General features: G+C 44.3%; 3 protein-coding genes across 5 annotated transcripts; 1 reads left to right on the top strand and 2 right to left on the bottom strand.

The window, feature by feature from the left end:
• Positions 1-53,970: 53,970 nt before the first annotated feature.
• On the bottom strand, positions 53,971-111,975 carry SETD3 (SET domain containing 3, actin N3(tau)-histidine methyltransferase). The gene is made up of 14 exons (XM_082760456.1): positions 111,883-111,975; positions 111,319-111,399; positions 93,503-93,612; positions 91,807-91,899; positions 88,194-88,342; positions 87,123-87,195; positions 86,344-86,600; positions 69,537-69,595; positions 67,628-67,742; positions 63,081-63,155; positions 59,627-59,793; positions 58,923-59,008; positions 57,097-57,257; positions 53,971-56,480 (listed from the first exon to the last, which is right to left on the bottom strand). Exons 3-14 carry the CDS (start codon positions 93,603-93,605, stop codon positions 56,037-56,039), a joined length of 1,782 nt encoding a protein of 593 aa, XP_082616582.1. The 5' UTR covers positions 93,606-93,612; positions 111,319-111,399; positions 111,883-111,975; the 3' UTR covers positions 53,971-56,036.
• Positions 111,976-112,371: 396 nt separating this feature from the next.
• Positions 112,372-128,009, top strand: CCNK (cyclin K). The gene is made up of 12 exons (XM_082761786.1): positions 112,372-112,592; positions 112,722-112,744; positions 114,117-114,383; positions 115,404-115,485; positions 116,081-116,212; positions 117,044-117,149; positions 117,288-117,345; positions 118,381-118,550; positions 119,330-119,616; positions 123,499-123,532; positions 124,623-124,697; positions 126,674-128,009. Exons 3-12 carry the CDS (start codon positions 114,187-114,189, stop codon positions 127,294-127,296), a joined length of 1,764 nt encoding a protein of 587 aa, XP_082617912.1. The 5' UTR covers positions 112,372-112,592; positions 112,722-112,744; positions 114,117-114,186; the 3' UTR covers positions 127,297-128,009.
• Positions 128,010-128,124: 115 nt separating this feature from the next.
• Positions 128,125-233,713, bottom strand: CCDC85C (coiled-coil domain containing 85C). Of its 3 annotated transcripts, XM_082761787.1 has the most exons (7): positions 232,355-233,713; positions 171,047-171,123; positions 161,413-161,451; positions 154,530-154,634; positions 140,802-140,897; positions 133,608-133,706; positions 128,125-131,827 (listed from the first exon to the last, which is right to left on the bottom strand). In XM_082761787.1, the coding sequence occupies exons 1-7, from the start codon at positions 233,064-233,066 to the stop codon at positions 131,738-131,740; spliced, it is 1,218 nt and encodes a 405-aa protein (XP_082617913.1). In that variant the 5' UTR covers positions 233,067-233,713; the 3' UTR covers positions 128,125-131,737. The 3 variants fall into 3 exon arrangements, with proteins under 3 accessions (XP_082617913.1, XP_082617915.1, XP_082617914.1); XM_082761789.1 differs by lacking the exon at positions 133,608-133,706; XM_082761788.1 differs by lacking the exon at positions 161,413-161,451.
• Between the last annotated feature and the right edge of the window lie 22,762 nt (positions 233,714-256,475).

Genomic DNA, 256,475 nt, shown 5'->3' with positions numbered 1-256,475 from the left:
GGTACAAACAGAACTAGACAGCATTTCAGTCAGCAAGGCAGATGAGTATGAGTTTAAAGCTCTAAGGAGACTTGGGTTCAAGCCGCAGCAATGACTTTCTGTTTGACCACATGCCAATTAATTACTCAGATAATCTTTGCAACGTGATGTGAGAACTTTTATTAAGAGACAGTATAAGAGCAAGGTGATACAAACTTTTGGTGCTCCATGGTCCCTGCAAACACAGTACTGAAAGAAAAAGCTGCATGCAACACTTTGATTTCATTTCACAGGGATTCATTTCAGTATGGTCTGCAAAGAAATTACACATCCATATGTCATTTTTACTTTTGGCATTCAAAATATCCAGCTTTGTCCCTAACATTATAATAAGCATTGGCATTACTGAGACACTTTCAAGGAAGATGCTCAAAACATTGATGAACTGAGTCTGTGGTTCATAAATGTGCAGGAACTGAGAGAATGTTAGTTGTGTGGCTTTTTTGTTTGTTTGTTTTGTTTTGTTTTGTTTTTCTGGAATTGAATCACCTACTTTCACCTGGTTTTGAATTGACACCATGAGAGAGTTCTTTTGGCAGGTTTTTTAATCCATACCTGTGAGTCCTCCTATCTCCTAAATACTGTGGAAATGGCTTTAGAAATTCAGGCAGATTAGAGAGAGAAAGAGAGAAAAGGAGAGCACAAGGGAAAGAAAGAGAGAAATTTCTCAAAGGGCTAGCAAATCTCAGTAACCTTTTGACAAACGTGGTCTGAGTTCCAAGTTTGTGATGAAACCTGAAGCCAGGCAAGTTTCTTGTGATTTGGGGCTCTGCTATGAACATTTTGCACAGCTCCAGCTAAAAGGATCTGTCCTGCTGTGCTGCACTCTGTGCCCTGTGTGCAGTGCATTTGTCACTGTGCAGAACAGAGGAGGGGAGTACAGATCAAAGGCAGCAGAGAAAGATGGGCTCAGCAGCATCCGAGGATCAAGGTGCCCCTTAAAGTTTTTGTGTTTTCTGTTTGTTGTTAAATATTTTTATTTGTGGGCAGATGGGGGAAAGATGTGGAGAAGAATCTGCAGCCCTCTAGTTCAATGTTTTACTAGTCTTTTCTGTCCTTTGCATGCCGTGAATCAGTTAATGCCCTAATGGCAGTAGAGAAGCATGTCTGTGATCTTCACATACAGAAAATCAATCTGATTCCTTTCTGGATAAACACTTTTCTTCCAGAGCAGCCCAGCTCTAGAAGCCAATTTCCAAAAGAGTGTTTGTGGAGCTGGGAAGGAAGGGTTTGGATTAATTTCCATTGCCCTGCTTATGTACAGAGTTCTTCAGACAATCAGAAGCATCACCTGCAAATCTTCCTGACAGTACAATTTTGCCTGTAGCTATAGGGTTCAGTCATACACAACACATCTTCCTTCTAGTCTCTTTGCTCTTAGAACAGTGCTGGGCACATTTTCTGTTTGCATTATGCTTAATTCATAGACTCAGCATTTGGCATTGTTTGTAAGTCTATCATTATCTTTGTTCGTATTGACATCAAAAGCTTCCCTTCGTGTGTGTGTGTCTATGAGCTCAGTGGAGCCTCTCTATCAATCAAGCAAGCAAGCAGGCAATCAATCAACATACAAGTATCTGAAGCTGCTAAATACAACAAGCGAGCATGTCAGGCAGATACCTGGGTTCTAATTAGTACTAGGTATTATTCTAATTTCTCTGACTTGTTCTGTACTTCGTAGGACCTGGGGAAGTACTTTGTCATTAACATGTCAATAAAGCAATACAAATGAGGCTGGAGGGAGATATCAGATCCCAGCACCACAATGTCAGCCCCAGTCTCTGATGCATTCTTATGCTGGGGGGCAGGAGGGGGAAACGTACTTTCAGACGTAGTTGATCAAAGAAATATCATATACAATAGATTTTCTTTTCTTCACTCTAGTGGCTGGGTGGCCCATTGCGATTGATTGAATTTTATGAATTAAGTGAATAAGTGAACACACAATGACAAGGAGGTTGTATTACAAAAGCTAGGATGCCAGATTCTGCATCCCTTAAGCTGGTGTCAGTTGGGAATAATTCCTCTGGCAGGAATGGAGTTACCCTAGATTTCTTCTGAGGCAGCTTGGCTCTGGCCTGCTTTGTTTTTTGATGGCTGTAATTTTGTTTAATTATTTATGCTAAGACTTCATGTCATACTTTAAATGTACTGTGATATATTTTCTCAAGGTAGAGAAAATTTAGTAATATAGGTCATTACTGCAACATTAACGCTATTGAATCTTTGGAGAGACAAGAGCCCACTGCTGATAGTGTGAAAATGATGAGGTATGTAGATTAACATCAAGCAGGAGAAAAACATTCTACTGTAAAAGAGGGAAAAAAATATTCCTTTTAACATCTACTGATATTTGCAGATATCAAAATCACATTTTTGTGGAATTTGTATAAAGTAGAAGTAAAAACAAGGGAAATTTTTAAAGATCCTGAAAATATATGTTTGGAATTAAATGAAATCATCTAAAAACTCTTTCCATTACAATATTCTTTCCCCTGTTCCCTGAAAATTTCTCCACTGCTTTGATGACAAGGAAAAAAAAATAGTACCAGAAATAAGAGCTTTGATGACTCTAGAATCTAGGTAAGCAAAATGATTTTGCTTGGTAGATTATAAATCTATATTCTTAGATGGTTGCATAACATGAGCAACTTTAAGGAAGAGCTGCTGTGTTCATGAGATTTAGGGATCGTTTAAAGCATGAATGAACTGCTGCCATCTTCTGACTTTTCTGAGTTCTGCAAATCGAAAAGACAATTCTACTGTAATCAAGTGCCCTGGGGAAAATACTTGTAGTGTTAGAACTTGGAGGTACGAAGGGCTTTTAAAATCATTTTTAAAGATGATGGTGTCTTCTGCAAGTATTAATATATACATATGTATGTTTAATTGGGGTAGGCTTACTTTGGTAGTTTACCATGAAGACAAGCTGATGAAAGTTTCCAACATTGCCTGAAAAAATGTTTCCTAACAAAAAATTAGAGCTTAATTTGTTCCTCTACTGCCATATGGTAAATTATACTAAATCACTGGGCAATGCCTATGTGTAAATGTGGTGAAAACATGACTTAAGGAACTGGAGATAGTACAGAAATTAGGATGCCATTTGATAGTGCAAGCCTTAAGAGAAGGTTCATACCTTACCCTTTCAGAAAAAAATAAAATAAAATAAAAAATAAAATAAAATAAAATAAAAAAAAAGAGAGAGAGAGAGAAAGAGAGAAGAGAGGAGATAAATTAAACTTCTGGCTCATAAAATCTCAATTTAAGCAATTTACTTTCAAAATTTTCACATGGCTCCTTGGCTTACGAGAAGCCAAAGCTGAAAAAGATTTCAGCCAAAGCTGAAATCCTACTTCTGAGCATCCTCAGCCTTGGGGGCAGTTGAAAGGCAGAGCCAAAATCTTCAGCGTGAGCCCTTTTGAGTGTCACTGTGCATTTATTTATTTGTATGTTTGTTTGATTGATTATTTATTTATTTCAGATGCACTGTTTTTGCACATAGAGGCTGGATTTCTATTCATTCGTTTATCAGTTTTTCATCCACCATCAAAGGAATGCAGGGCTCTGCTAAAACTGATAGTTATTGCCTAGAAAGAAAAACATCATGGGTTGCTTTCAGTGAAATATGGTTATTGCCTGGCATATTAGCTGCTGTTGGATTTGCTTTTCCTTCCATGCGGACCCTGCTCAGGTAGGATTGCCTGAAGAAAGACTCCAGGCTGAAGACTGGCTATTCACATGATCAGGGGGATGTGTAAGAATATTCTCCTGGGAGAAATATGATGTTGAGAAAGAAACTTTAGGTCAGGTAGGACATTTGGTAAGACACTTTTGGCTGCCACTTCTCAGCTGTACTCAGGTACCAGCCATTCACAATGTTTATGGCTGATTTTGGAAAGGTCTATGTACTCGGCTCATAGGTCTGGGTATCTGGACACTGATTTTGGTACCAAAAGGGGGTAAGCCTGGTCACAACTACAGGCAGCTCCTTCCTCTGGTGAGGTGAAAAAGTCCCCAGGCCTCCTGAGGTGCACCTCCTCTCCCAGCAGCATCTGCCCCTCTCAGGTCAGCCCTGCCTCTAAGTCTCAGTCACCCACCCTCCCCTTTGCCCTTTCCCTGGGTTAAAAATGAGCAAAGAGCTGTTCATCCTGCCTTTGTGCGGGTGGCTAGGGGCCCCTCGAGGCATGATGACCTGCTCTCACCCTGGCAGCCTGCACCATCATGCCTACACAGTATTTACAGCTCTCCGGTGCCAGCCCCACTGCCAGCTGTGAGAGTGCCAACATACTTCCTCTCTATTGCCTGTGGAGAGCCACGAGACAAGAAGGCTTCTGCCTGTGTGCTGAACCGGTGTTGGCTTATGAAGCATATTTAACATCCAAAGGCCAGCTGTGCTTCGTTCCATCCATGAAATCTCAAGCCGGTGAATAAAATGAATGAAATGTAAGTACTGCTTTATTAGCTTCTTTTATGTAGTCACCTCAGGCTGCACAGGTGTGCTAGGAGCTGTTGGGATGTTAGATGTATGTGCTCAGTACGTGGTTAAACACGGCGGAGGCATTTCATCTCGGAAGCACCCGGTGAAGAAGAGAAGAGCTCCCCAGTGGCCAGGCTGGAAGTCCATTCGCCTGCTCAGAGACTGCTGACCTGGGGCTTTCTGCGAAATATTGACCACATATGGTTGTCAAAAGTACTATCTCCTTAGCCCTGGCTAAATACCAGTGTGGGTAAATATATTTTACAAACTCGTGTTCTTCCGATATGTTCCAAAAAAACATATAGTATTTTCTTCTTCCTGTTTTGAACTACTGGCAGAGCTGCCTGAAACACCTGTACTCTCCCATCCCAGGGATGCCTGCAGCTTTTTTGTTCAGCTTCTCTGTTTGGAATGACCTCCCAAATACCTTAGCAGGTTTCCACATTACCTTTGGTTAGGAAAGGCATTTCTGCCATGTTATAAATCCTAACCCCAAGAGTCCTGGGGAGAATTTCATGTTATTAGATGATACCGCTAAGGGATGAGAGTGACAGTTTTCCCATATGTTCTGTTGTTCCCCCACCCCCCATCTTGTGCCATTAAACTGGAGATCCAACTTTTTGTCATTCTCCCCAGGAACATGCACAGCTGCAATCATCTCCACAGCTTCAGAAAGTGCCCAGTACTTGCTTGATGAGGGAAGCTCAGATTCCCTAGGACCCCCTTGAAAATTTGTCTCCACCTGCCCAAGAAATTTAGCTTTCATGATACATCCTGCCACTACTGACTAAGAAACAAAAGAAACTGAGATTTTAGACCATTATTTTCCCCCCAGCCTGACAAGTGTTTACTGCAAAATTTTTTTAACAATGCTCATTTCATTAATAAATTGAGCCTTCCTCAAGAAATCTGGCAAGATCTTGTGGTGATTTACAGCCCTCATTTGTAGCCATGCAGACTCCAGTCTGTACAACTAAGGACTAGCTGTACAACCTTGCATGTTAGAGCTTCTGCACTTACAGTCTGCACCAGTGACTGAGCTTGGCACAACATCTGATGAACTTAGTCATACCAAGCCTGGATGAGGCAGAGACCCAAGACCCCAAGGTGACCACAGGTCTCAGCTGGGCCAATTCAGAAGCAGATGCTGCCTCTAAGAGTACAGCAACACTTCTAATGATTACAAGTCACAGCTTTGCTTTCCTTGTTCTCATCTCCAAGAGTAATTCCAATCCCAGGATGAATTTGTCAAAGAATTTGTCAAAAAATAATTTATTTCCCCCCTGTGAAGGCAACTATATTTAGATAGCTCTCAGCTTCACCTGTTATGCTTTCCTAACAAACTCCTGTTCCTGTTCAACTGGGGGAAAAAAAAGATCTACTTCCTCTTCTACAAATTAAAAATGGTTGGTCTTTAATCAAGACCAAGTTTGATTCAAGCTTGGGTCACTTTGGGTGCTTGGGGTCCTGCTTTGGGGGAGCAGGGGTGAAAAACTTTAGGAGTGACAAGTTGCATGAACTCTCTGTCCCAGCTCCAGACCAGCAGAAATTTCAACAGGAGGAAGACTTCTGCTTCAGTGCAGTTTGCAAATAAGGGTGGGAGGCATAATGGACATCTTCAATTGCATAGAACTTCGGTGCAAAAATGCAGTTGGTGACAATTTAGGAATTGCTATGAATAAATACTGATTCAGAATTGTCAAAGTAGTAAAACTGGAATTTCATTTGCGTATTCTGGAGGCTCAATTGCTTATTCTATTCCTTGAGAAAGTCTTTTACTGAACGGGAGGTTAACTTACATGTGATTGAATAACCCCTTGCTGATATATATATCTCTGTGTGTATACTATAAATAAGCACCTCGAAGATTAATGTGTTTCTTTTTCCAGAAGATATTCCACAGTTGATGTCTTTTTTCACAAATCCCACCTACACCATAGTGTCACTCACTTATTTACCTCCATTTGGAATAAATGTATACTTGGAATATCTTAAAACATAGCTTATACACAAAGTCGTCCTGCAGAGACAGACTGAAATTTAATTGCAAGAATTTGAGTTCCTTCACTGCAACTCAGCTCATACGTTAAATGCAGGTGGAAAGGAAATGCACACTGCTAAGCACAAAGTGCTCCACTAGGACTGGATTGAACCTACATGGTGCAGTGTCAGTGTTAGAAGTGTGATGAGTTACATTTATTCCTATATTTGAAATACAGAAAAATTTAGGCTTTGACCATTTCTACTTTCCATGGATGTAAATAGAAGTGTATTAAAGTTGTGACTAACATCTCCCAGGGTCAAATTGTTCCAGAATTAAATGGGTTTGTTCTATTGTTTTTTAATTCCTCGATCTTTTCCTTCTTATGCCGGTAAGAGGACAGCAAAGAGTCGTATGGTGCCCTGGCAGCAGAGGACCCTCTAGCTTATGATGGTGGCTCTATCTTCCATGGTCTTGCTCAGCCCAGTTTCAGTCTTACAACAGCATAAACCAGGGATCCCAGGGCTCAGTTGTTGGCCAGTATAAAAGCTGGCTAGGAGGTTGAAATAATAGTCTGGATTTGGGGAGGAGAAATAATTTGGGAAAATATCTAAGACTTGACTGTTGCCTTGATGTTTAGCCAGTAGAAAACCAAAGATCATGGAGGACGTCATGTATTTTTGATAATCAGTGCGCTGCTGTAGAGTTTTATACCAACTGCATTGTCTTCACTGGGCTTTTAACTAGACTCAGACTGCATATTATAAATTGATTACTCAAAGGACATGGGGGAGACTGTAAACATCATGAGTGGTAACCTTGGGCCAGCAAACATACATGCAGCTCTCTAGCTTTCCCTGGAGTTTCACAGTCTTCTGGGTGGGCAAAGTGATCTGCTTACCAATGACCCCAAACAGATTGTGAAAAGAAACAATAGGACTGAAAAGCTTTGTGCACATGGGAAATAATTAAGACATTAAAAAATTGTTCTCTACGTGTTATGTGAGAATGATTCCTCCCCCTCACTTTCCAGTGCACTGGGGAGATAGTAGTTGTAAGAGAAAGCCAATGGGTTTCTGGTTTGTGTGCTTGCTTTCAAATTGCAGTCTGAAATGTTTCTTTAATTAAATCCAAAGGAAAGAAGTTGCATTATTGATTTCCCCATAGATGTTTCTGGTTGATACGAAGGCAGTACAAGCCTCTTGACCTCTTCAGAGGCTAACTTCAGGCACCTTCCCTGCGGCTTCTTCTTATATTGCTGGAGACAGATGCAAGCTATGAAGTAGATATCAAAAAGTTGCAGAGCTCTAAGTGTTCTTCTCTGTCCTAGTACATGGGCAAATAGCAGCATGAACTGTTGGCTCTAACAAACCCTAAATCCAAGCAAATGTATGAGTGCAACACAGGAACTTTTATCACTTTCCTGTCTGCCCCCTGTTCTGCCACCTGCTTTGTCTGTCCCTGAGGGCATCACCACCCCGTGCCTGGTGTTTGGGTCTTGTCTGGTAATTGTCTTTTAATTATTTTTTCTGAATCTCTCTCCTGAACCTGACCCACGCTGCAGGGGCAAAGCTGTAAACTGAGTGAGTCTCAGTGCTGCAAAATCATCTGAGAAACAACTGTTCTTACAGCACTTCTGACAGGATAAAAAGCAGAAAAGCAATAGATATTTTCAGATTAATTTTGCAGTTCCTGTTGTTGCAGGCCAAAGTTACTTGGACAGCCCACAGAGCCATCTGTACCTCGGAGTGCTTACCTGAACTGAACTGTCACTTTTTTTTTAATTTTATTTCAGGCTCGTGATTAACTTTGAACAGAGCTTTGTCATGTTTAGGCAGGGTAGGCAAGGACATAGCTGTTGGCCAAGTCTGTCTCCACCACCTTCGACAGGCAGGGGATGAACCTTTCATGGTCTGGTTTCCCTCAATGTATCCTGTGGCAGTTATTTGTTAGTCCTGTTATTTTTGACCCTCTGACAGCAACTCCTGCTTCTGGTTATTGCCAAACAGGAATTATAAATTAGTCATTAGAAACCCAGAGACAATGATTAGTTTGTAAAGAATCAGCACCATGAGCACACATTTGCATACACACTTGTGATTTTGCAGTGAAAGCTTTTTCAGTCCATTATTCCTCCAGACTGTGAACCTCAATTGTTGAAGAATCTCTTAAAGATCTGAAACTAATCTTCCAGAGACCTTCTCTGGAGCCTGCTGCATTAGAAGTGAATTTACAGAGGAATACATTAGAAGATCTTACAACCAGCATTGACTTGCAAGGAATCAGGCTTTAAAAGCAAAACTATTGTTCAATGCTGCCAAAATTCATTCATTCTTGCAAAGCCTCAGATATTCTTGCTGCAGCACATTCATTCTTAAATGTCAGACTCCATGCACACAGCCCAATTTGGTATTTATATGATGAACACAGCAAACCAATGCTCCTTAATATAGTTGCAGCCTTGTGATGGGATTATTTCCCTTGTGAAAAAGCAGGATATTAAGTCCATTAAAAGATACATGAAGTATGGCAGGTGCACAGCAATTTTGCAAGACTGAGGGAAAAATGATACCTTGATATGCTGAGTTGAGGCCTTTTCTAATTTTTGACAGTTTACATTTCTAAGGTATTTGGTAAAAAGCATCTTTGGTTAGCACCACTGGAGCCAATTCAGCTCTCAGCAATGTGGGTGTAGATCTGGAGTATTTCCATTCTGAACAACAGAGCTCCTGCAGATGCACTCTAGGCCTGCTGTCACGCAGGTGACAACATGGAACAAGGCTGAGAGGAATCCAGCTCACGAAACAGTGATTGCCAATGGCTGGGGCACTGATAAGCTTATCCTCAAGGCAATCACAACTGCTGAGGCAAGGGACCCACTCTCTGGGAGGGAAGGACCTTATTTCAGACTCACCTTGTAAGAAACAATCTGAAACAGGGAACTTGTGCAGAGCCATACCTTGAGCCTAAAGGGGGGTTGTGACTCTGGTCCCTCTGCCTGGTGGTGAAGTGAGGCACACAGACAGAAGTTGCTCCAGGACAATGGAAAGCCACAAGCAGAGGGAGGACCAGAATCTGATTTGGAGAATGAGGCCAGTGCATTAGCTGTATTGGAAGAAAATGTTGAGATAGATGTGTACAAAACAATTGGCTGGGATTTTGAGTATGGTTGGGCAAACTCTTAGCAGGACAGGAAGAGTGTATGTGTGTGGGTATCGAGAAATGATTGTTTTATGTGTTTCCCAGCCTCAATATTCATGCCAAGTTTCAGGCTGCCATTCAGCCAAGTTTCCATTCTTCCACCACCCCCTTCCCAAAACAAAGTCAGGTTAGCATAAGGTGATGCAGCTTCCCACTTGCCAGGGCCTGATTCTGCAAGTCCATCCATACAGACAGCCACTGTCTTCTGTGGGGGGCACAGAAGCAAAATGAGTGTTATGGGGAGGGAAAGAAGGAAGGAAAGTCAGTGAGTGCTCTGGGGAGGAGGGGTCCTCAGCTTGAAGGTGCAGCCCTACACATGGTAAGAGGTAGCAGCGCTTTCTAGCATCATACTCTCCACCCCACTACCCCTTAACTTTCTGTGGATCAGCACATCATCCAAGCCATGATTTTCCCTTCACAGACAGGGTTGGAGTGGTGTATCGCTCTATGCCTTCTTTGGCTCGTGGTAGCTGCCTCTCACCACTACCATCTTGCTACAGCATTCACGACTGTAGTCCAAGCCTAGCAGCTGGATTTTGGCAGCCTTCCAGGCACTTCCACTAATGCAACACAAAGTTAGCGCAGGTTTTCTCATGAGGTTTGGTATGCTGCTGGACTCAGGGATGCTTGCTTTTCCTGGCTGCCCTTGTCCAATGCTTCAGCTTTAATTCTGGGTCATTCACATCTCTGGAGTGGTTAAAACTGGGACCTGTGTGCTTCTCCCTTATTATGTATCACGCCAACACTTCATCAGAGCAAGGCACAGCTCTGGTGATGTATGACACTAGCGCATCATCAGTCAGCCATCGCAATAATGATGCATTAGTGTAATATGCCTTCAGGATGGAGTTGTACTGATGATGTATTTTCACAAAGATGGAGTCCCAGAGAAAAGAAACAGTCTGGAGCTAATTCAGTATGAACATGGCCACTGAGAGCATGCAGTGTACAGCTGATTGGGATAAGAAGGATGACTTTACATTACCCACTCTGACCCTGATTCTTTCTTTTTCCATTTTAATCTTTTCTCCGTCTTTCCCCCCTCCTGTCTTCATTTTTCCTCCACTTGCACTTTTCCTCTCTTTGTTACTCATTCTATTCTTTCTCTCTTTTCTTTCTCTTTCTTTCTTTCTTTTCTCTATTTTCTTTCTCCTTCTTTCTTTCTTTTCTCTCTTTCTTTTCTCTCTTACTCTCTCCTTTCTTTCTTTCTTTCTTTCTTTCTTTCTTTCTTTCTTTCTTTCTTTCTTTCTTTCTTTCTTTCTTTCTTTCTTTCTTTCTTTCTTTCTTTCTTTCTTTCTTTCTTTCTTTCTTTCTTTCTCTTTTTTTTTTTTTCTTCACACTGGTGACTCTCATGGCCACTGGCTTTATTCATATATTCTTGTCTCTCACAGTCTGACCTTGTGTCATGCTGTATAACTTAATATTATCCCACTAGAAACTTTTTCCCCCCTCTGAGTGAGATAATATTAAGGTGACCTGTAAGTGCAATAGATAAAAATCTCCAGGCCATCTAGGCAGTGACATTAAAAATCATCACAACCCTTAAGTGATGGAGGGGGGAAATCTTATGGGATCTTTTCTTGGCAAAGGCAGCAAATGTGGGCTGAGGAGTGGCTACCCCTGGGATTTCTCATAGCCTTCAGCTTCTGGAAGATGAGAAGTGTGTTAACCCATTCACACAGCTAACAATATTAAAACAACAAACAGTGCTCAATCAAACCCAGCTTGTCATCTTTCATTGGATAAAAAGTAACCTTTCTAATAAGCATTTCAACTAATAAAGACTACAAAAGTAATTATGCTATTAGCTTGCTAGCCCCTGACACACAGACATTCATTTCAAAGTAACTTTCCTGCAGTGTTTATACCTAGACAATTGAATGACGGAAAGATATTATACCAAGACCAAACATAAATAAAATTGGCTTCAGTCTCGTCTGGAATTCAGGCTATACATGGAACTCAGATAATGCCCTCAGTCTAGTACTAACATGTTGTTAGCATCCAGCTCAAGATTAGATGAATTCTAGGAATCTGATCTTTCAACACTTTCAAATGTATATTCTGTGAAATAAAGCACTTTGCAATACCTTTGATACCAAAGTGTTTTGGAATAAATATTCACCACAGAAAATGCAAAAGACCTTTTGTGACATTTAGAATTATTTTCAATTTTTGTTATTGCTTTACAACTTTATTTATTAGTAGTTAGTTATTCAAATTACACTAATAGGCAGAGATTCCAATCAGGACATGGCAACCCACTGTGAAAGGACCAGGGCACACACACTTAACAAAAAGACAATTCTTGCTAGGACTCCTAATCACAGCACAGGGCAGGATTTTTCTTTATGTCTAGAGTGAGTTAAAATCATCTGAAAAATGCAGGGGCTTGTAACCCTGTTGGCTGAAGTCATCTGTTTATTCATGTATAACTCAGGCACATCAGTGTGCCTCAGCACTGAGCTGAACTGACACAACAAGTGTTGATTTTCCATGTCTGGCTGGTGGCCTCTCTGCTAGAAAAGCCACTAAGCAGGTCAACTGTAGAGACATGCAGAAAATGGACAGCAGCTTCCCCTGCTCATTACATAGCCTACCATGCTCACTGCAGATAGCGCCAGGAAGCAGTGACCTGCAAGCTCGATGTAGTTCTGCTCTTGTTGCTCCAAATTCATTTCCAGATAATTTGTTGGGGTGGGAAACCGTAATATCATTGGTATTGATGTCTTGTTTTGATTTAATTCCAACATGAGCTTGCTCATTTTCTGCTCACCCAGTTAGAAAGCCAGGTATTTTTATTCCCATTTCACAGGTAGGGAAATTGAAGCAAATTTAATTGACATACTCCAAGTCATAAATGGAAAGAGGAGCATGGAGTGGCTTAGAAGTAGGAGTCTGCTAACCTTAAGCACCAATTCTGTTTCAGCACTGGAAAGCCAATTCTGCATTTAGCTCTTACCCTTCTGAAACACAGCTTCTGTATATCTATTCATTAAGTATCAGCATGAATAATCTTGCATTTCTTTGATGTTCTTTTCCCATAAACTGTCATGAGTTCCTCTACCAGTATTAGGTCATAAAGGTTTGGCTTGCACAATAAATGCTGCCATATATAGCTAAGAGATGATCTTTGTTGCTCTCTAGCACCAAAGCCCTAATTGGCTGGTGAGATTGATTAACATGTGAAGCAAAGCTAAGGTCTTTAATCAATCTGAGAAGTCATTTATTGAGAGTATATGACAAAGCCATAAAGGTTATTGCAAATGACATATTTTAATATTAAAACCAGAACCTTCTCCCTTTGTGGAGGTTTGAATATGCTTTTTCCCCCTGTTTATAATAAATTAAGATTAAAATTAAATAGATACAAAATAAAAGGATGAGTTCAGGAATGTGTGCCTCTTTATCATTACTCAGTAATCTCCAGAGCACTGAAATTCCTTGCTCAGAATGCCTCAGAGCCCAGCCTAAGGTTCATTCACCCCAACTAACACCTACTATCACTCCAAAGTGGTTACTTATCATCATGTCTAATCTTGATGAGAAATTGGAAAGCACTATGCACACTATTCTCGTTTCTCTCTTTGTAGCAGTAAGGCTGAATAAAGTATAGGTGGTTACATGAAATGTCGGTCTCAGTGTATAAAGCAGTCATATGCTGAGGGCTGATCCCCTGCTCTGGCAGGCAGCAGGGAACATTTATCCTGCATAGATATCAGATTCAGAATGGATCCTCAGGGAAGGTTGGGGGTTGTAAAGATAAACCTGTTCCTAAATCTGAAAGCTCAGCCTGAGACTACAGTTCTATGTAAGGAAGGGCTATGCCAAGAGATTGCATAAGCATCTGACAGCTTGCTAGCTGGATGAAACAGAGAAAGACACCTCTTGGGTGATCTAACATATAGATAGTTATAATTATGTTTTTCTATTTCTATCCACCTGTCTTGAAATTGAGTAACTATGCTGTTAAATTTGGATTGCATTAAAAGCAGCCTTCTTTGCATTTACCTTAACATTTGCCTTATGTTAAGAATGATTTTAGAGGAACTGGAAGTCATCCCTTTGAAAGGACTTGGCAGTCCCCAAAATTAGAGTCCTGGACCAATACCTAGGATTATCTCATAGGCTGAGGTGCACAGGACTGCTTAGCAAGTTGTAGCTCATGTCCTCAGGGACACCCAGACATTGCTTCTCTTGGCTCAGGAGCTTTTCCAAAGGACCGGTGCAGAAAACAACAGCCAGCATAAGAATCTGCTGGTATTTATTGTAATTCCAAATTTGGCATTTTCACTTTTGCTCTGACTACAGATTTCTTACCTTGTAGTTTTTTTGTTTGTTGAGCTGCTCTTCAGCTTCTTTTCAGTCACCTCAGGTGGAATGAAAGGCCAGTCACATTCAAGATCAAGCAAAACTGTCATAACGAGGATTTCCAGGATGGTTCAGAACAAGCCCAAGCTCACCCCCAAGTGCAGATAATATGAAACAGGAAGCAGCCAAGTGAGGTTTTCACATATCTTGCAAAGAAGAAGAAATTTAATTCTGCAAAATTTGCAACCTTGATAGTCAGATGAGGAAACTGAGGCACAGAAAAATCTACTTTTTTTTTTCTTTCTTCCTGTGACAAGGAAAAAAAAAGAAAACAAAAAAAAAAAAAAAAAAAAAGCACAGGAAATCCAACTGTCTGAAATGCTGCTCTGAAACTTTGGCCATGAGACTGACCTCCTTTTTATTTTTTGACTAATGCCAGACATTGACATGTAGAAGAAGCAACTTTAAATTCATGTCCACAGCACTGAAGCAATGTGCATAAGAAGTGAGGATTTCCACTGGCAATTGAGTGATCTGGCACAGAAAGACTTAAGTGAAAGACCTGCTATTTATTGCCAGAAAGCCAGTGCTTGACCTAAGAAGGCTAAAACCCATATCTTTGGTTTCTCCGGCCAATGTAAAAGTCTCCTAGAAAAAAAAAAAAAAGGCCAGCATCAGATAAGAAAGGAGATGTGTGACTTTGTTTCTAATGATGGAGTCTGTACGACCCTTAATGACCTTCTCCCATCTTTGGGCTCTCCCTGTCCTGAGGAGCAACAGATGCATAGCTAGGCAGGCTAAATCAGGGCCAACAGCACAGCAAGATGGATAGGGAAAGGACATTTTTTTCAGATGCTAAACCTGATCATCTGTCTTTTATTGTGCAGGAGTGTCATAATGAGGGAAGTGTGCATACAGAAATTAGAGATGGGAAAGGCTATCAGGTCATCGTGTCCATCCTCCTTACAATGAGAGAGGCTCTGAAAGAAATACAGTATTAATGCAGGGCCAAAGAACAGAAGAAAAGGCAGGAATTATGTGAAATAAGTTCCAAAAGCATTAGTGGCCGTTATAGGAAATACAAGTTAATAAGTAACATTAAGGCAGATGTGGCCATTAATTGACCATTTAGATTTGTGTGTATGTGTGAAGTTATTAATGACAGACAAGTTCTAATACATCCTGGCCATGTCCACAGTAAAAGTCAGAAAGAGTCTTCATTCAATAGGATAATGAGGCAGTTAATGGATGATCTGGGTATTTGATCTGTATTTTTAGTGCTTTTAAATAGAATAACTATAAAATGGTAAATATAGCTGATATCCAGCAAGTGAAGAGGGAGAGAGAGAAAGATGACATTTCTTTGCAGGGAAAAGGGCTAAAGGCATTACTTCAAAGTTCACGCTGTGCTCGAGTGGCAGGAGACATGGAGGGGAGGATGTATCACAAGTACTGCACTCTGGGAGCCTTTATTGCAGTGCAGAGCCTGGCTCCAGACATCACCAAGGAAGAATTGCACCCTGATCTAGTTCATCGTACCAGGATTTGCTGCAAAGCTCCAGTATCTGCCTAAGAGCAGGGGGCTGCTGTCTGCTGTAGCTTGGGTGACCATGCCCAAAACACCTCAAAACAGCTAAGGAGCATTCCACAAGGTCTGTCCAGCTGTTACCAGCTCCCAAAAACATCTTCAACAGAAAGAACAAACCAAACCCCCAAAACTTTTTCATGGCTCTGGCTGCACCCAGTCTGTGACTGCAGGTGACACAGCCCATACCCCATTCATGAACAGAAGGCTTGTGCTGCTTGGTGGTCCTAGAAGTCTGCAGAGGTGCTGCTGTCACCAACATAGCACCACCACCACAGTCCCAACGTGCTCTGTCCCAACGTGCAGCTATCCCCAACTATGTTCTCCAGGCGGATGTCCTGACCTCCTTGGCATGCACCAAGATAGCCCGAGCTCAGCAGCACAGAGTCAGCTCCACAGGCACATGCAAGACTGTGAGACAGGAAAGCAAATCTTCCAGTGTGCAAACTGGAAGATTATTATATGTTCATTGGAAGCAAATAGCATGAAGCCAATGGGTATAAAATGTGTCCAGACTTCAGGTGTGATTGGAGGCAGAAAAAATGCATGCACACAAGAAAGGTGGAGATTGTCAGCTACCGGGGAATATACAAAATAGTTCTGTAATGATAAGAAAAAATGGTCCTACAGTTTAGTAGGTTGTTCGGCCCCTTTTTGGATTCAGCTTGCTGGATGACCACAGCCACAGTGTTTCTTGTACTATAGTTTTGAACGGGTGTGATGGAGAGGAGGTGATTTATTCTCACGACCGTTACAAAGTATTTGCATACATGAATATCTAAAACGTGCACAGCACCTCTCTCTTCTCTTTGCCAACTTTTCTGGCTAGGTGACTTCCTCCCACAGAGCCCTCTGTGCCTGAGGCAGCCCTGACCCCATGCCATCCCTGTTGGCCTGCACATGGGTACCAGCAGGATGCTGGCTCACCAAGACCCCTTTGCTGCATCACCACATGGGGTGATGCCATTACCAGGGTGTGTACGCAGCCCGAGCACCTGGTCAGTATTCTGAGGAACCCATCGCAGCTTCTGAAGAAGGAGATAGGAATCTCTCCAAAGGAAGAATTCGGTAAGGTGAATCTCAGGTAAATCCAAAGATGCCCATATCTATGCATCTGGAGAGAAGGCCCTCAGTGCAGATATTAAAAATGTGGTTTTTCAGAAGGCAATTAGTGTCACTTGGCTTCCTGGTGGGGTGTTTTGCTCTCACAGAGAGGAAGAACCAAAAAACAGTATTCCCAACCCTTTTTTTTTCCCAGAGAGCCTGGCTATCATATTTCCCACCCTCCCGAAAGGGTTAAGGAGAAACCTTTTCCATGCCCCTGACTTTGTCTTCCCCCCTCTCTGTATTCCTGCTTCCCTTGCTGAATCCATTTGCAAATGATATCACTTGTCTGCATATTGTCACTTGCCGCCTGCCCACCCATTTATCAAGTGTCTGCAGCTCGGAGCAGGCTTGCCCTGTCCTCCCTGCTCCATTGTTCCCCCTGACCCAGGGGAAGGTGTGCGAGCGCGGCGGGGAGGGAAGATGGGGCTCTCCCACAGCACCCGGAGCAGGGGCCCGGGGAAGGCAGGCGGTGCAGCTGGGAAGGCACAATTACACGGGGAGAGTGACAGCTCCCCCTCCCCGTCTGGCAGTGACGGATGACCTTGCAGGGACAGCAGCCCTGGGCCTCCCTCCCCACAGACGGGAGCTGATATAATGGGCTAGACTGGACACGCCGCGCCGAGAACGTAGGAGGTAGGTAAATCATCCCGGCTGCTCGGCGAAAATAGGCTCCGCCATTTAGTTTCACAATAGGTTTCCCCTCAAACTCATAAACTTGTTTCTCGGTCACCCTAAAGCAAAATGATCGTGGAATTTGAACACAACATTTACCAAGTCCTAATGAATAACATAATTATCACTTTATGCAAATCGAGGCTCATTTGCATCTGTGAATATTTAACTATTAAAAACAACGCTTTGATCTCGAACAAAAATATGTATATCACATAATCATAGCCTTATGGAACATGAAAACTATATTTTTATTTCTTTTTTTTTTAAACTGTACAGTTTTGCTGCACTCGGTTTGCTGTTTGAACCTCCTCGGTGGGGACTCCGTTTGTGGAGCTTCTTCCCCCAGGACATCCACTGGGGTCTCTCAGTGGCTGCCACCCCAGATGGGCACATCAGGCCTTTCTCTTCAGGTCACTTTATCTTGGAGCACGGCATCTTTCCATTTTTTTTTTTTCCATTACTGTCCACTTTGGTGGCTCTGGTGCCCAGGTGGACTGAGACCCAGTGTGCCACACACCACCCCGGAGATACTGCCAAGAGGTGGGTACTTTGTGCATTAATTACAAAATGATGGAAGAAGCCGAGCTCCACTTGCATATTTAAATCAAGCCACAGTGATGCAGATTTTTCTTTTAGGGACTACCAGAGACCACAGAGGAAGCATGAGTCTTGCACATGACATTTTCCTGCTGAAAGATCTGAACCTTGTTCATGAGACAGTCCAGTCACTTTGGGCTAAAGACCTGGGTGTATTTAGATGGCCAAAGCTCACTAGTATGACCTTAATATCATTAAGAAACAACTTCTTGAGCTAGTCTGGAGATTTGAGCCCCACGCTGTCAGAATTTAAGTGATAAATCTTCTGTTTTCATATATTGGCACTGTTATCCCTAGTTATGCTGGGCTGTGCTTCATTCACAGTAAAATTTGGATTGAAAGAAACCTTCCACTTCACCAAATAGATTCTTGTCTGCAAAGATCTTCACAGATAATTAAACCAAATCAATTACACCCACATATCTGGCAACCCCAAATTCCCCCAAAGGTTGTCACTGATTATGGCCCCTGATCAATGGGGTTATGCAGTAAGTGACCTTAGACGTGCCTCCAAGACTGAGTGGGTGGAGAATATCAGGGCATGAATTCCTCCCCCTCTTCTGTCTGGTGGCCTAAGGTGCCTCACACAGCATTTGAAAGAGCAGCCCTCCTGTGCTGATTGAGATGTCCCTTCTCTGCTCCATCTCCCCACCAGCCTTCCCCATCACCTCGTCCCCACTCCAGGCTCTCAGTAGCTGTCCTGCCCTGCCTGCATTAATCCTTTGTGCTGACAGAGCCACACAGGGACACAGCACATGGGCCTGGCTCTTAGCAAGGGTATAGGTGTTTCTCTGAGACAAGAAACGTGAGTCCCAGCTCTTCACTCCAACCCCTGCATTAGTATTTTGCACCGAGGAAGCTTTTCCTAGAGGAAGGCTTGGAAACCAACTCTTTTTCCAGTTCCTCTTTTATTTATTTATTTATTTGCTTTACATCTAGCATCTGGTGGTTTTTCACCTTTCACAGGACTGACTGAAGGAGTCCCTCCCGAGGATACCCTGGGGATCTGGGGGTACAAATGCTTTTCCATCTCTCAGGAAGCTGAACTTGGGTCATCCCCATCCTGGCGGAGTGCACTAACCGCTGAGCTGTTGCAAAAACTGGGAGTGAGGCAGAAGGAAACAGGTGGTAGCACTTGCACCTCTTCTGATATTTTGTAAGCAAAGGCTGGTGTAGAAATTTAACTCCAGGACTGCTTGTAGTGCCGTAATTCCCAGTTGGACTTCAGTGACTTTAAAGTCTGCGCTGTTTAGAATTTGAGTGTTGGTTTGAACTTTGCAGTTTGGGCTTCAGTCTAGCAAGTGCATATTTTAAACAAAGAAAACATTTGGCAAATAGTTGATTCCGCATGCAGGCAATGTCCCTCTGCTCCACACGATTTATTTTCACAAGGGTCTGAGGGAGACACATTTCTCTAAAAATAAAAGGCATCCACATGAGGCTGAATTATTCCTTTCCAAACACAAACTGATCTTTTGCTTGTTTCCAAGCGCTCTATCAAATTATTACAACAAAGCGGCACTGCACTCCTTAAGTTAATGAGTCTATGACTGCACCTTTCAATCTCACCCTTCCCAGCCCCAAGACACACACATAGCTCCGCTAATGCTTTTGTCCATTCAAATTGATATTATGACCCCTGACCTTTCAAGCTTTACAAGTTATTTATGGCATTTCCTACACACTGTGTAGCATGGTAAAGTCAGTAGCTGATACAAAAACAAATGTTTGGGAAAGAGTAACATGTTATGGATCTTGTTTTATTTATTTATTTTTTCAGCTGTGGAACTTCTTGTAACAAGCACAGGAAGATGATTTTCTTCAAATTACCCAGTGCCTGTTAATGTGTTTAACTTACAGGTCAGTGATATACAAGAGAGAAACTCTTGCAGATCTCTGAAGGGAAGTAGTGAAAGCACAGCGCAGACACCAGTGATAATTTGATATTTTTAATAGACTGCCAAAAATTATTCAGCATATTTTGAACGAATAGCTCTTCTGTATGGCTGCCTAACACAAAAGAGCACCCCAGTGCAGTAAGCACAAAATCACCATGCCGGGTTATCTCCATCTCGTGCTTCGAGGGCTGCCCAACAGGAGGGAAGCCAGAAATGGCAAGCAGAAATTTGTGCTTCAGCATTTTGATTCAAAACATGTAGAAAACCAGGTGAAAGAGTATGTGAATACAAAGTGTGTTTGTCATGGCCTGCTTCTCCCCCCTCCCCTCCTTTTTTTTTTTTTTTTTTTCCAAGGTATAGAACAATGAGGCCCAGATGTTACAATTGTAGGAATGCTAAAAATTTCAGAAGTTATTCTGCAGGCAAGAAAAGTCACAGAAGGTCAGGCCGAGCAGGCTTAGGGTTTGTGCAGGGCAGGAGCTGTTCAGACTGGGTCTTTTTAGTGTGCAGTATCCATTACCAATTGATGTCAGAGACCCTCTTATATATGGATCATCTAATGGTTTTCCTTAGACGGCAGAAAAATATCCATGGCAAAGTTTCAACACATGTACTCGAAGGGAAAGTTGGAGTTATGCAGACAGAACTTCTGTTTTGACCAGCTAAGAATGGCAAGCTCAAGTTTTATCCTGCTGTCTTTCGTTCCCATGGCAGGATGATTACCATTAAAAAAAAAAAAAAAAAAAAAAAAAGTTGGAAACTTCTATGCTGTGTAAGAAAAATTTCTGTAGCTCTCTATTTCTGGATGATAAGTGAACCAACCCTGCTTTCATCTAGCAGCCTGCTGTCAGGTAAGCGGGTTTGAACAGGCTTGGCTTTATTAGTACATAAAGTGCAGCGTGTGTCGGGCTGTGTTTCCAGGACAGAACCCCAGTTTAAGTAAAGTTCAAGGTTACACCCAAGGCAGAACCATGTGGATAGTTTGCAAAGATCCACTAGCCTTCAGCAGCTCCCAAAAACTGCTGGGTTTGCTCAAAATGATAGCCAAGCTCCGGGCGTACTGCTGGCTCCTGGCTCAAGCAGATACCTTGGCACCTTTGCCAGGACATTTCCCCTATCGCAGGGGTTTCCCACATTAACATGCCTACATGCCAGCAGCTGCAGCAGTGGCTGCAGGAGCTCCTGCCGCCCCAGGCCACATTTGCATCTTGCAGTTATCCACTCCAGGATGAAAACCCCACCTCCGCTTTAACCCCTCGCTGCCTCCCGTCTTGCATCTCTCACAGAAAGGTTTCCTTCTCCTTATCCCTGACATCCAGAAGCAGCTTTAGGAAAATACCAGGCAGGCTCAGTATACCAAAATAAAAATGCGATGTCAGCACCACCCTGGCCCCAACCTGAGGCATGGTGTGGGAGCAGGCTCATTTGTCACCAGTTCCTTTTTTCCACCACCCAGAGGGTAGCAGCCGAGCAGCCTTCCCCACTGCCTTCCCCAGTGCCTCCTAGCCTCTCCTGGAGGCTCAGTGCCAGCCTTCCTCCCCATAGCACACACTGCCTCCGCATGCTATCCTCTGGTCCCAAAGGTGAAGGGACAGGAGGGCCAAAATCAAGCTTCATTTACTCACACCACCTATGATCTATATCTATCTTGCCCATGATTTCATGTAGGAATTGAGTTTTGTTGTCGTTGTTTGCTAAATATATCTTAAGCAGAAATCCGTTCAGCCAGAATCCCCTTAATAAAGGTTACAAGATTTGCAGTGAAGAAATGTCAAAATACACTTGCTTATAATTACACTCAAATATTCAGTTTTATATATTTACTTCATGGAGAGGAGCCTTGGCATATATTTAATTAAAGAAATGGAGCCTGCAGGAGGTCTTGGAATGGAGCTCATTGTATTTTGGTTTGGGGTGAATTTCACAATCTACTCTATAGCTTTATTAATCTTCCTAAGCATGAACAAACTCAGGCTATTTCTGTAGAAAATGGGAAGGAAATAAAACTTAGAAGTCTTTGGAAGTGGTTTTAAACATAGCAGGAGGAATTACAGTATTTAATGTCAGAATTGAGACAATTATTACTGAATAAATGGCTGCATGCAAGAGAAATAAACTTTGAACCAAGACTGCTAATTGATACTTCAACAAAGGAGACATTTTTATGAAATAGAAATTCTGAAACAGACTTTTAGCACTTTTGTCAATTAACCAACAATAAAGGTTACAATTGGCACCAGGAAAGCCTACAATATGATTCCTGTTGACATCATCTTTTTTGATTAAAGCTAGAAAGGTTAACCTGAAGACCTGCAGAATGGGAGCCCACAAAATGAAGCTGTGCTGGGCTTCCTAATACAAGCTATGGGATCCAAGAAAGAGTTCAGAAACATGTCATTTAAAGGGGTAGTTGGTGTATGATATCCAGCTGCAGCTGGGCACTGTGAAAAATGGTACCACACAAATGGGAAAGTGAAAAAAACTTGTGGACTGCCTTTGGCAAGAAGCAGAATCCTGAACTTTTGACACAAGTAAAAATGGGAAGTACACACATGAGATTCTCTGAGTGCCAGGACCTGGGACATCAGGGACTGCCACTGCTAAACGTGAATCTGAAGGTTTGTCACATCATCAGTGAAAATGCCTCCTGGAGGGAGAGAGTTTTAAGACTCAGTGTGACTAGTGAGGGATGGGCCTGTGTTTTTTGGGGGGAGTCTGTGACTGGAGGGTGTTGCTTTAACTCTTGATTTAGCTAAGAGAGAAGGTGGTCTCTGTCCTGAAGCAGAGAGAAACACTTACCTCCTCCTCTGTTTTCTGACTGAAATGCCCAGGGTAGAGAAAGAGTGGCCAGAATCATGAAAACCGTGAAATAAAGTCTTACAGAATGTGGAAAATTCTATTTGTCAAGTACAAACAGGTGTTAGAGAGTTGTAGGTCTAAAAAAAAAAGCACAACCTTGTCATTTTTCAATGCTTTACAGCTGACCACTTCTACTTCCTCTCACAGGAATGAAAGTGGAGGTTAAAATATGTGGGAACTGGGGTACTTTCTGCTGAAGTAGATGTAATTTAACTGTAAGAGAGAAAAGTAAAAATTTCTATGATGAAGCAAGAGATTTTAGAAACCTCCCATACAAAACCAACTTGTTCATTAAGAAGAATAAACTTCAATAAATATATTTATCCCTGACCAGTTATAACTACTGGTAATTGAAAACTTTTTTTGATTTGTAAAGCCAGAGTTGTGTACCAATAGGAGCACTGGCATTCTACCTCAACAGCTCCCTTCATGTCCCATACATGGTGGAACAGTTAAAATAGGCTCAGTATAACAGCACAAAGACCTTAAACTTACAGGTTTAGCCAGAGGGAACTGCTCACAGAGAATTTGAGACAAAGACCTCTGTGTCTAGATCACAAGTCCTGATTGATTGTGTGCATGCTTAGGCCAGAAGTACTGATTTCCTCTGTATGCAACACATTCATAGTTGAGGTAAGAGGAGATCTCACACCAAAAGAGGAAAAAAACATTTCCACTTCTTCAATACCTAACTTCCACAAACCCCAGTGCGTAGCGGAATCCTCAGCCCCGGGTTATAGACAGAGATATCCCATGGCGGGAGGTTAGGGGCAGGGAATATTTCCTGAGGATGGGATTAAAGAAGCTGGAGTGGAGAATAAGCAGATGCTCAGGATGAATGGTAAAAAATACCTACAAGAGGCCTGTGGTGTGAAGTATTTATCAGTGAGGCAACTAAGCAGAGGCAGTTAAATAGCTACTACTATAAGAGAAGGTGGGACCTGTGTCTTTGGGATTCCTGGCTGTAAATCCTTTCCTGAAGATAAGAAAAATCTTAAAAAACAACTAATAGTCATCGCCCTCATATGTTTCCCTTAGCCACATGAGAGGCAAGAAGTCTGCTTTCAAGTCTTCCCCTGTCTCCTCACCCACACACCTGATTAGACAACAGAGATTTGAACTTTGGTCTCCCACTGAGAAGAGTGGCCTCACCACCACCTTGTCAAGTATTTGGGAGCAGGATGTTCTTAATAACCTCCGATGAATCTGATCTACTTTGGCATAGCTAATTAAAAACCTGCATTCAATTATAAACCAAACCTGACTCTCCCACCTTTCTCTCTGTAAGGCCAAAGGACAGGATATTTCCCCAGGATGCGAGACACCCAAGTTTAAATCGCTGCTGCCTTGGAGATGGACTGAGAAGGCTGTGCATTTTCAAAGGACTGGTTCCCAGAAGATCTTAAGGCATTGCCCACCCTGCTAAGCATGCTCAGAGCCTGCCAGCAGGTGATCACCATACAGCCAGCTGTACCCAGAACATCCCTTGCAGGTGCTCGTGTCACTAGCTCTAAAAATCTCAGTGCTCCCTGTGGGGCAATTTGAGCAAGGCAACCTCAGTGACACCTGAATATTGGGCATAAATATGCTACCCTTGGATCAAACCATGTTTTGGTGTGTGAAAACCTCTGTTTTCACAGATGATTGTTACTTATTGATGCTTTCAGCAAATGTCTGCCCAGGAATTCTAGCTGGAGCACTGCTCCTTCTCCTGGGACACTGCAACTGTAAGGGCGGCTGTGCTCGCTGCTCCACAATAAGTAACGGCACCAGAGAAATGTTTTGCCAAGGATAGGAAAGACTGGCTGTTCTTCCACCTACTTTCAGTAGCAAGGGGAAGTATTAGAGTCCTCTTAAAGAGGAGAAAATGCATGGACATGAAAATAGGGTGGGAGGATGAAACCTGTCTGCATCAGGCATCCTCCTCCCTCCGGTACTACAGATGCCCTATCAAGAGGAAAAGGTTACGTAATGAACGAAGTCTGCCTACAAAGCCTGCTGCTACAAGACTTTGCCAAGAAAAGACTCTCCAGAGAGTGCCTTACAACAGCCTTAAAGTGAGACATTGCAAACTAGAACCCCAAAGCAGGGTCTCTGACTAATATCCTAGAAGGGATTAAAAGGATAGAAAGACCACTGAACCAACTAAGAGAGCACACAATGGGGCATCTCTGGAGATTTTCATTCATTAATGTTAATGTTATTGCAAATAAAAATACTGTTTATTTTCAGTTACTGTAGAGTGTAGGGACCCTAGTGACTGGGGCTGGCTGTATTTGGAATTCAATAAGCAAGAGGAAAATTCAGACCTAACAGGACAATGTGAAATTATCACAACAAACTTCTCTAGTGTTCAGTACCTTAGGCCCATCTAGCAAGGAATATTATGTGACTCATATGACTGATAAGACCATGATTCATGTAATAAATATGATTAATATGACCAGTGAAAAAAAGTAGAAATAAGGTTTCTGCCCACTACCTCCGTTTTGTCCAGGGAGTTTTGTCTCCCTCTCTTTTTATTTCAATTCTGTTATTTAGAATTCACAGCAAGGAGGACCTGGAAATGTATTGGCACAAAAGAAGGAAAATTGAGGTGGTTAAATACTTGGCTGTCCAGTGAACCATGAAATAAAATACTCAGCTCTGGTTTGCTTCAAATTTCAGTTAACAGTTTGAGATTGCCAGAGACAGATGCCAATAAGACTATTGTTGTTCCCAGAGTGGTCAACTTCTGATACTTTGCTGATATTTCTGGAACCGTTAATCATTGTACATATGTGTATTAAGTATACATCATTCTCTTCCCTTGAGCGCTGTGATTCACATGCTGATGGTATCAAGAGATCCCGAGCAAGATGAGGGCCCACATGGGGTATGGGAATATAGTCTGTCTAAAAGGCAGAGAAAAGCCAGCAGCTAGAAGGGCTTGTGCCCCCTTTTTACACGTGGAGAACTGAGGTACAGGGAAGCAAAAAGACCTCTTCAAGATGCCACAGGCAATCTATGGTGGGGCTGGGAACTGAATCCAGATTTCCTGAATCCTATCCAGGGCCTTAACCTCAAAAGCGTCCTTTCTCACTAATCAAGTATATCAGACGAGTCATCAGACACCTATATGTATATCTGCTTACCCTCAGATTTGTATACCTCTGTGGTCCTGAAAACTAGTTTGTTCTCTCCTGCCTCACCCACAGAGGTTTGATAAGGTGGTAAAACCAGCTTAAAGGCTTCCTTTGTTCTGGTGGCAGGCACTGCAAATACCAGCTCTGCCCAAGGCTCTGACCTTGGTCCCGAGGTCCTGAGATATGAAACAGCTGACGGATGGGCTAAATGTCTGTGGAAACTTCCACCTGATTTGTGCCTCCATAGCTACATGTATCGGATAATTGGTGGCTGGACATGTCATCCTAATGACAAACTAATGGAAGGGGCTCCTGAGCAGTTCCACAGAAACACATTACCTGTAGACAGAAGGTAGGACATGGTCCACTGGACAGAAAGTGCACAGGTCACAAAATAAACTGGTCTGGAAGCCACCAGAAATCACTGCTGACTTCTACAGCTGAGGATCCAAATGTCTTATCTTCAGAAATCCTACCGAGTTAGGGAAGCATAGGCTCAAAATCTGCATGAAAACTCTAGGTGGATTAGTTAGCCATGGCTCCATTACTTAGTCTATCTATATGAACAGAAGATCTGTCTTTCCCTTTCTTTTAAGAGCAGGTGCTGCAGACCTTGTCTCTAGGCGTGATCGAAGTCTGCTGTGTTGAACATAAAGTTGACAGAGGTAGCAATAGGCATGACAGGAGCATATGAGACTCCTTAAGCTAATCATTAAAGCCCAAGATCAAGAAAGCAAGTGATTACATGTGCCTCTGACAGTCTTGTCATGCCACGAGAAAAAGAGGAGACGGGGGATGAACTGCTGAAAAAGTAACAGCTGAAAAGTAAGGCTGGTGTGATAAGATGGCAATTCCCAAAAAAGGTGATTCAGGCAGTAATATATGCTGGTATTAGCTAAAAAACATGAAAAGCGCATAAGGAAAATGTTGTGAAACTGGCAAACCTTATGGAATGTAAGAAGAAATCAACAGTTTTGAGAGACTAGCCTATTATCACTAGAAAAACACATTCACTCTGACTGGAAAATAAACAGGAGATCAAGTTTTAGACCTGCTGTAGTTGGTGGCAAAACTTCTACTGATTTCACTGGTGCCAAGATTTCATCCTAGGAGCTTCATTTCAGTGGAAAACAACAACAGCAACAACAAAAAGCCCACTATTTTGATTAACTCAAAGTCTTGAGGGGGAAAAAGCCTGAGATTTCAACTTCTCCGCTGTTCCCACTGCACCTGGATTTTCTGAGCTCCCCATGATACCAATGTCTTTTCCAAAGACCAGGGTAGCACATGGGTACATCTGCACTGCACATTACAGCGTTAAGTGAGTTAGCTCTAAAAGAACTAGCTTGAGGACGAGAAGCAATCCAGACTTATTAGCATGGTGCTCTACCCATGCTAATTTATTGTGCTAATGCAGCTATACCACTTCTAGGTATCCCTGAACAACACTGTGTTGTGAGATCCGGATCTGCCAAGAACACAGATGTACCAGTAGGTTGAATGAGGAAGGTCTGAGTCTAACAGGTTGGTTGGTAATGTGAGGTACACCGAAGGAGGCTATTACTTTGTGCTGCTTTAATGCCTTCTAATTTTTTTAATTAAAGCTCGGTTACAATATCCCGTAGGGAAAAATCCCGTACTGGCAAAAAGAGTAGGCCAAAAAAACTCACAAGCTCTCTTCTGGCATTAATGCCTATTACTCTAAGTAGCAGTCCAGCCCAAACTTGCAGGAGAATAAAGCTACCACACTCCTACCACAAAGACTGTTGCTCTTTGCCAGTAATTGCTGTTTTTCCATATACAAGGACCAGATCATCTACTTTCATTCAAAATGACTTCTTTTAGATTAAGGGAAAACATCAGCAAGAAAGGAGAGAGGAAGAAAGAAAGGAAAAAAAAAAAAAAAAAAAAGTGTGAGGTGTCCAAGAGAGACATCAGTGCGTGTTTGCTTCCGCAACAGGCTGGAGCAGGCAAGAGGAAAATGGCTGCTGCCTCTGCACACAACCCAGATTTCTTTGAAATCCTAAGTGTTGCTGCCAGGCTTAAATCTTTCGTTTATTACACCGGCCTTTCAGGGCTTCCAGTCACTTGGACGTGCCGATCTCAAGCCCCACAAGTGGCTGAGGTCTGGTAAGGCAGTGTCTTTGTGCTGGCAGTGCAGCTATATAAAAGCTCAGCTCAGAAGACCACCGGTGCTGATGGTGCTGGGGCTCAATGAACACCTGGTGGTGGTTCTGGGCTTCCTCACCTCGCCATGCCCAAGCCTTGTCTCGTGCTGTACACTGAGGAAATGAGTGTCTTGTTTGTAGCGTCACAGTGCTGGTCTACAACTGGACCTTGTCAGCACTACCATAACACAATGCTAGTAGAGAGAAAGCAGAGAAATTAGGAAATCATGGTCAAACTTCTGCTGGAGTTCCTCCGGCAGCTGCTGGCTTGCCCTGCCAGAGGGGGACGGCAGTGCTGCAAGGAAGCTATTGATCTGCAGGGCTCGGCACGAGCACAACACCCTGATTTATGGTTATGTAGCCGCTGGGGTAGAGGAGCTGCGGCCTTTCCCTTTCAGCATAGGTGTGGCCATCACTTAATTACCCCGGAGAAGGTGGAAAGCATTAAAACCTCAGGAAACTCGTGTGTGTGTGTGTGTGTGTGTGTGTGTGTGTGTGTGTGTGTGTGAGAGAGAGAGAGAGAGAGAGAGAGAGAAAGAGCCTCAGTGCTAGGCAGATAAAATTACATGTTAAGAATTAATTTGACTTTCTCTGAGGCTTTGCTGCTGTTTCCACCCCACACGCACGTACGATCCTGCACGCACAAACACACGCACACAAATGCTAAACAAATACATTCACCTTGAGAGTATTATTGACTATTCGATATGGTCGGATTGCTTAAGTTAAAAACTCTCCAAAGAAAAGAGTTTGCAGATTTCTGTCAGCCAGAGATCTATTACTCATGCTCAACCATCTGGTATTTAATGAGAATATGACAAGCTGATTGTTATTTTTTTTTTCACATGGCAAATTGAAAAATGCGACTTTTTGATCTGTATTTTAATTACACCCCCTCTGATCTCTCTCCCTTGCACTTTCTTAGTAATATGAATTTAGAGAGTAAACACACTCTGACTTTCCCTACTGGCCCTGACTCTCTAATGGCTAAAAAAATTCAATTTCTTTTCAGTTCTGTAATGCACCTGTGATCAATGGCGGTGCAAAATGAGCTCCTTTTCTCTTGGTGAAGAGTTGAGGAAGGACTTGTGGTGAAAGAAGAGCCTGCCTGGCACTGTAGGCAGCCTGTGTCCCCGCACAACTGATGGCAGCAGTGCCATGGCACCCTGCCTTGCCCATGGGATTGCAGTTCCCATGCAAGGGGAATTATTTGACGTTCCAGGCATTGCTGTCACTGGATAGGCTGTTACTGGGCTTTGCTTGAATGCTGGAAATGTAATTAAAAACAAAAACAAAACTTCACTTTTGCCACAAAAAGAGGGGAAGACGCGACAAGACATAGAAATGAAGATTTCTATCGGGCTGACCCCACTCAGTTCATGGCAGGTTACTGCCTGCTTGGTCGGGCCCCCTGCCTATAGCTGCAGCACAACCAGCCTGTGTATGAAAGCCTGACTTTAAAGGGACTGGACCCAATCACGTGACAGGTTTTTGTCCAAGTTCCACTATCATGTGACAATCTACAGTAGATTTATGAAATTAAGCACAGATGGCTACTTTGTTTTTGTTCTTTGAACTGACAGCTGCTGGTGTAAAAATAAATTAAATTAAATTTCATATAAGTCAGACTTTGAGATTTTTTTTTCAGTTAAATAATCTTTAAGGTCCCCCCCTCCCTGCGCACACATACATTTTAATGTTTCGGTGGTTCTCGCCTCTCGCCCCATGCTCCTGGTACACCCCCGGGAGCCTCCCCCAGCCAGCCTGGGCACGACATCCCTCTTCACCTGGGCACAAACCTGCCAGGGACACTGGACACCCAGCTCCTGTGCCCATGCAGGCACCAAATTATAACAGGGACAACCTGTGCCAAGCCTGGCCAGTGGGAAAACTGCAGCAGGGCCTTCTTAAGCCACTTTTCATCAGAAAACTCTGCTAAAAGAAGGGAAAACCCCACCGAGTTCTCCACCCTGCAAGCCTGCAGGAGAGTATTCCCGAGCCCTTAGGAGCCATCAGCTCTGAGAGGCTTCATCTGCCTGCAAAAGTGGGAGGATTGTTAGTAAGGGAGCTGCTAATAATCCAATATGTAGGAAAAAAATGAAGGAAGTCACTTTGAGGTAAGGAAAGTAATGGCAGGTGCATGAAAGAGGATGAGCTGACTTTTTAAGAAAACAATGTTTCAGGATTAGCCAAAGGGTTCTCCTGTATTCACAAATCTCCATGGAGCACTTTAAAGTCTTCTGTGTTTGTATCACTTAAAGTGCTGCTATTTTGGGTCAGTGTAAATAAGTCATGTGTGCCGTCAGCCTTGTACAAGTGCTTTCTGCTGCTTAATAATACATGTCCTTGTCCATTATAGGGGCTACATGGGTACGTGTTGGGATCTGGAGGCAGTCATGCAAAGATCCTGTCTTTGGCATGGCTGTTTAATGCTTTGAGTGAGGGCATGGGGTGTATACTTGGGATGACCTGGAGCAGGGCAGAGGCTAAACCCAGCTCTGATCACAGAACCCAATCAATAATTCAGAAGAAACTATACTATGGTACGTCTGCTTTCATCCCCAGCTATGCAAACAATTCAGCACTATAACCTTTTATTTTATTGATACACAGATATTAGGGTTTGAGGAAAGAGGGCATCAATTGACCACATCAGAATTCTGTTATTTCAACTGTATTCCAGCAGTTTGCTGGGTTTTGGTGGGTGCTTGGAACAAAACTGAGGAGCTACAATGTCTCAGGTTCCTTCATGGAGTCGCTTGGCAGAAATGATGCTGATCAGCTGCAGCATCCTGCAGGGCAGAGCAAGCAGAGCCCCCTGGACCTGGTGCTCCCTATGAGCACACGCAGGTGCTGAGCTCCACCTCATGGTGGTCGTGGTGGTTTGAGCATCTGACAGACTTCCACCTTGTGACAACTATTCAGGTGATTGGCTTCAAGTGGGAGCAGGACGCTCGGACGCTGACGTCCACACTGACCTGATACCGACGGCTCCTTTGTTGTTCACTCCCCTTTTTGTCCCAGCTCTCTCTGGGTCTCTTTTATTTATAGCATGGATTCATCATTACCAGGACTCTCGTTATGTGCTTGCACAGAAATTAGCACAACGGGGTCCTGTTCTCAGTGGCCATCTAGACAGGACAGTGGCAAGAACAAGAAGTTTTACTAAGGCTCTAAATCAGACAATAGCATCATGCAATAGTCTGAACAAAAGAGGGGAGCTTGAATTTTCTAGATCTCAATCATTTAATCATTTTGAAAAGTTACAGTGAAATGCAGAAGTGATGGGGGAAAAGTAGGCCTGTCCATGATGCATAATTACTGAGTTAGCACTGAAAGAGCACTGCAGTGTTGGGAGCAGTGCAGCCCTGTTAGCAAGCTGCTGTGCCACATTTGCTTCAGTCTATCTGCATGTAGCTGTGTCCAACCAGGTAGCCATAGGGTTCTCCTATTCAGAGATGTATTAGAGTGCCCAGTTTTCCTGATGGGCATCTGCTAGAGCTAATCAGATGATATTTGTAAAGTATTTTGCCTTGTGCATCTGTGGTTTTGTTCCCAGAGAAGTCAAATTCCTCCAACGGGAGGAAAATTCAGCCGATAAAAGAGCAAACTGTCGCACTGGAAAAGCCGAATCTCTGAGTCTGACTTGCTGGGAGGGAGATGCCAAAATACCTTTACAAATCTGTGCCTCAGTACCAGTGTCAGGTTTGCAAGGTACAAATGCTGAAATGCTGTGCTTCTGAGAAAAAAAGAATAAAAATAAAAAAATAAAAAAATAGCTTTTTGCTAGCAAAAGGCTTGCCCAATCACACCGTACTCCTGCATTTCAGCAGACCTCCTCAGGCTATTGAAACTGAGCACAATGTCTGTGAAATTAAGAGCTAAAGAGCAATTTGGTAAAAGAAAATGGTGAAAAGAAAAAATAAATAAATAAATTTATCTTAAAATGGTACTTTTCTTTCCCCTTCAAATGTTACAGATCTGATGTCTTTGACAGAAAAATAAGTATGTGTGTGTGTCTATATGGTGAGTTTTAAGGAAAGGTTTAGAAACAAGATTTTTAATAGAAAACAAAGGCACTTCAGTTAATAAGCATGCATTAATGTTGAAAAAGCCCCATACTAGTGTTTCTTGTGCATATGTGGGAGTGAGGGATTGTAAGAACAAGTGGTGGCTGGTTGCCTAGGTTTATCAAAGCCCAGTAGGGCAGGATCACCTCTTTGTCTTTGCTCTGCTCAGAGTCATCAATCCCTCCTGTTCCTTCCAGAGCTGTGAAAATGTCAAGGGAGAAACTCCTCCTCCTGTAACAAACCCTCAGTGCTACAAAAGCCCCAGCTCTGGGTGAACACCCACCCTGGGTCCCGGGGGGCTCTGCAGGGCAGTGGGATGGGGAGAGCCGCGGTGCCCCTGGCTGGTGGGATCCCATAGCACCACCACCCCTCTGCAGTGGGGCTCCCCGCAGGGCACGCAGCCCTGTGCAAAGCAAGCAGGGGCAGGGTGCCATGGGAAGCTGAGGGACTTTTGGGGCTCCTTAGCCCTGGGCAGGGGCTGACTGCATTTCCATACACCAGCAGGGCAGTGCTGGGGGCGATTTGCTTTGGTTGGCTGAACTCGCACCTGAAATCTCAGCTCCGAAACCACATGGTTTAAAATGCCTCTAGCTCACCCTGCACCTCAGGGCTTCTGCCTCTCACTCGCCTTCCCACTGCCTCATCCACTCAGCTGCAGACCCAAGGCCTCCCCTTTTTTAACAAGGCATCCCCCAATTTGCCTACCCATCCTCTCCATCCCCAAGCCCCAAACAAAATTCTGTGGGGCACATGCTGCTGGAATCCAGCATGGCCTCCTGAGGGTTACGAGCCACCTCGAGTGCAGTGGGAGGGAAATGGGCCCTCCTGCCCGACAGGGACCAGCACAGAGAGCTGTGGGCGATGGCCCCGGTCTATCCTCACAGCGTCAGGGTCTGTTAGATGTTGTGGTTTGAGGCAAAGAGGGCAGACAGGGAGGAATGCAGACAGGGAGCAAGGATGGCTGGAGGGGCGGCGAGGCAGCGGGAGGGTGGCCGAGGGCGGGAGGAGAGAGGGAAGGCTGGAGGACTGGGAGGAGGGTGGAGAGGGCGAGGAGGTGCGGGGTGACATGGGAGAGGTAATCCAAGGCAGGGCCGTCCTCAGGGGCCTCCAGCTGGGAACCAGGTGACTGACATGATCTGGGGGAAGCAGATGCCTTTCGCAGCACCTGTGGCACAGCCCCCACCCAGAGGTAACTGAGCTAATTAGCTTGCTGCAAAGACGCTCTGCATCAGTGCAACCCACATGCAAAAGGTTCAACTCCAAAGGAAGAAGTCTGCACAAATGTAGCTCCAAGCAGTAGTGTTGGCAAGCTGGAATTGGACATTTCCTCTGCTTCTTTACCTGGTGCAAGGATGGAGCTGAGTGGTGATTTACGGTGCTGGTTCCACCAGCAGGACCGGGGGGATCCCAGGGCCTGGGCTAGTGGCTGGAGAGATGCTGGACCCTTGCTATGGTGTGAACCAGTGATGGGGGCAAAGGCACCTGTGCAGCTCTGTGGCCTCCCTCCTGCACTCAGGCAGGGGCTGTGGAAAGAACAGTGGCTTCCAGAGCCTGCTCAGCCTGGGAGTCAGATATTTCTCTGGCCTTGATTGTGGTTTTTGTTTGTTTTTGCTTTTGCTTTTCCTTGCAAAATGATTCTAACAAAAACATTCAGCCCAGGAAGTCAGGAAGTGATTTCTTGAGGAAATAGCCAGGCTACAGCTCATGTTTCTCTTCACTACTGCTGAAAATCGCAGCAGACACTGGAAGTGACCTTTTCAGAGTGGTGTTAGCTTTGCCAGATCTCAAAGATTTTGGATCATATGAGATCATACGTGAAGGACAGTGAGAAAAGGAGCTTCTTTCTCTTCTGTAAATTCTATCTCTTGAAATTTTAAAATCAGACATTACCTCCTAGATCACTTACATTGCCTAGAACTCCTCCTCCCTGTCCAAAGCGACAAGTAGTACACAGCACCTCTCTCTTTATCAATTCAAGCATTGACAATATGGCTTAGAATGAAACAGAGTATTTACAAACCTTTATATATAATTATTTATTTATTTATTTATTTACAATGGCAAGTGCAGAACAAAGTGGGTTGAATGAATCTCTTCAGATTCATGATGCACCAGGTATGTCCCATAAAGGATAAGGGTGTCCCACCAAGGGACACCATTAGACACTGCACCTGCTATACTCAAGATCTCCCATCAGTCCTAAGGATCAACTTGTTGGGATAAAGAGCCACATCACCAAGTTGTTTTCAGCATTTCCAGGGAGAGCAAAAAGGGAGCCACTCTGAGGAGTGAGTTGATAACCACCCCACTGCACAGCCAGAGATAGGGGCGATAACCTTGATGGGAGATTTAAGAGCAATCAGGTCTGGCCTGCAGCCCTTCTTCCTGATCCTGTGCACGCTCCTGGCTGCCTTTGTCAGCCCCTGTTTCCTCCTGCGGGCCGGCTGCAGGCAGAGGAATAGGTCAACCCAGTTTCCTAGGATAGAGACATCTACTTGTACCATTTTCCTTTTGCACCATGACTAGCTGCTGCCACCTCTAGGAGTTGTTACCCTCCCTGCACAGGAAAAGCATGGTGGAGGGAGGAAGCTCATCTGCCACACAGGTTTAGGAAAGAGCTATCTTCTAGTCCAGCGGAGAAAATGTGAGCCCCACTGTCGCCAGTGGCCAACTCAGCTCAAGAAATCAAAACCTGACACACTGCCACAGAATTCACTGCCTTCAGCAGCTACTGATAAGCCACTAAAAGCTACTTCAAATAAATCAAACTAAAAAAGTAGCCCAAGATTGGCTCACAGCTTCTATACACATTAAGAATTTATGCCTGCCAGCCCAAAGTTGGTAGTAAGAGATGTTCCTTAGTGACCTGGGAGTAGGTATGTAAATAGTGAATTAGCAAAATGTCCGGATGACACAGAATTTTTTAGGTTACTCAAGACTATAGGGAGCTACAACGTGTTCCAGAAAGACTTGACCAGACAGCATGATGGAAGTTGAAATTCCGCATAGACGTGTGCAAGCTAATGCACACTGCAGGAAATAATTTAAGCTTTCGTACACACCAAGGGACTGTGAATTAGTGATGAGAGGCATTATGGTGGACACACAATGCCTTCAGTGAAGCTGGCTGCTCAAAGTATAGTCCAGGTCAGAAAAAGAACAAGGGAAAATTCAGATAGCTAAAGGTGAGAGGGGTGGTACTTATGCTGGAGAAACCTTCTGGGTCAGACTGGAACATAATTTAAAGCTACCTGGGAATGAGGCAGCTCTGGAATCAATTCTCTCTCTTTGCCTCAGCCAGGTCTTCCAGGGCTCACATTTTACACATCCAGAAGGTCAGAATTAGTTGGCAAGCCTTTTAAAGGATCTGGACCTTACTGAATTCTTTATCCATCCATGAAGTCCTTGAAAAGTGATATATATCCTGACAAAGACTCAAACTTGGCAATTAAATTCCTATAAGCTGGAATCAGAAAAGGTGTCCCACTTATATGAATAGGTTGCATAAATAGTAATTGGAGATAGTTTCAACAAGGCAGGTTCCCTGGGTTTTGCTGTGAATGAGCTAAATGCTCCTGCAGCACAAGACTCTATTGCAGTGTCACCTAAAACAATGAATCCCCCTTATTGTATGGAGTGGGAAATAGACTTTTTTTTTTCCTTCAACAGAAGGTGCATAAGACAATGGCTGGGAATGAAAGCCCTGTAAATTAATTTGTATTATAATTTCTGTAACGCCTGTGTATATAAATGGAAGTTATGTGCATAATTTATGGAGGATAGTATATGTGAATTGGAGTCTCAAGCCCCTCAAACATACTCGCTCAAGCATGATGTGTAGAACACTAACGCTCTCAGACAGTTTGCAGATTGCAATAGTGAAAAAAAAATCACTCTAATACTGTGCATTACAATAATAAATGCAGGAATTAGAGGTTTTTACCTCTCTGTAAATAAATTATGCATATGTAGTTTTAAATTAACCAAATTAAATGATTAAAGACACTCCATTCCTTCATAAACTTGTCTCGGGAGTGAGGAATGCCGCACACAAGCAGAGGTCTCCTGTTCCTCTGAGCCTTGCTGTTTCATTTGCAACAATCTTAGATGCACTTCCCTTTCCTCCCAGCTTTGCAAGGATAGAAGGCGTTTATTTTCCCTTCAGCTAATTCTTTTCAGATAAATGCAAGTGCCAAGATTAGAAACACCACTTTTGTTACTGTCCCCACAGTGGGGTGTTACTGGTGTTGGAGGAACACTGCATGGCTCCTCAGAAGTAGTCCTGACCATGGTCACACTTTCCAACATTTCTACCTCTGGATTTAACCATGGGACTCAGATAGGTACAGCTCTTCAGGACTGGATTGGAAATGTAGGTGGATGGCATTCTTGAAAGGCAGGAGTAGTGCCTTCTCTGCGCAAAGTGCCCCTGTGGTGTTTTGTCAGCAGTGACATGATTTGTCGTGGTACATTGCACCATGATTCACACTTGGCTACAAACATTGCTGCCCATTTTAATGTGGGAGGGAGTTTAGGGCACAGCTCAACAGAGTAATTTCTTACTCATTTCATGAAATGTCACCGTAGCCTTAAGCCTAAACTCACCAGTCACAAGAAGAAGACACTGCAGAGGTCTAGAGTGTTTCTTTCCTGATGTGATCAGCATATTACTAAACAGGGCTTGCCTCTGCCACATCCCAGATATCAAATTAGCACAGTTCTTATAGGAAACCTGTGGACAGTGTCTATTAATCTCAAAGCACAGAAGCTTAAAATGCTGTCCTTTATAAAAACAAAGACAGAGAGCACCTTCCTCAAGGTCACAGAACAGGGCAGCAAAATTGCTCGGCCACCTGCCTGTCAGGTCTGCATCCTGCTCCTGGGCAGCACCACCTCCATGCATGGCAGTCACCTCTTCACTGGAGCTGCTGCACCATGTCCTTTAAATTTTACTCAAAGACCCAGAGCAACTTGTTTCCTAGACTCTATTCAAGCATTTACAGATGTTTAAACTCCCCAAGACTGTATTACCAGAAGAGTCTACTGAAACCTGCACATTTAGAAAATCAGGAATGTCCATGCTGAATAGCTTCCAAAAGGATTTTACAAGTCTCTGCTAGGGAATAATATACAAACTTGTCACTCTGTGTAAAAATGTGTATTTTAGTGCAACCTTCTCCACACAAATCAGCTCAAATGCTGACACTCAAAGCTGTGTGATAGCAGAAAGAGTAGTGGTTTAATTGAAGGCAGTGCAGGAACGTCACAGTTCACAGAGCTTGTTAGTATTTCTTCTTTCATTGCATCTGTAACTACAGTGTGCTGGTGCAATGCTTTCATTCACTGCCTTTTGACCATATTTTCCCCTTATTGCTATAAAGACAGCCTCCTCCATAATGAGTTGCATGCATACAGCAATATCTCTTGAAGCATTCTTAGCGTTTTGGAGAGGAACCCCATTTTCAGCAGCAGAAGAAACTGACTCATCATATCCACATAAACAGGGCTTCGGGAAGCGACTTCTAAGCACAGGCAGTGGGATCAAGAAACATAACTGGTTTTAAACTGTAACTTTATGAGTTTATGAATGGGATTATAGATAAATATGAAAACCAATAGCTTCAGGGAACCAGACTTACCAGCACAGAGGTTTCTGCCCATCCTCAGTACAGTAAGCATTCCACCCATCCTGGGAATTAGAGTAGCTTTTCCAAGGTAATTAAATGCTAAGACTTTTATGACTCAGACACAAGGTAGTTACAATGGACTCAAGTCAAAATAAAAAAGAGTTATTTTAAACTTGGAGAAAAAAATAAAAAGGACTGGATTCATTTGGTTTAAGCTTTGGAGGAAAGTAGGGAGCAATTTTCATCTCAGAGTGCTAGTAGTGATTTTGCTTGATCCTAAACAAATGAGGTTCAATCTTCCTCCAAGATATTTTTTTAACACCATATAAAACTGTCATTGAGATTTTTACTGCAAGTTTCTGAGTACAAATAGATCCTCGTGGTAAACAGAAGACTATTAACTCATTTTGTTCATGCATGGTTTGGGATATTAATGGGGTATATTCACCAGAAAGAGTTGTGATCTTTTATTTCGAAATCTCTTCCAGACTTCTACACTTCTCAATAGCTAACATGGCATTAGAATTTGAAAGAGAGGAAAGTAATGTTCAGACAAAATAAAGACAGGCTATTAGGCTATGGGCTCCTTGGAATTTGTTTCTAGTGTGATGGGGCACCAATCTGCCCGTGGCCTCCAGCATCATTAGATCACAAATAATTAGCATTATATTTTCTATTTCTTGGCCGTTTGAAAAATATATATTCAGTGGCTCAAGAAGCTGTTACAAGTTCACATCCATTTGTGCACACCAAAATATGGATTACATGGCTGTAAAAACAGGAAATACTTCGCATTTTGAAATATGTGTGGGATGTGTGATGGACACAGACTACAGCATCTGTGACAGCAGGTACAAAATTTGTGGCTGGAAGAAAATGCTGAAGGAATTGAAAGAAAATTTGCCTGAACAATAGGATGGAGAAGAGTGGCAGGACTCCACCTCCACTTCATACTGCCATGGTTTGACAGCAACACACTGAGAAGAAATCCCACTCTTGCTTGCTTGACTTTAGGTCTGTCATGGCCATGGATTTCTCTGCAGGTGAGCTCAAATACAGTAAATCAGGCAGTTACAGAGGGGTCATCCACTGGAGTTAATGAGAAACTAAATGTGGAGGTGCTGAGCTTGACACAGCTTCCATGGTGGTGGACAGGGCCTAATCCCACTTTTTGTGATACTTGACAATCCATTAGAAAGTGTTGGAAATGGATAGTCATGGTGGATAATAATCTACGCCAAGCTATTTTCAGTAAACACATACAATGAATCATTTGTTTAAAATTCATCTAAATGTTCTGTAACATTGACAGAAAACAGAATTTCAAGATTTTCCTCATTCAGCAGAGATTTCCTATTCTCCTTTGCCCGTTTCCCACTCCTCCAGGGACTGCTTATGCAGTGCAATTTCAGTCCTTCCCTCCAGACACTGTTTTGGATGAGCAGCTCCTGCCACCCTTTCACAGGTTCCCAGTGGATGCAATGACTTCTAACCCAGCCATCCTCTGTCTCCAAAGACCTGCCACCCATCAGTCCTTCATCTGAGCAACCTGCACACATGTTGACTTTTGCAGGTCAGTTTGGAGGTGTAATTGGTCTTTGGGAGTCTGACTGTTCAGCTCCATTGCGAGGGCTCACACAGCTGCTGGTAAGGATGCACATAGCTCTGATATAGCTCGGTAACTTCTCTGCCCTGAGACAGCTTGACCGAGCAAAGAGGCTCATTTTCAGACCACTTCCAAGAGATACCTCCATCAGGAGCCACCTAGAAGAGACAGTCCATGTTCTCCCTTAGTGACTAACTGTACAAACTAAATGCTGAGTATGAACACACTTAAGAAGAGCCATTAACCCCCACGCTGCAAAGCCTGTGAAAAAGTGAAAGGTCCTCTGTGAAAAGTGAAGGTACCTAGAGAGACAAGTTTTGATTCAAGCTGCTATCAAGAAAACTGAATTTGGAGCTGAACTTCGCAAACTTCTCAACTGGTTCTGTACTGTTGTTTTTCTAAAATTATGACTAAATGTGAAAAGTGTGGAGTTTAGCAATCTCCGTTCCAAAAAAATGTACTGGAGAACATATCCCTATTTTTATCTACGTAAGTAAAAATACTCCACAAGACATTAAACTTGACTATAGAGCTTCTTGTCAGAACATGGCATGCAACACACAGACTTGGAAAGATTCATAATAATAATAATCATCATCATTAGCATCACCATCATTAAAAAAAAAAAAAAAAAAAAAAAAAGCTAACACTGGACTTATAGAAATAAGAAAATCCATCTGAAAAAAGAATTAAAGAAGATATAACAATACAGGAATGATAAATGAAGATAATCAAGGAGCTCTCAATCACTTACCAAACCGTTTGCTAAAATGAGATCATGAAAACTCAGAACTTTTTAATTTAACTGAATCCAAAGCCAGATGTCTAGAAATCAGAATGCAGGCTCCACCTGTGGACAGGGGAAGCTGTATTGATGGTAATGATTCAAATGGTGAGCAAGGAGCTCAGTGGGAGAGAAGAACTCTCTCTCTAAGAGACATAAGACAGAGACATAAGACATAATACGACTATTGAAAAACTTTTGAGGAATCAGGCAAAATGATAATTAAGAACATTAGTGAGGCTATAAACAGCCTTGGTGTTACAATCACCAGTACATATTCCAATGGAGAAATCTTTGAAGAGTGCTGAAATATTAGAGGAACACCCCAAAATGACTCTCAAGCTGGAGGAAACAGCTTACAATAGGAGGCATTCTCTGCCTGATCAAAAGAAGAAGCCTGGGAGCTAAACTTGATTATTTCATAGAAGTATACTCACAGAGGCAAATTTCCAGGTACTGTAGGGAGCTTTTGCATCCAGCAAAACAAAGCACTGCAAAATTAACCATTAGGACTTACATTAATAGGCAAATAATTTTTTATGAATGTGAGAGTGATCAAAAGTTGAGAAAAGTTGCCAAGAATAGCACTGGAATCACCATCTCTTCGTGTCTTTGTATCAACACTGGCTGCCTTTGTGTTAGCCACATGCACCAGGTAACCCGATGCAATTTAGTGGACTGTAATAAAAAGGAGGTAAGAGCCAGTGATCTAATTATCCCTTCCAGCCTAAGGATATAAATCCAGAGTTGGAGTGTTTTTTCCTTGTGCATTCTAGAAAGGATAAAAAAGCCTTGTGCTTCAGGGCTTTCATCAATCTCTTTAAAGGATCAAGAAAAGGATCTTCATGATGGCTGGTTTCCCAAATCTGCAGGTTCCTGAGCTACTTGTCCTATATTTCCATTAGGCATCAGTAGTGCAGATACCAACTCCCTGTGCTTCGTCTCTCTTTTTTTTTTTATGGTCTTTTTGGCTCTCTGGACTACGGTGTGGAGCCAAAATGGCCTTCCCAAGCATGTTTCTAGCTGATGGCAACTCACTGAGCTGTGTCTGAAAGACTTCTAATTCCTACAAAATTATCCAGGATCCACAGAGCTCAGCTTATTTCTATAGGTGTTCCTCTGCAATCCAGGGTTAGATAATGAACAGCTCGATTACAGCACTTGTGAGAGATGATTTACAATTTTTCATTAAAAATGTCACTGGAAGTCCAGTCTTCCCATGCTACACTATTTGAAGCCACTGCCAACAGCATACACGACTGATATTAATTAAAGTAGAAGATGACAGCACTTGGAAAATGAACACTTTTCTCTGCTCAGATAAATGACCTTTAACGAGTGCTTGTTCTTCAGTTGGACTAGGTCATTACTATAGATTACTGAGCATTTTCAATAAAACTGGAATCTCTGACTCATCTTCAGCTTTAAATTTGAGCACTGAAAAGTGATGGAGACTCTCCTCTGAGTGGTACACGGTGTTGTCTAACACTGTCACTGGCCTACCCCACCTCAACAGACAGCTAATAACACCTGAGTATCATTTTGCTCTGAGCAGCAGGAGAAAAGAGGTAGTGAGCTTCATTTTCTCTCTCCATTTGCTGTGCAGAATCAGACTTGGGAAGAGCGACAACCATCCCTGACACAGTCCCTTTTGTCATCAACACACCGTTTATGGGAAAAGGAAAATTACAGGTAATACAGACAGAATTAACTTTAAATAGTGGCCCTGCTGCACCTAATCCCTGGGTCGTACCTTTTCTTCACCATGGCTTTACTCCTGCACTGAAACTGCAGTTGCTTGGGATCTGAGCAACAACTCCTAGAGCCTTAATGTCATTGCTCATATTAGTTTCTTCTAGGGTACCCAACTCCTTACAACCCTGGAGTTTCAGAGTGCTCTGCTGGAACAAATCCATTCAGAGGCTCTCGTGTGTCAGTCGCATACTCGACCTCATGGAACTGGGAACAAAGCTGCAGCCACAGCACACGCCATGCAGAAGAAAGGGCAATCACCATTCCAGTACTTCTGGACAAGATGGGGTGAGGGAAACAAAACTCTCCCACGTAATGTCTTTATTTAGAGAGGAGGGTTTCCCACCACACTCCTCAGCTAGGGGGCTCAGACAATCCTGCAATGTGCTCCTTTCTGTGCAAGACATTAAGTGGAGGTTCTGGGCATACAGCATGCTGAGAAATTATGCCACAGTTTAAGACAGTCAGAATACAGGGCCTGCTTAGGAAGCAATTTGAAATTATTGAGAGCAGCACTTCACATTTCCACAGCAGAAGCCTTTATAGGCTGGAAGTCTCAAACCTTGATCACTTCCAATTGAGCCACTTATAAAAAATGTGCACTGCTGGAATATTTTAAATGACTGTGTGCAATGTGTACTGACTGAACATTAGGGGCTTCAATTAAATAACAGTTCAGAACATAATGAACTGAAAAATTTCACACTCTCTAAAGTGAGATAAGCATGAAGTGAAGGAGAGAGAATTAAGAAATAGTGCACTGAACGTGGCACCAGCCACCGGCTTATGAGATGCAGCCAGAAACTCAACAGAGCTGCTTGTGAACTAGGGTTCTTTTTTTTTTTTTTTTTCTTTTTTCCCAGTACATCAAAGGGCACAGGAAATGGTCAGGTCCTTTATTTAGAAAAAAGGGTGATGCTACTTGTGTTGAAATCAGGGATGCACCGACCCTGTGAGCTTGGCTTGGTCATGCCTGAAGTTAGGCTCTTCAGAAGAAGAGGCAGCTGTTCTCTGCTGTGGGCTGAACTGATCATCTGGAGCTTGAGTCTAAGACTCTGACCTGAGATTCAGTTCTTAGATTTACTAATAATCTTCTCTTATGACCCATCTGAACCAGACAGAAATGGTACAATGCCTAAAACTCCACTTAGGGGTCTGGAGAATGGTGCAGCAAAGACTGCTCATTCTGCAGCTGGTAGCAGCAAGAATTTAGCTGAGCTTCATGGTCTATGCAGTGCCACTCATTTGCTATTAGCAATGTTCATAGCAGAGCAGATGCTTTCTGGAGTTTTAAAAAGACAGACCTTGCCCAGAGGAACTCACCTGTCTTCTTTCCTTTAAATGTATGCCTAAACTGGGCTTCAAACAGGAGTTTCATCCAAACTCCTAAAGGCATCTGACCTTACTTCTCAGGTGCCTTCCATTTCTGATTGGCCTCAAACACCACATGCTCCTCTCTCTCCATTTGTTTATCTTTGCTGCCTATTCTGGATATTCTCTCTGTGCATCCATGAAAGTAGAAAGAGGGACAGCAAAGGTAGAGATATTGCACTATAACATGGGATGCCTGCTCCAGAATATTCCATCATGCTTTGTAAAGGAAAAAACTGGCACTCAGAGTGCCCACATATTGAACTCCCGTAACCACTGACTTCAAACAATAGCTGTTCTCTCCCAGTCCCATGGCTGGTTTGTTAGCCTGGGAAGTAAATCCATTTACAGACTTCCCATGATCTCTAAAGCATACGTATTTGGTTTGAAATGGAACAAAATGAGATCTCATTCCCATAAGTACCGTATTTATCCCTTTACCAGAAAGGGCATGGATGTCTTTAGAGATCTTGAAAATGCAAAAGATGTTACACAAACCAAACCAACCAAACAAACAACAACAACAACAACAAAACACAACACAACAAAACTACACAACAAGCCTAAACAAACAGTAAAATTGACACACTTCAGATTCTTAGACTTATTAGGCTGAACATTTCTGTATTTGAAGTTAGGTTTTCCACTGACTCATTACTATTCAACCAACCCTCGTGTCACTTGCTCTATGTACTCATTCTCCTTATTAGTAACTGGCAAGGTCCTATAGCCAAATGTCAACTGACCAAAACAGTCGGACTTTCTAGGAGTCTGTGAAGGCTGAAGGTGATGGACAGCTGTAATAAACTCTTCTGGGGCTGGTATAACATTGAAGTGCTCTGTTTTGATTTGTAACTAGACCAAAAAGTTCAGAAAGGTGAAATGTGTGTGGACCTTACTTCATGGTTATTTCAAGCGGAGGATGATTACTCAGTTTGCCAGAAAGTGTTCGTGGGTATATGAAAAATCAGATGGGAGTCATGAGCCTGCTTTTATTGCAGTTTACCTGATATAAACTCAACATATGAAAAAAATGAAGCAGACTACAAAAGTCATTTGTAAGTATATGCAGTAAGTTTAATGATTTAGGAGTTCTATAAAAATTGTAAGTGTGCTCTGATCTTCAAAAAAAAAGGTTGTCAAATAAAATAAAATAGGAGGGAAACTTATGCACACTTCCTCAAGCTCCATATTGCCAAACTGATGAGTCTGTTATCAAAGACTCAGTCTGACTGGTCTCATGAGGAATGTAGGAAATCCAGCTCAGACCACTGAACTTCCATTCTGTCATGCATAGAAAAAGTATCAAAAGCAATGCAAAAACCTACATGTATCTCCTTAGACAACTGTGTAATTACCTGCCCATGGGATAAGTTTGTGCCTTCCCCCCTCAATTTGAATCTGCTTATAGTCTTTGGGATGAAGGCTAATTACCTTCTTAATTTTGTTTATTTATTTCCTTTAGCAGAAATCTGAAGCACTAAGATAAATATTTTTCAGTGTTTCGATTTTGCAGATTCTTTCTGAGTGGGTTTCTTGTTTCGTTTGCTATAGCATACAGTGTCAGGGATCAGCTATGTCAGTTCAAGGTTTTCTTCCTTTCAGGTTAAATCAGACAGCCCCTTCCTTGTCCTTCCGTTTAGAGAAAAGCAAGTGGGACTGGAGCTGGATCAAAAACTTTTCCATCCAGATTCAAATTTGTTCTTCAAATTGCAACAAAAGTATTTCTTGACCATTTGAATCAAAGAGAAAAAAATAATAAAAATTAAGATCAGAGAATCATAGAATGGCTTAAGTTGGAAGGGTCCTTAAAGGTCACCCAGTTCCAACCCCCTGCCATTGGCAGGGACACCTCTCACCAGACCAGGTTGCTCAAAGCCCCATCAAGCCTGGCCTTGAACATTTCCAGGAATGGGGCACCCACAGCTTCTCTGGGCAACCTCACCAGAATCACAGAATCACAGAATTTTCTAGGTTGGAAGAGACCTCAAGATCATCGAGTCCAACCTCTGACCTAACGCTAACAGCCCCCACTAAACCATTTCCCTAAGCTCTACATCTAAACGTCTTTTGAAGACTTCCAGGGATGGTGACTCCACCACTTCCCTGGGCAGCCTGTTCCAGTGCCTCACAACCCTTTCAGTGAAGAAGTTCTTCCTTACATCAACCTAAAACTCCCCTGGCTCAACTTAAGCCCATTCCCCCTCGTCCTGTCACCAGGCACGTGGGAGAACAGGCCAACCCCCACCTCGCTACAGCCTCCCTCGAGGTACCCATAGAGAGCGATAAGGTCGCCCCTGAGCCTCCCCTTCTCCAGGCTGAACAAGCCCAGCTCCCTCAGCCGCTCCTTGTAGGACTTGTTCTCCAGGCCCCTCACCAGCTTCGTTGCCCTTCTCTGTACCCGCTCAAGCACCTCCATGTCCTTCTTGTAGCGAGGGGCCCAAAACTGAACACAGTACTCGAGGTGCGGCCTCACCAGAGCTGAGTACAGGGGGACGATCACCTCCCTAGCCCTGCTGGTCACACTGTTCCTGATACAAGCCAGGATGCCGTTGGCCTTCTTGGCCACCTGAGCACTCTGCTGGCTCATATTCAGCTGACTATCCACCATCACTCCCAGGTCCTTCTCTGCCTGGCAGCTCTCCAACCATTTCTCTCCCAGCCTGTAGCTCTGCTTGGGGTTATTGCGCCCCAGGTGCAGGACCCGGCACTTGGCCTTGTTGAACTTCATGCAGTTGACCTCAGCCCATCGGTGCAGCCTATCCAGATCCTCCTGCAGAGCCTTCCTACCCTCAAGCAGATCGACACACGCACCTAACTTGGTGTCATCTGCGAACTTACTGAGGGTGCACTCGATGCCCTCATCCAGATCATCGATGAAGATATTAAAGAGGACCGGCCCCAGCACCGAGCCCTGGGGGACGCCACTAGTGACTGGCCTCCAACTGGACTTGGCTCCATTCACCACGACTCTTTGGGCCCGACTATCCAGCCAGTTTCTAACCACCTTCTGAGTAAACAATTTCTTTCTAATATCTAATCTAAATCTACCCTCTTTTAGTTTAAAGCCATAATTCCTTGTCCTGTCAGTGCACTCCCTGACCCAGTCCCTCCCCAGCTTTCCTGTAGCCCCCTTTCAGTACTGGCAGGCCACTGTAAGGTCTTCCCAGAGCTTTCTCTTCTCCAGGATGAACAACCCCAACTCTCTCAGCCTGTCTTCGTAGAAGAGGTGCTCCAGCCCCTTGATCATCTTCATGGTCTTCCTCTGGAACCATTCTAATATGCCCATGAAAGATATGGATCACAGGGAATTTGGTTCAACATTTCACAAAAATGAGTTGAAATTTGTTAAGATCTTGTTAACTCTTAATGGGTTTGAAACCCAAATCAGAGGGGCTTTTTTGCATGTTTGTTTTATTTACTTATTTTTTTTAATTTAAGTGAATAGCTTTTTCAAAGAATGAGGCTTGGTTTTCTTGTGGTCTCTTTGTTGGCAATGAACTGAAAGAGGGGCTGTCTCCACATGGGTTTTCTATGGGCTAGTCACACGTGAGCTTTTAAGGCAGGTCTGTTACTAAAGCAGGGCTCAACTTGGCTGGTGATTTTCATGAAGTTCCATCATAAAATGCAATGAAATTTTATTTCATTGCCCAAATTTTATTCACTGCCCAAATTTTATTTCATTAACAAGTCAGCCTTGAAACACCACAATAGTGGTGCTATGGCAGATACAATGTTTTTAGAAGTTTTCTACGTGAGAAAGACGTGCTAAAACTCACTCTTTCCCACAGATAAGTGCAGTTTAGACCAATACCTTCCCAAGAGAACATTTTTGTGAATAAATCAACCAGCTGTGCCTTCCCCTGCAGCACCTTCCATTACTCCATAGGTAAGTATCACACCAAAATAGTGTTCAGGGGCTCACTCGCACAGAAACTCCATCTTGACTTTGTTGGCTATATTTGACTCTCTGTATCTGCTTGGAAACAGGATGACCAGACTGAATCCGTGTGTTTTCTTCAGTGTTTCACATGCTAATGCTTTATTTGTATTTGTTGTCACTGACCCCAGAGAAGTCTTGATCAGAACAGTTAAATTACACCAACGAATGCCAGCCTGCCTTTAGGGGAGGTTAAGCACTGCTGTTACAGCCTTACTTTCTCCCCCTGATCCATGACAAAGGAGAAAATCAATACTTAATGATCTCCTATTCCTAAAGATGTATGGCTTATTGTAGCAAACATTTGTTGTAAACAAGTAGCAGGCTTTTTTTTTTCCTTTTTTCTAGAAACACTCTTGTAGTTTGTTCACAAAACTATTTCACGTGATCCTGAAAACCTTTAACAAAGGCATCTCTCGTGACCAGAACCACAGATTCAGGCTCTGGCACCCTATTGTAGCCCCTTATTCATGTCAGAAAACATAATAACGCTCCTTCATCTCAGAAAAGTACTGCAAAAATTCAGCTTTGCAAGAGCTGCAAGGCATTTGGAAACCATTGGGAGAAAACGTGCCATGAAAGTGAATGTCTTCACTGCGTGATGCAAATATATGTTAAGCAATAAAACTCTGGTTCCTAAATAGGCTTGTCTTCTTTTGATATTCAAGGAAATGAAAAAAGACATACATACTTCTCATTTAATCCTGCCAAGATACAAAACCAAACTATTTTTATATAGTCGCCCAATATGGACAATGAAAATAGCTGTCTTAATAAAGAGAAAGAAGACGAAAACACTAGCAAATTTCTTGTGATGCAAAATGATGAAGCCCTCCTCAGGACTGCACATCATTTTGGGGCTGAAGTTCTACCTGTTGGATCTCATTTCTTTGAGGAAAAGCGCTGCTGTTTCTTGAAACTCAGCTTAAGATGACTGAAATGTTCTGTCAGAGAATATTACTACTCCCAAAAGTAAAATCTGAAGAAAAGATTAATATACTTTGCTGAGAGTAAGCTTGATAACTATCACTGTGCCGTGTATTTGCTTCTTGTGGAAGATGATATTTGATCATTTGAAATGATTACTTAGCTTTAGCTGAAAATCCTTTGAATCAAGTGGCTATAAATCACCTGTCCCACAAGTATTGCTACTAACCAGTGAGCATTTAGACAGCATTAGCACAGGCTAATAACTCCTCTCAATGGGAGACGGGCACTGAGTACCTCAAACGCATGCACATGTGCACACGCGTGTGGCCAGACCTCTGGGGACAAAGTAAGAGATTTTAAAGCAACAGCTAGACCTCTCACATGAAAAACAAGGCATGTTAGTGTCAAACTGTGTTACAGAATTTTAAGCTCAAACGCCAAACTATTTTTTTTCCTTGGGGAGGGGGGGAAGAGATTTCTTTCAATCTGAAGTGATGATATTCAAGTGATGATATTAGAAAAGGAATGTTGTGTAATTACATTGGTACACATGTTAATAGTGCCAGCTACTTCATCCCTCTGCACTTTGTTTTGTACAAAACAAGACTGAGAATTTATGACAACGATATCTCCATTCCTATGGTTTGGGTAACAATACGTGTACTACTTCATGAAAATATTATGCAGTAAACATTATTTTCAATACACAGATTCTTGTTCTTTGAAAGATTTGCAGATCACACCTGTGTTAAAATGTTTAACATCAACTTACAAAACCTCTGTGGTAGTACTTCAGAAGCATTAGTTGATACCTAAAAACAGGTGAAAATGTGCATGAAAAATAGATTTTCAAAAATCACTCATGACTGACATAATACTGAAGGTGCACTGATTTTATTAACATAGAAAATGACTACCTTGATTTTTCTATGGATGATGCAATTTAAAATTAATATGCTTTTTGATGGGTACTTTCCAGTGGTTTCAGAAATTATAAAATATGTCAGTACTAATTTTTAAGTGATAGCTTGCTTAAAAGTGCCCTTTAAGAAATGATGCCACCACACAGAAGCAAGGGTTTATATTTATCTAATCTTGTGGCTCACTGAAATCCAGGTATTAATAAAATGCAGTATAACTACGCTTTGGTCATTGGAAACCACCACCGCTTTTCTCTTTTCACCTCGCTGGTTTATGCCTTTCAGATGTGGCTAGATGCTGCTTTAAAGCTGTAGGAAACATCTTATGTATACATGAAAAAAATTACAGGGACAAATTATGGATTTGCATAATTGGAAGCTAAAGCAGAGTAAGTTAACAGGGATGTCAGTGGAAATCATTTTAAACAACTTGCTGTGATCTATACTTTCCTATTTCATTTTCCTGTAGCCTGTTTTATGCTATTCCTTCTACTTCAAATACAAAGCAGCTTGGGCCCTTTTGTTACTAACCGCTCGATACTATCTTGACAGCAGAACTACATCTTCGTTCTCATTTAATAACTATTTATCATTCTGTATCTGCCCATTTTCAAGAAGAAATAAAGTTAAGTGTTCCAGAAATTGGAAAAAATTGAAACTTGACCTTTATTAAGTGGGTTAATTGTCACAATCTCAGCATGTATGAAATTAATGACCAAAAAGTGGAACTTCAGAGTTTCAAAAGACTAGGTTAATGTCCAAAAAAGTCTAAACTCTGACCTTCTTGACATATGCCAAAAGAAACAGCCACCCTAATAAATTACTACCTGTGTGCAATTATAATAAACCATTCCTAGCATCCAATCACTTGAATTAATTGCTGCAAGGCAGTGGGGCTCTCTCACAGATATTCAAGTTAATCTAAAAATTCCTTCGCAGTTCACATGAGGCTGTTTGTGCATGCTTGCTTCAGCATGGAAAGTCAGTTTTAAAGCACATTATTCATACCTTTGGACCACAAATCTGTATATAACACCACTTATTAGTGCTAAAATTAGGCCTTGGCTGCTAACAGCACTGAATGTGGTGAACCAACGAGGAATAAAGCAAAGGGAATAAATATGCCTCATGCAGGACACCTACATAGTTCCCAAATTTGTCTTACATAGGAGAAACACAGTCACTTTTTGTCAATATGACAATAAACTGCAGAATGTTTAAGTCAAATAGCACTCACAAAGGGAAAAAAATATATATATAAAACATTTTATTAAAAATTACTCTGTTTGCTTGGAGCCAAGTAAAACAACAGCACAACACAAAACCCGCTGACTTGTACATGGGTGGATGGGTGAGGGGGGACAGAATTATTTCTCCTATGAAGTCCAAATGCACCTACAGAATGGATAGGTGGTCTCAGCCCAGCCCCAAGTGGCAAAAAAAGCACAGAGGGTATGTGGACAGTAACATCCACAAGTGCAACAAGGTACTGTACTCCTCTCAGTCGTGGCAGAGGAGCAGCAGATGGATGGGGCAGGGAACCTTGCCCTGCTTGCTCTGTTTGGAGGACAAACAAATTTGAAGGACAAAAATGTTTGACTCATGGTCAGGGCTGTCAACCTGGCCCATTTTTCAAGAACAATATATGCTTAATACTAAATATGCATTTAAGTTCAGTTATCCAGTTCTGCCAGTGTCCCACTCTGTGCATAAGTAATGGCGATTCAGTTGGGAAATCAACATTACTCACTCTTGCAAGTTTTTATTCCCTATCCTCATGCAGATTTTAAACACCTTTCTGAAGAAGGAAAGCAAAGTCTCAAAGGGCTACAGAGCCGTTCCACTCATTCAAACTGCTCAAAGGCACAAGTTGGGGTGGTCAGCATTACTTATTTTAATCTGAACTGGATTCAGCTGCAAAATAATTGTGTTTGGCAAAAAGTGGGAAGTTAACGTATCTTGTGTGGGACAAACGCAAAAATCTTTAAATATTAGAAATTTTAAAAAAAAAGACATGGGGAGATCTCATAGCACAAGGAATACAAGGTTCACGTGGAACAGTGAGGACTGAAGTTCAAAAGCCTCTTCTGTACTTGATCATCTTTGTATAATAAAGCAGCACTATATGTAGAAATATTACCTGGACAAAGGTTTCCAGGTCCAGACACGTTAATATTTTGGGTGAGCATCTCAAATACACTGTGATCTATTGCAATATCGCTGTCTGTGGCTTCGCCCCATGCCTCCACGCCTTTGCTCTCCCCCGGGTGCTGAGCAGCTCTGGTGGAGCACGTTGTGCAGTGACCGCAGCCCTGCAGCAGGGCAGGCAGGCACTTGCAGCTGTTCTTTACTGCCAGCTTGAATTACAACAGTTGAATTCATATGTTTTCACCTGTTCCCAGGGAAAGGGAAATCTTTGTCAAATTGTGAAACGGAGGGCTTGCCTAAAAACCCACAGTATTTGTAGGATTAATAGGAGATGCTGTCTTCTTGAACATTTACCAAAATAATTCCAAAACTTATCATTCTTCCAGACAGCAACCACCGCTTCTGCTACAAACTAGCTAGCATTGGGTTGTCCAGCCTTTGTTTTCCTAATTAAGAAAGGACAACTCCTCATTCTCCTCCCTTATCTAGCTTAACTTGATAATGAGAAATAGCCCTGGCTGCAGCTGGGAAGGCTTTCTGGCACAAGAGATGAGGGCAGAAGTCAAACCCCCTCTGGTTTCCATCTGTTCTGGTGCTGAGTGCGTGGTACTCTCCGGACAGTGCAGACACCAACTGCCAACCTGATTGTTTCATAAGCTGTCAGGTCCAGTTCATGCTGCTACCTAATGCATCTAAAAACTAAATTAATCTGTAAGTGAAGCTTGATTTCTATGTACAGTGAAATTGAAGATCACTGATAATGACCAAAACCAGTGTAAAAGGGCAAAAATGGTTAGAAGTACATGAGTACCATACGCAACCCAATGTACGCCACTACACAAAACAGCTTATTGGAGCATATTTCAAAGCCTGTTACAGATAATCCAAAAGTGTGGATAGTAGAGTGCATCATGTTCAGCAAAAGGCTATGGAGTAAAAAGGAAAACAGGTGTTTTTGTTTCTGCTTGTTATCATAGGAGAGACAATATGGCATTTGGCAAAATACCAGTTTTGTGTTTTTCACTAAATGAATCATCATAAATAGATCTTACTTTTGTTACTAAAGCTCCAGTTTATGTCATTTACACTACCTTTATAGCAGCCATTCATTCAGATTTGAGATACCTTGAATTCTTCAGTGAATCAAAGCAGAGTCAAAACCCAAAAGAATCCAGGACCATTTATGTGTTGTTTTTTTTTCCCTCTTCCTCTCTTTCATAAGTACAATTGAGATTTTTATTTTATTTGAAATGAAGAAACCTCCACATGATTTCCAAGCTCGCTGCATGTGTTAGTAAGTAGACATAGACACCAGAGAAATGCTAAGGAAGCTTTTATGTGAGTCACCAACTTACGTGCTGTATTTGGTGCAGCAAGCAAGATGCTTGGGGAAGAATGTTAGAAACTATTAAGACAGACGGTGACTACGCGAGAGTCATGTGACCATATCTGACTTCAACATGGACTACAAGTCTTCTAGAAAAAAGGATCAGATGTTGCTGCATCAGATGTGTTTGGTAGAGCAATGTTTTGCCTAAACACTCCTGTTTGGCACAGAGTACGAGGAACAGCAAAGACTCACTTTCAGTCCACAAAGCAGAAAAGAGCAGTGGATTTGGGGAGCATCCTTGGCATGTCAGACAAACACTTTAAATTACAATGTCTCAATCTCTTCACATCTTTCTATGACAAAAGGGTGACAGTGCTGGCAGCAGCAGATACTAGTTTCTAAATACGCAAACTAGAGAAAAAGTGTGTGTAACCTAAACCTTCCGTCATACCTTTGAAATACACAGGTGTCATGATTTTGATTGCCATTCCTCTCTAAAAGAGAATCAGCTTCAAGTATGTAGTTGAGCTGCACAGATCTGCTATGCATACATCATTTTAACACTGTCCAAAGGAAGGAACGCTTCTTTTAGCCCAGGTACTTAAACAAAACTAATTTTAACCAAGATCCTAAATCAACCTACCTCCACAGCCAAGAGGCTTTCAGCTCGTGTACTCATGACAGCACTTGGTCTGTGGTTACATTTATATACTTCACAAGCAGTTACTCAGTGGAGGCTGTTGCTCTATTTCATGCATTTTGTGACTTCAGCAGCAGGGCTCTAAGGATACAGTCCTACAGGGTACAGCCTGAGAAGCTGTAGGTTGTTAGGGAAACAGTTCATCAGTAGGTAGGCTCATGTAAAATTCAAAAGGCTTTTTTTTTTCCTGTTTTGTTTTTGGAGAACAGTCCGAGAAATCCAAGTGATGTGATGTCTTTCTTGCATGAGCACTTCATATAGATAGCTAAACAGAAGCAAGATTTGGCATTTAGCCTGGGATTAGTGTGAACAGCCTCTTAACCAAACATTATGAAGAAAGTTAACTTTAAAATGCTTTGAAAGGTCTGTTTTCATGACAGATGGTAATAAGGGCTCATCAGTGCCAATTTTTTTCATTTCCACCTCAGTTTTCAAAAAGCTTAAGTTTTAGGTTAGTGCTTCTGAGAAATCATTACATGCATAGAGGAAAAATGCAAATTACAAAATTAGATTACTCACTATTTTTATTGTGTGCAACATTTTGCTAAATAACACTAACATACGAAGAGTAAGAATTCGGCTCTGTGCTTAATAGACCAGTTTCTCTCTTTCTGCTTAGTAGAATCTTTTTTTTTTTTTTGGTCAGATATTTCTCCTTTAACCTTCATCTGTGCACCTGCACAGATATTTCTCTCCCCACACCCAGAAACATACAGCAGTCAGCAGCAGGTAGAGATTGTTTGTATAATACACTCACTAGGGAAGACATCGTAGAACTATATTTTATTCAAGAAAACCCACACATTCTGTCCTGTGGTGACCACAGGCTTTGCTAAGCCATAGATATCAGCAAATAAAGGAACAAAATACAGTGTATCAGATTCAATCAAAGCATGTAAATTCTGGATTACAGTTATTTTCAGGGAAGGCTAAATTCAGGATTTCATCATAGTATCTACTACAATGTTGTGCAATGTAGCTGGCAGAAATAGAATATTGGTCCTAATAAAAACTGAAAAGTAACGACTTCTGTATGACATTTAAACTGTCAAGACAACAATTCATAACATTCTACCAAAGGCAGCATATAGTTACAAAAATACTGGTCCAGCATCTTGTTAGTGGTGAAGCAATATCCAAGGTGCAATGGCAACATGCCATTCTGTGAAATATTTTTTAAAAAACTATTTTTTCTATTTTCCCCAGACTGATCCTAGCTGAACACCAAAACTGCTATGACAACCTGAAAGTCACTACTTATGTGCATTGCACCAAAAACATATGCAAAAACACATATTCCAAGTTGCAGTATAAAAGAAGCAAAATCTAATAAAATTATGAATATGCCAGAAGACGTTCTACTGCAACTGATCTTGGATGAACAGGTTGCAACATTTGCTGAACTTTCAACAGTTGTCCAAGCTTGTCCGTTCTTTCCATTATCTTGAGTTTAAGGACACAAAAGGTAAAAGACCATGTCCTTAATATTGAGAAAGAAATAAATCACTTTATATACCTCTCCATTCACTCACAAAATAAAAATACTCCACCCTCCACTCCTCCCAGTACCCAGGTAATTTCGAAGTCAAGCCTTGGAATTATCCTGGTTCTGATATTGCACTGTGGTAGGATTGTACTGTTTTCGTCTAGAAGTTAAAACATAGTATGAGGGTGACCAAAATTGCTGGAGACAGTAGACCTGATTAACTTGTGGAGGTATCGAGTAATGTGCATCAGAGACACAATCTAAATGGCAAAGCACACTGCAGACTTGGCTTTGGTTTGGACTTGGGCCAAAAATACATTAGCCTACCTGCCATTTCCTTCAAGAAAACAGTGTCAATTAGTATCTTAAGCAAAAGATTGAGTAAGATTGGGTAACCACGTCACATTCAATGTTATGTCCAACACAGAAATGAAGGAATAGCAGACAGGAATATTAATCATATTTTCCTTTTAATAATGGTTTAGTCAAAAGTGGAGCTTTGAAAATCCCTAGCTAACTGTGAAAACCTGAAGAAGCTGGGAAGCAACCTCACTTTGAACAGTACAGTTTAAAGCTGTGGCTTGGCCTATCTGCTTTCAAACTCTCCAGTAGCACTTGCCAACCTTGTAAATAAAAGGTACCGCCTGGAAATAAAAAAAGTCAGCCTTTAAAAGTTGGTGAATGTTGTATTGAAGCAGCCTAGCTCTGACTGAAGAAGAAAGATGAGATATTCTTATACAGTAAACAAAAGAGACAAAGAAAACTGAAATCTTCAGAGATCACAAAGCGTATACAATTTGGATTCTTGTCAACATTTATAACTACCAATCATAAGGTTGCCACCTTACCTTTTTCTGGACTGGCATACCTGATTTTAAACAGGCTTTCCTCCAGTCTCCCAAGTTTCTGATCCTCTTATCCAGTTTTCTGCTGTACTGCTCTCCCACCTTCATGCTCAATACCGAGTCAGTCCTGCCTTCTGCTTTTCTTGGCAGGAGGCAGAGCAAGCTTTTAATTTCGGTAGTCAGAGTGACAGAACAACAAAAGCACAGCAGATAGAAGAGCTTAATTCTTCCCCAGGAAGAAAATACATTTGGTTCAATAAAGGGCTGCAAAATCTTCCAAAGGCACCTCTTTCCCCAGTTTTTGCCTGAAAGCAAGATGGCAATCTTAATTGAAAAGGGATGCTAAATCTTTTAAATAACTTAAAAATTCATTTTTATATAAAGCAGCAAAAACATTTTTCTCTGCAGAAAGAGAAATGTTAACAAAGAAACACACCAACATAAATGCACTGTTCATAAACTTCAGCTAATTTAATTTCACAAGAAAGTCATATTTTAGGACTATTCTTTAACCTCATCAGTACTTTCTGAAGAAGATTCTTTGGCATCTTCAGTCTCTCTGTGGCTTTCCTCTTTATTTAGATTTTCACTTTCTGATTTGGTCCCATTAAATAGAGAGTTTTCACCATTTACAAACCCATTCTCTGTGACTTCCGCATCCATAGCTTCATCAATCTTTAAGTCCCCTTGATCTTCCACATCATCTAGGTTTCTCAAGACAATGGGGAGTCTAGAGTCTGCCACAGTGTTCTCCAACAAGGCAATGTTGCTCTCTTCATATTTAGGAAGCGGAGCTCCATCTGCCATTTGTTTGGTATAGTACTCTCGGCTAGCAGCTGCACTCTTTACTGCTTTCTCCAAGATCTCTTTTTCACCTAAGCGCAGTTTGATAGCCATTATCGCATGTGAAGTAAGGTCATGGGTCTCCAAGAAGGACTTATCATCCTGGTAGAAAAGAAAAGGCAAGTTTTTATTACTAACAACCAACAAAACAACAAATCCCTTAGTTTTCCTCTCTATGCTTTAACAGTAAGTGACAGTAGCTTCTTCAAGCTGATCCAAACAGACATACACAAATGAGGGGGCCTGCATGGAGTCCCAGTGAACTTTATCACAAATCCATACAGAAGCCAAACGTTTCTCCACATAGGTCAGCCTGCATAACAAGTCAGGAGACTTCACAAACATACAAAACATAGGTTCACTTAAAATATGCTTATAGTAGTAGCATGCTTCTTTGCAGTTTGGAGAATACTACTAACAGACAAGTTGAAACTGATTCCACATTTTACTTGCAGAGAAAAAGCAAGTAGCCTTTATTTGGAGAATCAAAGAAAAATTACATTAACAAAATTACATTAACAAAATTTTCTTTTTTGCAATCTTATTTGATTTTCCTTAGATAATGCAAATATGTTTCTACACTTTAAAAAGTGCAAAATGAATTATGTACTACTGTTCAGATGAAAGTTTGTAAAGAGGAGATGGGGACAAAGTATCTTTTCTTACAATCATAATAAAACATTTCAGACATTTAAATTATATATAATAATAATTTTACCTCCACAGTTGTTTTATAGGTTTTCAAAAGAAGGGATGCTCTGGCTTCTAGGAATGTCCAAAGTTTAACTTCATTGTCCCAGCTAATGGGAAACTCAGAGTTTCCCAGAGTGAAGATTTTATCAATGGCATGCTCACCTATCAAATGTTCCTTCAGCTCTTCTGCAATAAGCATAAAACCAATCTGTTAAAAACAATCTTATCATTCACTTTGACGGTTGACAAATTGCAGAAAGATTTATTTTCAATAGTATAGCTTTGAGCAGCTAAGGAAAACAAATTTCCTCAAACAAGAACTATCAAATATGCTGATTAATTCTAGGACTCTCCTCACACAGGCAATTAGAAGTCTTGAGGTAAGCAGAAAAAGGACCCTCTCCTCCACTCTGAAATAAGATCTGTGTTTTAGCTTCTTATACAGAATGTCACTCTGTGACACTGAGATGGGATGTTTTGTATAATAACCAATAAATAAAACAAACAGGAGTAACAAATAAGAGTTCAGTGAACATTTTGTTAATAAAAGTAACAGTGCAGAGAAAGTACACAAACAGTAATGAAGTTATTTTTTCCTAACATTTTGGTAATCTGTTTCAGTAGCAGAAGCTACCTATAGCTGGTCAAAAGGCATCCATCAAAAAACGTCATATGGAGTAGAAAATGCTTAATCAGCTCCGTGAATTACACAAATTTTATTAATTTTTTTAATTATCCAATTTCACTCCTGCAAAACAGCTATCGCAAACCTCAAGTAAAATGCATCACAAACAGCAGAATTTTGAATGAAGCCTGCCGTATAGATTGCTATGTATTTAAATTTCCACTTGCTTACAGGAGGACTAACAAGTCAGTAAATTTCTGCTAACGGTATAACTGCACGGAGTTTCCCAATAATCTTATTACTTTTATTATACAGCATTTAAAACATATGAATAAGCACAATCATATCTGAGAAATGCAGTTAAGATGTCCACCAGCTATATTTTCTCCTCCATGAGGAAATTCACCTTCATCACCACCTTAACCCTTTCATCAAGATCTTAAAGTTTCTTTACTTGAATTTCTTAGTATGATCTAAAAGATGGACACCAGGATGCAGTGAAATCACGACACTCAAGAAGGTAAGTCTGTTTGTCTTTTAAATAAAAGATAGTGAAGAGACCACACACAGAAAACTTAACTCCTTCAATATTCCTGCTGGTGTTAAAATCCATATCATCTGCACAGCATCCCTACCTGCAAGAGAATTCCCTCACTGCCATGAAATTATTCCCATAAATGTCACTAATGTAAGAAAAACATTATAAAGACTACTTGTAAATACATAAATTGAATTCAGATTATAAATTTCCAAAATATTTTAAATACTCAGCTTTGAAATCTCTTCTGTATTTCTCGTACAATACAGAATATTCCAATTCCATACCTGAATTATCCTGGTAGTAAAGGCTAATCTGCTATGATCTTAAGTGTGTAATAACACCCTAGATCTCATATGACCTTCTTTCATGAATCATTTCTAAAACAAAAGTCACTCGTTCACAACAGCCTAGGAGATTAAATAAGAATTGGATCACCTGTTCAGGAGTTCTAAAAAGGACTATGTTACTAAAATACTCCTTTATATCACATGGCCAAAGATTGGGTTTCTCACTAGCTTATAGACCTGTTTGCAATCTAAATTCCAACATATTTCTCATCTGAATTTCTAGCTTAATGTTTTATATTAATGTTTACTACTTTCCTGCATAATAATAAAAAAAAAAAAAAACAAAAAAAAACAAAGCCACGAAACATGAATTGGATTATCTTTATCAAATATCTTACCTTCACTCATACAAAACACCCTAAGGAAAGCCAGAAGCTGGGCAGAGATTGGAGGCTCAGTGGAGTGCAAGGCAAAAACACTAGAACTAACAGAAGAAACAAGCAAACAAGAAGAGTAAATGCAAGTTCTATTGTCATACCTTTGAACTTATTTCAAAAGACCTTAAAGAATACAACAAATGAAGTGTTACAAAAGCAACTAGTTTAAACTGAATAAACGTTTTTCTAACCTGTATCTGGAAAGAACAATTATCTCTACAATTTTACACTTACAATGATTTTTATACGGCTTTCATAATAAATTCATGAAAATGCAATGTTTCACGTCTGCTGCTCCTAACAGTACCCTCTGGACTGAAAAGACTAAAGGAAAATGCTGTGGTTCACATACTGAGCATCGTAGTATGTCTGCAAGGGATAGGAAAGAAAGAAAAACCACAGATTGCTTCAAATTAATCCTTGCTCTGTTTTTGTTCAAATAGTTATTAAAGCAAAGACTTTTTCCCCTTATATATGGTCCAAATTTGATGATAATATAGCTCAGAACTTCTGTAAATATTATTACAATAACTTTAATTCATTATACAAACAGGATAAATATTAGACCTAAGAAAACTAACACAGAACAGCTTTATATATGCTCTACTGGACACTATATACATTATAAATATTTTTTAAAAAACATTGCATTGTGTTTTACTTACGTTGGGATACCAGCACGAGCTAAGACCTCTGCCTTCATAGCATACAGCCTGTCACTTTTACTCACGCCAAGCTTTATTTTCACTCTGTCATGTGAATTATTATCAAAGAAAAAACCACTGTGGATCACAAATTCAGCGTTTGACCGAGTGCCATAAAAAATGTAAATCTAGAAGGATGAAAAGAGAAGTGAAGGAACAGGAAAAAAAAAGCTTAAGATCAGCTCACAAATCTGACATAATTTGAAAGTTATTTCCTGAAAGAGTTACTTTTCAGAGTACAAGGTATACTTGATTATATAAAGAAATGTGCTTTGTTTTCTGTTATTGGTTCAAATGCTGTACAGAGTGGCAATAAACTTTAGAGGCAGATGCAAACATAGCCATGTAACAGAGAGAAAGGAGAGAAAAGATTCTCATGCCATACATAAAACAGAAATGCTTTTTTTTTTTCTCCATCACAGTCTCATAAAATACCTGTATTTGGAAGTAAGCTTTCAATGATGTTACACCTCTAAAGGCCAAAAGCATTTTGAGACAAGGAAGACCCATTAAAAGAACTGGTGTTTCTGGGGACATTTTTTCCTCCCCATATGCTCACACAACAGAGTAATGAATGGAACAACTTTGATTTGGTTTTAATGTTATCAATAGATATGGATATTTCAAACTATACCATACAGAGACCTGATCTGTGTTCAGCCAATATTTATTTTTTTGCTTTAATTCATATACAAAGATAAGTTTCCAAATGTAACCTATAAAAAGTGTTTAACCAAAAGCGAATAAAAAGCAGGTAGCTCTGAATAGCAGAAGCAGAATCTCATTTCTTACAGGTGCTTTTGTATCTGATTAACTTTGGTGCTTAAAAAGGGCAAAATTCAATTAAGTTTTCCTTTTGTTACCTGTGGTGAAGATATCCCCAACTGGGATACATTTCCTACGCCTAGTAACCAGTTTTCTTGAAACACCTATAGATAGTTAATAATCTTTGATTGCAACCACAATGATAATTTTTTTTAAATAAATTCTACAGCTATTGGTGTAGACAAAGTGCACATCCACAGCCTTACAGGCTCACATAGTTTTTCACTCAGAGCTAGGCTGTTCCATTATGCACATGGAACAAGTGGTCTGAGTAGTAAGTTTTCTTCTGCATCGAGGGGATGTTTTTGCCCATGGTTTGATAACGGAAATGTCAAACAGAAAGGAAAGTTCAACATTTAAAGAACTCCCTACTTAACACTTTAGGATTCAGCAATTGGATACCTGAAATTGGATACCTGAAAAGTTTCCACTCCTGGCTAGCTGACAGAGGAAAAGGATGATGTTCTCTTCAGGGTTCAACAACACTAGTGATGCCATTTGCTTTCTTAGTTTTCAATTTTAGATTAGAAGTCTTTGCCCTAAGCACTAAATGCTTAAACGTTGTATTTAATTATAGTAAACATTATACAGTAACGCTCAGATAATGAATGAGTGACCTGCCTACGTATGTTAAGGTAGGGGCTAAGTCAGGTTAGCAAGGCCCTTCCACAAAATGCATAGGAAAACCAGGGGAGATGAAATGCCAGTGCAAATCTCCATTAGATTACAGGAAATGTTGCATGATCAGAAGAAACACTAGCTCAATTAGTTCAGGAGTCCAGTTTAAAACTACTGTGTTCTATCTCACATTAAACTGTCGTATGTATATCAGGCAGTATTCTCTTACAAAGGAAAGCAAATTAGGCCATATGAGAATGAATTAGGCTCATTAGGCTGAATTCAAGGCCAGCATTTGATAGATTCTGTGGACTTCTGTCTTCTTTTTAGCAGTAAAAGCAGAGATAGTTCACTTTTCCTACTGAAATTGTAAGTAATATCTTCATAGTATATTAAAAGACTAAACCATTATATAATTAGCACACTTTAACAATGTTAATAACAGTTAAAGTTGGCACAGAATTTTAAAAAAAAAAAGATAAATAGCAAAGTAAAATCACTAAACCAAAAATGAAAATAGAGGAAGCCTCTATAATTGAAATGAAGAGTGCAGCCAGAACAGCTATACAACACATCTATTGCCAGCTGTGGAAAATTATAAATTGGATCACTACTAAAAAAAACGTGGACCCCTTTTAACTCAACATACTGGTATCGGAAAAAAAAAAAAAAAACAGAAAATATTTGACTACCATAACAAATTCTAAGAGCCACACAAAAAATAGACAATCACTGTGAACCACAGCATAGCAATGAGGATAAATATACCTCTGGAAAGCAATACTTAAAAAAAAAAAATTCAGATAGATCTTTCTTCAAAAAGATGGTAGCAATACATAAGAAAAATGAAAACCAGAAGATTATGAAGCATAAGACTGGCAAAATAATACATTAAAGGTAGTACCTCAGAGACTCCACAGGAAAACATTTTAGGATGTTTCAGAGAAAAAGAGTCTTTTTTTCGACCATGTTGACTGCCATTGCAGAAGCAGTAGGAAAAACAGAGTGCAGCAACACTGACAGTTTATGCTGGCTGCTGACACAGCACAGAAAAACTATCAGAGATTTCCTACAGTCCTGGAAGCACTACCTTCAGCACATCTCATGACAGATTTAGCTTTAACATTCAGTACTTGTTTCTTAGCAGTTCTAAACAGAATACTGGAATCCGGATTGTTCCAAGTATCTTGTGAGACCCTCTCTTGGTCCTTTTTCTTTCTTTTTTTTTTTTTTTTTTTTTTTTTTTTTAAAGGATAAAAGTGTGTGTTCATGCATAGATGCAAGGGAGGGGCTATATTTTTTTTTTCCCTTTCTCATTTTCACTAAGCATGGTAATGGCAACATAAGTAAAATGACTGACAAGTATACTGCATCTAACCTCTTCTTAAATAAAGGCTAACAAGAAATGTAAAACAACTAAATTTTCAGACAGACTCTACAATCTGTTAATGCAGAGAAAGTGATGTCTAAAAGTATATTTATCTTTGGTCCTTTGGATATGAGCCTTTTATTAATCTTAGCTAGAACACCAAACTCAATGTCTGTGTATATGCATTTAGCAGTGAATAAATATTTCAAGTAGTTCTCTAAAATATAAGGATTCAATAACCTCTTAAAATCAGAGTCTGCTCGGTGACAGAAAATATTTTATTTTGAAAACCATGCACTTATTTAGTTTGGCAGTATTTTCACATGGAATTAGCCAATCATAATAAGATTCAAATGTAGCAGGACTTAATCCACACCAGTCTTCTATTACAGTTTTGCAGGAAGTTACTAAGTGTCCTTTTTTGTGCAATTCCTAGTAGCAGATTAGCAAAACTGTTACAGCGAATCAAAGTTTTTTGAGATTAGCTATCTACCATGTAAGTATTGGTACACGCTACCTTTATCAAAGTATCCCTCACTTTCCAACACATTTCAGCACAGAACTTCATTAAGGAACTATTATGCAGATAACTGTTCACACTACCTGTTCTCCAGCCTTGAAATCTTGAAGCGCGACACATTCACATCGGTCATCTTCTAAATTGTAGCCTGTAGTGATCTATCCAAGCAAAGAGCAACAAAAGCACCTTTAGCATTTTTAAAACATCTCCCCTGGCACTGATAAAACATTGTCCTATTGGAAATATATATTGACAATAGCAAATGCATACATTTCTTTCTCTACCCAATATAATACAGCTGGTAATAAATGCTTTATGATTCCTGAGCAAACCCTTTTTTAAATTCTCTGCATTAAAGACGTTTAAGGGAAGAAATAACTTACCCAAAGCAAATGGAAGGCTCTGATGAAAGTACCTTCCATAGACAGTCCCATGTTGAAACCAGAAGCTTGTTATAAAGTTCTTGAGCTTTCAGGCACTCCCGTAAGGGCCCACAGGAGCAAGGTACTGACAGTTATATATTCTGTGTTTTATCCTACAACTACCAGCACATTTTTGATCCCTCAATGAAAATGGATTAGATAACTGTGGATCTTTAGGGGGTACAATTTTCAGAGAATTATAGTTTATTTGCAAATGACCCCTTTATCTGAAGGGGATACTGTTAAGATGCTAAAAGGACTTCTTTTTAGATGGTAGTAGGCAGTGGAAGAGGACAAATTTTCTTAAACCTGTACTTCTCCAAAACCTGAGTGTTTACACCAAAGTAAGCCTATCCTAAAAACGTAATACTTTTTAATTTTACTTTTTACTGATTATTATTATCGAAGATGTAGACACAGATGCAACCACAGGATGGAATGTCAGCTGCTGCACAATCAGAAAACAACTTTTATGGTAGGTATTCTGGATTTAGCCTTTACAGAGCTAGCTTACTGAAAAATATGCTGTGTCTGGGGAAAACCTAGAAGAAGCCAAAGATTCTCCCTCAGCCTTTCTAAATGAAAACATACTTGTTCGTAAGCTGACTTACATTTGATTTTAGCTATAATTCCCATTCTTGGATGTAGTTTACCCAAAGATAGAACTCGGTGGGTTATTTTGAGAGCCCAGCTGATGGTTTACATATTAATAGTTTTACGCTGCTTGCATAATCAAAGATGCATTCATAAGCCAAAACAATGCTTTCAAAGTGACCACAGGGAACTCATCTCAGATGCAGCAAATCCAAAATGGCAGCCGCAAGCTAGGGCGGCCTGGCCCTGCGGGACACTTGCACAACTGCACTACACGCAGATGCCACCACTTAAGACCTATTAAAAGGATTTGTGGTATGTTGAGATCAGAAGAGAACATTAGAGTCGTGCAATACGGTCTACTGCAAAAGACAGACTGTAACATTTCAACACAAATTCCTGCACATTCGTTATGCTGGACTGAACAATTCCTAATTAAGACCCATCGTTCAGGAGGTTATCCAACTTTGACCTGCAGGTTGCAACTGCTAGAGGATTTGCCCTCAAAACGTACCTTCCAAGTTCAAAAGCAGTCACCTTCTCAAAGACTGCAACTTACATTCAAAGAAAAGGAAACTTGACAGCACTTGACCTGTCCTGAATTTTTCTTAGTGTAAAGTCAATGAAATACTTTTGAACATAAGAACTTCCTTCCAGTCTCTTGAAATAACTGTGTAGAAGGAGAATTTCAAGGGTTGGAAGAATTACAGTATGTTAAAAGAAGAATTTGGTCAGTTTAAGCATGCTTCACTAGACTACCACTAGTTTTGGGGGGACTTATTTAACTTTTGTATCTTTTGGATGTGTTTTTTGTTTTAAAAACCACTTCTAAAAGGCTTTTCTATAAAGCTTAATGTCATGCCAGACTTATATTTCTTTCTTTTAATAGCAGTCATGTAAGAGAATTAACAGGGTGTTTACGTCTCTTCCCACATGATAGCTGACAAATTACATCCCTTCAGTTTTATTTCTGAGGCAGACCAATACATGAATTGCAAGTTGTGTATAAAGCATGCAGTACTCCTCTTGGTCAGTGATTACGGATGGACCCAGCCCAATAGGCAGAGTGCAGCTTATTTAAAGCTCTGGCAGAACTGGTAATCAACCTCTGACTGTCAAAATACAATCCCACTGAAGAATAACAATGAGAAATGCATGAAGACAACCATTTTGATATAGTTCTTAGAGGTAGGTTGATCTAATTAATACTGTCAGAAGGAAGAAAAAGCTGGATGGACCTGGCTCCAGTTAAAACCCAAAGAGCATTTTATTATCTAGCTTGGGCAAAGGGGCCCTGTGGAATACAGCAAGAAGAGGAATATGTAGTAGCTGATTGACTCAGGAAACATTTCTGTATATTTGGAAACGACTAGACAGTGGCACATCAACACCATCTCACATTTCTTACTTTTATATAATGGAAAACTGTTTACTTCATGTATTTTGAAGGGATGTGCTGCGATTAGCGCAGAACCCACCTTCATCCCACTGTGTAACAATGCTACTTAATAATATAAACTACGATACAGACAGTTACCTTAGCAGATTTTTCCCCAAATTTCTCATAATACAATGAAATTAACACACAACAAAAAGGCTTGATAACGGACTGAGAAAAGCTGCTAATGTTGCAGTTGTCTATCCTTCCTAAGCCTACAGACATTTCAAAGTAGCTTGAGTAGAAATATGAAACAAATGAGTAAAGTTTGTATATACATACAAATCATTTAAGCTTCCTTCCTCTCCCCACCTCCCCTCCTTTAGGATACACTTAAGCATAAAAAATTGCTTAGAGCCCTGATATACTACTGCACTAGCAGGTTTGGCTCCAGAGGCTGGCTCCATATCAAACCCATTGTTAAAGAGCATAATAAAAATAAAAATTACTTTATCAATTTAAATAGAAGTTTGAATGATTAAAACAACTTAACTAGCTGCTCTTTTAATATGGGCTACTTAATTTTTTCCCCCTCACAGAACCTTAATTCTCTTCCTCTTTCCCTTTAATCCCAACTTTGAAGGCATTCATTAAGAGTTGTCTAATAAATACAGGCAAGTCTCTGCAAAAGCATCAGAAAGAGAAGCCCAGCAGGAAAAGGGTACAGGAAGTACTGATGCTTGCAGCTAAGACATACTAGAGATACATATATTTCTGAATTATAAGCAATTTTCTTTGTATCAGAGACTCTTGTACAAGTTTTGTTAAGAAATCAAAGCTGAGATTGCAAAATAAATAGTAAAAGGCAAGAATCAGCATTAAAGAACAACATACAAAGGGAAAAAATAAACCAAACATGCGACTTTGTAACCTAGCTACTGCTATTGGTACAGTCATGGTAACAATAAATTAGCTAAGTGTAAAGAGAAAAACAACTTGTTTTATGTTTTGTTCATTTAAAGTAAGTTTTCCTATACTAACAATACTAACATGTGCTGTTGTCACAGAATGGATTGGGTTGGAAGGAACGTTTAAAGGCCATTCAGTTCCAACCCCCTGCCATGGGCAGGGACACCTCCCACTAGACCTGGCTGCCCAAAGCCCTGTCCATCCAGCCTGGCCTTAAAAACTTCCAGGGATGGGGCATTCACAGCTTCTCTGGGCAACCTATGCCAGTGCCTCACCACCTTATGAGTAAAGAATTTCTTCTGAATATCTAATCTAAATCTACCCTTTTCAGTTGGGCTAACACTCAGGTCAACTGTCCCACAAAAGGAGCAGATTACTTGAAATAGTATAGCCACATTCTCTGTTTACAGTAAGCAATATTATCTACTGGAAATATAATTTGAGGCTATAAATTTTGAAGCAGACGTGACACTGCCTAAATAACACTGAAAAACCATTCTCTTGCAGGTTTTTATTTCCTCACTTCAACGTTAACTAGCCTGTTAATGAAATCAAGACCTCATCCTCTGAACTAGCTCACTTAAGACAAAACGTCAGCAGGTCTGACTTTCTATATACATATGTCACCTTTTAAATGTTTAATATGCCCTAAAGTAGTATTTTTGCATTTTGTTTCTTTGATGTAGTAACAGATGTACTGTTTTTGTTGAACTAGGCTTTGTTCTTGTCATTGCTGTCTCCATAACAAGGCTCTTTGGGCATGCTTAGAAGAGCAGGCAGTATTTCTTAGTTGCAAATTTCTAACCACTTTCCCTAGTGGTAGCTACAAGAGGAAACCTCCATCATTGTCTGCTTTCATATTCTCAGTACAGATCTACCTTGTATTGTGAATCTTTGTCAGACCCGTCAGAAACAAAACTTCAAGTCAGAAAAATGGAAATATTCAAGCTTGTCTGGAAAAAAAGTATCATGTAGCTGAAAACTTTTAAAGGTCCATTATATGCACACAACACACAACTGTATGCAAGTATGCAATCACTTTTAAAGTTTTGTTTAGATGAAGAAGATTCTCACTGAAAAGCTACCATAAGACATTTAAGAAACTGACAAAGCTTTCTTTCAGCTATTAGTCTTCTAGGGCCATTCAGGAAGATGAAATAACTGTATTAAGAAGTGCAATGAAAAGTGTTATTAAACTGTTTGCTGCTGGTTGAACGGCTTAATACTTAAGCCATAAGCCTTTCAGCAACACTGAAGAAAACCTTACCAGTCCATTAGTATGATTACACATGTCCCATAGAGGTATTAGTGCCAATGTAACTCTGGAACCATCTTCTGTTGGAATCTGGTTCTGCCGTGTCATAACAGAAGAAACTGCCCATCTAGAAAAATTAAAAACAATAAAAACATTAGGTGGTCGATGCTGAAACATCAATATATGATTGCCTGCAAACCAGTCTGAAGCAGTCATTTACACCAGGAGTTTCCAAACTTAGTTTTCTTACACAACACAACGACTTATAACAGCAAGAGGTAACATGGGATAAATCAGCAGCTCCAGGGATTCCAAGACATGAACACAGACCCTGAATTTCCAAATCAGGATTGTGATCCCACGCCTCTTCTGCACTTTTTGCAACAGAATCGTATCTTCACACCTCCCAGACCTCAACCAGGACCCCCTCCCATGTCACCTTGCACTTCCTCAACCTTTTTCTGCACACATACCTCTCACCACATATCCCAGACCTGGGGTCAGCTATTTCTGCAGGCTTCAGAGTTCACAGCTACTGCGCAGCAGCAGTAGTTCTTATCTATGTGCAGGCTCTTGCAAGAGCCAGGTGGCATTTTCCTTCTGGCTCTCTAAAGAGCTCACACACTACCTGAACTGCAAGGCACTGTCATCTAGTGATGCAGGCATATTTTGGTAAGTGCTTCTCTTCAGTGCAGGAGCTTAGCTCAGTATCCGTAAATTTTCTACTCATCAGAATAAAGAAATGGAAAAAAAAAACATTCAGATACCCAGGTTAAAATAATAATTAAAAAGAGATAATTTAGTACTGACATAATTCAAAACCTTTCTAAGGCAGGTTAAGAAAATGAAATGCCAGGTACTTATTCAACTACAGGAATCCTCAGAAAAGCTTAATATTTCAATACTTTCTATACATTCCCAAATTTCCAATTTTATTTCGCTTCAGACAAAAATATTAAATGCGAGAAAGAAGAAATCTTAAAATTATTTTTTTCTTCTGGTGCTGTTCCTTTTTTCAAAAAGCACAATAAATATATGTAGTACGGCCAGAACGTAGTGAAATTTTTAACTCCCCAGACTCCACTGCTAGCAAGTATTTAGTATATAGAATTAGACTTTCAGAAAGATTTTTCCAGAAGGACTCCAGATTGCTTAGAAAGATACTGTCAACTTGAAGTTTACTTATCTTTTTTTTTTAAAATCATGTTAAAATTGTGGATAGTTCTGATATACAAACACCACTTGAAACATAACAGCAGCATAGTTCAGTATCTGGAAAATTTCAGTCAATTTCACATGCAAGTTGGCATGTTCCTCTGTGACCCTGGTAAGTGAAGTAGGCATGCTCTGGAAAACTCAGTTTCTTAGATTTACCCAGAAGCCTCTAATACGTCATGAACGCTTTTTATTTGTGCTATTTTAAACATTTAACAGAATTAAAGCTCTTACTATCTTAATTATTCTTATTTTTATCTTAATTATGTCACCCCCACAGCATCTCCAAGTGACACTCATGCTTCACATGCACAGCTTAAGCTCTCCAGTTCAACAGACACCGTAAATATTAGTTTCCACTACATGTTGGTAAAGCTTCTTAAAAAATAAAGTTATAAAAAAATCCCCAACCCCAAAAAACAAACCTCCTGCAACATGGACTGATTTTCTTAAAAAACAACAAATTACCGTACTAATCTCAGACTGTGTGTGCCAGTTGGCTAAATTAGCTGCTCATAATGACTATTCCTTTGTAACTATTAAAATCTGCATATTTATTTCACTTTCTTCTTCATTAAATATATTAGTATCAAATCCTACATTTAACATTTCAATAACAATAGGGTTTTCCCACCAATGAAGCATTTCGAAGGCCCCACAATCCACTAAAAAAAAAAATAAAAAAAAAATTAAGAGACAGACCAACCTGTAGTCATCGTAAGTGAAAGAATCCTTTAAGGGCAGTTTGCTGGCATTGGGATGGGTCTGGGAAATGCAAGTTTCCGAAAAGGTGAAAAGAGGAAGAAAACAGAAATCAGAAATCAGTCAGCAGAATTTCATTATTTAGCTGCCTAACAGATCCTAACAAGAGCCAAATGAAGCAGGAGGCGTCCAGCCGCGCTACAGAGGGATCATCATGCTATTATGCTCTCATACATCACTGTCAACTTAATTTGTTGTGCCCAGCAGCCGCCATAAATCTGTTTCTTCATATTTCAAGACTGGAACCCACAGACATCGTACAAAAATAAAAAATTTAAGGTGGACTGAGCATGCAAAGGTAAACCAAAACACAGCTCTTGGTGAAAGGGCAAGAGAAAGAAATCAGACAGAAAACACACATTTAGGTTTCACCAACTCTAACAATGTCCCCTGTGTTAGGATCTTGGGAAGGTGTTTCACAAATGCAATAAGAAAATGACAAAATTTGCATTTCTTCCCCTATGCCTTTAAACGCTTTATGCAGTACAAGTTGCGCTACACCTCAGAAATCAAACATTAAAAAATTTGAATAGCTTTAGTGAGAAACAGATGAGATCAGATTAGAACAGATTACCTGCATCAACCCATCTACACGCACTCCGCTCTAAAAGTGGAGCAATTGCACTTGAGAAAGCATACTGTAGTTGCCATTAACATGCAAAATACTTAGATTTGAAGAAGGCTTTAAGAAGCTGTAATGCCTGTTACTTTTCTGACAAATTAACTTATCTAAAGTTTCACAGATACAGGTAGCTTTCAGCCCACGCACACACGCTTTAGAATTTTGTCCCAGGTCACAAAATGGCAAACCCTAATCGCATAAATTTTAATCTCCAGGTCCAATTAGGTCTCCCAGACAAATTGAAGTAAATGATCAAACGGCTACTCCAAAAGATACAAATGACTTTTTGCATAGCCCTGTCTCTGACACCCCTAACCAGAAGCTCTGTGTAGCACGGTTTGCTCCTCGCGAGGCATTAGCATCACAAGTGCGCGGTAATTTATCATCTCTCGCTGTAATGTACTTGCTGGCACCGTGCGCAGGACAGTAGGGGATGAGGTAAAAGTGGCTCAAAACCGTAAATCAATTAGGAAACAAAAGCTCGCGCCCAGCGCGCAATTTTAGGCAAATTATATATCACAAAAGGCTGCCAGCGGGGCGGCAGGTCCCAGGTGCCCGCTCTCCCTCCAGCCCCCCGGTTAACCCTGCGGATGAGACCAGCCGCTCGCTCGTTTATTACTATTATTTTTAAAGCCCTCGCGTTTGCCCGAGCCCCGGAGGCGGCGGCAGAAAGCCCCCGGGCTCGGGGCCTGCCCGGGAAGGTGCCGCGGCCCCGCGGCCGGCCACAAGCGGCGGCCCCGTCGGGCTCGGGCCGGCAGCGCGGGCTGCCCCTGCCCCCTGCCGGCCGAATGGCGGAACGGCGCCCGGCCGCGGCCCGCTGAGGGGCGGCAGGCCGCGGCGACGCAGCAGGCTCTCGGGGGTCGTCGCCGCACTCTGATACTCTTAGCATAACGTATGTGCTGCCATATGCCGAATTTTGGAGGTCTTGGCGTAAAGTTTAAGTTTAAAATGAGGGTTTTAAGGAGGTCCCAGGCACGCAAAGGGACCCTCCTCTCTGCCCGCTCCCGCTCTCCTCCCTCTCCCTGAACTTTCAAAGAACTAAATTCTTTCACAAGCAGCGAAAGTACAAAGGCACTAACTACAGACTGACCACAAAGGGCTCAACAGTGCAAAAGTGATTTCTACTTCAAAGCAACCAAACACAAGGCACACGCAGCTCCTGGTCACGCTGCACAGGGTGTACCGGCCAACACGCTCAGCCCTGACTCGGAGCAAATACCGATAGTCATCTCCAAGGCAAAATCGGTATTAGATCTAATTGAATGATTTTTCTGTTCAAGACATCTCACGACTGCATATTGTGCCGAGGTTAATCGCTCACTTGACATAAATAGTCCTTCTGGAATGACCTGACTTGAACACGCAGCCCATGGGCACCCGTTCTGGGTGCCACCAAATGCTCTGCATCCCTCCCCTTTTTTAAGTCCATGAAACTCAGGGACTGCCCATATATTGGGACAGTCCAGACATAATTCATAAAAAAAACACTAGTAAATTATGATCAGGGATAAAATCAATGGTCTTATAATAAAAAACACAAGCCATAATAAAATCCTGGCATACATAATTACCATATTTATAGCATGCTGTGGTACAATATACTAGCAGCTATTTAAAAGTTAAGATGCTCTAAGATCAGCAGATTTGATCACGTTAGATTTCTGACTTGGACTATGTTAGTACATAACTTAAAAACCCTATAGATTACAAGAATCTGAAGACACACAAAAAAGAACAATATTCTGATTAAAAAATTGATTTAGTATGCAGCTTCTCTTTATAGTCCCTTGGTAAAAATGAAATCTCCCTAACAAACACTTAATAAAACCTGTCAATATATCTAGAAAGAAAAATGACACAAATGCATTAAGTATTAAATACCCTTGAAAAAAGTCACATATTCCATGAATTTTTGATGTACTATCTTGACATTAATGTAAAACCTTGATATTTATAATTGACAGATATTTAATAAAGTATAGAAGATGTCTGCTGCATAGCATGCAAATTGCTCAGGCTGATCAAAAAAGATATAGATGTATTTAAACTAAACAAACACTTAATACATAAAAAATATTAGATCTAGCTTTTAGAGGTTTACATGGCTGGATCTCTACATATTATCTATGAAACGTGACATTATCCACTACATGAACCCTAATTTTAACTTACTACAGCTGTATGAAGTAGTTCAGAAAGTTGGGAGGGGAAAAGCTTTAAATAAAAAATGGGAACATGAAAATGTGAATATATTCATTTAGATGCAGGTCCTGACATTCTACTGAAAGAGTTATTATAAAGAACAAATACCATCTATTTAGTTACCCTTTCTGTGAAAATATTGTCAGAGCTGGCAATCAGGGTGATGACCACTGCAAAAACAAATAGTAGCATGCTGAATTTCATTTTCCTCCTGATGCTGCTATTCCTAAAAAAAATAAAAAAATAAAAAAAATTGCTTCTTCCCTTTCAGCATTCCAAGCTTTCTTTGAGACATTTGGAGGATATCTCAAAATAACCAGAAATATTAAAAAGTAACAGTGATTGCTGCCAGATTGTCTGCAGCCACTGTGGAAAGAGACAGACTGTTATTCTAGTCACCTAAAACACTATCAGACTAGAAGCCAGTTACGCAGTATGGCAACCGGATAAAGGGAGGAAAAAAAATCCCCAACAACAAGAAAAAAGACTTTTAAATATTTTCCTTTCTGGGAAGCAGTGATATCCAAGGGCCCACATCTCATGTTCAGTGTCATGAAAGAAACTGCAACTCCTGATGCCCTCAGAGACGCCTTCACGCTAATTATTTCTTCACCATGTTTTTGGATAAACTTTACAAGATTAATGATTCTCAAATCTCAACCTAGGTGCTAGGTCACTCCTCCACTTTTGAGAAGACTTATTTTTATTTGGACAGGATGAAGGATTCGATGTGGAAAGGGTGGGTGCCTTTCAAGCTGAGAAGCTATCACTTCTGCTATGCAGCTTACGAGGGCATTAGCCTCCCGTACAAGAATGAGCAGACCATTAGAGGCTACTACTCCTTACTCCATTCAGTCATGAAATGCCAGAGCTCATTTATCAGAGCTCCTACCCTCAACAAAGGCACTTCCATTAAAACAAGCTTAATATCTGCTTGTTTACTGAGTGATGCAAAGTACAAGTCCTATTACTGTAACATGCAATAAAATTTCTGGGTAAAAGTTAGAGTTTACGTAGTGTTAAATTTGTGTTCATACGTACAATACTAGATGTGCTGGGAAGAACGTATTTTGGTGTAACGTCATGTTGGACAGCATACTTCTTTGTACTATTATTACCATTGTATCCCCCAAGTAAGAAAAAAATGAATTGCTGGATGTGATCAAAGGTAGTGTTTTGGTTTTTTGTTTGTTTGTTTTTGAAAAGACATCTCTAAATTGAGGTAAGCTGGCTATCTGAGTCACCTGCTACTCCACTGTAATATGTAACTAAAAAAAGTCCTTGCTTAAACCACTTTGCGTCCCATTTTTCTGCTTTCTAACTCAACGCTATACACATGCCTCAGGTTGTGGCAGACCCATTTGTTGGTTTAGCGTGTTTGTAGACGCAGAGATGGCTGGATTTCTGTGAAGAATATTTCAAGTACTCACAAGTCCAAGGAAAAGTAGTGGGCAATCTCCACATCAATATTACTAAATCAGATTTCAATATTCTCAAAAACCTCTTGTGTACCGCTGAAGTAGAGAGAGCTCCATTTCTATCTTGGGAAAGCATCATACCAAGTGCTGGGATTATATTGAGGCCATCACTCCCCACCTCTGCAACCCCAACCCCCAAAACACTAAGGGTACTTGAAACAAATTTAAAGCCAAAACCAGCTTAAGCTTCCACCTTGTTAACTTCCACTCCTTTGAACATGAAGCCCAAGGGTTTGTTCCTTTTGACCAAACAATTTTTTTCCTCCCCCTCTTTGCAGCTTCCCCCCTCTTTCCAATGTACTCATTAACATGTGGAGATTTCGTTATGAGTCTTGTTGGATGCTACTTGATGGTTTCAGGCCAATGTGTAGGTGTATGAAAACACAAACACACCGCACACACACTTTCAAGGCCAGAAGCAGGAAGATCTGTCAGCGTTTGCTGGTAACTGTCCCTTTCCTAGCTCTTGAAATCCTTTGAAGCAGCAGCCTTGAAGAGAAACTCCTCTCTGTGGAGCCGCTGAGGCTTTAACTGCCCTAAAGCGAAGTAAAATAAAGAATTCAGAATGGAGGATCCTAGTGATCTACAGGGACACAAGAATTCTCTTTTTCCATTGGACATATGCTGCCTAACCTAACGAGGGAAAGCCAGTTCACCATACAGGACAGGAGAAATAAAACAAAGATTTTACTTTGTAATAACATCTTATAACTACAGAGGTATGCTTTGGATTTTTCAAACAGCGTGATTCATTAGGCACAAGGAATTACATCCACAAACGTATGTTGCTACATGGGTTTGCTAATGGAAGGCAGATCATCCTGCTTCGCAAAACCTAATCTTAAAATTAAAGATGTGCTACAGAATTGAAACTTATTAAATCTAAATAACATTCTTGCTTATTCTTTATGTCAGCAATTTTTATTTACTTTCTGCCAATATACACAAGAAAGCACTGTTCCACACTATTATGGGATTCGTGTAGCGGAAGCAGACTGGAATGACTCCTCCTGGTGCAATGGAATTTAACTGCACAATCCATTTTTTTTTTGTACCTTCTACCTGCAAAAATTGTATTTAGTCAATGAGACCTCAGTGGCATTAACAGATAGCTTACATCACAGCAAAAGCTACTACCACTAGGGGCTGAAGGACTGACAGCCCACCGCATATGCGAAGTGGACATTACCTTTTGGCTGATGGAACATGCAGTAAGCATCTTCAACCAACTGCAAACCAGTATCCTGCCCGCAAACCTGTCACCTCCTTTATTAAATGGAGGAGGGAAAGTGACTCACTTTAAAGTGCACTTCTTGATCACTCTGTTTACAGGATATTTCTTTATCCAGAATTTTACTTTCCCCCAGAAAAGAAGCCACTCAGATACAACACAATTGAGTGACCAAGTTTTCTGTACCTTTTCCTGTCCTCACAAAATCATTTAGAGCTGAATGCAGCCCCACTAGCGGCTGAAGGAATGAAGGAGGAAAGGATGAGTGCTGAGACTGGATATGTTTTGCAATGAGGCAGCCCCCTAGCTGCTGCCCTGTCCCAGTTCACATTACAGAAGGATGCACCAGGTCCGATCTCCTTTGGTTCCATCCACTCATGAAATACTAATTCAGTGTTGATGTTGAGCCTCAGATTGAGGGATTTTGTCAGTAGTTCTTCATGCAACTACAGTAAGACAACTACAGACCTTTGTGAGGAAACCCTTTACTCTGCCTGCGTACTGGGATATATCATATACTCTTTAGGTTCCTCCTGAGTTCCAAGGTTTACTTTACTCCTTCTCTTTAGTGCAACATGATGCTTCATGCACAAATTCATCACAAAACCCCGCTATTAATTCAGGGAATCAAAAACCACAAATAAAGTGCTGTATGGAAAGCCTAAAATGAAGTGCTTTAAGAAGACATGGACACTGCTTCCTGTTCACAACCGCTCCCCTTCTAAAGAGTTTCCTAACAAGCGTTGATATTACACAATACGGCCAACGCTCTGCTCCCTGTGAATCAACTCAAGTTTACAGACAAATCCTACTGGGTGCCACTTGGTGGAAGCTTGGATCATGATGATCTTGTAACTGAGGTACTGCACCGCAGGAGTGACACTTCATATGGGGCAGGATGAGTCCTGCAGCCAGATGTACAGGGACTGCGGTGCACACACGCAAAGCTAAAAACTTATCACTTCCTCTTCAACTCACATTCAAGTGATCGTACAAGAAAATAAACTTTGGCTTACTTAGCAACATATCAATCTCCTACTGTGTGGAGTATTAGCACTGAGTCTGACTGAAGAGGATAATCCACTTTGTAATTTAGTTAAATTACTAATTTTAACAAAGATAAGTCCCCCGTATAATTTTGCAGTGCTTAAAGAATACATCCTTTGAGTATTCCATTCTAAGAAACATCAGCTTGTTATCATATTTTAAATTTATGGAACATTTGTAACTGCTGTTATATCAGGAAAAATATTAAATCTGCACAATAAGTAGAAACTTTATATGAAAAAGTATACTTCTAAGTGCGTGATGATCTCTTGGTGTCTACTGAGGCACTCACATTCACAAAAGACACAGACAACATCTCTGGGGATAAACTCAACTGCCCCAGAAAGTGCAACTCAGTTAAAAAATAAAAATAAAAGCAAATAATAGAAAAGCAAACAGACAAACCAAAAAAGCTCTCCATGCTATAGGCTGTAAAAACAGATGCTTATCTGCATTCTCAACCACGAGGGTGGTTGAGAACCCTATCTTAAAAAAAAAAAAGAAAAAAGAATAAAGCCTTTAAAGACCGTAAGACTAACAAGAGAATGTATTATTCCTCCCAAATGTGGTTTAAACTGTGCAGAAACAAATTTTGCTTAGTGCTGGCATACAGACTTTGAAGTACATCTCTCTTTCTCTAGAGGAAAGAGGGCATTTAGGCTAGTGTAAATGAATGCAAACCATACAGAATATAAACTAAGATCTAATCAGGAGGTTTTAATTTAACAATGAACGTCCAAAGAAAGATGATATCCACCTCCAAATGAAAGACAGTTTTATCTTGTCTGTCCTTGTCCAAAATTTAAAACATTCCAACTGTCAGAAATAACAGACACCAAGTAGGATGTGCCTGAATTTCGATCTAGGCCAGCATGGTCCAACTGGCACCCATGGGCTGAATCTGGACCACAGGATGCCTCCATATGGCCTGCCACCTTTTCCTTGGAGGAAATAGGGAACAGCTGTTTGAGGAGCAAACGCTGCCCCAACAGCCAAACACCTCCTCCTGTGTCCGGCTGGCTCAAAGCCCAGAGCTGTCGCCGTGTTCCAGTGGGAGGCAAGGAAGGAATGGGGGAAGGAGGAAGGAGACCTCCTACTCATACAAGGTCTTGAGCTCTTCATTTGTCTGACAGAGACACACACGAGCCAGCAAAGCATGTAGCTGCTTCTCTGATGGCGAGGAGAGGCCACAGGAATGGCTCAACAAAGCCGTAGGAACTGCTGTCATTGCCATCATAGCCAGGGGTGAGATACACCAGAAATAATAAGAAAACAGAAAATTGGCCCATGTTTGCAAAGCCAAAACCACCTTACAGTAGATACGCTAAGTGGTACAGTACAAGCATAGTCAATCTTCAGTTTGCTGCCAGCAAAACAGATTAATACAATATTTTGGCCCTTACGGAGAGGAAAAACACAGAAAGGCATAAATATATTCCATCATTAACTGTCTATTGATTTATTATTGATCAAGCAGAACAACTCAGCTGCTGAAATTTGGACAAAGCAAATATAAATAGCAGTGCTATCTTACCTCTGTAACTGCCCACACAATGAAATTTTAAATCTCTCCTAAAGCTGACATTTATAGCAGACAGGTAAACAAAAGGGAAAGATATAGAATTCACAAGTGCCTTTTTTTTTTTTTTTTTTTTCTCCATTGACACTGAGACTACTTCTGAAAAAAGCTATTTGATTGGTATGGCAATGAGTACAAATTAAGTGAGGGGAAAACCAGAGTTCTGAAGACCTACCTGGTCCACGATCAAAATTGTACTCTGCTTCCAAATACATTTACTTCTGACTGCACGTTAGTTTAACTCTTTAGAAGTATTCAAATATTCTGTATCTATTATATCAATTTATAGCTAAAAAACAACTTCCAAACATTTCAATAGAGAGTTCTAAAAGGCAATACACTTGCCTGCATTTAACTCAAACATTACTTAGCACAGGAAAGTTAAATGGTGGTATCTTGCTGGAATATCATACCCTTGTTGGAATAGTATAGATTTGAAAGAATAGAGAGAAATAACGCAAGACTGGCATAAGTCATATTGAAAGTATCACAACTTTAGAAAATGGTGTCACAAATAAGCTAGAGATGTGATATCTCGCCTAATATACCCGATATTGAAGAGCCAAATGTGACACCAGATTTAAAGACGCTAAAATATTATTTTGAGATCTAGAACTTACTACTTTAAAGCCTCCTTACTAAAATAAATATTCCAGTGCCCAACAACTACTAACTACGTTTTGGAGTTCAGTCACGCTAAATCAATTAGCCAAATTTTATATGAATAAGAAATCAAATTTAGTATCTGAGCAAATGGGATTGCAGTCTCATGGAGATTAAGTTCTGTCCAACAGTGCAAACAAACAGATCAAAATACCTCTGGACAGATTACTGCAAGGGGTTGCATTCACAGTGGACCTACAGTGTAACACTTTCACAAGCACTATCCAGATGTCAATACATACAATACATGTGGGGGTTGGCCTGTTCTCCCACGTGCCTGGTGACAGGACGAGGGGGAATGGGCTTAAGTTGAGCCAGGGGAGTTTTAGGTTAGATGTTAGGAAGAACTTCTTCACTGAAAGGGTTGTGAGGCATTGGAACAGGCTGCCCAGGGAAGTGGTGGAGTCACCATCCCTGGAAGTCCTCAAAAGACGCTTAGATGTAGAGCTTAGGGATATGGTTTAGTGGAGGGCTGTTAGCGTTAGGTTGGAGGTTGGACTCGATGACCTTGAGGTCTCTTCCAACCTAGAAAATTCTGTGATTCTGTGATACATACTGCTCAGAAAACTGTTCCCAGTCAGCAAGTGTTCCTGTGAAATGCTTGGTATAATACAAGCTACAGATACTACCCAGCTGTATCACAAAAAGAGATTCTATTAAAAGGAAAAAAAAAAAAAAAAAGGTGTGACTCATGGGGCACATCCAGCTTCTTGAAGAACAGTAGCTTGACTGAGGCAAAGGAAGCATTAACTCATTTGCTCATTAACATTGTGAAGAAACTTAGAACTGAGTGAAAAAGAACTAAATTAGTTAAAATATTACTTAAGTGCTTCCTTTCTCCAATCAGTTTTATTCTGATTTTTATTAATTGACAATTCTTCTTTATTCACTGATTTTTATGCTACTTCTGTGCAAAGTTAAGTTGTGGAAAGAAGATCCTGTCTCTGGCATTTCTCATAACATTAACTTCAACTGCTAGGATGCACAGTATGCATGAAACACATCTCAGTTTACAGGTTAGTAGGAAAACATGCTTCCTGGCTACATTATCATTTCTTTTTAATCAAAACAGTTTAACAAGTTAAGAAGGCACACAAAATTGAAACATGACTGAATTTATTCCATCTATAAGATAGAATCCTACATCTCTTACCTCTGTCATGTTTTAAGACAGTTATTTGCAAGCACCTGGACTTCGCCATTGCTTCTCACTTTATATACAGCTATTAAAAGACAGAGTTTTACAAGTTCTTTACAAACAAATGTAAAGTTTATATATTATATATTTGATATAAAGAGGTTTTGTTACAAACTAAAGTGTTCTGTTATGGCTTATGAGCTGTGGGTTTGAGCAATAGGGATTTCCAGCATTCTTCCACTCACCCGAACTCTACCAATTAGCTAAATGAGCTGTGGCCTTCAACTTGCCCAAGCTGAGCTTCAGAGTCTCAGGATGGTGGAATTTGGAAGGTACCTCTGGAGGTCACCTGGTCCTACCCCCCTGCTCAGGCAGAGCCACCTGGAGCAGGCTGCCCGGGATAATGTCCAGGCAAGGAGGGAGATCCCACAATCTCTCTGGGCAGCCTGTGCTGATGGTCTGTCATCCTCACAGTAAAAAAAATATTTCCTGATGTTCATAGGTATGTGATGTCCACATGCCCATTGCCTCTTGTCCTTCCCCTGGACACCACTGAAAAGAGCCTGTCTCCTTCTTCTGTGCACCCTCCCTTCAAGTATTTATACACGTTGAGGTGGAAACACTCCTTGTAGGGCAGCCCAGGATACCATTAGCCCTCTGTGGCAGAGAAATTGCTGGCTCATGTTGAACTTAGCCCTTGGCACGTTCATGTATTGCTCATGAAGTTCCTGTCAGCCCATTCCTCCAGCCTGTTCAAGTCCCTCAGAATGGCAACACAACCCCCTGGCGTTCCAAAACCCCTCCCAGCTGTGGATGATCAGAAAACCTGCTGAGGATGTGCTGTGCCCATCTGGCTGGCAGCCACTCACTGGCAGGCTTCCCCAGGGCTCAGGTCGAGGGCTGGCTCTGTTCAGCGTTTTTATCAGTGATCTGGATGCAGGAGTTGAACGTATCCTTATCAAGACTGCTGATGAAACTAAACTGGGAGGTGCTGCTGACTCCCTGGAGGGATGAGAGGCCTTGCGGAGGGAAGATAGATGGGAGCACTGCCGATTAACAACAGCATGAAGTTAATTCACCAGAGGAAAATACCGGGTGCTGCAGCTGGACGGAGCAGTGCCGGACCCAGACACAGGCTGGGGGGCAGCTCAGCAGAAAGGGACCTGTGGACGCTCGTGGCCAGCAGGATCAGCACAAGCCAGCAGCGTGCCCTGGCAGCTGAGGGGACAACCTGCATTTTGCATTAAACCCAGCATAGCCAGCCACTCCAAGCAAGTGATTCTCCTGCTATATTCAGATATCACGGTGGTTGAAGGCCCCCATGAGGGCCAGGCCCTGCAAACATAAGACTACTTCTGTAGAGGGTCTCATCTGTAGGTCTCATCCCTTTCCTTCTCCTGATCAGACAGTCTGTAGCAGACACCCGCTACAATTTCACCCATACCAGTTTGAAACAAACAGCTAGCTTGTTAGTGCCCTTCAGAAAAACCTGCAGACCCCGATGGTCCAGAGACCACAGCCTAAAAATACTGTCCAAATTACTGTCTGAACTGCCATCCTTAACAGTCCTGCAAAACTGATCCTCTAGCCCAGGGCATGAGAAGCAGCTACACAAATACTACCTAACTACATACAGCTGGCTACCACAGCAAAAGTCATGCCAGTTAAAGGGCTCTGCCAATTTCAGACTTACCATATTAACTCTTAAGGCATGTTAAAAGTTCACTGAAATCCTCATAAAGTTATCTTTTAGTAAGGCAGCTAATAACAGCCTCTACTACACCCTTAGTGTCCCAAACAATTAAATAGTATTCTGGCAGTTCACCTGCTCTAAGAACACTCCCCATCTTGATGTCTTGTTTTGATTTACAAAATTTTCTCTTTGGTAGACTACAAACAGGCACCCAAGTGCAGCTGCAAGAAAATCACACAGGAAAACCACCACATATTCTTTTTAAAAAGGTTCAAACTTCGTTTATTTTCTTTAGGAATATAAGCTCACTGTGAATGTCTGTAAACTATATGGCTCCCTCTTGTGCTTATTATACCACACTTCAGTGTACAAAAATTTTTTAGCATTAAGCCACAAACATTTGAGCTCTGTTCACCTTTCAGTATGCATGCGATGCCCATAAATGCTGATGGAAGTCACATACATACCTTGCAAGGGAAAAGAAAGCCTTGCAGGTTACAGAACTTTTCTTTGGAACAAACTACAAAAACAGTTTAAAACTACGGGTCTTCTATGATGAAAGTACTCTTTTGACCACTCGCTGTATTTTGATAGCAATGCAGAGGCCAAACACACCTTTAAAGTACATCTGCAAGAACTTTTAAATGTTTTTTAGTTATCAAATTACATACATTAAGAAAAGTGTCAGTGTGGTTTATACATCCTGGCTAGCATGCTCAAGGGTTTATTTTTGTCTACTCAACATCACACCTGTTTCTGCTTATCAAACCAGACTACAGTTTAGCTTGCAACAGCTGTGAAATGCATAAATCTGCCTGTTCTTCACGTGTATCTGGATTACTCACTCTGAGAAAGAGAACTACAGTGTTTTGAGAAAGCCACCATTACAAAGAAACTAGAGAAATAAAACAGACCAACGCTTGTCAAACAGTGTTTAAATCTGCATGTGTATCAGAGGCAAAATTATTTTAATAATAGTCTAGAGATCCTACATGGAAAGAAAATGAAGCATTTGAATAAGTGATTTTTAACCCCTTTATTACCCCAGTCATTAGAAACAATTTGCAGAATAAAAACGCTGCAAAGTATTTAAAATATTTTAACTTCACAAAGTAATCCCCTTTCCAGTGTCCCCACATATTAGAAAAGCACCTTTCATTTTAAGGCTCTAATTGTTTTACTTCCTGCAGTAGAAGAGCTATCAAGAAAGCAAACGTAAGACTTCTGTAATGTAAAAAAAGGTTATCTGTAAACGTTAAAAATATTAGCCTGCGTACCTGAAACAGAATCAAAATCCTGATCACGAGTCAGCTTTCATTAAAATACTTATTCTAATGTAGTAGTAGTAGTGAATGAAATGTCACACAAAAATCTAACATTCACTTTCATACAGCTTGCAGAGTACTCTGCCTTTCACAAGAAAACGGTTTTGCTTTGCCTTTTCATTTATATGATTTTTTTCCCCACCTCTTTTTGCATTTCCATATGCTCATGAATTTCCTAAAAACACTACCCTTAGTGTTAATATTTTGTAGGTCAAGTTTATTTATAAAATAATGAGTGCATGCAAGATGATACCAAAATTCATTCATTTTTTTTCCTGAATAATGAGAAACGATGCTTTTTTCTCCTAAAACAAAGAGGCATTTTTTCATGTGCTCTTTTTCTTCAGTGTTTCAAAACTTACAAGCTTTTATTTTTGAGAGCAGAAACAAAGATCGAGAAGTCTTAAAACTTCCATAGGTTTCATCAAAAGCATTGTTAGCAAGTACCTAGTCCGTTCACTTGACACCCCTGGAGTCAGCTGAAGTTTGTATCTTCCTAATGTGACATTTACTGAATAGCAGTAAAGAAACTTTCAGCTGAAACTAGTTACCTAGCTAGCAGTGCTGAAGCACGGCACTAAACCAGAACGCACCTAAAATTTACCTAGACCTTATTACCACTCAGTTTATACAAATTATATCAGTATGATCTCTGTTCATACGGACATTCAGTGTGAAACGATAACGACATTATACAAGGAATAAAAGTATTTGTCAAGAGACAAAAATATCTGGTCTAGATTTTTGGAGCACAAGCAAATGTTTCACATTTCACACTGTATGTTCCACAATTCATATGAAAGACAACAATACAGGACTAAGCACTTCCTTGGATGTACTAATATAAAGCTCAAAGAGAAGAGAAACCACTCCCACCAAGGTTTGCCATTGCTGCAGATCAAACTGAACTAAATCACCCTAAGCAACAGCAGAATACAATAGCTTCAGTTGGAAGGGACCTAAAAAGATTTCATCCAACTGTCAAACTACTTTGGGGCTGACCCAAAGCTTAAATATAACATGAAAACCATTATCCAAATGCCTTAAACGCAGTCAGGCACAAGGCATCCACCACCTCTCCAGGAAGCCAGTTTTAGTGCCCAACTAGCCACTTGGCAAAGAAGCTTTACCTAATGTCTAGCCTGAACCTTCCCAGCATAGCTTTGAGCTACTCCCTTGTGTCCTGGCTCTAGATATCAGGGAGAAATGATGAGCAGCTCCCTCTCAGTTTCCCCACCTCAGGAAGTTGTAGAGAGCAACAAGGTCAATCCTCAGCCTCCCTTTCTCCAAGTTTAACTAATTCAGTGTCCTCAGTCACTCTTCATAGGATGTAACCAGCTCTTTAACCAGCTCTGCTGCCCTCCTCTGGACACATTCAAGTATCTTAAAATCCTTCTGTAGTTGTGGAGCCCAGAACTGATTGCAATATTCCAAGTGAGGCTGAACCAACACTAAATACAGTGGGAGAATCACCTCTTCTGACCAGCTGGTTATGCTGTTCAATGCACCCCAAAATAGATTTTGCCTTCTTGGCTGCCGAGGCACACAGCTGACAATTTGTCTTCCAGGAGGCACACCATACTAGTTTCCATGCAGTTGCTAATATAAAACAAAACAAGCTTTTAATACTCCACACTCATTATCATGTTCAACAAATCGCCATCATCAGAGCTCTAAAGATGGTCTACTCCAAAGTCATCTCATGTACATTATTTTCTTTGCTCAAATCTTTTTTCTAATTACTTTTCTTTTCTTACTCAAACATTCTACAGCATGGCTTTTGATGCTGAATATGAATTATTTAGTGAGACATTACTTTGATGACATTAGCTTATGTTTTATACAAATTATTTTTGATTAGCTTTAAGACACAATAAGAGAAATAGCATGTATTTGCTGTCCTTAAACAGATTTTCTGTGACAAAGCTTTCATGGACACAAAATGTTTTGTCAAACATTTAAGCTGCTTTTCACTTAATAGACATCACATGCTTCAACTGATGTTACACTACTGCATTCTGTAAACATTCTTCTGTTCTGCTTGCACCACCTCAGTATCAGTTTAAATGTATTCATCGATCATTGGGAAGAGGTTCTGAAATACTGGACAGTCAAAATCCAGCGTACCATTCCAGATCTCATTTCTCTGCAAAACTGTATTTCAGCTTTTCTTAATTAACGTTGTAGCTGCACAACCTCTCACACTGACTAATCCTGCTACTAGTGTCATGAAATTGATGGAACTAGTCATAGTAATAGTGTACTTATCTGAATAAGTTTTACTAGGGCATGAATAGCAGTTAGAAGAGTTAGATAATGTTACACAATATTATGTTAACAATGCTTTAAAAACAGTACAGCTATTCAGGGGTAAAGAAATATAAAAAGATACAAGAAAGTTTAGTAGTTCTCTTTTCTCAGACAATATAATTTGAGAAAAAAGTGAAGAACTGGAAGATCAAGTGTGGCACACAGCAAAAGAGGAGAGTTGTCTAAGTTACCCTTTCCTGTGAAACTTGGAAGAACTATTTTTCCTTCCTGGTATAAAGCCACTGTTCCTACCATACTCCTTGCCTCGAAGCAAAGAATCTTACTTGGTGTTTACCCACTATATCAATGACTTTAGGTTGTGAAAGGTGTTCCTCCATTCCTCATGCCCTCACAATACTTGGTAACTAGAGACTGTGTTTGAAACATTAAGTTGGAATAATATAACTTTTGTTGACTTTAAGAAGTTAACAATAATATTATCATAGCTCCAAAACTTTAAGGGAGAAAATAATTGCTCTATGCCTTCTGACCTCTCCTATGACCAAAATAGTTGTATCTAGACCACCTGCTTGTGGAGGTTCAGCACAGTTACATATTTTTCACATAAATTGTGCCACAAAAAGCTTTGGAGGGTTGGGCATTGAGCACAGCCTTGACAACAACACATCACCATTTACATAACCTACATCAATTATGTCTATATGTAAGTCAGAGTAACAGTTCTCTCTTAGAAACTCGATTTAAATAATTACTTCAGAGAATGATGAGACGTTCGCCTGTCTCAAGACTCCCCACACTCAAATTGTAATCACACGAGTTTATGTATTTAAAAGCAATCAAAATCATTGTATTAAATAGAAGAGAAAGCAACAGTTAAGCCACAGTCATTGAAAACACAACATATGCAGTGTTCTTTTCTACATCAATTAACAATTATAATTTTGCTTTGTTTACTGAAAACTATTTTTTCCCCCAAGAAATCAAAGAAACATAAGTTGTACAAGATCTCTGGAGGTCATCTATCCCAATTTCCCCACAGGCAAACTTCTGGAGTCTGGCTACCAGTAGGAAAAACTGAAAACAATAATTGAACCACCCTTTTTCACCCTTTCCCCAGCACCCTCACTGTCTTCCTTAACAGATAAAGGGCTTAAGTAAGTGACATCTTAGTAGCCCTCCTCTGCACTTGCTCCACTTTGTCACCATCTCTTGTACTAGTTGGCCCAAAAATATACAGTATTCCAGGTAAAGCCTCACCAATGCCAAACAAAGGACAGTAATCACTTCTCTCAACCAGCTAAGTACTTTCTTATATATTCATAAGCTTACTGAACTGTGAAATTTTAACAGCAGTTCAAAAAAGCAGCAGGAAATTGCTTTAATGATTCAAACCTTTAAAGAGCAATACAGTTTCTCTATTATTTAGCATCACTGTTTTCATACCCTCCTCAATAATCATCACGAGAACAACATAAACCATACGCTACATTTAAGATCCTTACCTGAATAACTTTGTAGAAATAGGCATACTGTCGAGCTGTATTTTTATATTGACTAAAAACATCATGTATGGCCTGAGTTGACTGAAGATACTGTACTTCATCTTCTTCAAAATAGAGTGGAGTATCATATTCATTGGGGAGAGTCTGGATGTAGGGCAGCCAGAAAGAGTTGGGGTTGGCTCGCTCACAAAGTAAGTGGAATGCCAATGTTATATTGCCCATAGCTTGAAGAATTCGATCTTGAGAATACAGGGAACCTGAATTAACCCAGAAAGGTGAGGTGCTAAATTAACAGCCCGTGGAAAGTATCACCCTAGATTCAGTTTAGATGAACATTGTGACATGTAACATGTAAGAATTTTCAAATAAGAAAAAAAGGTTTTCAGGTTTCTAAAATATTTGGCCACCCACATTGTATTATGCTGCATGTTATTTGATAGAGTAAATGCCTCATAAATTATACGATGGAAGACATGAAGAAACTAGAGCAATACTCTGTGTCTCAGAACATCTCACCTCCCAGTATTATAAACAGCATAGTACATTATACGAGCTATGTGTTCAAAATAACACATGTATCTGGAAGATATCTAGTGTGCTCAGCCAGGAAAAGAGGAAAATTAAATTATTTCCACTGATGCTTTAAGCTTCTAGGTATTCCAAACCTGATGGTGAGGATGATAAGCAAGTACTGTGGTACAGCTGATCAAATAAAGAGACAACTAGCACTGAATGATCCCATACATAGCTTCTTGTTAAGGACTTCCTTAAGCTCTTACCTAATACTGAATTTTTAGCTGACTCGACTGTCATCAAGAGTCTTCTAGGAACCCACAGAAACAACTCTTCAGCCTACAGAAAGAAAAAAAAAGTATAGAGGGTCAGTTAGCATGTATCTGATGTGCCAACCATCTTAAGCATACATTAACATTAAATTCCAGGGTTTTTCCTTTTTAAATCAAAAATTATTTTGAATCAAAATTCTTCCTTCTCTTTCACTGCAAGTTAAATATATTGTGGTAACCAAAGTGTCTAGATCTGCATTATAAAAAGCTTAAAACAAAGATATTTGTATTACAAAACAGTGTTTCACTTTGGGATTGCCAACATGTAGATGGCCCACACAACCTCAGATCTACAACATCTATTATACTGCTATTAATTATTGATCAAATATTTTCTCCCAGTACAACTATTTTCATATTGCCCCTTATGATTTTAGAAGAACTGTTCAGGATTTTGATTCTCATTAACTGGCACTGCTAGCGCTATTAACTACATGCTACTAAAGCCCTAGAACGAATACAACATGCTCAATTTTTAACATTTTTCTACAGTAGCTAATTGCCTCTTTCCATCTCCTTTTTACAGATAAGAAACAGCTGCAAAGAACAGCTTTACATGCTTACCTGTTGGCAAACTGTGTACATCTATATTCTTCACCTAAAGAATGTAAGATACTCAGTACCAAGGCTTTATTTTGTTTTTCTTTTCCTCCAAATTCACTAGAAAATAAGTACCACAATACCTCTAGGAAGCAAAAAGACCAGTGCTTTAGAAGGCACTGGGACGTGGAAGAGGACAGCTATAAAAATCAATGTGAGAGGGCTACATCAGCAGGGTAAGAGTACTCTGGTGATTAGGTAAACATTATGGGAAAACAAGGAGAGAAAAAGATCAATAAATTCATAGTATTATTTGGTGAGAATAATACTCAATTTTATTTCTCAAGTACAGACATTGGAGTGGTTTAGTTTCATCAACAAAGGGGGAAGGGAAGAAGAACATTTCATAGCTCTGCAACTACATTCCAAGCATTTTCTAATCTAGTCAAATGTTCACATGCTTACCTTTATCTCTCTTGTTGCTTTCAAACCAAACCCCTCCTCCTCAAAGTTAGCTATTTCAAAACCCTCCGTGGATGCTCCATTTTCAGTTGCCCATTTTATCAATTCAGGGAAATAGTCATCTCTTTTTCCATCAAAGACAATAGACAAACCTGTATACAGAATGTATTAAAGACACAGGAATAAGAGAAGAAAGATTAAAAAAAATATATAAGCACATGTAAACAGGTATGTGTTATCCTATAACAGTTATCCTTTGAAGAAGCTGAGTGAGAACTGGTCTTTGTTAAGTATTACTTGATAGTAGACAAGTGTTATACCCAGTCTTCATCAAATTAGATACTCTGCAAAATTGGCTTACCTTAAAAACACAACCATCTAAATAGAACTATGATGAAATATGAAACACCCCTCCTCTTTCTCTTTTAAATAAGAAAATAATGAAAATATTTCTCAGCTAAATATTAATAATAAATGCAATCACCACAACGTGCTAATACAGATACAAGAACCCATTTAGGAGCATGTTGAAATTTCATTAACTAAGCCCTGAAAATGATAAGCAGATATCAAGCTCCTCTCACGCACAAGGCACTTAGCTTTTTCACATAGCATATGGATATGCTAAAATAACTAAGAACTGATCATCCTCCTGATATCACAGAGCTCTTCCAAATTCTTGACACTGATTCTCCAACAGGCACGCGGTCCTACAGTGAAATCACAAGTCTTACTCACTTCCTCAGCTTTCTCTTTAACCTTCATCGGATTTGAACTTATGCATTATGGTTCCCAGCTATACTCAGTCATCCTTCTATACCTCTTTGCCTCTAAGTTCTCTTCAATCCAAACTCCAGCGTCAGATCACATTAAAAGTGTCCAAACACCCCTGGTGTTCAGGCCATTTTATGAGTGACAATATGCAATCAGGAAATGGCTTACATGTGAAGTATATATTATGAAGTAAATATTATCTTTTGGTTAGGCATGGCAGAAGCGAGAAGCATGACAGCAGCCCTGTCAAGAGAGACTTGGGGGTTCTGGTGGACAAAAGGCTCAACATGAGGAAGAGAAGGCTCTGGGAGAACTTACAGCAGCCTTTCAATACTTAAAGAGGTCCTACAGAAACAATAAAGAACTCTTTGCTGGGGTAGATAATGGTAGGACAAGGGGGAATGGTCATAAACTAAAAGAAGATAGATTTAGATTAGACATCAGGAATAAATTCTTTACTGTGGAAGGTGGTGAGGTGCTGGAACAGGTTGCCCTGAGAAGCTGTGGATGCCCCATCATTGGAGACGTTCAAGGCCAACACAATCTAATGGGTGGCATCCCTGCCTACAACAGTGGGGTTGGGTGATCTGTAAGGTTCCTTCCAACACAAGCCATTCTGTGATTTTATGGTCTTGAGGAGAGTTTTAGGCAAAGTAGCAGTAGTGTATCTGAGACTATTTTCCTCAAAATCATGCATTTCAAAACCCCAAACCAATCAAATTTGCAGTTAACATGACATCACAACTATCATATAAGCTATATTTTTTTTTTTTGATAATGCAGTATAAAAGGTATATATTGATGAAGTCTTTTCAATGCAATGAGAATGTGTTGTGCCGTAATTTGTTTTTGTTTCCATTTAAACAAAGCTGCCATTTCTCCTTTATTTCATATTCATTTCATGGAATTATTTTCTGTAAAATATATCTAGACCTAAAGCTAGTAAGGCATATCCAGTAAGATTAGTTGCATAAGTTAGTCACTGTTGTGGAACAATTTATTTCCATACCAAACAAAATATAGCTGTACTAATGAAAATTACTGAATAGTCAGCTTTATTGAAAATTTTGGTAATGAATCAAACAAGCAAAAGAATTTAGAAAGCATAAATACTCCATTTTCAAGTTCAGTTTTCTATAATCAAGATCATTTTAGTCCACTCTGCAACCCAGTGTCCTATTTGAGGAAATCATAAAGTATGATACTTTAGGCAATACATTCATTTGTACATCTTAAAGGTCCCAACCACAGTTTACATCTCTTTTCCTAAGTGTTTAAAGCTGATATTAATCAAGAAAACCATGTAGTTTTAATTATGTTCCACTCAAAAATAGTTTTGAAAGACACCATGCTATTCGTACTCACTGTGTATGCAAAAATGCACATTAAAAGGCATTTGTGTGTCATACGGTGTTGTGGTTGGTAGGTTTTGCATCTTTCAAGACAAAAGTGTCCTATTAGCATAATACTGTTCTACAAATTCTACTTCTGCCAGCAGGTATTTCTCCATAGATGGTTCTATCTTTCTGGTGCTGGAGATACGGTGAAGAGCCCAGCCTCAATGATAACTCTCTTCTTGTTAAGTTGGGATATCCTTTACTGTAACACTTGTATTACATCATAGAAACCAGGACACATACCAAAAGTTTATGGAAGTTGTGGGACAGCAAAATAATAAACCAAGTTCACCTCTACACAGCTACAGGATGCAGTCACTCAAACAGTACCATTTATTTTTCGATGCCTTCTGGTAGTAACTAACATCCAGAGATTTAAAGTTTTTATGAAGTGAGATTTTTATGCATTCATCAATAGATATTAAAAACAGGTGTCAAAAGGACATTTCAGGCTTCTAAGTAAAGTCTTCTTCAAGCAAGAATACAAAACACAAGCTCCATTTTAAATACAGGCTGGCTCTTTTTGCCTTCACTGTATAAATATTAGAGTAGAAAGAACTGTTTTAAGATCTTTTCAAGTATTTCCAGTTCGTGTCTATTCATTCCCAGATTAAAAAGTTGTTTTATTGGCAGAAAAATAACTTTCAAGAGGTTGGTTTTACTAAATGTTACATGGAAAATATTTTTAGAACATACCTCCAAATAAAAACAAAACTAATATGAAAACAGTACCAACAACTGATCAGTGAGTTGTTGCAAAACATAGTGAAAGAAAATTGATCTCATCTGAAAAATAAGCACATATTAAACTTACGAAAATCAACAATAAACTCCATATAAACTATGATACCAGAAGCATTTATTTAGTTTATTTATGTGCTTGATATACAGCAGGTAGACGTTAATTGATGAATTTACTTTGTACATTTTATTTTGTCATAATTTAATGTCACTATTTTGAATGCAAAAACTGTTTCCATGTACAGTAGTTGTTCAGACTAAAATACTTACTAAATTCAGTTTGAAATGTTCAGATTTATAGGAACAGAAAAGCAGAATATGGAATCAGAAATCGAAAAGGCCTATTATTCTCAAAGGATTTTATTTCCAGACCTTCAGATTGTCATCTCACCACAATCTCAAACTGTCTTTTCTAAATACAGGACAAAATTATCACAGAATCATTTATCTGTCATATTCTCTCATAAATGAAAACACTAAAATTGTTAATGCCATTGGTTATGTTCACAAGAACTTTTAAGAAAGTTTAATGTGTAAAAAGTAACTGCATGTCAGGAGAACTAGTGTTTTTTATCCTAATATAACAGGATTGCATAATATTCATACAGTAACAAAGTATCTCCTTTAGCTGTCAACAGAAGCAAGACTTTGTCAAATTAAGAGTAGTTCAGGTGGGCTATTATCTTACAGTCTTTCACATTTACCTTTCTGCTTTTTGCGAATTTTCTCAACAAGGGAACGAATCTGCACATATTCTTCCCATTCTTTACCAGGACCAGGGGTAGGACTGCTGCATTCTGGGGAAAAAAAGCCAAATGTAAATATTCTCTTTAATAATATATGTATATACATATTTTTTAACATCAGAGAAAAGGTCATGGTTGCACAGTAACTTTAAGTGAACCTTAGTACTAGTCCTTTGAACATGTTTACATAGTAAACACTATCACGTCCACTGTTATAAGCATCCTGTTTTTTGGCAAGTAATTACTAGAGACTTTTGAAGTTTTCACAGTATAACGTTCCTGAAGTTATTTTACTTTCATCTATTCTTCTATTCTTTCAGATAAGAAATATCAAATGTTTAAAAAGCTAGGAAGAAAAAAATACAAAGAACCAAAGCTTTCAGTACTCACAGATAAAGCAAACAGACAAAATATTCTGTTTCCAATAACCCCCACAAAACACCATTTACATTGGCCTGCTTGCTGTTATTTTTACTGTAAAGAAATCAAGTAACAGCACTGTGCTTACCTTCAGTAAATGAGAAATTTTCTAGTATGTACATTTGACCTACCTAATTAATACAGCGTTCAAACACGCATGCGTACAGGAAGGACAAGCAAAGGGGCACTTAGCCAAGATTTAGCTTTAGATTAAATCCACAGTCTCTCCCTGACAATGTTCTAAATGCCAGCATGTGGATCTGAGCTGCATAAATCCAAGTGGGCAGCTGAAGATTACCTTGTTCAACTGATTTGAAAATCTTTCCACTGAACGAAACATGGAAGCTTGACAAAAAGAACAGCTGATACTTGTCTTTGCTTAGAAAATTAGATCTATATTTTATTTTTGGTAGCAAAGCACAGGCCAACTGTAGCACAAGCACAAAATTGCTCTGCCAACTCCTTGTCTCCTCTTTTGTGAGCAATGCTGAACAAAAATCCTGAATTTTTCTAAGGCAACATTTGAATGTGTCCAAAAATTTGGTCCTGTGTTTCAACCACAGTGTAGCTCAGGACAGTTACCAGTGACAGTAGCAAGTGTGAACAGTCGTTTAACATAATCATATGAATTTATGCTCTGCTTTTTATGCTTAGTAGAAATAAGACAAATTCCAAGAACCTCAACAAGTGAAACAACCTTTGGACTACACACTAGAACGGAGCACTACAGAAAGCTTCCAAAGAATAAAAATAAACATTTTTAGTTAAGACAAAAATAACAGTGCAGTTGAATTGAGTAGCACTGCTGCTTTCCACAATTAATTTCTCTACTCTGATATTGGTTCAAAGTGCTGTTCAAATGTTCAACAGAAATGGTGTAATTCTTGAGGTTTACAAGAAAAACACTTTTGACAAAGCTGCAATGTCAAGTAATCTACACTAGCTTTTTTTAAAATCAAATCTCACCCAGTATTTATGCTTGAGTTGTGCCATAAAGCCAGAAGCTATCAAAATACACTGTGGCCAACACGTACAGATAATAGACTTGTAACTGTATCTACTAAGAGATACATGCTACGAGATACAAAATATGCTATCTTAAGCAGGCTGAAATAGCCAGCTTGGCCACTTACAGGAAGTGAATTGAATTCACTGGTTTCACTAAAAAGAGAAAACATTTTTGAGTGCTCAGCACATGATCCCTTCTCCCAAAGAGGCATAAAATGAAACTTACTTTGCAATAGCTCACTAATTAGATTCAACATTTCCTTTGGAGAGACTGTCGCTGTGGCTCCTGTACCTGACTTCTGAGTTTTTACTCTGCTCTTCTTCCCCATCTTCCAACTAAAACAGATTAACAAGCAGACTTGTTACCAATTACAGCAATGACAAATTGACAAGACGACAAACAAACCAAATTATTTCCTCTTGACACAAAACAAGAGTGAGACAGACTGTCCCTTAGGACATGGAGACTGAGTCATGAGGCACAAAAAGGCTTTTTAGCTCTCTAGTAGGTATCAGAGGCTCAAACCCACACGTGCTGTTTCATTTTATCAGTTCCACTTGAGTTGCATAATATACTTTTCTAGCGCAGCTTCTATCATGAGAAGACCTCATGTGCAGACTGGCCAGGAAAGATCTCAGATCCTCTGCAATCACTTCCTGACCAGTCACATCCCTCAGCGTTTTTTTTTATACGAACATTGTCCTCTAGAAAGGCACTGCTCTGCCACAAGCCGTTTATCTGATACAAGATTTGATTAATTTTCATCTCATAAGAATGCAGGAGGTGACACTCATTAGGATATCCACATGAACATATTGTGTAACAGTGTATTCCATGTTACAAGTTATAAATTATGACACAGTTTATACCAGTGAAGATCTCATAAATGCTAAGATAAATAAGTTGATCAACTAAAGTGATTTTGAAGCATTCTGGTTTCTCAACTATAAGAAGAAATTGTTTATTGGCCAATAATTTGATGGAAAGCAGCCTAAGAAAATGCCCTGTGTATACAACTACCAGAATACTGCAAACATTCTCAGAAGTTCTATTTAGGGAAAGATCTACTTGGTATACAAATGCTTATCAGTAGATGTCATCAGAATAAAAACATAAAACAAGTTTTATACATGAAAACATGAGAAATGCCACCATGGAATTAGAACAATGATACACCAATATATGAAGCTGTACGTATACAGTACACGGTCAGCACTATATTTTGAAGATTTCCAGCATGAAATTAGAACCTATTTTTGCAGTGAAAGCATTGCCAGGAATCTAAAGATAAAGCTGACTTTAGAGAATGTGAACTTTGGCTTCCAAAATACAATGAACAGATAAATTTGAACAACGGTAAGTATCTGCATTACTATCACAGGTGAATTGTCTCAGAGACCAAAAAGCAACCTCTAGCTGAAATACACTCTTGTATATTACAAACTAAGAAACTCGAGGCTAATGCAAGATCTGTCTCAGTTTCTACAGCTCAGATAGCACACAGTGAATATACCATAGGAAATAAGGTCAGCAAACACTACTTACTAGGTTGATGGCACTGTAAGCAGAAAAGCATTGTCACTAGTACATCAAAAACACTGCAAGCATCTCCATAGATGCATTTCGTGTCAGCTACTGCTTCTTAGTCATCAGAATTTCTAGAGACAACAAATTCTGTATCCTGCATGCATGATTAAATCAGCAGATTTATCTCACACACACAAAAAAAAGCAAAAACAGCAGACTGACATCTTCAGATATCTTGTTTTGAAACTATTTCCTTTAAAGTAATTATCTACCTTGATTAAGACTGAGCTTTTTATCCAATTCCCCGATCAGAAAATAGAACTCCACTTCCTAAATAACTTATCTCCGTTCCTCACTCAGCTACATGAGACAAATACAACCACTTACAATCCAATGCATCTGACAAATGTGGTGTTTGCTAAAGGCCATCATCTGAAAGGAATTCCTGGTATGTGTGTATTTGTCCAGAAAATATATTCCAAATACCAACCTAGGGGAGCTGCTTAGCACAAGTCACATAACATAGTAATTTTAATGTAATATATATAAACATATGAAAATTAACAAATATTCTTAAAATCTAGAACATAATCCAATTTTATGTGTCAAAAAAAGTTTAGTTAAGCAATATTCCCTGCCATTTTCTAACCAACAAATTATGAGTTATCCTGATAACATATGGTGCAATATGGAGAAAATAGTGTAATTTCTTTGTGAAATTACCTTTTGTATTTAAAATTATATTTGTATCACACAGTTCATGAAACAGATTTTCAATTGCAATTCCATAAAAATCCCTGGATTTCTAAAAAAAATTGTAACTTAAGAAAAGTGTATTTTTCAATTTGAAATAAAGTTTCAAAAATGAAGTACCTTTTTGCTAATGATTAAAGCCATGTTTCAGAAAAATGAAATATAAGCCTGTTTCTCAACACAGCAATGAAAAGCCAGGCTGTTTGCCAGTATGTGCATGACAACAGAAGCAGCTATCTAAAATATAGCTGCATAACAGGCAGAGAAAAACAAAAACCTTCAGGACCGAGAGGAGCTGAAACTTCATAAATATCTGAAGCAGCAGTGATATTACATTTCAGTGAGGCATGTTTTTTGTTTTGCTTTTGTTTCTTTTTTTCAAGTTTGCTTTTCTGGTTGTCTTCTGGTTAACATTTTTAAGTGCTATGCCATGTTTCCTTTCAAATGAACACTGCTTAAAATTCCTGAAAGCATTCTGCAAAGGGAGAGTAAGCTGACAGCAATGATGAATAAGCTTGGTAATACACAGCACAGCCACATTTCCAAATATAGTGCATCAGCTGGCTTGGCAAGAAGGATCATGCCAAAACACTGGCAGTGAAGGGTGTAAATGATCTTTCTACCCCTTTTAATACTGCTGTCAAAAATGATCCATCTCCCCCTTCAAATACTGCTGTCAAAGAGCAGTTGTGTTGTGTCAGAGTCTGAACTTTTGTTTCCGCATATCACACAAATAATATTTTAATGAGCTGTAAAATATTCTCCCCTTGACTTACAGCTTTAGAGTGAGAATGTGCACCTAACAGCTTTAGAAGGTAACCACGAGAGGTCTGTATGAAAATACCAAAAGTTTGCTTGCTTTTTAAATTAAAAGATAAAAAAAATAATTTAAGAAGTACTGCTTAACGTTCTCATTAAGAAAGCCAATACTTCTGATATTTGAGAATTTGACCTGATCACAGGATCACATTTCCATATGGAAACAATGCCAAGCATGGATGATAAAAATATGTATCTTCCCAGACAGTAAAAAAAATAAGAAATTTTCCCAGAAAAAAATAATAATACTCAAAGTATTCTATGCTAACCATTGACAAATTCCCAACTTTTCACATTCATATGACCAAGCTGTTCATTGCAACACCTATGTAAATAAAGCCACAGTTAATACTGATACACTAAAAGGCCATCATAATGAGCTATACAAATACTCCCCTTTCAATCACCAGGTAAAAACACAATCTTGCAACCCATATAACAACAGTGAGCACCATCAGTGTGCTAGGCAAACACTATTAGTTTTTAGTATGTACCTGTGTCAGTTTTCAAGAACTGTGGAATTCTTCCTGCTTTCAGATACCGCCTTTCCCAGCCCCCCCGCGATGCTTTCAGTTACCTCCCCCGCCTCTTCATGGACACTCTGCTTTCAGTCTCCTCCTTTTCTAGCAAGGCAACATCACCTTTTCCAGGTCAGGATATACCTAAACATGCTAGGCAAATACATCAGCATGTATGTTGACTGCCTAGTAAACAGGCCAAGCAGACAACCTGTTCTCAACACAGCCTTTCCTTTAGCAAGCTGACCAGCTCATGGCTGAGTTCTCCCACTCCAAAACTTGACTGAAGATGCCCAACAAGCTGATGGGTTCCCAAGAGGAAAGAGCTGACCAGCAGACAGAACTGATGTAATCCCGTAAGCCTTGTTTGCTTCAGCTATCACTTTTCAGTTTACAAGATAGCAAACCAGTTATTCAAAATAAATAAATAAATAAAAAATCACTGAGCTTTTACAAATAACCACCAGGTCTGGGAGTCCCACAGCAAGAGGTGCCCATTCAAGTTTAACTTTGCTTCCAGGACCCAGTATATTTCTAAGGCAGTACCATAACATTGTATCTGCTTTGATTCAGACTCTCCTCCAGGCTAATTACATGATGTCCTCATTATATAACAGTTCCCACCCCACGCATCTTTGTGGCATACACCAGCACAGAAGGTGAGGGGGGCAAATCCGGAATCGATATTAGAAGGACAGACACGGGGCGACAAGGGCAGACAAGGAGAAGACGAAGGAATTCTCAAGCTATGCAAAGAGCACCGAGAGGTGAGGATGGTAGGTGGCTGTGGGATATGTTCCTTGGCTGCACTGAGCGGGAGGACAGATGAGTAGGATGTACACAAGCCAGGCTTGCAGGGTTTGTTTTTCTCCTAATTTGATTGCCTAGACTAAGTCATATTCCCCTCTACTTCAGTTAAGGAAGCGTATCATCATCTTGTATCAACATATGCTGAGCAGCCAGGGGCTTAAGGGACAAGCTTATAGGCAATTGGTATGAGGTCTCCAACGTGTATGGAGGAGAACACAATTTTACATTTAATTTGACCAGATTTAATGGCAATTTGGTCTTTTGCTTCCACTGCTGAAGTTCTTTTCTGAACGTGAATCTCTGACTGCTGGTAAAGAGATAAACACATTTCAGAGCGAATAGAAAGCACAAAATCAAGAAGTGTAAGAACAGTGTGGGTGGAGGAAGATATGTCTGTGATCTTTAAGAAAAATTCAGTTTATACACTTACAATGAACACTACGTTTGCTTGTGAAAACCACCTACATCATGTCACTTGGAAACCACATTAACACTCTCATCGCTCCCAAGGTATTAATCTAGATGTTGTTCCCACTAAATAAATGACTGTTACAGTTTCAGTCCCTTTTCCCCCAGCTCTCAATCTCTCATCTTTGCTGTACTCCATCACTTCTCTTCTTGCTATTACTTCCCTCCCACCACTGCCCTTTCTTTTTTCTTCCATTTCCTCTATAAAGCTGCCTCGAAAGCTCTGTGAAATACAGTACCATTCACTCTGTATACACTTCCTCCAACATGCTTCTGTCCTCTCATTTAAGTTGTAAGCTCTTCAGGAAGCAAGACCTCCTGTGATTAGAAAGTGCTAATAGCAAGGCAGCCTTATCCCCTCCCATTTTTAAAAGGGAATCTCAAATATTACCATAGTGCTGATGACAACACTAACAAAAATAGCTTACAAAAAAACACTAAAAAGATTGATGGTAGAAATGCCACTTAAGATTGCATTCCGCTTAGAATACAGTATAAATTTATGCTTCCCAAGAATTCCCTTGGCCATGGCCTGCAATATTTCATTACAAGAGCTTTGATGCACTCATGGCTAGATACTGTACTCTGAGTCAATCCAAGGCACAGCCCAAATACAGAGTGCCCTGGGGTTCTTCTCCTGTCCCAGAAGGACTCAGTGTGGACTGTGTTGCTTCTAATCAGTCCTAATAAATCTTTATGCTGTATTGTCACATAGCCTCAAATGTGATTCCTTCCTGCAGGTAAAGACACTGTAAGCTCTCCCTATATAAAATAGGGGGGGATTGCCATGCTTAGATTTTTCATCTGATCACATCAAGCATGCTGTCTCCAGCAGCAGAGCACAGCTCTAAACATGTATGTTCTGCAGTAAGAGGCAGACCCTGGCACACACACGTAGTGGTTACACCACAGAGCAGTTTTCTTCCAGTTCCACGAGATTCTGCTCGTCATTCCTCCCTCCTCTTCTAGTGCCTGGTCCCCAGATTCCCAGATTCAACACTCCATAAAATCAGAGGGCTTCTTCCTCAGTCTTCTCTTCTAGCAAGCTATCTACCAGATAGAGGCAACGGCTTGATGAAACACCAGTTGCCACATCTACCACCTTCCTGCCTCTATCAAGAACAGTGTTGAACAGCATCCACCATCCCCTGGGGGAACAGTAAAAACAGAAGTTGCTCTGCCTCTTTTTTACACTCTTATTTTCATCCTTATCTTTGTCATTTTTACTTTTTCTGCCAGGCCAGAGTGACACTGTCTTTTACCCCGGTAAGAACAACCACAACAGCCACCAAGAGCATGTACTTATGGAGCTCCAAGGAAAGCACAACAAAGAGGGATTTTTCTCCAGTGCGTTCACCCAGCTTCTTGTGGTCTAAGCTGCAATTTAGCAAGCTTCCCTTCTCCGTGAGGTTGTGAAATTACCCAAGCCAGCTTCTCCTATTTCATACAGAATTTCAGTTTTATCTTCCTTTGAAGACCTGATTTAGCCATGACCCATTTGTATTGGGACCGAATGTAACCAAATAAAAATAAAATAGGAAAACGAGTAAAAACACTTAACAAGCAAAACCAAAACAGAAAAGAAGAAATATCAGACCAACACTGAAAATTTATCTCAAGTTTCCACTAATGAAAAGAACTTAGTGGCAAACAAATCATTTGAAAGATATGCCTCTATCCTTAATGCTTTCAAATTAAGGTGTTATTTCTCTTCCTAGAGGATGAGTTTAAGTACAGTTACAGCAAATGAATTTGTCACTATTTTAAGAACAGTTAACATCAACTGAGTACATAAAAAAAAAAATAATGTGAGAGAACACTGTTGCTTTTGTACTTATTCAGAAAAAAATCCAGTTCATGCAGAGCATCTGTTTTTCATGCAAGATACTGTTTGATACTGGTTTTACTTCATTTTACAGCTGGGCTGTTTTCTAAGGCATAAGACAGTCACATGGCTGACTTATATTTCAAAAACCCTGATGTACAATACTTCTTGATCATTTATGAAAACCCTCTCACATGCTCTGTGCTCGAGGATCTTTTTACTATCGCTATGCAATCCCAAAAGCAACCCCTTATAAACTTTATAAAGGATTGATCCACAAAGAGAATGAGATTAGGAGGGTACCTCTTGACAACAGCTAATGTTCACAGAAGAAAATTCTCCAAAACGTACAGCAAAACCAAAACCAAGAATGTTACTATTGCCCCAAATCTCTATTGTCATAGATATGCCAGAGTCATTAAGGTACACTGATTTTATTAGGTAAAGGTACTAGCCTGTACATGTTTATCAGGAAATAACACACTACCCTGTTTAATTTAAAATGGAGGTATGCTAAGACATGTGCTACTTTTGACTGTGTTTAAACAGATTTTTCTAAAGTCCCATAAATCCAGAAATTCCATAAATTGCCAACACAGCTCCTGTGATGGTTTAACAACCTGTTCTACTTCCCATTGCAGCACAACAATGCTCAAGAAGTCACTGTAGTGTGTGTCATATCAGACAGCTCAACCAGTAAGTGCACTTACTCCACTGGGTAAATACAGGATAGTCACTAAAACTACTTTCTGTAAACCTTAATATCACTGATGGCTTGGTCAAACAACCTTGGTCTTTTATCACTTTTTTTTTGTATTTTACTCACCATTGGATTAAGTGACAGTAGCAAAAAAAAAAAAAAAAAAAAAAGCAGTTGTTGCTGATTACCATGAAGGCATGAAGTTAAAAACACCATGGCAATAGAGGTGCAATCAAACAATCTGTATCAGCCTGTATCGCTCGTTTCCTTGCCACAAAGCAAACAATTAAAACCAGTTCTGCCCCTGGTTGAGACAGCTGATAAGCTTTGAAATTTTGACAGAGCTTTGGATGCAACTGAAGAGTATACAACAATGGTATCTAAACATACATTTTAATAGCAATTGCTTTTGGAGCCCAAATTTATATTTCACATGGGTCATGTCTCAATGCAACTGCTTTTTGGTCACTCAGAATGATCCTAATGACCAAGAGACAACACCTCTTTGAAATAACAGAATTTCACCTAACAAGAACTTAACCCATTCCTCCACATGTTACTTCCTTTATAGAAATTGTGCATGGAAAACAAACATTTTTGATATTATCCACAAATTTTTTAGGATACACAGGGAAGACTGGATGTTTACTGGATATATGTCACTATACATTACTGTCTGTTTCACATAGGAGCTATAGAAGAAGAAACTGAGTCTGGCTGAACAGTAAAAAAAGTTCTTGGGTATGACTGTATAGATTTTTTTATTTTTATTTTTTTTTTTTTAAGTCCTTTAATTGCTTTATAGTTAATGACATATGAATAATAGAAAACTAAGCAACAACATATATTCCAATTAACTGGACTGTCTCCAAGGAAGAGATTTAAAGCTGAAGATGCTTAATGCCAAGGACTGCCATTTAATTGCAACAATAATTCCTCCTAAGTGGAATGCCCTCAAGCAACTTAGCAGCAATAGGGCCCTTGATTATTTCTATGCAGCATAGAAATATCAGTTTATTTTTTGTTTTAACACCTTTGTCTACCCTCTGCTTTCTACACACAGTGCAACTCCAGTACAACTTACTATTGCATGCTAGGCTGCTCCTTTCAGACATTTAGGTTGGACCATCAGAGACGACCACATCCCCAGTGGGAGCAGAGGCAGCAGATGCTCTGAAGCACTCGCCACAGCTCTGGGCCCTTCTAATGGAACTAATCCAGGCACTGAAGTTTCTCACCCAAGCAGGAAGGCGATACAGATGTAACAGTACAAAGATACCATCTCCCTTTCATTCACAAAGGATGCGTGCTTCCTACTCACACGTGTTCCTTAAAATCTTACACTGTGATAAAAGAGCTTGCAAATCTCTCTAACGGAAAGTAGGAAGGAAAGGTGATAACCACAGCGTAAAACAAGTTAGTACAAGCTTTCAGACCTGTCTTACATTACACTGCAGCACATGCAATTCCTGTCTTCAGAATGAGTTTCATTATACATACATCCACGTCCTGTAACATCTTCAATTGGCTGAATGTTTCAGCATCACTGCAAGAATGACAGTGTTTAAGGACCTCTATTTGGACACTGAGTTGACACTCCCCTGTGTGCATGAAGTTATTAGCATCTGAATTCGGATTGTTTTATGCTGTTTCCTGGAATACCCTTTCCTTAAAGAACACAATCTAGGCAGTTTCAAAATAACTGCTGTATTTTCCTCTAGGTAACAGTGAGGCACACCTGTCTCATCAAGCTTCTCTCCAAAGCAGATTAACTCATGAAAGGTGTGCTCAAAGACAGAACTGCTGGCAGTGCTTAGGATTGCTATCAGACCATAAAAAACCCAAAACACATCCAAATGGACAGGGAAGTGTATATTCAATGCATACCCAATGCACAGGACTTCCAGGCTTCAGCCAGGAGCTACAGCGCAAGCTTGAGTGAACAAGTTCATGGTATGGAAAATCCAGCAGGTATTTTCGTGCCATTTCTTACCCTCTCTAGGACATGGGAGAATATCAATGCCAGGCACAGTGCTTGCTGTTAGGTGATCTCACACACCTTGTATGATTCTGAAAAACACCAGAGGCCATTTTGGAAGAGGATGGAGTTATAGTAGAGGAAAAGCATTTGGAACAGTGCTCCACCTCCACAAAGGCCTGCTGCACTTCTTCACACCCAGAGTACATCTGGCTGCTCTCCTGCTGCTGGCAGGAAATGGCATCAGCCAGTCACAAAAAATCAACGTTTTTTTATTGCAATGCAGGTGACAAACACAGCACTTCCAGAGCACTGAATAGCCCAAAGGAAACACTTCCCCCCTGAAATAATTACAGGCTTGCCTGGTAGCACAGGCTAATGATTTTTTTTTACTTCAACTGGAAAACCTTCACTGAAGATTTGGCAACCCTCAAGCCAAGTTGCAACTACACTTGAAGATACGATAATTTGTGTCCTTGGGAACACCCATGGCAGACCAAGCATTTAGCATTCTAATTCCCTAAGGAACGCTGTTGTGAGAGTTAAGAAAGGAACTTCCACAGCACTTCAGTGCCATGCACTTTACAAATATGTACATATGGACTTCAAAGAGAAGCTTTTGCTACAAATGCCTGGTAAGTGATGCAGTTTATGGTTTAATAGCAGTTGGAAAGCCTTCCAAACCCACTTGCCTTAAGTCTACTACCCATTTAGTGTGGAAAATCATGACTAATCTAAAAGACAAGACTAGAAATTTCAGCTGAAATACTGGAAGTTATCCTAGACCTTAAAAGTGAAGGAGCAGGTTCATCTAAGCCTCTTTTTATCTTCTGGCATTCATAGTTGGCAACTTGAACCCTTAAAGTCTCCAAGTCAATTCAACCTAGCAACACCACAGTGGTTTGAAATAAAGCTTTCAACACAGGCATTTACTGGGCTATCAGGCATAAGAAAGATGCACCAGCATTAAGTGTACTTGGCCTCACTCCTGAGTTTTCAGATGTGGTCACTGTACGTTATTACTTTATCAAACAAGGTGCTGTAAACAGCTGCCAGCTGCTCAGAAATGTTAATCCTCCCAATTCAAAACAAGGATAGTTGTAGTACCAATTGCTTGATAGCATGGCTTTTGTTGTCGTTGTTTGGGTTTTTGTAAAGACACACAAAAATATAAGTGACAACACAGACCAATGCAAAAATAGTTTAAACATTTATTTTGGCAGACAGAGTAAACACATTGCTCCCTTGAAGGCCACACATCACTTTCTGAAGAAAGCTCTCTTCTCTGTATTAAAGGAGAAAGCTTGAGCACCACCTCTCCACAGGAGAACTGTATCAGTACAGCATACTAATGTAACCTGCCTGCTAGAAATCTGTTCCCCTACCTTGTCTTACATTCACACAAACTATCAGCCATGTCACTGACCCTCCCCTCCCTCTCAGGGCATCCATACAAAAAACCCAGAACAGGGCTGATTAGACCCTAAAAAAACCCAGAACAGGGCTGATTAGACCCTACATGCAACATCCCAAAGTGTTCAGATAAGGAACTGCAACCAACTGTAGTCCCCCTGCAAATCTCTAGGGAGCCTGGGCATCTCTTACTGTCAACCCCTGCAAATTGACTCTTCAGTGTTACTTCCCACTAGCCACGTTCCTGTTTTCCTGGGAGTTTCTCATTCCTGCACAGAGCATATAGGTATCCTACCTACAGATGCCTGTGTTCTGGACCTACAACCACTGCAGGCCTCTGGAGCTTCAGCACCTTTTAATCTCATCTCAGACCTGCATGGGTCACAGCAAGGAGCCACAGCTCAGGAACGAGCTTCCAGTCCTGCTGCCATAGCTAGAGCCTGATCTCACATACCAGGAACATTTCTGTGCATCCAGGAAAGGACCTGGAACTGGAATTGCATTACCCAGCAAGCCACATCTGAAACACTTGCAAGATGAAGTTTAGCTCCGTCAACCTAGAATGAAAATGTATTCCTTCTCTAGTGTAAGATGAAGAACAAGAGGAAAAAAAGCAGCAGCATGACTCCTGATGAGAGGGGCGCTAGTGCTAATGTTCAGCTTCCCAGTTCTTGTACCAGAGGGTTCGCTGCTTCCACCAGCAGCACTTACCTACTAGTCTGGCAAGACACTAGACAGAAATGACATCCACTCTGGAAGTGACCAAGGAATTCTTCCTCTAACAGCACAAAGGGCAGAACTGGTGCCAACACTATGTTCATACAGGAGCCACTCCCGACAGCTTGCTCTAGGAAATACTGTTTTCTCTATCCACCGGAGAAAAATGCATTCTGAGAGCAGCAGTACTTTCCAAAGCTAGACTGCTCGTGCCCTGTGCTCTCGGATAAGGTGTCACACATTGTCAGAGCAGAAGTGTGCAAAAGTGTTCAAGTCATGTTTGTGTTATTTATCTGATCTGACATTTCCGAACTTTCTGGAAGAGAAAGTTCCAGTGGAACAAACTGAAGTTGCACCACTACAGTAACCTCCCACCCTCAAGTAGGCATACACTCACTGTCTTTTAGACTATGACAGCAGTTTAGTTACTAGAGTTTGCAGAGTAAGTCTTTGGCTACTTATATCATTATAAAAAACCTCACATTCCTGCCTCCAACCTACTTCCAGAGACCAATTATAAAAACACTGCAAAATAAAGCAAGCAATTATCACATTAGGCTATTGTTTCAGTTCAGCCTTCCAAATGCCCACACTCAAAGTAGAGTTGGGCAATTTCTTCTATTGAGACACTGAATCAAAGATCTAATAAGCCAGAGAAACAGGTTGTACAAGCCAGGAATCCTACAATGACAAAAGAGAATTGCAACATTATCCATCATTGTCTTGAAAGCAGGACTGATTTTTTTACTTTTCAATAGAGCAGTTAGATACAGAAAGCTTGCAATTTTACAAACCTCACTGTTATTCCCAAGCATCATCTGGGCACAAAGTGAGAAGTTACTGTTTGAACACTGACTTTTAGAAAGAGGAGCAGAGAGCAGATACCAATCTGGATCTGACTACCACATGACAACCCAACGGTCATTTTCTGCAGCTAAACCTTACAGGGATTGTATCAGCTTCTTCACTGAGTCAGCATACAAAACCTCTCCAATCAGTCTGGCAATACCAGTTCCATTTGCTCCTGACTGACAGAATCAGGTGCAGCAAGCTCCAGAGGGAATGGATCCTTCTCTATTTCAAGGAGAGTTAATATATTAATATGCTGTCGATGCAACTGTGCATAGCAAAGTGGAAGATTAAATGTTTCTGCTGGTCATCCAAAGCAGACAGCCATTCTCCATTCTTCACCAGCCAACCCAAGCTACTTTCCGCAAGTCTAAAAATAATACTCCAGCAAGCATAGGTCCTTGAAGAATGGAATTCATCCATACATAGCTGAGCTTCCTTCTGAGACGCACTATTTGGAGAAGGCAGCTTCCACAGAAAGATTATCCAGCTGCAAGATCATAAATACATGTATGACAGCCTCCAAACATTAATACCACAAATATCAAAACCCAGACAGTATTATCCTTCATGGTGAGCAGCAGGAGTTATAAAAATGCTGCTGGTTTAGAGATGGCAGTGATGGAATATCACAAGGACAGTTGAAATGTATCACTCTCATCAAGTTCCTGATCCTAGTAGCTCTAGCCATGCCACCTGGAAGCTCACAGCCCAGCCCAATGACACAGCTTGTGCAAGGCTATGGAGTACTGACCCAGACAGGCTGAGAGCTAATTTTGAAAATTCAGTGTCATATATGAGAACTAAAAACTGAACAGGACAAATAGGCCACAGACTTTTAAATACACAACAACAGCTATTTCCTAATATGTTCAACAAGAAAATCTATGCAGATGTATTAAAGAATTACTTTTATATCAAGGGTTGAATGGCAGAACTGAGTAAGTTAACCTGTAAATAGGTGGTGCAGGGCACTAGCAAAGATTAGAAGATGTGAGCATTTTATCACCGGTTTTAAAGAATTAAGAAGCCCAGATTTGTAAACATTGATAACAATCTCTATTTCATTCTGTCAATAGTCAATAGAAGAATATATTGGTGACAATTCATTTTATCCCAGATAGAAAAGCAATTTTAAAAACAGAATAAGGTGTGGTGACTATCAATGCAGTAAACCAGAACCATTTTGATGTGAGCACTGAAATGCTGTCTGTACAGATTTAAAAAGTATCAGAGCCACCCATATGCCTAAACAGAACTCTTACTTCGCAACAATAGTTTCCAAAATGGTAAGTTACAGTCTGTTGCACTTCAGAAACATGTAGCATCAAATTCTCCAACAAACCTTTCTTAGCTTCCTGGAGTCAGAGATTTGATGCAAAGAGGTAACTGTTTGCTAACTCAGGCACCTGTTCTTGGTTTCATGAAATAGGCTCTATCAGCTTACTACTTGCACCTCTTCCAAGAGAAATAGCTCGAGAACAGAAGGATACAAAGCTATACTGTTACTGCTCTATTTTTAATAACAGTAAACAGGTAAGACTTTGTAGGATCACTTCCTCTGTGCCCAGGAGTGGTCCATCTCTACAGGCAGGACGCGCAAATGCAGCAAGGGTGGCAGGAGACCTGCATAAACAAACCAGGTGCTCCTGACAAGATAGAAACAGCAGGAAGCAAAATGCTGTTCGAGTATGCAGGGACAAGGTTAGGGAAGCCAAAGCCCACCTGGAGTCAAATCTGGTGAGGAACATGTAGTACAAGAAGGGCTTCTGCAGGTGCAGCAGCAGCAAAAGGAAGAGAAGACTAGGCAAGGTGTAAGCCTGCTGCTGAGCGGGGCTGGGGATGTGGTGATGAAGGACGGAAGGGCTTAGGTATTCCATGCAGCACAAAGTCCAGCAGAAGGCCCGTCACTAGTGCTGTACCCCTGGCGTCAGTACGGGGACAAATACTGTTTACCATCCTCCCTGCTGACCTGGGCAACGGGGCAGAGTTCACATGCACATACACAGAATAACTGCAGGCACTAAAACACCAAATTTGAATCACCTTACAGGCAGGTCCCAAAACTAGGTCTTTCAGAAGCCCTCTTTAGGAATACTTTTAGAATATTTTTAAATCTGGAAGCTCCTTCTCTCAGTACTTGAAGTTACGTAGCTACATCTAAGCTTTATCTTTATTTAAAGATAAGCAAATATCTTTAAGAGTGGTCCCAAAGAGAATTAATCCACTCCCCAAGAAAGCCTGGCAGGGGCAGGAAACAGCCTGCACCTCACTCTTGGTTGCCACTGCCTCCCCCTGAGGTAACTCATATCCCCTTAATTTATCATTGTACAGTCAGCTGGAGTAAAAGCCGGCACACAGGAGACACTGGGCAGTTAATACAGGTTCAAATGAAACAAAGCCACATATTACATATCCTTTTCCCACTCCATTAAAATAATAGCGCACGAAAACTTTGGTCAGTAGTACTGTAAAACATTAAAGACAGAAGATTCCCTATTTTAGAGATATAGGCAGCATTTGGAAGTGACTCAGTTTTATTAAGTTACATAACTCCATCATTGTCTATGAGATCCAAACAGATATAAAAATACACAAGAAAAAAAAATCTAAAAATCAATCAACACAAAAGACTAGAAGCCACCTGCTGGCACAGGAGACCCAGAGAAACACTCCCCCGTTTGGTGCAGGTAGCTGACACTCTTAGCAGAAATGACCACAAAGCAGCTTATCAGAGCCAATACAATTCACAGTCCATGCTCAGCTACAAAGACAATTTTGGCCTACGTTAACACACTGCCTGAGAAGTCTGGTGGCTCAAGCACTGCCGTTCAATTACTTCCATGACAGCTGAGCCACCTCCTTCAGAGAAATCGGTAGCATGCAGAATAAAATAAGACAGCAAGTAGATACTCATCTGTCATCCCCTAACATTTAACAGCCTTTAACATCAAGCTCAAGAATCTTTCTGAAAAATAAAAAAGATCTAAGTTACATTACATATTGATTCTTAACGGGACATCAGCAGTTGCAGTCTCAGAAATATTCCTTTTGCTTATGTTGTACTACCTGGATGCAGCCTGCTTCAGAGCTCGCAAGCACCTGTTTGCTTATACTCACTGGAGATAAAGCTGACCTGAAGCCAAGTCACTCACATCTCAGCATGCTTCAGCCCAGGGCTGCAAAGGCAGGTGGAATTCTCCCTGCAGCTCACAGGCCTGCTGCTCTGGCCTGGTAGCAGATCTCAGAATTAAATGGAAGCCCTCAGTGCTAATTCTCCTCTACTTCAAAAAGTATAGAACGGAAGAGAGATTAGAAGATTTGCTGAACAGTAAGGGGTAAAGGACAGGGAGAGATGGAACAACTGGAATAGTCATTTGGTGGAAGAGATGCAGGCATGAGCCAATGTAGGGCAGAGCAGCTAAAAACAGAAAAAGGGAGCAGAGAAGGTTATGGCAGACGAAGGGCAAGTACAAGAATGTAAAGCAATGTTAAAACACTCTTGGGCACTGAACTTGTCTTTTAATTACTAAAACACAAACATCTTCAAAGTAGGGCTCCAAATACATCAGACTAAAACCATACAACACTAGTGGGGCACCTTGAAGGTAACATCAACAACTGGTATACTTTGTTTAGATTTGAGGTCCTTTCTCCCATTTTACACCTGGTATTCTTGGTTAAATTATTATTATTAAATATCTGAAACCAGGCCTAGGAAGCTGAAGTGTTTCTAATAAGTCAGCTGGCAAAGGATGGCTAAAATTGAAGTCATAATCCCTTGTTTGTTATGAAAAACTGCACAATCACAGATTTGCCAACGTTAGCACAAGTCTACGGTATCTAGAGAAGGGGGAAGGTTGAACCACTGTTGTATACACTGCATGCATCTACTCTGCAGAGAACAGACTTCATTAATCTCTTCTTGGTTTCAGGTTGAGAAAAGAATGATGGTATGCAAATACTACTGTGATACAGGGAAGCAGCCACTCTGCAGAGTAATAGCAAAAGAAGTTACTAGAATTAGCTAAATCTTTATTTGATCCGCTTACAAAGAACACTGACTCCAACAAATCCATCTAATTATTGGGAAACAAATTCCTAACGCATCTAGTCGTGTAATTGGAATCAAAGATAACACCGCTGTGACAATACTCTGACCTGGGAAACTAAAGATACTCCTAGATCTACGAACAACACAGTACTGTCAGATTGAGTTTTGTTTCACTTCAGTTGCTAGTCAGACATTAAATTCAAGGCTGCCTCAAATTAATAATTTGTTACCAGAAGTTTATATTTAATTCAAAAGTAACACAAAATGCTAAAGGACAAAAGAGTGGCTAAATCCAAGGCAAGATCCCAAATCTAAGCATGTATTTCATAACTACTATCGCTTATTAACTTGCTAATTCCAAACTATTATACTAATAACCACAGTACTGCACAGTCACATCTTCACACTCTCCTCCCTCCCCCCCCCAACAAGCTTTCTTATGCAGAAGGAATGCTTCTTACTATAAACACCTCCCCAATCTTCAAGGCAAGATAACTTACTAGCTGCCACAGGAAACAATTCAGGCTCTTTCTTAATGATTAATAGTCCTATTGCCTCCCCTTTGAACCAGCTCCTCAGACAACTATTTGACCAGAAAAGTAAAAATATTTACTCTTCGCAGAAAAGAGGCAAGTAAATAGACTGTTAAACCCTACTGCTTTGCCAATAGGCTTTTGTCATTTCATTGCTTTGCTTGAGTTTAGCTCTTCCCAAAGACTACCACAGATTTTTTTCTTCCCCAAATTCATTTTGAGCAAGTTCATGAAGAAATTGGGTACTGTTTTTGCTTGTTTATTAAGCTAATTTCATCAAAATATAGCTTCTAATTGAGAATGAAGCAAGTCACCCTGGTTGACTGCAGCCATCAGCACACAGACAGGCCAAACAGCACAGGCCTCTGAAGAGGCTTGGTGCTTAAGCCACAGACATTGTGCCACGTCCTTTAATGAGTGCCAAAGGCCATGACACTCTGATAGTAAAGACACAGAGCCCCCAGGATTTCAGAAATTTTCAGAAGTTCTCAAATTGCCTCTTTCTTTCAAAGAGCAACCACTAAACCCACTCATTTGCTGAAGACAACCCAGCATGTCAGTTTAACTATACAACGAGCACCGTTATGGTAAAGCCTGAAATCTGAGATGCAGTAGACAGATCTATGACAGTAAAAATGTCATTCATCTATACATTTCCTGTGGAACAAGATGTTTTATTTCTAAATTATATGTCATACTGAAGCTAGAGGTGTATTCAGCAACTGAGAGCTGAGCTCAGTGTACAGACCAGGCCGCCTCAAACTGGAAGCAGTACCAGACAAACTACACAAGGCTCCAGGCTCCTTCCTGGATTCCTTCCCCCAGGGCCCTAAATGCAGCCCTAGCCACCCCATACCAAGGAGGTATTTTCAACGGCATGCCAGCCCAGCCAGCTAAACATACCCAAAGCCCTGTTGAAGCACAAGCTGACACACTTGAGCCCCGACCATATTAAGTTACCCAAGTGAGCACAGCTCGGGGCACACCCTGCCCCTGCGCCCACCACACAGCTCACACTCCTGCTCGGTATTTTACACCAGGTACCGGCCCCACAGGATGCTCCAGCTGTTTACTCACCTACATCAGCTTCAAAACACTACGCAGGATTTTGTTCTTTTTTTGTTTGTTTGTTTTTTTTAAAGAAAAAAGAGCTTGCAACTGAAAGCAGAAAACACAAGAGGTTAGGTTAACGCGGGCAGTAAAAAGCCGCGGGGTGAAGCCGCCGCCTGAGGAGACAGGTGCTTGTGGGGGGGCTAAAGGGGCGAAAAGCGGCTTCGTTTTAACTTTATTTCAGAGAAACTTTGTGCCCAGGAGCAAGCCCAGCGGAGGGAGCAGACACGGAGCCCGAGCACCCCCCCGGGCCGGCAGGGGGCTGCGAGGGCCGGCTCGTTGGGGAAGGCTGCAGCCAGCCCTGACAGCCGCGGGGCCCGGCAGCCGTTAGCAGCCGTTAGCAGCCGTTGGGGCGCGAGGCGAGGCCGGCAGCAGCGCGGCCCGGGGCAGGCGGGCGCCATTTGCTGGGCCCGGGGCCCTGAGGGGAGCGGGGGGGGGGGCTCCGGCACCACAGGGCCGGGAAGGAGGAGCGGGGGGGAGGCCAGGGAGGGAGGGGAGGAGGTGAGGGCAGCGCCGCGGCCCCCGCCTTACCTGCCGAGCCCGAGCGGAGCCGAGCACGGCCGAAGGGAGCCGAGCGCCGCGCCCCGGACGCCGCTGCCCACGGGTGGGGAGGCGGCGGCCCAGCTCCCCCCCCCCCTCCCCGCCTCACAGCCCCGCACTCCCAGCGCGCGGCGCGGCCCCGCCCCTCCGGCCCCGGCCCGCGCTCGCCATTGGTCCAGCCGAAACCACGCCCCCCGCCGCAGCCAACCCGCGCCTCAAGCCGCCCCACCCGCCGCTGCCGGCCCTAAAAAAGGGCACGGCGGCGCCCCCGCACGCCCCTCCCATTGGCTGGGGCTTAAGCCCACGCCTCCTCTTTCCTATTGGCTCACGCGGCTCGCAATCTTCCCCCTCCTCCTCTCCGATTGGTCCGCAGCGCGCCTGCTCCTGGCGCTCCGCAGCAGCTGGGCGACACGCGATTGGCCGCGGCGGGGAGTCCCTCCTCCTCCCATTGGCCAGCGGGCCGCGGCCGCCCCGCCCCGCCACCGCCGCGCTGCCGCCCGGGCGGCCAGGCCGTGCTCCCCAAGATGGCGGCGCGCAGGGCGCCGAGGCCGCGCCGCCCGTAGGGGCTCCAGGGGCCGGCTCTGGGCGGCCGCTTCCCGCGGCGGGGGAGGGGGCTCCGGGCACCCCCGGGCGGCCTGAGGGGAACCGCGGGGCGGAGCTGGGCGGCGGCTTCCTGCCGGGCGGGGCGCCGGGACAAGGCGGTGAGGGGCCGTGAGGGGCCGTGAGGGGCTCGCGCTGGGTGCGGGGCGGTTTGGGGGGCTCGGGGGGCGGTTGAAGCCGTTTGGTGCGTTACAAACGACAGTAACCGCTGCCCATCTCCTTCCTCGCAGGTTGCAGAGCTCGCGGCCGATCGGTGAGTGAGGGGGGGTCCGGGGGGGCTGTGAGGGGCTGCTCGCGTACTGGGAGGTGACAGAGCTCATCCTGAGCGCTTGGGTATTTATAGGTAACGAGTTGTATCGATCATTCGTTTATCTGTAAATAATAGAAGTTGCACTGGTTATTCGCTTATTTATAAATAACCGAAGTTGTATCGATCGTTTATTTATAAATAGCAGAAATTGTATTGATTATTCACTTACTTGTAACTAGCGCTATTTGCATTGATCGATCACTGATACCACAAGACATGAAGATCCTTCACGAACCGACCTGGCACCAAGGTGGTTTCCTCTCTTCTGAAAAAGAAACTTCCTGAAGTTAAGGGAGAGAGATGTATTACACCAGCACTTTTTTTTATTTTTTTACTTTTTTTTTTGGCTGTTTGTATGATCTTTCATCTGTTTTCAGAAGGAAGACTTCTGGAAAATTAAACAGCTTAATTTTAATGAGCTTGCGCTCGGGTCTTCCGCTGACTGTTTTGCTTAGAGCAAGTCTGTTGCATCATATTTTAATCTGCATTTCTTACTGGAAGCCTTGCCAGTGACTACATGCACAGTAATTTGTGCATGGTGTCTGCACAGTTTATTGAGTTAAGATAAAAAGAGACTTGTGCCTGAAAGAAATAAAAGTGCCAAGGCAGTGCTCATTCTCTCCTTAAATTGTGTCGTGGCCGGACATCACTCGTAGCTCAAATACCAGGAAGCTGTTTGCAGAGCACCATGGTGTCACTGTAGATACGTGAAATGCTGATCAACGTAGGGAAATGCCACACGCTGCCTGTAATCAGCCGCCTTGTTTTAGTGGGGATTTTTGGTGGTGCCTTAACATTCAGGCTCACAACAGTTGTGTTAATCTCTGTATGTGACAGAACAGTAATTTGGTACCGTTTTTTCTTCAAGTAACTCAAGTACAGATCACTTCAAAAAGTTTTTTGGAGGTGGTTGTTGCCATCTTACCATTCGGTTACATTCAGGAACCCAGCTGGATGTTTAAATTGCCGTTCAGACAGACCTAATGTGTGCATGTCACACATTATGAACAGCGATCTGATTTTGTGCCCCCACCCCAACTTTTAAAATCTTCCTGCTACCATCCTTGGATTGTTTTTCCTTATCTTGTGGACAAAGTAAGGGAAAGCTGTTCTGTTGACAACTAGCAGATATTTTTGTAAGGTATTCTCAAAGTTTCTTTATTAAACAAGTGATAGCAAAAATAACATATTTTTACTTTTTTGAACTGTGGTTGCGCTATATGGGGAAGATAAGATGAGGTTAAATGTGACTTATCTTTAAGTGGAAAAAACATCCCCTCCATTTTTAAAGAAATTCTTTTTGCTTTTCTTAAAGGATCTGAAGCTACTCACCGGAGACTTCTTTTCTGAAAATTTATCGAGCAAGAACAATTCTATTTTAATAAATGAAGGAGAACAAAGAAAACTCCAGCCCTTCTGTAAACTTGGCAAACCTGGACCATACAAAGCCATGTTGGTACTGGGATAAGAAGGACTTGGCACATACACCTTCACAGCTAGAGGGGCTTGATCCAGCTACTGAAGCACGGTACCGCAGGGAGGGGGCCAGATTCATATTCGATGTCGGAACACGTTTAGGGCTGTATCCTTTAAACTCATGGTGGCATGAAATGTATTGATGAATGGGGGTTTTAAGAATAAAAGAGAAATAGCATTATACATGTAGTTGGTTGTTCAAATGTTTCTGTATCATGATGAAAAATGTTTTTGAGCTTAAACGCCTTTTGATGTAATGTGTTTCTACGTAGTTTTTAGCCATTTGTTGGAATAGTGAAGGTTTCGTCTCAAGCCCTTGGGCAACAGAGAAGTCAGAGGATACAGTCTTGCTAATTATGGATATTCTGGCTGTAACCAGATGTGGTCCCTTATCACATGGATCTACATAATTTCTCACGTCTTGAATTTTCCATTCATTCTTCTACATGTTTTGCCTCTGGAGCTTCTGGTATATTCCCACCTTTCCCCTCCTTGTCTCTTTTTTTGGTTGTTGTTGTTTAGGTTCAGATTTACAGATCTGTATATATTTAAGTAATTTCTCCCTGCTGTCTCACTTTCTCACAGACTGCCACTTAAACTTTTTACTTCCTGCATTTTTGGTACTTCTTATAATCTCTTGAGTTTATGAGAATTTCTTTGTTTAACCTGGTGAAGATGAAACTGTACATTTCTCCTTAAAGAGAAGAGCACGTTCCTATTTTTGTTGCATTTGTAGTTGTGAATAATTAGTAACCGTTTTCCACAGTAACATTTTTCAGGCAAAGTGATTGTTCTTCTGCTCCTTTATGTACTTATCACCATTTTGGACCTTTTTTGAAGCAGGTGTGGTTTATCATGTGGATGACCACTCATGGAGGTGATCAGGGCTTTGCATGCTTCCAATAAATGCTTTAGGTATCAGCTGTATCAGGGTTGAATCACAGTATTTACACAGTCTTAGGGGGGGTTGTAGCTTTTTTTCCTGTCTTACTTGCGGTGTTTTTTATCAGGTCACTGAATGGATAATTACCTGAGGAACTTGATATAGCAGGGTGCATCTTTTCCATTGTATATGCTTGGGTTTAAATTTTATGGCTTGTTTGAAATTCCTTATTCTGCACCACAGACACTATGATACTCTAGCAACCGGCATAATTTATTTCCATCGGTTTTATATGTTCCATTCCTTCAAACAATTCCCGAGATACGTAAGTATTTGCAATATTGATTGCTTAATACTGTGATTACATGAACCATGGGCTGTTTGAATTAACAAGTCGATTGGGTACTACTGCTCGCTGCAACTCTGGATGATGAAAAACAAACATTTTATCTTTTAATCAACACAGCTTTAAATATGCTGCACCTGCCTGCTTACTTATACATTTTATTTGTGGTTGGAAATGTATTTATATTGACAGTGTGGTTATGTCTTGCTGATATTGTTCTTTAGAAGTACGAGGTAAGAGTTTTGGCACAGTTGTATGGCTAAAAGAAAAAAAAAATGGAATTACCATCCTAAAACTGCTTAAAAGACAGTGCTGAAACAAGACAAATTCTGCTTTGGGTGTCTAACCATGAAATAAAGTTCTGTAAAATGGACAGTCCTCAAAATTCTGTATTTTGCTTTGAGAAAGAAAAGATTAAATTAACACTGTAATAATATTAAAAATTAATATGCTTATTAAGTCTTTTCTGGGAAACTTCTATGGATCTGTTAATAGAAACTTCCAGTGCTTTAACAGTGCTACACTGTATTGCATGTCTAGATGCCGATAACTTTGAAAGCACTTTCTTTTTTAGGTGACAGGAGCCTGCTGTCTCTTTCTGGCAGGAAAAGTTGAAGAAACACCTAAGAAATGTAAAGATATAATTAAAACAGCCCGTAGCTTGCTAAATGATGTGCAGTTTGGACAGTTTGGAGATGATCCAAAGGTAAAAAAATAAAAAAATAAAAAAAAATCACGTTGAAATAGATTTTATCCTATTATACTCCAGCAAAGTGACATTCCTTAGAACAGTGACTGATTTTCAGTCGTTCCAAATTGCACATTCAACATGCATTTATGGCTCTTTTGGGTGACATGGGTAACTATGAAAATAATTGTTGCTAACACAAGTAGTTTGGGGAGCTTACTGCAGTAAATGTTGGTAGAAAAAGTTTGTTTGATTTCATGTGAATTCTGTTGTTACTTTGCAAATGAAATTAAACTTGAGTCATTGTGGACGGAACTAGAAATGCTATCAAGATTTAAATCATAGTTGGCAGTTTTAATGTGGTTTTAAGAACAGCAAATCCTAAGTCAAATAAGAGAGTATCATCTTTAAAGTATTAAGAAGTTTCGTGTTTAGAGCTTCTGGCTTAGTAAAACTAAACTTCTTTTGCAGTTGTTACAAATGGCTCGTATAAGTGCAGGAAAGATATAAAACTCCATGAAGAAATGTGGTGGGAGTATTTTTTTGTTGTAGTTCTGTGTATTTGACACTTTTATGCTGTATCTCTTTCGGTTCTTTGTTCCATGTAGGAAAAGGAATTCTAAACATCACTTCCACCCTTCTGCCCAAAATAAATACGGAGAATATTTGGGTTTAAAATAGCCTTTAAGTTGGAGAGGTTTCTGTTCTCCTTGGAGATAAACCCTAATCAAGCAAAAGCAGACAAACATGTTTGCCTGGAGATGTTCTGTAATCATACTTTATACCAGCGTAAAATATTTGTGAGTGAAAAAAGGAATAATATTGTGGTTACCTTGTTTTGTGCTCTAGGAAGAAGTGATGGTCCTTGAAAGAATCTTACTACAAACAATAAAGTTTGATTTGCAAGTGGAACATCCATACCAATTTCTTCTCAAGTATGCCAAACAACTCAAAGGTAAAATATTACAGGGTGCAATGCCAGTTCTTAACTTTTGGCACTTAATTTACATTAACAGAACAAGAGTGTTCTTTTCCAAACCATTTGTCCTTTCTAATAACTTTATTTTTTACAACTTTCCTTACTGTTTTTCAGGAGACAAAAATAAAATTCAAAAACTGGTTCAAATGGCATGGACATTTGTCAATGACAGGTAAGGTACTGCTAGGAAACCTTTTAAAAGTTAAATAGTTACTGTTGCTTACTTTATTCTTGGTTTAGATATTTCTGACATTCCTTTGCGTTTATATGTTTTCAGCTCATAATGAGGATAGATGAGGTATTTCTTGATCTATGTATTCTTTACATTTTTCTTTCTGTCTTTCCCATGGTAATTCTATTGAGCGTGGAATCTAGGATGACTGCAGAAGTAGGCCAGGAATCTATGGAGGGAAAAGGAAGAAGAGAAAAACAAATTTTGTAATACAGGGAAGCAGTAGCTTTTACTATGACATGAACTTACTCAGTAGATGTCAATAATACTAATAATATCAGTTATTTTAGCACCAGTTCTATTAAAGGCTATTTGGTGAATAACCTTTTGCAGTTTTTAAAGCTAGATTTAAAACTTGCATCCAGATTGCTTGACAAGTTGCTTTACAATTTTGTGTTAGCGTTTTTTCTTTTTATTAAAATTATTATTTATTTATTTATATTTATGTCTCTACATTTTATTGAAAAACATTTGGAAACTCTAAAATCCAAATTTGGGCATCATTCTCTACCCAGCTGAAATGCAGTGACAGCACGCTTCAGTAGCAACGAACACGAGTGCTGTATTTAGTTAACAGTAGAGATGAGGCTACAGTGGAATGCAGCTGCCCACACTGGAATATAATGCTGGCTCTTCCCCCTCAGCAACCTCTCTACTCCCATGTAGTGTTAGGTTTTCTATTTTTGAACTCAAAACTGTGTTCATATATGAAGCAAGCACATGCCCTTTGTATTATGTGTATCTAAAATTGCCTTGTTTAATGACAGCAGTAGTGCAGAAACGGCTTAGTTTTGTAAACTTTTTGTTTGATTTGGCTGTTTTTAAGTTTCTCCATTAAGTTTGTCTGAGAAGTTGAAGTGTGGGAGTTGATACCTCGGTAATTCTAACTGTTGTATATTAAAGTTCTGTACTTCAACAATCACAATTATCTCCAGGCTTGTGAATTTATTTATTTATTTATTTTTAATATTCCAGCCTCTGCACTACCCTGTCACTGCAGTGGGAACCGGAGATCATAGCTGTTGCAGTTATGTACTTAGCAGGCCGATTGTGTAAGTTTGAAATACAGGAGTGGACATCGAAACCAATGTACAGACGATGGTGGGAGCAGTTTGTCCAAGATGTTCCTGTGGATGTTCTGGAAGGTATGAGAAACACTTGCCACTAAAAGAGGAATATTTAACTGTTTGATCTAGGGCCACAGGTAAATGAAGATTGCTTTCTTTCTGGGTCTTAGTCAAAATAAGCATGTAGAGTGTGCAGCCTAGGGCATATGTGCTATGCCCTAACCAGGCTTTTAATTGAACTTACTATAAAGAACTCATTTAGCTCTTCTGTAAAGGTTTTTTCCTCCTTTGGTTCAGCTGTTGGAAGAAGAATTTCAGTCATTTACTTAGTTTCCTGAAACTCTTGTGGTTGGCCTATAGAATCTTTGAATATCCCGGCGGGTAACCATGTTGTAAAAGGAAGTTAAGTTGGTTAAACAGGACTTGCCCCTTGTGAACCCCTGTTGGTTATGACCAGTGACTGTGTATTTCAATGTGTCTGTCTTAACATACAGTCTTCTTTCACTCACTTTCTTGCTATGCTATTGTCCTGTTGCTATGCTGTTAACTGGCTTTCTAGGCACATGGTCACGACATGCAGTGTACTAGTACCAAGACACTTAGTTGTTCTTCTCAAGAATATGCATATACAACTGTACATTGTTCAGCACAGGCAGAAGAAAATCAGAAATGCAAGTATAAATTGAAAAATAGTCCATTTTTAAAAAATGCAATCCGTAGTCATAAGAACAAATAATTGCAATGAATTTTTCTGAAGTTTATATCCAGCAAAAAGCTGAGTTGATTATTGTGTATTAAATATTCGCTTGTACATTATGGGTGTGTAATCATTGGATTTTATTTATTTATCTTTAAAGACATCTGTCACCAGATCCTGGACCTGTACTCCCAGGGAAAACAGCAAATGCCTCATCATACTCCTCACCAGCTGCAGCAGCCACCGTCTCTTCAGTCCACTCCCCAGGCACCTACAGTACAGCAATCACAGCAAGCACAGGGTTCAGAGCAATCACAGACTCAGCAGCAAAAAGAGTCACAACAGTCATCACAGCAACAGCAGCAGCAGCAGCAGCAAACACAAGCACAACAATCTAAAAAGCCCTCTCCCCAGTCAAGCCCTCCTAGAAATATTAAAAGACCAGCAGTAAGTTTAACTTTGAACTTTAACTTGCATTTTGTTTTCAATCTGACCTGATGTCCCTTTTATTTTAAGGCCGTGGTGCAGCAGACTTGTTTGCTTTAAGAATGAGCCTGGTAGTTAATTTTTTATGGTGGACTTCAGTTGGTTGTATGGCAAGTACATTAGTATAGAACACCGTTGACAGTTCTGGCATAGTATATTCTTATTTCACTTGGGTCAAAACCAACTGAGCAGACTTTCTAGTCAGCCTGAACTACTAAGGTTCATGGTTCTGTGCCATCAAAATCTGTTGGTTTTGCTATTGAGCAGGCTTAATTAAAGAAAGGTCTCTTCGAGTAGCAATATGCACAATGAAGACGTTAATTGGATTTCTTGGTCTTTAATAAGTCTTTAATAATGTGGGAAAAAAATTCTAAAAGTATGAAAAAATTCTTAGAAAAAGTCCTTCAAAATAATTGAATAGAAGCCTTTAAATACTTCATGCATTGAAGTGTCACTTTTTATTATCACCTCACCACTAAAATTAAGAAACTTCATGAGCAATTGGATAATATCAGAAGTTGCCCATGTGCTTTTCTATAGTCATCAAGGCCAAGCAAAGCTTTTAAACCTTTATCTACAGTTTTTGTGTTTAACTTCTAAGTTATCCAAAAAAGTGGTAAAGTGTTACTCAAATCTTGATGTACCTAGTATTTTCAGAAGCAAACTGATTGGAAGAAGTCCATTGAGGAAATACACTGTTGTCCGGCTTTTACAGCTTTTGCTCCTACTTATTTTAACTACTGCATGCCCAAAGTAGAGACCAGATATAAAGAGGAAAAAAAAGGAAGTAAGAAATGATGTAATGAACTGGGATTGGAAGAATGAAGCATATTCATAATGGCAGCCTCCTAAAAAAGAGAAAAGTGACTTCCTAAAACTGTGGTCTTCACAAGATACAGCCTGCTGCTGGAAGAAAAAACGTTCACTGAAATATAGTTAGTGAACTGAATACTTGCTTTAGAGTTACTCAGGATAAAAAGCTTGAAAACTGGGAGAGCTTTTCTCTACAGTATATATTGATTTGCATGCTTTTTCTACCATCATCACAAGCTCTGCTTGGGTTGTCAGATCTGTAGGGCAGGGAACTCTTTTCCTCCTTTTATTCAACAAAATCATCTAGGACAGTTTGGCATGTTAGAAACCATAAACAGCAGTTAGGATTTTTCTGTGTGTTTCCATCTGATTGAACGTTGTTAGGAAAGCCTGTTCTAAAGCTCTACGATTGCAGCACTAGTGATTATACCTCATCCCATGTGTTAATGAATTATCTCTCAGAAAAAAAGCAATGCATTTTGCACAAACAGTATCTGTTGATCTTTAGCAATGCTCCCTCGTCGAGCCGTCAGAGCCTCTTAGCTTTTCTTAGAATTTTAGTTGCACCATCTAATAGTTAAGGAAGCAAATAATACAAATAAAAAGGTAAGTCTGATGCAGTGTAGACATACAGAACAAATACAAAATAAAGGGTGACTCAGAGGAGTTTGTGCTGTTCCCCTGCAAAACAACAAAATTTGAGAAAAGCAGATACGATGATCTGAACTAATTCTTTCTCCAGAAAACAATGTGGGAGAACAATATGTGTAGTGTTTGAAAGATTTACTTGGTGCTACAAAGATATTCTTCGGTTAGATGAGCCATAAACCTTTTAAAAAATGTTTGCCTTCTTCTATAAATAGCGCTTTGTAGGACTTCTCCAGTTTGTATAGAATATAAATATACTTTGTTCCTGGAGGCCAGATTTTCCATTTATATGAACTCCTATAACTCCATTATCTTTTGTGGAGCCAAGATACTTTAAAGCAGCTGAGGCATTGGCCCATGACTTACAAGCCCTTACCAGATGTCTAAAGCATCTGCACATCCTCTGCATCTCTGGTGGTGAAGAGCACTTGAATTTTCAGTTGACTTCACTAAAAATATACTCATGAATCATGAGATGGTATATTTGGTTTGATTAAACTAAGAATTATTAGTGGTAACAATTTAATGCATGTAAAAACAGCATTAAAAGAACAGTTCTGTTATTATGTGGATTAAGCTTGTTTACAAAATATTAAATAATAATTAGCATGCTAATAAATCATTAATTTTGACTCAGGGTTGTCCTGGCTGGAGCAATAGAAACTACAATATGATACAAAGACAAAAAAAAAAAAGCTCATTTCTATTTTAGTAACTGCCATTATTAGAGAAGTAATAGGCTTTGGTTTTGTTGTCTGACTTTTTTTATGCATAAGGTAAAAACTCATTTTTGTTTTTATGTCCCATGAGCTATTTTGTGTTTGGCTGCAGTTGCTTGTTCCATATTACTGGCAATGCACCTCAGTGACGTTTTCTGAACACCGTTTTGTGTTCACAAATGCAAAATAACTAAATTGCTTCCACTTGAATTAATCAACTGACTTCACAAATTGATGTATTGGAAATTCTGCCAGTAAGTAATGAGGACTTGCAGTTGTTTGAAAGAGCAAGGATATTTGATATTTTCACACGGTTTTGCAAACAAGGAATTTAGTGCTAGAAAATGGGGAAAAGGCTGGCTGAGTAAAATGAAAGCAGCAAATGAGTCTGTGAGAGTCACCAAGAAAGCGGTGTGTGTTTGGAATGGAAAGATGAAGATTATCCTTAAAAACTTGGAAAACAACCAGAAGGTGACTGGAGATGAATGGTCTTAAGATGATGAGTGGAGATGAATGATGCTTAAGACCACAAGGTGATCCTAAGCAGGCCTCAGGTACCTTTGTACTGGACAGCAGAAGTCCTGAGAACACCCAGCACAGTTAAGGGGAATTTATTGTTCAAATTCAAGTGAAATGTCAGCCCCTTCTTCCTGCAGAATCTGAAGTGATGGGAACTGAGCAACAGTTGGGGAAGATAAAACCACTAGACCTAAATAGTCCCTGTAATAAAAGACCCTTTCATTTAAAAGGCACACACTTCCATTCAGTAGAAGCGTACCCTTCTTATTTTTATCCCAATTTTAAATACATTTGTACATACTTTGACATACTTTGATCAGGTTTTCAGCTTTTTTTTTTTTTTTTTTTTTTTTTTTTTTTTAACTATTCATCTCAGTTGGACTAAGGAAGCTGGAAAGATTTCTCATATTCCCTTGTCTGTGAAGTTAAAAAAGAAACCAGCCAACAACTTGTGATCAGAAGGATGATGTGGGGTTTTGTGGGTTTTACTCAATGTGCATTTCTTTGTTCCTGGCATAATATTTGGCTTTTATACAGAGCTTCCCATCTAAGGGCTTCTGAAGTGTATTACACAGAGCACTATTTTCACTGTCCTATCCTGGTAAATAAAGCGTGAAGGCCTGCAGGGGTTTTGACAAAGGTCAAATGACAGGTCAAAGCAGAATCGGGAACAGAGGCCAAGTCTCTTGTTCTCAGCTCAGCAAGTAATACACTGGACCATAATGTACGTGCAGCAGATGCTAAATAAATTAAATGAGATGTAATACTCAACCATGAGAACAACAGGAAATCCTCAATCTAAAATAGCTTCAATTTTTTTTCAGTCTTCATTCTTCTAGATAAGTTGGGCTTTCCCAATGTGGTTTGACTTTGTTCAGTGTTTGCACTACATCTTGCTAAAGAGGTTGTGCATTAATAACCTTCTAATAAAAATAGGAGAATAAATAATGGGTTTCCATGACTCCTTTTAGGAGAGGGACAAAGATACTGCTGCTGAGTTGGAAATTGGTTCTGATTTAGTCAGATTTGTACAAAAGCTCTTCAACAAGCTATCAGTTGTTTCCTGTTTGGCTTGCTTTTTCAAATTTTAAAATGCTTTGTATTGCAATAGTTGACTTGTTTCCATCTTTTTTTTTTTAAACAGACTGTGTCTCCAAAAGAAGAAACAAAGACAACAGGTAAATGTTAACAATTTCTTTTTTCATTTTATGCAAGCAAAATTACTGTCTTCGGGAGAATAAGTTACTCACTGACATGTGCTTAGTTTGTTTGCTTATGGGCCTGGCAGTTCTAAGCTATTTTGATACTAATGCTGCATCTTTAATTGCCGACTGTAAGATTTATAAAATGTTCCTAGCTTAAAAACTTGTAAAAATGGAGTATAACTGTGCCCCGAGAATCCCTTAATACAGTTTACAGTCAGTAAACATCTTGCTAAACTACGCAGCTCTCAGTATACAACTCCATGCATTAATTGGGCTCAGTTTAGCAAGCTGTGGGACAAGGAAACGATGGAAGGTACCGTGCCACTGAATGCCTGCACTAATAAGTCTGTTGGTAATCAGTGACATTTTAACTGGCTGTTGTAAAAGGCATCTTACTGCAATACGCAGTCTAACTTAAGAGATGTTTCACTGCAGGGTCACATCTTTTGGTATGGACGTGCTTTTATTTTTCCTTCTCTTCTGCTGTTTTGGAGCAATTTATTTCAGGACAGCTAGGATTAATTCTGTAACCTTTCCTAAGTAGTTTTGGCACTTCTCCCTTTCAGGCTCTGCAGACAGATTCCAGAGAACTCTCTCTTCTCCCTACTCTCTCCTGTGTAACTGCCTTTTTTCTTTTGTTTCTATTTATTTTCTTTTGAGTTTTGGATACATGTTCCCTGATGTTAGCAGAACGTAACAGTTCAGCCTCCCATGAGATTTATTTAACTCTTTTAAAGTTCATTTTTTTTTCTAGAAAAAGTACGTGTGCATCTGTGCAGTCATACTGTTACTGGGTCACTTTGTCTCCAGTTATAAAATACGGAGCTTGAATTTGTATGCCTATGTTCTTTTGCAAGACTGGTGTGTGATGCCTGGTGCCACTTAATTTATACAAGGGTCTTGATTTTAGTTCTCTTTATTAAACATGCCTAATGTATAATGTTTCCACTGCACTTTGCATAGAGTAATATGACGGATGGTGAGTGTTAGAATGGGACTATATATGGGCTCTGGAAAATACCGCAGAGCAATAGCTAATTAGGAACTTCCAAATGTTTTTCAGAACCACCACCACCATCTAAAATTCCTAAAATTGAAACTTCACATCCACCAATACCTCCTGCACACCCACCTCCAGGTAAGCTTTTATCTTCTAAAACAAATTTACCGTTGCAGTTAATCTTTCATTCATACAGTTGTAGTGACCTTGGGGGAGGGGTTGTTGCCTTGATTAATCAGCTTGGCAAGTAAAAGCATTAGGTAGATAAGCTCTAGAGGGAATTTCATTGTAGTAGCACAAGCTTTTCCAGACAGAAGCAAAAACGATATGATGGAAATAAGACTATACTACGTGGATGAGGGCAAAACAAAGCTCTGATTTTCAGAGGCCAGGAAGAATAAAGGTAAATGTTGCTAGCAGGCAAAGAGTGACTGACTAGCAGGCAAAAGTCCTTTAAATGGATGGCAGATGCCATACTACTGCCCATGTAGCTTCCAACTGTCCTATAAAAGTCCTTCACGTTATATCTGTGATACAGAAATTCTGCAGATGTGTAACTTGTAAATAGTAAGGGGGACTACTGTAAGTAAAGTAAGGACACTTTGCTGTGTCCAGAAATGGATTTTGTCTGTCAGGGAAGTTGAACACTGCACACATGCCTTGCCTTTGCAAAATGAACTCTACTGTTGTAAAAATGTGCTTCCAGCGTGTTGATGCATTAGTTATCTTTCCACTGACCCTTAAATATGACATAAATATTTTACAGAGCATGGTCCATAATGTAACTGTAGGATGGCAGCTTCTAACGTGGAATTGCAAGAGAAAAAGTGCTCTGAAATATAGTAGGACCATTTTTTCCTCATTTGTTAAAAACTAATTAAGAGTGAGGGAGTTCTTCTGAAGACCATATTCATCATTTCATCAGTTGTTAAATATTGAACGTACATCTTAAATCCAGAGTGATACTGGCAATGAGCAAATGGAGAAATTACTGCCTGCTATAGTTTAGGAACTACAAGTTCTGGAATTTGTAGGTACCACAGCCAGCATACCCACTTTGCATCATCTAATTATGGAGGTGTCCTAGCAGGCAATTTTGCTGTTAAAATTATGAGTGCTCAGATGAGGTAAATCCTACTTAAGCAGGTAACTAACTTGTTTCCCTTGTTATTTTAAGAGGGAAATTTTAGATTTGTTTATACAAGCACATTACTGTATAAACACACATTTGAAGAATAGCCTTTAGAGGCCATCTCTTGGCTTTTCAGGCTTTGAGGAAATAGCAGTTGAAAACTAAGAACGTCTATTGACCAAATGGGAGAAAAAAAAAAAAAAAAGTACTAGAAGGCTTAATGATCTCCAATTCTGTTTAGCTTTGCCAGTTTGGTTGTTACATGTCACTGGGAATGACCGCTCTGTATATATCTGCTTCTAAACGACTTTTCTTAACTGGACAATGTTTTAGATGGTTATTTATTACAAGTTGGATGTCAGGTGCCCAGAATGTTTTTGTTTGGACTTTTTAATACTGACCATATGGTGATACAGAGGTGTTGCCATTAGGTCAGTCTTCTTCCTGTAGAATTCCTTACTTCACAAAGTTGGTATTAAGAGGGGAAAATATTCTGTTAAAGACTCAAGACTTTGGCCTGTGTTCTCAAATGTTTCACAACATGGGAGGCAAGTGAAATGCAGAGAATCATCCCAGGCCACTGCCTGGAGTATAAAAGGGGTAGAAGGGAGACATAGAATAAAGAAGATTGAAACTCTGATCAAAAGATTTTTTGGTGTCTTGGGTCCCCTGATATTTTAAAATCTGCTAGCAGTGATTCTGTCCATCCAGCCTGCCAGTTTCTGCTGATTGTAGAACAACATTTAAATGTTAAGAAAATAGTAGTAAGGGAAATGTATGTAACTTTTAGGATGGGAAAAACGGAATTTTGTTCTGCAGCTTGGTTCTTTTCTAGTGATGTAACAAGGCCTGTTTGGGTACCACGTAGCATTCAGAGACAGAAAATTGTTATCTTTTGATGCGTTAACTGGAGGAGAATACAGAAGTATTCAGAAGTAATTGCTGCTGTCCTTCAGACAAATAATGAAATTTTCTCTTCCAGAGCGCAAGCCGCCTTTGACAACTGCAGTTTCGATGGGAGAAGCAGAGCCATCTACTACCGTGGACTCAGTAGACATGCCAAAGGTCCAGATTCCTCCCCCTGCTCATCCTGCCCCGGTGCACCAACCTCCACCTCTGCCTCACCGCCCCCCGCCCCCGCCCCCCACCAGTTACATTACAGGGATGTCTACCACCAATTCGTACATGTCAGGGGAGGGCTATCAGAGCCTGCAGTCGATGATGAAAACAGAAGGACCAACTTACGGAGCTTTGCCTCCGGCCTACGGACCACCGGCTCACCTACCCTACCATCCCCACGTCTATCCTCCCAACCCGCCCCCGCCAGTCCCCCCGCCGCCCCCCACCTCATTCCCTCCCCCCAATATCCCCCCTCCTACCCCCGGGTACCCGCCGCCCCCTACATACAACCCCAATTTCCCACCTCCCAGGCTGCCTCCGACTCACGCAGTACCCCCTCACCCACCTCCGGGGCTGGGCATGCCACCAGCGAGTTACCCCCCGCCCACCGTCCCCCCGGGCGGGCAGCCCCCCGTGCCACCTCCGATCCCCCCGCCTGGCATGCCCCCTGTAGCGGGACTTGGTCGTGCTACCTGGATGAGATAGCAGGAGGTAATTTGCACGATGCCCCCGTACGCTGCCCGGGCAGGAGTAGCTAGCCAAAAGCGGCATTGTAAAGATGAGGAGGGTGATTTGTATAATTTAGATGAAGAAATGAGGCCGTGAAATGAGAATTTAGATTATCTGTTTGCAGTATTGTTTATGGTGAGTTACATAGGCTTCTAGGTTTTAATCAGCTTTGCAGTATCTATTCTAACTTTATACATTTGACTTAAGTTTAAATTGTCTGAGTTATTCCAGCACTGGATTACTTTGTACTAGCAAAATTGTTAACCAGCCATATTGGCTCAACTATATCAGTAAGAAGTAAATTTCCTTCTAGAAATCGGTGCCTATTTTTGAGTATCAAAATAGCCAGATACCATGAAATTTCATCTATAATAAGGAACTTCATTTTTCAGTAATAATTAAAAACAACACAATCTCGAGCATAAAAGCTACTTTATTTAAGAGAGATTCTGAATGCTAGCTGACTGGAATCATTTTGAGGTGTTTGCCTTGCTGATATTTTTGTTTTGGAATGTACTGGTATCTTAAAAGTATTGTATGTTTACACCTATTTGCAAATTCCTGTACATAATATATATATTTTCTAAGTGTGAAAGTCTGAATGTAACAACCTACTGTGATGTAAATCCTGGTTATAAATGGGACTAACTTCATTCACATCTACCCAAATAAAATTGGTTCTGAATTTAGAGGGCTCTCGGGTTTTTCATTTCAGTTCAGAATCCGTAACTACGGTACTTACTGCAAGATACTTCAGCAGTTGTCTCCCAAGCCTTATTCATCAGTTTATTTAAAAAGAAGGTATTTTATTTTATTCAACTAGAAGTATACACTATCACAATCAATCTCTTACTTCATTTTTACTAAAATATTTCAAATGAATGTTTTACACACATTATCAAAAAAATTTGTACTAATACTTTCGCTCCCCAAAAAAGCCAGAGTGGTTCAATAATAGGTAAAAACGCGTGCTAAGGTCTAAAGAATTTTGCTATGTACACAACAGCAGGTGCTAACTTTTCCAGTTCTTTGTAAATCATATACAGAAAATATAGCAGGGCTGTAAGATCACAGGTTTAACAGAAATCAAACTTTAAACTGATTTCTAAAGCAGCACAAATAGACTTTCCCCACATTATGAAAAATATACAATTTATCACTTTACAGTCATGCACTTCGTTTGAAAAAGATCAGTAGTACTCTTCCCCCCCAGTTTCTAAAAAGATAAAAGGTCACTTTAACACTGGTTTATTTTAATACCTAATATTTGGATAAAAATGTGCCATTCTCAAACAAGGTTGTGCTCAGCAGTCTCACCGAGGTGCGAGGAGCCAGCTGCAGCTGGTTCCACCACAGCATTTCAGAAACTCTCACGGAAATGCCGTTCACATCTGTCCCTCCAACAAAAGCCAAGCGTGTGATTTTACTTCCCTTAAGCGAGCAAAGTCCGTTTGTGATCAGTGGATGCTTTCTCTGACAGAGGATCGCAGAACCCAGGGCTGCACTCCTGAGGAAATTCCCTTGGACTTGCCCCAAACAGATCAATTCAATGGCTGCTATTGCAAGGGATGCTCCCCACCAACTTAACGTACACAGCTCCTCAGGTAGTTTTCACTGAAGACTCAGCACGTGGGTAAGTGAATGTAAATATGCACATAAAACATCTTTTTAGCCAACTGAAAGCTTAGCACCCAAGTCATCCTGTAAAGTCATTGAGCGTCGTTTTAATCTGGGAAGACACTTCAGAGCTCAAAGGGAGCTAAGTATGAAGAGTAGCAAGCCAAAAAAGACCCCAAACCATAACACCCCAACACACAGCACCGTCATGTTCTTCTGCAAGATCAACAACGCACATCTTGCACTGAAGATCTATGCTGCCAAGCAGAATCATCAAAAAGCCAATCTTCACTCTAAGGCTGTTCAACTGAACTGCTGGCTACCCCGTGAACCGGCTCTTTAGGCTCTGCAGCACTAATGGACCTCAATTACAGTGCTGTCCTTTGTGCATGTGCTCTGCAGGTGGAATAAAAGCTTTGCTTAAAGTCATTGAATAGATTTTGCGAGAAATTTGATACAGGGAATATTGGAACGAGAATTACATAGCTGGCAAGGCTCGTAATCTGATTAGCACAGCTCTTGTCTCGCTGAGAGGACTTGCTAGTCTAATATACTCCTAAAATAGCAAGCACGTCATCATCACAATTAACTCCCTGAAAGTGCTGGCATGTTTGTGTTGCTTTAGTTAAAATTCACTGACGTAAATTAACCCTGTTCCCAATATGATTGAATTCTCTGCTTAATCCAGAGATTAGATACCAAGAAAATTAAAATGGGTTTTCAAGCAAATACAGACAAAAGTAACCCCGTGTTACACACTACGTGTTAAGGAAGAGTGGTGCCTCCTGTTTGTATCACCTCTCCTGGCAGGAAAATCCTAAGGTATAAGTTGTGCAGGAGGACAAAACAATGAATGGTGACTAGAAACTGGAGGTCAAAACAAAAACAAAAAGGAGGAAATTGGGATGCCTCTGAAGATACTGTACGTTAAAGGAGAGTCATTGTCCAGAATGGATTTTTCCAGACTACACTGGATATAAATAGAATACTAGAGCTAGAATTAGCTAGCTCAGTATTTGCTGACTGAACAACAGTGAGAAATGACCTGCTGGGTGAGTGTGTCTGTGTTTTGGGGGAGGTTCTTGGTTTTTTATGTTTTTATTTTAATATCTGCACTGAATAATGAAATAATTCTTACTGCCTGGTATGTATTTTGGTTGAATTCTGGCTCTATTTTTTTATTACAGATTTTGGTTACAGATTAAAGGCTCTGACACTGCAAAATCTTTACCCACACAGCTACGTACACTACATGCCATGGGAACAATTCTCTATTTCATTCATATCTTGCAGCACAGGCCTCTTGGTATCGTATCAGTGCTCCGTATTAATATGATAAGACACGTCAAGAGCTCAGCTGGTAAAACAAATTAAGAAGAACTTATCCAGCTAATTCAGCTGTGGCCGTGACTGAGTCTTACAAAGAACAAAAACAAAATGATGGTGTTTGAGGTCACAAAATCTTCCAGCTAATCACTAAAATTGATGCAACATTTGAAGAGGAGGCTTTGATCTTTACACATATCTGTCTTTAACATTATTTTACACCAATGAATTTAATAACCAAGTTCAGCTTCCTTGGACTAATGGGAAAGATGGGAAAGAACATTGAATGGAACACAGGGACAGCTGCTGTGACAACTTGGAAAAAAAGGGGGGAGGTCAAATTCTTACAACTATACAAGCAGCTACTCCACAATAGCAAAGTATGTCCCATTGTTTTATATACAGCCGTTTGAAGAAGGAAAAACCCACTTGTTTTGGTTCATTAACAAAAATAAAGCTTGAATGGCAGGAAGTAGTCTCAACTGACAGCCTGTGTTTATTGAGTTTTATTCAGCTCTGCAAGGTTGTTGTTTGGTTACCTTAGCCAGTAACCAATGTAAGTGAGGGATCCAGCACAAACATTAAAAAATACCCAAATCTTCCGTGTGTGAAAGACGAGCTGCTCTCGAAGATACTGTGAAAGTCATAAGCACTGTGAGGACGGCAGTTACTGCTGAATTATTTAGTAGTAAAAGCTTTACAGGAAAAGTGTTGTCATTTTTGTTGGGAATACTGGTGTGTGGCTAAGTGACTTCAGTTCATTCACATTATAACCGCAGAAATCTTGTGTCATTTGTTCATGAAAAAAATAGTTCATTAACAGCTCACACAGTGTCTCAAGATTTTCTGTACACTTGTGATGAGTACCACTGCACAAGGTACCGAGCGGTGCCGGTGTTTTAGCTCACCACTCGGTATATTACACAGCGCCTGGTGAAAACAGTTCTATTTCGTTCTTCGCAATAAGGACCTCAAAAAAAAAAAATGTTAGCAGTTCAGGAGCCTGGCAGCCTGTAAGGTGGGAAATTCAAATAGCTTTCTCCTTGGAAGGTTCCAGAACAGTGCTGCCTGGAGCCACTAACCTAGCTATGAATCACTGAAAAGTAGGTGGACAGGAGTGATAAAAACTGTGACTTTTCCACGGGTTAAGGGTTCTTCTTGTTCCTCTCAGAAATGCTTTCAGGTTAGTTAACTCTACAAACAGACCATACAACAAAGCGGGTTTGAACTACGATACAAATGATGCAAGTCTGGCATTACTGGGTGCTTACCCCTTGAACATTAGTTCAGAGCACCACAGCCTGGACATCAGGCTGTTAGCTGCCGTATTTACACTATTGACAGTTACAAAAAAAGCCAAAAAAAAGGAAACCCTGAAGAAACTCAACCCCAACTCCCAAAGAACAGGCAGGCAGAAACCGTGAGCTCTGCCTCTTTTAGTCTTCACAGCATCACAGCCGACGGGGCAGCATTCCTACAATGGCCCCTTGAACTGGTTTCCCGAAAGGTGTTGCCTGATGGAGGGTTTGGAGCTCGCAGCATCACCCAGCTTTCGCCAGACAACCTGTAAGAAAAAACACAAGGGCGGGGTCAGAAAGGCAAGAATTAAAAACCAGATAAGGTGCAGAATTTGGCTCCAAGTCAGCATCAGGGATTTCCCGGAGCCGGGCTGTAATTCTCGGCAGGGCCACAGGATGGCACCTACGCACCAATGTCAATGGGAAAGTCATTGATGCATTTTTCTAATTAGCCTCTCTTGAAATTAGAACCATTTCTGCCTGGGGTAATAGTATAAAACAAATACACTAGGTTCAGAAGTTAAGTTCAATGTTAGGTCAACCCTGTCATGCTTCCAGAAATGATGTTACCGTAAGCAGAAAAGATAATAAAAGAGATAATAGTTAAAATTACACATGTTAGATTTTTTAAAAACATACATTTTATCACTCTAGGGCCACTGGGGTAAGTGAGGCTATTTCTTAAAAATAAGAAACTTCAAAGCCCTTTATAGCTGCCTTGAGTCTACACAAAAATAATATTTAAAGAAAAAAACAGCTGATGACAGGCAAACATAAATTTGCTGGAGCATCTGGGAGCATGAAGTTAGAGTGTGTTACCTTTCCCCCTGCACGGCTACAAGGAGATGCGGTGGTAAGGAGACAAAACATCCCCCAAAGCAGACCCCATTTACTCCATGCTTGGCTGTGCTTACAGGAATCCCACAACCCAAGTGACGTGCCTCAGCCCTTGCCAAGGATTCTTGCAGAGATTTAGCTCTGTAAGACGCACTTGTGTTCTTTGCACCCCCTTTGTAGGGTTGAGGACTTTTTTTTTCTTTTCCCTTTAAGATTTTTCCTGCTGTTTGCATGCAGGAAAGTGCTGTCTTTGTTCTTTCTGCTTCCCATTGTGTCCATAAAGATGCAGTCACCAACCCACAGCAGCAGAACCTTCCATACTGAATGCTGTAGCACTTACCATATAAAACAGTAGTTTGATAAGACCCCACTGCAAGCAGTTTCAGAATTTAAAAGGAAGATTAGGCTCCTCTCTGCTGCTGTGAGGCACCAAACGGTGCCACTTGGGCTGACCTCCAGTGCGGACTTCTAAAAGAGAATGCTCCGTGAGCATCCTCCTCCCTGCTGTGAGAACTGCTGTTACTGTCAAACAGCAAATCCCCGTCTGCACGCAAGCCCTGTTCTCGCAGAAATCCCAAACTCTTTGTTCAAAGCCAAAACACAGCCAGGGTGGTTTGAAGGAGGTAGTGGCACAGCAGCAAACGCTGCGAAGCTGCCTTTTGGTATGAACGCTCACTGTACAGCATGTGGTGAGCTCAGTTTGCAGTGCGGCTGCCAAACCTGCTAGGGGTGCTAAATGAACCCCGCACATCCTAATGCTGCTCAGTGGCTTCAAACAAGACGACTCCCCCTCTGATGTCATACCTCATGGTTTAGGCTCAAACCCATTCAAGCTGCATGGCTGTAAACACAGCAACCGATTGCTGCTCCGTCCAAACTGAGCCCCTGTGGGCACAGTTGGAGTCAGCTGCAAGCAGGACTCGCCTAGGCAGGGAGAGCCCTTTGTGGGGCTCGTGGTTAGCTGGAAAGCCACCCTGCACCCTTTAAGGCAGCAGAGAGGGAAGCATCTGCTGAACAAAGGCTGCTTGGTGCCATGAATGAGGCGTTCGGGTTACTGACACTGAAAGCAGCAGTCAGCAGAGCCTCGACCCTTCCCTTGTGCCTGCAGATCTCGTATCAAACAGGGCTTGTATGCAGACCAGTGCTCCCCTCCACTTACAACAAAAGAACACAAAAGACAGAGCTAGAATTACTGAGAGGCATTATTACATTGCACATTTCACGGACAATCGCCTTCTCCTTTTCACTCAGGTCCTCTTCGTAGTTGTCCTGCATTTGCCTGTCCAAATTTTCGTGGACCTCAAGGACCTATAAAAAAGCAATATTACAAAAGCATTATGCTTCTCTAATAACTAACAGTGTGCTCAGCAACTTCACAGCGTCACAGAATGGTGACTCTGGAGGTCACCTGGTCCAACGCCCTTGCTCATGCAGGCTTCTCCACTCCCTTCCATTAATTCCAGTCATGGGGCAACTGCGGGCAGCTCACGGGTTTTAGGTCTAACAGGGTTAGCCATCTGGGGAAGAGGAAAATGGAAATCTGTACCACTGGAAAACAGAGGATTGCCCACCGAGCAGCTAACGTGTGTGGTCTTCAATCAGCCATCAACTTTCAGATCTTAAACAAGCACAGCCCTTTCCACTCACCTTTGGCTGAAAACTGTGTTTAACCCATTTAATTTCTCAGTTCCTCAGAGACCCTGCTGACCGTGAGCAGGAACTGGGCTGTTATCACAGAGACCTGGTACCCAGAGATCCTGATCCCATGCCCAGCTCCCACCCAGTGCCTCTTAGAGCTGGATCCAGCCAGCATGCAAAGGGGATGGAAGTGGGGGAAACCAGCATCCCAGGCCCCTGCGTGCTGACTGCCGTCCTCTGTAGGCACCTTGCCCAACATGAGGCTGGATGCAAGCACATCCCCTACACATGTCCCCACTCCCAGGATTGTAACCACAGCCTTAGGATAAAACCTGCCTGCTGGTAAACACTTCAGGCAGCACAAAAGCTGAGGAGCACAGGATCTGCCCACAGGGGAGCCTGGGGCACGTAGGTGCCTGCAGCACCCTGCCCCAGGGAGCCTCTGGAGGAGTGAGGCGCCGGCTTCCCTTTCTATCCTGCTTGTGACTGGGGGGTTCTTCCCACAATAGTAACAGGAGGAAAGCACTGCAAAAACAGGAAACGTGGCCGCTAAAGCACAGCAGCAGCCTGGAAGAGTGGGTGGGGGAGGCTCGGAGATCCTCCAACGCGTTTCTGAAAGGCAACCACCAGAGCTCACTACCTCAGCAGCGCCGCAGGGAACCCTCAAAGGCGCTCAGCTGGCTTTGTGGGGCACCCCAGGTTGATCCACACAGCCCAAGGCACAGGATGCTTGCAAGGAGCTTGAGGCCACAACATTTAAAAGCCAACACAGATCACAGCAGCCATAGTGCATGAGGAGACTCCGTGGCTTGCAAGGCCATGCCAGGCCCCCCAGGAGAGCGTTCCTGGACCTGGGAAGAAGCAGGTTTCCTTGTTATGGCTCCAGCAAGGACACCCCAGACCTGACAAGCCCAGTGCTGATGTCTGTGGGCCCTGTGGACTCCACCTGGCCTGCTGGCTGGGGCCACACTTCCCTCAGGAAGACATGTAAATCCACTGGGAAAGAAGCCCAGGACACTGAATAAAAAGGCAGTGGAAACATCCCACTTGTGACTTATTTTCTTAAACTAGCTTTTGAGTTGACAATGTTTGGAAATGGTGCTGCTTCTTTTCAGGAAAACTGACTGATATTTAACCTCTGTGGTTTATATAATGCTTGGAGGAGCATTCTCCAGGCCAGGCACAACCGGTCAGACACAGGAGGCGGTGGAGGAAGGCCTTGCGCGCACCCTCCAGGCCGTGAGGTGGTTATTTAGAGAGACTGGGATGAAAGGCAGCCTCAGCTTCCAGCTGGACTCGCACTGATCCACAGGAACACCCCTCGTGCAGCCCAGAGCCTCTGCCTGCATTCAGGAGGCCTCACAGCACGAGGCGCTGCATCAGGCCTGTCAGGGAGCAGGAGCGCGCCCGACCTGCATAGCTCCCCCAGGGCTCTGCTGCTGCGGGGGAACACAGCCATCCCCGTGTGCAGGGATGAAGATCCCCAAATCACCCTGTGCCACCACCAAATAGCTCATGGTCCCTTCTCACGGTGATACAGCCCCACACGAAGCTCTGCAGCAGGTTTGTTTGTGCCCGTGAGCCTCCCCGGGACCTACAGAGTGAGGACGGGCTTCGCCCTGTGCTGAGGTACACGGCACTGGCTGCTCCATGAAACGGGATCCAAGAGCAGATTATCTCCTGGTCTGGCTTGGCACAGCAATCCTGCTGCACTCCAACTGCGTTATGTACAAAAATAGGTCATTCTCCTCAGGCCCTTAACCTACTTCCAAAATGCACCAGCTCCTTTTACCAACAGATCTGGGAGCGATCCTCTCACAAACACCAAATAGCCTCGTCCCTTTTAAGGGGAGAGGAAGGGCGAGAGAGATGCAAAAAGCGTGTATGTGCTGACAGAGACAACAGCTATTTTTTTTTGCTGAAGAGGAGGGAATTAATTATTGATCCAGCTGGACTGGCACTTCGAACTTGCTCGTCTGGAGCCGGCGTGCCTCTGACGCCGGGCTGCAGGAGAAGCCGCCTGCAGCAGCAGCTCGCGGCGCAGCACACAGCCGGTGGCTGTCTCGCAGCTGAGAGCTGCCCGTGTCTGCAGGGCAAGTGTCAAGGGCAGCCGTGGCTCACCTCACTTAAAGATCACATCAGCTCCAGCGCCTGCTTCCACCAGCCATCCATCTCGCAGGCGCAGGACTCTCAGAGGATAAGAAACTGGTTTTCTATGACTTCCACTTAAAATAAAACTGCATTCCCTTGCCCGTGAGGTGTGAAGGGGTGGTGCGGCTCATTTCTTCCAGTGGAAATGTCTTGTTTAACCTTGAAACCATCCCTCACAACAGGCACGGGCCCACTTCTGTGTCAGCATCTTGGGTATGGGAAACAGGGATCCAGGGTAAAAACCCAGAAGCCCACCCCAGGAAGGCCTGCTGGAGAGCAGTGTGCTCCCAGCACGATCCCCTGTGGAAGAAGGAGCGGAGCTGTGAGTGCTGACCCAGCCCGATCTGTTTTCAGGTCCTGCCAGGTGTCTCCTCAGCTAATTAGAAAGGGCCAGGTCAATGTTCCTCAGGTTACACAGCCAGGCTGTGAAATCATCTGCGGCTCAGCTAAAGGCACCAGCCACAATTCAAAGACCGAGGATTCAATTTGCATCTAAGAAATTGGGTTATATCCTCCTCTGATTCTGCCATCTCTCCAGAAGCATACAGAAAAACAGAGCAGTGTAGCCAGGCTCAGGCCATCCCCTCCGTTTTGCTCTTCACTAAGCTTCAGTGACAGCTCTTGGCCCTCTGCAGACACCCCAGCACTACGTTGTCTCTCCCTGGGTGCCTTCCAGATCAGGGGGCTGCGGAAGGGACAGGCAATGCTCCCTGGCTCCTCACGCTGCTTTCCTGCCTGAGGACTCCACCTCCTGAAGTCCACGCTCACCACCTCCTGAAGACAACCTCCCTGTCACCAAGGTGCTGCTGCAGACGAGCCGTGCCGTGCTACAGATGGGCACGCTGACTCGTCTCGCTTCTTCCACGCTGCTATGCAAGCTGCGAGGGACACCTCGGGTATATTTAGCTCTCCTTCCTGACTGCGCTGACATCTGCGACCAAGACAGTGTCACCTCCAAGTCACCCAGCCCATCACATCCACCGCCCCTCCACCTTACCCTTCTGCCCCCACGCGATGCAGCTTTAAAACACAAACAAACAAACAGCACCAGGCTGGGTGACGGCAATAAGGCTTTGAAAGGGGCTTTGGAAGTTGAGGTAAGCACTTCTGTGAGAGGAAGCGCTCTGATTAAGGAACGTTTGCCTAAGGGTACAAGCCTCCCTGACTGTATTGATTTATAAGTCAAATGGACAGGGCCCCGGGGAACGTGGCACAGTACACAGTCGTGCTTTGGCAAGGGAACAGCCTGTATGTCCCACTAGGACTCTCCCCAAGTTTTGTCAGGGCCAAATCTTGCCTTACTCAGCATCAGTGGGAGCAACTGACTGTCTGCCTGATGGCTCTGTGCCCATCAGAGAGATGCTGCTGCTGGAGGAGTTGGATTATAGGCTAAATGTTGTTTTCTCATATTTGTCTCCTCCTCATCTCCCCACGTCTTTAGCAGGTTTGCTCAATTCCTAAGAAAAGTGCTTTGATGTTCAGTGAGATACTGAGATGTAGCATATGTACCTTTTATTCTTGTTAGCAAAAACAGCTGTTAGGAGTGCCAACCTGTCATTTTGCTCCTTATTTAGTAGGTGCAAATAAGCAAAAACTATTTCAGAAGCACAAATAAAGAAAACCCCTAAACGTGCTCAGGGAAAAACTTATTTCACGCTAAACCAAGGGCAAAGCTTCATCCACATAGCGTTCAGCTGCAGGAAAAAGCCACACAAGAAGCCTAGGGGTCATTACACGACTGAGCAGAGCTTTTTCTAATATTCAATGTCAGACAGGCTAAGTGCAAAGTCTCCTTTGTAGGCTACTCTCTTCTCCTCCTCAAGGGAAGGTCAGGAGCTGTACCATGGTGAGGGGCTAGGCCGGTAGCTGCATCCCCTTTTCCACATGCAGGGGCTGGCACTGAAAAAGCTGCCCGGTTCTGCAGGGTGCAGATAAGACCTACTCCATCTGCTGCAGCATGCAGTGGCCAAAACACGTTATCTTCCACCCAGTTTAAGATCTGTGGCTGGAGACCAAGAGCCACAGTTTTATTGTGTCACACGAAGCGGGGGGAGGAGAGGTTGAGACCAGAACCAGTTTCCTTCGTCCTTTCCATTTCCACCTGATTCTTGGAAATGGGCCACAGGATGGAAAATTAAAATCTCCTCGACCCTTGCTGCCACGCCGACTTACAGGAAGATTTCCTCCTCACTTCAAATCTGAGAATGTCTTTAACCCTAAGCCCGTGAGCGGGACACATCGCATGAGGTCAGTTGTGCCCTGTGAGATGTGGCTGCTGTGCCACCTGCTTCCTGTCCCCAGCTGAGGCGGTTTCCAGCGTTTTGAAGAAAGACAAACATGCCCCACCAGCCAAATTGCAAAATCTCAGAGGAGAGCTTCTTGCAGCCCTTCCTGGTGATCAACAAAGCTCTGAAGAAGAGAATTAGCACTAATAATATGGGCAAACAACCAAGCATCCAACTTCCTTCCAACCCTTTTGTATGCATCCTCGTGCCAGACATCCCAAATGCAATTTCCAGTTTCCGAGAATCTTCCTTGTTAACTTTACAATCATTTCCACAAGCTTATCAAACCACTGCTTTAAACCATTTACGTTTCTTGCCCTTACTTGGAAATTCAGTCCCATAACCCCTTAAGCAGACAGAAACTTAATTTCCCCCCAGAATGTGTTCATAACCAATTTATAACTATTTGATCTTTCGACTTAAAAAAATTATCATCTCTGCTTAATATTTTCCCTCTCCAAATACAACGAAAAGCAGGAGCAGAAAGGTAGGAACCCCAGTCGGGGAAGCCACATTCGTTTAAAAACAACAGCAGTAGCCTGGAGTGCATCGGTGGCTTGGATGATTAGAGGAAATGCAAGAGAAACTGGATTAGTGACGAGCAAGAAGGAAAGGCAGCACAAAGTGTAGGAGAAATGAAGGTGTCACGTGCGTTCGCAATGTTCTGCAAGGTGTCAGCCTAGCAGATACTTATGCATATTCATACAGGAGTAATTTCACCCCAAAGTGACATACAGCATAGCCCAGGATGGAGCACAGCTTTCTGACAGCACCGAACCATTCACAACAAGCAAAGAAGAAACTTACTGGGAAAACACAGGAAAAATATATGTAGGAAACTGAGCTACCACTCATATATCCAGGGCTCCTCTGGGAAGCACTAAAAAGTGTACCAAGGGTATTGTTTTAATCCTTGATGATGCTGGACACCCTTCTCTGAGGATCCAAGAAGTTATATGATTGGGATTTACAAAACCTTACGTAAGCTGAATAAATCAAGATTTTCAGCTTGAAGGATCTTTCATAATTTAAATTAAAATTTGATCCAAATCAAACCAAACTTAACTTCCCTTTCATAACTCCTCACACAATGTAAGTGCACAGAAGATGAACTGCTTGAGGAACAGTCATCCAGTGTTTCTGAAACTTAACACGCTCAGGGGATCTTGCAGCTGCCCAGTGGAACCGACCTCCTGCCAGCTGCACCACTGCTTCTCCTAACACTTGGCTTTACCACTGCCACCTGACACATCTGTCCTGGAGCCAACAGACAGGTGCAAAAACGTAAGCTGAAAAAAAATTAAAACTAGAAAAATCATGGAACCTGCAGATCTCTGCTAAGAGCAACATCTGTGGCATTTATTTTGCTATTGGGTGCAAAGAGAAGTGCTTTGTTAGCACCAGGCTCTGGGTCTAGGCCAACCTAAGCTAGTGCTGGTGAAGCAGTGACACTGCTGGACCTTTTTTCTGGCTATGGCCACGGGGCTCTGAGCTCCAGACCAGCCATCTGGGAATCTGGAGGGTTTCCTGTGAATCCTGCTTTGATTTGGCAAAATCTTTGTAAGCTTATACATTTATTTTCAGCTTTAACAAATCCATGTACACATACACATCAGTATAGTCCAGCTTAAGCCTAACTTACTTAAAGATTTCCCAGCCATCTCCATGGCACCTTTCAAAGGATTTGTGTTCCCATGTCTCTTAGATAACTTAGACTTGCTTAACTAGTCAACCATAGAACAGCAAGCTATTACATTATTTTTTTCCTGCTCATGGATGCTCACTAGGACTTGAGAAAATATTTCACTGCTATGAAATAACAATGTGAGTTTTCTCCTTTACCCCAGCTAGTAGGGTCCTGTGTTTTTTGTTGGTGAAGGTCATGACTTTAATACAGATTGATGATGCAGATATCTACATGGGTATGATGCCATGGTTTGCTGTGTGTTTATTTAAATAAAGTCTTTCTCCTCTGAAGACTGCTGCAAGCTTTTCAATAACAAAAAATATGTAGGAATTGAGTTTTTGTGTCTATTTTAAAAGCAGCACTTCTGTTGTCACTGTCACCCCTGAGACACAGTGCACACAAGAATGATGAACAGGAAGGGTAACCAACACCTTCAGCTTCTGTTGGAGGTCTCCCACCCAAAAAGTCATGTGTGATCCTGCTTAACTCTATTTGAAGCAATGATTGTTCATCATGATACAGGTGCTGATTACTGATAATGTGCCTCAGCGCTGACTTTCTATTTCTAATCATCATATTTCCATGAGAACAGCAAACATCCAGTTCTGCAAGTTAGTTGCACTGCGCTGCAGGCAGCCTTACCTTCATAGCATGCACAACAGCCTCTGGTTTCTGACCCACGGGGACATATCCTGCTGCAGGAGAAGATGCAAGATCAGATGTCATGCGAGCTGGACCCTGTTTAAATAAGAAGAGAAGACATGCTTTAATTATGTTTGGGTTATTTAGCAGGAAGGAAGAAAATACCCGCTAGCTTCTCTCAGATTCCGTCCCCTTCAGCCACCTGCAAAGACAAAAAACACCACTACCCCTCCTTCAAAAGTAATTTGATTTAATGCCATTTAAGCTCAGACTAGATGCATTCAGGCAGGAGATCACCCTGGTTTAAAGCTAAATTAGTTCAGGAAACATTTTTTCTCATTTAGGATAACTCTGTGCAAGGACAAGATCAAAGGGTGTTCATCCTTGTAGCCAAGGCAGCAATGCAAACAAGATGATTTTCCAGCATAGAGCGGTCATTTCTAAGAAGTTGCGTACATGAAAGAAACAGTTGGCGTAACATCATTGCGTTTTTGGCAATGCTTTCACATGACATCAAGTACCAATCTTCGGCTACAGAGAAAATTGTGAAGGCAACCTTAAAACAAGCAGATGTCCAAGCCTAATGTTGGCTGGGTTTCCTTCCAAAATGCTGGCCAGTTCCCCTGCATGAAGGATCCCGTTGGGAAAGATACCAAAGTTAGGTTTTACAAAAGATTTCTAAACCCCAAACAGCCCTGTAAGCACGTTTGATAGGGCTTTCCTTTTTAAGGCACCCCTCTTGGATTATGTGAGACACAATGGGAAGCACCCTGCCTGTCCCCAGAGTTTTGTATTTGCTTTGTAGCGCAGGGAGAAATCCACAATGAAACCATTGACCAAACCCGCATTTAGTCTTCGCGTCCCTTAGGAAATACAAAGCATGATTATGCTGGGGCCTGTGAAAGCAAATTAGGATGGCAGAGCGGTCTGTAGCACCATGGCAGGAATGCTTTCGCATGTGACATGAGGCTTTCCATTACCATCTTTTCCAGGTTTGAACACAGCGTGTTTTGTGCCTCATCTCACCACCTCGCCACAGCAGCCACACCGGGATGGCAGACCAACACAGGGCCATCTCGTCACATCTCACACCTCCAAACCTTCCACTTTTGCTACTGAAAGCGTTCATGCTCCTACTATAAAGCAAAGGACGGGCCGATCCATTAGGCCACAGACAAGGGCAGCATGAAGGGCACAGAGCCTTACGAGCCTGCGCCAGCAGTCTGTGCTTAGCCCACGTAAACCAACAGCCATTTACCAGCAAGTGACCTTCCTGAACCGAGCTGCTGGTGACACAACACTTCCCTTCCGACAGGCAGGCATCCCAGAGAAGGGAACATGAGACTCCGTACCTCCACAATAACTCTCCAAGCAGATTTAAGGGGCTGATGGAGCACGGAGACCAAGCGACACTCACAGGCCTGGCACCTGCTGGCAGAGGGTCACGGCTCGCTGGAGATGTATGGCCACACGGGGACAAGGCCTCAGCCACCCCATCCAGCCCCAAAATGCTACACAGGAAAGGCTGGGGAGGGAGGGAGTGCCAGGGACTGAGCCCAGCCAGTCTACGGCTGTGCCTTAGGACTGCCAAAGGGGTTACGAATTTCTCTCAGGGCGGCTAAATGCAGAGTCAGCCTCCCACAGAGGTCACAGGCATCGATACATGCAGCAGTGCCCTGATGTGAGCATGAAAGCTGCCTTCCTTCCCGTAAATGACCAAGATCATGACAACTGGAAGCAGAATATTTGGGAGTTTGTGGCCATGAACCATGCTTGGCAAAGATCTTCCTCCACAGCCCCCGTTAGAAGTAACACAGGAAATACCAAGCAGAGGTCTAACATCCAATATCTCTTCTGAGCTGAGAGCAATCAGAAAGGAAAAGGAATTCTGCTGGATCCTGCAGCTGACAGCATTTTAAATACATCTTTCTGACAAAACTAGAGCAGAACACAAGGTCCCCTGTATGACAGGCGGCAGCAGCTTCTCCTCGCAGAAGCGAGGTAACTAATAAGCTACAAAGCACTCCCGTGTTCGTAATCGCTCTCGAAATTATTACAGAATACAAATGAAACCGGGATGATTAGAGAGAAATGCTTTCTAAAGAGTTTGATCATACTGCACTGATTACCACGCCGACATGAGGAAAGCAATCCCACAAGCACAGCAATGCCCTGGATGTGTGTGATCACGGGGAAATGCCCAAAGGGCCGGGGCCCTGCGGGTACAAGTGGCTGAGATCTGGCAAGGGCAATCAGCTGAGCTCCACCTGAACATGGGCAGAGGATTTGACTCAGGATGAGAAAAGTGATGTTAAAGAATGGGGGCTGCAACGAAGGAGGTAGACCCAAACCTTGCTATCAGTGTCTCAGTACCAGCTGACTTCATTTCTAAAGCAGGTGTGATCCTTCCTCTTTAGGGTGGAAGCCAAAAATCCGCCAGCAAACTGAAATGGACGTGAATGTGGCTGCGTGCAATGGTCACCAGTGACAGATAACCATGTAAGAGACTTGCATGAGAGGGCACAGAAAAACACATGGCAGATCTGCTGTGCTGCAAGCCACGGAGACCTTCCCACTGCTGAAATGGGAGACTGCGACCACAAAAGGCCGAAGAGGCACAAGAAGAAAGCAAGGGAGCAAGGAAGGATCTCACCAGTATCCCTGCTCTCTGCAGCTGTGGGCATCAAGTAAAAATACCCACATGTGGCCAGGAAATAGTCTACACCATCTAGGGTAGCTTAATACGTATTCATCATTACACTGAGATTGGGCAAGTGCACCCCTCAAGAATGCTCTTTGCAGACATAACTTTCTACAGGTGTTCAGGGGCTTTGTTCCCACCGATTTCAGTGTGGTTCGCAAACAAGCTTTAGCCAAACTCCTATCAGCTTCCTGCACTGAGGCAAACGTGAAGGAGGCCAGAAAAGAGGGGAGCTGGAGTGAGCAAGGCAAGGAATGACAGCATACCCAGCAGGATGCACGGCCGGCCTTTGGAGGATGGGGGAGAGGAAAAGGGGCAGAGTTCACCCATAGTGTTAGCTGAAGGGGAGGAAATGGAAGGAATTGGAGATAAGGTCAAGGTTGCTGAACTGGAAAACTGCCAGCAGTGGGAGAGAAGGGAGGCAGCGGGAAGAGAAAGGATGTGAAGTTTATCCAGCAGGAAAACAGCTGAGATGAAATTCAGGGGAGGGGGAATCAGAGATAGGAGACTGCAAGAAGGGCAGGACGGAGAGGGAGAGATCTCAGGAAGTCAGCATTAAGGCACTAGCTGAAATCACACAGATGGAAGAGATTTCTCGTGCCTAAAGCAGACACATTTGGAAAACTGGGTAAGAAGTACCACGGCTGCACCCCAGCACTCCCCCTTGGCTCCTGAGGCCCTCCTGCACTCAGCACCCCGTGCCCTTCCTGCTCCTCAGAGCTGACGCTCCCACAGCCGCGGGAACACGCCTGACTCAGCACCCTGACAGACAGTAATAGCAAGGTTAACCTGCTCACATCCTACAGAGCAGGAATTGTCCATACAGGCAAAAAGTGATATTTGGGGGCATGCATCGCTCTCAATTTCTTCTCCCTGCTCGGTTTTGTCAGACGTGCACTCTCTATGCTAGATGTCGGGGGCTTTTCCACTCGCTAGGCTTTCAGGGAGTTCAGTAGCTCAGAGACAGTTCGCTCCTCATCCCCCAGCACGTGGCTGAGATGTCACATAATTGTTTAAATGAACGGCACTAAAAGACAGCTCAGAACTCATGGAAAAGGACGCCACAGATTTATAACAAAGCTGTTGAGAAATACCATCTTGGCTGTTTTTCTCGTTTACTTCTGCCGAAGCTGAGCCACCTAATGAGAGGCTGAGTCATTTCAAAAGGCAAAGTTTCTTATTCTCTGTGGCCTCAAGCAGCTTTGGAGTTGCTCCAGGTTTAAAGCAGCAGAGATGAAACTGGAAGTTAGCTCATTTAACTCACCAGCCATACGAGGAATTTGTTATTTAAAAAGAAGACTTTGGTGCATCTCCATTGTGGCTTCAGGTGCTCACCTCAGTAGAATTACAGGGCACACCTCTTGCTGCTTCAGCCACAGAGACACTGCCAAAAGAAAGGTTTGCCCAGTGGGGAGAGCACCAGCCTACGAGTGGCTGTCTCTAAGAGCTCAGGTCTGGTAAAGAAGCACACTTCTGTGTGAGCCCCCCTCAGAGCCCTCCCAACAAACCCAATGTCTGTGAGGAGATGCACAGTCCAGCTGTATCATTAACAGGCTAAGAAAAGAGAGGAGGATCCCTGCAGTCTCCCACGTCAGAGGATCCTTCCAGCAACATGCTGTGCACGGGAGGTAAATCTTCCAGTTCTCTGCCTGCTAGGAATTACGCACGACCTGGTGGCAGCCTCCAGCCCAAAGCAGAAAACAAAACGGATAAAAGCAGCCCCAACGTGCTACCCCTGCCCAGGACCCAAAGAGGATCACCGAAGCAACAGCTCTGGTGTCAGAAGGAAACTCCAAAGGCTACAAATACGGCCAAAGATCCTTTTTAATCTGACACCAAAAAAATGAGGAGCAGAGGCCTGAAGTGCCGCTGCTGGAGAACATCTGCGGCTGCCGCGCATCGAGCACGATGGCACTGCCATCAGGCCACGCTGCCTAATGAGGCCGAGCTGGCTCCGTCTAGCTGCGTGGGATGCGGTCCAGCACAGATGCTGAAAAGCCCCGCGGTCGATGCTCCATTCTTCCTACATATCTGGAGGAACAAAATTAATAAGAGCGTAACTGCGCACACTGGGAACTCCCGATAATGGCACACCTCCACAGAGGCAAAATAAGGCTTAAAATATGAACGCTTCTTAATAATAATGGGAATACTCCGGGATCCAAGAAGAAAAGAGTCTAACTGGGGATGACAGGTGCCTGTTCTTTTATAGGTTTTGGTTTGGAAATCTCAAAGAGGAACAATGAAATTGCAATAAACAATTTCTCCCTGATTACTCCAGGGATCTGAAAAGACACAAGACCTTGGTCCTGACATCAGTTTTCAATCTCCTTCTCCTCAATTATATTCTGTGCTTTAATGACATCCTCTCCTATCTCAGCTCCAGGAGAGTTATTCCTGCTCTTCAGAAAGGCTGCAAAAAGAGAACTAAGTTTCAAAACCCAGAGGAAAGTGGCATGCTGACTGTGCTTCACCAGCAGCCACAGCCCAGGCACTGAGACCCAAAGTGGGGCATGTGAGCAAACATCAGTGCTTCTGAACCTCATATCTTCTTGTCTCCTTTTAATTTTTGTCCATGATTTCCAAAAAACAGGCAGACGTTTAAGGTTCAAATGCGATTAAACACACCGCAATGTTCTAATGGCGTACCTCAGACAGTGTTACAGCTAAATGGAATCATATTAGAAGTTTTTATTGCCGAGGCAGAACAAGGAAAATTACATTATAGGCAGGCCCTGCCAGACAACTCTGGCAATAAAATTCCCAGGCATGAAGATTTATCTCACGGTGGCTTTGTGTGCAGCCTACTTACCCAGGTTGGAATTAAGGTTGGGCCCTTCTCTAGCTCTCATCACCATCCAGGTGCTGTACATCAATCAAGGTGCCCACGCTGCTCTGTAAATTGGGAACCGCTGAGGGACGGGTAAGCAGTGAGGCAGTGGCAACACGCCCACAGCCACGTGGGACGCAGGTGGCAGAGGCAGGCAGAACACGGGAAGTCTCCTCTGCCAGCCCCAGCCCTGGGCGTGTGATGCTCCGGGGGTTTGCATCCCTTCCTCCACTGCCGTGCAGAGGGGTTAACAGCTCAAACAAAGTGAGTGTGCCATGTGGCTATGAACCAGGCTGATTTCACTCTCCCTTCCTCCAAAGCCCCTTCCCTCCTTCCAGCATCTTCCCGTGCCCCTGGTGCTGTGCCTTGCTCTCGGAGGGGTCCATACCGATGGCACCCTGGCTCCTGGCTGGCTGCAAGGGGGACATTTCCCTCTTGAAATGACCAGCACCAGTTCCTCTGCAAACCACGCTGCCAAGTGCTGTATGCCCGAGCACGGGACACCCTTGCCACAGCCAGGGAGCGCCCAGCTCTGCTGCGTGCCCAGGCTGCCTGGCAGACGACCCGAAGGCACGGCGACACTTGGTTATTTCCATCATTAGGTGCCAGCTGTGTGGAAAGCCTGCTGGCATCCAGTCCTAACCAAGCGGTCCCTCCTTGTGCATGTAAACAGCAGCACAGTCCCGCGTTCCCAAATCCCCAGCAGGCTGTGTTGTACTGTGACTGCTGGGACACCCTGCCACCACAGACATGAGCAGAGACAAGTGGGATGCAATGCAGACAGACACCGGCTCCCTAGCACAGCGCCGTCCTGCTGGTCCTGGCCACCAGCAGGACTGAGTGCAGGAGTCACCAGTGCTTCCCATTAGCATCTCCCCTGTCAAATGGAGGGATTTTATTGCAGATGCTAATCTCCTTCAGCATGACTTAATTTGCTCCCTTTAATCATGGAAAGCAGCTGGTCACGGAGATGTACAAATCCATGAATTAACCACTGGATAACCAGCGTGGGAGCCGGGCTGTGCCTGCACTGCGCAGCCATCCCGCCAGACAGCGTGCATCTTCGGGGCCTCCATCAAGCTCACAGAAATTGCTTCAGCAACCCAAAGTGCTTACACGGCCCTTTTGATTAACAGAGAAACCATTTAACTGCTTCGTTGCTTTCTGAGCACAAACATTGAGGACAAAAGAAGAGCCGTCCTCCCCGCAGGCAGGGCACCCCGCTCGCTGCAGGGGCTGTGCAGGGGCACCGAGGGGAAGGGAGGCTTTCAGGGCCTGCTGAGACCGAATAAACAAAGCCAGGGCGTTGTTTGCCGCTGGGTCAGCATCTACAAACAGGAAGGGCGTCTGTTATCAGCCCCACACCAACAGTGCAGCTCCAGCCCTAGGAAACTCCTCGGTGCCTGCGAGCTGCTGAGACAGCTTCCTCCGGCTGCGGGTACGAAGGGAGAGCAGTTGTCCTTTGGTGTACGCCGTCAAAAAGCACCACTGCCAGCTTCAGCTGCCCCCCAGGCTACAAAATTATTACTGACGTGACAGATTGGGAGCACTTTCAGCCCGTAACCACCTGACAGAAACAAAGAGAAGTGCTCTGGACAGAACAAGCCCACGCTGCGCCCACGGACGGAGTGCACTAACTGCAGCTGACTCACAGGGGCACTGTCAGCACAACTATTTGGAGAGGTGCTGGCTCTCTCACCAGAGGAACATCAAGCACACTGGATTTCACAAGGAAGCAGTGGGTATTTTTAAGACTTCCCTGCCTTTGAAGCACATCCCCTGGTTTGGGGATGGCCCGGCTGGGAACGGCCAGGTGGGCAGAGGATGGCGTCCAGGTGCCACTTGTCCCCATGGCCACAAACCCCCTCCAAGGTCTCCACCTCAGCTTGGCTGCTCCATTGCTGGTGAAGCAGCCTGCTCCGAGGTCTTTGGGCATGAGGGTCTGCAGAGCCCCCGCATTTAGCCCAGACCCACTGATGGCCCCTGTCGTGGTTTAACCCGGCTGGCAGCTAAACACCACGCAGCCGTTCGCTCACCCTCCCCCCTCCCTCTCTGGGACGGGGGAGAGAAATGGAAAGTGAAGCCCGTGAGTTGAGATAAAGACAGTTTAATAAGACAGGAAAATAATAATAATAATAATAATAATGATGATACAATGGTGATAATACGAAAGTAATAATAGTATGTACAAACAAGTGATGCACAATGCAATTGCTCACCACCCGCTGACCGATGCCCAGCCTAACCCCGAGCAGTCCGGCCCCCTCCCCCCGGCTAGCCACCCCTATATATTGTTTAGCATGACGTCAGATGGTATGGAATACCCCTTTGGCTAGTTTGGGTCACCTGTCCTGGGTCTGTCCCCTCCCAGCTCTTACTGCACCCCCCAGCCTGCCCGTTGGCAGGACAGAGCAAAGGCTGAGATGTCCTTGGCTTAGTATAAGCACTGCTCTGCAACAATTAAAGCATCGGGGTGTTATCAGCACTCTTCTCATTCTAAGCCAAAACACAGCATTCCACCAGCTACTAGGAAGAAAATTAATTCTGTGCTAACTGAAACCAGGACAGCCCCATAGTTAACACACGTGGCAGTGAAGGTGAGAATGCAGAGCAGAGCATCAGGACACCAATTGTTCCCACCTCCCGCAGTTACCTGTACTGGTGGATGACGGATAAGGACTGTCAGCGTCAATTTTGCTCATCAAATCCCCAAACTTTGTCACTGCCCAACTTTGTGCTGGTTGGCTGCTGGGGGCAAAAAAGCCACCCACTGCTCAGAGACCCCACAACAGCGGCTGATGAAGGGCGGCCGCCTTTCAAAACGCATTGGCTTGTTCTCAGCCACTCGCAGTACGCTCTGAAGTTTCACAATGGCCCTCCCCGGGCTGCGAATTCTGCCTCTCCCCCCACAGACCTTTCATTTTTATTTTCCCTCCCGCAGCCTATTGCCGCAGCGGCAGAAGGGCCGCCGTGAATCTCTGCCTTTGTCTGCTCGGCGGCAGCAGCGCGGCGGTGCCAGCGGGAAGGAGCTGCCTCCTGCCATTGTTCCCCCGTGCCCACAGAGGCAGCCTGGCCTGGGGAGGGCGATCGGTGGCCCCTGCAGGGTGTCCTCCTCCGGCACACCCAGCGGGAGCAGTGAAACCCACAGGGCTCCTCCGGGTGCTGCCGCTGGCCACCAGCCCCGGCACAATGGGAGCTGTCATCTCCGGCTGTTTCAAACCTGGTTTTAAAAGCCAGGCTGGCTCTAAGAAGCCAGTCCAGCTCTCCTCCCGGAGGGGAATGGATTTACTCCCACGCGAGCCATGGGAGGGATGAGCAAACAGCAAACCTGCCCCGGGTGCCCCCCGCCAGGACCGGGCTTGGGCTACAGCCACGCTTCCCCCTGCTCTCTGCTAGTGCCAGGCTGGTGCAGGATAAATTTGGCAATGCCCCTGCAGGGAGCTGAGGGAGAGAGACTGAGTCATTTTCTTGCTGTTCCTCTGCCCTAACCCTCGTATCAGAGAGGACCGAGACCACCGTAGCTCCAGCTGGAAGAAGACAGGACTGGCAGTGGGTCGGGTTCAGGCGCCGTGTGCCCTCGCACCACCTCCCCTCGCCGCCCCTGCCGCCGGCTCGGCAGACAGCCGGCACGTCAGCCGGGGAGCCTCCCGGCATCCATTTCCCCCCATCTCACGGCTTCTCTTTACACCTACACACCACAAACATTTGGGTTTGTTTTTATCAGAACGTACGTGCCATATGGTAAACGGAATACGCTCTCCACACGCATCTTTGCAAAGCAGAGCTACAAAACGTGGCCGGTGGCGACGGGAAAGAAAGGGCAGGAGCCAGGCACACCAGAAGGAGCAGGGGCAAGTTTATGTGAGGTGCTGCAGCCGGGCAGCCTGAGCTCAGTCCCATCCCTGGGCTTTGCTTTTTGGAGGAAACAGTCGCTGGAGAAAAATGCCATGGGAGGCAGTGGCACGGAGATAAACCTCTGCTGAGTGCCTCCACCTCTCTGCTACTGCACCACTCCTGTCCTGCTCACCTGTGCTTTCCTCCCAGGTTTTGCTATGGGCTGGATCTAGGAAGGATAAAGGTGCTGTCTCTTCCCAGCCTGGCCTCTAGTCTTAAGCAGACTCCTGAGAGATACAGGGTTGGATACCTGGAGGGAGCAAATCTCACTTTTCTTCAGGAGGTACTTAAAGCAGGGGCTGCTAGGATAGGAAATGGCACCATCATCTACCTCTGTCTTCCTAAAAGAGAGAGCTTTGCTCAGCCCTCACAACAAAGCACACCCGTAGGCACTGATCCCTGGGGACTCGGGGCTCAGGACCTGGGATGACCCCAGGTGCCTTCCTCCAGCTCCATCCTCCCGCACTGGCAGGGAGGGATCCCCTCAGCAAGGGATCACGCCCAAAGCTGGTGCAGTGCAACTCCACACAAAACCTTACGGAAGGGGAAGGCAAGACTTATCTGAACCTAAAGTGACACCACTGACACCCCCACACCCACAAACACACTCCCCCAAAGGTGCGTGTCCCCGTGGTGTGGTCATGTCGCTGGGTCTGACACTGGGGACAGGGCCACCAGCCAGCGAGTCCCAGTGACAGCTCTGGCATTCCTCTTACTGATGGCATTTTTGGGACAGATTTTTTACAGCCTTCACGAGTCAGTGGTTATTATGGGCTGATCCTTATCTCAGAGCCCTGCTTACTCACCCCCTATAAACCCCAGGAAGCTGCTGCCTGTTGTCTCCCTCCTTTCAGGTACCTTCTCTCAGCCTTCCCCCAGAACAGGCAGATGTTCAGACACGATGGCACATCCCCTGCAACCCCGCCGCCATTCCCCCCTTATCAGGGATCGGGTCTTCCAGCGATGAGCCAGCTGTGCCATGCCCTTATCAAAGCACGGAGCTCCTGGTCCTGATGCAAACCACACACCCCCCGGTGTTTACCCAGTTGTTTGCTGTCAGCTGTGTCTCCGGTTATCAGCACGGGCCATTCCTGCATCCCTGGCTCCAGCATTCCTCCTGGTGCTTCATGTGGCCATTTCCATCCCCTAACATTTATTTCCATTGCAGACCTCTGCAGTTACTTCCACCAGCGGCAGGGTTCCTATTACAAATCACACCTACACTGCTAGTAGGTTTTAAGCCTAAGCCAGCCAGGCTAGCTCCAGTTGTTAGTAAAAGGCTGGATCACTTTTAACAGTGTTTTGTGCCAACGTGGATAAACAGCTCCTCCAGGCAGCTTAGGAGCTTGCACAGGCTGCCACAGCACCCAACAGGAGGCAGACACCAAAAGGACCGGAGAAACAACAGGGACACAAGCTGCGGGCCATGCCCCAGCCCCAGCATTCATCCTCAGCTTTGCTTAGAGATCTCCAACACTCCAGAAACCAGCAATGGAGATTCTACCTCTTAGCAAATGAGTTGCTGAAATGTGGCTATTGGTAACAACATCGCAGCCTTGCTGCTGTGGGTGCGGAATTTCCTTGTCCCCCGTGCCTTCTCCTCATGTCAGGATCATACCCGGCAATTATTAGATGTTAAGCAGTGAGTAAGGTAACTTTACAGAGAGAGATCCCACCTCCCAGTCTTCATTCATCACTAGATAAATGATGGAGAAAGCCTGGGAGAGAAACAGCTCCACAGCAATGCTGTAGTGTTCCAAAAATTAAATACTGCCTCTCAGTATGCATCCCTGGGGGATCCTGGAGCACTTAGCGCCATTTAACTTAGTGATAAAGAAATGCCTGAAATCCGTGCTACGGGGTGGGTGACCCAATTCCTTTAGGGCAAAAATGGAGGTGCAGAGAGGTAAAAAAGCAAGGCACGTTCACGGGAGGAGAGTCCCTCCACGACGGCAGACAGAGATTCCAGTCCTGATCCACAGAACCGTGCTGACAGGGCTCTTCTTCCCCTGCAACTGCCAATTACCTGAAACTGACATTTTTCTTCTAAAACTCCGTGTTACCTTAATATAATTTCCATCTCACTAACCAGAGGTGAGACCATATCAATGGGCAATCCAGGCTCCTCAGGCAATGCCAACAAACAACAATGCAGGTCGGTAACTCCCCCCTGGTATTGTTAAAATCTCCAGACAAGCCGTGAGCTGGATTAGTTTCGAGGACAGGCTGAGCATCACCTTCTCTGCGCTCTCCAGACTCAGGTCTGAGACTCCCTGGTAGCCAACAGCTCCCCAAGGTAAATCAGAGGGCTGCTAACCGGAGGGCAGTACCTCACCCCAAGCGCTGTCCCATCCACATGACAGAGCCACGAAGGAAACACATACATGGGTGAAAAAATCTGTTTCAGGTACCACAGAGAACCAAAGTACAAAGACAAAGCAACAGCCCAGGTGAACAAATGAAAGCCCAAGTTCTCCAAGGATGTGGTGGGGTCATTTCCATCAGTGACACCCCAACACCGAGCTGGCTGGTGGATCCTCAGCAGTACAACACTTACAGGTAGCCCAAAGTCAGCTCCTGTGCCTGGGATGTCACTGGACTCGAGGATGAGCTGGGCTGGAGGCTGCTGGTGATGGGAAGGATCGAGCCAGCCCAACCTGCTTGCCTTGGAGCCTGTCCCTTCCCTTGCAATGGCCTGGGAACTAAGGCCTGGGGCTTCTACTGGATATTGGTGACTGCTGCACACCACAGAGCAAATCTGTAATTGTCTGCCTGCATGAACAGCCAGAGTGTCTGCACAGACTGCAACTGTGAGTGTCGTCTGATTCTGTGTCCTGAGCACACCCTGCTGTCCATGATTCGGGGTTCATTAGAGAAAACAAATGGTTTCATTAACTGAGGTACGTCAGGGCTGGGGAGAAATTGAGTGATGCCTGAGTGCAAACGCAGTGACAGTGAGGGATGTACCGAGTAACTTCCCAAATACTTGCACAGACAGAGACAATGATGAAACCCTGCACAGATGTGACAGGCGTGGAGCCGACACCAATCGTCCACCATCGCTCACCTGAATGAAGCCTGTACACACACAGAGGAACGATTTCACACAAACTCACGCCTGCTGTCAAAAAAGGCTGCAGAAAAAGGCAGGTATATCTACATGCCAACTTTCTGGGAGGTGCCTAAGAAATTCAGAGAAATCTGCAGGGATTTGCGATTGTTCTCTTTCATCACAAAAACAATGTATCTTATCAAGCCCCAAAACAAAGGGATTTTGGTAGGAATAGAACAGAGCAGGCAGAGCAGGCTCCCCCCAGGCTCCTCATACAAGGGAAGCGAAGCAAAATGCCCCAGAGCAGCTCTACAGGGAAGGCATTTCCCAGGCCAAACCCCCTGTGCCCTCCTTGTAAAGTCTCCTGGCTGCTACATGGGGAACCAGGAAGAGGATATTCAGCCTTCCATTTCATGTACGTGGTTTTGCCCTGATGTTGGTTTTTGGTTTTGGCTGGAGGTTCTCCATTCATTCCGGGCTCTCCTTTCACACTGCGTGGAGTTTTATCTATGTAATCTTTCTTAAACTATTCCTCTCCCCGCCTCATTTACAACTCTAAAAGGAATGCTAAACACGGAGAAGAAAAGCAGGCAGCCAATGTACAATTGTCACCAGCACAGGTGGTGTCCCAGGCACTTGGGTAAACATCTGGAGGACAGTCAGCGTGCGCTGCGGGGCCGCAGGGAGGAGCCCCGGCAGCAGCACGCATTTGTCTTTTGCAAGAGCCTTCTCTGCCTCTAACCACGATTATCCTGTCATGTGAGAAGAAGCAACACAGGCAGATCTCAGGAAACATAAACCTCATTTGTGCTACAGGAGAACCTGAAATGAAAGTCCTAAGAACTTAATCACTGCAGCAATCCTGACTGCACGTTGTCAGACTCTTGGCACAGCATTTCTTGCGTCACCCAAGAGTGGCTTCTTGACAGCAGGCATAAAGAGCATTTATGAAGAAGGAGCGGCAGGTGTAACAAGACTCACCCTTGCTTTAAAATATGTGCAACAGTGACTGTCAGTTAGCCAAAAACCTGCACAGGGAAGTTAACGATACAAAATGTTCGGAGGTAAAGCACAATGCTTCCAGGGGCTCCCCTTCCTTCAAACAGCTGCAACTTTCAGCTGGGTTTATTTAGTACACCACTGGTTTCGGGATGAGCTGCCCCCTTAATCTCTGTGTGCAGCCCCCTGGTCTTCGCCCACTTCCCAGGAAAGCTACAGCTCTTGTCTTATAGGCAAGGAAAGGGTTCTTACGTTTTGCAGGGCATCTTGATACTGCGGCAGGGAGGACAGCTGTGACTCGGAGTGGTACGGAGATAACCCTTTCCTCAGAGTCCTCAGATCCCCAGTGCTGGACTGCTGCAATGACAAAGACAGAAAACAGGACAGTCTGTATTAGCAAGGAGAAGGGAAGTTGTGCCCCTTCTGCTGGATTAGCTTTTCCCACAACCACTTCTTCACAGTGAGCGTTCCCGTAACTTCTCCCTGCACCAGCAGTTAAAGCAACCATTAGTAGTAAAATGCTTTTCCCATGCCCACACCTGGAGAAAGCATTTGCAAGCAGCTGGAAGTTAAATTCTCAAGGTCTATTCCATTAAATGATACAGCAAGAAGGCATTTTTAATTTACCTGAGCTCATACATGTCAATTAAAAACATTTATTAAGATGCAAATGAAAACAGTTTTCAGACTCCAGATTAAGATCAAATCAGTAAAATGAGGACACCAGGAGACATTTTCTAGATCTTTTTCAAACAATGTTGGCTATTGCAATCACCTGCAGGTGGGCAGCAATGAGTCTGTAAACAGTGCTGGTGTAATTCACTCCAGCTTGCAATAGGTGTGTGGCATTAACAGTTTCCTATTTGGCTATCAATTAGTGTGCACCCACAAGCCCTACAGAGCGGCGTGTAAATAGAGGTAATCTATAAGACTCGACAAACCACGGAGATAAATGTAATCAATCCTCAGCACTCAAAGGAAGCAGAAGCACTGGGTGTAAGGAGAGCCTTAATCTCCTCAGGACAAAGTTTCTGCCTCGTGTTACTTGTTCTCTCACTCTGTCATTCCAGAACAGGACAGTCTTAGAAAGAGAAGAGTTCCTCCTTTATGAAAGTACACCCATAAAAAGCCAATATACAAGTAGCCAGAATCAAGGGCCTGGGAGAAGATCATATCTTTTTATTAGCAATAAATATCCTCATTAACTTTACATATTTTTAAGAGTATAAAGCAATGCACTGTCCTTCATTTTAAAGCTATAAAATCATGATCTTTTAGATTTTTATGTTCCATTAAGGCTTCTGACTTGCATCTGCCGCAGAAATGATGTTTTCCACTTCAAAAGAACCAAAGAAAAACCACTGGTGCAATAAAATTTAACAGGAAGTCTCATAAATCAGCTCAACTGTATATAAAAAAACCCTCAGTGACCCCAAAGGCCTGACCATAACCAAGACTTCAGGGAGTGTGGCTGCGCACAGATCTTGGAAATACGGAGAGTTCATTTCTGTTCCTTGCTCCCGCTTTACAGAGAAGAATGAGTGCCTTCAGACTGGATACATCATTTTCCATCAGTGTCAGAAACATTTTCTTGTCGCCACGTGTTCAGCCTTTGTTTTAGTTCAAAATGCTGTGTTCTGGAGGAAAAAGCATCCCGTGTGACCCGTGTGTTCACAACCATTCCGGCCTACTCGGCCTATCGACTTTCATTTTACAAGCTGTGAAGGGAGGGACGGTTTTCAAGAAAGTCATCACGAGAAATGGATGCTAGTCCTGCACCACCCATCCGCTGGGAACTGTTGTATCTCAGAGTTGAGCGAGGTGGAATGGCTTCAGCATAGCAGATTGCTGGGATTCCCTTGGATTTACAAGGCGGCATCGGAGAGGATCACGGCCTACATTTCGTTTGCATTCCACGACAGTTGAAACAGAAGGATTTGAAGAAGGAGATATCTTCTTCTGTAGCTAAAAAGTGACAAAACTGAGCTCCTGCCTCCTTCATAAATCCTTTTGGAGGATGGTTGGAAGGTCAGAATGGAAGGTGATGACAAGGTCTTTGTTCTTCTGGCCTTGTCCCAGACCTGTGACGTGCAGGGGTCTGTTGGTGGTTACACTGAAAGGATTTTAACCTGGCTGGTTCTGCTCCCACTGCCCTGCTGTGTGCAACCGCTGCTTCCCTGCTGTACGTGTACCGGGAGCAGACCTCCCGGAGAGGTCCCGACCCTCTGCTACCCACTCCTTCAGCGTCAGTCTGGGAGCTGATGGACCCCTCCCTGCCACCTGTGACGAATGGGCCCTTGCACAGGCAAGGGAAAAGCAGAAGAAAAGAGCATGGCCAAAATGTGAGGCTGGAGGTGTTTGCCAGAGCCCCCCGAAGTCAGAGACCTCCTCAAAGGCTGTGGTCCGTAAGGACAAGCACTTCATCCGTGTTCAGAGCCCCGCATTCATCCACATCGCTTCAGACTTCTGCAATCAGCCCTGGGACAGGCAGTGCGGGGAACTGGGCGTGCAGAAATGGGCATGAGAAAGAGATGAGGTGGACAGATGTTTCTGTTCTCCAGAAACTTGTTCTCTTAAGCCCCAAAATCTTCGTGGGTTGACCTCTGTTGGACATGGCATGTGCTTCATGGCACTACAAGTTGTCCTTGCAGAAGTCGAAACACCTTGCCCATCAGAGGAAGTAAGGACACCAGAGCTACGTCTGGTCAACGCACAACACCACAGCGGCTATAAATACGCTGGTTTAAACTGATTTAATTTAACTGACCTATGCTCCAGCCTGGAGCAAGAGTCTGCATTAATTTCAATTTGGCTTAAATTGGTTCAAATTGTGTTGGTAAATACACAGACACAGTCAAACCCCCGCTCTAACAAGTGTTTATAATGGATTAGTTCAATCGCTTTTTTTAAACAAATCCCATTTAAGACAGTGCACTTGTGTGTGACATAACTATTGTTAGGCTGTTTCAGTGACTGCTGCTGACGAATCTGACCTAATGCATTTAATTTGATGGAAAGATTCCCACTGAGTTCAACAAACATCAAAACAAGCCCTTAATTAAAGAAAAGAAAGGGGGAGGGGGGGAGGGGAGAACAACCCAAAACAAAGGAAATAAAAGAAATCTAAGAAACAAAAATGTGGGACAGAGATACACCCAGAAGAGGAATTAGATGTTCTGGACATGGGGTGGGCTTGATAGAATCAAGAATCATCATAATCTGCCATTACTTATAAGGTATCTGCTGTCGGTAGGAAAAGCCAGTCCCTCTCCACTCACTGCTGTGTTACTTTTACACTTTCTAGAATTTGTTGAGAATCACATCTTACTCTAAGTAGTTTTTACAACAGCCCAACAATCACAGTTCTGCACTATTTATTTTTCTTGCACTAAAACCAAAAGTGCATTTTTTTGCCGTAGAAGGAAAATTGCTTTTCCTTCCTTTTTTAAATTAAAATGGTGTAGTGGTGCATATTCATCAGACCTCCCTAAACATTTACACATTTGCTGGGCTTGGCTATCAGCGTTGGAGCTAACCAGAAAAGGAAAGTGAATCCCTCATTAAAAAGCAATATGACTAATGATGCATCAGAATGAGTAGCCATTACTCCACTTAAATCTAAATTAAAAATCCTGGTATTTGCATTGTCAATTCACTCACAAAATGAAATTTCTTATTACCTTGCCCAATTTTCATTACTGAGATGTAAGTGGATCCCAAATTGCTTTTCTAGTCAGAATGGCATTTTAAAAGTACAATCGCTGATCATCTCTGTTCATCATCATTGTTGGAGATCATCTCAATTAATGTGCAACATGTCTATAATAAATTACCCTTCAGGTAAAATCACTTCACATTTCTGGAGTTCCAAGGAATTTATCAGCAAAATAATTTCCATCTGAACTAAAACTTGCCATGGGAGAGTGCTTAAAGAGATTGAACTTGGGGGGAATGTCTTCTAGGCTGAGGTGCAGAGAAATCAGGGACATTGAAAGAAAGAGAAACAGAAAGATCTGAGACATATTCATTCTTAACCTGTTCAGATTTACAGCTTGCACAACCTGAAATACCCTTGTCCCCAGCAAAAGCCAACAACTAGGCACTGCCTACTCTGGAGTAGCTCTTGCTCTTTTACTGTGAATTTTCTTCAAATACTCGTTTCATCCAGATGTTAAAAAATAAATAAAATAAATAAATGAAATGGAAAGGAAACAGAGAAACATCTGCCTTTCGCAGCAGTGCAGCAATGTGAAATCTCCCTCAGGTCTACCCCAGTGCTGCTCTATGTTGTTGCCTCCCTTCACCGGCTGATGAAACGCCTTCGCCTTCAGCACAAACCTGTGCTGCATGCTGCCACGCTGACAGCCCCACAGTGGTCCTCCAGACACAATAACTCTTTATTATCTGCAAGTAATGACGTGACATTTATCACTGCATTTTTCAGCTAGGCAGAACTTGAGCTGACCCCGGGATATACTGCTGTTGGACCAAAGCCTGAGATCTTTGTCAGCCCTGTTATGAAAGAAATGGACCTAAACGTGCTCCTCCTGGCAGGGAAGGGAGTTTTACCGACTTGTATCAGTGAGAAAAGAATGGGACCAACAAACCGTTTTTTGTAAAAATGGACTGCAAACCCAACTTTCTGTCACTGGACAAAATGGAAGCAATTTGATGATTACCATGGGTAGAAAGCAGTAAGCATTTTCCATATAAAACAATTTATCGTTTAAATATTTTAGTTAGAAACTAAGGGCTCGGTGCTTAACAAGTCCTACAATTGCATTTAAAAAAAAATCAGCAAACACTTGTGCCTATCAAAGCTTTCCATTCTTCCAGCAGGGAGAAGAAATGGTGGCCTCTGACTTTTTGACCTGATGTGCTGAGTGATTCAATTTGAAAATAACACAAATAACACAAGAAGATGGATGGTGTCTGTGGTATTTTAAGGTCAAGGTACTATGAAGAAACATTTATTTTCCTTTCTGTTTCTGTCCAGTAAAGTCAGATCAGTGCTATGTCCATGTTGAACCAACTGTGAAGATAAAGCGTTGAAAACTTACGGACAAGTCAGACAAATTATCTTTTCTGTTACACTTTGGTGCTACTTCTGCTGGAAGGGAGAAAAAAGAAGGCAAGCATTTAATTCTGAAGCACTTTGATCTAACAAAATGGACCGTTCACAACAGAAGTTAAATTCAGTAAGGGGCAGAAATTTACTTGACAGATATTTTCAGTATTTATGAAAGAGATTAGAAAAAAAAAAGGAACGATTTCAATTACAATTATGTGCTGAAGTGACTGAGGAAAATTAAAAAGCGACACTGTCAGCTTCCAGTAATTCATGAATTAGCATTCAAAACAGGGTCGTTACATAAGTAGCCTTTAATTGAAAACACTATTTTCTCCTTTCACATAAACTGTAACAGCTGAAGGCTGAACAGAGGTTAAAAAAAAAGGGGGGGAATCATAAGCGATCGGTTTGACTCTGTGCCCTACAGAAATATTAAAGCCTTTACTTCACAGCTTCCCTTCTCTCTCCGGACTGCAGGGTCACCTTGCAGCAGCTCAGGTGTCTGCCCACGAGCATCCCGTGCCTGCACGCATCCCAGGCACCTGTGGAGGCTGGAGAGATGTGATGATGAGCTGCTGGAGACCCACATCCTGATGGTGTGCAGTGGGAGCCTGAGGGACAGCCCTGCCAGCACCCAAGGATGACGTCTGAGCTCCTGAGGTGCTGCTCATGCCTCTTCTTAACTCATTTGTAACCTCCAGCCCTGCAAAAGCTTCCTCTCATCGTCCCCATGCCATGCAGGAGAAAACCAAGCACCAAGCCAAAGGCCAGGACTCCTACAAAGCCTCTTCCAGCAGTAAGCACTTCTGTGTTTACCCCTGAGGAGCCCCTCAAGGAAGGCATGGACAGACATACAGAATTAAGGGCAGGATCAACCACCCGTGAGTCACCAACAGCAGCTTCCCCAGGGGGAAGTCAGCTTGGAGGCTTTACAATCATCAGCTTTGTTTTCCTACAACATAGACCCACCGGCACTACGTTCAAGAGATCACACACCTTAAAGTTATTAACATTTTATCTCCTAATAAACATAACTTTAGAAGAAATGATGTATCTTAACATGAAGCACAACCAAATGTAAAGCAATATCGTGATGAACTCAGTATTTGCAATAGAAGATATCTTTTTTGACACCAGTGCAGAAGATTTTCTTTGGGCAAATGAATAAGCCACGCTGACACCCAGCCCTTAGAGAGACAAGCAATTTCCATTTTTTAGCGGTTACTTCAATCTTTTACAGGATTTCCTTCACCTGTAATTTTATCATCACAATGAAACTGGTCCCTAACAATAGGGCAAAGGCATCCCATACTGACCATGTAGGCCCAGAAGGATTTGGGCTTACAGTTTGGGGAATTCTCTTTATGAAAAAATGTCTATATGGGAAAAAAAAAAAAAAGTCATTCTTATTTCATATTCTAGTTTTACCCCATAAATCTTGGATGGATAAAAAACTCTGCTGAGGCCTTTTTGATTGAGGTTTTTGATTAAATATACTTGGGATGAGAAAAAGGAGGAAGGTTTTGTTTCAGTTCACCAGGTTAGGCTGCCTTCGTCTTTACGGACTGCTGTACTGCCCATTACCTGAATTACTTGCCTGTCGCTGCAGTATAAATTCTTAAACCTACCGGCAACAATTTTCTACACCATAATTGTTCCTGTAATTGAAACTGCCTCAATTTTGATGCTCAACAACCCATTGTTTTCAACCGGGTAATTAAATGGAAGGTTTAGCTTGAAATCTTTTCCTCTTATTCCAAACACACGCTGGTCCCGCAGCGATTTAGCTGGAAGTACCAACTTCTCCTCGTGTAGGTAAATGGCTTTGATTTGAAGTTGGTCAAAACTCCAGATTTTACTAACAAATGTCTTTTGCACAAGTACAGGATTCAAATCAAAAATAATTAGAGGCATATTTAATACATTCAGACGATTAAAAAATGGAAATCGCTAACATTAGCATGTGAAAGAACAAGCAATCAGAGCCCCGAACAACCAGCACCAGTATTGAAAGGCAGCCCCCAGATCCAAAAAGCTGTTTGCGGATGCATTGGCTTTCTCTACCTTACTGAAATTTCGTGGCAAGCTGTTGCAGTCAGCCAACTGGAAGGGAACAGAAGAACATTATACAGTTAGAAACCTAAGCCAAAATAAAGGTATTTTATCATCCCAGATAAATTCTATCTTTACCACAGATGACCAAAGTAAACTGTTTTTATGCAACATTTGACAGGATAATGCTACTATTTGAATTTCAACCCCCTTTTCCCACATTAACGAATGAAGTCTTGTAGAACCCATTATTATCTGCACAACCATTAACATCTTATTGTCCCACTTCTGAGCACGCTGACCCCACACAGAGCTGACTAAGTTTAATCACCTTACGCTCGCTCACAGCTGCAGATATTTTACCATAGCACAGAGCTGAAGAGTACTATCAGAACAAACCAGTCTGTAGGAAAAACCTGGCCCAAGACCTCTCAAGTCCAGCAGAGCAATAATTTACATTGCAGAGGTAAAGCAAAGCAGAAACACAACTCCAGTAATGTGAATGAGATGCTGCAATAAGTCAGCAAAAAAAAACTGGGCACACTATTGCTGATCCTCATGCAGGATGCATGAATAGAAACCAGGGTATGAAACCCTGCACATCCTTGCTGTCCATGGGACTCAGCACGGCACACACAGCCCTGCAGGACTGCTTCTTTTTGTGCCCTCACACGTGGGCAAGGCATCAGGACAGTGGCCCAGGTCTCTCATGGCCTCACCACTGTATGTTAGTGACCTTTTCAGGCAGACCTGTGCCCTGGTGACCATCCCCTACCGCATGACCTTGCACAAAGATTTCCTCCTTATCTCATTAACAAGTGTTTTAGGGTCTCGTGCACCAGGAAGACGAGGGATATGCAATTTCACTGTGTGAAGCTGGCTAATAATTGAATTAAGGTTCAGTAATTGCAGTTATCACTATAAGACATTCAAGCAAAAATAAGCTCAGCAAAGCACACATCTGACTTTAAGTGCACGTGAAGAGTCCCATTAGCTTCAACAGCGTTTATCAGGCTACTTGGAAATTACACACATGAGAGTGCAGTAAAAAAATCAACGTATTTGATTTCTTAAGAACGCTGCAAATAAGAAAAAAAAATAAGGGATGAGATTAAAACTATTTAACATCTTCCCCGTCATGCAATAATATGAGGTTTCTGTAACAGGAGAGATTAAATTCCTTTACACTGGTTCATATCCCACTTGTACACACAGAGCATCCAGGGATCGTTCCTCCGTCTGGTGGCAAAGGCTTTAGTGGTCTTCCGATGCCCCAACCTCCCAATTCCCTCTCTGGTGCCCAGCCAGCAGGTCACAAGTGCAGCCTCAGCCAGTTTCATCAGTAAAGCCATTTCCAATTGTTCTTGTGGAAGTTGACACAGTGCAGCCCAGGAATTAAGGTGCAGAGCCCTCGTGAGCAGCAGCACAGATCCATGAGGATGCACTCACGTCATGCCATGGCTGGATCCTGGCCATTCCCAAAAAAAGTGCCAGAATAAGCATCCCACTCCGAGCTATGCTCTGAATTTCCCCTCATACCATGAGCTGCATGCATGCAAGTTGAAGGGGCAAAGCAGCAGATTTCATCTGCTTCCAACAGTGAAAACTGGAATTCTCTAATACTGGGGGAGACAGCATTTTGGGAAGGGCTTAATAAATACCAGGAGACAGTCAGGAAGAGACTTCACAGATTTTGCCATGTAAAACCACTACTGGGAAAAAAATACTTTTTATTTCTGTCTCAGTGGGCTACAGGCAATAAAAGCAGAGCAAGTTTCAAACCTCTCCATTCTCTGTAGCAGCTGAGGTAGGGAGCTGTAGTGTGCTGTTAATATTCAACAATGTCCCTATCTTTTTCCTCTTGTTTTAGACCAGCAAAGAAATATCAACCCCGTAACTCATGGGAGGCTCAGATAATCAGCTCAGACTAAATTGCAGTGCATAATTGTAATCACACAACTGGCAGGCTTTGCTCAAATGAGAGCATGGGCTGGCACGGCTGAGATTCAACTATTGCAGCCTCGAACCCAAACAGAAACACAGCTCAACAGTTAACAAGCCAAATGGAGCTATAACCATTGACATCCAGTGTAGCCCGCATCTGGTCTGCGGCTTGTAAGCAGTAAGTTCAGGAGTCCCCAACTAATGGAGCCCATCCATGGCTCATCAGCAGCAAAATCAGTCTCTTCGTTAGCAAAATCAACGGAGAAGCTACAGAATGCTGCCCCGGTTCCACCAGGCGAGTAGATGTAGATGTGGATGTAGTATTACACACGTGAATGAACTTACTGGAGCATGCCCTGGAGTCACCTTTCATTTTCCTCTCTGTACTACAGGCAAGGAGGCCAAAGGGAACCACCGCACCTCCTCGCAGAAGCTTGGCCTAAGCAGTGCAGATGGGGTTCCCTTCAAGTCACTCCCCACATCCCATAAAATGAGGGGGCTGGGAAGGCAAAGACCTGAATCCCCTTCTCATAAATTACAAAAGGTCCCCGCAGGGTTAGGTCCTAGCTAACACTGGGACCAAGCTGGCTGAGGACTTTGCTGCCTTTTCTCTCTTCCTTTAAGCAGTGCTCAAGGCAGGAACCTCAAGGCCCTCTCGAGGGAGAATCACCTCCCTCGCCCTGCAGGCCACGCTGCTTTTGATGCAGCCCAGGATACGGTTGGCTTGCTGGGCATTCAATCTGGCATTGAACTTCTTGCAGAAGTCTGTTTTTAAGCCTCTGCAGCTATTGCTTTGTTTGTCTTTGAAACCACTTTTCAGTGTCTATCAGATTGACTGATGGCTGAGAAGCTGTGTACTTTGAACCTCTCTACACGTTGTAAAGACACAAAATAATGCTACTTCATAGCCTGATCTAACTGTAATTAACAGCTTCTTTCCTGACCCTGTCCTCATAAACACAAAAAAGTGGAATCTGGAGAAATTATTACAAAGCTGGTTAAGCACAGGATATGACTAATCCTGCATTTCACAGCTGGAGGTTGAACTGAGCCTCATTAAACCCAATGTTCTTGCTCGCCCACAACAGAAACAAATGGGGCATGGAAGATCTTTGTGTGTGTGCACGGCTCGCTCATACTCGTACTCTTCTACTGAAAGCCGGCTCCAGTCCTTTGAAATTTTTGAGTTAAGTTGCAAGAAATGATATGATAATCTTACCTTCAGAAGATTCAATAAGCACTGTGTGTTTCTGTCTATCTGGTATTTGCCTTCTGTATTCAGGACTTCTTGAATTATATTTCGAAGGTTTGGGGAAACTCTATTTCTATGTGCCAGGAAGGTTCTCATAAAATCACTTGTTTCCACAGTTTACAGTCCCCAGAACACACAGAGCATCATCCTGCCTTCATTACAAGTTTAAAAAGTCCCTTTCTGTCATTGACTCTGCTTTTCAGAAGTGCTCCTACCCATGAATGGGAGGCAAACACCAGGAGAATATTTATTTTCATAGGTAGCAGCCCAAGACCCCGATGTCCAAAGTCAACAGAATGAATTGCACTGTACCAAAAGACTTGAAAGTATTTTGGATGCAAGTCTGAGGCGTCTTTAAACTGCTTTTATAAAAATGTACACCTTGAATTTGGGGGAAAACCATTGTATTCAAGAAATAGATATTATTCACTTAAATCTCAAGTCCACTTATTTAACAGAACATCAGTTGTGTCAGTCAATCCAATCTTTTTAATTCATAAAAGAGGGAGGTGAAATGAAACACACTCACAGGCTGTTTTTTTATGCCACGTTTTCTTGAAGCATCTGCTGCCACAGCTAAGGAAGCTATACTGGGGAGGGGGTCTGTTAAAATTTCTTGCATTTATGCATGCAAGTGACGCAATGCAATTAGAGGCTTAAATCAAATTCTGGAGAGCACAGCAAAGAAGGTCTCAAAAAAACACAGTTCTGTGTGAGCTGTACCTTGAAATGCGTGGAATTCTGTAGAAAGCACCGTTATTGACTTGAAATGAGTATTTGGATGCAGACCCAAGTATGTATGTTCTTTTTGATTAATTAAAATTAGTATGCAGCTAAACATTTACACAGTGTATAAAAACAGTAAAACAGTAACCTGGGTCTTCAGTATCCTGAATTTAAATAGAGACTAAATGCATTGGAAAGCTTTCATGTCTGACTCACTGTCTGTTACAAAAAAAAAAAATCCTATTTCCCTTGTGATTCCTTAAATTAAAGCAATTACACTTATCCTCCTCACACACAAACAGCAGGCAGGCTGTGGGGAAATGAGACAGGTTTGCGATCTCGTTCCACTTGTGGCGAGCACGTGCAGCACGGCCGGCACGAGTAACGGCCCCGCCACAAACCTGCTGACCTGCAGCAAAGTGAGAGGCCCCGGCGTCCGCACCTGATCCCAGCCCTGAGAGCTAAGAGAGAAGTGCACAAGCAGGGGCTGGTAATGGCAGGCTCGGCACCCACGAGGGTGATAACAGCACAACAGGGGAGCTGGGTGCCTTTCCTTCCTCTCCTCCAGCCTCCCTTCCTCAGGAGGAGACCCAACTCCGCTAACTGCACTTTGTGCTGTGTGCTGCTAATGGCTCCCCAGCTCTCTTAAATCCTGGGCTCCATTTTTGCCTCCTCGTTTCCAGAACAATATGCCAGAATTTGCTTGCTGGGTGCATGTTTGTGCCAAGTGCACGTTTGCTTAAGAAGACTTTGGGCAGTCTGTGGACTCCTTCACCCACAGCTCCTTGTTCAAAAACCACAGCCCGATCTTAACAGCAGCGTTTTCAGGTGTTATTTACTATCATTTTACTATAGGTACAGCTGCGGTCTTCTTGTAACTCAGTCTAAGCCCACAATTTCTTAAAATAAGTCTAAGCACCATTTTCAAGATGTTGTGGTGTTTCCCAGTGCTCCTCTCAATCCCCATCAGCAGGCAGGCAGGCGCTGAAGCGCTGGTCATACTGGTCTATGCGGCGACTTAATTAACTACTCAGATGTTCCTGATAACTCCCAGGGGTTGTCCCCTCCCTAGAGAAGAATTTCTCCTATTCCTGCTCAGCACAAGGGCTCCCGGAGTTTTTCCTGGAAGGTGCTTCGGGACCTCATTGTTCAACGTCCGGTTGCTCGGAGTCTCGCTGCCTGCCCGATACGCCTGCTCCCCCCAAAGCTTTTGCAGAATAAGGTGTGCAACACGCCTCGGGAACCTCTGAGGAGGAAAATGCACACCTGCCCTAAAGGGAAAAGCCAGCCTAGGCTCAGCAGAGGCAAAAGAAGTTCTGACAGCACACAATACACAGGGTGCACTTCGTTATGAGGAGAGATGAGCACATGAAGCCTATACATTTCGGGTTTAGTTAAAAGTGCACGATCCTTGCTTGCCCCTGTACAGAATGATCTGAAAATGTAAAACAAGGTGGGCTATGGCCAAAAGCTTATCACTGTTATTATCTCTAAAACGCATGCATTAGTTACAAAACTAAACAGAACTGACCTTTGGAGCTCCCAAAGCTGTTAAACACAGGTTTCTCTGATTTTGAGGGAAAAGGGTGTAATTACAAATTCATTTTTAGTTTCAGGGGCAGTGTGAGTTGGCTTAAAGGGTTTATGTTCTACTTGGGCACTTTCAGCTCAGAGGAACAGAAAGCAAGTCCGGTCCCTCATCACAAGGGTTATATCTTAATAACATGGACGGCACCCTCACCTGCTGAACCACAGACTGCAAAGGAGAGGTTAACACCAGCTCTGTGGTGCACTCCCCACAATAACGCAGAGAAGAAACAGGACTTCTCCCACACGATGTGCTGCAGATTAAATCCATGCACACAGCAGAAGGTAGTGCACTTCTTCCCTGGAGAATTTCAGGCAATAAAAGGGATGCCTGTGAAGCTCTCCAAAGCCAACACCCAACGTTCCTGAGAGCTGACGTCTGTGTTCTTTACACCTCAGCTAAAACTTCGGAAAATAAAGTTGTCAATTAAGCCGACACACCAGAAACATACCTGGATTGCACCTCTCCTATAAAAGGAAGCTGGAAAGGAGCCAGGGATTTCCACCACACCTTGCCATGTAACAATGCCAGCCACGGTGAGGCTGCAAGCAGTCCCTGACACTCCTCAGGAACCCAGTGTGAGCCTCTCCCCTTGCTCCTGTGCTTGTGGAGGACAGAAACCAGTTGCACTCGTGAGACAAGTTGACACTGTCAGCCCCAGGACGCTGAGGAACCACACGAAATGTGGGGTCCTTGCCACTGTGGTTACAGCACAGGTGGCTACCAGCACGGATGGGCCTTTTGGTTAGCGGTGTTTGCTACAGCATCTCTCCAACCGGCACAAAGTAGGGCAACAAAAGCCGTGCGTCGGCAGAACTGCTGCCAGGGGTTTTGTCAGCACAGCGATGTCAACCGAGAGCGTCACTTTCTAGATAACACAGCCGTGACAGCAAAACTATGTGCTGTAAGCCTGAGTCAAAGACGGGCAGAAAACCGGAGTCGTATCTCCTCAGATAAAGGAGAAGAGGAAGAGCTGCGGTTGCTGACGGGTTAGCAGTTTCAGAAGCAGCTCATTTCCCCACTGGAAATACACATCTCCTTCCCTAAAAAGCAAAGGAAGTCAAAACCAAAGAACCCCATACGCGGCTATCAGAAATAACATCCACTTCTCCCTTTACTTTCCCCCCACTGCGCAGTGTGGCTCACGAGATGGCGCCTCCTGCCCCACGAGGAAGGAGCAGCTCTCTCCATTAATCTCTCCAAAGGAGTCACCAGAAGGAAAGCAGCGTGAATCACGGCGTGCTCGCGCTGCTGATAGCACATACACACGAGGCAGCAGCCTCAGCATGGGCTGGAGAGCTCTCCAATCTCTCGCTGAGCTTTCGCTCCAACGTGCTTGAGGAAAAGGAGATGTCAGGAAGCACAAGAAAAAGTGCACGCCGCAGACCCCCGCGCTGCCTCGGTTCTTTGTCTGAACACAGCACGAAGTCACTCATCACATCTTGGCGTAGCCTCTCATCCAAGACGCCGGAGAAGATAAAGCAACAAATCTCACTCGGGATGCACCAGCCAGCAGAGGTGCATTGTGTCACCAGCCGCTGCAACATAAATCCTCCCGTGAAGCTCACAATATCATTTGCAGCACCAGGCTTCTCGGGTTTCTCCGGATGAAGCACTATTTCAGCTCTATGTTTAGCACTTGGAAAGCAGCCAGGAAGACTTCCATAACCACCACTGATTTGTTAATCCCTTAATGCACAGGCGCTGTTTGTTACTTGGGACGTCAGGTTTCATCACTCCTCAGCATGGTGGTGATAGAACTCCTTGACACCAGACTGCAAATATTATTGCAATGTCAATACTCCCCGGGAGGAAGCCAAGCTGAGTTAAAATGTGACTTCGGTGTTGACAAGCCAGTTTGGCATTGCCGAGTTCAAAGTGCCAGGATCACCTGGCAACTTGAACAACAAGAGAAAGTTTGCCAGGATCCTAGAGTCTTAGCCCAAGATCCGCATGGCAACAGCTAAACACCTTCCAATCAGATGAGGCACAAAGAGCACGGTAAGTGGATTAAACTTCCCCGGAAAGTGCTGGGAACAACATGTACATATGCATGCGAGTGTGTCCATATATGACTTTTCCTCATTTTTCTCCCCCTTCTTTTCTATAGTCTGTGGACTCTGGTAGAAAATGAAGTTACAACCGGTGAATTTCACATTAGGCATTAAAAGAGAAAAATTCCCGAACTAGGTCTGTAGCATCGCAGGCTGGGAGGCAATGCAGTTCAGGATTCCCAGGGAGTTCACACAGTGGCGGCTTCAACATTTCACCTGCTGCCCTAAGGAGAGCTGTCTGAATGCTCACGATAAAATAGAGGTATTTCCTGAGCACCATCTAAAATAGGTTGGATCCTGGTATTTTTGGAGGGCTGTTAAGACATCACATAGGGACTGCACAGAGCGGCTGGGCCAGGCTGGGGCCGGTAGCTCCTGCGGCTAGGGAGGCCCCTGGCCCTCTCCAGGTCACAGAGATATTTTCAGATAATTTCTCTCCTTCCTGGATCCAAACCTTTGTAGTAACACAGCCCAAAAGGTGAGGACAATTGCAGACAGCTTGTGTGCTCAGTGGAAAACACGCAGCCTTCGCACTCGGGACAGAGCAAAGGCAGAAGGGCTGAGCCAGCCAGTAATTACCACCACGTCTCTTTGACCTCAGAAGGCAGACACGACCGAGTGGCGTGCTCGGCCACAGCAGGACAAAACCCAGCCAAGGGCACATCGAGCAGAGCCTGTCCCCAAACCCTTGCGTGTCCCTGGCAGCTGCGCACGCACAGCCCATCTGCTTATCGATATCTCCAATGGAATCGTCTCGGGGCCTCAGCCAGCACCAGCCAGTGCACGGGCTGGGAGAAAGACAGAGGGAGTTAAAATTAAATTAGCGATTGATTAATACTTGAAGCCACTCGGTAGCTGTTGAGTTGAGAGTCCTTTGGGGGTTTTAACCGTTCCGCACTCTGTGCTTCATGCTACCGATCGTATGGCTTGCAACGGCAACAAGAATACCTGAAACGTGGGGCAATTTTACAAAAAGCTCACAGTCTGGTTGAAAAGCGGGTTTCAATAAAAAAAAATATTTACCAGAATTATTTTATTGAAATCTCAGTAAGCACATAACCTTCTTTTCGATTTTATTTTTAACAGGGATATTTTAGAAATAAAACAGAAGATACCAGAGCAATCTATTTTCAGACTCAGTGAAATGCAAAGAAAAACATAACAAAAACTTTTTTGATTTTTTTGTTTGTTTTTTTGTCTTTTTTATTTCTAGTCCTTATACTTTGGATGAACCTGGAACAAAAGGATTCTGAAAACTCAGTGCCTGAACAGTGTAACAGGGAAAAGATACAGAGAACAGGAGAAAAAGGGTAACTCTTCCGCTGCTTTAGACAGTGTTTCGCTGCTTTCTGAAGAGCTGCCCCTCTTCACACAGAGTGCTGTGTTTTAAGGGGGATCCAGGGGACATATCAGACTGAAGGATTGTTTTCTTCTTGCTGCTTGACATTCCTGTATATAGATAGGTAAGCACGAGCAATGATCAAAAGCCCAGCAGCACGTGGAGTAGACTTTGAAGGACGGATGCAAGCAAAAAGTGCCAGTTTTGAAGACGTCTGTTCTGCTTTCAACACGATCACAAATAAAAGCAGGGAGCCAGCACTGCACAAAAATACTCCCAAGGCCGCCCTTTTACTACAGCCTCCTCATTCAACAAGATAAAAGCAAATGTAAAAGGGCAAGCGAGATCCTGCAGCAAGGACACAGGCAATGCCGGAGCCTCACTTCACCACCACGTCCTGCGCGGAGGCATCAACATGCAAGCACAGCACATGTCCTGCTGCTCCCAGTGCCAGCATCACCCCAGCCCCTGCCACCCGTCCTTCATGCACGTCAAACTACGTTTCTGCTGAACACATAGACACAGACATTAACAGAGCTTACTTTTTTTCCCAATATGTAATTTTGAGGTAGCATTACTGCAAAAGTTGCATAATAAAACAAGACCAAATTCCAGTAGTGGGGGGCTGGTACCAGTATGCTCTTCCCCTTGTAAGAAGTCCCCACTGAATTCAGGTGGGCTAACACAGCTATACAGGAGCAGAACAGCAACGTTAATACCCATGAGGGAATAAAAAAACCTACCTGAGAGAGAAGCTTGTTGTCATCCTCCAGCAGTTTCACTTTTGTTTCAAGTTGCCTGATGTAGTTGGAAGACGAATCTTTAGGAAAAGAGAAAAAAATATGTTTACATTTCTTGTTTTACACATAAGACAGCAAAATATTATCCCCTGTCTGTGGAAAGCATGGGGAAAATAAATGTATTAAAAACTCAAGTGTAAAGGACAAGGAGGATTTCTGCTAAAAGTGTTTTTTCACCAAACAGGTGAGATTCAGCAAAGCAGTTATCTTCTGTGAATCCATCAGTGCCACCAGGTTGGGCAGAAGGGGAGAAAGGAAGTGAAGTGAAGCTGAAAGACTGAGCTTTGTAATTTCTGGAAGTAATTTTGTAGCTTTGAAAGACATTCTTATTCATCTAAATGCACCAAAATACTCAACAACAGAACAAGATGTTTCCTTTCACATTCAAATAAACTACTCCCCCTCAAACGCACACCTTTGTCTTGCAAAACCAAGTGAAAAAATCACGCAAATAGGGACAATGCTGCCAGGAGGTGCCATCACTTCATCAGGGCACAAGGTATACGGCCAGGCCACCAAGCTGAAGCACGCACACAGCCTGAAGTTTGCCACCGAAATGCCCACCCATGAGATCTCTTTTTTCTAGTGGCAGCATGTGACCCTAAACAGAAAATTACAGTACAGTGTAACCCCACGTAAAATGGTGATACTCGACTTGGAGGAAGTTAATGGCCAGTTTACCACTACAGTAAGGCAGCAGCACCAGATAGCAGACCTGGCACCGAAGATAATTTGCCAGCAAGCACTGTGGGTGGCTTACTGCTGTCCAAAACATTTGGGGTTTGTTTTGAAATGCACTTTGAAACACCACATTTGCAAATTTCACGGGGAAGAAATTAAAGGAACCTGGGGGAAACCTTTTATCCACTTTCATTACAGCCTAACAGTTTGCAATAGTTCCTTCCATCCATCTGGATGTTTGTAATATTTCCCCTCCACTTGTAATTTCAGTAGCAGAGGCTGCAAATTGTTGCAGCAGGAGGACAAGAGGGAGCGAGTTTTGCAGCTTTAGTACATGAAATAAAAAAAAAAAAAAAAAAAAAAAAACTGAACGGTTTCTGCATTGTTAAAAGGGCTCTGTGAAATGGAATTCTATTTTCCCCCGTTTCATTTATTATGGAGCGCCTGCGAAAGCCGCTATTCAGCCACGGGACTTCACACTGAGCATGAATCAGAGGAAGCGAGCGTTACGCAACTGCGCTGATGCCGCCGCGCGTTGCTGCCTGCCGGCACCCTGGGCTCAGCCCCGGCACGGCCAGCAGGCACCAGCAGCTACAGCTTTCCACACGCAAATGCCTGCACCTGCACATGTGGAAGGTTTAGGCTCGCACCACGCCAAGAAGCTTATCTTACCCAGTGCCAGTTCCTGCCAAACGCACTCAGCGCAAGCCTGACTGCTGCTTCTTGGCGACTCTCTGGGTAGTTTTGCAGAAAAGCTAGCACACGAGCTACTGCTAAGCACTTGGAGTGCTCTGACCATTCAAGAGAAAAATTGGAATATGCTTGGAAAAGTGCTACCATAGGCAAGAGCCAAACCAAACATAAGAAAACAGCAGGACCCACTGGAGTCAAGTGCCCAGCTAAAGTGCGCACACTGTCAAAGAAAACATGTTCGCATCTTTGTTTTGATTGCGCTTTGTGCAAACCCAGGAAATCCAAATAAATCCTCATAAAAAAAAAAAAAAAAGACGACACCATAGGGAACTATGCAAGTTCCACCAACAGTTTAAGTGGCCATGAGGTTCACAACAGCATCACCTTCAGCTGCAGGGATCACAAACTGTCTGCCCAACAACAGCTCAAACCCAGGAGGAGTCTTCAGATCAGAGGAAAGGAGGGCAAACGAAGCAGGATATGTGATCGATCCATAGCACCTCACCTTCCCAGCTAAGGCTTCATGACAACTGTGTTGTGAATCCAGCCATGCATATAGAGATGTGTAGACTATAACGCTACAAAAGCTCTCTGCTTAAGTCAGCAAGATTTCAGCTCCAGCTTAAAGAACTTGCTGAATTAGTAATGAACCTGTCCTCCATCAGGGTGATCAGGGAATTCTTAAAGCCCATGGAGCACAGTTTCACCTCCTCTCTACCCACTACATTTTGTTTACTTACCCCTAAATCCAGCCCGGTAACACCCATTTGGCTAACCAGTTCCCAGAACAGCCTCCAGCTCAGCCTGAAGACACCTTGGGACTCCACCTTTTCCGCTTGTGTGCTGGATACAACAGGCTCCATCTGCAGATCTGCTCAGATAAAGTGTCCTTCCCCACCCGCGCTCCAGCCCCAGCAGGAAGCAAGCACATGCTGCCGGGGCAGCAGCAGAGGTAAGTGCCTTACCCAAGGAAAGCAGCGATCCCAATACATCAGCTCCTGATTTTTATCTCGTAGCACTGAGGCAATCGAAGCAGCTCCAAGGAAGGATTCACGGCAGTGCCAAAGGACAGGCTCAGCCCATGCCTGCCTCTGGACTGAGCACAGCCTCTGCGTACATACATGGCACAGGCAGCAACACTTGCATAAACAAGTGCAAAAATGCTAGATAATGCTAAGGACGTGTTGCAGGTCACACACAGGCTCCAGAATAATCAATCTTTAAGCAACCTTTCCCCTGTTAGCAGCCGGATAGCAGGGAGCCCGCTCCACGCAGTGCCCCCCACACCTCTGTACTCTCTTATCACTACTTCTTATTGAGCCAGATACAGACCACCATGGTACGCTGTGCACAAAGGGCAGCAACAACATCAACAAAAGCTTATGGGAACTATTTCTGAGCCCAACAAGTCCCTTCTCCCAGTCCCTTGTCCATGGTGGGCAGGGAAGCTGCAGGAGGCCTTTTTGTGCAGCTCTACCTGGAGCACAGGGTACTTGGCCCAAAATGGAGGCGACAGACCGAGCCTCACGAGCAACCCTTCTCGTGTGTTTGTGGTGGCTTCAGCATTGCTAACAGCTACAGGAATATCATGTTAAATGGTCCGGTTGGGACGCAGAAGCTGTTGTGTTTAAGCCCTTGGAGTGACAAGAAGTGAGTGGCTGATTGACCAGGAAAATTGACCATAGTTGACCAAGAAATGTAAATGGAGAGAGAATAATTTTCTACTTTATTACCTATCCTTGCAAAGAAAAAGGTATTCTGTGGGCGTGTTGGGGAGGCAACCCCTGCATCCCCAGGAACCAGTGCACTCCACAACCACCTCCAGTCTTAAAAGCTTGTTTGAGATTTGATAGAATTCTTCAAACACTGCTGTTCGACCCCAGACTACATCTGAGATCTGACCTCAGCCTAAAGACACTCCACAGCAATGTAAAATACAAGGAGAAAAAAGCAAATGAGCTCTTTTGTCAGCAGAAGATGCTCTATCTCCAGCAAAGGCTGAGAAACCATGCTCAGAGCTGTCACCACCCTCACCATGCCCTCAGAGATGAATGCTCTCCATCTTCTGGACCTGCTGGTGCTGAGGTGGGTGCCACACAAGCCATCTACACCTTGATCTCAGGTTTAAAGAATCCCATACCTCTCCTGACAGCCGGCAGCAACACTCCAGGGCTCGGCAGCAGAACCCCAGGCTGAGTCTCTCCCACGTTAGATCAAGAAACACATTCCCAACATTTTTCTGCCTCTGACCTTCCTCTTATCAGCGAGTCTCCCCCCTTGCCTGCCTCCCCCACAGCCGTGGGCTGAGGATGGCCCCGCTGACCCACCCAGGAGAGGCGGCAGAGCTGGAATGCTGACGGCTTGGACCCCCTCATCCCCTTCATTAAGAATTAAATGGATGGTCCCACCACCTTGTCAAGGCCTGCCGTCAGCCATGAGGAATGCTTCACCCTCAGCACGAACGCACTCTCCTTGGCGGTATGGTTGCTAGGCCTGGGTGCTGGGACCGGGACGTACCACAGCACCTCCTGTAGCAGCGTGGCACCAGCTTTATGTCTGCCCACGCCTGCTGGTGCAAGGCCAGCGGCCTGGTCGGACATGGCAGGACATCAGTCAGTTCTGTCTGTCACCACATAAGCAGACAAGGATGGTGGGCATACATCGGATCAGCTTTTCAGGAGGATGCTGTGGCCCTCAGTGCCACCTGGGATCAACATGTTCCTCCTGTCACGCTCCTCAGGGTCACGGGCAGCCACTGCATGAGCAACACCTCCCTTAGCAGGCCAGACAGCAGGAATTTCCCCTAAAAACCCCACACATCCCACCTCCACCCTCCCTGTCATGCGTCAGACCGGGTGCTACCCGGCCACCACACCAGGAGCACCTTTCAGCAGCAAAAGCCAGTCTGGGGCTGGTCCCCACCTTGCCACCTCTGCGAGCAGCACCGGTGGAAATCGTGTCGCTGTCGCAATCAGCCACCGCTCGCTTACACTGTGCAAACGCTTCCAGCCAAACTGCTGGCAGAGCTGTAAAACCTCAAGTCCCGTTTCTCTATAAAGCCTTTGAAGAACTAATTGGACGTAGCTCCTCACATTATCTCCGTGAGAGGTAAAAGAGTCACATTCCAGCCCGCGAAGGAGCATTGCTGTTATTATCCACCCTTCTCAAGATTTACCGTCTTAAAAAATACACTCCATCTGGAATCGGGTGTAATTCAACTTTGATGTAATCTCACTGAGTAACTTTTCTCCACGTAGATAAACCACTTAATACTCATTACTGCTAAATTGAGGCAAGACAAATCACTCTACCTTGTTTTAACTAAAAGGCCTTTGAGGGAGCAGGGAACTGCCTGGCTCCTGAAGCTTTTTTAAAGCATAAATTAGAAACTGTTTCAACAATCAAAACAATCCCTAAGCCTGCTGAGCACAGAGCAATGTCATTTTAAAAGACACTTGGAGACACTGGAGCCTTTCCGATCCTCATTTGAGATTTCAGAGAAATCTGTCTGAGGGGTAAGTAAGATGAATTATACATTTCTTTTGACAGTAACAACGGAAATGTTTTTATTTCCGTGTATGTTATTTCTCAAAACCACGAGCACGCGGAGCAGAGGCTTGCATTGTAGCTATGGGGCTGGCATCGAGCCACCTTTATTTAAGACCTGCTTATAACGAGGCCTTCCTTACTTCAGCACTTAGATGGACATGAGAAGGAAGGTAATGCCTTTACTTAGCACAGTTCACAACAGAGAGGCCAGAAAAGGTTAGGGTAGCAGTCTGAGAGGAGGATGCTGACTCCCAGCTGCCTCAGTGGCAGCGGGACGGTGCCTGCACCCCACGTGAGCAATGCAGAACCCCTCCTGCTGCCTTTTCTCCCCAGGAGCTACATTTACAAAGCACAACTCATGACAGCAAAGCACGGCTATATCTGCTTTGTCAGTGTCCTGCTAACAAGATTCTTCCTCCCCTCATCGAAAGCAGCAACCCTAAAGGGATTCTCCCAAATCCATACCCAAGGAGGAAAGATGTGGGACTGAGCAATGTTCTGCCAGGCTCACACCTTGCGGCCAGCTGCCTCGTTTTCCCTCCTGTGATGAGATGGTGATATTTTTCCTTCCTCCTCTTCCATCAAAGATCATCTCAGAGAAAGACCTTCACCTGCGCTCAATAAAACACTTCGCTGTCTGTCGGCAGTTTTGTTATCACACCTCTGCTCTTCAGCACAATATTTCAGATTCTTATTGCTCTGCTGGTTTTGCTTCTTGACTCAGACAAGCAGGCTGAAAAATAGGCCAGTGGTTACATCTCATAGAGTAGTTGATTTATTAAAGCAACTGGGCTCTTTCAGAGCAGCTAGGAAGCAGATGAAACCCACACCTTTTTATATCTTGCCATTGAAGGAAACTTTTTAGAGGCGGACAAGCCCCCAACCCTTGATTTTTCCTAGGCAGGCCCCATCTTTCTGCTCTCACCAGCAAAACCCCATTCATAGAACCACAGAACCATCTAGGTTGGAAAAGACCTTCAAGATCAAGTCCAACTATTAGCCTGCCTTACTGAGTCCCATCGCTGAACCCTCGTCCCTTGACATGTCCCTTGGTGCCACATCCACACATCTCTGAAACACATCCAGACTCCAACAGTGCCCTGGGAAGCCTTTCCCAAAGTTTGACCACCAGTTCCATGAAGAAATTCCTCCTGCTGTCCAATCTAAACCTCCCCTTCTGGCAGCCGGAGGATGCTGCTGGCATCCAAGGGACTTGGCCGCTGTCCCCACGCCAGCCCCTGTCCCGCTGAACAAAGGCGGATCTGCCTGAGCAGACGTGACACCCAGGCTCCAGCCCAGCCAGTCCCTGTTGAAAACATCGCTAACCACAGCTGGGACAGCGTGTGAGTGGATGGGAGGGCAAGTTTGCAGACAACAGTCAGGTAAAAGCCAAAAGAAGGAAGCCAGCAGTGAGGTGATGCAGCTCAGTGACCCCCTTCTCTGCTCTCAGGTCCAAAATACCAGCTGCTGCTAACCCCAAGCACCACACCACTCCAGCAGGAGCTTGGCCACAATCTGGGGTCTCCCTTGGGATGCAATCAGAGAATAAGCCACCACAGGGCATATGGCAGACACAGGCTCCCAGCCCACTTTGAGCAGATTTTTACTGAACGGACACTGCCTTAAGTCCCAGAAAATAGCAGGCCCACATGTAACAGCCAAAGCTACCCATGGAAACGCTCATCTGAATAAGACCAGAAGGATCAGGCCTCATATTTTTAAGGTGCAGGCGATGTCTCAGGTATAGTATAGGTATTAAACCATTATTCAAAACAATAGGGAAGGGCATTGTCAATCCAAAACCAGAAATCCAGTCTCAGCCTACCACACACGTTTTTAACCATCCCACGGCAGTGGATGTGTGCTGGCAGCAAGGCTGTGCTGCTGCACAGCGCTGCCCCAGCAGGATGGGACAGATGCCACTGGAGCTATTTAATTAACATTTCCAAGCGAGTCTCTAGCTAAGAGCTCTGAAGTTTTCCAAGCCCACACATTCCCAACTCAGTTCCAGCCCATTAGGCCTGTCTGGGAGCTTAGCGGCCTCCAGCCAGCCTGGACGAGGCTGATAAGGTCGCTCTGACTTCAGCTTTTGCTGCTCCCCGCTCCATCTCCCAGCCATGCCAGCACCTTCCAGCACTGAACATCTGCCCGCTGCCACTGTCACCAGGAGCTCAAGAGCTCCCGATATCTTATCGGGATTTCATTAGGACAAGGCTGATAGGAAAGGAGGAGCGTGTGTATGTGTGTGCCTGGTATGGCAGCTCAGCCAGGAGAGAGCTGTCTTGTCTCTTCAGAAAGTGCCGACCGGTATCTCCTATTTTTTTTTGCCTGGTGACCTTTACATTACAGCCTCCACGGGGCACCCTGCTATCACCTCAAAGCAAAGCAGGAGCTGGCGGAGATCTCCTGCATCCCAGCACTCTAACCCACTCGACCTGTAAAACCTGCTTAATGGGAAGGGGTAAATAAAGCAGCACAGAGTGCAAGGAGGAAGAGGGAAACATAACTGAGAGGGTGGTGAAACATCTTCAATCCTGTAGCCTGACACTGCACTTCCCCTTCTCCCAGAGGGACAGCTGGTGGGGTGGCTTCTCCGGTGCTACTTCACCTCTGGCAGAGGGCAAGAGCAGGCAGGGCTCAAACGCACCCCTATACAACGTGAAGAGCCTCTGCTCCTGCTGATACAGCTTGTACTTTCCCCCAGTCTCACTTTATTTACATCCCTACACAGGAGAATGGGAGAGCATTTTGCTGCCTTCCTATAGGGAAAAAAATATGATACAGCAAGCCCCAAAGTGCTCAGCAACATTTCCGACCTGTTCTCGCTGCCTGCATGACGGATGAGCCAAGCCACAAGTAGTGGCCACTGCTGCTGGTCCAGGCTTCCTGGGGAAATCTTTCCTTCTGTCCTCCAGAGATTTTCAAGGTAAACAAGCTAGTAAAAGATTTGTGTTTGCTTTACAAGTTGTGTTTTAATGCCTGGCTGTGGACAACACTCGGAGAACAATCAGCGTGGGGTTTATTTGAGGTTCAGCCTCAGAACGAGCTTTCAAGCAGGAGCAGGCAGGCTGTAATTAGATGCAATAAGTAAACACGGTGCTAGAAATATTAATGTCCAATATATGCACAGCCAGACAGTCTTGACTGGCGCACATGTAACGGGGGAAGGCTGATTTCCATGAGCTGCAGCTCTCTTGCCCCGTGCATACAAAAGCCTTCGCTGTCAAAGGGTGCAGGTGCTCCCTGGATCGGTTCCAGGTGCTGCAGGACTTGCAGCACCCACCCTGGCTCCGTGACACCAGGCAGATTTCACGTTTCACTCAGCCTCTTGAAGAAGCCATTTGCTGTCCAACCACGTATATGCGCTCAGCGAAGGACTGCCTGAGCACGAAAAGGGCAATTCTAGCGAAAGCAGGACAGCATCCGAGCTGGAGGTGGATCAGAGGGATCCACCCTTCCACTGTCAATGTAGAGCTCCAGCCAAAAAGCTTTGCTTCCCGTGTCAGAGCCTCGCTCCAACACTGCAAGAGCTTCTGCTATCACCAGTCCCAGCAGAGTAACGCCATTGCCTGTTGACCAGTGCCAAGGCAGTGAATTAAGAGATCACCCTAATCTTCCTTATCCTGTACCTCTCTGCTACTGCTACAGATGGGCAAGGGCTGAGCTACAACGGTCTGGCCTAAGCAGGACCTTCCACGAGTGACGAGAGACTAATTTTAGAGAGCTAAATCCCCCGCTGTTGGCAGACCCGGGTATTGCTCCTCAGTGGTAAATGGACATCCCTGGTGCACAGGAGGGAGCAGCCAGACCTTTTCCTTGCAGTTCAGGCCCTACAAGCCCCCTCCTTGGGGACAGAGGGAGGCGAGCACCAAGTTGTGTCAACAGCGCTCGCTCAGGGAGCAGGGCTGCAAGTCACTCACGGCTAATGGGATTCTGCAGCTTTAATGATTATGAAAAGGTTAAAATGACCTGCTAGGCACCCTGAGTTGTTTAAGCCTCTTTTCCTTCCTCGTGCTGCTTTAATCTTGGTAACACGGTCACGTGGCCCCGTTAGAAAAAGCTCTGAAGCCGATTAGTGGCTTCTACAACTCCAAACTAGTGGCTGCTAACCACCCTGAACCTGTGTGACTGCTTGGGGCAGAGGAGCCCGCTCTGCTCCGCACCCTCCTTCTGGGGCACCTCCATGGATACTGCAGCCTCCAGAAATCACCATGAGGGGATGGCCGAGGGGAAAACCCTCAAGCCAAGGGGACAGGCTGTACGCATTGCCTCCTATGTCAGTCCTGTTACCTAATTCCTCCTTTCCATACCCAAAACACAGCCTGATTGCCCACCTGATGCTGGCTACTGCTGCAGTAGCCCCGTCCCTGTCTGTACAATATCATCCGAAGACTGAGCCCGTCACACAGCCAGCGTGCTCTGGCAAAGCCTTGATATTGTGGCAGCATCCCTCAACCCCTCATGCACAGCACTTCTGTGGAAAGGGATCCTGGGGGCTCCTGCAGTTTGTAACATGGAGAAGAATCGGTGCCACGCTGTGCCAAGCAGGACGTGGGATCGCACTGGGACACAGAAACAAGAGCCCTGTATGTAAACAGGGGAAATAATCCTCCTTCATCGTTGCTATTAGTGACCCTGACTAGGGATCTGCGCCCAGGTTTAGGCATCACGCTTCAAGGCTCATGTGGACTAGTTGGAAGAAGTTCAGGTAAGAGAAATAAGGAGGATCAGAGTGCAGAGAGCATCATCTGGCAGAAGAGCTTGAAGGAACCCAGACTGGAGAAGGGAAGCTGAACAAAGACACAGTAACGGATTCAAGTACGGAAATGGCTGTCAAAAAAAGATGAAGCAAATAATTGCTCTCTGTGTCCACCCAGGAAGAGCCAGCAGGGATGCATAAGGGCTGGAAGAGACGGCCCCTGGAGGTCGTGGAACTGCCATTGATGATGGCTTTCGTGAACAGGGTAGGAAAACGTCTGTCAGGAGTGGTTTAGGCACACCTGAGTCTGCCCTGGGGAAAGGAATGAGTTGGGTGACCCCAGCAGTGCTTCAGGCCTGGTTCCCATGACTATCCTGTACGTGTAATGCATGAGAAAATCCGTGGCTATTTCACTTAAATTCCAGAAAGCACAAACCACAATTATTTGAAGGCAAAAACAAAATACAGTCTCTGACTGGTATATTAGATCTAATAACCTGAAACCATCCACGCATTTTGGTTTCCCATCCCCTGCAGAAATTCTCACCTCAGTGCTCAGCAGCTGGCAAAGAAAGGTGAAAGGACACAGAGAGCAGGCTCTGATAGCAGTGGGATGTGTGCAATACGAAGGTGATACTGGAAACACTCGGCTGTTTTAAAACACTGCTAGAGATCTCAGAGCTAGTACCCCCTGAAAAACAGAGCTCTCATCTATAAGAGTTATTGTTTCCAGCTTTTCCACAGAAATCAGTAACCCTACATCACAGGAGGCCAACATTAGTCTGAAGCAGACTACGCAGACAGCCGTGCCCATGTCCACAGAAATGTTTGCCCCCAAGATCTGAACCCCCACAAATGCCCACAGGTTTGATACCACCTTGGAAAGATGTGAGGGGTTGTTGCAGTTGCTAAATCTTCATCGTATTTGACCAGCCTTTTGCTGAAGTTTCTCCATTTTTATGACAAGCCCCTAACCACAACAAGCCTGTGCAGAAGACATCAGGTTAATCCAAAGCCTTGTGAAATACAGCTGTTGTGAATGAGTTTTGCTTTGAAATTTCAGGTTTGTTTGAATCTATAAGCATTTTCTCCTGGATACATTAGCATTACCTCCTCGGGAAGGAGCCCTGCCCGGTTTCAGATGGCCGTAAATCTTACTTTCAGTGCTGTACATACAAATGGGCCGGCAGGTTTTACGCAGAAATTCCCGTGGCCTTTGAAGGAACTCAGCTTAGAAACTGGTAGCACAAGGCAGCCCGGCTGCAGAAGGGCTCTCCTGAGTTCACAAAACGGCTTCCTCAGCATCCTGAGATGGAAAAGGCCAATTATTGGCTAAATCAATGGTTGGTTTGGGTTTTTGTTTGTTTTGTTGTTGTTGTTTTTTTTTTTAAATACAAAAGATCTTAAATATTTGCAGAAGTCTTTCCCTGTAAACATCACGTTGAAACTTTTGCAGGCTCTGAAAATGCATTTCTGGTTGTAAATCTGCTCCCCCCTTTGCTTGGGAAGATTCTTCTGGACAATAAACCCAGTGCGCCCGGGAGAGGACTGCATAATTACCCGCCGCACACAATGGGCACCGGCCTTTCCAACGCGCTCCTCAACCGTCAGGAATCCGAGCTGCGCAATAATTAAAACTCAGAACTCCTCTTCCACCGAGTCCAGAGAGAAATTAACCTCGAATTTCCAGTCCTCAAATACCCCCGTGATTCTCGGGGAGCCCCCTATTAAAAAGTTCTCGTAGATGAGAACAACACGGTACCGACAGGAAAAATTTAATCGGCGGTACGAAAACCTAACGATTAGGTTAATGAAAAATCGGCTCCATTGACTCCGGCCACTCGACCATTCCTGATGAGGGTAAACAGCCTTCCCCCCCTCCTTCCTCAGCCCCCTTTGTCTGCCACATAGGAGGAGGCTGAAAGCGGGAACTCATTCAAAAGTGCTGCCTCGGTGGGAAAGGGCTGGAGCGGGATCAAAGCCCTCGGGGCGCAGAAGGGGCAGCAGCAGCACAACCTCCCCGTGCTCAGGAATGCGCTGACGCTGGCTGCTGGGCCCAGCCAGGAGAAGGGGCGAGAGTGACAGCTGAAGAAAAGCCGGATGGGGTGAAACGCTGGGAGAGCTAATTAAACAAAAAAAAAGAAGCAAACGAGCAGCACAAGTTGCTGGTTCGGAGGCCGGCTGGGCTTTGGTTGGGTTGCACAGGGGCGAAGGATGAGGAAGCCCCAATGGGAGGTGGGCTCATGCCTGGGGTCTTTTCCCACCTTCCTCACTTGTGCCCCTCCATCAGCATCAGCACCGGCTGCCCCAGCCTCTCCCCATGAGCAGCAGAGCCTAAAAACCCCGAAATTCCCCAGGTCATGCCTGGAGAGGGCAGGAGCCTCCTCCTGCCCAGCGTGGTTTCACGACGCCACCTGCTCCTGCCGTGCTACTTGGGGCTGGAGCCAGTGGGAACTTCTTAGGGAAAGTGGTTTTTCATGGAAAATGCTGATTTATCAAGAGAGCGTTTTTAATGGAAATGCGTCCAATTTCATGCATTTTTTAGCTGGGGATGAAATTTCTGGTCAGAACCTTGGAGAGAAAGAGAGAAAACCTAAAATAGCCACAAGCCTATGGCTTAAGGCAATCACTGGAGAGCGTATAAATCCCTGCACACTAAGCTCTTCTCAACTTGGGGATTGTGTGCATCTGTGTCAAAGAGACACAAATTTCTATGGCCAAGGATATGGAACCTGGCTAGGCTGCAGGAAGAAGCCCAGCTCCGTGTCTTATTTGCCAAAAATAACCACTGCTGGAGAGCAAAGTGGCTCACACCAGGCAGGAAAGGCACCGGCACTTGACATTGGGGTTCAGACACATTTGGGATGAAGCAGGCAAGTCACCAGGACAAAAACCCGCACGTGACAAGGAAGGTGCTTGGCTGCTAGCCCAAACACACCACGGAGGTGGGACTCACGGCAGGTGCTGGTGGGCAACAGGAGTGGGGGCACAAAGGAGCCCTTTTTGCCATCAAATCACACAAACGGAGCACAGACTGTTGCCTGTGTTCTCACACACGGGTGAAGGGAAATGCTCTTTTTGGAAAGCCTCCCTGCCCCTCTCCCTACCTGCAGCCCTCTCCTGCCAGCTGGAGGGGAATTTGCAAGAGGAAATGAAACAGGAAAGGGGCTGTCAAGTGTAATGCGTTGGCTGCGCGGCACTGGTGGATGGTTTGTCGGAGCCAGCTGGGAACAGTGGTAGGCCAGCCAGAAATATGCCATAGCCCAAAACTGAGCGTAACAGGGATCCCAGATACCTGCACAGGATGCCACGTGGTGGAGTTGAAGGATCTGAGTACAGGAAACGTATAATTAATGCCTAGAAAGAACGGCTAGACAATGCCTTACACATCACACTATTAGGAAATGCTTAAGGGAGCAGCAACAAGATGGAGGAGGAGATTAAAGCGTATCACCGGGCTGCACTGATGCATTGAGACAATAGGAAATAACAACTGTTTTAGCTAAGTTAATGGTACAACGTCGCTACAATAAAAGTGGGAGTGATGTTTCAGAAAGAGCGAGTCAGTCCTCAGAGAAATCTCCCCGATGACTGTGCTTTGCTATCATCTTGGCTACCACCCCTACCCAGGAGCTTTCGGAGGCACCCTACACAGCCAGGCCTTCCCGGGACCAAACCTTTTGAGGGGACGCTGAGCCACCCCGCTGCACGGGGAACGTGAGTGGGGAGCGTCCCACCCAGACAACCCAGGCGTTTGTCCACCGGGGATGATAAAATCAATCCCACAGCGATTCAGAGGTCGGGTGATCAGAGGAGATTTTCCGATCCCATGAGCCAAACAAACACTCGCTACGGCTTTGCAAAAGGACCGTGCCGACCTGAGGATACGTTTCCCCCAAGGACACATCCAGCAGTTACAAACATGCAACGCAGCCAGCTCTCGCTGTTATTTATTAACAGGTTTATTGCCTCTCGCCGGAGCACTTTGGACTGGGCCGAGCGCTCCCGGTTCACGCTCACCTCGCTGCACTGCCAGGAGCTGCCTCCACGCCTCGCCCTCAGCCCGGACGCTCCAGCTGCACCCACAGGAGCCACCTCTGCACATTCGGCTTCGAAAACACATTCTGCATTTTGGTTTGAAGCATGGGCTCTCAGCAGTAAGCTGCAGCACGGAGCCCTGCTTGCTCTGCAGCGTCACATCCACGAGTCAGCGAAAGGGCTCAGGGCTCTGTGACACGGAGCAGGGCAGAGCAGGGGCAACGCGAAAGGACACAGAGAGGGACCCAGGTACAGAAGAGGACCCAGATCCAAACCCCTTCCTTCCCGACCACCTGATCCCACGTGTTGCCCCACGCATCTCCCCTCTGCTCACTGCACAGGGTCGCCTGGCGCTGCTCTGCACCCACCTCCCAGCACCAGCTGAGAACCAGGTGAGGGAGAGGATGAGCTTATTTCCACAAACAGCTCTTTGTTACTCACATAAAAGACAAAGTAAGACAACCCAGTGCAGGCATCCTTTCAGTAACCACCTTCTGGGGCTGCGCAGTGCGAGGAGAAGGGAAATGAGTCATTACACCTGCAGACAAAGAGGGTTGTTCTGGTTCAAGCCCAGGAATGTGGAAGGAAATTACATGGATAAGGTAACAGCACTCATAAAAATGATAAAGATGCTTCAGGTCACCCAGCCCAGGAGTTCCCAAAGTATTCTGTGTCCCAGTTGCTCCCGCTCCTGAGAGATACATCCCATGCGCTCCTTCCTCCTCAAGCCAAGCACAGAAGGGCAACAAATTTTGGGAGCAGCATTTCAAGGCCTGCCAGAGCTCTGCCCCACACTGGGACAAGCCCCTGCTGCCACCTGATGCCGGTGGCATCTTGTTTTGGTAGAAACATCAGCGTTCAGCTCCCCCAGATCTAATGCTCAGCAAAAGACCCTGCCTTGTCCCACCTCCAGTGCAAACACTGGCTCCCAGAAGTGCCCTGTTCCCATGGGGATCCTGTCACATCCCCCTGAAGCTGCTGAGGTCGCCCATCTCCTCCCCAAAGCAAGATTTTCCTCCCATTCTCATTTTCACATGACCCAAGTAAGCAAGGACCTTCCTCGAGAAGCTCTGCCCCAGCCTGATAGCTTTCACCCTGAGGAAACTGTTCCTGACTTTCTCCTTCGCCTCACTTCACCCCGTTAATCCCAGCTACAGGTGCTCGCCCCACCCCACACATCGCCTCCCCACCTTCACCAACTCGCATCCCCACCGAGGCCACTCGCCCCACTGCCAGAAGAGCGGGGGCCCGATCCTGCCACGCTCACAGCAGGCTCAGCCCCCAAGGTGTGTAAGAAAACCCTGGGGAGCTGTTTGGGCAGGGGGATTTGTCCCTGCTCCCCCGATGTGCTCTGAAAGCAGTGTCAGGCCTCCCTGCACAGTGTGCCCTGCCACGCCACTTGCCACCCCGCGGCCACGCAGCCCCGCGTGCGCTGACCGGCGGGGATGTAATCAACTAACAATAATAAACCGGGTAATACTCAATTGTACGGATCCGCCCGGCAGACGAAAGGATTTACAAAGGCTGGATTTGTCTCCTGGCCCTGGCAGCTTTCCCACGGTCCCACGTTAATCTGCGGAGCCGGGGAGGATGCGTGAAAACTCCCCAACCTGCGTGCTCCTGTGGGGTGCGTGAGCTTCACGCGAGGCTCCCAGCTACGGATCTGTAATTTTCGTGTCCCCTGCCCTGCTGCGTGCTCTACCTGACCCTAAATGAGCATTGCACGGCAGCAAAGCCCCCTCAGAGACAGGCAGCTTATGCAACCTCTAATTCCCTAAGCACTCCAATGCCTTTAGTGACAGCCAGGCTGAGCAGGGGCTCAGGCTGGCAGCAGCCAGTTCACCGTCCAGCTGCGCCCAGAAAATCGCTGTTACCTTGGGGAATCACAGGGCAGCACCCCCCTGTTCACCTGCTAGCAGCTCCCCAGCAGGGTAAGGAATGTCTTCTGATGCTGGAAATCACTGACAGGTTGTGTTTGCTGTAATTCCTGTGGCAACCTGGCTACCAGCGCTGCTGGCCAGGACCCCAGGCCAGGGGGGCTTTGGTGTGCAGGTGGGTCTCGCCTCTGCCCCTCAGCTGGCTGGGGAGGACTGGAGCATCCCCCAGCCAGTCCGTGACGCTGGGCAGCTCCTCAGAGACACCACTGCAGTGTTGAACAAAGAAAAATTAAACCAACTTGTTGAAGTATCAGCAGCTACTGGCCACGGGTCGGCTGCAGTGCCTGCCTTGTTCCCGAGCCAGCCAGCTCCTCGCCAACTGCCCCGGCACAGCACCTGATAAACGACACCTTAAAAGCCCGGCAAAGTCATATTTTTACAAGGAGGGCTCATTCAGTCAATTGATCAACAGCGAGGCAGACCCGGAGGGCCCTGCAAACACGGGTGCCTCCCGCTGATGGGAAGCAGACGTGCAGCAGCCGACTGCCAGCAGCGTGGCAGCCACGGTTTGTGGCAGGAGGAGGCCAGGGACAGAGATCTCCTGCGGTGGGAGGAGGTTTGGGCAGAGGCTCCACGGCTTTAACCCCCCCAGGCTCAGGCCGCCCATTTGGCAGCCGCCAGCCCTCTGTCCAAGGGAGTGTCCACCACAAACACGCACCAGAAAAGCAGTGGGAACGTCTCCAGGGAGGCTCACACGGGTGATACTTTGGTGGAGAAGCTTTTCGGGATCATCCCCCTCCTAGGTCCATTTGGTGTTTCTTCCATCTGAGAGACCAAGGCAGAAAACCTGGGGGTCAAACCCACCCCGGGCCAGCTCCCAGCACCGCCGCAGGCTGAAGCACGCACACAAACCCCCCCACACCACCTCGCGGGGCCCTCCCTCCCCTCCAATCTGCACTAATCTCCTCTACCGTCTGTGCCGCAGCAGATAACTCAGAGGCAATGGCACGCTCCCTAACACATTGCCTCTCTCGCGCAGCAATTAAATGTACATCATTGCCTGGCTGTCCCCTATCCTTGGGGCAGGAGGGATTGTCATCATCTTCACGTCATGATTTACAGAGGTAATAATCATGGCACCAGTCTCATTACATGCCAACTTTCGGGAAATTAGGTGATAGATATTATTCATTAACTTGCCACATGATACCCATATCCATCCATCTGTTACAGCTGAGCTAACATTTTGGTTGGGAGCATGCAAGCTAATGGCTTCTTCAGGAGGGAAGCACGCACTGTCCTGAAACGTGATGGGGAGGAACGAGTAAAATAGCAACTGGGTAAAATCAGTTTGCCAAAATAAATAAATTCAACCTTTGCCCTCCAAAGCAGAGCGATGTGTGGTGCTCCAGAATGGCAAACACAAAGCAAAAACTTCGTCCCTGGTGGGCTCAGCCCGAACGGCTGCACATGATGCATGATTAACACCGTTTTGGGATGCCCTGGCAGGCTGCTCCGTCACGTTGAGCTGCACAGGACCCTGCAAGGAGTTCCCTGCACTTTGCCCAGTGCTGGGTTTCAGGGGCAGCCCGGGCTGGGATCACACGGAGGTGGATTGCTGGAGCCCAGGGATGCTCAGCAGGTACCAGGAGCCTGGACCAGCCTTTGGCAGCCCTGGGACCGTGAAAAGAGGAAAATGCTGAGCATTGGGCTCTCACCCCCATGCTGGGACAGAAATCTCCCCAGGTGCACAGGAGGGCAGTCACAGAGGAGACAAAAGCCCCCAGAGCTTTGCTGCTTCTCCCCCAAAACTACTCATCAGCCAGGCTCCAGCATCGCCTCAGCTAACACGGAGATGGGCATTTTTAGAGAACATAATTTCAGGATGATTCACTGCCAGAATGAGGGAATAAAAAGGATTCCTGTGGAGTGTTCTTCATTTCTATCTCTTTTAGGAGAGGCTGTGTTCTCAGGCACGGAAACCAGAGGGGAAATGGTGAGGCCTCAGACGGGCACGATCCCACATTGCACAGACAGCCACTCTCGGGTATTAGTCATCATTAGTTAAATAACACAAACGGCTTCCCAGCAAATTTCTTGCCAGAAGGAGGAGAAAAGCGAGCGCGGATGGTGCTGCTGTAGCCAGTGCCAGCCTTTGATACAGCAGCACCACAAATCTCCGACAGATGCTCCCAAGCAGGGCAGAAAGTTTGTGCCCATCAAGCTGCAGCACGCCCAGGGGCCCAAATTTACCCTCCCTAACCCTACATGACCCTTTTAACGAATGAGTCCTCCAGCACAACGCATTACCAAGTACCACAAAGAGAAACGGGTTTCTCCTTCCTGCTTACTCCCTCGATGCAGAGAAGTGCCACCCAAAGTACCCGAGCTGGCTGGGGGTCCTGTAGCTGGGAAAAGCTGCAAGGGGGACGGCAGGAGGGCAAGGAGCGGGGCAGGGGAGGGCAGAGAGCAGCCAGAGCCTGGGAGCTTGGACGTCTACCTTATACTTAAAACTTGCCACTAACCACAGGCAGACGGGATGGGCACGGGGAGCCAGGGCCCACCCCTGGCATGAGGCCCAGCATGAGGCAGCCAAAGCCTCCTGTGAAAGAAGGCAGCACCCAGGGGTTTGTCTCCAAACGGGAGCTGATGGCCCCTGACCCAGCTCGGGATGTTGGGGTGAGCCGAAGCAGAGCAGGGTGTGTTACAGCACCCACAGCTCCATCGGGGTACCCGCAGCCCACCCGTGCCACATCACGAACCCGCCGGCTCGGTGCCATTCGCAAGTCCGGGACTGACAAAGTGTGCTGCAGCTCCTGCTGAGCAGCTCAGCAACCTGAGGAAGGATACAAAAATCCATGAAAAAAGCCCATGCTTGGAGTCCATACGCTCTGCTGGCTCACAGCTACGCAGCACAAAGCCATCGGCAGGGCCATGGGCAGTGTCCTCCTCTCAGCCCCAAAAACTCCAGGCACCCGGTCATCTCCCCACCATTCCCATTCAGCAGGGGCTGGCAGCGGGGTTGTGAGGGGCACGGGCTGTCCTGTCCAAGACCCCACATACTCCTCAGCACCGATGCTCATCTTCCTGGGAGGTTCCCAGGCACAAGTAGAGCTGAGAGCTGCAAGGCAAGCTGGCACACCGGAGAAGCAGCAGTACCCTTCTGGTGAGCCAAGACTGACTCAAATGCATCTCCTTGTGAATGTAGCACACAAGCAGCAGTTTTGAGGAGTACTTGACCACGTTCCTACAAGGTTATCTTCCAGCACACTGAGCTAGCACCCACCTACAGATCTCCCCTTGGCTCGGCCGTGTGCGCTGTGCACGAATTAACGGGAAGGGAGCTCAGCAGGAGACGAGGCTCCATTTCTCTCTAAAACACTGGAGGGTTGGGAGTCATCCTGCAGGGCTGCTTCTGACACCCGTAGCATGTTCCGTGAGGTTAGGTGCTGGTATGAGCATTAAAGGAGCGTAATTATACCCTAACTCCAGGATTCACACTGACAGATTTGTGCTCCTGCAGGACTCAGCTTCACTTGCCTAGGGCAACAAGATGGCAGGGAAAGCAAAACGTTCAGCAGCCGAAAGGGATGAAAAGACGAACACAGACTAGAGCTGAAGATGTTTAGGCTAGAAATTAGGGAAGGGAGGTATGGGACTCTGGGACAGCCTTTCAAGGGTTCACCTGCAGAGCCGGGCACGTCCAGGAGGAGCGTGATGGGCAGAAGCTCTTCTTGGCTTAGGACCCTCCAGCACTTCAACCACTGTTTTAACAGAGGGTTTTTGTTAGGTAAAAAATTGGGTTTCAGCATTTTTACAAAGCACCACAAGTAGCAGGCTCTCCTTCAGGTCACTGCCACAGCACGGCAAGTGCCGGGAGGCCCCTGGGAAGGCGAGCTTTCAGACAGATTAGTACAGCTCCGGTGGAGAAGGGAAGACGACAGACACTGCTCAGCAGACCCAAGGCTGGCTTCAGTCCTCCACAGCATTTTCTTCACCATCTCACAGTCCCTTGGTCAGAAAAGGCAGTTCCCATGTAACAAAGTGCAAACACTTTTGCTCTCGCTAATTACTTTTAATTAAGACAGCAAACAAAGGGTAAAGATTCACAAGATTCATTCTTTTTTTTTATCCTCTACTCCCATTGTCTTCATTTTCAAAGAGGATCTCAAATATCCAGATACCAGAAGCACATGTTAGGAAAATGATAACAAAACATTTTGGAAGCATTATCAGGTTTGCACGTAATGACTGGCAGCTTGTTGCGGTGCTGTGTGCCTCCCTGGTGGATCTGTGGCCACCAGGAGAGCTGTGGGGCCTCCCTCACACAAAGCCCCTGGGAAGTTCAGGGGTTTTAGCACAGTCACTGCATCACGTTGACTTTCTGAAACATTTTCTGCATTATAATTAATGATATTAGAGCGATGTGCACGTGTAATCAACCGGCTGTGCTTCTGCCCATAAAGGACACCGTCAAGGGCAAGGAAGCAGAAGCATAAAACAAAAACTCAACCCTCCTCCTGCTACCCTCTTGGCTGTTGGGTGAGCACAAGCCGTCCCAGTCAGGGGAGGCCACTGGTGCTCTGTGGGGTGGCCTTTTTGTTCCTACAAGGAAGAATGTTAGCTAATATTGATGCTCTTTAAAAAATAAAAATAAAAATAAAAAATAAAATAAAATAAAATAAAAACTCTTTGCAAATGCTAGGAAAAAAAAAAGTTCTGCTGTCTTGGGAAACGTCTTTCCCACTGGCTTCTCCTTAAGGATTCAGTTTAGGCTTGTGGGAACGTAACACATTAGAAACTCGCCCATAATTTGCATGCCCCAAACAGCAGGGAGATATCATGAGATCTGGTATTCCTGAGATTTCTTTCCTTTGGCAAAACATAACTCCGGAACATTTACTTGCAGAAAAGTTCACACATCATTACGGCTAAACTGTGTGCCTAGTGAGTGAAGACGGGCCCTGAGATGACACATTACCCTGTGGTTTTGTTCTGCTTGCTTTGCTTCCTTACCTCATTTGCAAAATTAGGGTTGGTCATAATCCTTCCATCAGTCTTTCCTGAAAATTAGGAAGGGGCTGAACCAGATTTTCCAATTAAAAAAAAACATCTTCCCACAGTTTCAGAGATGTGAAAATGGGTTTGCCAAGTATTTCGTCTGCAGGAGCTCTCTGAAGTACCAGCCCTGCAGCTGAATGCCCACAAGTTTCTTTGCAAGCAATCTGGGAGGTGCCCAGTGAGCATTCCCCAGCAGCACACTCGTCCCAAGTGATCCCCTCGCACTTCACCCTTTTCTCTATGCCCAGAGTACGAAACGAGAGGGAACAAAGGCCAGAGGGCACACAAAGTTAAAAATCTTTCATATAACTGCTTTAGAAACAGCATTATTCCATAGAATCATAGGATCATAAAGGTTGGAAGAGACCTTCAAGATCATCTGGCCCAACCATCCCCCTACTACCAACATCACCCCACCAAACCATGCCCCTAAGTGCCAGGTCCAACCTTTCCTTGAACACCCCCAGGGACAGTGATTTTAATTTGTTTGTCTCCTTTTCTTGCAACTGCTCGTCGGTGATAAACAGGTACCTATGAACAAAGCAAGAGCACAGAAGTCTGGGAACCCCCCAGAGATGGGGACCACAACACAGCAGCCTCCAGTGCCTCCTGTCAGCCCCTTTCCCCATGAACTCTGCAAACTCAACCGTGAGAGATCCTCCAGGCAGGATGCTGAAACCCCCTCCAGGCAGGTCTGAGCAACCCATCACCCACTGCCGACCAGACCCTAAAGCATATAAGCAGGTATTTCTGCTCCTACAGGGTGGAAGGCGGCTCTGCACACCCAAAATGAAGCCATCAGAGCTGCAGAGAGGTCAGCCAGCAGGGTCTTCTCCCACAGGACCAGCACAGAAGGGCGCTGTCCCCTGCCCCATCCTGCAGTGCTCGAGGAAGCCACCTCTGCACCAAGCCCTTACGACTAAAGGCAGAGGGAGCAGTGGCCCTGCTGGCCCGTTTCAGACGGGAGCTGCGATACCGGGGAGCTGAGGGACTCGCCCAAGGTTACACATGAAGTCTGTGGCCAGCCCCACGAGGCCCAATCCAGCACCTAAACCACGCTCCCTTTTATGTGGTGCTGCGGCTGAGGCCTAAGAGCTGCCGGCGTTTCGCAACACAAAGCCACATCCTGCAGCCCTTCCACGAGGACCTGGAGATCAGCACTGAAGTCTCGTTGAAGCCGTGGCAGCGAGGGGAGCCAGGAGCTCGGTGCCCATGCTATTCTCCCCCCGATAAAACAGCCCCTGGCCCCAACCAGCCCCTCGGCCCCAGCCCCGCAGCCGCCAGCACCGCCAAGCTCTCCATCACCTGCTAACCCTCACCTGCCGCCTGCAGACGCGGAGGCAGCTGCTGCCACAACACCCGGGGTTCCCAAGGCAATAGGGCAATGTGTTATCAGTCCGAAGTGCTGGGTGTGCGCTGATAAGCCCGGTGAATTCCTCTGGGCTGGAGCCGCTCCTCCTCTTCTCCAGCTCTCGTAAGCCACGTGTGAGCAAGGAACCGTCCCCTCCGTGGCTTCAGAGCTCACCACGCGCACGCAGGGGCACAGAAAGGTGCCTGGCCTCTGGAGCTTCCTCGTTCCTTCAGTCCGGCATTGCAGGGCTCCCCGGAGTGATTGTGAGGTCTTGAGCCTTCGAGGTTTTTCCAGACCCAAGAGAACAAAGCCCTGAGCAGCCTGCCTGTGGCCAAGCCTGCTCGGAGCAGCAGGTTGGACTAGAGAGCTCCTGGGGGCCCTCCCAGCCTCAGTTACCTTCTGACCCACTGCACTGCTTCCCACTTCTTCCTCGCTGTCAGGAAACGCTCGTCCCCAAAAGGCAGCAGCACAGGTGGGACGAGAGCATCCCAGTCCCCTTTTGGCCACCTTATGGGGATGTCACAACCCACCCTTCCAGCCCTGGACTCTGCAAGAAAGAGTAAAACCTGGCGTACAGCGGGAGGTGCCAGGTTGTGTGCAGCCCTGTCAGGAGAAATAAACCTGAATCATGCAGAGATGAGGAGCTGAGCGCTACTGGCCCACAGCAAGAGAAGGAAGAGCAGAGCCTCACTCTTAGCACTGGAGTTACTCAAACCAAGCTCCACAACCCTGTGGTTCCCTAACATCAGTCTAGGAATATTCTCAAATCCAAATCAAATAGTAAAATCCAGCATTGGCTTAAAAAAATGAAATTGAAATGTTTGCAGAATTATTATTATTTTTTTAAATACAAACACATGATATAATTGGGCCAGAAAAAGAGAGCATTGTTACAACTTAAAAATAATATATAAACTATCTGTAAAGCTCCTTCCCTGCTCTAGGATACTATCCCACACTCTTTTTCTCCCTTCCATGTATTTGCCTGGAGCTGTGGGCAGGGAAGGCTCCTCCCAGCAGTGCCTACCCGTACACTGAATTCCCCCCTTCCTGCTGCTCTGTTTTCTCTGAAGGCCTGGATGGTTTTGGAGACCTTACAGGAAGCCCAGGGTTTTTCCCCGTATTTTTGTTAAACAAAAATTTAAAACCAAGCCATGTGAGCGCCCGCATTCTTCCAACCAAGTTCACACGCACCTTCAAAATCAGGATGAGGAAATAAGCTAACTTGAGAAACAGGCTGAGATTTACTTTATTTTAATTATTAAAAACGGCAGTGTTAATTTCAGAGCCTTCAATAATTCAGCTTAATTACTCAGGAGACAAAACCGTCAGGCCGAACACTGTAAAATATATATAAACAAAACAAGACATATCAGTAGCGAGCAGGATGACTGGATCTATTGCCACGTCCCCCAATAAATGCCACGCCACAGAGCTCTGGCACGGCTGCAGGTGATAAAAGTGACACCGAACGTTTTAGGAGGGAGCGATGCGAACGCTCCCGCGTTCAGTTGGAGGCAGGTGACAGCATCCTTTCTGCCATTCCATTGTGTGTGTTTGCTTTTTTTTTTTTTAAAGACGTAACCCCTCATCCCCTCCACATCCTTTTGTGCAGTGAACAATGTGCCCCGCGCAGATGGCACCGACGTGGGAGACAAACTGCTCGGGCTAATTGTTCGTCCTGGCCACGAGCAGCAGGGACCGCAGGGCAACGTGTGGAGCCCTGGCCCGGGCAGCCACAAATCATCCCGCAACCAGCATCCGCGCCTGTCCCCAACAGCCTCCGGCTCCTCTCTCGCAGGGCTTGCAGGCAGCACTCACAGGGGAGAGGAAAGCCTGAAAAAATGGGAACCTGCCCTAAAACGGGCTTGTTTACCAACCCAGCCTGCCTCTCTCCTTGCCAGTGCTGCTGGAAATGGCCCCTTCCATTTGCTCTAATTAATTTCTCTTTCTCCCAAGCACATCTGGGGGAGGGGAAAGAGGTGGGAGCACTCGGGGAAAGAACCCCAAATAAATCTGCATCAGCTTCATGTCACCAAACCGCTCCCCAGCGAAACAAATGCCAAGTTAAATCCCGCGAGGCTCCCTGCAAACAGAAATACCACCAAAAAAAGGTCACGGCGGGAGCAGGGGAGGCTTCATGCTCCGAGCCAGGCAGAGCCCTGCCCTGCTGCACTCACCGCTCTCGTCTGGGAGAGGCGCTCTGGATGCTCCGTGGACATTTGGAAAGAAATGGGGAAATCTACAGCTCTCATTGGCGGCACTGTTATGGAATTGGGTAAACAGGTAACGTGCTCGGCAGCTACTGGCGTGAATAGAAAAACAAAAAGGAAAGAAAAAGCCTGCGGCAAGACTAATATTAATACCCAGCCATGTCACTCTCAATTAAGTTCATATCTAATGAGCACATTTTCTCCTTGCGCTGTCCACTGATGCTGTAAGCAATGGCCAATGAAAAGCATAAAACGCTGCCGCCGGGAAGCAACGATCTGTACTGGTGAATTTTGAACCAACCAATTATGAACATTTTTTTTTAAAGGAACAAGCAGGGCTTCTATGGATTGTAGTCCACAATGCCAGAAAATGTCTGCATCCACAAAATGTCCAGGCACACACTTCCCACAGCCTGCGACTGCTATTTGTGTGACTGGATTTGCCACCACTACCACCTCTGCAAAGAGATGTGTACATCCAGGATGTAAAGAAATCTCCTGGGCGCCCTGACGACCCTACACCACCCCAAAGCACCTAGCTGCTCCCTGCAGGAGGTGGGGCAGGGAGAAGTGAGCATTGCTCCGCAGCCCCGCACGGCAAAGCCGGGCAGATCTCGAGCTCGTAGAGCAGGCTGGCGCCGCGGCCAAGCCGACAAGTCCTGACGCACATCTTCCCCCAAGGAGCTTGCGCTACGCCCGGTTCCAGCACTGCAGCCTGCATTCCCACAGGCATCCGTCCCTGGGTTACACTCCATGACAAGGCAGCAGGCACACCCTCCGAAGCGTTTTAATTAAGACTGCTCGTAAGGAGAAAGTTGACCCTCCTTCGCAACCCGCTTCGCTTTGTAGCCTTCGTCAAATTAAGCTTTGGATTGGCGATATTAATGTAACGCATGTTAGTCTGCATGGCTGGAGACTCCTGGAGGCAACGTGGAGCTCCGAAGCACGGCGAAGGAGAGCTGCTTTGTGTCTCCTCTCTGCTTTGTGATGCCCTGATACACTTCTCTCCCTCCTTCCCTTTTTTTTTTTTTTTTCCAGGAAGAAATCCCTTAATTCCGAGGATGTTGCAGCATTTGGCTGGCTCTCATCTCCAAGAATGCTCTGGATCACACAAACACGTCCAAGAAGCCTTCCACATCTCTTCTGTGTTGAGGAGACTCTGGAGATCAGCTTCCCATTGTCATACAGACATGGTACCCTTCTTTTCTGGGGAGAATACCCTAAAATGGGTGGTTAAACCCCAAAAATATACAGAAAGCCTTCCCAGCCAGTGACAGACCTACTTAAGCAGCAACAAACTGAACACAAATTTCAAAGCCGGGTACGTGCCTGACCCTCCAGATGAATCCCAGTAGCATCTACGCTGTTGGCCTGGCTTGCTCCGCAGCCTGGATCCACCTCCATCCAGCACTTCAATAATATCTCATCATCCATCCCAAACCAACAACCACAGGCCAAAGCCTTAATCCCAGGGGGGTGTTGGATAGAACAGGAAGATCATGCTGGTCTTTTGTCCTCCTTTCCTTCCTCTGCCAACAATTTCTTACTGCTTTTTCCCTATTAAGGTACCAGGTGTTTCAAGGGAGAAGAGAAAAAAAAAACACCTTACTAGGGTGCAGTCCATTTCTCAAAGATTTTAATGCCTCAGGCAAATTCTCCACAAGGATTCCCCCAGAAATTAATAAATAAAAACAAAATAGTAGGTCCCATGCTCAGGCTGGACCTGTACTTGCAACAAAATAAAATCTAACCCTGAGGATGGGAGAAGCAGGAGAAGAAATGTTCTGAGTCAGTTTAACCTCAAAGAAATAACGCTGTTGTTTTAAAATTACCCATCTTTCTGAAGTCAGCCAGGCAGAAGTGATCCTTTCCAAACCTATCTGCTTTGTTTTTCCTCACTGCTCTAGCTAAGTTTTGCAGGAAAGGGAGGCTGGAAAGGAAAAGCCCACATTTCCAGAAGGTACCCAAGCCCCACCTAGCCCCTGCACCCACATTCAGACTCTGCACTCCCATACAACTGTATTACAGCTTCAGCTCTGCTAAATCCAATTTATCTGTCAGGTCATAAATCTTGCCATGTATTGGAGCAGAGCCTTGGTTTCAAGCTCCAAGAGATGCTTCACCCAAGTAATGAATGTCCCAAACGGGTTATTGTTTAACCCGTGAGCACGGCCCGAGGGAAACGAGCAGAGTTGGCTTGTTGGCATGTGCAGCTCGAAATGGAAAGTCAGCAGATGATTAAGACCTAAATGTTTAGCAAATACTGAGGAAGTAAAAAAAAATATTTGTATTCAACAGCTACACAGAGTCTGTAAAAACACTCCAGGGTCACACGTGGATTGTTGAAAGATCAGTCATGTGTTATGAAATTCTCTCTCCAAAACCCTGAAGTTTTAAGACTACCTGGCAGAGACAAAAGACCTGGTAGGAAATTAAATCTATTTCACAGGGTAATTATGTTCCATCCATTAAAGCTGTTGCCAATAGTGAAAAAGGGGGAAATTAGGATTATCGCCTCAAAACGCAACAGGAACAGCCCCGTGTTCTCTTGCAACATCTCCACCTGGCAGCCTCGCAAGGCTGAGCGCTTGCACAACTCCCGAGCCTGGCAGTGGGCCCACGGGCTCGGGGAGGGGAAGGCACAGAAGCTGCATCAGTCAGCGAGCAGAGCGAAAAATGCATGGGGGTGTGAGCCTGAGGCCTGGGAAATGGGCTGGAGGGCTCCTTCAGCCATTTCTTGGCCACAGGTCCTGCTCGTCTGGACGCTGGCTCGATCCTGTGCTTTGGGCGAGCAGCTTGGTGTGACGTACCTGCTGGCCATGTTTCGGTGGCTTGCTTTGCTGAGGTCCCTTTGCCAGAGGTGTAACTGGAGGAGGCTGTTTGCTGCTGGAAGTCCTGGTTATCGCAGGGAAGACAGGTCCCTTCCAGCAGAGCACAGGAGGGAAGGAGAGGCTGATGAACGAGCAGCTTTGCTGCTGAAGAACATATGCTGGTAACTGGCTGCTCGCATGCAACTGCTTTCTGCAAGGTCTATTTTGAGCCCAAGCATAAGTCGTGAGTGGAAGGCAGGAGGTTCCTCAACCTGTGTCATGCTAAGGAAACGGGGATGGTCCCTTGGTTTGGTTTCATTGTACATGGCTCCCACACACGCACGCAGAGTCCCAAAGCATTTGTTATGAAATCAGCTGAAACACTAGGAGTAAAGAAAAAAAATTCTTAAAGCAATGGCAACCTGCCAAGTTTGTAAGCAGCCAAGCTTGAGACGCTCTCTGGAAACTCAGGTAACTCTCTGCACAAGCCAAGAGGAGAAATTAAGCACTCTGTTCCCTCCCCTCAGCCTCCTTTTTGTGCATTTTTGCTTTATAGATGAGATGGCAGCAATGAAAGCCAAAGTCAGGACTACAAAAGCAAGGACGTGCTCACATGTATGTCAGGCAGGACAGGCACGTCCCTCCTGTACCTTGCCAACAAAACTGGGCCCAGGCTGCAAACTGTGACAACATGCTTGGATACGGGAACCTCAAAGGCACCAGCCCATGCACTGAGGAGGTTTCCGCCTCTCAGAGGCCAGGCCACGAAGTGCCTGTGTTGGTTACGATGCTTTGCTCGAGGAGCTTTGTTATTGCCCGCAGAGGCTGACACCCTGAGCTCCTGGTGACCAGCAGACGGCCTGTACCAGCTCCTCCTGCTGTGTAGCACTGCCCTTGCACCGCCAGCTGGTTTGGGGCATACGGCTTCAAAAATGGAAGTGGATTGATTTGACAGTCCACTGGAGAGCAAGGCTTCTCCGCAGCTCCGAAAACATGACCTACAAAGAATGACTGAAGGAACTAGGTTGTTTAATCTAGTGAAGAGTGAGGACAGGCGTGATAACTACCTTTCAAATACATGACACATAGATGGAAAGAAGTGGATAACCTGTTCTCCCTTCCCATGGCAGATCAGACAAGGCAAATCCAGACCTAAATTGCAATGGTGAAGGTTTAGGTGAAAGGTTAGGAAAAGCCTTAGGAAAAGCAGGGATGACAGTGCCACCCTGTAAGTCATTGCCTGGTGAGGTTACGACATTGCCCTCTGTGGAGGTTTTTAAGACTAGGCTACAAAAACATCTATTTAGATAAGCTGGTCTTGCCTTAGGGCAGAGAGCCGGGCTAGGTGACCCCTGGAAGACTCTTTCACATCCTATTGCCTCTTACTCAATTAGTAACACTGGTTCACGAGTCAATAACCAATTTGCAAATCAGCCAGTGGCTTTGAGGCCTGTTCCTGACATCTGCAATTTCACTCTAACCCCAGTCCTCCCACAGGCCCACTGCTCTGTAGAAGACAGGCCCCAAATTTCCACCAGCCAAAGAGGTGGCTGGGAGGACACGTAACTTGCACACAGGATCCCCCATGGGGGCAAAGGGCCAGAGCAGCTGGTCTTGATCCCAAGGACAAGACTTCTAAATGATCCTCCTGGCAGAGGATCACACACAAGCCTGAAGCACTGCCATTGCCCTCCTGAACTGCTGTCCCCTGGTCAGCGTGTCACCAGCACAGCCCCAACCTGGTACACGCAAACCAGGGGGAAGATCCCTACAAACATGGCCTACAGGCCACCTCAAGCCTGCAAGCTGCCTGCTGTAATCCCAAGGGCTACATTGCCTCTCCTTGTACTGTATTCCCTCCCTTTGTATGTGCCTGCACCACACAGACATCTACGACACAAAACACGACAGTTAACCACTGGGGGGAAAGAAGGTGGGAGAACCGGTCTCTGTATAAACTTCATGAACATATCGGCCACGTGAACCCAACTCCCTGCAACACACGTCCACCTTACAGAATCACAGAATTATCTAGGTTGGAAGAGACCTCCAAGATCACCTAGTCCAACCTCTGGCCTAACACTAACAAGTCCTCCACTAAACCATATCACTAAGCTCTAAATCTTTTAAAAGATGTCTTTTAAAAGACCTCCAGGGATGGTGACTCAACCACTTCACCTCAAGGCAGTTTCCAGTTAAAGGGACGCAGGAGGGAAGCCTCAAGCCTCTCACATCCCCCTGTGTTGTAGACCAGACACAAACACAGAGTGTCCAGCCAGGCTCTTGGTCAAAGAATCATAAATTCATAGAATCATTAAGGTTGGAAAGGACCTCCATGATTATCCAGTCCAACCACCACCCTACTCCCTGTCAAAGACAAGAGAGGCCAGCTCACCGACCACCACAGCACAGGTGAGCCCCTGGAAGCCTTTCAGAGGAACCATTTGCTTCCCTTTCCACTCCGTCTCCCCAGGGACGTTAGAAGAAGGCTCATTTCTTCCTGCCAATGCATGGCAGTGCCCATCTCATACAGGAGAAAACCTGTTTCTGGATGTTAGCTGCCCAACCAACACACCAAGTTGAACAACCTCTTCCATGACACCACTGCTCAGAGCCTGCACTGCTGCCTCAAACACGCAGCCACCACCCTGGCACTGAAATGAGAGCAAACAAGGCACTGGCTAAAACATACACACAGAAATCAGGCACTGTGCAAACCAACAAAGGTCCTCCTGGCTTTAGCAAGGGGGCATGGGGAGACAAATTTAGCATCTTATTTTAATCCTTCTAAATTGTAAGCCGTTTTTCAGCTATATTAATTCTTTGAAGCGAGTGGTTCTCCCCTAATCATCCTGGTTTATATTTACATGATGAGGTGTAATGATGCATCTCAGGAATGTTATGGTATTAGTTAAATTAACTAAGACAACTCTGGCTGCAAACTGATGAATTTTAATGTGTAAACATCAAATATGAAAATGCAGTTGTGGGGGTCTCCGGATTCGCATGACCATATGGCTCGGAATTCTAATTAATGCTTTGGATTCTATTTCCTATAACTTACAGCTACAATGATTCAATATTTTTTCAGAATTTGGGAAAAAAAAATAGTATACTTGGCCAATCTGTGGGGTTTTAGAACCAGTGGGAGAAAAATCTTTAATTTCCCCTTTTCCTGACAACCTCATCTTATCTCCATGCAGACAAGCAGTCTTCCCAAACCAGAGGTCAACTGGAGCTGTGACTCTGCCCTAACCAGCCTGTAGAGACCCACTTTGCAAGAGCCATAAAGGTTTATTACTAAAAACAAACTCGTTTTCAAATCATTATGTGCTGCGAGCAATCAGACAAGCTCTCCGGGAGTAAATGCAATCCAGCCTTGTGAAGCACAGTGGTTGTGACATGCGGGGATAGCACAGCCCCTGAAGCCAGGCACTGCTATCAGCACTGCCGACCATTGCAATCATATGAGTATTGACAGAAGATTTCCAGCTCCGTGGGGCGCTGCACAGTGCATGGCTTTGCAAGTTCCAGTTTGGGGACGGTGATATTTTCTCTTCCTCATCTGACCCCATTTCTTAATGATCCGCATTCACGATCTCCCTCTAGGCAACAAACAACATTTACTTGTGCTTCTCGTTAGTTAAACCAAACCGAAATAAAATGAAAGCACAACCCATGTTCATTCCAAAAGATCTGGTCAGACATACGTGCCATCCGCTGTTATTTTAGAAAAACTATTTCAGCACAGAAGCTAATCAGCCTTGAGATCTATGCGGTGTGAACAGAGCGACTACAGCATCACTCTGTGGCTCTCAGAAACACGTGCAATGCTTTCAAAAGCCAGGTATGTTAACAAAAAGCTGGCAGTAGCCTTAAAAGACCCCCACGAGCGACCCTGGCAGGCACTGGCTCACACCCAGTACGAGATGGCTTATCTGTAAGCACATCTTGGCATGGCTACATTCATGTAGGATTCCTTCTGATATTACGGAGTTACACATTTCTCACAGTATGGCAAGGAAAGGATGGCCTTGAGAGGTTTAAAGATTTAAGATGTTTCTCTTATTTTCTTTCACAAGAGCTACATATAACTACAGGCACTATCAATTTAAGAGCTCAGCTCTGCAAGAACTAAACACGCTCAGCTTCCCTTCCACAGTGCCCTGCAGGAGGAAGGTTTTAAAGCATCAGACAATGTTTGTTCCATTTTTGAAAGGGTCAAGAGGATCCGAGGCTGGGATTGCCAGATCTGCGGTTTACTGAATCACTTACTTCAGAGAATTGCTGGAGAAAAAATGATCACAAAAACAACAGGAGTGCAGAACTGCTGGCTGAGCTCCCAAAAGTGGCATTAGAGAAACACTGATAAGGGCCAGGTGATGCAACGTGTAGTGACAACGTGTCCCACTTGGTGCCTGTGTCTCTAACTTCTAACTTGAAATGCTCTGGAGCAGGCACAACTTTGCTGCACATTTGTCCTGCGCCTACTGCAATGGTCAGTCCCTGCTTAATGTCTGAGACACTGGGTCATCGCCCCACTAATATGACAAATAACTCGCCAAAACACCAAGGCTCAAAACACTCTCATTCTCAAAGTGCATTTACCTACGCAACTCTATTGCCCTTCAACAGGTACAAGGCACTCAGATCTCTCCCAGAACTGGGTTATTTCTGCCTTTGCACAAGGAGTGGGAAAATGGCAGCAAGCAGTAAGGCAAAGAGTCACTGCAGCTGAGAGTCCAAATCTGAGTCCAGACTAGAGTTCTGCACCTGCTGCTTTCCCCATTCTGCTCATAGGAACTACCTGCACCAAGACGAGCTGCCCACTCCTCTCCTCTGAGCAGCAGACACCTGCATCTGCCCAGCCCAAACTGCTAGCACAGCTCCCTGCTGGCCACAGGCTTCAGCAAAGGAGACTGATGGAGAAGAGAGCCTTGATCTGACTGCCTGCCACTGGTGGACATGGCCAATGGTTGGGAAAGCTGTCTTGTTCTCTATCTACCTCCCCAAACCCATTTGCAGATCTGACATTTTATTTCTAAAGGAAAGCAGGTGGACTGACTTGAGAAAAATAAAACAAATAGGTTTGTCTAATGTAAAAGGCTCAAACTCCCTCCTTCCACCCCAAAGCAGAGGAAACCACTTGGATAGTCAGAAGCAAGGAGCAGCTTCTGGCCTGTTTTAAAGCTCCAACTCACGTTGAACACCAGTCTTAGAGTCTCACAGCAGCAGAACGGTGGAAGACAACGACCCCAAAAGTACTGAACAGAGCATTTCTGATGTGAAAAAGCTGCCCAGACAGCTTCATCTCAGAAACCTCTAAAAAGATGTTACTAACGCACAAGGATTCCTCTCTGTACACGCTGTGTGACAAGCAGTCAGGTGCAGCTGATAAGCACTTACTTAGCAACAAAACCCCACAAAATATTAAAAAAGTAATACTAATCCTGCACCAAACTTCTGCTTAAATGTAGCAATTATGTATTTGGTATTTGCATTATAAGCCCAGTCACAGACAACAAGCCTCGTCTGAGCTGCTGTTCAGACACAAAAATAAAGCTCAGTTCTTCAGCCCCAAGTGAGTGGGACATCGTGGGGACAGCAGGGACACGAGGACGGGTGGGATCTTGCCAGGGCTGCCTCCCTCTTTCTGGCCAGAGGTTCATTGTGCCAGGTGCACCTGATCCTGCACCGGTCCTCACCGTGGCACAGCATCCCCACCTCAGGCTGTGATCACCCATCCCACCCTCCTCACGGCCACACTGGGGATCTGTGCGTGGTCTCCTCTATTTACACCTCACACCTGATTGCTATTTCTCCTGTGGAAGTGCCTACGGACTCCTAACGGGTTTACAGCCCCATTATCTCAGGCCCCGTAAAAGCAGGGAGCACAAGGTCAGTTCCCACACACAGAGGCAGGTGAGGCTGCATTAATCAACCACAGCGCTCTCCAAAGCCTCAGGTGGCCCCAGAGGACCTTTAACTCAGCCCAAGCCCTGCAGCCGACAGCTCGGCCCCACAGCAAGGAGAGGGGCTGCTTTCTGCTGCAGGAAAGCCAGAACTGGCTTCTTCGAAAAAGAAGTGATTCCCAGATCAAATTAAAGCTTCTTCTAAGTGGCTGTTAAGAAGCAGAAGTTTGCTTTGGGTTCCACATTTGCGTGAAAGCAATATAGTTTTATTACAAGAGATTTCTTTTTGAAGGCCCTGGGGCTCTCGTACTTCAGCTCTTTGCCCCATGGCGAGACAGAGGCACTGAAGCAGAACATCGCAGACAAATAAGGAAGCAATATGCTGAAATGCGGCCCTCAGGAAAGGGAATTGGATGTTCTTCGGTTCTGACAATGAAATACTGTTTATTAAGGCTTGGAGAGCCATTTCCTAAAAAACATAAACTATTTAAATCTCTGAGCGATTCATAAGACAGATCCTAACAGCCATCCTCATATAAATCATGAAGTTTTGGGAACAGTCTCATTAGCTGTCATATGAGGAGGTCACGCACACGCTGATGAGAGCTCAGCATTACTCACTACCTTTCCACATCTTTCCAAATAGGTGGAACATGGAAAAATAGATCTTCTGTGGGCATTAAAAAGACCACGAAGCTTTAAAAAAGGCTGTTCTTCACCAGTTTTTCAAATGCAGGCAAGGAAAATCCACTGCAGTCTCTATTCTTTCAGAGAAGAAATGGCAGCAGCATTGCTCATCTCTACTTTAGAGCTCGCCAAGCAGCCCTTACCCAGGCAAAACCCCCAGTGATGCAAGGGGCATTATGAGGATGGACCCAGACCCAGGAGACCATCCGTTCCCCAAGGCACGGTGATGCTGCACTGCATCCTCAGGCAAGGCTGCCTCACACACCCCGAGCCTTTGCCTTGTATTTATTTTCTTTGATCCTTTAACATTTTCCTGTCTTCTAGACTCACTTGCTGGTGTTCCTCATCATCGTCTTCACTGCTTGCTGCTTCTTGCCTTCTTCTGACGCTGCTTTATGCTTTACTTTTACTTCACACATACATACTTACACAAGCACAAGGTGCCCGCTCCCCCCATCACACCAGAACACCCCCTCTGCCCCAGCAGTTTGGTTGAGTGGCTTCGGTCAAGTCAGCTGAAGCGTTTAAACCGGCAACCTGTGAGCACGGCTGATTCTGCGCAATTTGGGATCCGCTCCATGGGCAGATCCTTGAAGCCACTAATCAGCAAGGGCTGGTCCCACGCTGCTGAGAACAGCAACTTCTTCCACTGGGACAGCCAGATCCGGAGAAAAAATGCCAGTTTTCTGCCCAAAGCCTTGCCTGAACACACAGAAGTTGCGTCACGAATGATGCCAGCGCAGTTGAGAAGGAAAGAGCCGCTTGTCTGCACAGATGCCATCGCACAAGCGTACATGTGCGCACACCACAGCTATCTCTCTTGCCATCTGAGAACAAGCCACAGGGATGTGAGGCATGTTCCTGCAGCTAAACCTATGCCTGAGCACGGAGCAACTGCGCAGCTTGCACCAAACACCGCGCAGGCACCGAACCCACGGAGCCGTACCTGATGCTGCGGTAACGAGCCCGAACACACCTTGGGAGGCTCCCACTGCTGCAGCTCCTGGCCCTTACAGCGTGTGAAAACACAGCTCATTTAGCGCTGCTCTGTTCCTTCCCTTCCCTGGTTTTGCATCCTCGCCTGGCCCGCATCAGCTCCGTCCCACTGCCATGAGCTACGGGGACACATGACGAGGAGAAACCTCACGGCATCAAATAAGCTAAAGCTAAAGCCTGAGGACTGGGGTCTTTTTTTTTTCAGTACAACCCTTCTGAGGGAATAACGGCTTATTTTTAATTAAAAAAAAAGAACACAAACTAAGTGCAGCCAGGCTGAATGAACCAGGTCGGCTCTGTGACTTAAATTCTCTCGGTTCCAGCAGCGTGACCAGACACTTAAAACCGACGCCGATAATAGTGATGTTTCCCACAAGAAGTAGCAGATTATGCGCTATTACAACTTGTCAAGACATTAAGCAGATTAGCAGCAGCAGCGGCGTGTTTGAACCAGTTTTGCCAGCTCGGCTCGTAGGAAGGGCTCAGGCAGCGGGCGCAGCCAGTGCCCCCACCTCTGGCACGGGAGCAGCCCATGTTTGGCTCTGCAAACAACATTTCGGAGCCTGGCACACACCAAAGTCCTTCTCTCCACCCTGCAGCATGTCACCTGCACTTTTTGGCAGCTTTGGCAACTTGCATGTGGCTTTTTGCAGCCCTGGAAGTCCAAAATTTGGAGCTTCATGGCCACATCTGATGCGTGCTCTCCTGTGGGGTACTGCAAACAGGACTGCATTGATCGAGGTTTAAATGCACCCAGTGAAAACCTCACTGTGGGTAACCTCCAAGGCTGGCTCACTGCCTCCACGCGAGCACCATGCAAGCACCTCCATCTGCTCTGTGGGGAATCACTGCTACTTATTGAGTGCTGCCAGCACGATCAGCACTGAGAGAAACTTGGAGGAAGCCAGGGCACCCTACTCAAGTACCTAACAAACGCACTGCTGCTTAAAACCACGGCCGTGGGCTTTTATGAAACACTTACAGCAAACCCCAGCCTCCCAGAAATCATGAGCAGGGATGGAGAAAATAAAAACATCCCTTATCGCTCAGGTTGCATTAGCAGAGATTAGATAAAAGTCAGAGGCGCTTCAAAGCAGGAACCTGGGCTGGCAGGGGAATGTGTCAGCGCATCTCCAATGAGCCTGGAGGTGACGGACAGTATGGGGGCTTCTCTTGATTTCTTTCATTACATGGCAGAAAAGTCTTGAATGTTTTTCCTTCTGTTGTCACATGGGGCCGTGCGATGCAAAGGGCTCAGAAACACTGGCTGAAATTCCTCTTTCCTACCTGGCACTGAGGAACCTGAGCAGCCCAGCATGCATCCCTTGCCTCTGACATCTGTTTTTCCAGCTCTGCTGTCTGTCTTGCAAGACCCTTGGTGCAGCAGAATTAAGGCTCTTTATTGCTGAAAGCAGGGATTGCCTAATCAAAGCACAGGCTAACTCTCCCAAAAGACACATTGCTCAGGACAGCTCCAGAAGCAGCCCTAAACCAAGCAATAAAATAATCAAAGGCCACTTCACAGGTCAGAGCACAGAGCACTGCAGGACACAGGGGGCTGCGGGGGGCAAAGGCCAGCCCTGCCCACCCTGCAGCCTCCCCCAGACCAGGCACTGTATGCAAAATCCAGGTCGAAGTTCTCCCCGTGCTGCTGCTCACCCCAGCCTGGCCTCTTCCATGAAGAGAGTAAGATCAGAAAGGGCTCCTCAGTGGTGAAGAGGTGTAAACAGATTTTTTGAAAGAGAGCCCAGAATCTGGGCATTTTTTCCCTTAGCGAGGCTCGATGCAGAGCACCGCTTCCAGCGCTAAGCCTTGGCGGTGTCTATTCAGTCCCCACACCTCCTTCTCAGCACAGCATCGATAGCCAGGTTATGGAAATCCAGCTGGGATGAGAACAAACTCAGCTCAGCTTGCAGCAGCGAGCAGGTCGGTAGGTCGAGGTGCTGCAGGCCTGACTCCCTGGGCAGCTCCACAAATAACCTTCTGTGTTGGGTGGGACCTGCAGCACAGCAAGCTTGCTTTTTGTGGGGGTGCTCACACAGAGCCATGAGCAAGCACGTGAGCAGGCTGCTCTGTAAGAATTATGGCTCGGGGAGCATTCCCACGAACCAGTCCTCTGATCAGCAGCGGTTGCACAAAGCTTAAAAGCAAAACTGGAAAGCAGCATCTTGGCACTCTCCTTGTGGGTTCTTAGAAAAGCTTCCCTTCCTACCTCCTTCACCACAGGAAAACCTCCCGTCCCACCTCCTAGAACAGCACGAGTTGTGACTGAGGTATTCCTGAATGGGAAAGAGAAAGAGCAGAAGAAAAAAAAAAACACACCACCCATTCCAGATAAATAGCTTCAAGGATGGCTGCATGAGGGCTCTTCTGAGCATGCCCACCGGTGCTAGGGGCTGGGGCAGCTTGGGCCATGGGGCAGCCGGCCCTGCCCTTTGCAGATCCTGCAGCTGAACGCCCCACAGGCCTGCAGCAAGCAGCCTGCAGCGAGCACCGCCAAGGGGAAACGAAAGTTGAGGTCATGGCAGCCCTCGCAGGGTGCCCCTCATTTCCATACAAGGGCTATTTAGATGCAAAGACCGGTAACCAGTTCTTTGCTGCTTTTTGGTGGTATGAAAAGTCCAGTGCAGAGTACGAGTGGGAGGAGAACTGAACGACCCCGCTTTGTCTCCGTCCCTCTGCAAGCTGGCGTATCTTGACTCACAGCTCTCCCCATGGGAAGCACAAACATGTAGCCCTGTACAAACAAGGAGGAGCTGACCAAAAAGTAAAATTCCCTTTAAAACCTGCGAGCTCCAGCACCCAGGAACATCCCGTGCCACCTCATAAACACCGCAGAGCTCTCCTTCCTTCTGCTCGTAACGCCAGCCGGCAGCAAGCCGCCCGCGCTCTCCGATTTGTCCTGACGCTCGGCGGAAGACAAACAAAGCGTGCTCACTATTTTTAGTTCTGACCTCGAGAAACACACTGCTACAAAACACGCTTAATTCACACATATGTAAGCAAGAAAAATTACTGGCGGGCAATGAATAACTGGTGTTTGACATTTAAATGTAACCTGCTGGTAAGAGCAGTTAACGTTTGTATTAATTAAGGCACACTCAACGCAAGAGTCCTTGTGTGCCGCTCATCCTAGGGTATATGAAGATCGTTGTCTGCCTCAGAAAAAAACGTGAGCATTATGCATAACTACCTGGGTGCCATTAAGACAGCAGAATGCCATCTAGAGTTATTTTAATTCGATATCCTTGCTGACAGCCTCACGGAAATAACAAGTCCTGGCTGCCATCCGGCTTTTGGGGCTTGGCACAAACCCTGTGGTATCGGTGGACCCGCAGCCCTCTACCCCTCTAAAAAAAAACACAGCAGCTTACCACATTTTTGGGAACACACAAGCATGTAAGCACACATCTCAGTGGATCACACCGGTGTCGGGGTCGGCCCTTTGGCCTTCCTGCAGCAGCAGCAGCTGGAACAAGGCTGGCACGCAAACAGCAGGCGCTGCACTTGAATCCTGGGCACGGCGCACTAAACGCACTTATATTCCCTCCCCAGGCAAGGACGTTGCTTGGTATCTCTTTTCCATTAGGAGGAGATGCTCATCATTAATTAATTTGAGCTTAACAACATTACTTTTGCTGTTGTAGCTGTGAGATTATTACCGGAGTGAGCCCGAGCAAGGAGATGGGAGCGAGGCCCTCGGAGAGCTGGTAATGCCACAGGTTGTTATTTAGAGAGGCAACCACACTCCTCCAGCACCCAGACCACATCCCCTTCAGAAACACAATGTTTCCTAAAGAAGAGAGCTTCCACCAGTACAAATAAATAAATAATGATGTGCCTGCAACCAACATAGCTTTTAATTAAGCAGCAACTGAATAAACAGCAGCAAAGCTCTGCGCCAGGACAGGCAGAGCCCCAGCCCAGCAGGGAGCTGAAGCCCTAGACCACTGCTGCCCTTCTGGTTTTCAACTCTCAGGCCAGGTTCCCAGGAATCCCTTCTGTGCAGTCCTGTCTTGCCTTTGAAGCGGCCCAAGCTCTAGTTTTGTTGGTTTTTTTTCTGCTGTTTTGTTTTTATTGTAGCAGCAAGCATCCCGCCTGCCACACACCAGGCAGCTGGGGGGGATTTCCTGACCCCGCCAGGAGCAGAGCAGTGTTTGGTGAGCAGTTTGCTGCCAGGAGAGAGGCAGAAAGAGTCAAACGGATATCCAGCTCTCAAGACTGGCTTCCTACCATCAGGCATCAAGGCTAACTTCTAGGTAAAAGCATTTATTTGCAATATTTATAAGAGGATATGTGGCCAAGTAGCATGCATTTGTCACAGGTACAATTCCAGTAGCAAAAAATTTGCTGCTCGACTCCCCCCATTCCAACTCTGTCGTGACCAAACACACAAACTCCCACCTTAAGGAAAGAAAGCACACACACACACACAACACACAAAAGCACCTTTGGAGCCTATCTTTTAATGTAATGCGCTACTTCTTCATTTTATGTTAACAGCTCAAGTTATCAAGGTTTTCCACCTTGGTCTGCATTATCGGATCTCCCCCATGCCAGTGTTTTGAAAAGGCAGTGCTATTCAAATACAAGCACTTCAGAGAGAATTTGCATTGTTCCCAAGAGAGCAGGGATAGCGTTTAAAAAGAAGAAAAAAAAAATCCTAAGAAACCAGGCATCGTTTTCACTTCTTTATTAAGCCAAGGATCTGTTAAAGTGCAGATTCCCCCTGTGCCAGTAACACCTGCCAGTACATAAGACACCAAGAACTGTTACTGTAATGACTCTGCCATTGAAATACAGGCTGGCATCTGACTACGCTTCCAGAGAAGTGGGATATTATTCAGTGAGGGAGCGCAGGCACGCTGAGAGGTGAGGCAGGGTAAAGGCAAAGTGCAGGCAATTAGTACTTCCCTGACATAACTGCAATTTGTGAATTTGCAAAAATCCTCAGCTGAAACCTCAGCTAATTTGAGCCACGAATAAGTCAAACGGGCCTGCCACGTTCCTGTCCCTAGAAAAAAACCTCTGCACACCCACAGGCACCCCACGAGGTGAAGCCAGCCCGAAGGAAAGCGATCCCCTGGGTTCGTCCCCCTCCATCCCCAGCGGCCGCCCCCTCGGCATGGGGAACTGGGCTCCCTGCAATTCGATCGAGACGCAGGCACCAGAGGAACAACAGAGGAGAAAAACCTTCCCGATGAATTACAAGGCTCTTCAAAGAGGGAAAAATGTTTTCCCAGGGTTTAAAATTACAGCCTAAACTTGAGCAGAAAAGGGATCGTGGGTGCCTTAGCGCGGTGCTCCTCCCGGCCCTGGTGCACATGCCTTGGTATGGGAACACAAGCTACAGCCCTGTCACAGGTAATCCACTTGCTGAAAATATACTGTTGACCTACGTGCCCAGGTGCCCCATCGTGTAGGTGGTCTGTTTCTCAACAAGAATGCGGCTGGTATTTCTTTGCTTTCATGTCCTCCCTGCTTGAGAGGCTTTGGAGAGCTTTGCTGCTGGGGAATCTCCTACTCTGCATGCCTGAAATGCAAAAAGGGGCTGGGTGAAGCCTGCAGAAGGGGCAAGAAGTTTCTTTGACAAGATAAACAGGGACTGCTTCCTAACAGCTTAGACACGGGATATGGCTTCTCCTGTGAATGTATTTACACTTAAATAATACATCTGAATGACTAAAGGCAAGAGGCAATCAAAAGCTGACATTTCAGCTGCGCACCGCAAAAGTAAACCTCAGTCAAAAGTGGAATGCCAAAGGGAGGAGAGAGATACACTTCGATTTATAGGTTACTTTTAAAATTAGCGATGGGGGAGTTCTCACGGTAGCCCTCGAGAAGGTCTCTGTTTATTTGAGGAGCTCACAGGAGCAGCGCTGCAGCGCAGGCTGGTGCTCAGCCCCACGCCCCAGGTGGAGCCAGACCCACTCCATCAGTATTTATTTACATTCAGATGCAAAAGGGAGGCTAGCCAAACACAAGCTGAGAGCGTCCAGCAGATAATTAAGTACTCTAATGCACGGATTTATTTATACAAGCACGAGCACATCAGTCCCATCAAAAGGCAGGTCATGGTTTACAGTCCCTTCCCACTATAAACAAACTCCAGAAGTGCCCCTCGTGCCAAAACCACACTTAGAGGACAACATCCTCTCCCTCCTGAAAGCCTGTCAAGGACGGGACTTTTGCAGGGTAGCTGGAAAGCCGTTTCCTTCGACCCAAAGAAGCCCAGGCTGTGTTGGCCATCCTGTGCCCAGGTGCTGGCAGCTCTCACGGCAGGGCACCGGCATTTCAGATCCCAGGCGACTCGCAGGAGTTGGCTGAGCTGCTAATGAAATCACAGCTTATCTATTTTTACTGCTGCCTGTATACCTGCTCTGTTTTCCTCTACATAAATTATTCTTCACTTCCTTCCTGGAAGAGCTATTACTTAGCAGCCTTGCTGGCATTAACTGTTGTATCCCAGGCCTCTAGAGGTGCATTGGAGAAATGATGGAGAGCAACGCCTGGACAAAAACACGTGCACAAAGGCCCGTATAGGGCACGGCACAGGGAGAGGGTAGATCACCTCTTCCACTTTAGAAAATTAACATGCACGGGCTGAAATGATAGGTCAGGCAAGGCTTGCTTTAGATTTTCTCTCTCTCTCTCTGTGGTGTTTCTTTGAAAGCTGTCTTTAGTTAATCCTAATTCAAATGATCTGAAGGAGCCCTCTCATCTCAGCCAAAGAAATAACACTGGGCTTGGAAATTGTCCTCCCGAAGTATTTGGAGGCAGAGACGTCTTTTCATCCGTGGCAGTGTTTACACAGTTCTCTCGATGTTGCATGAAAACATCAGCCAGTAAAACAGCACAGTTCCATGCCCTGGCTGATCTGAAGTGGTACACCAGCTTTATATGCACATTTAAAATTGTTGTTTTATTTTACAGGCACCTTTTTTTAGATTCTCATCTCAGTTCAGCCTCTGTCCCAAAGCAGCTTTCTGCAGATGATTCCTCCCCAAAGTTACGCTGCCTTCCAGTCCCCACACAAAACCACTGGTCTCTAATTAGGAATTCAACTGAGTTAGCATCATAATGAGCCCAAAGAAGCTGCCTATAGGCATGGATTTATGTAACTGAGGCCACGCTGTCTGGAGGCTTGAGAACAAAGTACTCCCCTGGTCCAACGGCTTGCTCCAGGAGCTCCAAGGGTTGGGACGGGGCTGGGCAGACCCGCACACGGAGGCAGATTGCAATGCCCACAGCTCCCTCACGGGAAGGAGGTGCAAGCTGGAAGTGAAGGACACGCTACTCACCTGGTCTCTTCCCCAGTCACACACATTCACCTTGTGAGAGAAAGTTCTTGGTTCTGCTGCTGCAGAAGGCTTCGGGCTTCTTTTAAGGCTTTAGGTTCAACCTTACTCTTCTTGGCTCCAGCAGACAGGGGTATGGCACAGAAGGTGTCTTCTGCTGCACTAGCGCTGCTGCGGAGCTAAGCGTGCTGCAGCTGGTGTGAGTGGGAAGCGAAAGCGGCAGATGTGCTAAGCCAGCGTTTGCATCAGCCCAGGAAACCTTCACACATGGCACCCACTGCACACAGGCAATGGAGGAGTGGGCTGAGCGAGCTCTCCTCTGCAGCACCTGCTTCTCCTCCTCCAAATCCTCCCAGCACTGCATTTAATCCTGCCCCGAGGGAAAGCAATGCGTGAAACACAAGGTTGGAGGGATACTATTCCTTTTACCCCTGCAGGGATGATGGCCAAATGGCCCCGGCCATGCTGCTTTGCCACCAGGCACCAGACAGGCGGAGTGCATCATGGTTTGCTGCCCACAGACCCAAAAACCCAGCCCTGGTCCCAGACACATTCAAAGCACCAGAAACTTGCTCCTCAGATTCACACCTTGCTAGCCAGAGGAGGGGACGAGATAATGCAGGGCTGCCTTGAACGGAAAGGGAAGTCAATGGCTTCTCTCCAAATTTCTGGAGGCAAAAGACAGACAGCAAGCCCTGGCTGGGTGAAGAAAGGGAAAACACCCCTGAGCTGAAGGGAGGTTGGTACCTTGGCTCCTGACCTGGGACCTACCAAGGGCTCACCTGCAGCTCAGCCTCATCAGGTCACTCCCCAGGTCTCCACTGACCACTGGAGAATTCAACATCTCCAAACTACCTCTTAACAAATGGGAGAATTTAACACCACAAGGACGGGATTTTGGTTCCTCCTAGGAAATGCCTGTTGTCTGTCACTTCCTGGGAGTAAAAGTTATCCCTCGTTACTTCTCTTACAGCAGACAAAGCTTCTCGGCCCTTTTCACCCCCAAATACAGAGCCAGGTGTTCCAAAATACAAGTCACAACACAGTTAAGAAGGGCTAAGAAGACAAAAAACAAACTAGAGAAGCAGGAATCCCAAATGGGTTTTGCCTGGAGGCAAGGGGCAAAGGCAGCGAGGTGCAGTAACTTCAGCAATATCATTTTACAAGATTCAAATAAAAAATAAAAAAAAAGAAGGTCACCTTGTCACTACGGAGATTGGGTGGGATTAGGTTAATACCAGCGTGTCCAAATAAAGGTCAGGAAAAGCTCATCTCATCAGCAACGTTAGGAGGGATGGCCATTAGCAAACCGAGAGCATGCTGGTGCGGTTGTCTAGGCGGGCCTGAGGAGGAGGCAGATGCCACCCAAAGGAGCTCGGATCAGGAAGTTTGCAGTGGCTCTCGGAGGCAGGTTTCCAAGCCACGGATTTAAAAGGCAGGGTTGCATGGGCTTGTCCGGATTTGCAGAGCAGATCTGCCAAACATTTCAGTGCATGTGTCAGTGACACAGACCAAGAGACCTGCATATGCTCCAGCTGGAGGCTTCCACATTATGTTTGAAGGCCGGCAGCATGCAGCAGGTCTTTGCAGCACATTGTGAGGCCAGAACTCCTCAGAGAGCAAGGCTGGGAGGAAATCCAGTGACAGGGTAACTACAATGCTCTTCTTGAAGGCACGGAAAGTAGAAGGCTAACCCTTGGCCTGTGATGATTCATCTGTTTACAACCTCCGACATCTTCTTCCACCATTCACACAGACACTGCCTAAAGCACCCAGCAAGGATAAACCAGCACGGCCCAAACTCACCTGATCCTTTAACCTGGTCACAGGGAGGAGAACCTCATCTAAGGGAGCATGAGGAGGACTCAGAGTAGCTCCAGAGCACCCAGGAACAGCCTCAGGTGGAAAAATGGAAATATCTGAAAGCCTGTTCCCCCCCTAAGTGCTCTGCTTTACAAGCTGCTTTAGGCTGCAGCCTTGACCGTTTTTGTCCAGGCAGGACCAGTCCTTGCTCACTGCAAATGTTCTTCTGATGAGCCACGCAAAGGTTAAACCAGGTTTGAAGGTAATGACTGCATGACTCTCACCTCTGCCGTACGCCCAGCTCCCAGTGCCTGCCCCCACAGCGAAGCCTTTCCAGAACTGCCCCAGGGTTGCCCAGAAGCTGCCCGCAGGGTTTGCTGTCCGCAGTGACCCTGCTAGGAGGCAGAACAGGCGCTTGGTTTGTGTTTGTGTCAGCAGCCCTGGCTTCGGTGCCTGGAATTAGGCTCTGCACAGATTAGGCATCGCGCTGAGCTTTATCTCTGGGCCTAATCACCAATAAAGTTGCAACCTGGTGCATTTGCACTCTGCGAGGACTCTCCCAACAGCACGGCCTTTACAGGTCATCTGCCACTATCCATGGCGGGGTTTGTCCCGCTCCAGGTCCCGCTCCCACCGTCAGCACAAATCCAATTAGGGGCACAATGGTCCCGGCTCCCCGGCCCCTCCGAGCCCCCGCCCAGCGCCTCCCGGACAACGGCAGCTTTTGTTTCAGCCCTGCTATTGTTGGGGATTCTCTCGCATCCGTGGACAGGGGATAAAGAGCGGCGTTGGGAGAGGTGGTTTATGAATGAGGCCTCAGAGCGCAGCCGTGCAGCAATGCGGGGCCTGGCCGCGGACAAAAGGGGACACGGCTTGCAAAAGCCGCGTCGAAATGAAATCGTTAAAGATGCGATACGCTTCGGCCAGGAACAAAAAGTTACGGGCTAACTGAAAATCAGAGGTGAAATCCTAGTCCTTCCAAAGCCAACAGAGGTTTTGTTGTGGACCTCAGCACAGCCAGGGTGTCTCCCAAAATACTTAATGCTAAGCAAACCGCCTAGCAGATCCCATTGCTTTGAGCCAGTGCTTTGAAAAGGTTTTACATCATGTTGATTTGCAGAGGGGGAACAAAATAATTTTATCTTAATGCTGACATTTCCCAATAAAAAATGTAGCAGTAAATAGTAGAATCTGCACCAAAGAAATTAGGTCAAAAATATTACCTAATAAAAATCTAAATGGTTCCCCTAATGTCACAGACAGTGCTCTGTTCTGACCTTCAGCTGATGTAATGAACACTTGAAACTAAATTCATCAACAGGAGAGACCTACGTGTCCTACAAGACCTGCAGGAGTTACAAGGACCTTCCCAGCTTTGTAGGAGCCAAAGACCAGGTTGGCTCTACGGTGCAAGGATCTGTCAGAGCCCAGGCAGCTGACAAAGCTCAGCTCAACTTCTCAAACACCTTCAGCACCATCAGCCTTAACAGTCAAGCTACCCTTGGCCACAGCCCAGCTTTCTGCACACAGCCAGGCCTAGCAGGGACAAAAACAACTGCAAACCCAATCCATTACGCTGCAAAGTACCCTCCTTGTGAGGCTCTGAAGATGTTGCAAAACCTTTCTTAACCTTTAAAGAGTAGAGGCAGACACATAATTGCATTCAATGAAACATCATATGGTAATAAGCAGCAGTGGAATAGGCAAGTATAAATCTCCCATTCAGGAGAGTGTCACATGTATAAATCTATTTACCAAGGATTACTCTGTAGCTCCTACCACAATAAATCATCAGGAAAAAGTCTTATGCACCGCTAGCAGAGCAAGGATCCAGAAAAGCCGGCAGGCTATTCTTCATGAGCAGTCATTGCTAAGTAGCCACCCTGAGAGTTTGTTACAAATACGGCATTAATTCACTCTGCTTATTTGGTATGCTCGCTCAGATGCTTGGTGGGGCTGGGATTGTTTTTTGTTTTGTTTTGTTTTTTTAAACCAATACTTTCCCCTTTGCACCATAAACACTGCTATAGACTACAGCATTAAGCTCACAAACCGGGTCCAAAGTCCGCTGAAGGAACCACAGAGGCTCTTTTGATTTCACAAAACTTTGGACTGGTTTGCAATTCATCATCAGCATTTACAAAAGAATGTTATTCTGGCCTAGTTTCTGCTCAATGTAAATGTTTTATGTAGGCTAATCCCAGATAAATAACTGTTTTCTTGCATTATCTAGATCTTTCACTCCACATTATGGGTTGTATTAGAAAGATTAAACACTGCACAGTCAACTAAGAGCCTTTCTATAGGATGCTCCAGCTCCCAGCCCTGCAAGGATGCCACATCACATGCTGAAATACCCTGTGCATCTCCATCCCTGTGCATCGCCTTACCAAAATCTCTTGCTCATCACCAAGTTTGTTACTTGTAGCCATGAGCCAACAGTGCTTCGCAAAAGCTTTTGTTCTGTGCTGAAGGGCTAAGGCGAGGTCATGTTCCAGAAGTAGCAAGACAAGGAAAAAGACCTCATGCCTGTGTAGCATTTGATAGACCAAGACCAAGCTAAAAACAGTGGCCATTCATATGCAACAGCCAACTGCTTTACAGCCATTTAACTGAGTGAGATACACTTCTGAAGTGCAGCAATAAACAGAACACAGCTTCAGCACCAGAGCACACAACACAGCGCAGTTCCCATATCTCTGAATATCACACTAGAAGGGAATACTAATATCTCTCAGCTAACATAGGTTATCACACAATTCAAATCATTCCTTTCTTTTGCTTATTACCTCAGTTGCTATTCGTATGCTTAGCACCAATTTGATGGAAATCAAACAACCCTCTTCATGTCCTCGTGGCCTTAAACTGCACAGCACAAGACCACAAGCCAAATTCATCCTTGGTATAAATATCTCTCTAACTAGATGTACAAAGCCTCAAAAAATTGCATTCCTCAGTGTGATAACCTCTCAAAATTTGAGATGAGTCTGATCTGCATGTGGAAAGAGAGTAAACAAGGCAGTTACTTCGGAAAAGAAAGAAGATCTGCACCTTTTTTCGAGTGCCAACTAGCTTATTGCAGTTTCCATCGTGCCAAAAAAATGATAATCAACCACATGTAAATCTTCCTAGGAAAGCCCCCAATCTTTTTCTAATAAAACGTCTGTAGAAAACACAGGTATGTTCTCTCATTTCCAGCCCTCACCACAGAACTTCCACGATAGTCACCAGCCCACCCAACGCAGATCTGGAAAAACAGCTTCACCTTGGGCAACTGATACCACAAACGCTGCTCATCCTAATAAGCAACTCTGTTAGCAGCTGCATGGCCACATCACAGAGATCACCACCTCCAAAGCTAGATCCCAAAAGACTCTTGCTGGGAGCCTCACTGGTCTACAGTCCTTGCAAAAGCACTGAGATCCTGGAGCAGCTTTGCAGGTAGGGAATAGTTTACTGCAGAAGCAGTGTGTGAAAAGTTTGTTTGCATATGTGTATATGAGCTATTGAGGGACTTTTCCCTTTAGAACCACCTTTCTGGTAACTTCATAAAACACTAAATTCACACAAAAAAGTATTTATAAAATTTATCTACGATGCTCACGTTGCAGAACATCCCACTACATAAGCGTGTACAAGTAACGAGAACATTCTGGGATGAACTTCAGAAGAAGCTGCTAGAGAAAAATCTGTGCATGCCCATCACACTGCTTGATCCCACCTACTTTGCAGGGCGATTTTCACAGGCATCACTGTCACTGCCCTTTGACACGGGCAATTATCCGCTCCCGGTCCTGGCTGACCTCACATTCCTTACCCACCTGAAACTCCCATGTAAAGATAACAGAAGTTTTCATTCACATTAGCTTAGCCTCTTTGTTCTGGAGAAGGAAATGATATTCATAATGCCCAAACTGATTTCATTCCAGTAGAGGATTAGCTTCTCTCTCTGTCGCTGTCGAACAAAAAGGCAAGCAAGAAATTACTGTCGAATAATTACAATGCTTTTTGCTCTACAATGGATACCCGGAGGTTTGAAAAACAACCCTTTTGCTGGATTGAATCTGCAGTTAATTTCTGAGCGTGCCTCAGATACGCTTAGGAAGCCTACCGAGTCCTGCAGATAAGGCCCACACTGAGGGTCGGAAGATGAAAGCCCTGTTGCCTGCTCTGTGCTTACTTAGGCTAGTCAACATCCAAACCGTAAAAAAGGGCAATAATGCTACTTCTCAGGCTTATAAATATGCTATGAGGCCAAACTCATTAATGTTTACAAAGCACTCCTAGACTCCTTGTCTGGAAGGAGTTATACAACCATAAAGTATTATTCATGCTGTTCTAAGGCAGAAAAGTCCGTATTACTGCAAATCCAGCAGTAGCTCTTCATGCACCATTAAGGTTTACTACACAGTCTTAATCTAATCATAAGCACTTCAGAACCCAGATCTGTCATTCGAAACATACAGATCAGACTTCATCACTGAATAACCAACTGGGTCAACTACAGAGAGCACAGGACACACACGCACGTTTTTTCTCATTTATACCGCATATCTTCGACTGAACCATTTGTGTTTCCGAAACTCCATCATTACCAGTTCTCCTGACATCTTGCATTTTGTTCACTCAGGATTTCAACAGGTTCAAACCCCAGGTAATGGATCCATTTGCACATTTTTAAAAAGCTGAGATGGGAAGGTGAGCGAGGTCCAAGTCTACACCTCCTCAGGGAACTGATTCCTTCAAGCAACTTTTTCTGCCTGTTATTATTATAGGATCTCCTTCACCTCGCCTGCAATTCTGAAAGCGTATTCATAACTAGTGGTAGGCTTGCTCTTGACTTGCTGATCAAAATACAACCTTTATACCTTCAGGCATCATCATCAATGGTGTGCTGGAGGGAGTTCAACCCAGCTGAATGAAACTGAGTGGTAAAAATAACAGCTAGCTCCCAAACCACATCTTGGGTAACTCATTCATTCACTCATGTACTCCTCTTCCTTCAGGCACCTGCTGCATCTCTTTCCAGTGGCCTCCAACTCCACCCTGAGCTGGGCAGGCAATTCTCGCTGCCCACTCCTCTCCCATCATGAGGACATTTCCCCCACCAAGCGCAGCACAAGGCAGCAGAACCGAGGAAATAAGGAGCTCACCTGGGCTCAGTGGAAGCCCCCAGCTGCCCTCCTGCTCTCTACCCTCTTGTAGCAGGCCCAGGAGATGGGCACCTCCACAGCTCCCTGTGATGGGCCACACAGTCCACATGTGTCTTTTGACAGAGCAATCATCCAGGTATGAAACCTCCCATTTAAAAAGAGGAGGTCAAATCCAAATATTGCCATCCTTACCTGTAAAATGTACCGCATTCAGGGAGTTTTGCCCTCTAGATCACATTCCTTTTACCGGGCCAATTCCAAACCTTTTCCCAAAATATTGTGTTTTAAATATCATGTTTTCCTCACTTTGTGCATTTGCTATTTTTCTACAAAATGCTCCCTTTACTTATAGAAAAATGAAAAAAAAAAGAAGACATGCACCAAAGTCGGTAAACACATAGCTTTAAACTTAAGCGTGGCTTAAACAACATTGCTGTTCAGAGGAACATCCTTTTAAAGAACAAAATTCCAGAAGACCTTAATTATGCTTCCCAGGGTTAACAAAAGGATTTGCGTGATCCAGTGTCTCTTCCTTACTATGATGCAGGTGAGTGATGGATGTGACTGAACGCAATACACGTAACCCCGCGGGATCTGCACCCATGATTTTAAATAATTAAACGGCATTAATTTGGGCGATCCTTTCCTTCCCACCCCGCTGCTGCTTAGCTTTACATATAGAAAACATTTAGTGCACGAGGCAAACAACAAACAGGAATGTAATTAGTCCTTTTGAACCAAGATGCTATTTAACTTAACTAATTGAAAAGAGAGAAAGCCAAAGCTTACGCTGCATGGCTAGCGGCGAAGTCATAAAATGCCACTTTTCTCAAGTTCGTACTCCAGTAATTATCTTTTATACAAAGAACAGTGACTCATAAATCTGCTTTTTCATAAAAATCCTCCACAAAGAAATCTGCAATAAAAGAGCTCCCCTCTTTTTTTTTGGTCAACTTGAGGCTGAAACAAGGTCTTTATGATCTGTGGGAGTGGAAAGTCATTAGGGTTTCAATTCCAAATGAAAATTAAGGCTTTTAACTTCCCATACTACTCATACTGACAATCTTTCATACATAATTGCCGAGGAAGAGTTACTGCAGTCTTGTCACCCTCCTAATGATTTGGTGATAGGCTGACAAATAGATCCTCCCTACAAATTCCCCTCTGCAAATGGGAACAAAAGCCAAAGGTTGTTAAGAAACACTGGGTTCACACCCGAGAGTGACTTTGATGACTTCTCAGTCCGAGCTTATTAGGAGTCACCAAATTAGTGGAGTCAGAAATAGTGCAATCAAGGGAACAGGTAAGAATTTAATTGGAAATAGGCAAGGTGTCTTCAGCAATTATGGCAAAGACGCGGCTGCTTTCTGCTGCAACACGGAGCAACACAACAAGAGCCCATTTGCTTCGACTGTGGACCTGCACCTTAGCTGGAACTGCACCAAGCTGCCAGACAGCCAGCATTTTAAATTCACATCTACAATATGATACCAAACAGGGCGATGCAGACAGGACGAGCTGAAATACAACAAATGCTGCCCCCACTCTCTGAAAGGTATCAAGGTAGCCTGTTGCCCTGATACCGCAGTGAAAGCAGTATCATCTTTCTGCACTTGTCTCACTTAGGTCTCGCTGTGGAGAGGCAAAAACACTGCTCTTTGTCTTTTTTGCTCTTTGTCTTCTCATTTGGGAGTAGAATCCCTTATTTGACAAGTTTCTATTTTTGACAGTTGTCTGGAGACTGTCCGCAGTCCGACAGCCTGCTGTCCCACGGGGTAGATACAATGCAGAAAGAAGCACACCAACACATAAAATACTTTTATCCAGTAAAGTCAAAACAGGATTTGAAGCAACTCCAAAACTAGGAATTAGAAATGTCTGGAGTTTAAGTTACTATATGGGCTGCTTGTTCCTTGCTAGCTCCCTATAACTGAAAACCTGCGTTGTTTGTTATCACTGGTATCATAGCAATGGTTAGAGGCCCATCTGAGGTAAGGGTCTAAATCTGTAGAGCTCCGTACAAGCATGTTGTAAGTGATCCAATGACCTACAGGTTACTTGGAGAAGATAAAGGAAATATATTGTTCTGGTGCTATAAAAGGTGAACCTGAGATTTACCTAAGGCTACATCAGGAAGTCATGTTGCAATGAGAAAGAGCACCAAATCTGAGCCCAGTCTAGCACTGGAAACTGCAAAACCATCCATCCTTCTGTTGTTATTTTAAAGCTTACAGCTAAAACAATGCCGTCTTAACTGACCTTATAAAAAGAGGACTGTACTTTGTTACAGGAGGCCAGGAGACAAGCACTGGGAGACTGATAAACTGGTTAGAATCCAGAAAGAAAATACCTATACCAAAACTACCAGATACAAAAAAAAATAATTAGAAGATGGTTGAATCCATTCACACGCATGCAGCTATATCCACGTGGCCTGGAAGACTGAGAGCTCCAGAAGCAATGATTTTTTCCAAGGTAGACCATGCAACCACTCCAGAAAAAAAAAAGCTCTCCACAAACAAGGCATCCATCATCGTGTTTCAGGACGAAGAGGAATAATCATACAGGTTTTAAAAACCGCTCCCCATGTTTCAGGAGGTGTAACAAGCAGTTAAGAGGAGGCAAAGGGAAAACTCCAGGAGGAAATCACACCACAAAATGTTTCCAGAATTGGAAAACAGAAAACCTGCTGCACTGGCTGAAATATCCAACTGGTTTGTAGCTTCAAATATAAACATCACAGAGACTGCAAAATTGAAATAGAGAATAAGTGCATAGGTGTAGGTAACAGCAAAGGACAGGTGTGCCAGCAGACTGCACAGCAGCACACAATTGACTCACTCACGGCCTGGGTTTGAGTTGCAATCAGGAAAACGAACAAGGGGATATTTTATCAGAGTTTTTCACAATATGCCATCTTTGTGTGATGCATGGGCCGCCGGTGAAGATCATATAACCTATAACTACATATCACATTCAACAGCAAACAAGCTTTTAACTCAGTGGAAAGGGATTAAAAGCTCTGCAGATCCAAAGCACAGATCGAAGTTATATTCAGCTGCTGGGAAACATACAAATACGAGACTGCAAACCCCAGTAAGGGAGATAAGAAAAGGAAACCAGGAAGACAAAAGAAAACTATTCATCACAAAAGTGCTTTAAGATTGTACATAAAAATAAGATTTTCATAATACATTTGTTAGGAGCTGGAAAAGATTCAGCATCAACAAAAATAACATTTTCTTTTATTATTGATACTCTGTTAGCATCTGATCCTCCTACTCCAGAATAAAAGAATGGACTTTTATGTAGGTTATCCTGTAGCTATTTCTAGTAGATCCCACTAGAAACAAAAATGGGAGGAAATCAGTGAATACATCAGCATGACCATAGTAAATAGCTGCATGTATATAACTGGGGCTACACAAAAATCATGCGGGCTATTACCTAAGTAGGTCAGATTATGTCCTCTTGTGGAGATTACAGATCTGCTTTGCATGAAAGACTAAAGCAAGTATAAAGTCTTAACTCTATTCAAGTCAAGCACTGTCCCTGTAGCAACTTTACAGGGCACTGAGATGCACCACGCTACCAAGTGGTCCACGGCCTAATACAAAGTCACAGCCATCCTTCAAGGAGCACAGTGTGACAGGAGTGGCATATATAGGACAAGACATTATCAATAAGTGTCATAGAGTGAATGAAATGAACCTTTGCAAGTCAAAAACTGCACATGAAAGATGGCTGCAAATCCTCCAGAGACTGCTTAGCACTTAATGGAGAGCCAGAAACCAGGAATGCAGGGTTTAACCTTGCACTTGTGATACACAGCAACCTGTCTTGGGATGATCCAAGGTAGGAGATGTGGGGAAAGGACAAACAGTTGTTAAATCTAGTCAACCCCAATAGATCACATAAAGATACTGACAGCAAGCCTCCTGCTGCAATGGTTTCCATAGAAATATTAAGCTTTGGGGACTGGAAATGCTGTAAGGCTTGCTTTTCCTTTTTCTCTTTTCTAAAATAATGGTTTGTTTTTATTGATCTACTTTGAGTAGTCCTTTTGTCTGCTCCCTTCCTCACCATGTTGTCTTCTGCAGTGAGAGGACAGGACAACACCACAGCTCTCCCCACCATACCAACGAGGGGTTCTCAGCATCACTTGGCTTTGTTTTGTCGCCCCAGGAAGGCAGGGACAGGTCAGACAAGGCTGCCAAACCCTCAAATATAGGCAACCCTGGATCATCCTACTGCCCAAGAGACAGCTTGAAACATGAGCAAGATACCTACTCTTGTATCCAGTTCTCCATCCATTTGCTCCCCATACTACTTCCTCTGCCTTCCACAAGCATCCAAATGCCACCAATTTCTCTGTTTGAGAACGAAACCCCAGCATTTGCATGAAATGGGGGGAAAGGCAGCAGCATGTAGTCATGAGTGTCATTGTATGGAGCTGGGGGATGGAGCCAAAGAGCTTTTCAGAGCACTCCTGATTTGATTGAACTAAATCTGCCAGCGAGCCTGGGCTGACACAACTACACAAGACAGCTAACATGTCACCCCTTCAACTGCAGTTTACAGCTGGGCAATGCCCTGATACCATAAGCCTGGCACTCATCACTAGCGCTCCCTCCTCTCCAGACAGCGCAGACATCTCCCACTGTACCCACAGCAGACAAAAAGGGGATATCCACTCCTGCAAACCAGTAGGAGAAGCCCTTATCTCCTAGCCCAGACAATGTTTTAATTCACATCAGATGCAGGACTGCTTCAGTCTGAGTGTGAGATCCCTGAAATGGAGTGTCTGTAGTCACTTGCCAAGACGAGTGGCACAACAGCAACGCTGACAGCACGTAGCACATGGTGCGTTAAGAGTCTCCCAGTCTCAAATCTCACCAATAAATTAACCTGTAATCTATATTGCCAAGAAGAATCTTTCACAAAGACCCTTTACAGGAGAATCCTTGAGCAAGGTAAGCATTGGGCACAGTTGGCCAGGACATGGAGGGTATGACCAGGGTGCTGAGGGTGCTAACCTGGCAGCCTCCAGCAGAGAGGCTCCCCCCAAGGCCACTGCTGCTCCCCAGAAACTGGGCAGGCAGGGATGGACCTGCTGCTCTCAGGAGGGGACTCTCAGAAAACCTGCATTTCGGCAGGTATGAACATTGTGCTCTTTTGCCAGAGCGGGATATCTCCTTGTGTCATTGCTCAGAGGTGTAAGTCAGCAAAATACTGAGCTTTTGGAGAGGAGTAAACACCAAGGCAAGAAGCAACTGAAGGGAGGAAAGAGCATATATAAACCTGTATGCATAGGGACTGAGGTAACCTGGCACAAATGGTCTCGGCCCAGATGTGAGTCACCATGCAAGCGTTCAAAATAACCTGTACAGCAGCCTTCAATTGCCATGGTGATAAATGTTTCCTAATGCCTAAGAGCAGCTGAGTCCTGAACTCCACACACCTCATTCACTAACAAAAGCACTCATTACATTAAAAACAAAAAAATCACAAATGAATTGTGGCCATTTTAAGCCTATCTCAGATCAAGGGCTGATCTACACGCTCTCCTTTCAATGGGGAGTGCTATGCTCCCACCGCCATTAATTCAGAAGATGGAGCTCGCTCGCTTTTTTTGCTTCACAATTCAGTAGGCAAGGGAAAGACAGATTCTGTGAGACAGTGTTACTTTTTCTGCCAGGAGTTATCTATTCGCAGAAGTGGGTCAACTTTCTCTTGGTGGACATGTTAGTGTGCGAGTGCCTAGCAGCGCTGCCTGCGAATTTCTGTCCGCTCCGCGTGCGGAGGAACCTCTGCACATAACTATTTATGGCAGCCAAGTGTTTCATGAATTGCAGCAAGTTAACCACAAGGGGATGATGACATTTGGAGACAGGGCAGGATGAATTCTGGCTCACAGACAAAAAGTCAGGTTAAAAATACAGAATGCAGAAGCAAACCTAGTCAGTCGCTGCTAATTCACAGGAAAACTGGATACGTGGCCCCCAACCTTGCCTGCTCCACGTGAGCAGTGTCGTGTGTTTTGCAGTGGGATATATATTACAGACATGATGAGCATGGAAAGAACTTCAGCATTCCCAGAATCAATAGTTTTAAGGGTATTTTAAATGGCCTAATAATTCTCTTCATTCACCTCACGGCACACCGAACATTTTTGCCACTATAAGCACCTCACCCACCCACTGTTGTCCCTCTCAGAGCTCCTGCAAAGGGCAGCCCAAACACAGAAGGATGCTGTAGCGGCAGCCTGAGGGGACAACATGGGTAGACCATACTGTGGACATGTCTCTGAGAGCCACAAGCAAGGCCGATACCCAGCTCCTGCCAGGGAGGCTCTTGCCTGGGCCCTCCTCCTCCTCACCACAGCCTCCATGGCAGGCCTTGACCCCACACAAGCGTTGACCCTTGAGCTCTGAAGCCTCCCCAGCACCACTGCTCATACCCCTCATCTCCTCTCACACACCACGTGCAACACCTGCCAAGGCTGCATTTTGGGTTCCCATGCCTGCCACTTAATTAGATCACCATTTAATTCGATCCTCAGCTTTATTTGATGAAATGCCTCCAGAGGACCAAATCATTTACATGTAACCAACACAATTTATTTCCCTTATTTTGATTGCTTTTGACAAGAGTAAGTGGATAATTCCATCAAAGGCCCATAGAAAATTGCCTTTTAATCAATACATTTTTTTTCCTTCAACAGGACAGCTGAGAACAAGATATCTCTTTAGAAAACTGAAAGAGGAATACAAAATTGAAAAGCACTACTATACAGAATATTTCCAGACATGGCCTAATTTGAGTGCCTTAAGTTTCTTGAGCCTTTTTTTCATGGGCACCAGCTACCCCAAAGTTTCAGAGCCTAACGGGTTGGCACACACTTAATGCCCCAGCAGGACGCCAGGAGTGGACAATGACAAAGATGCCTCCAGCTGATGCCCCTTGGTAGAGGCCAATGACTGCTGGCTACAGGATACTCAAGCTGTAGCCTCAGCATCTGAAACATCAGCATTTAAAAACCTATTAGCAGAACTCAGTGAACACAGAAGAGAGGGAAACAGGTATTTCTACAGAGGTATTACATTTAGCCTATCAGCCCAGGGAGAGTCTCCTTATTTAATCACAAGGAAGCTGTATGTAGTGGCCTGTGATACCAAAAATACTAACATCTAAATACAGAAAAGTTAATGCAATGTTTGAAGGACTAAGAGTGCTCTTCATGTCACAGAGGTAGGAATTGGTCAAGTAGATGAAACTTTGCTTCACAGTTTGGCAGGAGCCATCGAGGTCTGATGTGTCTCCATCGTAGAGAAGAGAGCTTCCTCCAACCCAGACCGTTGTGCCCATGTGGTATGGGGACTGCAAGGAGGTGACATCTGACTGGTACCTGAAAAAGTGATTTCCTGTCTTTCATTGGTGCTCACACAGCTGTGCTGGAAGAGTGTAAGATGGTCACCACAATATTTCAGTAAGGTTGATTTCACCTCACTTTAGATGGCTGCATATGAACTACCACCCAGGTTTCCTTCCCATCAGTAAAAAGAGCACATACAGTGTACAATGCTTCACCCTCTAAAATAGACATAGGTGACATAAATCATGATACCAAAATCTCTTCTTTCACATGTCCTATAAAGGAAGCCCAAGGAAACAAAGATATTACAGCCTATATTGTAGACACCTCAATTTAAAATTAGATGAACCTCATCCTTCGCTTCTGCTTCTACATATTCTCATCTCAAAGGCCTCATTAATACGTCATAGTAAGTAATATGTATATTGATTATGAATACTCTAATAAAAACAAAGGACTTTGGCCTAAAGGCTATGTGAAAAAGAAGAGAAGTAAGTACAGAGTATCTACACATCCAATCAATACCAACCCACAGGGAACGGCTATTTCTCTTTGCCACCATTTTAAATGCAATATATCGTACCCTCTAGGTAAATATGTGGACATTTACAAGTGGGAATCAATAGAACTAGAGCTCTTCCCACCCCCTCACCCAGAGAGACCATACTTCTTCCCTTGGAGCAGACAGCAGTGATGGGCCATAGATTAATGTCTCTGCTATGACAGGTTATCTGCTGTGCCCACCACCTGCCTCCATACCTCTCCGACCACTTTTCAAGTGTTGATATTTTTAAGAACGTTTCTTTTTAGAAACCTATTCATGCTGATAAAAAAATACCTAAACATTTCACTCAACTGGAATAAAGTCAAAGAGACACTGGAAACAGCTTGGCACATTTTGGGAACTCAGAGCAAACAGCTTCAGTGGCAGGTGAACGAGAAGTTCTGCTGACAAAAGCCATTTGATGGTGGAGGGAAATTAAAGCCCAAAACCTTTGTAAGCGTGCACTGGATTTTGTCCCAGACACATCAACAGCTAGCAAGTCTGTATCACTCCAGGCTCACAGCACAGGCGAGGAAATCCACAACATGTGCTCACCCTCGTCTGTCTCACAGCAACGTTACACCAGACTGGTAGAACTCATACGCTGCCTGCCTGCGGGACCACACCAGCCACCGGGACTGACTTGTGCGGAGCAACCACCAGCAGGCAGGACCAAGTCCTTCTACATTTGCAACAAGGGCACATTCACTCCTTCTTGTCAGCTCTCCGTCTCTCCCAGATGTACACATAAATCCTACCAAAGCCAACTGTCCTCTAATTGTTATTGGATAAACAGTTGTTCTAGTTAGATGGAGAGGAGGCTAAAATTAGTGGAAGCCATTACTCTGCTTCAGGGAGCATAGAGTCCCTCCTCCCAGGGTTCCCACATTATAATCCAGTGTATATCCCACAGGACCTGAAGGCTTATTCCTCCCCCCAGGTCATGTTAGTATCACACAACGTGGCTATCTTCTTTTCTTTTTTCCCCTCCAGTTTGGTGGGTTTTTTTGGAAATTTTATTCTGGCAGAAACCAGGCAGTAGCAACAGCAATAGCTCCAACTGGGCTGCCTCACCCAGCTGGAAGTCCAGAAAGACTATGTACATCCACAGAGACACCCGCCATGCATGCAAAGTAAAGCGAAAAGCACTCACAAGCACAGCACAGCAACTGTACTTCAATACCTGCCCTGGATCTGTGGGTACATTCATTGGAACTACAGCACATCGCTCAACACGGATGCAACTGGCCAGATCACACAGCCTGCAGGTGCCCCTATCCCTGCCACGACGGTTCCCAGCTCACACACCACTAAGCAGAGAACGAAAAGACCATTTACCTTCAGACTAAACACATGTTCTCCTGGCTTTCAGCAGGATATCCGGAGCTGTGTAAGAGCATGTCATCCAACATTAACTGCTGTACTATCAGTTGTGCTTATTACCTTATCATCCATGAGCAGATATTTAGTCATCAGGTTCCAAGTATCAGCTTCCAAAAAGCCGGTTTATAAAAGTAAATAGACTCAGAAAAGTCAAGAGAAGGTGGATCACGGATCGGATTGGGTTTGTTTTTGTTTTTAACTTGCACCACTTCTACTGAATTCACCTTACAAACCTAGAGTTTAAAGTTCATCACCTCACATTGGGGCAGGTCACTGGGGCCAATAAATCAAGCCCTGGCTTACCAAGTCACTTCCAAAGGATTGTTGAGGAGAAAATAAATATTTAATCCACCTTCGCTTGCTAAGATTTCATTAAAAAGCTGTCAACCCAGGAGCATTTAACAGCTGCCATTCTCAACTCCTTCAGAAAAGCACTAACCTGGTGACACAGTCTGCTAAACACCTGGAAAAGCAGGGCACCGCATGAAGCCCAACTGACTTCACTGCCAGCGGCAGCACATTTCAGGACCTCCCAGCTTCCTATAATTTCCAAAAGCGCTCTAGCTAACAGCTCACCATCCCTTGCTCTCACCACTTGTCCAAGGCTTCTGCTTACTACAGATGCCAAGTTCTGCCCTGCATCTGTTTCAGATCCATCTCCCTCCTCCGTAATAAAGTACCAGAGGGCTGTTCATCGCTGCACCAGTTGTGCTGGCCAGGCTGCTTCATCCACCAGGTAGTTACCCAGTGTGTTAAAGAAAGGAGATAACAGCAAACCAGACTGAATTCTGTAACCTTAAAACAAAAAGCCACCCTTTCTCCTCTTTCTTCCTTCCATTTTATACCAAAAAAAAAAAAAAAAAAAAAAAAAAAAAGAATCATCAGGAAAAGAGTACAAAAAGATTAACATCTAACCTACATGCACCAAAAGCAGAGTCAGCACCAAGAGAAATGGAAGGGAACTGGTGCTGCAGAGGCTGCTGTGACAGCTCCTGCACCGACCTGACTTGCTGGATTTTTTCCTCCACATTCACTGTCCCTCCTCTTCCACATTGTCACCGGCTTAAATGAATTGCCACTTGGTCACAGGCAAGCCTCCCCACCAGACTCCTTTCTGTCAGTCAAAAAGAGGCCCGAGAAGCTTTGCATTTACATATGTATTCACAGGCACTTCCAAAGGCATGCTGAGGGAAACGGCCTTGCTGAATACCGATGCTATCTAAGAATGACTATTTAAGTCATTTTACAGCTTCACTACCTAAGAAGAGAGATCAGGTTTGTTTGCATCTTTCCAGGGATTATTAGTCTAGAAAGTGCAGATCATATCTGTGCCATCCTCAGAAACGAAGCCACACAGGTTGGCAGTAAAGAGGCAGCTCCAGTACTTCTCACATCTTCCACAGCTTGAGTTGGGCAACCCTGAAACAGAAGTCACTAAAAGCTAAGGAAGTATTTGATAACTAAAAGGGATTTGGTCTCAGAGCTGCAAAGCCCTTCTGTCCCAAAACAATAACAGCACACTCTATCTGCCAAGTGCTCTCCGGGCCTCTGAGAAGGGCAACGCTTTATGAAAATAAAATCACACCAGGAGCAGAAGCTAGCTGAAGGTTTACAAACAAGATACTTCTGATTTACACAACTCTAGAAGAGAGAGAGGAGAAAAAACAATAATAGGATGCTTGCCACATCCTGCAACATCTGGTGGCTGGATCACCCTCTAAACCAGCAAGCCCTGTCTAATGGGTGAGGTGGCAGTAACATCTCCAGCTGCGAGTGGAAACACGCAGCTGCGGCAACAGGACTGAGCATGGCAAATTCGTGGATAAACATACCACTTGAAATCCAGGCTGATTAGTGCCGTGTGCCCTCAGATCTCCTGGAGCATCAGGACTTCCCATAAATCACTGAAAACAAGGACCAGCACTCCCTGGTCCCACCAGGACCACCAAAAGCTCTGGGAACTGAAGGTGGTGATCTGGTAAATGCATCCAGCAGCCCCCTCCCCAGCGTCCTGCCCCTCTGTGGCCTCTTGTGCCCAGCGAGCCCCAAGTGGCACCAGCAGCAGCCAGCCTCCAAGGCTCCATCCTGGTGTTTGGAGGAGGGCTGTGTGTATACCAACCCAAAAATACCTCTCTGGGAAATCCTCTTGGAAAAGAGGATTAAGTACATTTAAAGGAGTCTTGTACACAACAATTAAACAGATTGATGCCTGGTTTGACTCCTGTTAAACCCTCCTGACCAAACTACTCCTTCTAGGAGTCCCCAAAAATCCATTTTAAAGACATTCCAATATTATTATTTTAATGCCTGACCACTGTTCAACAGCAGGAGAAACTTTGCTTGCACACAAGCTGTCAGAGGAGGTTTGGCATGATTTCACAGTGGAGCTTGTTTCTAACTTTAATGACTGGGCTGAACAAAATTGTGAATGCAGCGTACCATTGAGAGCAATCTCTTCTCTACAAACAAACCTGTTCCTGAAGAGGAGCAAGGGAACAAGGGGAAGCCAAGTTCCAGCTCTCCAAAACTGGTGGGCACACCATAGCCAGGCAGCCTGCCTGAGAGCCCACGGAGCTAACAGGTGATGCTCCACGCAGCAGACCTCGACTTTAATCAGCTTCTTCCAAAATCTCATTTAGGTTTTTATCAATCTCATCAAAACAGCTGATAAACAAGCTACACGTAACCCAGAATATTTAAAGGGGAAGAGTCAGAGGAAGAAGGGATGGGAAAATCAGCATTTAACTCTGAAAACACAGACAGCTTTTTTCGAGGGGGAGCAAAAGCAAACATAACACCAATCCTCCAGATAAAAACCCTCCAAGCCTCAGCCCCAGACAGCAGTAACACAACCCAGGGGCACCACGCTGGGTGCAAGCACCGCAGAGCCCTGTGACCACCGCCACCACCCCACATACACATGGGTGCTCCTCCCCACACCACCACCCCCAGCTGCTCTGCCGGAGCACCCTGGGGCCACCAAGGATGGGCAGGGCTAGGGATGGCAAGGACCACAGCATCCCTCACACCCTTGCCAAGGGGGCTAGGCATGCTGAGAGGAGGTGGGCACAGGGCAGGACCAGCAGCACCTGCAGCCAGCAGGGCTACGAGGAGGGGGACAAGCTCACCGTTGAGACCATTGGGGATGCTCCGGTGGTGGAGAGGCGCAGACAGGTCGTCCATAGACCTCCGCATGGCCCCGGCCTTGCTGTCGCCGGCCTTGTGGTGGTGGAGGTGGTGGTGATGGTGGTCAGGGCTGCCCGCGCTGCCCGTGCTGGAGGTGCTGCTCCCGTCCCCCACGTCCCTGGTGGCCGAGCCGCCGTTGAGGTTGGTCAGGCTGGCCTGGCTGTCGATGGAGCTCCGCGAGCCGGCCCCGCTCCGCTCCTCGTCCAGCATGAGCACCATCTCCTTCAGCTCCACGTTCTCCCGCAGGAGGGTCTCCTGTCTCGCCTCCAGGTCCTTCAGCTTCTGCTGGTACATGCCCACCTCCTTCCACATCACGCTGGCCGTGTGCCTCCCGAAGCGCTGCCATTCCCTCGACAGCTTCTTGCCTTTCTGCCGGTCGTCGTCCAGGAAGCAGCAGAGCTCCCGCAGCTCCTGGTTGTCGTCCTGCAACTTCTGGTTGACCTCCTTCAGCCCGCGGATCTCGTGCAGGTGGAGCTGCAGCCGCCGGTTCACGTCCTTCATCAAGTTGCCGTGTTCCACCATTAAGTTCATCTTTTCATTCTCCACTTTCCTCAGTCTTTTCACCAGCTCCTCCTTGCTCCACCTCAGCATCTCCTCCTCCGAAATTTTGCTCAGGTCCTCCTTGGACCCTTCGAGGGGATTTTTTGCCATCATCTGTGCTCAGGCAGCGTCCGTTCCGACACGTAACAAACGGGGTTCGGGTAATTCGGATTATTTTTGTTCACCTGATTTCCTGGGACTACGATTCACTGCAGCATCCTGGGGAAGAAATATTATAGTTCCCCGCGGAGAGCCGGACAAGGAAGCACAGCAAAGCCGGACTGGAAGATCTTCTCCCCCGCAGATCCCATAATAAAAAACCAACCCAGATTGATGATTTTTTTCATCAAATGATGAAAAAAAAAAAAAAAAAAGAAAAAAGACGCCCCCCCCGCCAAGGGGGCTGCGGGGAACGGGCACCCCCGGGCTTAGCCTCCGCAGGGGATCGCCCAACTCACCCCGGCTGCACCGAGCCCGGCGGCCGGCCCCGTCCCCGGGGGGCTCCGTCCACTTGTTCGCCCCCTGCAGCCCCGCGGGGCCGAGCCCGGCGCGGTGGCGGCGGCTGCTGCCGGTGCGGCGGTGCCGAGGGAGCGCAGAGGGAGCCGGCGCCTTCCCGGAACGGCTCGGCCCTGGGCACGGAGGGGACGGGCGGCAGCGCCGGGGCTGGTCCCACCTCCTGCCGGCCGCGGCCCTGCCCCAGCCGAGCGGAGGAGGAGGAGGAGGAGGAGGAGGAGGAGGAGGAGGAGGAGGAGGAGGCGAGCGCCGCCCTCCCCCCGTGCCCCATTGGCTGCAGGGCCGGGCCGGGCCGTGCCGAGCCGGGCCCCGAGCGCCGCGCCCCGCCGCCGGCTCGGGTTACCGGGGCCGCGGGCAGGTACAAAGGGACGGCGCCGCCTCCCCTCCCCGTTCGCCTATTTTATTTTTTTTTTTCACCCCCTTTTTATTTTTTTTTTTTTTTATTTTTTTTCCCGGGAAGTAGAAGGCCTGGGAAGGGTGGGGTTGGCCGTGCAGGAAAACGAGCCCGCCCGGTCCCGGTCCCGGTCCCGGTCCCTTCTCCCGGCGCGGCTTCGTGCCCGGGTCCCCACGCTGCAGGTTGAGCCTCGGCCTCCTCTCCGCACCCCGGGGCCGTCGTGAGCCCTCAGTCCCCGGGGGCAGCACCGGTTCCCCGCGGAGATCTGCCCCGGTTCTGGTGGCCCGGGTGCAGGTGTGCTCATGTCGCTTCGGACAGAACCAGGTAAAAGGTGCAGAAAGTTCACCGAGCGGATTCCCTAGGCAACGCGTAGGCAGATTTCCTATATCCTCGCATCACATCCCCTTGACTTTTACTCTAATGCACTTTTCCTTGGAATAGGCTGTTAGCTGCTCTTGGCCGGCATCGTGTTGTAGAAATGAAAGATGCACCAGGACAGGGCAGCGCTGCCAGCTGTTTCCCACATGAGAATCCTCAGAAAGCCCCAGGGAATCGGCAGCTTTGTGTTCCCGAGGAGCCTTGGTAAACGATTTGACTCCAGGGTTAACTCAGTGCAACCTCAAATTTGTGACCGCACCGAGAGCTGGTCCAAGCCACCCTCTAGCAATAAAGAAGCATCAAATCCAGTGCCGGAGCGTGGGACACAGAGCAGATGGCCTGCGTGTGGAGGGAGCATCACTGCAACTTCTGCCTTTTGGTGTTGCCTTCCTAAGCCGAAGTAAAGCTGCATTTCTCAGATGCTGTTTCTTCTGCATGAGCTGTGCTGGCTGGTTTGTGAGCCCAGACATACCCTTGGCAAACTAGGACAGGTGCCAGTTCCCTGCTGAAGTACAACAGCACTTCCCTTCTTCTGGTGGAGTTCATCCCCTCCATGGACACTCTTGGCCCTTCTCCTCTCCCAGTGCAGCTTTATTAACAAAAAGGGAGCAGGAGCTTGGGATCAGTCACTTCGTGTGGCATATGCCCGTGGTCAACCACTGGTAACACACCTTACAGACATGGAGATGTGAAGACAATGGTCCCCTAGCAGACACAAACCAAGGTAATTCCCTGAGGAGGAAGGAATTAAAATGCCCTTGTGCAGGTGAGCGCTGAGGCCTGCCTGCTGCCTTTGGAGGAGTTTGCTCCCCACAGATTTGAGAGCTGGGTGAGGTGGCTGAAGAGCTGTCTTGCCTGCCTGGGAAATGAAGGAGAAAAGTGTGATTTCATGCTGTGAATTCACCGTTGTGGCAGGGTCAGCCCTTGGGATGCAGAAATCAGCAGGTGTCTGCGCACCACCTTGTGCCTTGGAGAGGTCACTTTTCCCCGGGTCCCTCAGGCCTGGAGCAGGTCTGCTCCTGCCTCCCTGCGACAGGTCCCAGATGTGGGGGTACCCACACAGGGGGGCCACCACCAACCAGCTGCAGAACCAGGCCATGTCATACCTCCTGCTTCCCACCGCCCCAGCCAGGCCGCTGGGAGGTGACACCCCTCGTAACGGGGCACGCTGCCGTGCCTCAGGACTGCACCGCATCGAGAAGGCACCCAAGTGTTTTCCAAGCCAAGTCTTATTTACGTGGCTTTAATCACATCCTTCCCTGCAGGAAGCGGAAAGTGCTTCTCCCGGACCCTCCCAGGCGGTGATCTGCCTCATGGATCCCGCAGGGGCTGGGGGGAAGGAGCAGGATGGGGGCTGCTCAGGGAAGCTTTTCCTCACAGCGGCCATCGAGGTCTGGAGAAGCCTCCGGTGGCAGTGCTCACTGTGAGTACAGGTGCAGCTGCACCACGGAGGTACCTGGCCCCTCATGTTTCTTGATCTTTTTCCCAAGAAAAGCTGTTTTTTCCACATGACACTTTTTGAAGTTTGAGCTCTGCCGATACCTCTGCGGAGAATGAGCCCGGCAGACAGGGGGGCTCCTCAGAGGAAGCGGGGAGATTATTAATATCCACAGAGGAAGTCACTGTGATGATTAAGACTTGCTTTCAGTGCTCGGTGGGTATGTCTGTGCTTTCGGAAAAAAAGGGCGTTGCATTGCAGGAGAGGCAAATCCCTTCAGCTTGGAAAGACAGGAGTGTTGGAGCCCAGGGGCGGAGCTCGGCGGCATCAGAGGGTGTCTGTGGCCCAGGTTATCCACGTGAATAGTGGAGGTGAGCGTTGAGACGAGGGAGGTTTTTCAAGTGTTGTGATATCTCGGAGGGAAAGGACTAAGTCAGTGCAGTTTTATGATCAATAGCAAATGCTGAGTTGCAGGCAGATTTTTAATCAACACGAATAATACGTAACATTGGAGTATTTTTGATGGGCTTGTGCTTTTTATTTTTAGTTAACAAACCCAGTTTCCCAGCGTTGTTCAGAGTGAATTACCATTTCCCCATGCCAATTTAAGATGAAGTGCAGAAGTTGGTAAACAACACGCTACGGATTCCCTTTGGTACATTTGGCCATGGGGCCTTCCGCAAGCTGCAAGTGAAAAGCACGTTTAATATGCGTGTCACCTGAAGCTTTTCGTGCCCATGTAATTCGTCATCAAAGCCCATCCCTTGCATCGAGTCAAGTGGACACTTCCACCCTCTTCAGTCAGGGGCAAAATTTTAAAGCGAATTATAGCATGATAAAAATTCAAGGGGGGGGGGGGGGGGGAAATCTACCGGGTAAAATTACTCTTGATGGTAACTCCTGAACTCAGCAGGTGACACAAAGAAGGAATTTGTGCCCTGATGCTACACAGCTATACGTAGCCGCATTTAAGCCTTACCAAAGCATTCCCTCTACAGGGCTACACAAGAATTACAGAAAGGACTTCAAGCTCAGGTCTGTGCTGCTGCTTCATCCCCGGAGAGGGGTGGCTCTGCCAAAGCCCATTCCCCTGGTGTGGGAACCCCACACCTGACGGAGGAATGAATCCCAGGGACTCTCATGTGGCTTTGCTTTTCCAAGGCAGCGTAGGACGTCCACGCCGCCATGTGAGCTTCAAGGACTTGCTCCAGTTTACACAGACTGAGGACCTGTCTCATAAAATGTGTACTCCATGAATCATTTACATGGGTTATAAATCCTCCGCTGCACTGGTATTTTCTCATAAATCAGTGCCAAGGACTAATCCTTGATTAATGTTTTGAAATATACCATCCAGATTGCGACAGTGGAAGTTCTGTTTTGTGCAACAAAGCTGTACAATAACAAAAACTTGCAATGCTTCTAATCTCTTCCATTAAGACAGATACCATGTTCCTAGCCTGATTAAGCGGTATTTTGAGCCAGAACATTCGTACAAGTAGCAGCTACATGACATACAGTGATGCGTCATTCTCCCTTCTTTTCCCAGTGATTCACTGTATAACCCGGGCAGATCGGCTGAACCTTGCCATGAAAAGTCTGCATCCCTCTATGTGCCCATCTGGCTGAGCTGCGAGGAGAGAGCAGCCTCCAACAAGGTTCTGCATCACTCCCTGATTCTGGCTTCTGGCAATATAACTGGGCCGTCCAGTTCATTCACTCTGCTTATGAAAGCAGTGTGTATTGCTGAGGGTTTCACCTCGTGGCCACAGAACATTTCTATTCTGTGCCCTGAAATGACTGTTATAAAATTAAAAAATGAACCAACTTGTTTCAAAGCCTTCAGGATATTTGGAGAAAAATTACGATTGTGACCAGCAACTCTTTGCCATGCCAGAAAAACAGGTCCTCTAACAGGCATAAATAGTAGCCTAAACACAGTATGTTTAAATCAAGTGAAAAAAGCCCATAAAAATCTCCTAAGCCACAGTGTTCACCAAAACTTCATATTCAGTGAAGTTTCTAACTACTTCCTTCAATGTAATAGATTTTTCTCCCTAACATAAAGATCCCTAATCTTTATGTTGGTAAAGGATCAGAATCTAAATCCTAAAAAGCAATAGGCATCTATGGTGCTCCTAGCTGAGTGTTGCAGGTGACTGACATTTCCCAAATGCAGACATAATAGCTATAGCAAAACTTTCACTGCTAGTTAAGAGTGTGATGAGGATCCAGCTTCAGTGAGAAGTCAGAAGGCTGCATACGATATCAGAGCTATTCTTTCAAATGTTAAGAAAAAAAAAACCAACTCCTCTGACAACATTTGAACCACCAGAACAGCCATGTGCCTGTGAGCTGAGGCAACGTGCTGACCAGCTGAGTCTCCTTCTCTGCCGTCACCTATCCAAAAAATCAGGAGCGCCACTGAGACCTTCAAACTGAGGGTGTATCAGGAACAAAAATTTGGCGAAGCTCTCCTTATCATCCTGAGTATGTAAGAAAACAGAAAATAGCAAGAATACAGATGCAGGTAGACTGGATCAGAGCACTGGCCCCTGTATTGTTGCCACCAGTGGCCAATACCAGATGCTTCTAAGAATACTGTGAAAAACTTGCCCATAGGGTGAGTTTCCTCCTCTCTGCCATCTGGTACTGCTTGGCTTCTTCCCAGAAGCATTAAGATTTACATCCCTTCCAAAAATATTTGCAGTCCTATCTAACATGGGAAGAAGGCCAGAGATAGCTTGATACACCTTTTCCTTTTGTAAATACTCCTTTGTAAACAGGTGAGCCAACAAATATGTGGGAGAAATGAAAGCTAAGGTTTTACCGCACTCCTCTGTTACCAAGCCATCAGGGCACATCCTGGAGGCCAAAGTCTGCCCTGAGTTACACGCAGAGCTGACCAAAGGGGGATCTGGGGCAGAACTTGGTCCCCACAGCCTGGAGGTGCTTGCAGGAGGCTGTTTTGTGAGACAGAAGCACGACTCTCGCAGTTTTCAGTGATGTCTTTCATGCGCACCGACTGCACAGAACCCAGGAAGCTCTCGGGATTTAGACCTACATCATTTCAGTCACTGGTGATTTAAACACTGGCTTTGCTGAGAGTACATTCAAATTACAAGCATTTTTTTTTCTCTCCACCTTTGTTTGTATTTTTCCTACAACTCTAACAACCCTTTGCAGGTGTTTTGGATGAGGCAGAGTGTTGTTCCATGGATGGCAATGAATTCAGACTGGTTTCAACTCAATGATCTTTGTCTTCAGTGGTTTAAAATAAAAAAGGAGAAAAAATTACACAAGAATGGAAAAATATCAGCACTGTTCCCAGAGAACACTGGAGACTGATCATCCTCAGAGCTTGGCGGGTTTCCCCCGTGATCTGGGGGACACAGCAACCTCCTGGGCTCTTCTGGAGTGCCCCACTGCCACTCTGCTCCACCACCATCCTGCTTTTCCCCGGCACAGCTCTGCGCTGAGCCTGGGACTGGCAGCTACAAAGCAGACACCTTGCTATTCAAGCAAATGAGGCCGTCAGTATTAGCAGCATGAGGTCGATGAAACCTAAGCAGTTCTGCAGGAGAGAAAACAGACTATGCTACGCTATCCACTGTGTTCTTTACACTCTTATTTCTCATTTCCATTGTGAATCAAATGAACAAATGACCCCTTAGCTGTGCTGACGGACCAGGGAAATACAAATACCCAATTTTGTGCGGTAAGCGAGGCCTGTTGGTACTGCACCCTTTACTCGGTGGTAAAGTGTATTTTCTGCTTGCAAGACAACAACTTTTCTGAGGACCTAATTTTGTCTTCTTTTATCGCTCACTGAAGCCACTGGGATTTTATAGCAGATGAGAAAGGAGAGTCATGCCCTAAAATGCTGACACTACTTCTATATATCATAGGGATATCTGAATAATTCATAGTGTCAAGCAGAGCAAGTTAAAGGAACAGTGTCATAAGTGACAACATCCAGCTTTAATACATCCCATACCAAAAAAATACCCTCCACAAATTTCATTATTCGGCAAAAAATGAGATTGTTTTTTCCAAGTAAGATCTACAACAGTGTTACATCACCCCACATTTTGTAACAAACACTGGGATTTCACTGTGATTGAGCATGTTCCCCATTACGTGATACTTGTGTGATACTTGAAATGAAACCGGACCCAGATTAGACAAACGGACAGCATATTCTTCCCCAGTGCTTATTCTAACACAGAAACGTTGCTGAAGTCACTGATTTGCTGTCACAGGTCTTCAGGGGTTACATCTCACTTTCCATTCCTGATAACTATTGACTTCCAAAACTTTTATTTCTGAAGCAAAGGTTAGAGAGTAAGCTGCTTATGGAGCTGGTGCTGAAGCAAAGACTCCTTAGTTCCGAGGACGGTTGAATCCAAGCCAGACCCATGTTTTTCCAAAGGCCCCTCATCTTTACAATGCACAAAATGACAGCTCTAGGATGCAAAGACCTCCAGGAAATTGTGCTTGAAATTCAGATAAGAACCATTCTGATCCACCTCTTCTTGTGCAAATAGCAAATCCCCTATGATTTGCAGACTCCTGTACTACTGTAAGCTTTCTGTCCCTTGTTCAGGACCAATGACCCTACTGGTGTCCGACACCTCGGGCCTCAGCAGGCTGGAGGTGCTGAGGGAAGGGAAACCTTGCGAATGCCCACTTCTTGCTCGGCGTGTGACGTGTGTCTGCAAACCCAAACCGAGCAGGAAGGGCTAATTTTAAGCCTCCTAACTGGTGCTCCTCGCTGTCGATATGCCCAGTTGCTCGGGCAAATCAATCTCCCCAGCCTGATCTGCGGTCGGCAGCTGCAGCAGGTCTTGGTGAGCAGGTGATTCTGCCTGGCTTTCTGTATTCTGCCCACGTCCACCGCCTGCTATAGGACAGGGATGCAGTTACAAACGGGGACGCTATTTGAATACAAATGGGAGGAAGAAAGCCACTCTCTCAGCACCGGAGCCAAGGGAAGCCCCAGGTGGCGGTGGGGTAATAGGATTGCGATTGCAAGGTTCAGCATGATGGCTGCTCCTGCCACTGCTGCTCTTCAGCATGGCACTGCTTTTTATTAAATTTCCTGCGCGCTTGTCACTCTCATGATGCCGTTTGGCACAGCCTTCCCCGCTCTCGGCAGCTCACAACAATGCCAGTTTGGTTTGCATTTTTCCTCGAGCCAGCAGGTTGCTGCGCCTTTGTATTCGCCGCTCTTTTTCAGCTGGGCGGTTGTTTATTGAGGCAGGCTGGAGCGTTGGGCTTTGAACCGTGCTCTTGTGCAGGCTCACATCATCGCTCGGGTAATTTCTCCTTGCTGCAGAAGTAAAATTTGGAAAGTGAGGAATGAATTGCCTTAGGGCTCTGATCATTTTTAATGTCATGGAGATAATCTGCCAGAGTCAGGAACAATGACAGAGCAGCAAAGATCCCTGTGTCCATGTTCTTACTTTCGGTCTCTTCCCATCATTTCCAGATCAGACCAACTTGAGGCTTAGGAGGATTCAAATTTGGGGCCAATTTGAGTTCCACTTTGCAGATACTGCTTTAAACCATGCTGTAAGTTAATTTTGAATTTTGAATGCAGGCAGAATTGATCGGTCATGCCTGCAAATTCAAACTTACTTGATATATTCCCTGCTTTGCCTTCTTGGAAATTTTCCACTTCTAATGAACTGACAACTCTGGAAACTAAAGTTCCAGGTGAACAGAGCATAGTACAGCGTAAATCAAAGCAAATTTATTACATCCATGTGCTCCCTGTGGTTCAACCCCACATCCTTTAGGTCTGCCCTGTTACCAGGACCACCACCTGCATCACCTCTGAGGAGCAGCCCTACAGGTGACTCTGACCAACCCACTTAGTGCTTCCAGCTGGCAGCTGTGGACTTCTGCTCTCCTCCTCTCACTGATGTATCTGGCCTGCTGCTAAACTGAACTAGCTGTAAACCAGTGGCTCAAGAGGAGAAAATGCTGAGGTGGTGGTGGTACATGGTGCAGATCTGCTTTAGAGCTAACTCCACTGCAGGGTAGCAGAAAAGCATCCCCCTGCAGCAGCCCTGGGGGTGGGGAGCAGGCGGCAGGGATCAGCGTCCCTCTGCTGCTCCACCTGGGCACGGCAGGGACCCTTTGAGCACTTGGTGTGTGCTTATCCCCACAGCTTGTCTGCAGACAGCCGCTCCAGGAACCACATCTTCGCAGTGTCTGATGCCACAGGAGATGCAGATCCCTCTCCTACCCCTCAGTATCTGAGCACACTGACATCTTGCCCAGTTTGCTGTACAGAAGGGCTGCTGCTGCCGCCCTTGCACAGATAAGGGAGAGCAAAGAGTTCCTAGGCACAGCCCTGCTGTCCTTGGGAGGACGAGGGGAGGAAGCCTGCCTGAATTCACTGCTATCTGCATGGGCAAGTGGAGCCTGCTCTGCCCTGGGGACCACAGAAGCAACAGCTGTGCAGATTTAAATAATAATTCATAATAATTATTAATTATAATAATACAAGAAGCTCTCAGAGGTGTGTTCTGTCACACCTCGCCACCAACAGCACTGGCTGGCCCTTGGAGGAGATTCAAGCCCAGCTTTAACACCTGAGAGAGGGTCTCCGCTTACTGCAGGGGCGAGGTGGGCTGCCACCCCTTCCCCCTTCCCACACAACCGTGCCTTTGTTCTCCCAACTTACCTGACCTGATGGGCTGGAAAAGCCATCGGGTCTGGGAGGAGACCCTGCCTTGGGTGAGCTGGGGCCTGCAGAGGGCAAGGCACAGCACCAGCCCTGCCCACATCTCCCCACTGCTGGGCCAGGCAGGGCTCAGCACCGCCAGAAAGACAGGGAAGGCAGAGGGGAAGCCACGTGGGATATTTTGATGTGTTGTTTCTTCAAGTAATGATTTATTGCTGTTTCTACCCCAGCAGCAGGCTGTTCCAGAGCTTGTAAATACAGCCTGGCTGCTGCTGAGTGCTAGCTGGATCAGACTCACAATAAATTGAAGCCAAACCCGTAGTGCATTTGGCTGCTGGTGCTTCATTCTTCCCATGTATCTTCTCAGAGGCAGATTACTTTGCAGTCCTTATGCTAATCAGATACATTAGCCAGGTAAGCCTGGCTTTTAATTTCACCAGGTGAGCTGATTTCTCTCTGGGGGTAAGTGGGAACAGGCTTGGCTGCCGTGCACAGATTTTATACCTGTCAGTAATTTGGTGCTCCTGTCCCCCAGGTGCTGTAAAAGGTCACATGTAGTGGTTTTATTAGGACATAGTGCAGGAAAGAAGCCCCTTTCCCATACAGAAGCGCACTAGGATGCAAAGGGATGCGGGAGCCAATACAGGGGACATTTGTCCCCCCAGCATACCTGCCACGTGTCCCCGGGCAGGCTGCCCCAGCGCTTCTGGGGTGCAGGATGGTGCTGGTAGTATGGGACAGTTGGACCTTTACAAACTTCTTCCAGCACAGTGTTTTGGGCACACGGTCACCTCTGTTGGGCACTAATGCAAAAGGCACCTGCTGCTGGGGAACCGGGTGGCTCGAGGGACTGTGGTAATGAGCTACGAGCCCTTGTCTCCGGGTTACTGGTACAAACCCAGGCAAGACAGGCAGTGACGGGCAGTTTTACCTCTTGACAGCTGCTAAATAGCTGGTGTAAATTGGGTTGGTGGCCTCAGTCAGCTTTCTCATTAACCCATGTCCACGTCTCAACACCACAAAGAGAACCCAATTATCAGCCTCACCTGTGACAGTGATTTGATGGATAAGGGGACAGATGAATTCGTCACCAGGATGGGCTAGAAGCATAGTCCAAGCCTGGAGTGAGGTGCAACGAGGGAGGAAAAAATTTTTATTTTATGCTAAACTGCCCTTTCCTTCAGTATCCCTGGGAGAAACAGAAGAGTTAAGCCTTTGGAGGTACCAGGCCTATACTTTTCAGCAGCTTCACACACTCATTGCTGTTCTTGCTCTTTATAGAAAGTAAAAAGACTGCAGGTCTCTTGCTTTCATCTTAGGAAAACTGTTCCTGCTCACCAAGACCTTACTGGACAAGGCAAGAGGTGGCAGATCTGTATGTAGGTAGCTGGCCAGAGGAAACACAGACCAAGGGGACTTTTTCAATGATAATCTGGTTACCCACAACATCATTAATGTGCTTTAGATACTAGGCTAATATTTTTATTAAAATAAACCCAGAGGTTCAAGAATCTCAGAACTGCAACTTTTATACTTTTGCTTTTGACAACTGAAACACCGAAGGCCTGATACGGCAAGGAACAGGACCGAGGCTTCAGCACACTTCAACTATTCCTTTGCCTAAATAAGCGTGGGACTTGCTTTCAGTCACAGCGTTACTGGTCTTAAGTGAATCTTAAATTCATAGGTGAGGAAAAAGTGAAATTAGTTTGCAGCTGATAAATGAGCTCAAACCTTCATAATGAAGAACATTGTGTTAACTAATTACATCATGATTTAATACTAAAATTATGATGAGAGGGCAAACTGGTGCTTCAGAGAGCTTAGTATTTCCCTTTCTCAGACCCAGCCTTACAATCCTGCATGGCTTTGGCTATGAACCCAACACACAGCAGTTACCACACACAAAAAATGGACAACTAGGGACAATTGGACAACTCATGAAAACTGTGTCCTATCTATGGTACATCATCAGCGCGGTCAAGTGAGATCCAGTGCTCAGATCAGTCATCTTCTTTCACCTGCCTTGTACGAGCAGTCAAACCTTGTTGAAGAGTTGCAGAGAAGTGTCTCCTTGGCAGCACGTGTGGTGGATGGGTGATATTTGCTGCCCCTGAGATGAGCAAAAGCAGTCGAGGGGCAGACATCACATTTTGCATGCACCTGTACAGCTCGTGTCCAACGCAGGAATAGTGCAGAACTACAGCAGACAGGCACACTGACGCTCAGTTTGCAAAGCAGGGGGTGTAACAAAATGCCAAAGGGCAGGCGGGCGCATGGTGCTGGCACCACAGGCCCTGTGCCGCCCTTGTGCCTTGTTTTTGTCCTCATGCTCGCTGCGCCCAGGGCCAGTTATATTGAACAAAACCCTAACCTGCAGCTGGGCACTAACGGCAAAGTTTCCGATTTGGGTTTCTTTGTTTTACACACTACTGAAGGTGTTATTTGGAGTCAAATTACCGTTTTCCTGCAGCCTTGGCAACATGGTGGTTAGAGTGATAATAATACAATTATTACTGTATGAAAATGTGAAATCAGCCATGAATCTGATGAGGCTGTTATCAGTGTCCAAGCTGATTATGTTACAAAAACTGCACAGGTAGGGGAAAATGTGTTTGGAGTTTTCAAAGTAATGTATTGGGCATAATTTAAATTATCTTTTCTGTAGTCTTAAAATAAATGCACAGTTTTTATAGCTACATGGGTTATTTTCTTCTTTTTTGTCTTCAGTAGTACATATAATAATCCCTAATAAATTCCTCATTTCATTCCTTGCGAAAGACCTGTCCTGCTAATTGGGTGATCACACAAATTCTTCTTCAGTTATATTGAAACAACTATAAAAACAATTTATTTGCAACTGCAATGATATTAAAATTAAACTCAGGCATGAGACCTGCTTCTTTCTGAAGGTCTCTGAATGTCCTTTGAGTTTATAAGTAATAAGTTCTCATGGGACACGTGAATTCATGCCCTTAATCCATTCTGACTTTAAAAGTCCAGCTTCTTTTATGGAATGTCTCATTATACAAGCTCTTGCTTCAGCAAATGCACTTCCATCAGTTTTCTCTGATGTCTGTTTAATATAACATCTTCTGAATTATTTAATGGGCAAACATATGGATTAAATAAAGCAAATACATCTACCAGAGCTTATACATGCCAGACAAACTTCTGACCAAAATTTTCCAAACTTTCTGCAGTTCACATTTCAAATCCCTGAGCTTGAAACCTTGGCAGGGTTAAATTAAAGCAGCTTCCAGGTTGCTCTGGTGAATCCTGTGGATTGGCCGGGTATGCCCAAAATTCACATTCACCACTTTGTTGCTCCCCACTATCTGCTCTGTGTTTTCCTCCTACAACCAAGGGTCTGAGCTTTTTTCTATATTTTACATTATATTCACTTCTGTGCAATTCAGTTCTGGGTCATATTTCTGTGTTTTGGGTGATATATAGCCCATAGCTGGTGTTTACCGATGTAACTATAAGCCAGTCTAGAGTCTTCCTCTGATTAATTTGAATTTAATTCTGCATTTCATTTCTCCTGACCTTTGAAATCTCCCTCATGACTACTCATCAGAAAACCTTGATAAGATAAATTAGAAATTCTTTTAGATCTCAGATCAGATTGGAATAATAATTACCCCTCTTCCCAACTATCCATCAAGGCTTTGTTAGTTTACTTCCAGAAACTGTGCATAGTCAAAGTCATAAGAGTTATAGAAATTAAACCAGCAAAATTGGACAAGTGAATTCAAGTGTTTAGGTGTAGAAAAAGGTAGTGTATCCCCATCCTCTTTCAGACTTTATAATCCATACATTCTGGCCACAGTTTTAAATTGTGTTCCCTTTCTGAACTATTCTGATACCGGGGTTTCTTTACATGCCTTGATTCGTCTTATTTGAAACTGAAGCTGTGAAGTAGACACATCAGCATCTGGCAAAGCTGAGAAACTGAAATTGTGTTTTATTATTCGTAGCAATTTAGGTGCAAACCAACCAAAATCAAATAAAAAACATTCCCAAAGTAATTGATGTCTGAGCCAATTAGCAGATTTATTTGTTGGTGCTGAAAAAAAAATAGTAAATAAATAAATCAAAATTTGACAAAGTATAAAATAAAGCTAGGCTTCAGCCAGAAGGCTTTAGAGCCTACACAGGATTGGTACAGAGAAGAGGCTTGGGAATGTCTGGCAGCAGAACAGCTGATGTTTATTTTGAGTTTGAAAGGAGTAGACAGGTATCCAGGAAGGACATGAGCAAAATACTCATTTTAAGCAATCTCTCTTCCTAGTAAAGGGATGTACTGTTTAGGAAGAAGCCTTAGAGCTTGTAGCTGATCACTAGCAGACATTTTGTTACCGTGAGGTTGCTAAATGGCCAGGAAAAAAAAAAAATCACACTTGTTGGCATTCAAAGTCTTATTAATTTCATTAACTGGAACCATTTATCATCCCTGGTGCTCCCTTTTCTACCTCAGCCCTGAGCACCTGGGAAGGGTTCCCTCCCACCCCTCCCAGCACCCGCTGACCCAGGGACAGGCGATGTGGTTCCTGCATCCCATCCCCACCAGCTCATTCAGCAGGGCTGCTGGCTGGGCTGGAGAGGTTCCTGCAGCACATCCCTGCCAGCACTGCCTGGCCTGGCCTGGCCTGTAATGTTTTACAGGGGTATGGCAATCCACGTCTCCAGGGGCAAAGCATCCTGGCTGAAATCTTGGTCCAAATGAAGCTGGGGTTGTTCTACTTACACAGGCTCAGATTGTGCTGGCAGGTCTGATTTCTCACAGCTGTATTTGGTTTGGATTCCTTTTCTTGTTCATTGTCAAAATAATGGAACTATACCTGCATTAAATAAGATGTTGCAATCCTTTGTGTGGGTATATAGGAGAAAGAAAATCAGTTTCCCACTAAGACGCATGAAGGAAATTTTCCTAAATACACTTCACAAGGTACTCAGTTTCAGCAAGAGTTCACGGACCTCTTTCCTAATGAGCTGTGCTATACAATTAAATTTTGTCACATCGAAGAAGACCAGGTCAGCTCTAAAAGTTTCACCTGTTAATAGTAAGTGCACACAATGAGCTTATTAGAAGCTCAGCATTCTTTGCTTGATTTTCCAGCTGACTTTGCATCTCCACAAAGAAGACGAGGAGTCCAACATCCTAGAGTAATGCAAATAATAACAATTTAACTTGGAAGCTATTAAAAAAGCAACTTGAGTTTATTTGCATTTGTGCTTGCAGCTAAGTCATTTCCTGATGCTTTTGCATCCTTTTGCTCCTTTCTCACACTCAATTCAATATTTCACATTAATGTTTTAGCAGTCATTTATTTGTCTTGGACATTTCCAGACCCACCAAATATGGTGAAAAGGCAAGTTTAAAAGCCATGCTTGCGTCTTTGAGCTCAGTAGGAGTTTTGCAATAAATGTCATGGATTAGCAATGGAGCCTTAAAGGAAAGACAGTATAAAAATGTATTGTATTTATCCTGCAAAATTAGCCAATTACCCAAAAGGTAATTTCAAGCATTTTTTATCTTTTCAGTAAAGTATTATATTATTGTAGCTTGCTGAGATCTAATCTCCTGGACATGATATATTTTTGAGATGGATGGAGTAGACTGGGAGCCTGGCATGCATTTTATAACAAGTTCCCAGTCCTGGAGATTTCCGGTCAGCAATTATAAATGTCACAGAAATATTATGGAATCGGAAATTACTGACTGCATCAAAATCGTGTCTGCCGCATGGTTTATATTCAATCCATGGGGTTACAAAGTCTTTTAAATTGCCCAAGGCAATGTAAAAAGCTTGGCTCTGACAAGGTGGAAAAGCCCCCGTGACCCAGTTTCAAAGGCTCAGTGCTGTGACATGCCAGGAGGAGCATCCCAAAAAGCCAGAAGAGCCCCACTTGCATGGGAGGAATTTCTCGCATATAAAGGACAGCTCAGACTCATAAGCAAGAAGGACGTGAAATTAATATGGGGAAATAGGACGACAGGAAGAGACCGTGCCCATGTGCGCCCATGTGCATGAGGGAGTGGATTGGCTTTACATGTAATTTTAAAGCATTTTTCTAAAAGCAACAGACAAATAATCCAAGCATATATTACTGCTCCTCTGTTGTGCTGCTCGTTGTGCAGACAATGTGGTGATAAGCACATGAAAATGCCCAGGGAGAGAAATGCGGCAAAAAAAAAACTTCTCCTACATTCAAATAAATTCTGCAGTATTAGCCAAAACAGACAGATGCCCAGCCATCATCATGTATTAGCACATCAAGTGATCTCAGAGCAGTGCTAACAACACAAGAGTAATTGTAAGGCATGAGGTTGTTTTGTTTTGCATGTAGCGTATCTCAATTTGATAGTAACCATTTTAAAGTCTGGAAGAATTTTGCACTCACTAAGCTGATTTTACAAGCAAAGAGAAGTGCTTGTCAGCAAAGGTTAATGTAGCTGTCACTGCAGGAGAGCCCTGTGGGTAGAAAGAGTCTCATCTGGCTGTTTTTTAAAGGGCAAGAGTCATTGGAGTAAAGGAGGAATTTTTCCATTTCTAGAAGCCTTTTGCCTAGTTTTAGTGAACTGCTGCATGTCACCACTATCTGTAGTACTAGTGTCTATATTTTCATTATTATCAGTATTTATTACTATTGTTTGTATTTTAAAGACTTATTGGATGTTCTCCAAAATGAATTAGATTTTATTGGATAAATTGAAAAGAGAAATTCTGGGTGCCTTTATTGTTCGCAGTGGAAAACTATTGGAGTGCTGTAGCTGTCTCCCCATTTTACTGATGGAAACAGGGACAAGGAGAGACTAGATGCCAAAATTAGACCACGTACTCCAAGATCCTGCCTTGCACGTTGCAAGCACCTTTAATACATGGTTGATATGTTATGAGGAAATTGAATCCAGATCTTCAACTTCCAGGGTGCCCCTTAACCACTGACCAGAACCAACCTTCCTTAGAGCATAAAAGGTGAAAGCCATGCAGGTATGGGGCAAGTACCCCTGATCGTGTACAGCAGTTGTCACAGCAAGAGATCTGGCTGCACCAGGCTGTCCCAACCAGCGAGGGTCTCGCGGTGAAGGTGTCCAAGCCCTCTGGTGAGCGCTCACAGAAGTCCCTAGGAAGCCACTGTCACAACCAGGGGACACACTCCCCTTGTAACAGGAAAAGCATAAAAGTGATCCCAAGACCTCCAAATACCGCCTGGCTTTATTTACCCCTGGTTGCCAGGAGATGGAGTCATGCGACGTGAAGTACATGTGCACGCAGCATTTTGCTTGTAGACGGGATCTTTAGCCGAGGTAGTCGGGAAATCTTTTCTTAGAGCTGCCAGAGAAGACAGCCGCCAATGCTGCTTGATTTGACGAAGAGGCATGGAGTAGGGCAAGGCTCACCATGGCTGCCACCTTGTGAGGACAACACTCTGGACAAGCAGTTGCCCATCCTCAGCAAGCTGAAATGGAGGCTAGTAAAATATAATTTGATACAGCTCACATGGCAGCTCTTTTATGGCAGCAGCCCTTAGACATTACTGAAGGAGAATTGAGGCAAAGAATCCAAGGTGAAACCTGCATTTAGATCCACAGGAGACCAAGACATTTTACACGTGTTGCATAAAGAGGCTAGCAGTGTAACAGGAAAAAAACAAAACCAACCTTATACTTGACCTAGATCCAGTCCTTTAGCTCTGCCACATCAGCTACCAAAAATATCCAATAATAGTGGGCTATGTGTCGTTGGGCACCTCTACAAAGGGGATGAGACTGCTTTCAGAAGTGGTTGTACCTAGTGGAGCTGCATGCAGGAAAGCTCAGCGTGGCCCAAATATTCCCGTAATGCCAACAGCCCAGCCATGTCCTCAGGTGCTGCATGGAGACACCCCACCCCAGAGCACCCCAAGGCAAGCCTTGAACTCGGAGCAACCCTACAAGGCCTCCTTCTCAGCTCCCCACATGAAAGTGAGTGGGGGCAGCAAAGAACTGAGGGCCCCTGAGGAGCTGTTCTGTCAAGGGGAAGCTGTTCACGGAGCATTGCCTGGGCTGCATGAAACGGGGCCCGGGTTTATAAGCAGCCCCGGATGCTCTGCAGCTGATGAGCAGCCAAAGCATCAGGAGCAGCGATGCCTGGCTCACTGCTGATGTTGCTCTGAGGGGATTTCCTTCTGCCCCTGACCCAGATACTGGCACGGTGAACCAGACCCTGCTCGCCTCTGGCTGGGCTTGCTGCAGCAGGCCCCAAGGGCATCCAGGAATAGCAACACGATCCCGTGACCTCCCGGTTATCTCTGGGTGTAATTCAGGCTGCTAATTTTGACATACACTCGCTGCAGTTAGTTCAAGACCTCCTTGCTTCACCTCCCCCTTGTAGGGATGGCTTGGCCATGGGGGCTGTGGGAATCAGGAGGTGTCAGACCATGGCTGCCCCGTGCCACGTGCCCAAGGCAGGTGGCAGGGCACTGCTGGGGAAACCCTTTGCTCCTGGACTTTGTCTCCTGTCTGCGACAGCCAAGGCCACCAGCCCCTGACACCCCCCAGGTCCCCACAGAAAATGCTGCAGCCAAGGGGAAGGCCAGGGAAGAGCCAAAGGTGGAAATCACTTTAAACACAAATAAGCTACAGCACTAGATAAAATTGCTCATGATTTAAACATCAGATAAATACAGCTCTTAATTTACAGTGCAATTCTGTGCAACACCTAGAGTTTGTGTCTATCTTGGACTGTCCCTGCAGTTGCCACTTTTTGCTTTCGCTGCTGCGTTGCTGAGTTGCTTTGTGAGTGCCACATCTATTTTAGCATTTTGAGCTACGTCAGATCGAGTCATAAATCATATCCAGCATGCAAGAATTCTGGATTGCAGCAAAATAACTCTGTCTGAATACCTTTTTTTTTTTTTTTAAAGCTAGGAACTAATTCTTTATTTTCAGGATCCTATGATTTAAGCCAGTAAGTGCTGAGATCTGGATTTGCACAGGTCTACAGGCATGTACAGCCAGTGGGAATTTCCTGGATACTGAAGCACATCAGACACTGAGCCCTCATTGAGATGGCTGGAAGGCCAGCACCTAACTCGCTTGGGACTCTGTAAAATACTGTTAGTCATGAACTTCAGCCAGAGTTAGGCTACCAGAAAATATAACAGTCTGCAGTAATGTCGCTCCGTAATAGGGGAAGCAATCTGAATCTGCTCAGAATTCCTTTCATTCTGCATTCACGGCACCTAGGCAGGTCCTGTATGAGGCTACAAGCCTCTCTGAAGTCAACCTGCCAAGCTCTGCAGCATCCCCAAACTACTTGCTATTACTTTGAGAGAGGCTTGAAGATATTCCATGGTGGCAGATAGCAGCCTGTGGCCAAAGCCCTCCTTTGCTTTGTGAAATGATCACGCGTTTCTTCTCAGCTTCGCCCAGAGAATGTGAAAGAGAAGGCACAAAATCACTGGATGGAGAAGTGTGATACCCTTGACCTTCTTTAAATGCCCTACTTCCCTAAATAGACTGGCAATATGCATATTCCCTTAGCAGAAAATGTTGTTCCTTGCATATTTCATGAAGACACTGTACTTGACTGGAATCCACTGAAAATGTGGTTACTAGCAGCCTGCTAGTGCTGGGCCAGTCATGCAAGGGACACAGCAACCCAGGAGCTGCCCATTGGGGTCAGGATTCTCTGGGAGTCCTAAGCTGTGCATCGTCTTCACTTGCATATTCCCTGTCCCTCCGGAAGAGACCTCACTCAGTCATCCACATAGACTCATGTAACTTCTTTTTCCCCCCCTGTTTTGTCCTTCCTGAAAGGTCGCTTGCTCCCCAGATATGTCTTTTATTAAAAGCATGTCTGAAGGCTTGGTATAGCTGGCAGTGTTACTGCCTTCCTTGCTCAGTCAGAAAGGGCTCAGAACTAGTAAATTTCCCATCTCCCTGTTTTTAGGATGGCATCTATTCCCTTTTGCTGCAAGACCTTCCTATGCTGATTATCTGGGGGAAGAATTCTTCAAGTTGGAGCTTGCTTTTATTGGCTGTGCCTTCTATTTCCAGCTATTAGAAAATATCTGAACAACCTGTTTACAGCTCCATGTCCTTCAATAAGGGTGGAGTAACAGCAGAGTTGGCTGCTGCTTGCTTTGTTCCATAAAAGTAACATTTTCATGGTTATTAATCAAAAAATGTTGTTATCTCCAGACTACTGATGGGGCTGAATGATCCAGGAACAACGGCATGGATTCAAACTGGACCTTTCTTTTTCAGTACAGGCTCTATCTACAAAAAAAATCATCTTTCCTCTCTGTGGAATGCACACAGTTCTGTAAGCGAGCTTTTTCACCTCTCAGAGCAAACTAAAAAGCAGGCAATTTTATAATGTTTTGGATCACTGATGAGGAAAGGCTCATTTGTACAACTCAGTGAGCAAGTCTTTTGGTCTGTTTCTTGTTACAAACAAATTATATGGTTATATGTAATATATAACACAAAGCGTTCAGATGTTACATAAAATCAATACAATACTTTCTGAAAAGAAATGTACATTTTAATGGCTTTATTATTCCTCTTGTGACCAAACAGGGGGAAAATATCCATGCACTGTAGGATAGAGAGAAATCATTCAAGGGTTGCTACTTATTGTTCTGTTTCTGTTACTGCAGGGAAAATAGTAGTAATTTTTAAAAATCATTTCTGCATGATCTGCTGGTGCACGAGCTGATAAGAAAATACGTTCTTTCTGTACGTGCCACACATAAGAATCGCTTACCACCCATATGGTCTCTTTAGGGCCCTTGCGTTAGAATTCCTGTGGTAGCAAATTGTGAAGCGAAAGAAGCAAAGGAGTTATTTGGTTGCTGTATGACGATGATATTTCCATCCTCCTTGTGTACTACACAAGCATAAGGATGAAAGGAAAAACTTTTAGCAGTGCGCTGTCTGTGTGTGCATCCTGGTTATCGTGCACAGAGCTGTGGTTGAGCTATGCTGATTTACACCACATGCAGGGCTGTCCTGGTGTTCTGTACAAACACTTCCGATGACATATGACACAGGGCATAGGAATGTGCACCGGAGGGTATGGCTAAAGCAGTAGGAGGTGCTTCATAACAACAGGATTAAAGGATATGAGGAACTCATAGTTCCATTACCAGGAGAAATTAGGTCTCCGATGTTACAGCAGAACATTTCATTCCACATTTGACTCTTCCTAGTATGTCTAGAGGCAGCAGGATTTCTGCTTATCAAACCCTCTGATGGTACTCCTGATGTAGCATGTGATTTTGCCTGCACTGGGCTGGCTCCTTAGGATTTTGCATTAAGTGCTGCCTTAACACCAAAATGTGTCAGAAGGCCTGGTGCAGTCAGCGGGGCTTCAGCTGCTGCCCGACACGTCTGTGTTCCTTGACAATCAGCTTAAATGAGGAGATGACCATTTGGTTTTGACTGTGTTGTAAAACTATTCTTCTAAGCATCTTTCTAAAGGCTTAATGTATTTTGTTTGTGTTGTTCATGTAGAATGCTAAAAGCCTTTGGAACAAGCAGCGTTCATGTCAGATCACTATAAAACTGCCTAGCGTGGATCCTGTTCTATGAACGGAATGCTTTACCTTGCTCTTCTCTGTGTGTATCTGTGGGTCTGGGGCTATGTTATCTACATGCACACACATCTTTTTGCTGCTGTTCTCATAATATTTATCTGTTCTCAGTATCTCCTCAAGTAAGGAAAACAAAACACTTAGAAAACAAATGAGGAACAGAAGGGTTTAGTGATCAGACACATAATGAGAAGGCAAAGCCTAATTTCCTCCACAAAGACTTATAGCTCTGTGTTTAATTCCCAACTGCTATGCTTTCAGGCATAGTGATCACAGTTGGCTTGGGTAGCAAAATGTCCTTTGGCTGTTAAGGTTCACTGCATTAAACTCCTTGCTTTTGACCCAAACTGCACTTGAAGGTGGAGTTTCCAGACTCTGGGTCAAAGCCTGGTCATTGATCAAATGCAATTTAATCACATTTCTAAGCAATCTGTCCTATGAATGCTAACAAATTCTAATGTATGCAGAACGAGTGAAAAAAATCTGTTCATTGCACATTCAAGGAGCTCAGCTTGAGGGATATGAGACTGTTTTTTGAGCTGCAGAGTATCTGTGAGTATTGGTTGCTTTAATTGTCTTAAGGGTTGAAGGTTCAGTACCCCAAACTGATCAACACTTCTTCTGTCTTGTGTTGTTTGCAAGCAAATTCTGCATTTCCGTACCTGGCTTCAATGTCATACATCAATACAAATGCTGATTTTGAGAATCAATTGGTAAAACTCCAACAGACTTCAGAGGCAATAGGAGTAATCCAATGCCTTAACAAGAACAGAACAAAACAAAACAAAAACAAATCAAACAAGGAAAAAAAAAAAAAAAACTTACTATGTTTTCAATAGCTGATATACAGCACAAACTATTCAATTGATTCATTTGGGTCATTAAGTACAAGGACAATTTTTCAAATTATCCAAATTAAAAATGAGTTATTTTGATATGAAACCTCCTGAGTGGCCAGTTCTCAAACTGCCCTGTGATCTTGGAGAACAGTGCCTACATCAAAGCCCAGACCCATTCTGTAATTGCTCCACAGAGGACAGACACATGTTACTGCTCCCAGGTAACAACAAGGGCAGGCAATCTTTTGAATTTGGAACTTCAGGTCAAGGGCAGTGGTTCCACTCCTGAGCTTTGTCTTTAGTGAGGGAACTCATAAAAAATAACAAAACAGCAATTTAAAATATCAATAAACTACACCGTGAAAGATTGCCATTTTCCAACTGGGAGAATCTAGGCAGAGAAACAGTAACTTGGGAATGATCACACAGTGAGCCCCCAGGCAGAGCTGGAAATAAAAGCTAGAGGTGTGTGTGTGCTCCTATCTGCCACAGCAACCATTCCTCAAACACAGCCCATGATCCTACCTGGGAAGCTTTGAAATACAGCTCACAATACGATTCGAAATACAGCAGTCCTCGACAGAACTAGCTCATTACTGAGGCCGAGGCAGCTCCAGTCTCCATTTCAGCAGCGCCTTGCAGATGAATTGCTCTGTGGTCCCCAGCCTGGGAGGAAGCCAAAAAATGTCCCTGTCTGAACAAACAGGGCACTGGGAATTGTGGCACTTTGGGGTACGCAACAAAGCACTGGAATTCCAGGGGGTGTGTGGTGAATGCACACCCAGGACTTCCCGGAGCTGCTTTATGCCAGCTCGCAGTGACGAGGAGATCAAATCTATGGTTCTTATCGTTCAAAAACTCCCTGCTAAATATGCACAGCCTTTCATTTTCCATTCATTTCTGAATGAAATGCATGGATGCCAAACTAATCAGGGGCTATAATAGCAAATCAAGAGGCTATAGGATAAATCTCATTATCACAGAAAATGTTTGGTTACTGCAATCCCTTCTTTGTGTATTAATCTTACAATGTTAATTAACAATGTTAGGATGTGTTTGGTATTTTTGTAATGGGATGTTTAAATATCACCACAAACTCTGAGACAACAGCCAGCATTATCCACAGGAATAAGAGATTATCTGGGATGAGTAGGAGGTTCATTTATATCTGGTGTTTCTACAGAAATACGGGATTGCATAACTGCCTTTGTTCACGGTATGCAAAGTTTTCAAGGGCAGTGGCTCATTTATTTGTTTTCCAATGTGCTTAGCAAGGTCATCCATGAAAAAAGTGTGTTTTTTTAATTTGTTTTTGGTTTTTGTTGTTTTTAATGACAAAAATTAAAAGGTAGAGAACTCTGAAGTAAGATCATCAGGTATTCTTGTTGCCTGCACATATGCAAAGTTTTTAGTGACCTTAGTAGCAGTTACATAAGCATATGGAGAGAAAAACAAACTCTTATTAAATGCTGTAACACATATGGTCTCCTGACAGGATGTTCCAAGCCATGCAGTGATTTTACAGCCCATATGCACTGTGCAGCAGTCCTTTAGTCTCAAAGCGGGAGTCAAAAATAGCATGTCAGCATGAACTCGGCATTCTTTGTCTTTTATGGACAGTCTGCATCTTAATATTGAAATGCACCGGCCACTGTGGCTAGCTGCAGTGAAAAACAAC

This window comes from Aythya marila (genome assembly GCF_965140915.1).
Source record: "Aythya marila genome assembly, chromosome: 5".
Lineage (NCBI taxonomy): Eukaryota > Metazoa > Chordata > Aves > Anseriformes > Anatidae > Aythya > Aythya marila.
This window is presented reverse-complemented; position numbering and strand designations above follow the sequence as displayed.

Coding starts and splice junctions, on each gene's coding strand:
- SETD3 (XM_082760456.1), bottom strand. CDS start 93,605: ATGGGGAAGAAGAGCAGAGTAAAAACTCAGAAGTCAGGTACAGGAGCC. Junction 86,601..87,122: donor AGCTAAAAATTCAGTATTAG/GTAAGAGCTTAA, acceptor GGGTTAATTCAG/GTTCCCTGTATTCTCAAGAT. Junction 67,743..69,536: donor TTCACTTACGATGACTACAG/GTTGGTCTGTCT, acceptor TAATTTTTCTAG/ATGGGCAGTTTCTTCTGTTA.
- CCNK (XM_082761786.1), top strand. CDS start 114,187: ATGAAGGAGAACAAAGAAAACTCCAGCCCTTCTGTAAACTTGGCAAAC. Junction 117,346..118,380: donor TGGACATTTGTCAATGACAG/GTAAGGTACTGC, acceptor TTAATATTCCAG/CCTCTGCACTACCCTGTCAC. Junction 119,617..123,498: donor GAAATATTAAAAGACCAGCA/GTAAGTTTAACT, acceptor TTTTTTAAACAG/ACTGTGTCTCCAAAAGAAGA.
- CCDC85C (XM_082761787.1), bottom strand. CDS start 233,066: ATGATGGCAAAAAATCCCCTCGAAGGGTCCAAGGAGGACCTGAGCAAA. Junction 171,124..232,354: donor CATCCCCAATGGTCTCAACG/GTGAGCTTGTCC, acceptor CTTTTCCTAAAG/ATTCGTCTTCCAACTACATC. Junction 140,898..154,529: donor ATCAAGATGCCCTGCAAAAC/GTAAGAACCCTT, acceptor TTATTTAAACAG/GGTCCAGCTCGCATGACATC.